We start from the raw sequence: 234,253 nt of genomic DNA, 5'->3' as shown, positions 1-234,253 counted from the left end.
TTGCAGACTTGATCAAATTTTTGAGAGAAATGTAAATCTGTTGACCAAGGTAGGTGAGCTTTGTAGAGTTCACCAATCACCATGTAGCGAGAAATGGACATGAGTGGGTCTTGTGTTATAGAGAATCATGTACCCATCTCACTGGTAAATTTTCAGCCCAATGTAATGTGAGTAAAATCATGGTTCGAAGGTATGAAGAATTTACAAGAATCTCACAAGCCTTTAATATGTAAAATAGAGGTTAGTGAAATGTTCGTAATTGTTAAATTGTGTTGTTCTATAAGGGTTATATGTGTAATTTCTTTTTTATTTTCAGTCCTCAAGTGTAAAGTACACTTTAAGTCATAGTGTCTTTAGTTGTGGAGCTAATCCCTAGTTGTAATTTCTTATTCTCATATATATATATACACACACACAACAACAACAACCATAACCTTATCCTGACTAAATGGGGTTTGCTACATGGATCCGAAAAGGTCCTGATAGTAATAGAAATAAGAGCAGTCTAAGGAAGTAAAAAGGGGTTAAAAAAAAGTAAATAAATAAAATAAAACAAACTTACTAAAGGAAAAAGTCTAAGCATTAGTCGAAGCAGCATCCCAGGAACATCCCCCTACGAGGGGTCGGCTACACGGGTCTTTGATGGAGGAAGAAACATCAGCTCAGGAGGAATCTATCTTGACATGGATAACCTCGTAGGCGAGGAAAGAATCAAAGCCATCGCTGATTGGGTATATGGAATGAACTTCGCCAGTGCAGGAATAATGCATCACCTTTCAAACGAAGCATTCCTTGAATACCGTGTCGCTTCCTTTAGAGGAATCGTAGCAAACTGGTGGGAAGCCTGGAAAATGAACCCAGGGTACCCCGATTGGTATAACCAAATGAAAATGTCCAAAAATGCTAAAGATTATGCAGCTATAATCTTTGCTACATTCTGTGGGGACATATCCAATATTGGTCCAGCCGAAGCAATTGAAGCTGAAACCAAAATACACCAACTTCGACTTTGCAAAATGCATGAGTTCGATAAATTCTACTTGGAGTTCAAAAAATATTACTTCAAGATAGGAAAGGTTGGAAACACTGAATATCTTGAGATGTTCATACAAAAGTTGCCACCTCCCTGGAATACTCTGATAAAAGAAAATATCACCAATGAACCTCTGGCGTATTACACCCTAGGAGAAATCCATAGATGACTCAAAAACTATGTTGGCAAAATATGTGCAAAACCAAGCCAGCAAACGAGCCAAGAAGCAGTTCAGAGGAACTGATAACTTCTGCAGTGGTCTCTCTGTGCAAGCAATGGGGATGTGACTTATCCACAAGGAAGACTCACAAAAGAAATTCCTCAAAGAAAAGATTTTGCAAATCCACGACCTGGAAAAGAGGCAAGGGATTGAAGAAATCAAAGAAACCAAAATATTTCAGGAAAAGAACAACTCCTCCAAAGAAATATGATAGCAAGAAAACCAAAAAGGTCAAAACTTGCAAATGTTGGTCAGGCAATGAAATTGGTCGCTACGCCAATGAATGCCCCAACAAGAATTAAAAGAGAACAAGAAAGAAATCCAAGAGGTAATTGTTTTCGGAAACAATATCTATGATCTTGTCCAAGAAGAATATGATAGTGATGAAGAGACTATCTACTCAGAAGTCTCAGATTCAGAAAGCGAAACTGATTACTCGGACAGCTCTGATGAATCAGAAAGCGAAGAAGTTATTTATGAAAAGAACAAAGTTCTTAGAATAACTAACCTTTCAAACCAATGCAAAGAATGCAGATACGTTGTCTCAGGAAAAGCAGAATTCACTTGTGATGCCTGTGAATGCCTAGACTATAACTACTGCTTCTATTGCAAAAATTATGGACATACATACCACAAGGAATGTATGATATTTAAACTTCGAAAACTTAGTGAGAATGCAAATGCAGGACTACAAGTAGAAGAAGACTGGGAAGAAGACCTTAGAATTCTCAAGACTAAGGAAAACCTAAAGCCCAAAGCCAATCAAACTATGATCACGGTTCCAATAACAGAACCTAGAATAGATTTTATAAAACCTCAAGATGACCCATGCATAGCATGTCATAGAGATAAGAGAAAAGGAAAAATGGTTAGGATGTAACCATAAAGATCCTGAAGACATTTCTGACACCTCAGAATCCGTAAAAGAAGAAGAAGTAGAGGAACAAGAAAATGAGTTGAACTAAACAACTCACAATTCAAGGAATGAAACCAGCCCAAATAGCTTCTATATCTCTGCCTGGTTTAAATTCAAAGGATATGATAAATTTGGGCTACATGCTTATATAGATAGTGGAGCAAGATTCTGCCATGCAACTCCACTTGTCATTCCATCACATTTATGGAAACAGACGGACATATCATGCAAGATGTTATTGCAGATGGATCAATAATGCGACATGACACCTATGCTAAAAATGTCATAATATATCTAGGAGGTGAAAAGTTCGTCATGGATACCTTATGACAAATAAATAAGGATGACATAGATCTCACAAAAACGACTTCCTACTGAAATATGGCCCTTATATCCAGTACCGTGCTATGGTGATGTTTGGAGAAAACCCCAAAGTACCAGTTAGACTAGTACACCAAGCCAATGGAATTGCCTTTCGGCCCTTCCTTAAGCCCAAATCCTAACATCAGATGTGCGACCTGCAAAATCGTGGTGATGATGAAAGGATAAAACGAAGACCTATGCTCCAGATCGAGCAAATTTATGAATTCAAGAGCAATATATCTGACGAAGATGTATTCTGCTATTACCTTGAAAGGCATTTTCAAAGTCAGAAAACAGCCAAATTAGCAGTTCCTACCCTTGATCAAATCAAGGAAATGCTAACTGAAAATATAGGAATAAATCCTATAAAATTCTGGGAGAAAGATAAAGCCAGATGTGTTTTGACACTCCTAGACCCTGAGTCCAGAATTAGCACTCCTCCAATTAGGAGACATACTCAGGAAGACATTGCTGAAATCAGAAAACAGGGCACTGAACAATTAAACCTCGGACTGATTAGGCCCTCCAAAAGTCCTCACTCCAGTTCGGCATTCTGTGTAAGTAATAGAGCTCAGATCGAAAGAGGAAAAGCTAGGATTGTCTTAAGGGTGCTGTTGGGAAATGTCTTATTCATCGCTGTAATGGTCACACCAAAGTTGTTGGTTATGCTAATGTTGGATTGGGTTGGTGCCTTTTTTCTTAATGGTGATCGGAGATCTATTACAAGTTATTGTATCTTTGTTGGGGGTAATCTTGTTACATGGAGGAGTAAAAAACAAATTATAGTAGGCCATTCCAGTGGTGGAACTAAGTATAGAGCTATGGAACTAAGTTGATGTGGCTTAAATCCTTTGTTCGGGAGCTTGGTTTTTTGATCCGCAAACCCATGGACATGTTTTGTGATGACTAGGTGGTTTTATATATTGATAGTAATCTTGTCTTTCATGAGGGGATCAAACATAGTTAAGTGGACTGTAATTTTATTCGGGATGAAGAAATGAAGAAGTTGATTTCTACTCCGTTTGTCAATTCTAGTGATCAACTTGGAGACTTGTTTACCAAGGCCTTATTTTGAAATGTATTTCTCCAAGGGTGTTCCAAGCTGAGCTACAAGAGGGAGTGTTAAATTGTGTCGGTTTTATAGGGGTATATGTGTAATGTTCTTTCTTATTTTCTGTCCTCAAGTGTAAAGAATACTCAAGTCATAGTCTTTAGTTGTGGACCTGATCTTTGATTGTAATTACTTATTCTTATATTAATATATATACATTCCCCCACCCACGGTTTGGGTATTCTACTCACTCAAACCGTGGGGCAATGTTTTCTCATCTTCTCTTCGACTTTCTCTATTCTCTTATCTCCTTTCTTATGTTCAGGTACTGATTCAAGTCCTATTACTGTCACGGTAATTTTTATTACTTTGGAGACACTTTAAATTCATATAGTGTTCTCATTTTCTATTGAAATTTGACCAATGAGATGTGTGAATAGCCTTTATTGCATGGATCCATCAGAAAGTGTGGCAAGTCATGACTTGCAAAGTTTACTAACCTCAACCTTTCTGAACTTGTGACCATAAGCTGAATCATCTCCTATACTTCACGGAACATGGTGAACATAAGATCCTGTTTGTAAGCTTTAGTTGTGTTGTGACTAACAACTTATAGTGTACCCTGAGCTTCAGCCTACTATGATCGCTATGCTAAGCTTTATTGCAGTGGGAATGTAACCAGTCAACTTGATATATCTTTTCTTCTTGTGGTCTGGTGCATCATATGTCCCAAGAATGCCATGGATAATGCACAAGGATTAATAGCTTTTGAGGAAGCTGCCTTAATCTTGCTGGTTGAATGCTTCAGAAAACTCAACCACCATAGAGACAAATTCTGTATCAACCATGACTTGGAACATGTTTTGCCTGGTTATGTGTTGGCCGCAAGGCCCTAGAACTAAAACCCAGTTCAATTCTATTGGTCAGCTTTGGCTCTGAAATTTGCCCAAATTGAGTTGTTTTGTGTGTGAGAATAGGTAGGCTGTAAGGAGAGTTGAGCTCATGATCTCTTAATTGTGAGGTGTTGGTCCTTGTTAAGGATGTCACGTAGTTAGTGTGATTCACACGTGTATGGTGTGATTAGTGTTGAGGTCACTGTTGTGTCCAGCTGGATTGTATATTGTTGAGATATTGTTAGACTGTTATGTAACCGTATCATTACATTATAAATACAATCGAAAAGCCCAAGACAGGTCAAGGGAGTGATTTCATTTTCACATCTCAAACAGTCCTTGTCAACTGAGCTACCCTCTAGTGGTTACTTCTCGTGGTTTTGTAACTAATAATTCTTATACTGTTCAACTAGAAAATTTTGAGGAAATTCTAACCTATTATTAGTTATAATTAGGATATACATAGACACAACATACTTATATCAGTCCGTAGTCATCTCAGATGATGAAACATGAGTATCTCAAGTAAAAGGTTTTAATAAAAGGAGAAAGCTTTCCCACACCCGTAGACCGTAGTGTAGGGTTCAGTCACAATCCTAGGGTCTAAAACCATTCCCCTATTTAACGAAGTCAGTAATACCTTCCCATTGTTGCACGATGCCCTCTTCCGTCCATCCGAAATCTGCAGTCAAGGTATTCCCATTCACCTTGGTTTAAGGAAAACGTGATCGGAAAACAACAGCTGCCTAACACAGTTGGTGAGCTATGGTGCGCTTCATCCCCATGCTCACCAGGAGGTTTCGAGTTTGAGCCTTCTGGCTGTGTTACCTTCCCCCCCCATCCCCCTAGTAATAATAATACTATTATATAAGCTCCCTTTCCAAAATATATATATATATGGTCGGTAAGATGGAAATTTTCCTTCACGTAGGCAATATTCATTATATTGTATAGTATACAGGCCCATCATGTGTTGAATTTTTCCTCTACAGTTCACTTTGAGACTCAAGATGGCATTGGGGGCATTCTCCCAAAGCCTGAGCATTTATGTATTCAACTACCGGTGGTAGATAAAGTTAATCCAATTTTCTCCTCCATTAGCATCAACTAAAAACCTGCGAGGCATGGATTTAGGAATCCATATTGGATATCGTATTGGTCTCTGTTGATATTGATTTGGATTGGTGGTACAGCCAATAGTGTAATGACGTGTGTCTACCAATGCCAATAAGGATTGAAATGTAATATTAAATGGTAAAAAGCATATAAATCGGCTGGGATGGTCCAATACCCATCCAATGGTTGAGAGGGTTTGGATGCACATCCCAACACCTGCCAACATCTGGGAATGCATATAGAGGGCAGCAAGGTCATTTTATATGAGGAGAGAGATAGACATATATGTATGCTAACATAACTTTCCTTGGTGGTTTAGAGAAAAAAATTTCATATATATACATATGTACATATATATTGTATAAATTTAATACAATATTTAAGTGAAATGATAGGGTTTACCTTCACCTAAGCAAAGAAATGTGTTGTCTTTTTTTTGGGTAAAGAGTGTGTTATCTTAAAAATGCAAAAAACGTAAGATTATAAAGTTCACTAATGTAGTGATAATAAGATTTTCCATATATAGGCCAAACGGACCAAGGGTGGCCCAGCCCAGCCCAACCCTGGGCCTTGAAATCTCAACCATAGCCTAGTCCAGAACTTGTCGGGCTCAAGGCAAGCTCGTTGGGCCAGAATTACACCTCTAACATTCGTTATTCCAAGAGACAGCTATCCTCTTGGATAACTTTTTCCTTTCTTATTTTTTTGGGGGAAGTTTTCATACATGTTTGTGTAAGCATGTTTGGTTGTGTCCCCTCTCACAATGAGTTGGAAAAGTCATAAACCCCCCATTCATTAATTAATGTTTTGAAACTCTCACCCTCTTACATACCTGGCTTACACAGTCGGCTATGAAAACTTTCTTCTTTTTATTTTTTTAAATTGAAATAATTTTTTAAAAAGAAGGAAAAAGCATCCAGGGTTAGGGTGTTCAGTCAATTAAAGCTGAATTTAAATGACCGAATCACCCTTTGATTCATTTTCCTTAACTTCCAATTCCATGTGACATGTACAGCAACCTCTGGCGTCTTCCAAAAGGAATCACATCTGCCAGAGAGTATGATTCTAATAATATTTGATTGGACGTTCAGGTGAGTCAGGTTAAAGGGTGATTAATTGTTTAACATTTTTTAATAATTTTGATTTCAATTAAATATTGGAGGGCTTTTTCGGGACTTAGGCCAAATCATCTTTTTATTGGTCAACATGGCCCAAACAATTTACAGATTTGAATGTATTTTGACTTTTTTTACTCAGAAAAGACACACTGTCAGTATTTGTCAGTATGTACTTCCCTCACTTTGAAAGTCGGAATAAAATCCCGAAAGAGATGGGATTTCATATATTTTAATGATGGAAAATAAAAGTTATTTTATTTAGCATCGAAGTGTTCTTGATGATCAGCATATTTGCTGTTTTCCCATGCAATCTTTTCTTTCCCTCTTTATCTATATATCTGTCAACGCAGTTCTCTTTTGGAAATAATAAACTAAGAGAGACAACCCTTATTTTTTTATTTTTTTGGGGAAAAAAAACAACCCTTATTATTTATTTTCAAGATTTGACCTCTTTTTAATATTTAATTAAGAGAAAGAGATTGCTCCCTGGTCATGTAGAGCCTCTATGCAATGAAAGTGCACGCACAAACATCGTCTTAGGTGGGATTCCTGTCTTTTCATGGGGATAGTGTGGTACTTTTGCATGCTATTATGTTTAAGCACAGGAGCCATGTAGACCACCAAACTAGACGTTTTTTCCCCCTTTAATTAATTGGGGGATCAGTGCCAGTGTGTGTGGCCCTCACCAATGCAGGGACCACTGAAAGTGTGCAGTAGATGTAAATGGATAATCGAAAATCTGCATTCGTATCTGTTTAGGGACATTTGTATTCATTTAGAGATATCTAGAGAAAAATCTGAATACTTCGATAAAAATTCGTCCAAAAAAAAATCTGAATACTTAATAATAAAAAATTAAGTAATTAATGATCTTGAGGGTTTTTGAAGATTCAATAGGTTCTATAATATGAGGAAAAGAGAATCATGATCTAAGAGATATGGATTGAGAGTGAATTGTATCCGTTAGGGGTAGGAAGGTCTGGGTTACACAAGACAAAGATGTAAACGGATGGTCAAAAATCTGAATTCGATCTGCATCCGAATCCATTTAGAGGTATCTATATTCGGACAGGGAATATCCAGATCGGATCACATCCGATCCATATCCGAGTAGAATCTAATCCATTTACATAGCATGGGGCAGTCATTTTGCCCATCTTGTGTATGGGTCATGGTTCTAGGGATCAGAGGAATCGTCCAAATCATATTGGATTAGTATTAGTGGAGAGTGATACCGATTCTGGGGCAATCCTGTATCGATGGATCAGTACAGATCAAAGAGAAAAAGGTTAAAAAACCAGTTTTGTTAACTGTCCAGACCGATATGAGATGATCTGGATCGATATTGACCAAGACCGATCTCGTATCTGATTAGCATGTTTTTGTGTGTACTAAACGGTTTTGTGAGTGATAGTTATGAAATGTTATAATTTTCTTTTTGGGAAGGGTGGGGTGGGGTGGGGTGGGGGGGGGGGAAAATGATGTACACACTGCTCGTAGTACACACGTCCTCTTACACATTCTATCTCTTCTCTGTAACCATGTGAATTCACCTATATATGAATTGTGAGGCACTAGTCCCTCTTGTGTGCCCATAAGATTAACGTCGAAGGTGTCAATACACGCAAGCAGTGTGCAGATCCCTCCCCATTTCCTTTCATTTTGATATAAAAGGGCAAAAAAATGTGAATGCTTGATTGTGTAACCCTTGAGCATAGACACATGAATACGTGAAATTACCATCCTATCTTGTGAAATAAAAAATCTCATTCATGTATATGACACTATGCACATTCTTTGACCATCACGCTAGTGCAGGGACTACGTGACCAGACAATGATCTCTTGACCTCAAACAAAACCCTTGGAATTTAGCTATGGCTTAATCCTTTTCTAAATTATGATCAAGTGGAGTATTTTCCTATGCTCCTATTAATTTAAGAAGGGCTGGCTAACATGCTTGTGGACCCCCACATGTTGTCATTGGGTAGGGAGACATAGGGTTGGGGCAGAGTCAACTATCCATAGAGCTTCGAGAATTGGATGCATTGAATGATGAGCATCCATACTTCAAGTAAGACCCCACAAGCTTACATTTCCGGAACAAACAGAGATAGTTAGAAGCCACAAACTTTAGAAATGATCATAGGCTGAACGTTGAGGAACATAGAGGAATTAAGCCTTACGTGAGAAGCAATTAGGGTTCTAAATCAACTATTTGAAAATTCATTTTTTTTTTTTTTAAATTTTCCTGTTGCAGGCCCAATGCGCCCCCCCCCCCCCCCATCTCTCCTCCCCCCAAAGACCCATTGGTATTGGAGTCTAAGGCAACTAGGAAGATGGGGTTAAGGACCACAGTTGGGTCTGAGTCTGTCCATTCAAACTTTTATATTACTGTGCTCTCCTAGCACCTTCTTGGCAGTTAATAAAGAACAATGCAAATTTTATTATTATTAATCATAAGTTTTATTGATTGGAACAACCCTAGGATTCTTAATTTGGTAATAGCTTCAAGGAGGGGGAATCTTTTTGGGACCTGTGTGTGTGTGTTCAAAGGGAGAAGGACATGTATGATGTACCAAAACTCTACTATACATTCAAAAATTAGTCAACCCTATGAAAGATTCATAATGGTGGGCAGCACAGCCAAGCCTAGCCCAGTGCCCAATATTGGGAAGCCACCAAGATTCCTACTTCAGTAGCTCGATCTAGCTATTGCTTGGATTTAAAAATTGCCCAATTTGCTGACTTTACTAGTGTTATAGTCTCTCTCTCTTCCCCCTCCTTCCTTTTCTAGTGTGCCGGGTAGTGTTTGGTGAGCTCTTCCTATAATGTGTTCTGAAAATGAGAAAGAATCAATTGATGATGTTAGCTAGTTGAAAGATCAATTATCACAATAGTTATCTCAGGGATGTCTTTGTTGAGGGTTGATGTCTTGCATTTTGTCGACTGAGTTGTGGGTTGCTTCCAAAGGGCTATTAAAAATAATATCGGTCTTGAGGAATTGAACTTCCTTGGTATTTTTTCTTGTTCTTGGGCCACGCCGAGTGTCCATGTGGATGTTTTCTAGTGAACAACTGTTAGCTCAGTTGGTTGGAGACATTGTCGGTTGAGTGCATACCCCCTAGGAGGTCAATGGATCAATTCTTTTGGATTGCTTGTTGTGTCACCTAAGGGAGTCAAACAGTGCGGTTCTGGTTCGGGGCACATTCTGCAAGGTAGAAATCAAAACCGCACCAGATAAGAATCACCCCAAATCAGAATTATTTTATATGCGGTGCGGTTTCTATTCGGTTTTCGTTAGTCGATTTACATGCGGTTTGTAATACCGGTTTCACCTTTGTACCCTAAAATTTATTTTCCATATTCTTGTTATGTGGGAGAAATTATATTATTTTATACACATCTATCTTTAGGCAAAGTTCACTTAGACATGTTAGTTGCAATGATAATTTTAAGTGATTACTCAAGACCGCAAGGGAAACTAACCTGAGGACATCATTAATCCATACCCCACTCAATTCATTAATAAAGTCCACTAAGACATGCTTGTACTAAAACCTTCTGTCCCTTCATGAATTTCGCACTCAAACTAAAATTCAAAAAAATCTCAATAAGGAGTCCTAATATTTCAGAGTGCTTAACCCCATTCTTAAACAAATAAGAAAATTCCTAATCTTGGTTTTCTACCTAGTTTCTTTTGGTTAATTTACGGTTTTTCGATTTTGAATCAAACCAAACCAAGAATAGAACCTATGAAATCAGTATCGCATCATTTTTATATGGTGCGATTCTGTTTGATCATAAACAGTTTGGCACCCTTACCCTCTCCCCTCCCCTCCCCCCCACTACCTAGTGTAGATTGTTGGCTTGTCTTAGCCTTCTCTCCTAGCGTGTAGCCCCCCCCCCCCCCCCCCCCCAAAAAAAAAAAAAAAAAAAAAGATTTTGTTTCTATAGCCTTTGACTGTGATGCTTTGACTGTGATGCATATAGATAATGGAAAGAGTGATCTTTGCCTCTTTTATCGAACCATGAAGTGGAACAGCACTACTAATCAAGATATACATTAGTTGTGTTTGTCATGGCAAACTTCAACTCACAAAATAAACAAAAAAATAAAAGAAGGGTAGCAACAAGGTTTATCGGGAATTATAATTTTACCCAAATACCCTCCTCCTGTAAGAGAACTCTTTAATGTCCGGAAATCATGGCCAAAGACAGCAAAAACAGGAATCAAAGCCATGAAAGCTTGAGAGAGAAAGAGAGAGAAAACTCTCTTAGGTTCTAGTTCCTGCAAGTTAAGGGAACGGAAGTGGAGTGAAATTGGGGTGGAGGCACCTGAAATCTCTTTAACTTTTGTTTACCGTTGATACCTTAATCTTCTGTATTTATGGTTAATGTGAAATGTTATATTGACTATAACTATTTATGGATGAAGGAAATCACCATTTATAATTTTCCTTGACAGCAAATGTCCCATTGGAAATTGGGAGAATGTTCTCTATGTTGCAGCGTAGGTTGCACCTAAGCACATGAGCCTGCCACTCACGGGGACAGGGTGATCATTGTACCCACACCCCATGTGTCTCGACGCAGCTACGGCAGCACCCCTTGGAAATTTTACTCTTTTTTGTTTTTCACTATACTTTACCAAGCTTAAGTTATTATTTGCTTCACTCAATATCATTCACTCCACTTCTTCAAAGCCAAGCAATGAGGCCTGAATAGTATAGGCATTAGAATAGAATGAGAGTGGGAAAAATCCAAAGGTTTAAAAAAAAAAAACCATAATAAAAATTTTTTGGACTGGAAATCAATGATACGACAGCTAGGAGATTAAGGTGAGAGCCTTAACAACTGATTAAAGAGAGATGTATAGAAAGGGAAGGTTCGTTGGGTTCCCGCGGGAGATGCGAAATCAGAAATGAGAAACATCGTTTGACGAAAATCTGGATTTCAGAACTTTTCTCACTTTTTTCCAAACAAATACAATTTACTAAGCACATACATGCATTTTTTCCCCCCCTTTATCTACATTAATGTAACTAGCCATGCACGTGCAAATGGATATTGATTAGGATAGACCCAAAAAAGAAATCAGATGTTGAGAGAGAGAGAGAGAGAGAGATTGGGGGGCGGGGGGTGGGGAATATGTTTATTGACCTTTCTTAACATTTTATGATATAAATTTTTTTGATCTTTAGAGGGCCTTGTTCTGGAAAGGTTTTTTAAATGGTCCCCTAATTTGAGTCACATATATAGATGACATGGATGATTTAATCAGATGCATCCAAAATAGGGTCCCTTGGTGTATGCTTTTCACTGATAATATTGTTTTGATTGATGAAACAGTGGAAGAGATTAATGCAAAGATGAAGTTATGGAGATTAAGCTTGGAATCACGATGTTATAATTTAAGCAGAAAAAAGACAATATATGATGTGTAACTTCAGTCAAACCAGGAGAGGTGATGAAATGGTGAAACTTGAGGAACGAGAGTTACTATAAAGATAATGCTTTAGATACCTGGGATCAACCATTAACAAAGAGGGTGATATAGAGGATGATGTCTCCCACAAAATTAAAGTAAGATGGTTGAAGTGGAGAGTTGCTTCGGGAGTGTTATGTGACAAACGCATGCCTATTAATTCTACAAGACAGTAATAAGACCGGTCATGACTTATGGGGCAGAATGTTGGGCAGTTAAGAAGAGTAATATAGAAAAGATGAGTGTAGCAGAGATGAGGATGTTGAGAATAATGTATGGCAAGACCAGGAGAGATAGAGTAAGGAATGATTGTATTAGAACCGAACTGAGAGTTGCACTAATCCAAGAGAAGCTCCGTGAGATCCGCTTGAGGTGGTATGGTCATGTACAACGGAGGAGACTTATGAATGTACCGGTAAGGAAGAGTAACTAGATTCAGTTTGACCGAGCTAAAAGAGGTAGGGACAGACCTAAATTGACTATTAGAGAAGTGGTAAGAAAAGATATGCATGTGGTTGGGCTTAATCCTAGTATGACTGCAGATATACTTGTTTGGAGGACAAAGACCCATGTAACTGACCCCTTGTAAGGGAATGTTCCTGGGATTCTGCTTTGCCTACTGCTTGGGCTTCTTCTTTTACTCTTTGTCTTTTTTACTTCCTTTTACTCTTCTTACGTCGTTTTACTTCTCTTATTTCTATTACTGTCATAGTCTCTTTCGGATCCATGTAGCCGACCCCATTTAGTTGGGATAAGGTTATGATTGTTGTTGTTATTGTATATAGATGACATGTTTCAATCATTTGATAGAGAGAACATTATATGGGTTAGCCATATCATCAAATATCTTTTCATGTATGTCCATGCACCCCATGTATATCCTTGCATGCTTTTAGTACTCCAATCGCCTTATCGCCATATGCAAGCTTGATGTTCGTGTCAATTCTTGCTTGGATACACTCCTAGGAATAAGCATGTTGTTCTCTCTTGGCCGGGATCTTTCTATGCAACCCTTGTGGGGATTGCAATTTATTTGTTATTTTCTTCTTTTTTCCTTCATTTTCTGGCTCCTTTTTAAGGAGTTTCATGTATTTTTTTTGGTTCATTGGATATACTTTCTTATCCATCTTAAAATAAATAGAAAAAATTGACTCATAAGATAAATCAGTCTTTACATGATCTAATCCAAACAAATTACATACAAATTCAGAAGAAAGAAAATATTGATATAGGGAAAATATTCTCTGTGCCAAGGGCGCAGGCTGTGCCTAGACATATGGGGGTGGGCAAATGATCATCCTGCCTCCTGAATGGCGGAAATATCGTCCCCATGTGTTTGGGCGCAGCCTGCATTGTGGCACAGAAAACATCTACCCTTTGATATAGGGTAATTCAAATAATAGATCTGTAAAGAATCCTTCGTTTTTCTTTGGAGGGTAATATTAAGAACCCTTTATTAAGCTAGTCATTAGCCACAAATAATGCTGAAGCTGGTTCAAATCCACTCATATCCAGCTTTGTGACTTGTGAGTACACATTTAAAACAAAAGAAAATCAATAACGCAACCCATATAAACAATTAAAATAAAGTTCATAAAATATAGAGAGAGAAAGAACACTTCCTAAGCGTGTGTGATGCGCTGCTCCAATGCCCAGACATAGGAGTAGATTAAATGACCATTGTGCCCCCATGAAAAGACAATATTTTAGGAGTGCGATTGTCATTTTGCCCGCCCCTATGCTTGGGAACAGGGACAATGTACCGCACATAACGCCAGTGTCCAGATTCTTGCGCATTCAGTCTCACATCTCACCTGTGGACTCCCCAGTCCACACCCTCTCTCCTTATTGTGCAAAACTGCACCCTATCACTTAGTACACAATTTCACATAGAAAGTTATCACTCACTCATCCATGGATCTTTATCGTCTCCATTTAATTACAACTACCCTACGAGAGGTATTTTTTTCTAAAAAAAAACCAGAAGAAAAGAAAGCTGACCCAATTTTTCTTCACTCAGATGGAGGCAATCACTTCACCAATCTCTGATTCTCTGTCATTAGTGTTATTGCGGGTAAATTGGACTATTTAAAGGTAGTTTCGGATTTGTTTCGGACTCGATTCTCCAGGTGAAAATCCTGGAAGTGAATCACTTCACCAGTCTCTGTCATTGGTGTTACTGTAGTGTGGGTAGTTTGGCTATAATTGTTGGCTTTCTGTTCCAATTCCCAGCTACTGTTCACGTCCATCATTCTTGTCCTGAGCAGTTGTCGTCTTCTTCGGCATCTTCATTCATGGAGATCGACTTACTAACTGTATTTCGTATTGATTATGTAAGGTCAAACGATCTTCTAGATCGATGATGGCAAACCCGATTAACTTTTATCAGATTTCAGAGCAATTCGTGTTTTTATACTCTTTAAACTCATGGAGATGGACGAGTTGTTCAAGCTTAATGTAGAATGATTTGTCATATACAAGAAGAAGTTCTCTGGATGCTTGTGTTTGTAATACATTCTGAACTAAGTTGGAATAACTTCTCCATGGAGTTTGGCGTCGAAAGTTAAAAATATCAAGTCAGCCACCTTCTCCCATTAAGTTCATGGATGCTTGTGTTTGTCCGAGAATCGAGTAGATACAGTGGTTGTGCTGATAGTGGAGTAGAGTAGTAATTTATAATCCTCGCCAAAGATTGCTGTGGAGCTGAGAGTTTCAGTTCATTTCGAAATGGCATCGGTGTTGACCGGGGACGATCTAGGGAGTAGTCGCAGAAGTTGGACTTCTACGAGCTTTCGGGAGGTGTGGACGGCTCCACCTGATGTCTTCACACGGAGCAGGAGGGATGGCGAGAATGAAGAGGAGGAACTGAAATGGGCTGCCATTGAGAGGCTTCCGACGTTCGATCGGTTGAGGCGAGGGATGCTTAAGCAAGTTCTTGACAATGGCAAGGTTGTTCATGATGAGGTTGATCTTACCAATCTTCGGATTCAGGATAAGAAGCTGCTCCTGGAGAGCATTCTCAAGTTCGTCGAAGAAGACAACGAGAAATTCCTTCGCAGGCTCAGGGACCGAACTGAGCGGTCAGTCTCTCTCTCTCTGTAGACTGTATCGCTCATAAAGCTGTCTTTCTATTGTACCTTTTGAAATCTCCCTTTTTGAGTTTAGCGAGTATCTTCATCTACTTAGTTCCGGTTCCATTAAAAGTTCCTCCTTGTCCTTTTCCTGAGGTTTTTGTTTCAGCTCATTGTCTTATCATCTGAAACAGGGTTGGAATTGAGGTTCCTAAGATTGAAGTTCGTTTCGAGCACTTGTCAGTAGAGGGAGATGCGTATGTTGGAAGCAGGGCTCTTCCCACTCTACCCAATGCTACCTTGAACACAATCGAGGTGCTTATTCTTATCCTTGGTTTTCTTCATAAATCAGATTTGGCCTTCTGTTATATTGCCGTTAGATTCATCCTCCTTTGAGTACATCTGTTCATTCTGGCCTTTTCCAATTTCCCCTCAGTTTTGGTTTTGGAATTTTGTTCATTCTGGCTTTTTGTAACTCATTACAACGAATGGAGGTTTTCTATGAAGAGCATATAATTAAATTTTGTCAGCTCTTGAAGGAAATTCTTGGACAGGGTAGCTAGTTAGAATAGGCTTGCAGTGAAACTAATTACGATTTTTTTTTTGGGGGGGGGGGGTTATTCTGATGAGCGGAATGGGAAACACAAGCTCATAATAAATATTAAATGTTTTTTTCCTGTTTGAAAGCTATTGCTTCTTTTTTCCCTTTTTATTTATTTTGTTAATTTCTCTTAGTGTTAATGAACTGACCTGGAAAAACTTTCAATTCTGTTAATGCCAGTGAAATGATTAGTATACTTCATCTCCCGGTTTTTGTATTATTTTCTTTTGGGATCCAAATGCTTCATTGTTGAGCTGATCTATAATTTTTTTCTTACTTCAATTTGTTGAAGGGAGTTCTTGGAATGGTCCGGCTTTCACCATCCAAGAAGAGGATTATCAAGATGCTTCATGATGTCAGTGGAATAGTGAGACCATCAAGGTGTGTTACTGTTTGTTTATGTTGTAGAGCTGTTTCCTGTTTACATACAAATGAGTTGTATAAGCAAAGAATCTCATTGTTCCAATAGCTTTATCATCACTCTCCTAATGGAACCCTCAAAACCTTCCACTTGAACATATTCGAATTTTCAGGGCCACAATATGAATCAATGGTGTTTCATTAACCCCTTTCTGTGAGAACAATATTTAAGTCCCTATGTTAGTGAAACTAGTTATTAAACACTCATTAGATTAAAGAATATTAATCAATTAGGGCTATATTTTTCATAATGAATATGGCTATAAAGGGAAATAACTATTGTCACCACTTCATTAGAATGTAAAGTTACTCATTAAAGAAAATATTTCATGCAGTTTAAGGGCATGAAATAGCCGGCCCTACTGTTGTCTATACATTCCATATAAACTATTTGGATGAGATAATTTCTGTAATGAAAAATTTTATGTTATTTATTTTACTCCTGGCTATTTTATGTCCAAATAAACAGAGCCTTCAGAGAGATGAGATTTATCCAGCCTAGTCAAGTAATTCCTAAGTAAATGAAGTGATCCTCTTCATCTCTTGAATTATTATTGGCTTTCTATTTAAATAAAGTTCATTTCATTTTTTTTCTTATCACATGTGAGAGATAGCTTTGGTGATCATTTGAGATCCTTTATGTCCCACATCTAAAGAAATAGTGGCTCAAAACTGTGAGCCTGCAGGTGGTAGAATTTGAATTGCCTTACGTAAGAAGAAAGCCTATGAGCTAGAGATTATTTGATCCCCATTGTGGAGGTGTTCTTTGCATGCATCATTTTACGAAAAAATATATTTAATTATATGTCTGTTGAGACCAGTAACCAATTAGGTTGAGGAAAAATTATTAATTAACAAGTTATACAGGTTACGATGTAGAATCCAAACTCAATTTGGGGACCAAAACTTTTCATTAAATTTATCTAGTTACTAATCTTTGCAAGTACTAGTTTATCTAATTTTACAGTATAGATGATGTTTAAAGTGTTGCATTACCTTTATTTTCTGTACTTAATCATAATATGATCTTCAGGATGACACTGCTTCTGGGACCTCCAGGCTCAGGGAAAACAACATTGTTGCAAGCCCTTGCAGGAAAGCTTGACAAGGATATAAGGGTCTCTCTCTGTGTGTGTGTGTTTGTTTACATAGCCACTTGGTTATGCATGTATGTATGACTTTATTTCCTTCTATTTGTTAATAATATTAATAATAAATCAACAGGTAACTGGGAAAATCACGTACTGTGGTCATGAGTTGTCTGAATTTGTACCTCAAAGAACCTCTGCTTATATTAGCCAGCATGATCTTCACTATGGTGAGATGACAGTGAGAGAGACTTTGGATTTCTCAGGACGTTGCTTGGGGGTTGGGACCAGATATGAAATGTTGGCAGAGTTGTCCAGACGAGAGAAAGCAGCAGGTATTAAACCAGATCCTGAGATTGATGCATTCATGAAGGCTACAGCAATGGCAGGCCAGGAAACTAGTCTGGTTACAGATTATGTCCTCAAGGTTTGCTGCCTCCATTCCTGTATACCTGTGTGTTTTCTTGTTAAAAAGATACTTTGACCAGACTGATTTGAAGATTCTTCAATAGATTCTTGGATTGGATATCTGTGCCGATATTCTCGTGGGTGATGAGATGAGAAGGGGAATTTCTGGTGGACAAAAGAAGCGCGTGACTACTGGTATGTGCGTATTTATAGAAGTGACACCTTTTCTCCCACACATGAAAAATACATTTTAGACTTGAAAGTTCCAAGCCATCTTATATTAGTTCCAACAGTTGGAATTTGGAAATGCTTTTCCATTTAAGGTCCCTGGTGGTTGAATAATTATCACCTCCAATTCGCTGTCCGCTCCAATTTCCTCCAATACCTCACATAAGAACGGAAATGACCACCCTACCCCACCTTGGGCAGTGTGTTCGGGCAGGAGGTAGGGTGGTCATTTCCGCTCCTATGTGAGGAATTGGAGGGGGTAACGATTCCTGGTGGTTCTGCGTCTTATATATAGTTAAGCTAAATATTGGTTTTCAATAGAAGATAATGCTATTTCTGATGTTGTCACTCTGCTGATTTAGTGAAGTTTTATATTGTCGACGCATCAAGTTGTTATCTTGTTGCTTCTATGGGCACGAATGAGGCGCTCTGGTTGCATTATTTCTTTTCCCTTGTTGGATTGAACCTGTAGCTTTGTTGCTTCCTTATTGTTCACATGGATTTAGGTATATGTGCTAGGGGGCATCAAAGCTTTACTGATTAGAATATCGATTGTTTAGCATGAAGCCGTTGGATTTAATACCTCAGCAAATGCCCGATTAAATACTGATTCTCTCCCCCCCCCCCCCAAAAAAAAAAAAAAAAACCTCATGCATTTTGAAATATTCTAAGCATGTGATAATGCTGTTATGGTATACATCTTTGGTATTTCTGATCATACATTGCTTTCAATTTTTGTTCCCTGTTTGAGGTCAGAGGTCAGTTCCTTTCTGTTCATGTTTTGCGCTTTTAGTTTCTTGCTTAATTTTCTTTGTCAACTAGCATTGCACCCGTGTGATGCACGGAAGATTTTGGGGGAGAGGATATATATTTATACATTGTTCATATGTTTCTGCTGATGGTCCTGCCCATTTGATATATAGAAAACCAAAGTGAAAAACCATTGTGGAGGATATAACCATCTATCTCTCTCAAAAAGTAAGGCATTCTAACAAAATGCTAGATCATTCACTTCATTTAAATAAAGAAAATCAGAACTGTAAACAATTCCATTTGAGTTGTAACATGTTGCCTTGTCCTTAGCCCATTTACATTCAGGATCCAATAAATGCACCAGACCATGTAGCTTTTTGCAAACAGCTACATGACAACATGATGACCTTTCAAAATGCTGCAACTGTAAATATCCAACTCAAAAACTCGAACTATTAGGTGGAGGAATTCACAGGTATATGAGGGGATGGAAGGATTTAGGGATGTTAAACACTAAAGTATAAGGACTAAAACAGTGTTAAGTGAGTACTGCAGGGATGTTTTAGCCCTTACACTTTATTGTTTTAGGTTTATATGAAGATATACATAAACCAAGCGGTATATTTGTAATCTCATCAGGTCTTAAGTTATTATAAAAAAATGGCTATCGGTGGGAGAGCTTATACTCTCTTTTTCTCCCAGCCGATAGTCTCCTTCTCCAACTCTTCTTCTTGCTGGTTTCTTTTATTTCTTTTTGGTCACAAGGGGTAACTGATGTTGGACTATTCTCTCAACTGCAACAGCCCAACCCAACATAACAGATGACAGGAAAGATATTTTATTTTTTTTTGATGTCATTTCATAATGCTGCAACAGCCCAATTACTCCAGATAATAGGAAACAAATCAGATTCATCTGTTCATCCTGTATAATGATGAAACCAAACAAAAACAAAAGGTAAATGGAGAGCAGATTTGCAAACCCCCCCCCCCAAAAAAAATAAATAATAATAATAATAAATAAATAAATAAAAGAGGAGAGTAGATAGTTGAGAAGAAGAGACAGAGACACTGGATTGGCTTGTCTAGAATGACAGTGGCCATTGTTTATTTATAGAGAGAATGACAAATACAAATAAGGTATGTTAGGTATGGCCGACTCACAGGCCTTATCCTAAGATACAGATATAACGAACCTAGACAGTGTCTAGTGAATGCCTATCCTTAACACTCCCCCTCAAATTGGTGCATAGATATCTCTCATGCCCAACTTGGATACAATAGGATGGAATGATGTAGAAGTCAATCCCTTTGTGAATACATTAGCTAACTGGTTCTCTGAAGTGACAAATGGGATGCAGATTGAGCCTTGTTCATGTTTCTCCTTGATGAAGTGTTTGTCAATCTCAATATGCTTGATCCTGTCATGCTGGACTGGGTTATAGGTATGCTGATTGCTGCTTTATTATCACGGTAGAGCATCATAGGTTCTTTATATGTTGCTCCCAAATCCTCAAGTAACACCTTAAGCCAAATAAGGTCACACACACCTTGTGCCATGGCTCCGTACTCTGCTTTTGCATTGAATCTGGATACCACTGATTGTCTTTTGCTTCATCTAGTAACCAGATCGAAGAATGTACAGTATCCCGAAGTAGAGGATCATCGATGGAACCGGCCTAATCAGCATCAGTAAAGCATCCCAACTTCGGATTTCTATGTTGGAAAATAAAATACCCTTTTCCTGGTGCTGATTTCAAGTATCTCAGCTGAGTTGATGATTCACTTCAATTGGATAGTCTGCAAGTTCAAACCAAACATCCCTATCTCACTGAGAAGATTTAGGACATACTTCCTTTTAGACATGAAAATACCCTTGTTTGAATGGGCTACTTCAATCCCTAGAAAATATCTGAGTTTTCCTAAATCTTTGGTCTCAAACTCTATAGATAACTGAGTTTTCAGCGAGGAGGTTTCTGCATCATCACTCCCTGTTATCACTATATCATCAATATAGAAAATAAGGGCAGTAACTTTTCCATACTTGTGTTTGACAAATAAGGTATGATCAGGATGGCTCTGTTTATACCCAAACTGTTGCATAGCCTTTTGGAACCTACCAAACCAAGCTTGGGGGGATTGCTTGAGATCATAAAGGGACTTCTATAATCTACACACCTTGCTAACTGTAGATGATGATTCAAAGCCTGGAGGGATTTCCATGTATACCTCTTCTTTGAGATCACTTTGAGTAAAAGATTCTTCACATCAAGTTGTTGGAGATTCCATCCAAGATTTGCAACACATGATAGCAATGTTCGAACAGAGTTCATTTTTGCAACTAGGCTAAATGTGTCTTGATAGTCAATCCCATAAGTCTGGGTGAAGCCCTTGGCAACCAATCTTGCCTTATATCTCTCAATTGTTCCATTTCCTTCTATTTTATAGTGAACACTCATTTACAACCTACTGACCTCTTCCCTTCAGGCCGAGGGACAAGCTCCCAAGTTTCATTCTTCTTCAAGGCTTGCATTTCCTCCACTATGGGATCTTTCCACTTTTGATATGTAACAGATTCTTTCCAGCCCTATGGGATAAATATAGAGGACAAAGAGGAAACAAAGGCATGATAGGAAGGAGAGAATGATTCATAGGAGATAAAATTAGAGATAGGGCGTTTGGTGCATGTTCCAACTCCTTTTCTAATAGCAATGAGAACATCATTACATGAGAAGAAATATCATTACCTGAAGTCTGAGAAGAAGAAGCTTAATCCGGGAGCATATATGGACCTGGTAGATTTGAGATGGACTTTTCTTTTCTCCGGGAATGAGCAGATCCCCTTTCTCAGTGGCATGATTAGTGTCTATCTTCTCCCCCTGAAGTCGAACAAGATCAATAACCAAGGGACAAGGGAGTTCTTCTTCAACACTCCCCCTGAAGAGAAGACTGGTAGTAGGACTCATTTTCACGAAGTGTAACATCTATGGTAACCAATAAACGACGGGAAGGGGGATGATAACATGTGTATCCTTTTTGAGAAGCAGAATACCCAAGGAAAATACAATGAAGAGCCTTTGGATCTAATTTGGATCGAGAAGGAGAGGAATTGTGAGCAAAACACACACAGTTGAATACCCTTGGAGGAAGGTGAGAAGTAAGGGAAGGATCCGGAAGTAGATTAATTGGTGTTTTGAAGTCCAAGACATTGGAAGGAACCCGGTTTATAAGAAAAGCAACAGCAAGGACCGCATCACCCCAATAGGTTTTTGCAAACAGCTACAACAACATGATGACCTTTCAAAATGCTGCAACTGTAAATATCCAAGCCAAAAACTCGAACTATTAGGTGGAGGAATTCACAGGTATATGAGGGGATGGAAGTTTTTAGGGGTGTTAAACAGTAAACTGTAAGGACTAAAACAGTGTTAAAGAATTAAGTGTTAAGTCAGTACCGCAAGGGTATTTTAGTCCTTACACTTTATGTTTTAGGTTTATATGAAGATATACATAAACCAAGGGTATATTTGCAATCTCATCAGGCCTTAAGTTATTATAAATAAGTGGCTATCAGTGGGAGAGCTTATACTCTCTTTTTCTCCCAGCCGATAATCTCCTCCATCTCTTCTTCTCGGTTCGGTTTCCTTCTCATCTTCTTGTTCTTGTTCTTGTTCTTGCTGGCTTCTTTTATTTTGTTTTGTCACTAGGGGTAACTGATGTTAGACTATTCTCTCAACAGCAACAACCCAACCCAACCATTCCAGATAATAGGAAAGAAAAAATTTTGATGACATTTCATAATGCCGCAACAGTCCAATTGCACCAGATAACAGGAACAAATCAGATTCAGCTGTTCATCCTGTTTAATATTGAAACCAAACAAAAACGAAAGGTAAATGGAGAGCAGATTTGTAAACACCCCCCCTAAAAAAAAAGAAAAAGAAAAAGGAGAGCAGATGACATCGTTTCCTCAACATAGAGTGGGATACCAAAGCAAGAAGTGAAGAAAAAAAAACTATTTTTATCATTGTTGTAATATAGGTTCAGGGGTAATATTGTCCTTGTCCTATATTGTCCTTGTACTTATATTTATCATTCCATATTTGTAATATTCTGAAGTTATAAATAAAGGCTTGGCCTCTGTCTCATAGACAAGCCAGATTCACGGATTTCTACATGGTATCAGAGCCAAAAATAATCTGGGAATATGGGATCTAAAGTTCTCTGTTTTTTTCTTTCTCTTCCTGTCGTGATCTACCGCTAGCAGCACCACCGCCCTCCACCACTTCCGTCAGCAGCAGCACCACCCTCCGCCAGCCTCCTACACTTCCGCCAGCCTCCGCCAACCCTCACACCCTTCTGCCACTCTCCCGCGACCTCTCTCTTCTTTCTTCCTTCTCGCGTGAGGTTTTCCCAGCCTAGCCGATCTATTTTTGCACTCCTTGGTGGTGAGTTGACTCCCACCAAGGGCATTTTTTCCTGCAGAATTTTAAGATTGATGCAGTAATTTTTCTGCAGCTTTTTATCAGGTTTATACAGTAATTTTTCTGCAGATTTTTTTGGTTATTGACAACTTATCTTCGACCAGCAACAATGCCTGACACTTCTGAGATCACATCAGCCTCTTCTGTCCTCGACGGCACGTCACAGCGTGATTTTGTTCCGTTTCCAGCCAGCCCTATAAAATTAAATGGGGCCAATTACCTGTTATGGTCTCGTTCTTGTTTGTTTGCTATCGGTTCCCGTGGTCTCTCTGGCTACATCACCGGGTCCTCTGTCAGGCCTACTGAAACTAGAGCTGCGCAAGATAGGTGGGTGAATTTTAATTTTCTGGTTATGTCGTATCTGGTCAACTCCATGGACCAAGAGATTGCCGGACGCTACCTTTTACTTGATTCGGCTGCCAAGATCTGGAAGACAGCCCATGACACCTACTCTCAAGTGGGCAATGCTGCCCAGTGTTATGAACTTCGTCAGAAACTCCACTCCACCAAGCAGTTAGAGCTGACCCTCTCTCAGTATTACAATAAAATGTGCACAATGTGGCAGCAACTTTATTTTTTGGGGACCTTCACTGCCACTTGTGACGTTGACACCACTACTTTTCAGAAGTGGGAAGATGGCTTATGGGTGTTTGATTTTTTGGCTGGTCTCAACATTGAATTTGATCAAATCCAGGCCAATATTCTGAATCGTGATCCCCTACCAACTCTTGAGCAGGCCTATGCGATTCTTGCAGCCGAAGATACTCGCCGGACAGCCATGATTACTCCTGTCCCTTAGGAACGATCGGCCCTACTTTCTGGTTCTCAGCCTACTTCTCGTGGTAATTCTTCCTGCAGTTCTGGTGTTACTAGTGATCACCCTCCTATTAAATGTGAACACTGTGGGAAGGAATGGCATACCAAGGATCGTTGCTGGAAGCTTCATGGTCGCCCTGCAGATACTCGTGGGCGGGGGAGGGGTGGCTCCAATCGATCCAATAATGCCCGGGCAAACCAGGCATCTACTGATCTGTCTCTTTCCCCAAGTGGTTGAAGAACTTCAGCATCTCCGAACTATGATGACTCCACAGGACACCTCTTCTTCCGGGCCTCCTTCTTTGGCTGCTTTTACAGTTTCCTTGCCATCAGATTCCACTACGCCTCACTCTTCAGGTATTTCATTTGGTGGGAATTGCACCTCGGTCATACCTGACTCTTGGGTTATTGACTCTGGTGCAACCGATCATATGACAGGTTCTTCCTCCATTTTCTTCAATTATTCTCCTTTATCTAGTTATAATAAAGTTCGGGTTGCTGATGGGTCTCTCTCGCCAATTTCTGGCAAGGGGTCTGTTCAGTGCACTCCTTCTCTTTGTCTTTCCTCTGTGTTGCATGTTCCTAAATTCTCTACTAATTTATTATCCATTAGTAGTTTAACTAGGGACTTAAACTGCAAAGTAATTTTTTTCCCCAATCATTGTTTATTCCAGGACTTGGTAACGGGTCGTACGATTACATGTGGTAAGGTGGTTGGTGGTTTATGTGTTTGACAGTTTGCCGACAGCTTTGACTTCTCAACCGTCCTCTTCTGCTTCTACATCTGCATTACTAGAATTAAATAAGTGGTACCGCCGTTTGGGGCACCCACCATTGCAAATTTTATCTACTTTATTTCCTAGCTTATTTAAGCAATGTAATCCAAACAATTTTTCATGCGATGCTTGCACTTTAGCAAAGCAAACTCGGAATGTTTACCGTATTTCTGACAAAAGAAGTATGACACCATTTGGATTAATTCATTCTGATGTGTGGGGACCAGCCCGATGTGTTTCTACTTCTGGTTTTAGATGGTTTGTTACTTTTATTGATTGTTTTAGTCGCACCACATGGGTGTATTTGATGCATAGCAAGAGCGATGTTTTTACTTGTTTCCATCTGTTTCATAAGCTGGTTCAAACACAATTTGATGCCAAGGTGAAGATTTTACGATCTGACAACGGCAAGGAATACATGGATGGCGCTTTTCGCACTTACTTGGACACTCATGGTATTATCCATCAGACGTCTTGTGTTGATACTCCGGCTCAGAATTGTGTAGCTGAGCGTAAGAACAGACACTTGTTGGAGGTTGCTCGCTCACTTATGTTTGCCATGCATGTTCCCACACGTTTCTGGGGTGATGCTATTCTTACAGCTACATACCTGATCAACCGTCTTCCTTCCAGAGTCATCGATGGTCGCTGCCCATTGGAGGTATTATTGGGCTCGTCTAATTTTGTTGTTGACCCCAAAATTTTTTGTTGTGTGGTGTTTGCCCGAAACCATCATATTCATGGGAAATTTGACCCCAAAGGTCTTCGGTGTGTCTTTCTAGGTTATTTTGCTACCCAGAAAGGGTACAAGTGTTACCACCCCCCTACGGAAAAAAAAAAAATTGTAACAATGGATGTTGTCTTTAAGGAGTCTGAAGCTTATTTTGCACCACCAGTACCTCTTCAGGGGGAGATTCCAGATGATGAAGATGTACCTTTGTTTGCTCCTCTAGATGTAAATATGCCTACTATAGAGGATGTGTTAGTTGAATTGGAAGATGGAATTACCAGTCAAGAACAAGAGCAAGGACAACAGTATGAGCAGCCTATAGTCCAGGGGGAGTCTAGAGAATCAAAGGAATTGAAGACATACTCACGTGGGACTCACTTCCCTCCTCATGGAACTGAGCACAAAGAAACCACCACCACTGCTCCCACACAATCAGCGCCTGCTCCAAGTCTCGCTCCTCACTCTGGTAAGCCTATTCCTATACCTAATCCCAGTCTTGATCTTCCCATTGCTGTCCGGAAACCAAAGCGGAGCTGTACTCAGCATCCAATTTCCAATTTTGTTTTTTATAATTCTTTAACTCCTGCATTCCATGCCTTTGTTTCTTCGTTATCCTCTGTTTCCATTCCTAAAAACTGGCAGGAAGCAATAGCTGAGCAGAAATGGAAGGAAGCAATGAGTGAAGAGATGCTTGCCCTGGAGAAAAACAAAACTTGGGATTTGACAGTTCTTCCACCAGGAAAGAAACCCGTTGGCTGTAAATGGGTCTTTGTTGTAAAGCACAATTCAGACGGGTCAGTAGAGCGATACAAGGTGAGGTTGGTTGCAAAGGGGTTAACACAAACCCATGGAATTGATTACCAGGAAACCTTTGCTCCTGTGGCAAAAATGAGCACAGTTAGAGTCATCATCTCTTGTGCAGTAAATCAAGGCTGGACTCTCCAACAGCTTGATGTCAAGAATGTTTTTCTACATGGAGAGCTAGAAGACGATGTCTATATGGAAATCCCTCTTGGCTTTGCTACTCCAAATACCCAGGGAAAAGTGTGCAAATTGAAAAAGGCCTTATATGGTCTAAAGCAATCACCCAGGGCCTGGTTTGGTCGATTTCACAAAGCCATGATTGCCAATGGCTATAAGCAAAGCAATGCTGACCACACGTTGCTTGTGAAGAAAGTGGGACAACATATCACAATTCTACTAGTCTATGTGGATGACATAGTGATCACAGGGAGTGATACACAAGAAATTCAGAATTTGAAGAATTATTTGGGGACAGAATTTGAGGTCAAAGACTTGGGGCGTTTAAGATATTTCTTGGGAATAGAGGTTGCTTATTCAGCTAAAGGTATATCTCTTTCCCAGAGAAAGTATACTCTTGATCTTCTGAGTGATACAGGGATGCTCGGGTGTAAACCTGTTGATACCCCTCTAGAACCTAACACACACTTAAAGAGCAAGGAAGGTGACCCGGTGGATAAAGGTACTTATCAGAGGTTAGTAGGACGGTTGATATATCTCTCTCATACCCGACCTGACATCACATTTGCAGTAAGTGTTGTAAGTCAATACATGCATGACTCTTACTCATCTCACATGGAGGCAGCCTACAGAATTCTGAAGTACCTAAAGTCTTCTCCTGGAAAAGGAATCTTATATTTTCCCCACAGTAATCTTCAAATAGAGGCCTATACTGATGCAGATTGGGCTGGCAGTCCCGATGATAGAAGGTCAACATCCGGATATTGTACATTTGTTGGAGGAAACTTAACTACTTGGAGGAGCAAGAAACAAGCCGTGGTTGCTCGGTCTAGTGCTGAGGCAGAATTTAGGGCCATGGCATAAGGGGTCTGCGAACTTTTGTGGCTTAAGGGGCTTCTTCAAGATACAAGTATGGCTATTGATCTTCCTATGCGGCTCTACTGTGACAGCAAGTCAGCAATCAGTATTGCCCATAACCCGGTCCAACATGATCATACCAAGCATGTTGAAATTGACCGACATTTTATCAAGGAGAAGCTGGAGCAAGGAGTCCTTTGTGTTCCATTTGTTTAGTCTTGTAACCAACTGGCTGATATTCTCACTAAGGGAATAAGTAGTAAATTGTTTTGTTCTGTTGTTAGCAAGTTGGGCATGTTTGATATGTATGCACCAACTTGAGGGGGAGTGTTGTAATATAGGTTCAGGGGTAATATTGTCCTTGTACCTATAGTGTCTAGGTTCATTATGCACATGTTAAATGTGTTAGGTGTGTTAGGTAAGGATTGAGTAAATCATTCCATATTTATCATTCCATATTTGTAATATTCTGAAGTTATAAATAAAGGCTTGGCCTCTGTCTCATAGACAAGCCAGATTCACGGATTTCGACAATCATCAACAAAGAAATTATCTTCACTAAAAAGTACAAATACATACAACAAATTAAAAGAGAGGGGTGATGTGTAGCAGAATGATCATCTTGCTGGCCTTATCACTATGGCCGGATGCAGAGATATTTGGTTCTGTTACCCGTTGGGATTCAGAACTGATCATATAGAAGAGTCAGATCTACTCATTGCCCTACTATGGAGCAATAGTCAAACTTTGTTGATGAAAATAGAAGAGTGGAGTTGTGGAGTTGGGTTATAATCACTTTGATTATAATAAAAGTTAGTGCTTCCATTTTATGATTTATAATTTATATGATGTGCTAGAAATGACAACCATTTGTTGTAATGATAATTTTTCTCCTCAATCAGTGGTTCATCGTGCTATGGCTCTTTTTGAAGACAGCATTAAGGCTAGAGAGTCTCAATGAGACTCCGCCTACAGTTGTTGTCATTATGAAGCTTTGTGTATTAGATGTACTTCCCTACTTTCCTTCATACTGGTTTTCCAAGGAAAAAGACAAACTAATCAAAGTTTCAAAAAATATTTTTTTTCAGAAATAAAAATCTCAAAAAAAGTGTACTGTGCCTCTGTGCAATGGTAAGGTTGCTCCATTCGCGGGTTCGAGTTGGGAAACAGCCTCTCCGTGAAGTGGGGGTAAGGCTGCGTACGTTATGACCCTCCCCAGACCCCGCAGTGGTGGGAGCCTCGTGCACTGGGTACGCCCTTCTAAAAATCTCAAAAAAACATGGTGCGAGCAATCCACCGTCCTTTTAATATATAGGTGGTAGTGTAACACCTGTCTCATCAGTTGCAAATATATCTGTACAATCTAACAGTAATTGATGACTCTGAGGTGCAGGAGAGATGTTGGTTGGACCAGCAAAAGCTCTCTTCATGGATGAAATATCTACTGGGCTTGATAGTTCTACAACTTTTCAGATTGTCAAGTTCATGCGACAGATGGTTCACATTATGGATGTAACCATGATCATCTCTCTTTTACAGCCAGCTCCTGAAACCTATGAGCTTTTTGATGATGTTATACTACTTTCGGATGGTCAGATTGTCTACCAAGGACCACGGGAAAATATTCTTGAGTTCTTCGAATTCATGGGTTTCAGATGCCCAGAAAGGAAAGGAATTGCAGATTTTCTCCAAGAGGTTACTTCCAAGAAAGACCAAGAACAGTACTGGCTCAAGAAGGACCAACCATACGAATATATTTCAGTTGCAGAGTTTGCAGAATCCTTTAACTCCTTCCAAATTGGTCAACAGCTTTGTCATGATCTAAGCATTCCTTATGATAGAAGTAAAGCCCATCCTGCTGCATTGGTGAAAGAAAAGTATGGCATCCCTAACTGGGAGCTTTTCAAGGCATGCTTCTCAAGTGAGTGGCTGCTTATGAAGCGGAACTCTTTCGTCTACATTTTCAAAACCACCCAGATCACAATCATGTCAATCATTGCTATGACTGTGTTCTTTAGAACAGAAATGAAGCATGGTCAAATAGAAGATGGAACAAAATATTATGGAGCATTGTTCTTCAGTCTGATTAATGTAATGTTCAATGGAATGGCAGAGCTTGCAATGACTGTTTTCAGGCTTCCAGTTTTCTTCAAACAGAGAGATCACCTATTTTACCCTGCATGGGCTTTTGGTTTACCAATTTGGGTCCTTAGGATCCCCCTCTCACTAATGGAATCAGGGATATGGATCATTCTTACGTATTACACTATTGGGTTTGCTCCTGCAGCTAGCAGGTAGATGCACTTCCCATTTTCCCCCTCCCCCTCCCCCTGGAAAATAATTTTAATGTCCATGAATTTTTGTTTTTTATAGTTACTAAACTACAATGCCACTTAAATCTATGTTCTTTCTGTGGACACTTCTCCAATGCTTTCAGGTTTTTCAGACAGTTCTTGGCATTTTTCTGTGTACATCAGATGGCTCTATCTCTCTTCCGGTTCATTGCAGCAGTGGGAAGAACACAGGTTGTTGCCAACACACTTGGTAACTTAACCTTGCTATTGGCTTTTGTGCTTGGAGGATTTGTTGTTGCCAAAGGTGAGCAGACCCCCCCTCCCCCTCAAAAAAGGGCTTGATTATGATTTAAGTAAGCAGCTGCTTCAATCTCATACCAGGTTTTCTGTTTGACACTTCAATATTTGATTCAAAATGCCCAAATTATTATTACAACATAGTTGGGGCAATCAGATTAAGCTGCGATTTTCCTTATCCTGCCATCAGATGACATTGTACCATGGATGATATGGGGCTACTGGTCTTCGCCAATGATGTATGGACAGAGTGCTCTTGTCATGAATGAATTTCTTGATGAAAGATGGAGCACTGTATGATATTCTAATCTTCCTTTTATGTTTCTAGTTTAAATGTTGTCACAGTTATCGTTTGATTTTCTAGATACAGATGTATATACCCAATGCACATAGGCATTGTTTCCTCTCCTTCCAGGAACCATGATTCAAGTTTCTCTCTGATACAGCCCAATCTCGATTCCAGAATTCCTGAACCTACAGTTGGAAAGGCCCTTCTTGAATCCAGAGGATTTTTTGTACAAGACTATTGGTTTTGGATCTGTATTGGAGCACTTGTCGGTTATTCTCTTATCTTCAATGTTTTATTTATTGGGGCGCTGACATATTTAAATCGTAAGTTATCATTTCTCATTTTTCTGTCTGGTTAAATTAGTGTGATTAAGAGTCCATCATGATTTTTCTCCCAAAATCTAATTGCAGCTTTCAGTGATACTAAAACTGTAATCCTGGATGATGATCCTGAGATGAAGTGTGAGAAGTCATCTTCAGATGAGGAACATGCATCAAGATCCACAATGGCTAGCTCATCATATAATGCTAACACATTTGAAGGTTTGAAGTTTTACCTGCTTATGCTTCTTCTGCAGCCCATTTTGGTTGTTTCCCTGATTTTGTTATTTGATGCAATGGGGTGAGAATGTTTGGGTAATAAGCAAGTTATCTGAAGTCATTGCAATTCTTATCTGAATTGAATTTTCTTGTCCATTCTTTTCTCAGTGCCCATCTTATAATGCTGATTTGTAGTATTTATTTTAAGTAAATTACACTTGAGGTACCCTAAGTTTGCATAAAGGACGTGTTAGGTACCTTAAAGTTTGAAAACGGATGTTTGGGGTTCCTTATTAACAGCTTTTATTCTAGATCAAAGTTATTTCCATTTTTACCCTTGTAAGTTAGTGTTTGGGTAGCCTGTAGGTCAAACACCCACCCATCACCACCACCACCACATACACCAGCCACCGTGATCATCCCTCTCCTACAACCCATCTGCAACTGCCACCACACTTCCGTTTCCGTTACCTGTGACCTCCCACAACTGCAACTGCACCACTGACCCACCATCACCTGCAATTCTGGTTTGTTTTATATTCCAATTCAACAGCTTGCCGTCTTGGTTTCGCCACTGCCTGCAACTGCTCACCGCCCTATCTTATCAACCTAGAGTGGTCTTGCAGCAGGTGGTTCCAGGTGGGGTTCCAGACATAGTTGTCAAGGCGCCGCCTTGGTGTCCAGGCGGTTTTGTTGGGGCCTAGGCAACTGCCGCCTTATTGCAAGGCGCCTTGCACTGGTTTTTATTGGTATCGAACCCGGCATCGGCCCTTATTTATGCCAAATATCATTTAAGTAAATGTTTTGATAACAACACTTAAGATATTATTCATAAATAAGCAAATACCCCCTTATTTGAATCCAATAAAGATAGAAAGTCAACCCCTCAGTTCAAAAACAAAAACTGGATTTTCAGCGGTAGGTGAAATTTTCAACTTTCAAATGCTGGGGTTTTTCTCAAATCTTAAAATTATATAAATCTTAATATGGTAAAACATTGCTAAAAACCAACAGTGCGGTAAAATATTCATTTGTTTTGATAACAAAAAAAATAATTTCATTTAGAGCGATTTTGACAGCATTCGCCATACCAAATATGGTTTGACCGGAACACAATTTCTTCAATATAAATCAGATTTAAGCAATTTTGAATTTGTTGGAAAGCTGGTTTGTGCTCTACCTAATAAGAAAAGTCTCATGTAAAAATAAAATCATTTGACTAGTCAAACTTCTTAGAGAAAAAGAACATTATTTCTCTAAATCGATAGGAATTAATACTTACAGATAAGATCATATTTTCTAAAAACAGTATAAACCAAATGTGTGTTTTGATTGTTTCAAACTTCCAATAACTCGCTTCTTCATTTCTGCTGTCTTCAAACTTGATGTGGCTTTATATTGATTTTTGATGACTTGATGTGACTTAATGTTGATTTATGATGACTTGATGTGGCTTAATGTTGATTTTTTATGACTTGAGGTGGCTTAATGTTGATTTTGTATGACTTGAGGAGGCTTAATGTTGATTTTTGATGATATAAGGTATATTGTAGCATACGAAAATATTGTAGCATACTAAATAATGTTAGAAATGGGGGGAAATAAAAAATAACATTTGGGGGTGCTTTGGTCGCCTAGGCAATGCTTAGGCGGGCGCCTTGCCACCTAAGCACTTAGGCACCCCTCCACCGCCTTGGGTCGCCTTGCCGCCTTGACAACTATGGTTCCAGCCGGGGTGCGAGCGGCCAAGGCCAGAAGAGAAAGAAGAAGGGGAGTGTACTGCTAGGTGGGCCAGTATGAGAGAATTGGGGAAAGCAGCTTGTGGACGGGTGACGATTGGGTTTGAGTTGCAGCAGGTGTGGGTTCGGAGCAGCGGTGGCAGCTCGCGGGGCTGGGGGCTGGAGAGGTGTGCATGGGGTGAAGCGATGGAGGGCTGGAGTGGTCGTGCATGGGTCTTGCAGCGGCAAGGGCGATGCGCAGGGGCTTGAGCAGGGAAGATGTTGGGTTTCCGATCACAAGGATATGAGAGTTGCAACAAAACAAAAAAAAGGGGGGGGGGATAAGAATAGCAGTGCCAGTCATCGCCATCGCCAACTCTCAAAGAAAAAGAATCGAAAGATGGCGCAGGTGGAGGTGGTGGCGAAGGTGGAAGCGAACGGATAAGAACAGCAGCACCAGTCATTGCCATCGCCAACTCCCAAAGAAAAAAAATCGAAAGGTGGTGCATGTGGAAGCAAAAGTGATTTCGTTGTGCTTCTATGAGTTCGGAAGAGCAAATTTATTAAAAAAACAGAAAGAACAGAGGTTTCCATCCCATGTAGTTTTGAAGAGAGGATTTTTAGAACTCTTAGTGGTGATTTCTCTGGGCTGCTGTGAATTCTTAGAAATTAGAGCTAACAAATCCTTGTAAGGGGAACAAAAGAAAGCCTAAAACAAAATTACTTTTCCGGCCCAGCCGATCTACATTTTCCCTCTCGGTATCACAAGATTGGAGAAGACAAAAGCAGGGGAAGACGAGAGTCTTTTTTGGTTGCTTTCTTTTTTTTGTAAGGAAGAAAAGGGATAGCAACCTTTTTGGTTGCCATCTATCCCCACCCCACCAGTCCATTCAATGCAATGCAAAGCCACTTTAGTGGAAGCTCCTATTCCACCAGGTTGTCCGAAGGCGGCCCAGTGATGTTCATCGTGAGGGATTACACGAGCTTGCCAATGTTAATTGGCTCATTGGCATTGGATGTCACCATGAGGATCATCGAACCCATCTTCACATCCCATTTTCAACCACCACTTGGTGCCAAGTTTCAGTGCGGGCAAGGATGGGATGGTGAGATTAATCATCATCAAGTTCAAGGGAGCTTGAGTTCAGGGTTGCAGGGGAGGATAGAACGGGGCTGGGTTGCAAGGGTGAGGCGGTGGTGGTGGTTGGGAACATGGTTGAAAGTGGAATTGCAGGTGAATTTGGTGGCCAGGGGTGGGAGTGGGGTTAAGGGGCAATTTTGGAAATTTATTCATTTTGAAGTAGTTCTAACCCAACAAGGCACCCCAAACGTCAATTTTCAAACTTAGGGTATCCTAAATAACCTTTTTGCAAACTTAGGGCACCTCTGGTGTAATTTTCCCAAATGATAATAATAATGTCTTTCTGTCCATTTAAAGAATGACTAAAGGTTTAACGTTTAGATAGATATCCTGCAGAAGCATGGCCAGTGGAAAAGTTTTGAACTTTTCGTGATTTTTTTTAGACCAACTTTACATCAGTTAATAATGACAAATTGTCACCTGCATTTACAGTTTAGAAAACATAATTTTCGGCAGCAAGTAGAGTTATCATTGATGAGTTTTTATGTGGATTAGTCTAAGTTGGGTAAATTACCTCTGAGGTATCCAACATTTAAAAAAAGTATGTTTGGGTATGTCATACCCTTATTAACGGGTTTTGCTTAAAACTTTTTTATTTTTCATTTTTACCCTTATGGGTTAGGTGTGTTTGAGTACTTGCATCTATCATGCTCCGACCCTTTCTCTCTCTCCCCCTCCCCTGCCCCGGCATTGGCCTTCTCCGCCCTGACCCCTCACCTCCATCCACCCACTTCTGCGTCTGCCCTCCCCCACACCCCCTCCGCTTTGACTCTCTCCCCCTCTCTTTCTTCCCTCCCCGCACTCTGCTTACTCCCGCACCCCTCCCCCACCTCTCCTGCAGCCCCCTTCCCCGTATTCCCTCTCCCCAAAAGGCTGTGGGTGGATGGAGGTAAGGGGTCGGGGCGGAGAGGCCAAGGCCTGGGCTGGGGAGGGAAGGATTTGCAAAGTGAGGAAGGGGCGTGAAGGAAAGGATCAGAGCAAGATAGATGCAAGTACCCAAACACACCTGGCCCATAAGCGGAAAATTGGAAAATAGAAAAGTTTTAAACAAAACCAGTTAATAAAGAACCCCAAATTGGAAAATAAAAAAGTTTAAGCAAAACCAGTTAATAAAGAACCCCAAACGAAATATTTGAAACATGAAGCACCTAATCGTACTTTTCTTAAACGTTGGGTACCTCAGATGTAATTTACTGATCTAATTTTTGTTTCTAGTTTGCACAAGGTAACAGGTTCATGTCCATCATGGGTCAACTAAGTATTAGATCATGGTTTAACCATATCTTATTGCCTTTGGTTACAGTCATTTCACATTCTATCATGCGATACATGGAGATAATTTCCTTATTGTAGTGTCATTATTAATCTCTATCCCCTTAATAATAGTCTTTAAGCCATTATTACGGCAGTTTTAGTGCTTAATACTATTATTTTGGTTTCAAAATAAATACAAAGCATTGCATTTAATAAAAAAAAGGGCGTACCCAGTGCACGAGGCTCCCGCCACTGCAGGGTCTAGGGAGGGTCATAATGTATGCAGCCTTACCCCTGCTTTCTCAGAGAGGCTGTTTTCAGACTCGAACCCATGACCACTTAGTCACAATGGAACAACCTTACTGTTGCACCAAGGCCCACCCTCAAAGCATTGCATTTAATATTGATATTAAAAAGTAGAAAAAATGAAAATCTTATCATGGTCAAGGATTTGTTAAATATTTCCTTATTTGAACTTACTATGACTTTTTCTTTGTATTTAAAATCTGCACACACTTACAGTAACATGATGGATCCAATGCTACTGTATAGGTTTTAATATTACACTTTTATCATGGAGGCCTGTGCTATTATATTCTCTTTGCGTTTCTGATATTTCATCAATTGTAACAGGTATTGATATGGCAGTGAGGAACACATCAGGGAGTGTTGAAGACCATGCTCCGAAAAGAGGAATGGTGTTGCCTTTCCAGCCCCTTTCACTTGCATTCAATCACTTGAATTATTACATAGACATGCCTGCTGTGAGTCTCTTGTCTCAAGCATTTAAGTGAACACTTTTTTTCAAACATCTTCGTACTTCTCTAATTAAAACCATGTCATGCAGCATAACTGGTAAAAGAAGACCTACTGATGAGTCTATAAATACAATTTAAGCTGTTTCTGAAAAGAGAAATGTCACTTCATTGTCAAATAGGATTGTCCTTCTTAATTAATAGTACTGCTAGCCTTCATTAAATGAATTCAACTAAATGGGGATTGTAATGGAGGAATGGTGTCAGTGTTGTCTGTATGCTAGGACAAGAACTTTTCATTCTATCTCGAATTTTTAATTTCTCATACACATCCCATTGGAAAAACTCCAAATTGGAAGAAATAAGATTTGCTCTTCTTTGCATCTCTCATCTATTTCTCTTTCAATTGTGAGAGGAACCAAGTTTTTTCAAACTCGAAAATTGATTAGAGAATCATAAGAAATGGAATTCAAACAAAGCAGGACCAAAATCATAATAAATGTTTCTAAGAAATTAGGAAAATTCTGAAGTGATATCCAAAGAATCTAATATAATATTCTGACATGTTGCATATCCCATTAAACAATAATGTAGCTTATTCGATTACTGACATAAGGTGATGCAGGTAAAACACAAAATTGGGCTTATTTTAGTGGAAATCAGCCTTGGGTTGGGTTATATATGTATTGAGTCTTAAGTCTAACGGATTTTCTTTGTAATAGGCCACCTTAATGGGCCTAAATTATGGGTAGGAGGTAGGAATATGGGATTTACTTTATTAGGTTAGTTTGAATTTTTTTATTTCATTAAGTAATTATTATTCACTTGGTTGTCAAGGATGGGATAGACTCTTGCCTTTTCTACTTTGGATAGAGTTTTAATTATGTGGGACACCTATTCTAACTAGTTAAGATAGAGTTTTAGTTATAAGGGACATCTATTCCCATTATGGATAGAGTTTCTTATTTATTTCTTTCCTATTTCAAGTACACTTTCCTTTTCTATTGTAAGTACACTTTTAGTTTCTATTTACAGGATGTATGGCCATACATCCCTCCAATGGTTTTTTGATATTGAATAAAGCTTGGCTTTGCTCCTGTGAGATTTAGAATAGTGTTGTGGGATGCAATGCAATCCTTAATGAGATGCTAAGGTAGGATTGGTGGGATTCTAATCAAGTTCCAGGTGATATGCTCGGTTCATATCCATCTATCTTTCTTTCATTCTTATTCATCTTATCCACCATCAAATCACGTTAATAAGTTTCTATTCTGTTCTTATGCATACCCTACTTGCTCTAATTTCAGTTTTTTTATAGTTACATCTGAGATTGCAAATCTGATTTCATATTTGGTAGTCGGATTACTTTCTAAATAGAATCATCCTTCAATCCTTATTTGTTTGCACTTATCATGGATGCCTTAACCAGAGACATACAAGAGGAGGTTCCTTGGTGTATGCTTTTTGCGGATTATATTGTTTTGGTGGATGAGACAAAAGCAGGGAGTAGCGCCAAGTTGGAGCTATGGAGATCAACCTTTGAATCGAAGGGTTAAAGATAATTAGAACTGAGACGGATATATAGTTTGTAACTTTAGCCGCACTAGGACGGATAATGAGATGGTGAATGTTGAGGAATGGGAGATTCCACAAATTGATTTTTTAGATATCTAGGCTCAATTCTAAATAAAGAAGGTGACATAGAAGATAATGTTGCCCAAAGGATTAAAATAAGGTGGATGAAGTGGAGAGGTACGTCTGGAATGTTGTGTGATCAACATATTCCTTTAAAGCTTCAAGGAAAATTTTATAGGACAGTCATTCGACTGGCTATGACGTATGGTGCGGAATGTTGGGTAGTAAAGAAGTGTCATGTAAATAAACTGTGTAGCGGAGATGAGGATGTTGAGATGGATGTATGGGAAAACTAGGAAGGATAAAGTTAGGAATGACCATATTAGAACTAGGTTGGGAGTAGCTCCGATTCATGTTAAGCTTAGAGAGAGTCGTTTGAGGTGGCATGACCATGTCCAACAGAAGCTTTGGGATGTCCCAGTACGGAGGAGTGATTTGATTCAGATTCAGGGAACTAAAAGGGGACAGGCCTAAATTAACCATAGGAGAAGTGGTGAGGAAAAACACGCTTAGCTTAGGCCTCGTTTTTTGTATGACTTTGAATAGAGCTTGGAGAGCAAGGATCCATGTGGCTGACCCCATTTAGTTGGGATAAGGCTATGTTGTTGTTGTTGTTGTTGTGTCAATTTCTAAACACACCTACAGTTTCAAAATTTGATATTGTTGCTGTTTTCTTAGAATCCTATTTCAAGTTGGATTCTTAGTTTTTACCTTATACTAAGGTCACATTTGATTTTCAGTTTCAGATTATCATCCTAATACCATTTCTGAATTTTGTTACTTTTTTTAATCACTTTTGATCATTGATTCGAGTTCTTAAAGTCCTGCAATCGGTTATCAAATCTGGAAACCTCTTTCAAATGTTCTATTCTTAATAAGATACCTCTGTAACTCTAGATCTGACCATCAGATTTTAATCATATTTTGAGGAGTTGTTCTTCTCCATATAATTGACCTTCGACCAGCTTTTTGGGTAAAATCAAAACCTTGGATTATCTGTTATTATAAATCTCTTGAATTCTGGTTTCTTAACTAGTCACTGCTAGTCTAGTTTTCAACTGAGTTTCTAAACCTAATCCCTTAGGCTTCTAGAAACCCATTATAAGGTAGCATGGTAACATGCACACCTGATCCTAGATAGAAACTAGGACAGTTATATGTGAGTAGGGGCCAAATATCAAATGCACAAAACAAGTTTCAAATTCCGTGTGATCTTTGTTTATGGAGCTTGTAGGAAGAAAACCTTGTTCTTTCTTTTATCCCCCTGTTATCCCTATCCCAACCCCAACCCCAACAGAAAGAGTGGGAGACGAAGAAAACAAGGATCTACTTGCACAAGAAAAAAAAAGGATCTTCACATATAGGCTTCATTTACTTCAAGTGGAGAAAGGGGGAAAAAATCCATTGTTAAACAATTGTCACACAAAAGGAAAACGATGGACATGCATCATATCCTACATTCCAAATCCAAGTTCTTGGTTTGTATCTTATGGTTCCTATCTGGATACTGTTGATCCTTAGTGAGATTCAGGCTTATGATTCATTTAAACCTCTCGTAGGATTTGATCCAAATCATCTGCTGTATGATTTCTATAAAATATTGATGCATACATATCTTATAGAAACTCTCTGCAGTTTAAAATTGCTTTGGTTTTCTTAAACATTCAAATGTTTAGATACTATTTATATGTGTAAGATTTTGTTCAGTAAATTTTGGCTACTTCTGGGATTGTTGTAGTATAAAGTACAACTTAAAAAGTTTGGTGGAAATTTGAAAATTTTCTTTTATCAGGAAATGAAAAAGCAAGGAATTGAAGAAAGCCGTCTCCAATTGTTGAGAGATGTTAGTGGTTCTTTCAGACCAGGTATTCTGACGGCGTTAGTTGGTGTCAGTGGTGCTGGAAAGACCACCTTGATGGATGTGCTAGCAGGAAGAAAGACCGGTGGATACATTGAAGGAAGTATCAGCATTTCAGGTTTCCCAAAGAACCAAGCAACATTTGCTCGAGTTAGTGGTTACTGTGAACAGAGTGATATCCATTCACCTCGTGTTACTGTTTATGAGTCTCTCCTGTTCTCAGCCTGGCTGCGTCTTGCTCCAGAAGTAAAGAAGGAGACACGGAAGGCAAGTCACTAAGTTTCCATAATCATCTTTTTTCTGCTCCACTTCAAACAGACTCAGTTTTCTAATTATGGATTTATGAGTGGGCTGTGACTTGGTTCTTTTTATCTGGTTATGAGGGCTACTTGACCACAAAATTTAGTATTCCTGTGTTTTCTGTAAAGCTACATTTTAGCAGTTTTGTTTGTTCATGGTTTGGCAGCTTGGTTCTTGGTTAAGAAATAAGCCTACCCTGTGTCACACCTCTAAAGTGAGTGATTGTGTTAAATCAGATGGGTGGATTGAATGAACCAAAATCTCTATAGTTGTTTGTTAGAACCATAATTTTTTAGTCATCAGAAGGTTGAAAACGATCTTCTCTAAACTTCCTTATTCTAACCTCTGTGTTTGTTGTAATTCTGAATTTTGACTTTCCTACAATATATACACCTGATACTAAAAAACCTTGCATACCCTTACAGAGGAGCATAATTGATTAATTTTTCTTAGAGCACCTATGAGTAGCAAACAGTTATGGAACTTTTTTGCCTTATGAGTCATGGAAATCACATAAACAATCAGAAGTATGAATTAGTTACTTATGTGTAGGAACATGACCTTAGACCTGATGCACAATGTTTTTAATTGTTATCTTCTCTCTCTTTGTACTGCAGATGTTTGTTGATGAAGTTATGGAGTTAGTTGAGCTTAATCCACTGAGGAATGCCTTAGTTGGCCTTCCAGGAGTGGATGGTCTTTCAACAGAACAGAGAAAGAGGCTCACCATAGCTGTAGAGTTGGTTGCTAACCCATCCATCATCTTCATGGATGAGCCAACATCAGGTCTTGATGCTAGGGCTGCTGCAATAGTTATGCGTACAGTGAGAAATACGGTGGATACAGGACGAACTGTTGTCTGCACAATTCACCAACCAAGCATAGACATTTTTGAAGCTTTTGATGATGTATGTCTTGCTTCTTTAGGTTCTTCGTTCTTCTGAAGCTGGTTTTCAAGCAGTATGGACACATCTTCTCAACTTGATGTCATTTTGCTTGCAGTTACTGTTGATGAAGAAAGGAGGACAAGTCATTTATGCTGGACCTCTTGGTCACCGTTCTCACAAGCTTATAGCATACTTTGGTGTGAGTGTTCATCTCCCACTTATAAGCTTGGTTTTCATTAGATTTATTGAATTTCAGGAGGGGGGTAACATGGCAACTGCTAACTTAAAATAAATTTGGTTTTGGAGGAATATTTTCTTAAATTTGTTGAACTCTATGGAGGTTAACATCCCCAACTGAGAATTTAGGAATTAACTTGGATTGGAGAATATGATAACCTGCTAGGATGTTTATCTGTTTATTTACTCTTTTACATTGGAAAATGTCAATTAATTCTGTTAGCTCTACATGGTCAGTGGTCACACATAGGTACAAAGTATGTACATAGTTTTTCAGGTATAATATTTTCTTTTTGAAGCAAAATTGTTAAACTTCGGTTTCTTTCCGACAAGTTTCTCCCTATTCTTTAATCATTCGATGCCAAACAACTGCAAGACATACTCAGACTATGTATTAATGGATGGCTATCATAATGCACCCCACTTCCATTTATTAAAATTTGCAATTGAAAATCAACCTAGAGGTTCCTTTGCTCTTCATTTTTTTTTTTTTTTTGCGTGAATAAAAAATGCATTACCATTTTTTTTTATTAAAAATTCGTTACCAAAGAAGAGGAAAAAGGAAAATACGCAACTAGAATAAAGCCCAGCATTTACATAGGGGCAGAAGGGGAGACATGGATTTGTAAGATAGAAAGGGGGAGACCCCAAGAATTTACAATAAGCCAATTTCTGGGGGAATCAATGCACCGACCAAGAGACCCCTAAATCTTGGTTTTGACTTCAAAGAAAATTGAGTCCCAAATCTGACGAAGAATCTGGCTTAAGAGGTCCACCTTCTAAGGTTGAGCTCAAGCCAGATGTGGGAGATAACAGCACCGAAAGCTAATTTACCCACCGAGTCACAACAGGATTTCCCAACAAAAGACATGTCGACCCAGATCCATTCTCTATCAAAGGGTAGAATTCTCCTCCTATGCCAGCACTTGGTTAGCAAATCATACCAAACTACAGAGGACAATGGCAGTCGAAGAGTGGGTGATGTACATCTTCAGAGGCATTCCCGCAAAGGCAGCATTGGGGGGAGACAGGAATCTTCTGGCAGATGAGGAAGGATTGAGTGGGGAGGCAGCGGGTGAAAACCCTCCAGACTATGAAGCAGTGACGAGGGATGTGGCTCTTGAACAGTTGAACCAAACCAAATGACGCGAGCTTAATGCAACCACGAGGCCTAAGAGGTCCCAAGCCAACTTGGCACCAAAGATATCGGACAAGGAGGCAGACCAAGAGACAATATCACCCTGCCAATAGGTCTCTTAGGGATACTCGACAGAGCACTCCAGACCAAGGTTCCTTTGCTTGATAGAGAAGACTCCAGTGAAACTTGAAGGCATGGAAGTTTACTTTATCTTCCTTCTTTAATCTCTTTTCACTCTGCATCTTCCTTGTTCATGGTCTATGTGCTGGCCATGTTGGTGGTTTCTACGGTGCTTGGGTGGAGTTGGTAGTTTTCTGTGTGGTGGACCTCCACTAGTTTGCCCTCTGTTTTTTTGGTGTGGGGTGAGTGGTGATTTTAGATTGTATTCCATGTTTCTTTTCAGGCATGCTGTCTGTTGTTTGAGATTTTAAGAATGTGGTTGCGCCTCTCGTATTTTTTGGCTGTCCGTTTGGTTTGTTGTCGGTGGTGGGGCTGCCTTTTGCCCCACCTTTTATATTTCCTTTCTTTCCCAATAAATCTTTTTCTGTCTCATACTCCCAGGAAAAAAATTGAAAATCTTAACAACTATAGATAGGAAACACAAAAGCATGTATGGGTTGCTTGGTACAAGGGCTAGAGGTGGTGGTCTTGAATGCATGTGGTTGACAATAATCTTCTAGTGCTTTGTTCTCTTCTGTTTCTGCTTCCAAGTCTTTTATAAACTGATAGTCTACATGCTAATGACTATTCCTCTCAAGATCATGCACTGGTTTTAGATATGTTCTTTTATGTTCCTAGGGGTCCCAATCTGGGGTATGGGCACTAGATTGGGCCAGCCTAGTATGGGATAGGTTAAAGGACCTGACTTACACGTTCCATCAGCTCTAGAGCTTTTGGCGTATCAGTCAGGTACCAAACTTTCTTGAAATTACAAATGTGAACCTCTAACAAGAAGTCCCAAGTGATAATATGTGTACCTCCTTGCAGTCTATCCCTGGCGTTCCTAAAATAAAAGATGGTTATAACCCTGCTACATGGATGCTCGAGGTCACTACTGCTTCAGTTGAGACACAACTTGGTCTTGATTTTGCAGAATTTTATGCCAATTCTACCCTTTATAAGTAAGTGGATTATCGTTGCAACGTTAATTTCTTCCAGCTGGTAAACCTATTCTATTTTTTGTCTGACTTGCCAATATACTGGTGTTCAACTTTTTCTTTTTTCCTCCCTTCTTTCAGGAGGAATCAGGAACTAATCAAAGAACAAACCACTCCAGCACCAAGTGCCCAGGATCTTTACTTCCCTACCAAATACTCTCAAACCTTCACCACTCAATGCAAGGCTTGTTTTTGGAAACAGTATTGGTCATATTGGAGAAATCCACCGTATAATGCTGTCCGATTCTTCATGACAGCAGCAATTGGTATTGTATTTGGTGTCATCTTTTGGGACAAAGGAGAGAAAATGTAAGTTTTGACACTTGATACTTTATTAACCTGTGTTTTTCATTAATCTTGGAAATACAATGATATAATCAGTTCTGGACGATTATTTCACTCTTAACAATATGAGATATGTTATGAACTTATGATCCATTGAGTCCCATCTTTGGACTAGAGTCATTTTTCTTCTTTTTTTTTGAGATTTCATGTATCTTTTTTGGGTAATCCCATGCTGTAATTAACAGGAGAAAACAACAAGACCTACTCAATCTTCTGGGAGCTATGTATGCTGCTGTTTTTTTCCTTGGTGCCACTAATGCTACTGCCGTGCAATCTGTTGTCGCAATTGAAAGAACAGTTTTCTACCGTGAAAGAGCAGCAGGGATGTATTCAGAATTGCCTTATGCATTTTCACAGGTGAGAAAAACTGAATTAATTTTCCATTCCTTGTGTTCTGGGTAGGTAGGACCTTAGGAGAGAAAAGACGGAAACCTTCACCTGTGTGAGTTGGGAACAGTAGAAAACTGATACCAGGAAATTTATCCTTATTGTTGCTACTAGTTGATCAGAAGAATCTGGTCCACATGTGTTGATATGAATGTGAGAAAGAGACCTACTTGGCATAATTAGAAAAAACTATATGATAGACCTGATGTCACCATTCTCAATAAATTCTCTCCAATCTGCAATACTGTATAGTGGCCCACACACTCATTTATGTGGATCAATCAATTGGTGAGTGAATTTTTTTACCGGAAATGGTACAATGGCTGGACCAACTGGGACTTGTAAAAACTCAATGTATGAACCTTTTCTCCCTAACTTATAACTTTTCTATTTAAGTTGTATTCTAGATCAAAAGTTTGATGTCCTCCAGTTGGGTGAGCAAGCACCCTAATTGTTGTACTTTGTGCATGAATAATTGCTGGACATTCAGGATTGATGTGAGGACCATATTTATTCTTTCATGGGATGATGTTGAATAATGTAAACCAGAATACTGTGGGGGTATTCTGGTCCTTTGGGTGCTTTAGTATTATGTTTTATAATTGTTTGTGTACTGCCTAGCTGTATTGGCTAGGCAGGGGTATTTTGGTCATGTAATTTCATATTCCAGAATTATAAATAAAGGTGCCTGGGTGATCACAATTGATCATTCAAGTTTTCTCAGTTCTGTTTTTTAGTATTCTAGTTTTGAACATGGTATCAGAGCTAGGGTTCTAAGACCTGCTCGATTGTTCAAAAACAACCCTTTTCTCTTGATTCCTCTCCTCTCCCCCTTCTCCTCTCCCTTCTCCCTTCTCTCTTCTCTTCCTTTGATCCATTCAACCCTTTTTAGGGCAGCACCCATGAGGTGATCCATCTATGGTTCGAGTGCTGCTCTCCATCTCACCTCAATTTTAAAACCTAATTCAGATCGATAGCTGCTGCCATTATCTCTCTCTGCGATTCAGGATTGCTTCAGTTTTTTTGGAGATCGATCTCATAACAGTTGGGAGATCAATTGGTTTCTTTGGAGCATCAATGCAGGCCTACGACAGCATCTATCCTCTCTGATTTCACATTGATTGAAGACCCCACAGCTGCAGCCTCTTTCCTCTTCTTATCGATCTCAACTGTCAGGGTTTTGCAAAACCCTGACACTTTATCGATTTGGTTCTTCTAGGCTGCTGTTTGGGAAGATTTTTTGAGGGATTATTCCCTGGTTATATTGCTGCACTCGACACTGTTTCAGCCTTAAATTCCTGCTGTTTTTTGAAGATCAGAATTCTGTCCAATTTCAGATCGACTACTGCAGAATTTTTGAAATTCAGTTTTTTTCAAAAAACTCGAATTTTACCTTGCTGCATTATGGGTGACTCAGAGATTACATCAGCTGCTACTGGAGGAGATCAGACCAGGACTGATTTCTTGCCCTATGCTGCTGCCATAAAACTAGATGGTACCAATTATCTGATTTGGGCCAGATCCTTATCCCTCACTGTGGCTGGCAGGGGACTCACTGGCCACCTTACTGGTATCACCAAACAGCCCACTGAAGAAGGGGCTGCCCGCACTAAATGGGCAGCTAATGATGCGATGGTGATGTCTTTTGTTCTGAATTCTATGACCACTGACATTTCTAGTCAGTACCTTCTCCTTGACACTGCGACTCAGATATGGACTGCTGTCAAGGGTACTTATGGTCGTTCAGGGGGTGGTGCTCAGGTTTATGAGATCCGAAAGACTCTTCAACACACTACCCAGAAAGAGATGACAGTCACCAAGTACTATGCTGCCCTCAAGTGCTTATGGCAGCAACTGGATCACTATGCTCGATTCCTGCCTACTACTGCTGCAGATATTACAGCCTACCACACTTATGTGGATCAGTTTCGAGTCTATGACTTCCTGGCTGGACTTAATGATGATTATGACCCTATTCGGGTGCAGGTTCTTGGTCGGGTTCCTTTTCCCACTTTGGAGGAAACTTTTTCATATGTTCACATTGAAGAGACAAGGAGGGCTGCTATGATGATTACTCCTAAGGTTGACAGATCAGCTTTACAGACTACTGGTTCCATCACTACTGACACTTCTGCTGATAATGTTGCTGCTACTGCTGCTAGTAAAGAGCCTGTGAAGTGTGATCATTGCCACAAACCATATCACACTAAGGCTCAGTGTTGGAAACTTCATGGGAAGCCTGCTGATTTTGAGAGCAAACGTGGTCGTGCTAAATCTAAAAACAAGGCCAATCACACTGAAAGTGTAGCTTCAGCTCCCACTACTGACATTGGTTTCTCCCAGGAAGAACTTCAAGCTCTCCGGCGTCTGTTGAACACATCTGCTGCCCCCACTACATCTGCCGCCAATTCGGGTTCCTTCTTTGCCCATACAGGTATTTCCTTTGCTGGTCATTGTGCATCCGTGGTCTCCACTCCTTGGATCATAGACTCTGGAGCTACTGATCACATGACAGGTTCCTCCAGTCTTTTTAATACCTACTTCCCTGCCTCTGGTAAAGACAAAGTAAAAATTGCTGATGGGTCCCTCTCCTCCATATCTGGGAAGGGCTCCATTGGTTGTTCTCCTTCATTGACTTTATCTTCTGTGTTACATATTCCCAAGTTTACTACTAACCTTCTCTCCATTAGTAGTATCACTAAATCTTTAAACTGCAAAGTGACATTCTTTCCTACTCATTGTGTTTTTCAGGAACTGGACTCGGGGAAGACGATTGGATCGGGTAAAGTGCATGGCGGATTGTACCTGCTTGATGGAGATCCTGCATCTACACCGGCTTTACCTTCTAGACTTTGTTCACCAGCATCTTTTTCCTCTGAATTACACTTATGGCACTCTAGACTAGGACATCCACCTTTAGGAACCTTATCTACTTTATTTCCCGCATTCGGCAAACCTTATTATAAAGAAGATTTTTTTTGTGAGCCTTGTGTCTTGGCCAAACAGACACGTTCCAACTATCCTATTTCTAATAAAAGGTCATCTTCTTTATTTCATGTTGTTCATTCTGATGTGTGGGGTCCTAGTAGAAAAGTTGCTCTTTCGGGTCATCGGTGGTATGTCACCTTTATTGATTGCTATTCTAGGTTTACTTGGGTTTATCTGATGCACAACAAAAGTGAGGTTTTCTCATGTTTTCAGCACTTTCACCAGCTGGTTCAAACTCAATTTCATACCACTATTCAAATTTTACGGAGTGATAATGGGCGAGAGTATATGGAAGGTCAGTTCCAAAAATACCTGGCTGCCCATGGGATCCTCCACCAGACCAGCTGTGTTGATACTCCAGCCCAAAATGGTGTGGCTGAGAGGAAGAACCGCCACCTCTTAGAGGTCGCTCGTGCCCTTTTGTTTGCCGGAATGTCCCCTCGTTCATTGGGGGATCTTGTTTCTCACTGCCTATTTAATTAATAGGCTGCCATCGAGTCCTTCACTCTAGACCCCTGTTGAGCTACTACTTGGCTCTTCCTCCTTTATTGTTCCCCCTAAGGTGTTTGTTGCGTGTGCTATGCCCGGATACCAGAGTCCCGGCAAGCTTGAACCCCGTAGTCTTCGATGCATTTTCTTGGGGTACTCTGCTACTCGGAAGGGGTATAAATGCTATCACCCTCCATCCCCTGGACTTTTGTCGCATGGATGTTGTGTTTCATGAGCGTCTCTCCTACTATGTGTCCCCACCTCTTCAGGGGGAGAGTGTTAGCGAAGATGTGTTGACTGTTGAGCATCCTCCTCCACTCCAGTCTGTCTATAATGAGTCTGCTCAGCCTACTTGGTCCTCCCCCGAGTCGGGGGAGAAGTTCTTGTTCGGGGGAGCGCACTCACCTGGGCCACTCCACGACCGAGGTTCCTGCTCAAGGAGCAGACCCTCAAGCCCAAACTCCTGTCCGGAGAACCATTAGTGAATTTCAGAGGAGGATTGATGTTAGCACTATGAAGACCTATAGAAGGAGACATAATCAGGTTCAATCCACTGGTTGCTCCTGTACCCATCCAATTGCCGAACCTGGATCGAGACATGCCTCTCCCTGGTAATGTTCCTTCTCCTGACTCTTTGCCCTTGCCCTTCAAGGTGTCGGGACTTGTACTCGACATCCTATATCTCATGTTGTCTCTTATGACTCCCTTTCCCCATCATTTCGTGCTTTTGTTACTTCTCTTTCTTCTGTTCGTGTTCCTAATAATTGGCAGGAAGCTTTATCAGATGGAAAGTGGAAGGCAGCCATGATGGAAGAAATGGAAGCCTTGAAAAAAAATAACACATGGGAGCTTGTTGTTCTTCCACCTGGGAAGAAAACCGTTGGATGTAAATGGGTGTTTGTGGTGAAACAGAAGGTGGATGGCACCGTGGATAGATATAAGGCACGGCTCGTTGCCAAGGGTTTTACTCGGACATACGGCATAGACTACCAGGAGACCTTTGCACTGTTGCAAAGTTGAATACGATTCGTATGTTGTTATCTTGTGCGATCAACCTTGGTTGGGAGTTGCAACATGACTAGATGTTAAAAATGCCTTCCTGAATGGAGCACTGGAGGAGGAGGTATACATGGACATTCCACCAGGGTTCTCTTGTGACAGTAATAGAGGAAAAGTGTGCAGGCTGAAGCGTGCACTGTATGGGCTGAAACAGTCACCCCGGGCTTGGTTTGGTCGATTCCACAATGCCATGATTTCTGTGGGCTATAAGCAGAGTAATGCTGATCACACACTCTTCATCAAGAAGGTTGGTGAAAAACTCACTGTTCTTATAGTCTACGTTGATGATATAGTGGTTACTGGCAATGATGGTGATGAGATCAGACAGTTGAAGACCTTCCTTGGCCAGGAATTTGAGATTAAAGATCTAGGCAAATTAAGATACTTTCTTGGGATTGAAGTGGCCAGATCTGCGAAAGGCATATTTCTCTCCCAAAGAAAGTATGTCCTAGACTTGTTGGCTGAAACCGGTTTGCTAGGCTGCCACCCTTCGGACACTCCTATGGATCCCTCTGCTCGGCTCAAGGAAAATGGGGGTGAGCCTGTTGATAAAGGCCGGTACCAAAGACTTGTAGGGAAGCTGATTTACCTTTCACACACTCGTCCAGACATTGCTGTTGCTGTGAGTGCAGTGAGTCAATTTATGCATGATCCCTACACTTCTCATATGGAGGCTGTTCTTCGTATTCTACATTATTTGAAGTCAGCTCCTGGAAAGGGCATTCTTTTGTCCTCACATGGTCACCTACGGGTAGAGGCATACACCGATGCTGATTGGGCTGGTTCAGCAGATCGAAAGTCCATTTCTGGATATTGTTCTTTTGTAGGTGGAAATCTTGTTACCTGGCGTAGCAAGAAGCAGAATGTAGTTGCTCGTTCTAGTGCCGAAGCTGAATTCAGAGCTATGGCACAAGGTATTTGTGAGTTACTTTGGCTTAAAGGGCTGCTACAAGACTTGGGTCTACCTATTCGCCTTCCTATGATGCTGTACTGCGATAACAAGGCTGCAATCAGTATAGCACACAACCCGGTGCAGCATGACCGTACCAAACATGTTGAGGTGGATAGGCATTTCATCAAGGAGAAATTAGAAGATGGGCAGATATGTATTCCCTTTGTGACTTCTTCGGATCAGCTTGCTGATATCTTCACCAAGGGTCTGCCTGGAAAATTATTTCACCCTAATCTAGTCAAGTTGGGCATGATCGACATATTTGCTCCAACTTGAGGGGGAGTGTTGAATAATGTAAACCAGAATACCGTGGGGGTATTTGTGTACTGCCTAGCTGTATTGGCTAGGCAGGGGTATTTTGGTCATGTAATTTTATATTCCAGAATTATAAATAAAGGTGCCTGGGTGATCACAATTGATCATTCAAGTTTTCTCAGTTCTGTTTTTTAGTATTCTAGTTTTGAACATTTGGGATGGACCCCAAGTACATTTATATGTTCTTGAACTATAATACCATAAGTTTTAAAAATCTGGAAGAAAGTCTTGGTCCCTTGGAAATGTTAGTGGATGTGAAAACTCTGTAGTTGATACAGGTGAAAACATCTATGGCTGGGGAAATAGTGACAATTATTGTTGACTATTAGGGAATAATCACACATAAACTAACAATGGGAACTTGGATGACGTCATATACTCGTTGGTCCTTGCCACAATGACACCTCCCACCAACAATACCTTCATAATATATCTACATGTACTGGTGCCACACGTACCACTTGTATGGCAACCCAGGAGGGGCTGCACATGAGGGGGGAGTATTATGGAATAATCCAGCATCAACTAACTCTTGGACCTTGGATGACTTCATATACCAGTTGGACCTCTCCACTTAGCAGTCAGGATTTTGGGTTGCATAATTCATTATTGACTTGAAATTAACATTCTCTTTTGAAGTGAACCAGGAAGTTCTTTCTCTAATTTTTTTTTTTTTTTTTTAGGATCTCTAATTATTATTTGGTTAATGAGTCTAAAAGTGATAAACACTAGGCCCCACTAATGTCGTTATGTGTATGATTCTAATATAGTAGCAACCATCACTTATCGTCAAAGTCTTCTAAAACAGGAAAAAGATTATCAATGAATTGGTCATTGGTGGACAAAAATTCCAGTCTCTCTGGTTGCATACTTCTCTTGTTTTTCTTCTAAGGTTTTCTTAAATTGATTCTTTTAAAAGTTCTCTGTCATATTGAGGTTTTTTTTTTTTCAATGGCTGTATTAGTTTTCAGTTAAAAAAAATCGTGCATGCCAAATATTATCTGTAAGATTTTGCTACTCGGAAAATTTTCCAATATTTGTTCATACGAGGTAAAATTTTACAACAAAATTCTCAGTGTTTATTTGCCACCCATTTACATGTAAAATTTTCCTCATGCAAAACATTGGATATTTAGTTTACATGTGGAAACAGAAATTTTCAGAAGGAAATGTTTTATGCTCGATTTGGGCATTAATTTTCACTTAAAATGTATATGATAAGTGAGACCGCCGAAAATTATTTTGAAACAATAATCTTATGTGTTTCACCTAGAAACAGAACCTAATAAAGAAGAACCAAAGAACTGGAAATACTAAAGGGTTTTGTCAGACCTGTTCAGTGAAGCAGAACTAAACTTATACACAATCTTATCTACAGGTGGCCATTGAGGCGGTTTACATTTCAATTCAGACCTTGCTCTATGCTCTTCTCCTTTATTCCATGATTGGGTTCCAATGGCAAGCTACCAAGTTCTTGTACTTCTACTACTTCATATTCATGAGCTTTATCTACTTCACAATGTATGGGATGATGGTGGTAGCACTGACTCCAGGTCACCAAGTTGCTGCAATTGTTATGTCATTTTTCATAAGCCTCTGGAATTTGTTCTCTGGTTTTCTCATTCCTAGACCGGTAAGTATATTCAAAAGCTCATATATAATGATATCAAATGGTGGTAAATATGATGCACATGCAGGTGCAGGACCCATCATTCTACTGGGTCTTTTCAAAGGGAGCTCACTGAAGCTCAACTAGATTTATAGTTCTGACAGAGAAGTCAACTGGACTCATAAAAAAGTCCAATAGTAACCTTCATTTAAGTAAACCAGTTCTGGTGTTGAAAAGCTTAGTACGATCCATTTAAGTGTGTCAGCACCCAACCAATGTATTATATACATTTTTATACTGTACCATAATCTGATACTTAACCTTTGCAGCAAATTCCAATATGGTGGAGGTGGTATTATTGGGCTTCCCCAGTGGCTTGGACACTCTATGGCATTGTGGCTTCTCAGGTGGGTGACAGAGATTCACTAGTGACCATACCTGGTGCAGGTGAACAGACAATAAGGATGTTCCTAAAGGATTACCTGGGCTTTGAGCATAACTTCATTGGATATGTTGCCCTAGCTCATGTTGGCTTCGTCCTCCTATTCTTCTTTGTCTTTGCCTATGGCATCAAGTTCTTGAACTTCCAAAGAAGATAACGAGGTTCAGTACAAGGGGACGATTCATTAAAAAAAATGTATATTTGGAATCGATGGGGTGTGATTTTCATTAGAAAAATGTATAATTGGAATTGGTGGGGTGTGTTATGTAGAGAGAAAATTATTCTTTGGTTGATTGGTAAATATAAGGCTTTACCCAAAAAAAAAAAAAAAAGATTAGTAAATAAAAGAAATACTCACCTGCAAGCAATACCACCAGAGTGGTGCTTGTGGAGTCTCAAGGCATAAGATTCCATACAAAAATCAGTACATAATTGCATAATCCCTAGGCATGCAGATCAACTAAGGTATTAGTTGATTTGGGGGAGTTATAAATTCTTTTTTTTTTTCCTTGTATTTTTTTCCTTTCTAATTATTCTTTTCCATCTTCCATAAAAGCTGCTAGTGTGTGTGTGTAAAATTATACTAATGAACTACAGTCTATACCACATGAGTTGTTCTATTTAATGTGTTTGTATTTTGGTACAGTACTGTGATAATATATATGCTGCAGAAAAATGCACACATGCAACTCTAGGTTGCACCTAGCTAGCTGACCCCTTAGTTCAAGCTTTAGTGTGGGAATTTTGGTTAGTGGCCTATAACATGAGGCGTCGAAAGAGGGGGGAGGGGGGGGGCGCTCACATGTATATGAGACAACAAAAGGCTTTAGGGATAACCGATATGGTACTATTTTCCCAAAACTATTCCTCACATAGAACAGGATGAAACGAGAGATAGGATCAGTACCTGTTCTGATATCATATAAATTTCTTATCCATAAGTTGGAACTGTTAGGTAAATAAACGCACAAGCATAAGAGGCAAAAAAGGCTTTAAGAAGGTCATGCTTGGCGCGTTGATCAAGTGCTCACTTGTTGAACCCTTGGTCACGGGTTTAAGTCCTGGAAACAGTCTCCCTGCAAATAGGTGTAAGGCTGCGTACATTTGACCCTCCCTAGACCCTCTGCTAAACGCCGGAGCCTTGTGCACTGGGTACGGCCTGTTTTTTTTTAGCCTAGTGAAGTCCATACTGTAGATGTTATTCTACCTTTGATGTTGTTGCTTTCACACACACTTCCTGTTTCCTCTTGATTGCTTATGACACCGAACTTTGTTGTAGTACTCCAAATTCTGAGGCCCTATCTGGCATGTTTTAAAACCTGTGATCAGAATCGGCTTGAACCAGTCTGAAAAAGCCATAGTAACGCTGATTCTTTAAAACCCTGCTGTCTGGACTCTGGATTGCCTAGTTGACCTGCTGAGGTGACCCAGTCACCAAATCGGTGGATCTACTCCCAACCAGGCATTCTTTTTTCTTTTTTTTTCCAACTAGAAGATTCTATTGATCCACATTGGGAAGGGGAGCTTCAAACTATGCTGACAGGTTTAACTGTCTGTAACCTGGCAAATTGGTCGTTAATACGGTTAAGAGGCATTGACCGAGGGGAAAAATAAATAATAAAAAAAAAAAGAAAAAAGAAAAATCAGCTGGTGATCAGAAGATTCAGAACTCTCCCCCAATAAGTAGTGCTGTGCGCAAAGTACAAACAATTGATCAGCTGAGCTGAGACGAGCTTTCGCAGACACAGAAACGTATACAAATGGGAGACCCAAGCAGATTGCCAGAACCAACGAAGCCCGCAGAAGACAGGGTCGTCTGCTGCATAGGAGACATCCATGGTTACCGCTCCAAGCTCCAGAGGCTCTGGTCTAATCTCGAAAAACTTATCGACCCACCTGCCTTTCATACTGCTCTTATAATCTTCTTGGGCGATTACTGCGACCGAGGCCCCGATACTCGAAAAGTCCTCGACTTCTTGATCTCTCTCCCTTCCAGATATCCTAACCAGACCCATGTCTTCCTTTGCGGAAACCATGACCTCGCCTTCGGAGGTTTTGTTGGGGTCCTTCCTCCACCGCCCGATGGGTCGACTTTCGCCAAGACATGGGAGGAGTTCGAGCAAAATGAGGCCAGGGAAGGCTGGTATAAGGGAGATGGGTATGAGAATATGCATCTTCAGGGGAGGCGTTGGGCTGGCTCCATTAAGGAGAAGTTTAATGCTGCCAAAGGGATGGACTACAAGGGTTCGATCTACGACGCCGGCCCTACGTTCGAATCATATGGTGTTCCCCACGGTTCTGCAGGTATACTAATTCAAATGTTAGTCAGGCTTTCTTTCTGCCATTTTTTGTGTGAAAGCATCGATTGATTCGTATCTACAGATTTGGTTAAAGCAGTCCCCGATGAACACAAGAAATTCCTCGCTGATTTGGTCTGGATCCATGAGGAGGTTAAACGCCAACACCTTCCCATTTTATTTTATTTTGGAGCTTTTGATGACGGGACTGCCAGTAATTGGTGAGGTTTTCGGGAATGAAAGGAAGAGCTAATACATGTATGTTACTGATTGGTATTTTACAGGACGACGTCTGCATAGATACTCCTGAAGGAAGAAAACACTGTAAATTGATAGCAGTCCATGCGGGTTTGGAAAAAAAGAAAGGGGTTGAAGAACAACTCAAACTTTTGAAATGCAAGGACACACGGGTGCCTAAAGTGGAGGCTCTTAGTGGGAGGAAATGTGTTTGGGAAATCCCGGAGGTGGTAGCTCATCTTTTGTCCTTACTTTTATATCATTTTTTGAACAGTTTCAGTATGGCAGTGCTGTCTTTAGCCTAATTCCTATATTTTCTATTAATCTCTCTCTGCAATATGGGAAAACTGTACTGAAGGAATGGGTTTAATTTCAAGTTTTAAATGTGTATTGCCTAAATCTCTTGCAGGAGCTAACAAGAAGTCCAACTATAGTAGTGAGCGGGCACCATGGGAAACTTAACATTGATGGTCTTAGGCTGATCATTGATGAAGGTGGAGGTTTTGAAAAGAAACCAGTGGCTGCTATTGTTCTCCCTTCTGGAATGATCGTCCGTGATACTGATGACACTGAGTGACAACTCACAGCTCTGATTTTGGCCTCGTACATTAGACTAGTTTACTAATTATTGTCAATATGTTAACAAACAATAAGTATTAGCATGGAGCATGTTCTTTGTCAGCTGATGAAGAACATATGCCAGTTCTGATGTGTTTATTGGGAAATCTTTACCGATATCTAAGATTACAATAAGGCTTTGCTTCATTTGGTGCCCTATGCAGACATTAAGCATACTGCCTCTTAAGACGATTTCAGAGCCTTGTTTTCACTGCTTTGAATGCACTGTTCTGGATTCAAATGCCTTGTATTTTCTATTGAGATATCCATGAAATTATTAGATGTTAGATTAATAAATCTTTGAATGACCAAAATAATAAAGAGAAAAACAGTGCAACTATGTCAACAGTGTCATACTGAAAGCAACAAAGAATTGGATCGAATTCAATAGCAGATCTAATTCTGGGTACCTTTTCTACTTTTCCCTAGTGAAATCCACCCTTAATTTTTTTATCACTTCCAGTTCTTCGTGTTACCCTAGTCCATAGGAATCGAAGAACCTCTTGAAATAAATTTTCATCTTTGGAAGGTAATACTCATTTTTTAATTTTAAAAATATATATAAGCATGAAGGTTAGAAGAATCTTATTGAATGAATAAGAAAATACCAAGGCATTGGTTTACTAGGGAAGTGTAGACTCTTTCTCTTTGGATTTTATCATAAGCGGGAGACAATTTACAGAAGAGAAAAAATGCATTTGTTCGCAGAGAGACCTGTAAGATGCATTGGTTTTTCTTGTTGCTTGCAAGTATCATTTTTGGTTTATTTTTTTAAGATTTTTTTTCTTCTTTTAATTGGTAATTCATATAAAAAAAATGTGCATATCACACTTGACCTGAGATCATCAATCCATCTCTAATATTACTCTTGGAGAAAACATATCCTTATTTCCTTAACACTCCCAAGGACCACATCAAGTTAAAGGTTACCATACAGCATAATAGGTTTAAAATTTATATTTTTATACTGGGTACTGAATGTTGTCTCTCCATGCATGTTCAGATCGCTGCATCAGATTGTACCTTTTTTAGCACAGGAGGAGATACACATGTTTCTCTGATAACTGGCCGTGCAGTAGAATTCTGAGATAATACTGCCCTGCTTTATTTCGCTATCTCTTATTTTATTTTCTGTACCATATAGCATTGCTGTTAGTAAAGTCCCCAATCACAAAGACACGTCTGGCCAGATTCGGCAAAGCTCGTCTTCCATTCCATTACCCTAACCAGGCCTCTTGTTGAATGAGATGCTCATCACCAAGGCTATGGAGCAGATCTCTAATATAAGGTAAACTTTGATGCAAGTAGTGAATCCAGACATATGATTTCTAGTGTAATCATATTGATTTGATGTTCTTAGAGAGTACTTTTTGCATTGTGCACTCTCTTAGTATGTTGGGCTTTTCTTAAAAGGGTGAGAAAACTTCTATCATTAATTCTCTGCGACTCTGATGAATAAGATTGAATTTATGAAGGTTGGTCATTACCTGGATCATACATGGTTCCGCATATATAGTTCATGTGATCTATCATTAACTAATACTTGGGGTAAATTTCAATAAATGATTGCTTAGTTTGTTTGCATTTATCCCAACTGATTTTATTATCATTCAACCTTGAGGAGTGAGTGTATACTGGTTTTCACCAAGTGGTGTCCCCTTCAAATTCCATAACCTTATCCTGAAGTCCTTTTTGGGATTGGAGTCGCTCGTTGTTCCTAGTAGATTAGACTATGTTGCCACTCTAAAAGGGTTTTCCTTGTAAAGCCTCTATTCCTACTGATATCAGAATATGGTCTATTTGTCATTCAACTCTTAGTATTTGCAGATATAGGAGGTAGCTTGATGCCACTCTGTTCCAAGCTCTAATATGTTGCCTGATTTTATCTAGTTTCCCTTGATAGCTTCTTATCTTAGGCCAGTGTGTGCAACATAATCTTAAGCCTGATCTTGAATTTGTCCTCATCAAACTCTTTTTCATTAGATATCAAAGCGAGAACTTAATGTGGGTGATGTCTACTTTGCCTTGGTTTCTAACTTGTTATTTGTCTTGTATGTCAACCCCATCAAAACCTTATATTCAAATCATCATATAACACATTTTCCTGTCGCCATCAAAATGCGAACTTCGTCATGGCAGATTTTTATCACAAATTGACTTGGGGTCTAATTACAATTCTCTTTTTTCCCTTCACACCAATGTTGAAGAAAGTGTTGCACAGATCTTGATCTCCAAAGCTGTTTTCACAGTTAGAAAACTAACTGGTCATAGAAATGGTACAACACTTGTGCTTGTGTGTGTATTTCTGTTATTGTAGATGTTTACTCATGAGGAAGTACTGGTGTGATGAGAAAGGTTAGTGAGGCCCCAGTAGGTACAGGCAGGTATACTTTACCAAATCCTGGAAAGGTGTAGGATTGGCTAACCCCACACATTTAGAAGAAACACTAGTGGCTGAGTTAAGGAACTGGGTTAGCAACCTCATAAATAAACCACCATGGAGGAGGGGAGTGAAAAAATTGTATTCATTGAATGTTGTATGCCCTCCTCGAAAATAATATTTTCCTTTTTCATACAATTGTATGGAGTGCCTTCTAGGGGCTGTTGCTTGGTTGGATTATAAGAGGCTGAGGACCGACTCCAGTCCACCCCCAATGGCCCTGTCAAAATTTGTGGAAAGGAAGAAGAAAAATCACCATTCCAATGACAATTTCAAATTTAAAAGAAGAAATCGTAAACAGACAATAAACTTCATTTACTAGGCCAGTTCTGGTGTTGAAACTCTTAGTATGATCCACTTGTGTGTGTCAGCACCCAACCAATGTATCATATGCACATTTTTATTATATACCAGAATCTGATACTTAACCTATGCAGCAACTTCCAATATGGTGGAGGTGGTATTATTGGGCTTCCCCAGTGGCTTGGACACTCTATGGCATTGTGGCTTCTCAGGTGGGTGACAAAAGAATCACTAGTGACCATACCTGGACCAGGTGAATAGACAGGAAGGATGATCCTAAAGAATTACATGGGCTTTGAGCATAACTTCATTGGATATGTTGCTCTAGCTCATGTTGGCTTCGTCCTCCTATTCTTCTTAGTATTTGCCTATGGCATCAATTTCGTGAGCTTCCAAAGAAGATAACCAGTTCTGTACAAGGGGAGGATTCACTATAAAAAAAAATGTATACTTGAATTACTTGGGTGTTATTATGCAGAGGAGAGAAAATTATTCTTTTGGTGATTAGTAAAAACACAGCAATACCACTAGAGTGGTGCTCGTGGAGTCTCAAGGCATCGGATTCCACACAAAAATCAGTAGCATAATTGAATAAACCCCAGCCATACAGATCAGCTAAGGTATAAGTTGATCTGGGAGATCATAAATTCCATTTTTTTTCCCCTCTAATTTTGCATTTCTAACTATTCTTTTCTGTCTTCCATAACTGCTGCCATAATATGGTGCAGAAAAATTCACACATGTAACTCCAGGTTGCAGTTAGCTGACCAATGTTCAAAATTAGTGTGGCAACTTTGGTTAGTGGCCTATAATAACATGAGGCGACAAAAGGCTTCAGAGGTAATTGATATGGAACTATTTTTCCAAAACTCTTCCTCATTTAGATTTCGATGAAATGAGAAGTAGGATCAAGACCTGCTCTGATACCCTGTAAATATTCAATCCAAGAGTTCGATCTGTTGGATGGATAGATTCACTGGTATAAGAGGCAACAAACGGCTTTGGGGTAATGTGGGACTATTCTCCCGACAGCCTAGAGAAGTCCATACTCTATTCTGCTATTCTACATTTGATGTTGTTGTTTCCACACACGTCCTGTTTATCCTTGATTGCATTTAACACCAAATTTTGTTGTACTATTCCGAAGGAAGAAAGTTCTTTGTGAGGGAGTGTACTGACTATGCCCGGACACAAAGGAGGCGAAATGATCACCTAACCCCATGATGTCAATGCATGCACTTTCATTGGCCCTTGCGTATGCGTGGGAGTACGCTTCCCCAGAGAACACCAACCCTATTCTGAATTATGAGATCCTGTTGGGCAGGTTTTAAAACACTTAATCGATGAGGGAATCGGTCAGAAAAAGCCATACTATCAGCATCTTCGAGAAATATTTCAACGATTCTAGAGTTTTTATCCAGAAATCATCGATATCGCTAATTTTGACCTGAATCGGGAGATTCTGATCCGATTCGCTGATTCTTGAAACTCTTTATGCAGTCGACCTGGTGAAGTAACCCAATCACCAAATCTGTGGATCTAGTGATCTACTACCATGTCCCAACCAAGTCCTCTTTTTTTGGGTAAATTACACATCACCCCCTGGTTTTCAAATGAAACTTAAATCACCCCTTGGTTTTTGAAAATACTCATCTGTCCCCCTCTACAGTAACAGTGTTAACTTAAATCAAACCAAAAAGTAAAATGACATATTTAACCTTAACCTATTCTTTTATATAACCGGTTCTACACCCTCCACTCGGGCCACTCCACCTCTCTCTCCTCCAACATCGGCACTAGCACTGGCACCGGCCTATGCATCCCCTCTCCCCTTGACCTCCAGTTTCGCTTGATAATTTACCCTTTATTTTATCCCCTTGACCTACACCTCTCTTCTCCATTTCAACTCATTTCGTTAGTGTCAAATCCTTTGGCGTCTGTTCTCTTTGCATCTATTTTCACATATAAACAGATCATATAGGCACGGACTGCATCTGATCAGTCATCTAAGTAGCACCCTAACCAACAATCAAAATGCCCCCCAAAAGCAGGTCAAGTGGAGGCCCTACGTAGGGCCTTATGTTCCAAAAGTTTCACAGCAAACAGATCATAGGGCTGGGTTTAATTGAAGGTTTACTATGCTGGGGAAAAAAAATAGAAAACAAAGTATACGATGAAGCCTTCAATCTGGAATTAAACTAGGATCAGATGCTTCCTATTGTTAGAGATTGATTGAGAGATAAAAGGACCACCAAAACTATCTTGAATTCAGCAATCAAAACTCCCACATAAATTAAGATATCAATCAGAACTCAGACTCTGGGTTTCGTTTGATATGGATGGTAGACTACTAGGCTAGGATTTAGGATACAAATCTTCCCCAGTGAAATCCATCTAAACCTTTTTCTATTCCAGCCTCCATTCAGACCTCAAGCAATCCATTCACCTTTATTTTCTTTAACCCCCCAAACACCTTGAACCATTACCCAGCCGATAATCCCATCCACCTCCCACCTCTCTTCCCATATTTAAAACCCAGCCGAGAATCCCATTCACCAAATCCACCTTTTCCCCTTAATCTATACCCTTCCCTACTCCCATTCTCCATTTCCACTTACCGAAAACCCCAAATAGAGTTCACCGAACCACCTTCATCTCTTTTATTCCCATAACCCAAAACCCATTAGATTTGGTTTTAGGGTTGCAGGTCATGTGAGGAAGAGGGTTGATGGATTTTGGGGTTTTTAGATCCAAGGGTAAAAAAGTAACTCTACACATGGTCAAGGGTAGCTTAGGAATCTAAAAATTTTAAATTGGTTGACATCATCACTTAATAGCATAAAATTAACGATAGGGACTAATTTGTCATATTGGAATTTAATACAGGGGGTGATTTAAGTATTTTAAAAAACTAGGAGGTGATATGTAATTTATCATTTTGTTTTTTTTTTAATGGAAGATTCTATTGATCCACATTGGGCAAACGAGCTTCAATTTTTTACCAGAAAAAGAAAGCAAAGCTTCATAGCTGACAGACTGAACTGTGTGTGACCTAGCAAATTGGTCGGTAATACGGTTAAGAGAATTGAGGAGAAAAAAATTGAATGATCCATTGATCATAGGGGTATCAATAGGTGTGGTTTTGGTTATATGGTTCAATTTTGGTTCGGTTTACATTTTGTAAGAAAAATCAAAACCGCATTAGATAAAAATCAGTTAAAATCAGAATTGTTTTACATGCAATGCGATTTTATCGGTTTTTGTTATCCAATTAACAATTGATTTACATGCAGTTTGTAGTACTGATTTACATCTGATTTAACTTTGTACCCTTTAATTCTATTTATTCTATTTTCCATGTCCTTGTTATGTGGAAGAAATTATATTGTTTCATGCACGGTAGTGAAACTACAGATTTCCCATTGCTTCGCAATGAGACTCTCAATTTGTAGGTAGAATAGATTTGGGAGGAGTAGCAACTCTCAGTTTGCAGGTCGCCAGAACACTTAAACATAGACCGGTGGTCAGTTGTTGGTCATCGGAGAGACTGGTGGTTGCCTGAAATGGAGTTGCAGGTAATTAATTAGAAGGGGTTGTTGCTCTTAGTTCCTTCATATATAAGTGGTTTGAATTCTCCACAGTCCAGAGAATGGGGTTATAGCGAAAGGGCAATTTGATCATATAAACATTTTATCTAATGTTTTTAGTCTGAGGGGGTACTAGGGGATACGTCTGTACTTGTTAGAAACACAGGGAGGAAGTATACTATAGCTATACGCCAGGGGGGTCCATGTACTTAAACCCTACAATATATATGGGTAAAAGATTTGCAGGCCAGCTTAATTTCAAAATTGCATGTGGATAAGAATCACCCTTCATAGGAAAATTTTCTCCTCCAATTCCCTGCCTGGCCTAGTTATCCAGTTCTTCTAATAAGGGTGGTGGACCCCACCTGAACAGAGTGTTTAGACGGGGGTAGGGTGGTCATTCCAACACCCCCCTTCCCGGTTAGGGGGGAACTGGAAACTGGGCCGGGCAGGGAATTGAAGGAGATAAAGATCTCCCTTCATAAGACTCAAACTATTATACTTCCACCCCTTGTGAAATGTCTCATTACCCGCCATATTTTTTAGTGTTTTCCCATGATACCCCATCCAAGCGATGAAACTGCACACTGGGTATTGCAAGGAACCCAGGGTAAAACCAACCTTTGATATGCCGAAGGATTTCTGAAATACTATGTAACACAAAGCCAAATCTTATATCCGACTTGCTCAAATACAGTTTCCAATGGAAACCTGCCACTACTTCAATTACTACAAATCTAACTCTGGGCATTCCAACCTACAGAAGAATTGGAACAAAGGAAGCAAAAGTGAAAAACTACTCCAAATTTAAAATTGAGTTCTACACTTCTACCCGAGTCTTAAGACTTTAGCTTTAGCGACACCCTTCCCCAAGAACAATCAAATTCAGGGTAACCAATTCAATAAAGCAAAATCAGGCAAACCAACCACCGACCACTTCCATCACAAATATAAAATTATTGAAAATCAATAAACAATAAACGCAGTTTCCTTTTCAAACTTGCTAAACTCTGCTAGCCATGACAAATTGCTTCAGCTACGGGGCTACGCCGGAAAAGAATCGAATATTTGGAATGGAGAAGAAGGCTCAGACCATGATCAGCATCAAGGATCAGAATTGGAAAATCTGGCCCAGACACAATGAATGATCGGAACTCTCCTCAATAAGAACTGCTAAGTGCAAAGTACAAACAATTGAATGAAGTGTGATCAGCTGAGCTGAGACGAGCTTTCTCAGACACAGCAACACGTATACAAATGGGAGACCCAAGCGGATTGCCAGAACCGACGAAACTCGCAGAAGACAGGGTCGTCTGCTGCATAGGGGACATCCATGGTTATCTCTCCAAGCTTCAGAGGCTCTGGTCCAATCTCGAAAAACTTATCGACCCACCTGCTTTTCATACCGCTCTTATAGTCTTCTTGGGCGATTACTGCGACGGAGGCCCCAATACTCGAAAAGTCCTCGACTTCTTGATCTCTCTTCCTTCCAGATATCCTAACCAGACCCATGTCTTCCTTTGCGGAAACCATGACCTCGGCTTCGCAGGTTTTGTTGGTGTCCTCCCTCCACCGCCCGATGGGTCGGCTTTCGCCGAGACATGGAAGGAGTTCGAGCAAAATGAGGTCAGGGAGGGCTGGTATAAAGGAGATGGGTATGAGAATATGCATCTTCAGGGGAGGCGTTGGGCTGGCTCCATGAAGGAAAAGTTTAATGCTGCCAAAGGGAGGGAATTCATGGGTTCGATCTACGACGCTGGATCTACGCTCGAATCATATGGTGTTCCACATGGTTCTGCAGGTATAGTAATTCAAAGCTTAGTCAGGATTTCTTTCTGACATTTGTGCGTGAAAGCATTGATTGATTGATTCGTATCTACAGATTTGGTTAAAGCAGTCCCCAATGAACACAAGAAATTCCTCGCTGATTTGGTCTGGATCCATGTGGAGGTTAAGCGCAAACACCAACCCCCTTTTTTTCAATTTTTTTTTTATGTGAGAAACACACAAATACGGTATACATATATAAAGAAGAGGCCGGAGATTTATGTGGTTCAGTTCGGCAAAACCGCCTACGTCCAACGGAGTGAGATCTAATTTTTATTCTGAATCAAGATAAGAGACAACCCTTGTGATTTAATACCCAAACCCATGCCCTCATGTACACCCTTTTCTCATCTTCCATTCACAACATCTTCACCTTGATTCCTCGCTTAGTCCTTGTACACACATTGCACTAACGTTGTACCTCTTGGACTCTCACTTGGATCCTCACATCTTGGATCCTTGTTTGGATCAACACTAACATTCTTTGGTAGACACTTCTATCCTTTTATTGGACTCCCCTACCTTGTTGAACAATATTCATTTTCTTTCTCTTTAGAGAAAACCCACTAACTCTCTCTCCTCTTAATGTCTTCAACCACCAACCTACTTCTATTCCCTTAGAAGACCCCACTCTTCCACTTACTTGGAAGACTCTACATTCTTGAAGATTTTACCTCTTTGGAAAACTCTCACACTTGAAAGGCTCCACTTTTTCACTCTCTTGGAAAATCCAACCTTGTTGAAGATTCCATCCTTCCACTTACTTGGAAGACTCAACCTTGTGAAGACTCCACTTACTCTCTTTCTTCTCCATTAGCCCATTTAGACCATTGAACCAAACCTTCAACCGGTCTAGATAAAAGCCATCAAACCCAACAAGGACTGGTAGTAATTTGGTGAGGTTCTGGGATGGAAAGGTAGAGCTAATACATGTATGTAATCGATTAGTATTTTACAGGACGATGTCTGGATAGATACTCCTGAAGGAAGAAAACATTGTAAAATGATAGCAGTCCATGCAGGTTTGGAGAAAAACAAAGGGGTTGAAGAACAACTCAAACTTTTGAAATCCAAGGACACGCGGGTACCTAAAGTGGAGGCTCTTAGTGGGAGGAAAAGTGTTTTGGAAATCCCGGAGGTTGTAGCTCATCTTTTATCACTATTATATCATTTTCTGAACAGTTTCAGGATGGCAGCACTGTGTTTAGCCTAATTTGAAGCCTTTGCATATGTTTGAACTTTAAACCAAAATTTCTACTATATTTTCCATTAATCTCTCTCTATGCAATTTTGGACACCTGACTTAAAGGCATGGGTCTATTATCAATTACTGAATGTGTATTGGTTACATATCTTGTAGGAGCTAACAAGAAATCCAACTATAGTAGTAAGCGGGCACCATGGGAAACTTAACATTGATGGTCTTAGGCTGATCATTGATGAAGGTAGCGGTTGTGAAAAGAATCCAATGGCTGCTATTGTTCTCCCTTCTGGGATGATCATCCGTGATACTGATGACACTGTATGACAACTCACAGATCTGATTTTCATGGAGCATGTTCTTTGTTAACTGATGAAGAGCATATGCCAGTTCTGATGTGTTTATTGGGAAATCTTTAACAGTATCTAATATTACAAAAAGCCTTTGCTTCATTTGGTGCCCTACGCAAACATTAAGCATACTGCCTCTTAAGACATTTCTAGAGCCTTATTTTCACTACTCTGAATGCATTCTTCTGGATTCAAATGCCTTGTATTTTCTGCTGAGATATCCGTGAAACTATCAATCTTGAATTAATAAATCTTTGAATGACCAAAAGAATAAAGAAAAAAACAGTGCAACTATGTCAACAGAGTCGTAACTCGCTGAAAGCAACAAAGAATTGGATCATATTCAGTAGTAGATCTAATATTACTCTCTTTTTTTTTTTGGATAGGTAGATCTAATATTACTTTGTTCCTATTCTGGGTACCTTTTCCACTCTTCCCTTTGAAAAATACTAAGGCATTGGTTTACTAGGGAATTGTAGACCCTTTCTCTTTGGATTTTATCATAAAAGGGATACAATTTACAGAAAAGAAAAAATGCATTGGTTCACAAGAGAACTGTAAGATGCATTGGCTTTTCTTGTTGCTTGCAAGAATCATTTTCTGATTTGTTTTAAAGATTTTAAAAAAAAAATTGGTAATCCATATAAAATAATGTGCATATCATACTTATATTGAAGATCATCAATCCATCTCCAATATTCCTCTTGGAGAAAGCATATCCTTACTTCCTTACACTCCCAAGGACCACATCAAGTTAAAGGGTATCATACAGCATAACAGATTTAAAATTTATATTGGGTACTGTATGTTGTCTCTCCATGCATGTTCAGATTGCTGCATCAAATTGTACCTTTTTTAGCACATGAGGAGATACACACCTGTTGTTTCTCTGATAACTGGTCGTGCAGTAGAATTCTGAGATAAAACTACCGTGCTTTATTTCGCAATCTCATATTCTGTTTTCTGTACCATATAGCATTGCTGTTAGTGAAGTCCCCAATCACAAAGGCACTCTGTCTGGCCAAATCTGGCAAGCCCGTCTTCCATTCCATTACCCTAACCAGGCCTCTTGTTGAATGAGATGCTCAAGGCTACGGAGCAGATCTCTAATAAAAGTTAAACTTTGATGCAAGTAGTGAATCCATCCAGCCATATGATTTCTAATGTAATCATATTGATTGATGTTCTTACACAGTACTTTTTGCATTGTTCACTCTCTTAGTATGTTGGGCTTTTCTTGAAAGGGTGAGAAAACTTCTATCATTAATACTCTGTGACTCTGATGAATAAGATTGAATTTACAATGGTTGATCATTATCTGGATCATACATGTTTCAGCATATATAGTTCATGTGATCTGTCTCTTTTGATTTCAACATACAACTATTAACTAGTATTTGGGGTAAAATTCAATAAACTATTGCTTACTTTTTCTGCATGTATTCTAACTGATTTCAGGATCATTAAACTTTGAGTAGTGAGTGTATACTGGTTTTCACTAGGTGGTATTGGGTATCTAACCCCTTCAAATTCCTTAACCTTATTCCGAAGTCCTTTTTAGAATAGTCTTTGGTGCCACTCTAAAAGGGTTTTTTCCTTGTAAAGCCTCTATTCCTACTGATATCAGAATATGGTCTGTTTTGTCATTCAACTCTTATTATTTGCAGATATAGGAGGTAGCTTGATGCCACTCTGTTCCAATTCCTAATATGTTGCCTGATCTTTTATCTAGTTTGCATTGATATTTTCTTATATTAGTCCAGTTTGTGCAACATAATCTTAAGCCTGATCTTGAATTTGTCCTCATAGAACTCTTTTTCATAAGTGTGGGTGATGTCTACTTTGCCTTGGTTTCTAACTTGTTATTTGTTTTGCATGTCAACTCCATCAAAACCTTATATTCAAGTCATCATATAACACATTTTCCTGTAGCCATCAAAATGTGAACTTCGTCGTGGCAGATTTTTATCACAAATTAACTTGGGTCTAATTACAATTCTCTTTTTTTTGTTCCCTTCACGCCAATATTGAAGAGAGTGTTGCACAGACCTTGATCGCCAGAGCTGTTTTCACAGTTAGAAAACTAACTGGTCATAGAAATGGGACAACACTTCTGCTTCTCTGTGTGTTCTGTTGTTGCAGATGTTTACTCATGAGGAAGTACTGGTGTGATGAGAAAGGTTAGTGAGGCCCCTGTAGGTACAGGCAGGTATACTTTTCCAAATCCTGGAAATTAAGGTATGTAGGATTGATTAGAATAATTATCACCTCCAATTCTCGGGCACCTCCAATTTCTCCAATTCTTTTACCAAAAAAAAAAAAAATTTCTCCAATTTCTCTCTCTAATAGGGGGAGTGGACCCCACCTTAGGCAGTGTTTTTGGGCAGGAGATAGGGTGACTAACCCCACATATAGAAGAAATACTAGTGGCTGAGTTAAGGAATTGGGCTAGCAACCTCATAAATAAACTACTATGGAGGAGGAGACTGAAGAAATTGTATTCAATGAATGTTGTAGTAAACTTTAAAAATATTAGAATTTAATTATCTCATAAATAAACCACCATGGCACGTCACGTTTAGATACATGTTGGTGTGTTCATGTGCTAGAGAAGATTCTAATGGTCAAATTTTAACCTGAAAAAAAAAAATGTTAGAATTTAATTACACAAAAATTCCATTTGAAGACGACGATCTCCTCGCACTCAAATCTTTTCCGTTGATCTTGTTTGCTCTCTTCTCTATGACAACTAGAATTAACAAGTAATGGGTATTGCTACCAATTAGATTGAGCATAAGGACCAATTCTGTCATACAAAACAATTGATGCCTTTCTCATAATAAGGCCCAAATGCTAATAAACCCACATATTACCTTACACGTAAAGGTGATTAACTGGAAAGCCCATTACCCATTAAAGAAATCATTTCTAATAATGGACTATCCAGTCAAGGTAGCAACCTTTACTGTTACGTCGAGGTCTGCTTGAAAATTTGGCACGTCAAGTAACATGTAACGAGGCAAGAAGTTCACAAGAAAAGGAAGATTTCTCCATTATCTTGGGAAATTTCTATTAAATATTAATCCTTGGGATGAAACCCGATCGTAAACTATACAGTGAACCCAGAAGACCCCGATCGGACCTTTAAAATATTTCAAAAGATATTTGTGAAAATAAATATTTACAAATAATTTTAATTTTCAAAACCTTGCAAACAATTTTACCAAAATGCCATTGATTTTGTACTTTTGTCCAGTCAACAACAAATATTCTCTCTCTTTGATACTCTCCTAATTATAGCAATGAATTTCATGTGGGGTGTCTCTTTCAAATATGGTCAAAAAATGTGAATCCAGTACATTGATATATAGTCAATGAAACATCAATCGTTAATGTGCTAAAATTCACAATACCTAAGCACGCATCAATAAGGACCCCTTAGATCAAGGGACTGGTCGTAAACTACTAACGAGAATTTCATTCCAAAGAAACTAACAAAATGCACCATGCGAAATTTTTGTATTATCCAATTCAACGTACACATGGTATGTACACTCACACTCATGCCAAGGAATCTTCATTTCTAAGTACACATAGAGCAACGACCATATATATGAATGGGGGTGTCCAGTCTCATTCCTAAATCATGAACAGTTTTAGGTTAAAACCTAAGAACTACCAAATCTCATAATTAAATCATGTTTATTATTTAATTTAATTCAAAATTTAAATTTTAATAATTGGGTTTGATAGATTCACTTCCAACAACATGGTAGTAATTTGTCGGACTAAGTCTGTTGTCACCTAGGATAAGAAAGAATCTCTTCACTCATGGGTTTAATATTCGGATGAGACCTTAGTTAGTAAGTTCGGACGGCAATTGACGGACGGATACGTCGGCGTTAAGCGGATTAGGCGGTAATAATACTTTTCAAAAACCGCTTCATAAAATGCATACGGAATAATGAAGCGTTTAATACGGATATAATACGCATAGCGGCAATAATACTTTAAAAAACGGACATATATTCATTATATAACATGCATTCACCACCTAATAAACAAAATAATATCATGATTTTATTAACTAAAATAAACACAATAATATAATATGCTATATAACATCTCTAAGATTATCATTTAACATACAAAATATCAATAATCTACAAGAAATGAATGTAGATTGTCGAAAATGACATGAGCAAGTTGAAAGACAGAGAAACAAGAGGAGAGTACAAGACTTAAGTGCCGCTTTGTTGAACGGAGATGGCGAGATGATTGGAGATGGAGGCGCTACTTTTGCTCGCTACGTTGGATGTTCAACGCAAATCGAAAGGGACGAAAGGGAAAGTGAAATCGTTTCCCTAAATTCTAATCTTTGGATAATTTTTTTATAAAAAACGATAATACGTGTATTATTGAGTATAATACGTGCTTGCTTAAAAACGCTTTTTATAAAAATACGGAAAAATAAGGGACGGAGTATTATACGTTTAAAAATGGAGAGCTATATCGCGTATGATCGCGACTTTACTAACTAAGGATGAGACTACAGGGGAAAAATAGGTCGAAAATTTGTATGTAGGATCACAGTGGTAGGGTTTCTCTTCAGGTATGCTGATGGAAAATTTTCACCTTATTTGTTAAAATTTTATTTTATTTTGTTTAAAAAAAAAAAGGCAATCAATCCCCGGATTCACATCCTCTACTTCCATCACTTGTACTTCCATCCTACTTCCAGGCCCTATGAGAGCGCCATCTGGACTGACTTGTAACCAACGGTTGACATCAATCAAATTCAAATTTTTTGAATTTCACCCATGTCATGATTGAACCATCTTAAACCCCCACTCAAACCGGTTCAAAGGGCCTCCCTCAAACCGAACCCAACCCACCCTTAAACCAAGCATTAGGGTTTGGATCGTTTCAAACAAAAATCCCCAAATATCTCCTTCGTTTTTCTCTTCTTCTTCCCAAAAACGCAGAGCAGAGCAAGAGAAGCCCTAAAACGAGTTGAAATCGCCGAGACCGTGAGAGGGAAGTGGGGCGGAAGGAACTGGACGACCTAAAACTCTGAATTGCCCTAAAACTCTAAATTGCCTCACCATCTGTCAGCATCCATCATTCTTCTCTTCTTCTTCCCAAAAATGCTATCATACTAAACTCATCTCCTATTCAAAAATCCCCATTTCATTTCGATTGAAAAGCCCTAAAACGAGTTGCATCATTTCGTTCTTCTCTTTTTTTTATATTTTATTTTATTTCACAGGGTCAGGATACCGGAAGTGAATAGATGCTGAACTATTTGCAATTTGATCAAATTTAATTCTTTTGTAATAATAAAAAATCCAGGCTACAGTGTATAGAGGCTATGAATCTCTGGAAATCTGATTAGAACGATGAAATACTTTCTTGACTTGTTGCTCCACCCTAATATACTTTAGGTTTTGGCCCCAGAAAAGTCGAATAATCACCATTGTTGAGGTCACATCATGTTATAAAGAGTAAGGACTGGGGACCAACTCAGCTCCATAGAGAGATCCAGACATTTATTCATCATATGACCCTCCAATGACATGAGCAGTGAAAGCAGAGAAGTATTCAGAAGTTGTAACTGGAGAAGAGATAAAAAGAAAGAAAGAAAAAAAAGTAGAACTTGTTAATGGATTCTCTGTTTTACAACATTTTCTCTGTTTAACTAGTGACATCTTTCAACCCCGCAGTCCATCAAAGTTCTTCACTTCTGAATTTCAAAGTCCAAAAGAGAACCTTACACAGGAGTAGGAAAATGCAAAGAGGAAAGGAAATTGGATTTCTCCTTTTTTTTGCTCTTAATCCAGTCTCTTCTCTCCATCAATATCTCATACTATTCCTACAAGCTTCTGTGGTGAAATCCCAATTGAATCGCCTTTCTCTCTCCATAATTTAGTTGAATCTTCTCCTCTACACCGTCTGCTTCTCTGCAAATCCGAAAAGCTTTAGTTTAGAACCTCCATTAGTCTTTTCCTGAAAGCTTATGTGGTTATGGGCTTCTTCTCCACTCTGCGTTTTTGGGAAGAGGAAGAGAAGAACGAGCCAAATCTATTTGGAGATTTTTGTTTGAATTGTTTAGACCCTAGTTTGGTTTAAGGGTAGGTTGGGTTGTGTTCGGTTTGAGTAAGGATGATCCGGTTTGAGTGGGGGTTTAAGGTGATTCAATCATGATATGGGTGAAATTCAAAAAAAATTGAATTTGACTGATGTCAACCATTGGATATGAGTTAGGCAGTTGGCACTCTCATAGGGCTTGGAAGTATGATGAAATTACAAGTAATGGAAGTAGAGGATGTAGATTCATCTCCAGCTGTCTGCTTCCTGAAAGATAAGGGGAACAACATGCAACCACCAGCAACAGCCACAGCCACGAAGATCCGGGTCCACATAGTATAGTATAACCCGAAGCTTTTGTCAGGTTACGCTTTGGCTCCACACAATCATGTGGAATCGTCTCACTTTCAGAGTATACTGGACCCACATGAGATGGGGCCCATTGTTACGCAATTTCATAATCAACCCAACGACCCACAAAACCATATATAGATGATGTGTAGCTCGCAGCGTTGTCTTAGCCCTTGCCTTCTAAAGCAAATTTGTAAATCATTTGTCTCTATTTGTAGATCGTTTTTGCATAACTTCATGTACCGATAAGAATTAAATAATTAAAAAAAGATATAATTAAATAATTGTACGGTAGAGACGTGAATGTGGATAGGACACATCAAGCATTCATGAGTAGCTGCAAAATGGTATATATATATATATATTCTTAGGGTGAGGCTTACTCACGCTGGGAGTGTGGGAGGATCTGACTTCCAATAATCAAGCTACACGTGTGATGAACATAATCGAGCATGACCTATGAGATCCAAATCAGCGAATTATTATCTTCTTCAATTCCTAAAGTGTGACAGTGCGGTAGGGCTAGGTGGAGATGTTGACATCTGACAGCTACCGCATCCAATGGTCTGATCTCATTGATATGGTTCATTGGATGCAACAATAACTAGATGTTGACATCTCCACCTAGCACTGTCACACTTCAAGGAATTGGAGAGGATAATTTTCCCAAACCAGTAGCCTAGGTTGAACCTCCAACCTTAAGCGCTTCACGTTGAAACTATGTACGAGGAACTTTACACATGGCTTGCAAAAGGGATAATCGCTAACAACACTGGCTCAACCATTGACAAATTCTATTAACCATTCTCGTTTAGATCTCTCGCCTACTTTAAGGAATACATGATCCAGAGGACATTTCCAGGGACGTTATATAAATAAGAAAAACTCACTCAACATCGAGTAATTCAACTCTCATTCTATTGGTCTATTAGATTCATCTTTGAGCTTTGGTAGAATTGATTTAGGCATCAAAGAGTCTCCCCCTCCCCGGAGTTAGTTCCGGGCCACTCACCTGTTTTGTCTTCTGGTTTTCTTGTGCACAGGTTCGAACTAAATCATAGGAGGATCTCGACAGTAACAATATTTTTCTCAAGAACATTACTGTGGTGTACAAATTCTTCTCCACATTGGCAGCGTGGGAAATTCTCCCCCTAATTTTTTAAACAATTATTAACAATAATTGTAATATAAAATATTCTGACTAAGGGAGAAACCTATTCGACCAAATTGAAAACTAAATGGGAGTAAACTGTTCTTGTACTGTTGTCAATTATTAGTCTATTATGTTGATGCTTCTAGTGGCCATTTAAAATTTTTAATGTCAGTAGATGGGCCAAGGGTCTAATTTCAAAGTGTATGTATCGTATGATAACTTATCATATATATTATTTTTGTTTCTTGTGTCAAAAAAAAAATTTATTTTTGTTTCTTTCTTGTCAAACTCTCTTTAGAATATTGTATAAAAGAAATGAAAGGGAAAAGAAATAGAAAGCATCTTTTCTTCGGATCGAACTATTAAATTCTTAAACATGTTTTCAGACTATATAATGCTATATTAACCTAGTTCTATGGATTTTTTATATGGAAAAAGATGCGAAACTGATGCAAAGCATGGGCTACTCAAAGATAAAAACCGTAGGATCTATGCATGATTATTTTAACTGTTTCATACCATTTATTAATCAAACTCTGTTCTACACTCAAATCCCCTTTGTTTTTTTCAAAGAAAAATAATGTTAAATTTGATGTTCATCTTATTCCACTGCTTGAGATTATAGTCTAATTTGAGCACTTATCTCCCTCCAGCTAAAATTTGATGTTCTCTCATGATGCGTGGCATGGCAGTTATAGACACAGGGGTGGCATTCCCCAATACTCTTTTGTTTTTGCAAGGAAAAATAATGTTAAATTTGATGTTCATCATATTCCCGCTGCTTGATGAGATTATGATCTGATTCAAGCACCAACCTCCCTCCATGTAAAATTTGATATTCTCTTGTGATGCGTGTCATTGGGTTCATTTGTCGCATATTTTTGTATTGTGTTAAAACTTAATAAATGAAATGAATAGAGGGTTTATTTATCACATAGGCTCATCGAAGACATATCTACCACCTGCGATAGTATTGCTTACCCCAAAAGCTTGATCTTTTGAGGATAACAACAATGTTTCGGGGAATCACATTGTATTTCCCCAGGGATTGAACACTTGATGTTTGTGCTTTAAATGTCATATTACAACCGTTTATCCGAAAAACTGTAGCTGCTAAGAAAAATAAAATAGAAAATTAAAATTCCTAATTCGTGCAAAACACTTTAGAGGTCCGGTATACCTTTGAACATGTGAATTTGACCCCCAAATGTGTGTTCAATGAATAAATTTATCGGACAACCTATATATAGAGTATTGGTTGACGTTTTCGAAAACGTATTATAACTCTCATAATTTCACCCGAATCAAAAGTTACAACTCTTGTAAGTTGTGTTGATATACTTTTGATTTGTCGATCGAATCAATCCAGAAATTCTTCATAAATATTTCTCGACATTTGATTTTTGGTATATAACATCTTTCGTACAGCACCACCCAAAAATGATTCCCCTCCCAATAGAGAGAGAGAGAGAGAGAGAAGTATTTATGAAACCAATAGGGAAGGAAATTATTCCACGTTCAGGTGTCTACGTTGTAGCAAAAATTTTTTGAGAATGAATTATCTGCATGTATGTGTAGACAGGTGAAGATATATCTCTGAGCCAGTCACATATTTATTTTATTTTTATAAATACCCTCATTTCCTTATAAATGAAAAAAATATGAAAGGTGGTTGCCTATAGGCATGTAGAGGAACCGAACTCAATTTGTTTCCCACACTTTTACCAAAAAAGTTTTCCCCTCACGCTACTGCAACTTTATCACCGCAACGGCTACGCTTGTTTAAGCACAATTTCGATATTGACGTGAAAGTGAAGGGTAAACTGGGAAGAGCACTGAAAGGTTCTCCCAATAACGTTGACCCCAGCCAATCGTTTCTGAACTCTCGCGAACACGTGGTGGTACTTAAACTGCTTAACGGTAGTTGCGGATGAAAAGCCGATCAAGAAGGAAGAGCTGCGAAAAAATGGAGCTTTCTGCCATTTGATGGGTCCCGTTCACAGTTTCACTACCAGGAAGTTTATAAACCATGCAACTCAGCGCTGCACACGTAGGCCGCTCCAGCAGCAGTACAAGCAACAGACAAACTTCCCACTCTAACACTCGTATTAGGCTCATAAGATCAGTTTTCCGTCTCTGTCTTCTTGCTTGGCATCTGAGCCATTAACCCTTCTCGCTCTCTCCAAACCCTAGACATGGTTTACAGTCTCTCAGGAATCCGTCTTCCTACTGTCCCTACAGCTTGTAGTTCGAATCGATCGAGCAACCATGGCGAACGAAAGAGTGTGAACTTATCTCTCTTCGTGAGGAAAGATTCCTTTCCTTGTGAGTTCTATCTTGTATCTCTATGTGTTTTATCTGTTTCTTGTTTTTTTTTGTTGGCTGTATGTTTTTCTCTTTCTGTTTAATCAGAAATAAAGTGTGGGATTTCTTTCCCTGCCTCCCTCCCTCTCTCCTCGTTTGGTTAGATGTGAAGTGAAGTGAAGTGAAGTGATTTGTTGTAAAATTAGAGCAAATACAAAATAGAAAGTTTTGTAATAAGTAGTATTAATAATTGTTCAATTAACTGAACAGCATTCTAGTATACGGAAATTAAGCTTTAACTGTCATTGATTTACACAATTTATATTGATAAATTCTGACCAATGGGACCTTAGTAATTGTTTCATTTCCCCCCCCTTTTTGTTCTTGTTTCATTGAGTTGGATGTGTAATTAACTGTTTCATCGTAATCTGAAGTTTTTGCTTGGTCGTTTGAAACTATCTTTTCCCATGTCTGAGCTGTGGTTTCTGATTTCTATTCTGATACGAATTTTATTGGTGGTGGCGGGTGTGTGTGTGTGTGGAAAGGGCCCAGATCATGTATGTGGTAGTCAGAAAGCATTGTTTGGAAGAGAAAATGAGGTTTGATTTTAGTCCTTGGAACTGAATTTAGATCCCTCCATCAGATCGAGATTAATTTGTTCTTCCTTCCCTCCCCCCCCCAGTGCATCATAAAATAAGGGATATGGGGGCATAGAAAGGGTGTGGAAATAATTTGTCATAGCAGTTTCTTTTTGATTGAAGGTATCCAATTGTATAACATGAACTAAAAAAAAAGTTGGCGTATAGGCCACCCAAACTTTATTTGTGTGCATAGACTGCTGTTTTTATTTTGTAATTATGCTATTTTTTCAATTAAGCTTACTGGAATTGCCTTTGTAGGGAAGATTTTTGCTGGAAAGTCTTCTCATGATTCTGATTCTTCTTCAATGGCTACTGCTACTGAGAAAATCCTCATCCCTGGAGGCAAGGCTGAACTCTCATCATCCTCTACGGATTCGGTGGAAGCTCCTGAGGCTGTTCCAGAAGATTCCCAGGTTTATAGATGAATCATACTGATTGCTGTAATTTATTTTCTTTTTCCCTGGTGCTTGTTGTTTAATACTTTATTGCAGTTTCAACTACAGAATAGGCCGATAGTGTGAGTGGTTTTTCTTTAACATCTTTTATGAAAGTCCTGTCAGTCTTTGGAATTCTGTTTGAAAATGACTGGTATCATACTTGGAAAGATTTATGGCCAAGACTTTAAGATTTGGGGATTTCTGAGAATTAGGATCGATGACGAAGGGCTTGAAGGAACAAAAAATTAGACCAGCTTCCTAGCATGGTTTTTCATCTAAAAATTGGTGTGTTCATCTAGTCACAAAATGATCATGTGGGTTGAACATGAAATTTGAGCCCATTTTGTAGCGTCTACTTCATTGGAACTCCTGTAGGTTTGTGTTTCACATGTGAGATGGATTCATTTGTTCTTGTTCCCTTCTTTGAATTCTAATTGGTCACATATCGCCCTGCCCCAAAAAAAAAAAAAAAAAAAAAAAAAATTTTGGGTTTTGACCATTTTTTGTTGCCTCCTCTTTGCTACTTGAAGGACAGGGCCCTTGTTTCAGTTTGATCTAAACCAGTAAATCAGATCTACTTCTGAATGGAATCTCGAATCTAATGCAATCTTTTTTTTTTTTTTTTTGAATTCTTATGCCTTTATTTGATCAGATGCAAGTTGATAATTTTTTTCTACTGTGCTTTAGTGTCATATTTTATGGTTTATTGGCATTTTAATCAATAATAGGGTCAATTATATATTGCTGATATGTATTTATTGGTGCTTGAACTTGCTACCATTGTTCACTTATATTATTCTATTTGATTTTGCGGTCTCTAATTTCTTAAAAAGCTACTTTTATCCGTTTCTGTAAAACATTGAAGCTTAGTGGGGGAGGGGGATGACATTTGAAAAAAAAATATAGAAGAAAAAGTGGAGAATGCCATTGAGTTTTTGTCTTATTAATAGTTATTGAGCTTCAGGTGGAAAGAAATTGTGTTTCCTTGTGAATTAGATTATGAATAAGAAGAGTGAACAAAATATTTTCATACTGTTTTCATCGCATTCATATGTTTTTATCATCCTTGTTGTAGGTATGCCAAGAAGTAGCTGGTACACCCATGGAAGAAGATAGTAGGATTCATAGTGAACAGTATAATGTTTCTTCAGAACTTGTCAGTCGTGGTAGTAAGGTTGATGATGAACAACATGTGGTTCCTGTACGAGTTATGGACAACAACAATAAGGTTGAGGGTGCTCCTTTAGAATTCCAGGAAAGTGATGGAAAGTCTGAGCCCAAACTAAGATCTATTCCTCCTCCTGGCACTGGGCAAAGAATATATAAAATAGATCCAATGTTGGAAGGTCACAGAAATCATCTTGATTATCGGTGAGTTATTCTCTCTCGGGCTTCCCTTCTGGTTTTTCAGTGCTTTTATTGAAAGAATGAAATGGCTGAGTTAATTATTGACACTACATAAAGATGCTCCTGCACCCAAAAAGTTAAGAAATGCATGAGTTACTGAAATGATAACAAACGTTGAAATAACTAATAATTAACCACATTGGTTTATTCCTTAAATGTGTTTGCTTGGATGAAGTCCCATCCCTGACTAATGTTGTTCATTGTTTTCTTTTTTTTTTTTCCCTGGTGAAACTTTTGTACAATTTGTTTTAATTTTGTGATCTGAATTTGCATGTTATTGGTCAAATCTTACTTTTTTTTTGGGGAGGGGGGGGGGGGGAGCAACAGCATTTGTCTGTTAAGAGATGTATAGATCAAGTTGGAAAAAAACTCAGCTAAGAAAGATAACAAGGGCAGGAAAGGGAACCCTTATGTTTTCTCCCTCAAAAGAAAAGGGGGCGGGGGGGGGGGGAAGGGAAACATATACTCCTGTTTCCAGCAAACTCACTCATCTCCCATTCCAGCCCTTGCTAGCACCACCTAAAAGGCTAAAACCCAATGAGGGATTAATTGAAACATTTAAATTTTTTTTTGGCATTGGAATAACAGGAATTATGTTGAAGAAAGAAACTGAAAATGCCGTCTTGAGTTTATTTGGAGTCTTTACACTTCTAAGAGTACGATTATGTAAGTATTCTCTTTCTGGCTAGAGCATAAAACCCTAATGTTATCATGGAACTAAATCTTGGTTGAAAATGGCAGTTTCGACTGAGATAGATGAGATGGTCATCGACTTTAAAAAGTTCCATGTTTCGACCCAACTCGACCAGTTTCGACCAAATTTCAACCATATTTCGGTAGTTTCGACCTGAATACTGATATAACTGTCACTTATCCCCATTGAAACTTGAGGAAACCTGGCTGGAAACCAGGACAGGCACTTATTTATGCCTGTTTTTATATTTGTTATTTCATTTACTTAAGATATTATTCATAAATAAGCAAATACCCCCTATTTGAATCCAGTAAAAATAGTTGAAAAAAATCAAATTCCAAAAGGATAAAAAGTCAACCCCCTAGTTCAAGAACAAAGACTGGATTTTCGGCGGGAGGTGAAATTTTCATCTTTCTAATGCTGGGGTTTTTCTTAAAACTAAAAATTTCATAAATTTTAATATGGTAAAACACTGCTAAAAACCAAATTAATAGCAGTTTCTAATAGAATATTCCACCAGCATCCAACACATAATCTTCACACCAGCAGTCCATATCAGCACCCAAATAACTATTTACATGAACAGTAACTCGGGTATTGTTCATGTGAATAGTAACTTTTTTTTTTTTTTTGGGGAAGTCTGTTTTGTCTTGTTCTTCATGCTTCTTTCTGGGCTGGGGCTGCCTTAGGTGATGCTCCATCGAACCAACAAAAACTTGCCACATCATCTGACCACGCTGCCTCTCATAATAGTCGAATCCCACAACCTTGCTGGGCTGGTTTTGGAGCTTGTTCTTGCGGGTACATGTGGACTTGTTCTACATCATTTACCATATGCAATTTTTAGATTTGAGAAAAACCCTAGCATTAGAAAGTTGAAAATTGCACTGACCGCCGAAAATCCAGTTTTTGTTCTTGAACTGGGGGGTTGACTTTTTATCCTTTTAGAATTTGATTTTTGAACTATTTTTATTGGATTCAGATAGGGGGTATTTGCTTATTTATAAATAATATCTTAAGTAAATGGTTTTACAAGTGATATTTGGCATAAATAAGTGTCTGTCCTGGTTTTCAGCCAATGTCCAAGAACAATATACACTATCAATCTTGGGTCAAAAACCACAAGTACCATTTTGAATGTTTTTTTTGGTGAAAATAGTTCATGCATTGTGTTTAGAATGTAAAAAATAGGCTGTAAACTAAGAATCAGATAAAAAAAGCACTTCTGGGCCTCGAAACCACCAACTCGAGTTGGCTGGGAAAAAATCACAGGTTTTGACTATATCTCGGTTTCTGGCCAGTTGAAACCTGGTCGAAACCCGAGTTTAAGAACCTTGAATGTTATTCACAATGGTTTCTTGCATGGAAGGACTTGAAACTGGCCTGATAATATCAAATAGGTTAAGGGTTTCGTCGTCAAAGACATGGACCAATGTCGAAATTTCTGTGATATAGCATGGTTTTGACATGAAGCGAAATGGAATCCTATGCGAAACATAGGAAAGTTTAATTCAATGAAATTTTGACTCATTTTGGTGAAATTTCGAGCTCACCTCTTTTTGCCTGAGAGCTCTAGAACTACTAGAAAACCTCAAATTTTTGGCAAAATTTTTTACTTTTTTGCTGAATATGTGCTTGGTGGACAACTATGGAGCATCCACTTCAACATTTGGGTGGATGTAAAGCATCATTTGGCCAAATTTTCCCAAATAAAAAATTTCACTTATAAGGATGCTGTGATGGACTTTGAGGGATTCCTCAGGTAGAGAATGACATGGTTGTCATATGTCATAGACTCTGAATCCAAACTACCACTTTTTTTTTTCTCCTTCAAATTTGATGATTCAAACATCATTAAGTAGGTAATCCGTGAAGTTTGAGGGCAAAATTCCAGGTTTTGGCCCCCGAAATGGACCAAATTTTTGTGGGATTTTGACCATTTTCCTGAAACATTTCGGTTTCGGTAGGGGTCGAAATCCCAATGAAATTCAAAATTTAAAACCTTTATCAAAGGGAGAAAGGGAAGCTCTACACTTGCTGGTTTTGAATGGTAGCAATATTGTTATTCAACAAGTGGTCTAGTCAAAGCATAATAACAAACTATGATTGACGGTGGTCTGTATATTAAAAGTAAATTAAACTCCCTTGGTAATCCAGGTGATGCAGTTAGTCCTTTTTTTTTGGTGAATAAAAAAATTCATTACCAAAACCCCAAAGGGGAAAAGAAAAGTGGGGGGGGGGGGGGGAAGGGGGAACTATACAAAGTCTCAAGCCCCAGGAGGGGCCAGAAGACTGCAAAAAGGAAACAACTAGACCCCAAGAAACAACAATATGCTTGTTCCTTGGGGAGTCAATAATAGAACCGTGAGGGAGCATATGAAGTCTGGACCTGACGTCGAAGAAAATGGCTTTCCAAATCTTGTCAATAGAACGGGAATTGGATGTCCATCTTCGAAGATTTCGCTCCATCCAAATGTGCGAAATAGCGGCCCCAAACACCAACTTGTCAGCATTGTCACAGATAGAATTGCCTGATGGAGAGTAAGGCTTTCTTCCAAATAGTGGAGGTAAAGGGGCAAGTGAAGAAGAGGTGATTGACGTCCTCTATGCCATTCCAACAAAGGATACAGGAAGTGGAGACTTGGATGTGGCGGTGAAGGAGAAATGATTGGGTGGGGAGGAAAGGTTGAAGCTATGGCGGGGAATGTGGCATTTGAACCAAACGAGTTTATGCCAGGGGATAATAGGGCCATGGTGCTTGACAAAGTCCCAAGCAGAGCTGAAACTGAAGAGACCATTAGTAATGCAGATCCAGGGTTCAAAAGACCCAAATCGTATTGCTTGTGAGCCCACTAAAACATGCAATAGCCAAATAGTAAGGAATTATGGCAATTCTGTAAATATGTGGAAGTTTATATTTCCAATAGCAGAATTGTAAAATAAACAGAAGAGTGTAATTTAATGGCAGTATCGTACTTAAGGGGGTTTCTCAAAAAGGGTAAACTTGGAACAAAACAAAATAAAAGGATGAGATAATAAAGAATGAAGAGGCAATTTTGGAAATTAGAGGATTAAGACTTTAAAGCAAAACGAACGAAGGTTCTATTCAACCTTTGACTAAAACAGAACCAGCGATAGGGAAGGATCTCTTGCGACTGATCCAATCTCTCACCAAGGACTCCAATTCATGTAAGGATTTAGGATTAGAACCCCAACACCTGAATCTCTTGAAGGGAACCAATATTAGATCAAATAATTAATCTCAATATTAATAGAAAATCTTTGAAACTGAGCCAGGCAGTGAAAGCCGTTTCAGCCTTGGTTACAGATACAGTCCTTACAGTAGAAGGACTTGTCGGGAGTAAAGAAACTAGGATTTGGGTTGCCTTAGGGTTGCTGCATTCAATTGAAATATGAGAGGAAAAGAGAGAGGGAATAAAGATCGATGTCCTGCAAAGAGTGCTACTGGTATCATTAGGGCAGAAAAGTAACTCGAAAAGAAAAGAAATAAGAAGGAAGAAGGAAATATCAGGGATGGGAGAGAGAAATAGGGAAAAGAGGTCGCACAACCTGATTTGCACCAATCTGGTAACAAAACCCAAACTTTTCATTCATTCAAATCTGAAAAAATAAATTGAGAAACTCCTAATCCAAATAATCCTAATCCTTAATTAAAACTCAAACGGGACTCTAACTTGGACTCTAAACTGAATTGAACTTGGACTCAAACTCTTTTAATGCTTAGCCGACTAACACTAAAAGTAAAACTAAAATTACAAGATAAACCCAATGAATAAATCTAAAATAAATAAATAATTAAATATCCTATTAAACCTAAAAAACCCAATTGGGCCTGGTTCATCTTTACATGGATACCCAAATGGGTTTGGGTCGGTCCAAGGCAGTGCACCTGCATCAATTAGGGGAGGGGATCCAAATGACCTTGTCCGAGTGGGAGTGATGGGGGGGAGCGAGGCCCAGACCTGGGTGTCAAGGTGGGAAGGGGAGGGGGGGGGGAACCAAGAGCCGTGGGATATGATGGTGGAGAGCAAGGCAAGTTTAAGAATGCCAATAGAGTAGACCGAGCGGGCACATAATGCTGTGTATAGGACTCCTAAGGGGTGGGATTGAGCCAGAGGGAGGTGGAGGTCCCATCAGCGATCACAGAGGAGGTAGCTTTGAGGGCTAAGGGCGGAGAAGGAGGGTTTTGCACCGGACTCAAGATGGGTCAGCAGGAGGAGGAGCTGTTCGAATGGAGTCTTTTTTGAGAGGGTAGGAGTAGACGTAATTAACCCAGATGGAGTCATGCTTTAGTAAAGATTTTCCAAATTAACTTGAGGATTCCCACAATGTTATAATCTTGGATCCTACAAAGACCAAGACTTCCTTCAGATTTGGGTAGATTGATGGTTGCCCAACGGATCGGGTGGAGGAATTTGGAAGATTCTCTTCCTTTCTAGAGAAAGGCGCAAAAAAGAGATTACATGGATTTAGTGCTGGGTTTAGGGAGCCCATAGATGCCATACCAGTAGATGTATGGGGATTGAAGAACAGATCTAAACAACTCAATCCTGCCAGCATGGCAAAAGAGTTTGCCTTTTCAGAGCTGAAGCCTTTTACGGATAAGGTCCAACATAGGGGCGCAATGATGATTAGTCAGCCTGGCAGGAATAAGAGGAAGACCAAGGTATTTGACAGGAAGGGAACCCAGGGAGAATCTCGTCAGGCGAAGGAGAGTGTCCTTATCAGCTTCAGAGACGCCCGAGAGGAAGATATGGGATTTCAAAAAGTTGATATGAAGACCCGAGAGTCTTTTAAAAAGCTATAAGGAGGACATAATGGAGGAAATAGAAGAAGGGGAGGCCTTGAAAAAGATCATGAGATCATCAACAAAGGCAAGATGGGTAGGCTTAAGGGCCTTACACTTAGGAATGGGGGAGATGAGGAGTTGATCAGTTTTTGACTGTATACTCCTAGAGAGGACCTCAAGGGCAAGAGGGAAGAGGAAAGGGGATAGAGGGCATCCTTGGCGGATTCCAATTTTGGAAGGGAAAAACCTAGTAGGGGAGCCAGTAATGATGACCGAAAAGAAAGGGGAGGAGATGCAAGAGTGGATCCAACGAACAAAGACCGGGGGGGGGACATTTGAATCATGACATCACAAATGGAAGTCCCATCGCAGGGAGTCGAATGCTTTGTGGATGTCGATTTTCATGAGGGCAGCGGGGGAGTGAGATTTACGATCAAAGCCCCTGACAATTTCTGAACAAAGGAGGATATTATCAGCTATGCTTCTGCCGGAAATGAAGGTCGATTGGTTAGGGCTAACTAAGGACCGGACCACTAGTTGAAGCCTAAGCAAAAAGATACGTATCGGTATTATCGTATCGGTACCGACTAATACTGATACGATAAGATACGGACCAATACTTTGAACCATGATCATGTTTCCACGTTTCTCTCGCAGGTTACTGAAAAATCTTTTATTGATTTGACGTTGCTAGATATTTACTCTTTTATTGTCTTTTTTATGGCTTTGCTGCTTTCTGCGGGGCAGGCAATATCTTTAACTTCAAGGTACTATTTTCTTGCAGCTATGGGCATTACAAGAAAATGCGTGAGTTGATCGACAAGAATGAAGGTGGATTGGAAGCATTTTCTCGTGGGTATGAAAAGTTTGGATTCCATCGAAGGTATTACTTTTCCTCCTTCCCACCCAGTGAAATGGCTGGGCATTTATTCCCCTTGGGTTGATTCCTACAGATAATATAATTCTTATTTTTTAATTGTTTTTCTCTATACATAGAAGAATCTTTTTAACATATTTTTCTGTGATGTACATCATTGTCAGGTATATGTAAATTGTGTTTCCAGTAGCAATGTTGCCACTAATGTACTGTTGCCATAGCTAATTATGGTTTAATTTCTGATGGATTAAATAATATTGCTTGTAGAAGACAATTCTCTAGCTGCAATTTAATATCATTGCCTTTGGCTCAGGAATCTGCAACTACAACCAATCTAAATGTTTACAGTTATCTTCTCTCTCCCCCCTTTTTTTCCCCCTTGTCATTGAACTTTTTGTGTAGTCTTCTTCATGCTTCAGATTTGTATTTTCAATGAGTGGAGCAACTTGTGTATGCTTGTGTGGTTGTGTAAAACAAACACCATCTTAGCCTCGGGTTCTATTAGTGATCTGTCACCTTCTTTAAGACAGTTGTATTCAGCACACCAATGCACTTGTGGGGGCTTACTCTCTACCAATTCTCCTTGAGAGAATGGGTTGGGGTTGAATTTCTTTTAAACCGTTCATGGTTCCAATACTGATGCAATAGGGAGGAATTTTTAGGAGAATCGCGATAATATTTGTTTATGTGTGAGTCTGTTGATTGTCTGTAGGGATTTAACATTATTACATGTGTGGGAGAGGACCAGTGGTAGACGGGAGAAGGCATGAAACTGTTTGCAGTTTCTTTTGACCAAAACGAACATGTGAAGTCAATGCTAAAGGTATCTCAGTTGGTATAACAACAACTCACCACTGCAGTTAGTCAGTTTCTTTATCTCAAGTGAAACAGGCCGGGGGGGGGGGGGGGGGGGGGGGGGGGGGGGGGGGGGGGGGGGGGGGGGGGGGGGGGGGGGGGGGGGGGGGGGGGGGGGGGGGGGGGGGGGGGGGGGGGGGGGGGGGGGGGGGGGGGGGGGGGGGGGGGGGGGGGGGGGGGGGGGGGGGGGGGGGGGGGGGGGGGGGGGGGGGGGGGGGGGGGGGGGGGGGGGGGGGGGGGGGGGGGGGGGGGGGGGGGGGGGGGGGGGGGGGGGGGGGGGGGGGGGGGGGGGGGGGGGGGGGGGGGGGGGGGGGGGGGGGGGGGGGGGGGGGGGGGGGGGGGGGGGGGGGGGGGGGGCCCGGGAAGGGGGGGTGGGGGGGGGGAGAGGGGGGGAGGAGGAAGAGGCGGACGGGGGAGGGGGGGGGAGGAGGGAGAGGGCGTGCTATTTCCAGGAAGCTATGTGCTATGCATGTTTGAATCATAAGTGACTAAATTCTTTTCCAAGTGCCACCTAGATCAAAACTAATCTACTTTTAAATTTGAGAATAGGTGGTTAGAATCTGAAGAGTTTTTGTGAGTGTTGTGTGACGGTGGAATTCTTTCTGGGCCCTAGAAAGTCCAATGCTTAAGCCTAAAATTTCAGCTTTTGAAAGGGAATATTAGGAAGAGGAACAGAGAAGCTTTTGGCTGTGTTGGCAAGAAGATTAGATTTGAAGGCAAAATTTAAGGAATCGTTTCTATTGAGGAGGATATGGATCATAATTGGTGTGGTTCAGAATTCAGAGGTCTAGAATAGAATCTAGGAACGCAGGCTGGATCCACACTCTAAACCAGGATTAGACTTGTCAGAATGAAGAATCTTAAAAGTTTGCAGAAATCTCAACTTTAGTGCAATTTAAGAAAATTAGTTTTTCCAGGTAATTACGAAATACTACACAGGCTGTACTTAAGATAAGAGTAAATAATTCTGGAATTTCAGGAACAAGGAAAAATAGATGGGATGTGGCTCTTTAAAATTCAGTCAAATAGGGATGTGGCTTTACGAACAGAATCACCCAAGCCTACTTAGCAGTCTGAAACCAGAAAATATTAAATTAATGTAACCTGAGATGACAAGATGGGCTGTTGGCAGAGAACTCAGAAAAACATGGCAAGCAACTTAGATGGAGAATTAGGTGATGATAATTGATAAGCCAGTGATCAATGATTGGAATGAAGAGATTTCAATGACAAATACTTTGTCATTAAGTATATATTCAATAAGATTATTACCAGATAAGCAGTTATGCAAAACTTTGTTTCAGAAATTTAACCGGAAAACAGGCATGCACCTCTGACAGGGAAAAGGGAGAATAGCAGGAAGAATAAAGAAGAGGATGAAAATAAACAAAGCGTAGAAGGGTGGATTCTTACCTGATGAGAAAAGAGAGACTCAGATCTGAATTGAACAGATAGAAGGAGGAGGTTTCATTGGCAATAACACTCAAACACTATGTTGATCAAACTTGGGGAAAAAATACAAAATTCTTTCATCAATTTTTTTTTCTAATTCTGAAGGAGGGTTAACATGTTTGTTATTTTTTTATTGAAACCAAAGTATTAGACTATTAAAGAAGAGGAGAGAGAAGATACAAAAAAAGGTCACTGCCATGGCATAGGAAAGCAGACCAACAACAGCGACACGCATGTCAACAAGCTAAACTCAGCCCAGACAACCAGAAAAACGAGAAAAGGAGAAAGAGAAGAATAAAAGAGGAAGAAAGAAGAGAAGAAAACAGAAAAATTATACCATGAAATTAAATCTTCCTGCATCTAAACATGATTTTTCTCACCTCTCCATGCATGCTTATGTAATTTTGGATCACCATGTCTCTAATCAGATGGGTCATTATCAACAATCATGAATTTCTGCTGGCTAAATATAATTTTCCCAAGGAGGAGGGGGCTGCGGCACATATGTTTCTCAAATGTGAAATTGCTCCAGTTATGTGGAATTACTACTTGGGACCTTTCAGTGATAATTGGAAAGTACCTGTGGAATAGATAATTTTCTCTGCTTGGCCAATTTGTTGCTTTATGCCCAAGAGATTTGTGCTTTCGAAATTTATCATTTTTTCCAGCACTTGGGGTCCATGGAAAGAATGTAACACGAGACGGTTGATGATAAAGGCCAGAGCTATGTGCAGAATTGGTTTGGCATTGGAGCTCTTTTGATTTAGTGTTTTTGGTTTGGGAGAGTTTGTGGGGTCTAGTAGATTGGACCTGGTGTTGGATTAGGATGTATAATTGAAGCCTCTCTTTTTGGTTTTATATGTGTTCTCACATCTTTTTGTATTTGTCTGTGGAGGATACACTGCTTATACCTTTTCATCTACCTATTGTTGAGTGGGTGCCTCATATGGGCTCCAGATTATTCTTTTGTTGCTCCACCAAAAGTAATGGCAAATAGGAATTTCTTTTGATGGAATCATGTAGTATAGTTGTGGCTTGTGGGCATATTCACACCATCTAGCCCTATCGCACCAGTCATCCTCTCAAATTCAGATCCTTTCTCTCTCTCTCTCTCCACATCAACCTTAAACCTACTCAACACCTTTTCTCGGGTTGTCATAATGCCTTCCTCTGTGCATGTTCATAGTGTTTTTGAAAAATTTTTAATGCTATATGTTTTTGAATTGACTTGGGTTCTTACTTCTATTATAAAAAAAAGAGTGTCCCAGTGCACACTGCTGTAGGGTCTGGGAGGGGCAAATGTATGCAGCCTTACCCCCTGCTTCGCAGGAGAGGCTGTTTCCAATTTTGAACCCACAACCAATAAGTTGCAATAGCGCAACTTAACCGTTGTGCCAATGTTCTCCCACTTCTTATTTCTATTATGTGTCCCATATTTAAGTTCGATGATGTTCCCCCAAAGGGCCTCTTGCTTCGGATCCACTTCTGTTTAAAAGCTTCATTTGTGTTCCTGTCATCTCATAAGCGATGCCCCCTGCACTCTTGATTAGGGTTGTTTACCTCCCTAGAGGGTGTCTCTCTTTTCTATGACACCAACTATCCCCTCATTAGTCTTTCGAAGTATGAGTGGATCTCAAAGGTGCTCCAAATCGGTAAGCCAAATATAGAAGCACATCTCTGAAAAATGTCCTTGTCTTCCCCAGCTGTAAAATAGAGTTTCACCAAGTGTCTAGACGTCCTTAAAAACCTTGAGAGTGCATCCAATATCAGAGGTTTATTCAATGGAAGGGTCTCAAAAGACGAATGTGTAGTCAGCATATTGAAAATGGTTAATATTTGGGCAAATCTTCTTTCACCTTATAACCCTCCATAGAACCTGCCTTGAAAGTCTTGTAGACAGCTTGCTCAAGGCATCAACTAGAATAATGAACATTGGGGGTGGGGGTTTAGGTGCGAGGGGGTCGCTGTGCATTGAACTCTTGTACTTTTGAAGTATAGATCCGGGGATTCATTCTCCAAAATCAGCAAAACAAGTTTTAGAGATGCTCTCACTTGTCCATTTTCTGCACTTCGGATCACAGACCATAAACTTCATAATCTCTCCTAAGGACTCCTAAGGAGTACCTTCCACATGGTCAATTTTTTTTAGATCTGTTTGGTGCCCCATATCCTTTCACCCTTATCTCAAGGTGGAATCAACACATAAACAGGTGGTATGGACTCCGTCGAGAATATGACAGCCCTTAATAAAGACACCTTGATCGACACATATTACATTATCACAGCTTTCAGCCACTATGCTGCTTCTTTCCAGCTGCCTTATATGTGATTGAGACAAGACGAACATGTCATTGAGCTACTCCACCCCCTCTCTTTTTGGTAGCATTGGGATGAAAGTTGAGGTAGAAGCCCCATTTCAATTAGTATGTAGCCCATTGAATATGGCCTTCAGTTCTTCTTTGATGGTGTCCTGACATATCTTCTAAAAGGTTATTGTGAAGCCAAATGGGGCTTGGAGTGTATCATCCTTTGTGCTTCAATATTAATGCACCTCATCCTCCTCAAAGACCTCCTCAAGCCATGATCCATCTACTGGATTGATTCTACCTAACTTAAGAATCTTGTGTCATTGCAGCCTCTACCAAGCTCAGTATACAACTTTTGATTGAGCAACAAACTTGATGTATCCAACTCTATCTTTGCTACCTCTTTATGGTCTTCATGGTCTTCATGGTGCAACAGCTTGATAAACTCTACAGTATTTTCTTATTATCTTTGATTATTACTATGATGACAATTATTGTTAGATCAAGTTGCATTCCATTTGTGAGCTCCGTTTTTTTTTAAATTGATTTTGTGAGCTCATTTGTTTCCTTGTGTCTGATTTCTTGTTAATCAAACTTTTATTTCAGTGGCACTGGCTGTGTCAATTGAGAAAATTAATTTTCATATTCCTTCTTGTTTGGTTTTTCAGCTCCACAGGTATAACTTATAGAGAGTGGGCACCTGGTGCTAAGGTTTGTCTTTCTTGATTATCTGACTGTAATGCATTATTTTCTTCTAAAATTATTTTGTGTGGAACTTATCGCTTGTTCATTTTCTCTAACTATTCCTTGGTAAGTCGCTAAGTAATATTACCAGCCTACCAACATGGAATTGTGAGCGCCAGTTTAATTTGTATTTTTTTTCCAAACACCTGCTGGTGCAAGTTGTCTTATGCATGTAAAAAAATTGATGCCCATTGTGCTATTTGGTTTCAAAAGGGATCACATAGAGCTGACTGCTGAGCTAGATGGTTGAAGATTAAAGTGAAGCTGTGATGGGCCTAATGGCCTGTTTGAAGTTGTTGTAATCAGTTACAATTTAATTAGCCTTATGGTTGGATTGAAACTAGGAAAAGTGAGATCTATCCAAAAAAAAAAAAAAAAAAAAAGAAAAGAAAAGAAAAAGAAAAGGGAAGGTGAGAGGATCCTATATGGCTAATTGGCTGTATGTGATGACTGTACATTTGATTAGACTTCTTAAAGCTGGTCCAGAGTCCACCAAGCAAATGTTCATTGTAATCAAATTTCAAGCTTTGACTGTTTTGACCTAAACATTGTGTTGAGAATATGACTAATGGCTTGTGACTTTATGATCACAGCCCCTCTTTATTTATAATGATAGTAGGAACATTCTAGAATAGGTACAAGGACTGAAATACCCCTATGACAAAAATACCCTTGAACCCATATTACAACACTCCCCCTCTAATGTAGTCCTAGATAGACAAAGGATCTACTAGGAGCCAAGTAACCAGGATCTTTCAAACTGCTGGCCGATTGGACAGGTTTGAGGATTTAGATCAAATTTAGGGTTTGGTCAAGGGTAATGGGGGTAATTCTTATTTGGTAATGCTAGGTAGGTTTAGGAGAGTGTAATGAACTAGGATTAGTGAGAATTTAAAAATCAGAAAATTAGGGTTTCGGGTTTTGGGATAGATGGGATTGGAGAGTTTTAGGGTTTAGAGTAAGAGTTTTGGGCAGGGGTTAGGATTGAGCTTCCCTAATGGTGAGGGGAAGATTTGAACCAAATTTGGACAGAATCTGACGGTGGGAATGAGCTATGGGTATTTTAGGGTTTTAGGGCTTTGATAGGAGTTGAGGGGGATTAGGGTTTTGATGGGAGAATGGGGCAGAGCTAGGATCGAGTGTAGGGATTACTATGGGGGTGTTGTGGTTGAAATTTGAATGAATTCTAATGGTGGAATATGGCTGGACAGATTGAAGATGAGCTAGGGTTTAGTGGATCGATTAAGATTAATGGGGATCGATGGGCTTAGGTTAGAGGATTAGGAGAAGAAGGATGATTGCTGAAACAGTAAGCTACTTGCTTGAATAGCAGATCTTCAATGGCTGCAGCTTGAAGACAAATAACAGATCCTCCCGGTCTACAAGACGCAAGGAGTCAACTGGCGATCCACTAGTCCCTTCACCTTGATATGACTCACAAGGCCACATTCAACAGAGCAGGGCAGCAGCAGCAGTGGCAGCAAGCAAGAGTTTTTTTTTATTAATCAAATTCGTGTTCAATGTTTGCCCCCCTTACAACCTCATATAAAAGACTCAAAATTAGACTCCTACATTAAAAAGGAAAGGCCTAACCCAAACCTTAACCTATTAGGTAACTTAAACTGACTAAGAAACTGAAATAGACTCAAAATAGAGTCCTAATCCAGCCCAACTAAACAATTAAAAGAAAAACTACAAAAATCACTTGAATTGAACGACTAGTTCAAACCAGTTTTGGACCGGTTCAATTTAAAACTTAAAAAACATTAACATAAAACTAAGTATAGGACTAAACTATCTAATCCTGTATGCAACCTAATTACTCATAATTCAGTTGTCATTTAAAAAAAAATTCTAGGATTCTGTTAATTTTCTTTTTCTGACATTATGTCTAGAAGTTATAGGGATACTTCATAAGTAACATCGATACGTGCTATTATACCTAATGACAGTTACTTTTTAACATCTTCACATTGTTTCTTAGTGTATCCATTTGTCTATCATGTTACTGTAAGGAAATTGTTTTGAACATACTATTTAATGTTGGCACTACATATCTCAAATATGCTTTACTGCCGTCTGACATTTCTGTACTGTATTCAGGGGGCGGCATTGATAGGAGATTTCAACAATTGGAATCCCAATGCAGATGTTATGACCCGGGTATGTAAAACATACTTAGTTTTATTTATCTTTATAGGTGAAGAATTTCATGATTCCTTGGAGGTTAAATTTTCCATGGTTCTAAGAATTATTGAACTTACTTTGTTGCTTTTTAATATTGTACTTCTAATTTTTTTAGCTAGCTGTGTGGTATCTTTTATTTTTTTTTCATAATAAACAAACCTGTTTGGTCTCTCCTTTTCTGCCCCCTCGTGCTTCTGAGTTCTGAATGCAGATATGATATTGTCTTGTCATTTGATTGTATCATTTATATTTTCCTGCTATTAGCCTATTACAATGAATTGATTCTCTCATATAGACATGCTAGGCTTGAAATTGGTAAGACAGAATGGTGTACATAACACTGTAAAGAAGATGGGTAGAATTGTGGAAGTTACATTCTTTTTTGTTTTTAAATGTAGTCTATTGCAACACCCCCCTACACACCAATATCATATATATATATATATGGTATATGGTTTGGTGTTGATGTGGAAATTGACTAATTCTGAATACTTGCTTTTCCGAATGTTCACTTTTCAAATTTTGTTCTTTAATAATCAATGTTCTATCCAAGCATAACACGGTTATGTCTTATTGTTTTACTATAGCGACAAATATAGCACAATCACTACTTACCAATGTGGACAATGGCCTCTACCTAAGTACGGCACTTAGGAGTTAGCTTGGAGCAACTGTTGTTGCTACTAAACTTTGCAGCATTTTGGATATTTTTGAATTTTTATTCTTATCTACATAGAAAGCAGAAACACTGTTTTTGTGTACATGTTTCTGCTTCTGAAACAAGACTGCATTTTTCTGGTGCATCTGATGGGCGGCTTTTGAAACCAAAAAAACAGAATGTGACATTTTTTGGAGAGCATCAAAGTTGTTTTTGCTTTTCCTTTTCCCCTGTTAGATTGCATTTCAAGGCCATGCATAGGACCCTTACCAGTGTGGAGGACAGTGATGCAGATCAAAGAAGGAACAGAAGGAAATAGCTATTAATAGGACACCCCAGCAGCTCCTATTGATATGACACTGCTGCTTTAGTGTTCTATCTGATTGTGATCAAGGTTTAAAATCTCGTTTCATTTCGGTGTTTCGGTTTGACTGAAATATCCGAAATACTCGAAATTTCGAGTCTTCGACCGAAATTTGGTATTTTTCCTGCAAGGTTTCGGTTGGTCATAGGCCAAATTAAGGCCTGAAATTTCATGGAAACCCTATTTTAAGCTACATAAACACATGTAAATGTTCAAATTGCAAAAAATAGTCACCCAAACTGGTGTTTTGGATTTGCACCATTGATTGGTAGTATACGGTCGAATCCTAATGTATAACTTAGTTAATTACATATACACACTGTTTAAGACTTTAAGTACTAGAGGACATAATAATTAATAAGCAATTTAAACAAGTACATTCTCTGCCTAGCATAAAGTAAATGCCTCATAAGTCATAATGTTAAGTACATAATTTGGATGACATCAATATATTCTCCCAATACAAGTCAACTAGTCAAGTGACTCAAGTGTCTACTAAGTACTAATAATAATTATTGCGTCATCCAAGATCGATCCCACTTATACTCCGATGGAGCCGACGTGCATTGTCCTCTGACTATAGGACATATGAATGCCACATCATAGTCTGGGAGATGAAACAAATATAGTCCTCCACAGTTGCCATGTAAATTGCATTATCGACATGCTGAAGGTAACCTATCCTAGGATATGTTAGGAATCTTCAATAATGTGTTTCCCAAATGATTTCGGCATTGATGCGGCAAAAATTCGAAGAAGAAATCACAAAACAGCAAAAACAAGTGAGAGCAAAAACCAGAGTCTGGAGAGCTCTCGGTTGAAATTTTGATCGAGAGTAACAAGACTTTGAACTTTTATACTTGACTTTTGTAACGTCTGGCCGAAATTTCGGCGAGATGTTACAAACAGTCGAAATTTCAACCGAAATTTTGTATTTTTTCAATTCGAGGTTACATTTCATTTTGAGTCAACTGAAATACTCGAAATATTCGAAATTTCGACCGAAACGAAACGAGATTTTGAACTATGATTGTGATACTTTAGTATTCTATCATGTTTGGATACTTTAGTGCTTCTTTAGTGTTCTATCCAGGTGGGGCATTTCAAATCTGTTGGGATACTTAGTAAGTTAGTAGTTGTCTTCTATTTCACTTGTGTTATTTATATTTTATCTTAGTTGTATTAGGTGGATGTTATATTTTCACCTTATCTCATTGTCTAGTGGCAGTCTTTTAGTAGGTTATGGGACTTCTTATGGCTGGTCATTGGGATGTCTTATCCTATTGAACTGCTGTTTTTTTTATTAGTTATTTTTGGATAAGCTTATCTATAATTAGTCCCTATACTACCTACTTGGGTTTGCTCACATTATAAATAGATGTGAAGTTCATAGGCCTCCCCGATTGATTTGAGCAATACATCAGTTCAGTATTTTCTGAAATAGCTGTGAATTTAGTGGTTGCTTGGTGGTTCCCAAGTGAGTCTTTGGTGGCTTCCTGGCCTGGACTTTGGTGGATTCCTGGTCTGTTTACCTTCTTTATTTCTCTGTTCTATTCATTCCAAACAACAGGTCAGAATGCTCTAACCTTTTAGTACCTGTGGCATCTCTGCATTTCTTGCAAGTTTTGTTTATATTCTGTTTCAATCTCTCTCTAATTGCTTATCTGCTTTAGCTCAAAATTAATGTCAGTTTGTGTCATATTACTCTGTGAAATTCTGTTCTCAGATCTGGAATTCTCTGATCGATTGATACTGTTCTGGAGCTGCCACTCACATTCCTATTAGCTCTAGAACGCTACTAAATCTTCCAATTCTGTTATCATATTTGGCTCAAATTCTGTAGGCCGAATCTGCTATTAGCATTCAGAGGAGAGGACTGTCTTGTAGGTTGGATGGATGGCCAGGGATTCCAATCGGATCAGCCGATCTGGCCCAATATCTGCCAATCTGTTAATAGTATGGGCTAGATTGGCGAGATCAATGACCGGTGATCCCAATACGGATCGGCCAATATGTCTGGTATGCATCACCCCTTTCTTTGTCAACTCATCAGCGATTTCAGTTTCATCCATTGAAAGACAAGGTTCATCTGAGAAATTAAGTGTTGAATGGGTCTTCTAAGCTGTGCATGGTTCCAGAATTCCTCTAACGTGCATAGTTGTCAAGGCGTCAAGGCAATTTTTTTTTGATGGGCGCCTTGGTCACCTAGGCAGCACCTTGTTGGTGTTGCCTTAGTTTTTGACCCCCCTCAACTGCCTTGGTTCACCTAAACCCCATGACAACTATGCTAATGAATTTTTCCTCGTCCAAGCAATAACATTTTCTGAAGCTTCTTCCACCCCATATTTCTTAGCAGCAATCAATTCAGTTCTTGTACAATTGCCTTCTCCAACTGGACCAAAAAGGATGCTGAAAACCTAAAGTTGAGTATAATACTCCTATCGGGCTTTGTTGGATTTGTTTTCTACTAATGTTGTTCAGGGAGCCCATAGAGGAGGGCACTGTATGAAGGGTGCCAGCAGCGCAGCTAATAAGGGCCTTGGCTGGTTGTGGCCTGGTCTTGGAATCAAATCTCAATTTCACTTCTTTCCTTGCCTCCCCATTAGACCCCTCAAAAAAAGGGCATTGTATTGTATCTTTATTCTGTAGTAACCCCCCCCCCCCACATAGAGGAGGGCACTGTATGTATTGTTCCTAGAGATTTAATCTGGCACATGTTAGGGATGAGAAGTGTTTCAAGTAAATATGTTGACATAATTAAAGATATGTATGGGGGTGTGGTGACTAGTGTAAGAATCGTGGGGGGTCAAGGGAGTGAATTCCCAATTACAATTGGGTTACATCAAGGATCATCTTTAAGCCCTTATTTGTTTGTGCTTATCATGGATGAGTTAACTAGAGGGATCCAAGATGAGGTTCCTTGGTCCATGTTTTTTGCCGATGATATTGTTTTGGTGGATGAAACAAAAGTATGAATTAACGCCAAGCTGGAGTTATGGAGATCAACCTAGGAATCAAAAGGTTTTAAGAGAAGTAGAACAAAGATGGAGTATATGGTGTGTAACTTTTGTAACTCCAGGATAGATAATGAGGGGTTGAAATTTGATGAGAGGGAGATTATGCAAAGTGATTATTTTAGGTACCTGGAATCAATCATCAGTAAGGATGGTGATATAGAAGATGTTTTACAGAGAATTAAAGTAGGATGGATGAAGTGGAGAGGTGCTTCTGAAGTGTTGTGTGCTCGACGGATTCCTTTAAAGCTTAAAGAAAAATTTTATAGGACAGTCATATGACTGGCTATGATGTATGGTGCGGAATGTTGGGCAGTCAAGAAGCATCATATGGATAAGCTAAGTGTAGTGGAGACTGGAGATGAGGATGTTGAGATGGATGTGTGGCAAAGCTAGAAAGGATGAAATAAGGAATGATCATAATCATATTAGGACTTATTTGGGAGTTGCACCGATTCAAGATAAGCTTCGAGAAAGTCGTCTGGGGTGGCACAGCCATGTGCAACGGAGGTCTTTGGATGCTACAGTTCGGAGGAGTAACTTGATTCAGATTGATTGTGCTAAAAGAGCTAGGGGCAGACTTAAAATGACCCTGGGAGAAGTGGTGAGGAAAGACATGCATAGCTTAGGTTTTTCTTCAAGTATGACCTTGAATAGAGCTGATTGGAGGGCAAAGATCCATGAAGCTGATCGCATTTAGTTAGAATATTGCTGAGTTGTTGCTGTTATGATCTTTTCTAGTTACCATTTTTAATAATCTTTTGTCTTTGCAAGGATCCTTGTAGCCCACCCCATTTAGTTGGGATAAGGCTGAGTTGTTGTTGTTTTATTGTATCTTTTCTAATATTTTCCCTTAATAAAGTTTCGGTTGTTCAATAGAAAAGAATGAAGTATTAAGCCATGATTAATCCTGATTTTTTTTTCTCAGCACCAAAATTTATGTTTTATTAAAAGCTAAAGTAAAAAGAGGTGTACATCATCTCCAAAAACTGTACGTTGATTGAGAAAAGAAGACACCTTGAGTTAGCCAGTGTAGTTAGTATTATGCATTAAAAAAGCGTAACATTTTAGGAGTGTGTTGATAGACATTGTGTGGCCCTTACTTAATAGATCGAGCTTTTGGAATAAGAGGTTGTAACATGGTATCAGAGTCAAGAGCTTGGGTGTTCGATCCTTGGTAAGTGCGAGGGGATTGTGAAATGTGTTGTTGTGCCCCCTTGGTGCCATGTGATGGTGTCACTTGCAGAGCTGTGTGTGGGCCTACACGTGTGGTGGGTGTAGTTGTGTTGATATACGTTATCGTGACATTTACCTAATAGCTCGAGCTTTTGGGATAAGCGATTGTAATATTGGCGAAGTGTAGAGATTATTTGGATAATTGGACAAGGGTATTTTTCTTTAACTATGATGTACTTTTTATAGTGCAATGAACCATTTTATTTAGGGAATGATGAGGGTTTATCTGGTCTCTCATATAACGTTGCAGATATTGCATGATACCTTTGATGTCCTTAGTTTGATAATTATCAGGTCTTCAGCAGATCTTAATGTTTTTGTCTCATATATCTGGTACGCATGGGACTTTCTGTTCCTAGGGAGTGCTTGGGCTTTGGCTATTGGTTCAGCCATGTATAAGTCATTACAATCATAGTTACTACTTTTGACAACATGATAGCTGATGTAACCTGTGTTCAGAATGAATTTGGTGTCTGGGAGATCTTTCTGCCAAACAATGCTGATGGTTCACCTCCAATTTGTCATGGCTCTCAAGTAAAGGTAATTTGCCCTGATGTATAATAGAAGTTGCTTCTGATTCTTACTTTCTGAATTTCAAATTCATAATATCTTTTCCCCATAGATCAGAAGATTCCTTTTCTTTCACTTATTGTTTTATAAATTGTTTAGTGTTGTTACTTAGTAAACTTGATGATGCACTGGGATCTGACTTCTAGTAATCATTTTGTATGTTTTTCTTTATTTTGGAACACAGTGTAAATAAATTAATAAAGCAGAGAGGCAAGCACTGAAAATTTGGCAATCCCAAGAAGCATCAGTACTTTAGCCTTGTGTACCACAATTACTGTCACCAATCATTTCATTAGTATGTTCTGTGCTGTTGGAAGTGGTTGCTGGACATTAGCGAATGCTTCAGTTTTGTAGCTTAGGACATAATTATTAACCATCACTTTTGTGATGTCTGGATCATTTGTGCCACCTGTAAATACGTAATCAATCTTATGTATTGTATTGGGAAAATTGCCTTATCTACTAGATAAGAAAGTTAATTACAAAACAAGTACGTTTGACTTTGTTTTACACTTACTTTCGTGTAAAACTTCTTGTTTTGTAATTCTTTTTCTTATCTAGTAGATCTAGAAATTGTCCCTATTTTATTTTAGGTAACCCGTCCTATAATTACTCTGCTGGGATCATGTAGTTGAAGACATAACTCTTTAATTCCTCTCATCCTTTTTGCACATATAAAAAGAGCAACCCAGTGCACGAGGTGCCCACTACTGCTGGGTCTGGGAGGGGCAAATGTACGCAGCCTTACCCCCTGCTACGCAGGAGAGGCTGTTTCCAAGTTTTGAATCTGCAACCAATCGGCTGCAATAGCACAACTTATCCTTTGTGCACATATCTGCCGGTCAATGGGTAAATTCTGTAAATTGTATTATGTTATGCTTGTCCCCCTGGTGTATTTATCCTGCTTCTATGAAACTGGCTCTGGAATCTTGTTTAGGATACGTTCGTGTTTCGGAACATGTTTGCATTTAAATATTTTAGCCCAACTATTCTTTGTATCCTATTATTAATCCCGACAGATGTGATTTCAACAGTACAGGCTGCCTGCACTAAAGCTTTTGTGATCTTGTAATTATAGATTCGCATGGATACTCCATCTGGTATCAAAGATTCAATTCCTGCTTGGATCAAGTTCTCTGTACAAGCACCAGGTGAAATTCCGTACGATGGCATATACTATGATCCTCCTGAAGAGGTATGTTTTTGCCAATTTCACTATTCCCACTACTATTGCAAAAGAAAAAAAAAGGTTCCTGAAATGATTGATTAACTTATTCTACAAAGGATCCCTCTTTTATTTGCTGGTACTTTTTTTTTTTTTTCTTCCTTAAATTGCATCTTTATTTGTTTATTAAGACTGATGTTCATGTTTTGACAGGAAAAGTATGTTTTTAAACATCCTCAACCGAAGAGACCTAAATCACTTCGGATATATGAATCACATGTTGGAATGAGTAGCACGGTGTGCATTCCTCCTTTTCCCTATTGAACATTTTCTTTTTTTGCTTTATTTTTTTGGTTTAATTATTATGTAGATCTAACCCTCAAGCCCTAGAAATGGAACTCAAGGGTAGGGATCTGCTCGTGGATCTCTAACAAAGAGGATTAAAAATCAAAACTAAAGAGGGGAGTATAACAAGAAGTCCAGAGCTGGAAAATCAGATAAAGGGAACTAATGTAAGACTAAATTAAGGTTAATTTAGCCCCAAGTATACCCACAAATCCAAAATAGAAACAAAGACAGAATTAGAAGGTTTAGGAAATTAAGCCAAACCAGCCATGTGAATGCAACCCAACTTGGATCGAGTGTAGTAGTAAGTGAGGGGAGCCTATGATCCAAATTTCATCCAATTCTGATGGTTGGATGCTGAGATATGGAAATAACTCCAAAATAGAAGGTTATGGAATATCTCACAAACCAGCACTGTATTTGGCTCCCAATGAAGGTCGAATGTAAACCTTGATGGTGAGAAGCTTTGCTGCAAGTTTGGTTCAGTTCTGATGGACAGAATTGGAGATGGAAGTTGAGAAAGAAAATAGAAGGTTAGTGGTGTAGGGCAATCCAGCCAGCAGAATAAGCCAGAATTGGGATCGAGTGGAGGGGTAGGTGGTGTGGTTCTGTGCTCCAAAACCCAGCAGATTCTGGTGGACTGGTGGGATATGGAGTTGTGGAACTCAGGAATGACAGCAACAATTCCACTTGCAGTAGCAGCCGCAGCCTCAATCGAATGGGAGAAAGAGCAGCAGCAACTTTGGCTGTGTTTGGTGCAAGGTTCTAAAACTCGGGTTTCGACCAGCCAGAAACTGAGATATGGTTGAAATTGGTTGAAACCTGTGATTTTTTCCCAGCCAACTCGAGCTGGTGGTTTCAAGGCTAAGAAATGTTTTTTTTTATCATATTTTTTGTATAGAGCCTATTTTTTACATTCTAAACACAATGCATGAACTATTTTCACAAAAAAAAAAAAAAAAACCCAAATGGTACTTGATGTTTTTGACCCAAGTTTACTAGTGTACGCACAGTGTATTGAGAATCATAGTTGTCAAGACAGACACTTATTTATGCGAACTATCATTTAAGTAAGTGTATATGTTAGCTTTATTTTGATAGCTTTCCAACAAATCCAAGATTGCTTAAATCTGGTTTATATTGAAGGAGTTATGTTCCGGTCAAAGTTAATTTGGTGTGTGCGCGAATGCTTTCAAAATGATTTTAAATGAAAATAATTTTTTAGACATCAAAACAAATGAATTTTTAACCGCACTTTTGGTTTTTAGCAATGTTTTACCATATTAAGATTTATGAAATTTATAGATTTGAGAAAAACCCCAGCATTAGAAAGTTGAAAATTTCACCTATCGCCAAAAATCCAGTTTTTGTTCTTGAATTGGGGGAGGGGGGGTTGACTTTTTATCCTTTTGGAATTTTATTTTGTAACTATTTTTATTGGATTCAAATTTTGCTTATTTATGAATAATATCTTAAATGATATTAGGCATAATTGTCTGTCTTGGTTTTTGGCGTAAATAACTGTCTGTCCTAGTTTCGAGCCTGGTTTCCTCAAGTTTAGATGGGCATGAGTGTCGAAACCTGCGAAATATGGGTTGTTTCAGTCGAAAACTGTCAAAACTGGTCGAAACCAGTGACTTTTTAAAATCCACCCACATCTTGTTTCGGTTTCTTGCGAAACTGAGATATCTCGGTGGTATCGTCAGGCTTTGACCGAGTTCTCTTTCCATGGTTTGGAGATTGGTAGCAGCCTTCAGTTGATCTTCACAGCAATGGAATTGTGCAGCAGAGAACAACAACATAAATGGTCGATTGCATAGAAGAGAGGATAAGAGAAGAAGGGGGATAATAGGATTTGGCTCTCATGGCCAGGCTCCTAACAGTCCTTCATGCCACAGCCATTGGACAAGAGAATCTTTTGCTTCAAAGCAATTTTTTCATTCAACTAATCTTCATTTCGATTTTCATGACAGAGAAGGGCTTAGGGTTGAGACTTGAGGGTTAGCAGAGGTACTCCCACCCCGAATCTTAGCAAAAAAAGGGAAGGAGATGAGGGAGATCGACCTCAAACTTGAGGGCTGCCAGTACCACCCAGAACAGAGTAAGGTTTGGTTCAGCAACGTCGATGGCAACAGAAATATATAAAAGAGTAACAATAGAGTAAATAAGGGAAGAAAAGAATAAGGAGAAAGTGATGAACAAGTAGGAAGAACACCAGTCAACAGCAGCACTCTACATGACGTGATATGGTTGATCCTTATAGACCACTTGATACATCTCTGAGAAAATATATAACTAGATCAATGACTCAAAGCACTTACCAAGAGCTCTTGTAAGGCATTGTAATCAATTTTGTTTTGGCAAAATCAATTTGATTCTTGTTTCTACTGGCAAAAACAACTCTAGTAGTGTTGATTTCATCATCATTTGGTAATTAAACAATCTGCAATCAAGGATCAAAACCATTTTTGCGCAAGAATAGTTTTCTATCATAACTTTGAATTTTTTGCTCAAATATTGATTTTTGGTATCATTTTTTTACAATGGAGCACTAGGTTAGTGAAAAACAAACTTAATGATTCCATCAAACTAGTTTTTTTTTTTTTTTAATGCAATGGGGTGTGTATCTAAATGGCTAAACCCTAAATCTTCCCCAAACTGAAAATGACTTTTTTTTTTTTTTTGTGGTATTTGTACAAGTAAGAAACTTCATCCTTCATACATAATCTATTAAATGCACTTGTCTCATCGTACTTTGTTCTCTTTATACATGATATATTGTACATATTACTTATCTATAGTGTTTTATGCTTCAAAACTGTATTTCATATGTATCCTAAATACTTATATGTGTATCTTTACTGTATTTTGCATCTCTCCGATACGATATGATGTCTTAAAATCACCTTTCTGATACGATACCCGATACCAATACTTTAAACCTTGCTAATATGACTCTATTAGACTGAATACAGTCAAACACTAAACCAATACCGACATAACAAAGGAAATAGACTCCCCTCACGGTACAATATTTAACAAATTGAAAGCCTGTTTTGTCATTAAAGATAGCCCATTTTGCATTCTCAGGAGATTCTTGCTAGTTCTTAACCATTATATATGATCTTTACCCTTAATATGATGTTTCAATATCATCATTTTTTATATGCAGGAGCCTGTGATCAACACATATGCCAATTTTAGAGATGATGTACTCCCACGCATTAAAAGGCTTGGATACAATGCAGTTCAGATTATGGCTATTCAAGAGCATTCATATTATGCTAGTTTTGGGTATGCTTTCTTTAATATGCTTTATGCATGTATGCACATTTGAATTCTAAAGCACTATAGAAAGAATAGAGAGGATTGACTGAGTACATCTAATGTTTACTCTGTCTCTCTGTTCGCCACCTTTTCTGGCCTCATTTTAGATTTCATGTACCTTTGTGTTGGTGGTACTAATTCAATTCTTGTCATTTTTTTGTCCGAATGGTGGCTGTTGACCTACTTTTATTTTCATCTATTGCCACTTATGACGCATAATTTTCCTATATATGAAGATTCTAATATTTTATATCTGTAGGTACCATGTCACCAACTTTTTTGCCCCTAGTAGCCGTTTCGGAACTCCAGATGATCTCAAGTCTTTGATAGATAAAGCTCATGAGCTTGGTCTGCTTGTTCTTATGGATATTGTTCACAGGTGAGTCAGATTCCCTAGGGACAAAGTGTAGTCAAGACATCGACAACTAGCTTATTTATACATTTTTTCTACCAAAAAAAACTTCATGTTTAGTGATGCAATAGGAATGAGTACAAGTAAACAACCTGGTACAATAAATGACCAATCTGCCCACCAGAACAAAAAGATAGAAAAATGAAGAGAAGCCCTCACTAAACAGTATACTATGAACTCTACAAACACTGGACTATGTTATTGCAAGATATTCTTTTCCTGGGCACCATCTAGGTATCAATACTCCTTGCTTAGTTAGCTAGAGCATCGGCCAATAGTTTGCTGACCTTGGTTTCCGTGTTTTAATTTTCTGATGATGTTGGGAGATGTCCAAGATCAATCCTTGGAAGAGTTGACCCATGCTATGTTGTGGCAGAATCACCCTCACAAATGACTGGTGAAACCCCTTCTAATGGGAAAATTGAAATCCAATTGAAGAGAGTATTTCATGTCTCCTCCAATTGGAGCTTAATACAGTCTCAATAGTATCGAATCTCAATGTAATGACCCCTTGGGCTCTACAAGGCTCTGATTCCCAAAGAACACTAGTCAAAATTGACTTCGTCACTCCGTCTGGAGTTGGAAACCCCAAAACAGATTCCTTCTAACCCTCGACCTTCCCCAAAAAAAAAATGATACTCCGTTCCAGTCTTAGTCTTCATTTTTCAGCAGAGGATATTGAGATTTTTGAAAGAAAAAAAAGGCGCTGTAAGCGTTGTTATTTATTAGTTTTTTAAAGTGGAACATTTTCTCATTATGATGAGTTGTAGTCGATTAGGAGCATAGTACTTAATCTCGTCTCAGAAGGCCATTTCGGCCAGACCAAAATTTTTGAGATACCGAAATTTTTGGTGAAATTTCACTGAAACATTTTTTTTCTATGAGTTTTACTTGGCCATTTTGGGGTGCAAAATGCCGAAATGAGTGAAATAACGAAACGAAATGTTACCGAAATTTCGACTAAATGGTGACTGAAATTTGCATTTTTTTCATTATGACCTACCATCTCGTCTCGGACCCACCAAAATATCCAAAATTTCGACAAGATTTTGAACTATGATTAGGAGGACTGCATGTCACTACACTTGACAGTGCCTCCTCATGTTTCATTATTCATATTTATTGTCCTGGGACATAGATATTCTAGATACCCCTCTAAAGTGTAAAAGACTGGAACATTCTTACATAAATTATCCACTGTGGCTCAAGGAGCCACTCTAGTTGGAACGCATCAACAATTTTATGTGTTTTTTACTTGAAGAAGTAACTTAGTCTTGCAGAATATGTGCGCTCTTTGCTATATAGGTTTACCTTCTATTTTCCATTTTCTTAATGCTCACATAGGAGGAGAGTATATGGAAAAGCCTTTAAGAGACTACTGTATGAGGTTCCATAAATGGAGTAAAATGGCATTTCTCTGCTCCTTTGAGATTAAATAATCCAGCAATGAGACAAGAAAATGGAGTCACTCCTAGTTCAGAACTCTGTGGAGTCCTTGTCCTTCTAAGTTCAAAACAGATTCGCACCCATAACTCATAGAACAAAGGAGAAGCTACTGACCTGAAGTAGCAGCAGATCACATCCCATTCCAGAGACCTTGCTTTGGGAACAACTGAAGGAGGAACTGCCAGTGCCTGGTGGAAGAGGAGTTGCAGGTCTCAAAACCGGCGCTCTAGGCAGAAGGGGATAGGTGACCAATTGACCATAGAAAGGGGATGGAACACCAAAAAATGCTATGTCGAAAACCAAAACCCTGTTTGGTTTCTACTTATCTCACTCAGGGTCCAAATATAGTTTCTCTCTCTCTCTCTCTCTCTCTCTCTCTTAGCAATTTAACTCATATATATGCACACACATGTATAAAGGATACGTGAGCTGGGCTGAGTCAGAGACCTAAATCTTAACCCTATTTTGGCACATGGGCTGAAAGTCACAGCCTAGCCCAATAAAATTTCTGGCTGGGTCAATCTAGGTTCAGGTTGGTCCAGTCCAAGTTACAGGCTTGCAGCACTACCAATCTGAATTGAAGTGGCAGTGAAAAAGGACACTGGGGCTTGTGACTCAGAAAGTGGCACTCAATCTAAAGAAAGTGATATTCACAAACTGGATTAGCTGATCCCATGTAATTGGAATAATGCTTAGTCGAATTGACTTGCACACATATTTACAGCCCATATCTAAGTCAGACGAAGTCAACATTATGATCTGTTTGACCATATGGTAAATATAAACCTGCATGTACATACCCAACCTGTAAGCATTTCAAAACTACTATAAATTATTTCTGGACTAGGAGCTTATGTTTTATGTAAGGTACTGATTTTTTTTTCGGGTGAATAAAAAATATCACTACCAGAACAGAAAGAAAAACAGGGCTCCTGAGAGACAGAAAATACATAGGGCGCGGCCCAAAAGAAAAACAAACTATAATAGCACACCACAATAGAAAGAGTGCGGGAGGTTCCATGAGGCGATGATGAGCCTATTTTTGGGAGAGTACACATCTTGAATATGATACGGGCAGTTTGCTTTTTACATAAAAAAAGATGGAGTCCCAAATCTGCTGATAAGATCTGGAGTTGGGAGTCCACCTTTTAAGGTTTTGCTCCAACCAAATGTGATGGATGGCAGCGCCAAACACAAGTTTACCGAATCTGTCACTTACTGAAGAACCTCCGAACTTCATATCCATCCAGATCCCCTCACGATGAAAAGGCAGGATTCTTTGTCTACGGGGCCAACAAAGAGCAAGGAGACCAGTCCAGATCCTAAAAGAAAAAGGTAAGCTGAAGAAGTGATGGTCAACATCTTCAGTGGCATTTCAACAAAGGCTGCAAGAAGGCAGGACAGGGATGTGTCTCTGGATGAGAAAGGATTGCATTGGAAGGCAGTAGGAGAGAGCAGGCCAAGAAGTAAAGCTGTGGCGAGGAATGTGAGACTTGAACTAAATCAGATTGCACCAAGGAACAATAGAACCGTGAGGTCTGAGTTGATTCCAAGCCAACTTCAATCTGAAAAGACCTGAAGGAGAGGAAGTACAAGAAACCAAATCACCCTTACGAGCCGGCCTTCTAGAGAATACCAGCAAGAGGAAACCATATAGAGCCCAGATGGATGAAGGAGGAGATAGGAGGAGCCCAAATATTGTCCTGGATAATATCAAAGACCATAGCACGTCTGTTCGAACCCAAACTGTAGATGGCTATGTCACCAACCAAATAAAGGAGAATGCCAAGAGTCTGCCATAAGTCCTACCAAAATCTAGTGGAAGAGCTATTAATCAATGAGGTGATATATCCATCAACAAGAGGCCTATGATTCAGAATCTTTCTCCAGGCCCAAGAAGCATCTGAGGAGATAGGAACTGTCCAGATAGAGTCATTACGAAGATGCCTAGAATAAACCTAGTCGACCCAAATACTTTTGTTCTTAGCAGCTAATTTCTAAATCAACTTCAGGATACCAGTCGAATTGACATCTTTAATGCGACTTAGATCCAGTCTTCCCTCCTTTTTTGGGAGACAAGCAGAGGCACAAGAGATGGGGCAGAGGAATCTGGAGCAATCAGATCTTTTCAAGAGGAAAGAGCACATAAGAGCTTCAAATTTCACAATAACTGCTTTAGGAAGACCGAAGATACCTGACCAATAAAAATAGGTGGACTGAAGGACCGATCTGATCAATTCAAGCCGGCCTATATAGATAGTAACTTGCCCTTCCAAAGTTGAAGTCTCTTTCGCATGAGGTCAGCATAGGGATACAATGTGAGCAGTCAATCTGGAGGGGATCAATGGGAGCCCAAGGTATTTGATAGGGAGAAGGCCAATAGAGAAACCAGTCAGGTCCTTGAGGCAGACCTTGACCTCATCAGAAACCCCAGAAAGTAACAGGAGGGATTTGGAGAAGTTTATGCAAAGCCCAGACACATGCTCAAACTATCTCAAACAGGATAAACAAGATTCAAGAGAGGGAGGGTTAGCCTTGGAAAAGAGCATGAGATCATTGGCAAAAGTAAGGTGGGAAAGCTTTAAGGCCTTGCACTTGGGGAGTGGGATAATGAGTTGCTGATCTGTTGAAGACTAGATACTTCTATAAAGGGTTTCAAGGGCTAAAGTGAATATGTAGGGGAAAAGGGGGAAGCCTAGGCGAATACCCAATGAGGAGGCAAAATAACCAGCATGGCTTCCATTGACAAGCACAGAGAATGGGAGGAAATGCAGCAGAAGACCCAATTGATGAAGATAGGGGGAAGGACATCTTATTCATGATATTGAGACAATGAAGTCCCATCTCAAAGAGTCAAAAGCTTTACGGATATCAATCTTCATAAGGGCAGATGGGGAGTGGTTCTTTCTATGAAAGTGATGTAGGCATAGATGCAGCAGTGGAGGACGTGGAAGCCAGCTCAACCACCCAAAGATACTTAGAAGATCTGAGAGAATAAGAGCCCCAACTTGGCAAATTGGATTCTGACTACAATCAAGGATCCTTGCTTGGCTGATTTACAGTTGATTGCCTTCTAATCCTATCCTTAATTAGTTTTTACCTAATATGCTATGTTTTTATTTAGTATGTTCTTATTTTAGTAAAACTCAATCTTAGGCTTAGGGATTGAGATTGGGCTTTGGGAATCCTATAAAAGGATCTACTGTAATAAGGAAATTCAGATTTGAATAATATTGAATTTTGACCTCCATTGGAGCGTTTCAAAGGAGCTTGCGAGTTCCAGCCTTGTGATTGAGTGTCCTTCCTCTTTTACCCTGCTCGATCCTATCCCTAGCTCAGGGCTGCTCCATTCTGGTATCAGAGCCAAAGTAAGGTCAGGGTGCAGCAAGTATGGCTCTCAAGCGTAGGGGAGATCACACTAGTCACATAGAGGACGTTACATTGAGAGGCGAGAATGCTCAACTACGTCAACAGATGGCTGCAATGAATCTTGAGATGGAGCGTTTGCGAACCTCATCTCATCATTCCAGTAGATCGGATAACACCACAAGCAGTCAATCACCCTCATCGGAAGATGAAAGGTGTGCTTTTGCTATGAGACCACTATGACGACATGCTCAGGAGGAGCGAGAGGTCGAATGGTTTCGAAAGTTGAAAGGCGATCACACAACTCTAGCTGAAAAGATCAACCTTGGAGTGGAGAATCGACAACTTTGCCAACAAGCTACCGACGATCCATTCGTCACCCAGGTTGATTGGAGAGAACCTCCCAAGTTTGACGAGTACCAGGATGAGTACGTCGGCGAACATGGCTGTTTTGAAAGCCTTGAACCTGATTCTATTTTAGAAGCACAACAAGGTGAGCCAGCATCATTAAATGTAAGTGATTGTTTTCCTTGCAAAGAAGCAGTCCCAACAACCACCGATCTTCCCATCAAGGAGATCACCTCTCAAGTCTTTGATTTGGTTCCATCATGCATATCAGTTTCTGTTTTTGGGGATTTTTTCGTAAAGGAAATGATGAACACGATACCATAGCAAGATCAATATTTGGAGCCGTTGCAACTGTGCAACTTTCTTTACCTATTGGTTGACAATGTTGCGGAGAAGACGAATGGAGACACGTTCCAATGGATCAACATTATCAATATGTATAATGATCCGTATTTGGCCATTATTTCTTTCCCGTCTGTACTTCAATTTGTTCACGGTATACACATCGTCAACAAGCCATATTTTAATGCCTCATTTCTTCAAGTCGTGAACATCTCAATTGCTATCGCCATCAAATCTGAAGTTGAGTTCAAATTCTATTATATTCAATTGGAGATATCACTATCACCAATGATTTGGTCTGGTTTCCATTTGATCCTGGTAGAAGGCGAACATCTGAAGATGATGACTTAAATTCGAGGTCGAATTATTCTAAACCAGGAGGGAATGATGCAGGCATAGAGGCAGCAGTGGAGGACGTGGAAGTCCAGCTCAACCATCCAAAGATCCTTAGAAGATCTGAGAGAATAAGAGCCCAACTTGGCTAATTGGATTCTGACTGCAATCAAGGATCCTTGCTTGGCTGATTTATAGTTGATTGCCTTCTAATCCTATCCTTAATTAGTTTTTACCTAATATGCTATGTTTTTATTTAGTATGTTCTTATTTTAGTAAAACTCAATCTTAGGCTTAGGGATTGAGATTGGGCTTTGGGAATCCTATAAAAGAATCTACTGTAATAAGGAAAGGTAGATTTGAATAATATTGAATTTTGACCTCCATTGGAGCATTTCAAAGGAGCTTGCGAGTTCTAGCCTTATGATTGAGTGTCCTTCTTCCTCCTTTACCCTGCTTGATCCTATACCTAGCTCAGGGCTGCTCCAAAAAGCCTCTCACAATTTCATGATAGAGAAAGATGTCATTAGAAATAGAACGACCAAGGATGAAAGCTGATTGGTTATTATTGACAAGGGAATCCACCACCAGTTTATGCCTATTTGCTAGGACTTTAGCTATGAATTTATAAAGCAAATTGCAGAGGCCAATAGGATGGAAGTCAGAAATAGAAGAAGCACCCTCTTTTTGGGAATGAGGCAAAGGAAAGTGTGGTTGATCGCCGATCTGACTCAGGATAAAAGAAGAAGCTTTGAAGGTCCTTGTTAAGGTCCTTGATAAGGTCATCTTTAATGATATCCCAACATGCAGAAAAGAACCCCATGCTGAACCCATCCGGACCCGGAGCTCTATTAGCCTTGTGAGAGTGGATAGCAGAGAGGATTTCAGATTTAGAGGGAATGGCTTGAAGGGAAGCTTGGAGGGAGGGGGATGAATTTGTTGAGAAGGCCTTTAGAATAGGATCAGGGGAGACAGTGGCAAGGAGGCCTGAAAAGCTGCATAAAAAAATCCACCACTTTATAGAGAGTGGAACCATTTGAAGAAACAAGAGAAACAATAGAGTTGATATTGGTTATGGCTTTCAAGGATCTATGGAAATATGTAGAGTTGGAATCCCCAAGCTCTAACCATTTAATACGGGATTTCTGTCTCAAGAAACTTTCCTCTTGAGCAATTAAGGACATGAAATCCAAAGAGACGGACTAGTCTTCCTCAACAAAAGAGACATTGTGGGCATCAGATTGGAGTCTGACCTGGATATCAGACAATTTGATCTTACCAGAAACAAGGGAGGAAATGTTACCCATGAATTCCATTCCATTGAGGGCACTTTTTAACATTCCAGAGCTTATGAGCAAAGGAGAGAGGGGGGGGGGGGGAGAGGAATGATGGTGGAGAGGTTTTGCCAGGCCACAGAGACAATGGATGGGAAATCAAGATGGGAGGACCACATGTCAAGATATTTAAAGGGCTTTGGACCAAAGGAGCTATAAGGCTGAATAAGGACAATGAATGGGCTATGGTCAGAAATACCAGGGGGTTCAAAGTTGCATGGGAAGAAGGGAAGGAGTTTAGCCAGGCTTCATTCACCAAGAGGGCCTGCAATTTGAGATGGAGAAATTGAGAAGAGGCCAAAAGCTGAGTATGGATGATGGTGGGGGGTCTCAAAGGCACTAGAGGCAGACATTGAGGGTGGTGATGGTAGTTTGAAGTGAGGGACCAAGAAGGGGCAACGACGGAGATAGTGTGTCGGGCATTCGGCTATTTTATTCTTGTTTCATTGAGGCAACAAAAACCAGCAAGAGACTTGATGCGGGATTGGAATTCAGATTGTTTAGAAAAGGAATTGAGGCCTCTTGTATTTCAGATAATTCAACGATTCATTTTAAACTGATGGGAAATGGTGCAACAACAAATCCTTTGAGCTGGGCAAAGAAGGGGTAGGGGTAACAGTGCGACACCGACGATATTCCCATAGGGGGAGAGGAGGTCGTCGAGCGAGGGGGAAGGGTACAATTGTAAAAACGACTAGGGCAAGAGCTTAGAGGGGGTCGGTGGTTTGGTGGGGGAGAAGATTAAAGAGAGCAGTTTGATATAATTTTGTTAAACTGAAGGGAAGGGTCAATGTTCAGATGGGTAAAATCCGCCAGAGAAGGAATTTGGGTCCGATTTGACTCAGGCGTGTGGGCTAGAGATGAGAGAGAAGCAAGTGGTCAGGTTGAGGGTTGGGCCGAGACATAGGCCCAAGGGGAGGAGAGATGTTAGAAGGCCTAAGACACTGGAGATGAGAAGAAGGTTCCCCTAAAGTGAATCCCACAGTTGGTGATATAATGGATAAAGGTAAAGGAGGGGAAGGGATGGGGCAAAGTTCGCAACTCTTACGTGATTCGAAATGGTAGCCGACAGAGATGAGGGTATGGTGATGGCACTGGGGGTTTGAACTGGCTGCAATGACAGAGCAGATGCAGTATTGACAGTGGAGTCTATAGCATAGTTGTCAAGGCGTCTTGGTCGACTTGGGCGACTTAGTCGACTTAAGCGCCTTGGTCGACTTGGGCGACTTGGTCGACTTAAGCGCCTTGGTCGACTTGGGCGCCTAAGCCGCCTTGTTGGTGTCACCATGTTTTTGGACCCTCTCCAACGCCTTAGGTCTCCTAGACGCCGTGACAACTATGATCTGTAGAGGTCAACGAAGAAGGGGGAGATGGGATGGAGGCAATGCAACAAGGACCTCAGAGGTAGAGTTGTTGTCCATGGAACCCAAGACGGAAAAGCAATTCTACCTGGCGGTCCGAAGGGAGGGCGGGACCAACTGTAAGGAAGGGATGTCAGGTTGATGGCCACAGGTGGAGGTGGATGCACGTTGACGCTCAGAGTTGTGAAGTCAGTGACATTGAGGACCACACAAGGGAGAAACGGTACCGGTAGGGGAGTCGATGGTGGGAGTGGAGGAGGGGGCTAGAGGGAGGTGATAGTTTTTTGGAGGCTAAAGCAAGGGTTACCAGTGCGGTCGGGTGACTGAAGGAGAAGCCGAGGTAGTTTGCTGTCTCTAATAAAGAAGATGTGTTGGTGTGAGCCATCTCCAGTGCTGGCCGGTTCACTGCCAAGTCTGCCTAGAATGAGGTGAGGGGCAGAACGGCAGAGGTAACCTATGCTAAGTGGATTTGGAACCGATCATTGCAAAGGAAGATAGGCTTTTTTACTTGGCAGCTCCTGAATGGGAGGATCCCGACTGATGTGTCTTTAATGTCTGTGGGAATTCCCTTGGCCTCCAGATGTGACTGTTGTGGAAGCCCAAGGATTGAGACCACCGATCATTGCCTGCTGTCGGGTGGCACTACAACAAAGGTTTGGGGGTTTTTCTCTCACGTCTTCGATATTGTTGTTCCTCCGTATCAGGATGTCAGGAGTTGTATCCTCCTTTGGCATGGTTCAGCGGGTGGTAGCAGCCTTAGTGCCTACATTACGGGGCTCTTACCCTCTTTGATTGTATGGGAGCTTTGGAAGGAAAGGAATAACAGGAGACATGGAGAACGTAGGCGCATTGCGGGTTCTATTATTGATTGCATCAGGGCTTGGGTTAAAGGCCTCCCCTACCTGCCTAAGATTAAATGCTCGTCTTCCTCCAGAGATGTTTTGATATTGCAGTGCTTTGGTTTGTCAGACCCTTACCCCTGGCTGAGGTGGCCGTTCCCGGTTTATTGGTGTTGTCCACTTTCGTGTCAGTAAAGCGTAATGTGGATGGAGCATGTAGGGGTAACCCAGGTGTTGGCGGAGGTGGAGGGGTTATTAGGGATACTGAGGGCGTTGTTGTAGCAGCCTTCTCAAATTTCTATGGTGCTTGCACGAGAACTCGATTGTGGATAGCTAAGAGCCCTGAGGGATGGATTGAAGCTGTGCCAGGATTTGGGCTTTAGAGGGGTTGTGGTTGACTTGGATTCGGCCTCCACTGTTAGAATGGTTAAATTCCAAAAGGTGCAACCTTTGGAAAGGTTGGTACTGGTTTCAAGAAATTTTAACCCTGTTTGAATCTATTCAGCCTCTGATCTCCTTTGCTTTTAGGGAAAGTAACAGGGTGGCTGACTGGTTGGCGAATCTTGCTTGTGACTTTGGCTCTTCAATCGTATTCCAGGTTGGAGGCCAGCTGTCAGGGGAGCTCCAGCGAATCATTCGGGAAGACAGAGCAGGTTTGCTGGTCCTGCGAAAATAGTGTAAAGTGTAAGTTGAAACTCAAAGGTAGATCGAATCTGGTAAGAGAAGAGTATACAGCAAGAAGAAGAAGAAGGAGAGAAGAGATGAGAAGAAGAGAAGAGAATGGGAGAATCGATTGTGTGTGTGAGAGTGATTCTCAACACACATATTAGCTTCATTCATTAAGTCTTCCAAATACACAAGCCTCCCTAGGAGGTAAGGAGAAATAAGACAATAAAGTAAAATACAACTTAGTCATGTCTTATAACTAGACAATGACGTAACTACCCCTATACAAGATATTCTAACAACTCTAACACTCCCCTCAGTTGGAGAATAAATGTCATACATTCCCACTGCACAATAGAGTACTAAATAGACTAGAAGAGACCCTTGGTGAAGATATCCGCTACTTGATCACCTGTTTTCAAAGGAGTACAAATGCACCGTAATCCAACTTCTCTTTGATGAAGTGACGATCGACCTCAATATGCTTGGTTCGATCATGTTGAACCGGATTATGGGCGTGCTTATGGCGACTTTGTTGTCACAATAAAGTCTCATTGCCCTTCGTTTCAAAGCTCAAATCATGAAGAAGTCGTTTTAGCCATATAAGCTCACATACTCCGTGGGCCATGGCCCTAACTTCGGCCACGACGCCTAGATCGAGCAACAATCGGTTGTTTCTTGCTCCTCCAGGTAACTAGATTACCACCTGCAAGGTACAATACCTGTAAGTAGATCTCCTGTCGAGACTCGAACCAGCCCAATCAAGATTCTGTAGCCTTCAATCGTAAATGGTCATGCCTCGGCAAATAAAAGGCCCTTTCCTGGACAGGATTTCAAGTATTTGATGATGCGATATATCGCATCCAGATGTCCACCCCGGGAGCATGCATGAACCGACTCACCACTCCAACCGCATAAGAGATGTCCGTCGAGTTAGGGAGAGATAGATTAGTTTCCCAACTAACCTCTGGTACTTGCATCTATAAGAGAAGAACCACATTCATCACCAAGTTTATGATTCGGATCAATGGGGAAGTAGCTGGTTTGCACCCCATCATCCCTGTCTTCGAAGATCCAAGACAAATTTCCTTTGCAAATGTTGATCCCTTTCCTCGATCTAGATACCTCAATACCCAAGAAGTATTTTAAGATTCCAAGGTCTTTGATCTCAAACTGTTTAGCCGTATAAGACTTCAATCTATCTATCTCAAGAACATCATTCCCGGTACCACAATGTCATCAACATAGACAATGAGAGCTGTGAATCGTACCATTACCTCTCTTGATAAACAAGGTGTGGTCACTTGACTGGGAATACCCATTCTTCTTGAATGGCTTGTCTAAATCTCTCAAACCAGGCCTTAGGAGACCGCTTTAGGCCATAAAGAGCTTTCTTCAACAAACACACTTTCCCTTCAAATTGAGGGACACTTAAAACCAGGTGGAGGCTCGCATGTACACAACTTCTAAATCTCCAGTGAAGAAATGCATTCTTCACATCTAATTGGTACATAGGCCAATCTTTATTGGCTGCTACTCGAAAGAAGAACCCCGATGGAGTTATGCTTGCTACAGGCAAAAGTCTCCTGGTAGTTAATGCCATACACCGACTATACCCTTTAGCAACCAGCCGAGCTTGACCTTTCCACCGTACCATCGGATCTATACTGATTGTATAAACCCATCTACATCCAACCGGAGTTCTCCTCGGGAAGATCAACAAGTGTCCAAGTATTGTTCTTCTCTAGAGCCACCATTTCCTCGCATTGCTTGCATCCATTTTGGATTGGATAAGGCCTCTGTGACATTTTTGGGAATAGAAGAAGACTCAAGAGCAAGCTGGAAAAAGCAACACCTGTAGGAGAAATGGAGTTATAGGAAACAAATCAAGGCATGGGATTAGTACAGGTTCTCTTCCCCTTTCTAATAGCAATGGGAAGATCTAATTTAAGGAGAGGAATTACCCTGATCAAGAGGATGAGACCGAGGATGTGGATCCAAAGAGGGGTTTTGGCGGGTCGCTTGTACCATGGTTGCTTCCCTTTTCCTTCAACAAGCATTCACCTCTTGTGAATACACCATCTTCTTTAAATCTTATCCCCTCAGATTCCTTTTATCGCTAGCATCACCATCACCAATACCAACAACATCAAAGATCATCCACAACATCCACTTCTTTATACTTTCCAATATCAAATAGAAATGGGAAGTAGAGGTAGGTAAAGGAGATAGGAAGGGAATGACATCCGCATTCCTGCTTCATCATAATACTCTCCCAATGTAATGGCGGCGGGGAAGAAGAAAAAAAGGAATAGACTCAAAGAAGGTGACATCTTTGGAGAGAAATCGCCTTCGGGAAGAAGGATGGTAGCACTTATACCCTTTAGTGGAATCGAGTAGCCTAAGAAGATGCACTTGAGAGCTTTGGGATCAAGCTTTCATGCGGGCTGATTTGTTGACATGTACATAACAAACACAACCAAAGACGCGTGGAGACAAGGAAAAACTGAGGATTGAGGAGAAAGAAGAGCCAGGGGGATTTGGAGCCAAGGAGTGGACTTGGCATCCTAAGTTAATAAGAATGGCGGTAAGAAGGGCATCGCACCGCAAGGTCTTAGCACGTGCATACCAAAGAGAAGGCCCTCAGTGATTTCCAAAAATGGCGGTTTTTGCGTTCATGCTTCACCACCCCATTTTGTCGGTCAAGCGCAAACACGATTGATGGATGATGCCCTTATCATAAAAGAATTGTTGAGCCCCCATACATGTACTCACCCCCTTATCGATCTAACAATTTTGATGTGAGTACCAAACTCGAGTGCGATAAAGTGATAAAACTCCTTAAAAGCATCACAAACATCACTCTTTTGTTTTAACAAAATAGTCCAAGTAGACCGAGAATAGTCATCCACAAATGAAACAAAATAACGAAAACCGGATAAGGAAGTAGTAGGAGAAGGCCCACAAACATCGGTATGAACAAGGGAAAAAGGTGCAGAGATCTATTACCACGATAAGGATAAGATGTGCGACAATGTTTAGCAAAAATACAAGATTCACACTCAAAAACATAAGATGCAGTGAAAGGAAGTAAACAAGGGGGGTAAGTGTTTCCTCATAACAACAAAAGAGGGATGACCAAACGTTGATGCCAAAGCATAAGACTCAAAGCACTCCGGTCGTGCCGACCACAAACATAAGTGCAGCAATGAGATCGAAAGCAGGATCGTGGCTCAAGAAGATAGAGTCCTCCTTTCGCCCCACCGCTAATAACCCTCTTTGTCTCCAAATCTCGAAAGACACAATAAGAAGGAAAGAAAGTGACACAACAATGTAAGGATTTGGTTAGGTGACTCACCTGATAATAGGTTAGTAGCAAAGTCGGGAACATGAAGGACGAACTCGAGGGAAATAGAAGGAGTAACCCGCACATTACCCTTACCAGTGAGACAGAGGAAAGGGAACCATCAAGAACCCTTACCTTGTCGGCCGTAACAAATGGAATAGGAATCATAGAACCTGGGACATACCGCCCACAGTGATCGGAAGCTCCCGAGTCAATGATCCAAGTGGATGCGGTGAGGGGTAGCGAGATGAGACCGCAGAAATGGGCGGGGCGAGTAGTCAACCTCCGTAGCTAGAACCGATGAAACTGCGACCCTCCAAGGTGAGACATCAACCGACGTAGGGCTGCAATATCATCCTCGTGAGAGGGAATCGGAGCAGTGCAGTCCAGGTGGCTCGGACTCGGATGTCACGATGACGAGCCTTAGCTCCCCCTCGCTTGCCTCCACGGGCATGAGATGAACTACCACGCATACCGGGGCTGCCCCCATGAAGATCCCAAAGAGGTCCTTGGTATGTCCAAGCTTGCCACAATGGTCACATTTGTATCTCTCACGGCCTTTCCCCCACTTTTCCAGTTTTTTGGGAACTCGGAAACAAGAGCGCACTTCTCTATTGATGGTACAATATCCATAGTGGTCCTCCTGGTTTCCTCACTTTGCAAATAATCGCACACATCATCCGTAGATGGAAATGGAGACCTCCCTAAGATTTCTTGGCGAAGGGGCTCATATTCGAGTTAAGACCACCAAGCAAAATAAGGATCCTTTCCTTTTCTTGTCTCTCGTAGACTTTTGCTCGATCCTCGCATTGGACAACCGGAGATTGGTATAATGATCATACTCCTCCCACAAGCTAATAACGAGTTGTAGTACTCGGATATACTCCTATCACCCTGTTTTCATATGAATGATTTTTCGGAGAATTGATACACTTTCGTGGAATCTCCAACTCTATCAAAAATTCTGGATACACCATCCCAAATATCTTTAGCAGTCTCCTTACTCATAAATCTCCAACCTATCTCGTGTTTCATGGAAAAGATCAGCCAAGTCATGACAAAGGGGAGTTTTCGGCCTCCCACTTGAGATAACCTCGCATCGCAGTAGCAGGAGCCGTGATAGACCAGCAATGTACCCCAACTTCCCCTACTACGTAGAGACAACTTCACTGGAACCGGGACCAATCCAAATAGTTGGTATTGTCCAACTTCACAACCGAGATCCGGGTGTTGGGGTTATCAAAGGAAGCCATGGTTGGGAAACCACCACTGGGGCTGCCTGTAATTGATCCACTCGACCTCGGAATCTTGTCCGCACACGTGGACATAATAGGCAAATACTTCAACAATCAATATAAATTGTTGCAAGTGGGGAGTATACTCAACCCAAAACAAGGAGACAGACTAATACAAAATATGGTCCCAAATCAACCAAACCACAAGGATGAGGCCAAGCCTAAAAAACAGCAAGCATATGAAGAGCAAAAACTTGTATAACTCAAACCAAATTCTGCTAGTAGCCAAGAACCTTTAGTCCATAATACCCAATAAGTGTATCAAGATGTAATACTATCACATTCAGCCATCCAATACAGCACTTCGTAGAAGACAAAAACAGAGCAAAATACCTGTAGCAAGAGAAAAAAACAAGAGCAGTCCTCCGACCCTCCACCTTCAAGGGCAGTGCTCTTAGGGCTTCAAAAAGCACTCCCATACGACACAAATGGGACAAGTTCCAAGGTCATCCAAGCGCCAAAGGCGAATCAAACCGAGACACTCCTAGGTCAAGGAAAACAGAGCCTCGGTTTCAAGTCTTCAAAAACATCTAGCAAAGAAGGCAGCATTTCTTTTTCAACAACCAAGAGCTTTGGGGTCTGAAACAACACCCCTAGGCGATGCAACTCCAATAGGTCTCATGCCAAGATGTGGAGAAGAGAAGGAGAACCAAGAAGAAGCTTCACAAGTGCGGTAACTTGCCGCCTTCCTCCATTGCTTCAAGTCACCTTCAAAGAGCTCAAACTCTCTCCAACTTAGGGAATACCACTCCCAAGACTGTAAGGAGTATAGGTTTCACATATACAGCCTCCAATGGAACCCCTTTACATTTATAGGGTTCCAAAGAGAGGAGAAGATGAGGACTGAGGTTCACCGACTCTCAAACCAGTAGATGTTGGCTTTGATACCAAGTTGAAACTCAAAGGTAGATCGAACTGTAAGAGAAGAGTATACAAGAAGAAGAAGAAGAAGGAGAGAAGAGATGAGAAGAAGAGAAGAGAATGGAGAATCGATTGTGTGTGTTGAGAGTGATTCTCAACACACATATTAGCTTCATTCATTAAGTCTTCCAAATTACACAAGCCTCCCTAGGGAGGTAAGGAGAAATAAGACAATAAAGTAAAATACAACTTAGTCATGTCTTATAACTAGACAATGACAACTACCCCTATACAAGATATTCTAACAACTCTAACAGTGTAAAGGTTTTATGCCTTTTTTTTGGGCTTGGGTACAGCGGAGAGTAGAGAGTTGAGCTAGCTTAGGTCGGGGTAAGGTGCTCTGCCCCCGCCTTGTATTCTTTATTCGTTTTGAATCTTAATGAAGTTCTAGGGGCTGGCCCGGGTCCCAGAGTAGGTTCGGGTTAATAAAATAAAATAAAATAAGAAAAAAACTGAGTTCTGGAGACATGTAGGACAGGGTACTCAGTGGTAGCGGCAGGTCTAGGGGAGCATTTTCATGTGACATGGTCAATCAATTAGCAGCTGGTATAGTGGGGTGGGATCTAATTGAAGCTTAGTGCCTGCTTGAAAGTAAATCCCTCATCATCAATAACAGAGATGAGGAAGGCAATGGGGAATCAACATTAATCTCAACACAATTTCTTGCGAAAGCAAATCTGTCTTTCTTCTTAGTCTTCCCATCTAAGTAGAGAGGCTTCCCCAGGTCTGAGCCTACAATACCAAGGCCATCCTCGCACCAAAAGTGGAGTGGGAGACCAGGCAAAGATACTCAGAGAGGAATGGAGCTGAGATCGAGCCTGTTAAGTTGAAGATACCGATCCCATTGCCTTAAAAGGATCGGCTTCCATCCAACATTCCAGGGACCACCTTCTAGTGCTCGAAGTTTATCACCTTCGTCTGAGAATTTGAAGATGAAAAAATCATTATCCAAAAGGTATGTCTCTACAGAACCGTGCAACTTCCATAGTTTTGAGATGGAGGTTTTGACAATGGTAAATGGGGATCTGATGCCGATGAAGTGCCCCACAAGGCAGTTTTCCCGCTTCTTAGCCTCATTAATCAGAATAGCAGAGTCATAGCGGGCGACTTTGGAGGTGCCAATGATGGTAGGAGGCACAAAGTGTAGCGGGACACCCTCCCCCGATAGAGACTTGGTCTGCCAAAAAGAGAGGACCACGCCAGGCCACCATGGGAGGGAGAGGGGCGGACAGGAGGGGTAGTGATTGGGGGAGAGGTGGTGGGGGGAGGAGGGGAAGGATCCCCAGGGGGTGGCAGCACCGCCCTAGGGCAGTCAAGCATGGGAGAGGGTCCATACACATTTGTCAAAAACATTCCTAGGCGAGAGTATTCCTTTTGTTGCTTGATGTATTCCTTTTTCTGGATTTCCAATCCTGCTTGCTTCAAAAAAAAAAAAAAAAAAAAAAAAGAAGAAGAATGTGAGCCTGCTACATTGCTAATCCATCTAGTTGCATTCATGATTTGGTGAGTATGTTGGTCATTTTACCAGATATTATTAATGTGAACACTTTAAGCTTGGAGGTTACCAACAATATTACTTGAAGTTATCGGTGGTTACAACAAATACATTTTTTAAAAGTGGTTTTGAGATGAAAAGCTTATGAGATGAAAAGCTTACTCCAACAATGCCTAAATCATTCTCCTTTTCTGGATATTGTTTATAAATCTGCATGTGAATTTCTAATATTTCCATTTGCAGTACAATGTTTTTCCGCATTTTTGGGTACAGAATATGCAGTGCAATGTCAAAATTTTTTTTTCTAGTTTGTGACTGTAAAATATGCTTCTATTCAGCCATGCTTCAAACAATGTGTTGGACGGCTTAAACAAGTTCGATGGGACCGACAGTCACTACTTCCACTCTGGAGCACGAGGTTATCATTGGATGTGGGATTCTCGCCTTTTCAACTATGGACACTGGGAAGTATGTACTATTGTGCGCCTCTCATATGTTGAAGATATTGTATATTGCAATGAATGTTTCCTTTTCTAGTTTGACTTGTATAGTTGTAATAGATTAATTTATATTTTGCATGTCTTATTTAGGTACTACGGTTTCTTCTTTCAAATGCAAGATGGTGGTTAGAAGAATACAAGTTTGATGGTTTTAGATTCGATGGTGTGACCTCAATGATGTACACTCACCATGGATTGCAGGTAATGGTAAATCAACTTCTTTTGCTAGGTACATGGCTCTTGGTCATGTGCAGGATTGGTAGCTAGTGTTTAAATTATTGAACCCTGGCTATCTCAATGCTTTTCTCATGTTCCACTAACCAATCGAAGTGTGTCTTTCTTACCTGATTCTTTGATCTTGGATATGTAGCTTCGACGAAGGATTGAAAAAGTAGGGATTCACGGGCAATTCGAATATTAATTCTTTAAATTATAGATTAGTATGTCGTATCACCAATTTATGGATGTCGCTGAATATGAAATGCAAGTGCCGTTGCCTGAATTCCTTTTTTTCACCCCTTTCTCTCACCCAGGATCTGGGGCATGATTTCTATTCGTTTCTGTTGATGATGCTGGGTACAAAATGTCACTCTTCTGAAATTCCTCTCCAATATTATCCCTGCCTGCTAAATTAAGTCCTGGTACAACAAATAACCCAATAAACTAGTAGCCACCATAGAACCTATCCATGACCCAAAATTAGACCTTCCTAAGCCCAATTAGGCAGTCTTGACTGCATCATCTAGTGACATATTGTAGTATCATTCCTATTTCGTATAATAGGCTACACTTTTATCAGCTTGTGTGATCTTTTTATTAGAAATGCATTGGGGAGATCAAATATCCGAATCAAGGTCTCAAGTTTTGGTAGACATGAAAAGATCTCAGCTAACAGGCTTCATATAAATATCAAAGCAACTTAAAAGTGCTTAAGCTTATGTAAATTCATGCACAAATATATGGATGAGCAGATGCAGGCCCAGTGAGACAATCAATGCAGTAGCCACATTATCTGTCATGTGGCAGTAGTGACGGGTAGGCCCACTATCCCCTACGTATGTGTGCCAAGTTTGAGCCAATCCGACTCTTCCACATGTTAAATTAAAGTACGAAATTGGTGGAAATACATAGAACTTTGAGCAATTTTGAACTGCTGACTTAGGTCTCCAAATTTGACACATGACGACTGACGAGTAGTTGGTGCTCTTTTCCCATTCAGTGGTTTGGCATGCTACATGGCAAAGTCAGGATGCTGGAACCACACTGCATCAATTCAATGCCTGAACGGCATGTATATATTTGCCCAAAAAAGAAAAAACGTCAAGTAATCCATAATAGACTCAAGAGTCTATTATCATTTTGGGGGTGTTTTCATTTATTTTAAATAAAAAACAAGTTTCAAAAGTGATACCAAACCCATGAAAAAAATGAAAAATTGTCAAAAAATGAAAATGAAAAATGATACCAAAGAGGCCCTAAGATACTCTTTAATTTCTAAGTACTCTTTAACAAATTCCCCTGAGGTGTAAAATTATGAAAATACCCCTGGGCATAGATAATTAATTATTTATCAACACTTTCAGGCTTTCAAAATTTTGGGGTATTACAATATATATATATATATAATTGTTATTGTTAAAACACACACGAAACACGAATCATAAGGGTAGTGGAGCGGAGGAGACGAGGAGTCTTACAACACACCGAGACATTCTTGAGGCTGCCGGTTGGAAAAGGACACGTGGGCACAATTGGATAAATGACCCCCCAGTTGTACTCTATTTTCTCTTCCTTCCTCATCCCTTGGTTTATAATTTTCTCCATTATATTAAAGCCAAATAATTTAGGTAAAACAACCAACTGACCAAGGAAGGAAGTAGTAGGGATTAGAGAAGGATTCCGACTTTGGTTCCCTCTTCCCGTGATAAAATCTTCTTCTCCCTTTCTTTCTTTCTTTTGTTTTTGTTTTCTTTTTCTTTTCTTTTAAGATAAAGGTTTGTTCATGCATCACACTGTATACAAACATTCTACATAAAACCAATCAAAATATTAGAAAAGGCATTTAGTCTCATATAATAATGAAAACTACCAAGGCATTCAATATAATAAGACGGTGGAACACCTAGGTCCCAAAAAAAAAAAAAACCTTGTCAGCTAGGCGACACTTTGACAACTATGGGGTTTTCTTTCTTGTCTTCTGAGGGTTCATCCTTTCTTTTTGTACCATGCTTCTTCGAAGTTTAACTTTATGCATGCTGGTTTGCTTATCATTGAATCCGCCAGTAGTTCTTGATGTGGTTTATACCCAACAGCCTTGGATATTCTGGGAGGATTACTTTCAAACAATTCCATGTCTTTAAATCTGCATGTTCCTGCCAAAACCTTGTCCTTGAAACTTAATTTACTAACGTAAACTGAAGATCTGCAGGATGGATTTCTTTTATGCTGAAACTTTTGATTTTGTTGTTTGGCAACAGCCAATACTCTAATTACTTTTTAGTCGTTAGAAGAGAATTTATTTCAATTCCCACTATATTTTTCAAGGCCCCAAAAACAGATGGTATACAAGAAAAGAGCTGGAAGTTGCACACCCCCCCCCCCCCCCGGTGCAACGACAAAAAAAAAAAATAAATAAAAGACCTCTAGCCACTTCTAATGTCAGATATGGACATGTCAAAAAACTTTCTACAGTTGGAAGCCCAAACTTGGCCTTTAAAGAAACCCAATATGTGTTAGAGTTGTTACTATATCTTGTGGGGGTAGTTCTGTCATTGTCATATTATAAGACATGACCAAGTTGTATTTTTCTTGTTCTTATTTTATTTCCCTTTACCTCCCTAGGGAGGCCTGTGTAATTTAGAAGAGATTATTAATGAAGTAATATGTGTGTTGAGAATCACTCAACACACACAATCGATTCTCTCATTCCCTTCTCTTCTTCTTCTCTTCTTCTTCTCTTCTCTTCTCTTCTATCCTTCTTCTTCTTCTTGCTGTAAATCTCATCTCTCTTACTAGATTCGATCCATCTTTAAGTTCCAACTATATTCTGGTTCAGCATGATTTTGGAATTTTCTCTCCTTCCCTTTGGGCCACAAGCTCCAAATCACAGCAGTGATTATGAGAGGCTGGAGTTCCTTTTTCCTCCCAACCTCTGGCTTCTCCATCCATAACAACTAAAGAAAAGAGAAAGGCATGACCCAGGTCATACCAATCCCTTAAAATAGACCACCCCTAACTTCATAGGAGGTGGTGGATTAAGAGATGTGAGACTGGTTCAGAAGCACCCAAACAATAAAGGCAGGCGCTTGGAAGACAAAAGCCTCTGGATTTCAAATGATTGATACTGAGGATGTTAGCATCAGTCCATACTATGGAGTGGTTTTAATGGTGACTCCCTTTACCTAAACCAAATTAGGTGGAAAATCTGGCATACCTAAACCCTTCAAGGCGTCAAAATATTACTTAACAGAGAACTTACCCAATATTCTAATTTTCCACTTGCTGAAGATTCAGTGTAAGAGCTACATCCGCAATAATATAATCTGGAAACTTCTGATATTGAAGGTTGGTTCTGAATTTCTCACCTCTCCCCCCCACCCTGTTTTGTTTTCCTTTGTTAATGTTAGTCAGATATATTGCATCTCAGTCTGGTGCAGTATTTTTTTTTTCCTAAGTTGCTGTTTTTTCATGTTTACCCTATATATTTTATCCTTGTTGGCAGGTAGCATTTACTGGAAATTATAATGAGTATTTTGGGTTTGCAACTGATGTAGACGCTGTAGTTTATTTGATGCTGGTAAATGATCTTATTCATGGGCTCTTTCCTGAGGCTGTGACTGTCGGTGAAGATGTAAGTGAAGTTCTTTTCCTTCATGCTGAAATTCTTCCCTATATCATTTAACTTTAGTAATTCATAGTTGTGGACCACATGAAATTTCTTCTTGGGACAGGTATATGTTGTTACCATAAAGTTGTTATGTGTTCTATCAGTATGAAGATGTGCCCACAAATAATTCTTTATTACTCTTTGTTCTCATTGACGTCTTTTATTTTGAGTCATTTGGAAGCTATCACTTATTACCTTAGTGAATGAGTGTGCTATGCCTATCATTGAGAATTTGTTTCCAGTTTAGAAGGCTGTTCCATTCATCAACTATTCTTGGGCTCCTCCCCTCCCCCTTGAATTCATTTTCTACTCTATGTATTTTCTTAAGGTAGCTCATTTTATGTTTATAGGTTAGTGGAATGCCAACATTCTGTATTCCTGTCCAAGATGGTGGTGTGGGATTTGATTATCGTCTGCACATGGCCATTGCTGATAAATGGATTGAAGTTCTCCAGTAAGTTGCTGCTACTCTCAACTGCATTTTGTTTAACACAGTGTATTATACATTAAGCCAATGGGTATCAAATTTCCTTGGAAAGGAAAACTTAAGAAACAAGTCACAATTTACAATTCCCATTAACAACTTTGAAGAAAGGGAAGTTGCTTTGACTTTTGAGTCTTATAATTTACACTTACCATATGGATGTTCTCAAATTGATCATAATTGAGTAAAATGAAATCTTGATACTATATCTCAGTTTGAAAAATCTGAACAAAATGTATTTGTTTACTTTATATGCAACAAGGTCTCATGACATGTAGGATAGATGGCAGAGAAAGAAGCTGTCACAATTTACAAGTCCCATCTAACAACTTTAAAGAAAGGAAAGTTGCTTTTGACTTTTGAGTCTTATAATTTACACTTGCCATATGGATGTTCTCAAATTGATCATAATTGAGTAAAATGAAATCTTGATACTATATCTCAGTTTGAAAAATCTGAACAAAATGTATGTGGTTACTTTACATGCAACAAGGTCTCATGACATGTAGGATAGATGGCAGAGAAGGAAGCTGGTCCATGGTGTTTCCCCCACCTCATCAGAAAAGCGCATCTGTTTTCTAGTTGAGGCCTGGATCAGCAAATTGAGTGTGCAGATGTCTGCTGGAGAAGGGTTTCTGAAGCTACTGCAGTTCTATTGTTGCCTCATTTACATTTTGTATCTGTCACAGGGCATACGTTTGACCCCTGGCATTTTTATTCTTCTTTTCTTTATTTGCACAATTTCCAAGTTTCCATCTTTAGGGAAAAAAAGGAAATGGCAGGAGCTGATATTGAGGAGTAATGAAATCCTAAATAAATAAATAACCCAAGGGTATTCCAGAAGAGTGACTCTCAAGTCTCATCATAGAGACATAGATCCTGTTTCAATGCTAGATTTTGCAAGAGAATCCATAACGTAGATGGTTGATCAAAGCCACCGACTGAAAGAAGAGTCCATGCTGGAGGATGAGCCTTTAGTCTCTAAAAAATGTGAATGGCCTTCCAAGACTAAGAGGTTGGAGGCCCCTCTGTCAAAAACCAACAACTATTTGGTTTTATCTTCCAGAATCAATCTGATGATTTTAAGGTTAAAGATTCAGAGCCTTGAAGAAATTCAAACAGCTATGCTTAAAAAAATTACCGTCTGAATTGTTTTCCTTCTGCTAGTCTCGAAACTCCCACCTATATCAGAGGACCAATGCTACCTATGAAACACCCTTATTAGTTCGACTTGGTGGCCCTCACTAAGCAAAGGAGGGACCAAGGGACTAATAGAGGAGGAATTAAAGAGGAGTAATAATCTATAATCTGACCAGGGGTGTAATAATCTATAATCTAACCAGGGGTGTGGAGTAGACTATGAGTCTCAGCCACTTGAAATTGATGGAAGAAAAAGGAACATTTTAGTGCTTTCTTTTTATTTCTTTTCATTCTTTTGAAGGGTAGGCTAAAGTTGAACCTATAACATTATTGTGCATGATTGATTTCTTTCTTCTACCACCCATTTCTTGTTTTAGTCAAGAATTTTACCTTTTTGTCTGACTTGAAGCTTCCAAATGACCGAGCAAAGAATATGTTCAATTAGTTATGAGTACCTTTCTTGGCTATTTAATGACAGAGTTTCTGCTAGGAATTTGTCTGTTGGAAATTGCCACTAATTGCTCTTTTCCTGTTAGTACAACTTTCTCTTACCAGTCATGAAATTTATGGTTGATACTAATTGGTGATAAGTTTTCGCAAGGAAATCTGTCTGTTGGCCATTGCCACTAATTGCTTGTTTCCTGTCAATGCAGTTTTCTTTTGTCAATTAACAATAGATGGTTTCTCAAGCATATATCTTGCAAGGCTTGTATTTTAATTTTGTAGGTTGGTCATTGGGTTAAGCCAGATACAGTGTAGGAGGCTTTAGAAATTGGATGGTTATGCAAATTCCACCAAATATGGATTTGTAACATCAGTGGAAATTCTGTTTCTGCCTGTCTAATGCATTCGTTCTTGGTCATCTTGGTACTAATGCAGGAAAAGGGACGAGGATTGGAGTATGGGTGACATTGTTCACACACTTACCAACAAAAGATGGTCGGAAAAATGTGTTGCTTATGCTGAAAGTCATGATCAAGCTTTAGTCGGTGACAAAACTACTGCATTCTGGTTAATGGACAAGGTTGTTATTGTTATTGTTGTTCCTTTATGGAGATATTCTATTCATTCATTTTAACATTTTTTTAGCTAACGGAGAAAATTTATGGGTAGAAGAAGGTGAATTAAGCATATAGTAACTCCAGTAAACAAGAATATTAACTGTCTGAGAGAAAGGACAAGATTGGTAGCCTGGCTATACAACAAAGTAGTGTGCAAGAATGTACAAGAAGAAATACAAAAGTGTCAATCTCAAGTGGATCTTTAATAGCCCCACACATTATATGGTTAAGCTCGTGTAGCGATTTAAAGTGCAAACCCAATCAAGCAAAGAATTATGTATATCCTGGTGGGGGGGTAGGTAGAATGAACCCTAAGTTCAGAATTACACACTCCCGTAACAAGATCACGAGTAAAACCCAAAACAGAATTTTGGTCAACAGTAAGTTCAAAGTCAACCTTACCGATGAAGTTCAGATTCTGACCAATGTTCATAAACTGTTAGAATAATCAAACCCCAAAATACTGTGATGTTCTAACGGGCAGATTGGAGCATAGTTGTCATGGCGTCGATATGGCGCCGCCATGGCGTCGATATCACTGGAGAAGTGGCATATCGACCACCGATATGGATGATGTAAGAATATCGATCGATATGGCCTCCATGTCGTTGCCATGGCGCCGCCATGGACGCCATACCACGACATATGGCCATATCGGGCGACATGGTTGTTTCAAATTATAAAATTTCATTTTTTAACAATAATTTTTTTTAACCATTTTTTATTTTAATGCTTTTTCCTTAACGTAAAAAAAATAAAAAAAAAATCAAATAGAAAACACTAATACACAATCACATATTCACATCAGCAATTTTTTATTTTATTTTATTTAGATGGGTTGTTTATTAGCTTTATTCACTCAATATAAATTACGTTCTTGTAATTGTTCTTTTGTTTTTTTACTTTTGTAGTCACTTTTATATGAATCATATCTCAACTCTCATGATTTTTCAACTTTATTATCAGAAAGACTATTGCTATCAATTATTTGATAATCCATGATTTCATATACACTAATGGATATTACACTTTCATGAATTAAACCATAGTAGATTAGTAGTACACTTTCATGTTAATTTTTGATGTTATAGGGTATATATTATAGCATACTAAATGACATTAAAAATAGAGAAAATAAAAAATAAAACATGGTCGATATGATTGCCATGGCGGGCGACATGTCGATATATCGACATGACACCCCTCCACTGACTTGGATCTCCGTGACGACGTGACAACTATGGATTGGAGTCAACAATTAGATAAACAAATCTGAAACTTAAAAAACCAAAATTAGGAGGACTTTTTAATGTAAGACTAGATCAGGGTTAACCTAGCCCAAAATAAACCCACAATAACTCACAGCAGTCAATAAAAAATAACCCAACAGCAGGGTACAAGCAAGGGCCGAAACTAAGATGTAAGGCCTAGGTTGTAATCCAAAAATCCAGCCATAGGGCTTGATAGCAAGGTCGAGTGCAGGTCCTACGGTATTCAGCAAACCCTCTAAACTGGGACTGAATAGGATGACCAGATCACAAGTTATTAACAGGCCACAAAATTAGAAAGTTGAAATCAGTGGATAAAAACCAAACCAGCCAATGAAAAGGGACCAAACTCAGGTCGAGTGGTGCTTGTATAGGGGAGAAGCACTGCTGAAAGTTTCAATCAATTCTGATGAGAGGTTGAGAGATATAGAAGTTGCACCAAAATAGAAGGTTAAGGCCTACAGGCCAAACCAGCCAGCAGAATGGCTGGAATTAGGATCGAGTATGAGGTCCAGGGCCAGTGAGAAACTCCAAATCTTTGCTTATGCCGACCAGTAGATGTGAAGATATTGAACCCAGAAGTTGCAGCAATCAAGTTGAATTGCAGGGAGCAGCAGCAACAGCCAAGAACTTACTTGGAGAACAGCTTCTAGACTTCAGTAGTGATCAGTTGCAGCAGTTGTAGACTTGTAGTCACAAAAGACAGCAGAATATGGTTCGGTTGGATGTAGAAGATAGTGAGAAGAAAGGGAGAGGAAAATAGAAGGTAAGGGATAAGGAGATTCGATTCTCACCACCCAGGCTCTCTCAGCCCTTCATGGATTTCGGCTCTCACCAGCCAGGCCCTCTGCCCTTCATCCTCACAATGGGATAAGAAACTTGCTCAAAGCAATACTCAATCATTCACTAAATCATTGGTGGGGGGGGGGGGGGGGCTCTAAGGGCATTACATATTTATGGGCAGTTATGCTTGCCTTACAAGTAAGAGAAAGTTAGAAACTTGCAAGAAAAGGAAACAAACTAAAAATAGAAACTTCTAAATAAAAGCTAATCCTACTTTCTAAATCTGAAATTAGAAACTAAACTGAGCTAAGGTTGCTTAATAGACAACCACAAAATATCTAAGAGAATAATTCTGAAAATAGAAACTAAACTAAACTCCTTGTAGAAACCGCTTCCTCTAAAAGGCCGACCTTGTAGGAAAGGGAGGAAATAATATGTATATTATATAGGAGCTTTTAACACGGCGGACTATCCAAAGGGGGACACGGGTGGATAAATAATTTTTTAACACCTGTCCACTCCCAGGGGGACTCGATACCGTGACCCCTGCCTACTCTGATACCATATAGAAACCGCTTCCTCTAAAAGGCCGACCTTGTAGGAAAGGGAAGAAACAATATGTATATCATATAGGAGCTTTTAACACGGCGGACTATCCAAAGGGGGACACGGGTGGATAAATAATTTTTTAACACTCCTAAATCCCCATGCATAGACAAAATTGACCTTTCTAAAAAGTCTCCACACGATCTGATCTTGGGCCCCACAGGATCTTCTAGTAGCATTCATACCAAGGCAATATAGGGGCTGTGATACTGTTCACGTGAACAGTAACATGAACGGTGTTTTGGCCTCTTTTTCTTCGTGTTTTGTCCTACATAAATTTTATTGCAGGAAACCAAAGGCTCTGATTACCCTCAAATTCTGGACGAACGAAGGTCCACTAGAGAGGAATGAATCCCCAAACGATTAGAGAAATCTGATGGTTAGTTTAGGCTAATGCAAAATTGTTGAGAAGTGTACCACGGCAGGGGAGTGTCCCTATTGTGGTTGAGTCCATTATGGTTTCCTTTATTGTTTTATGTCTTTAATTGTTAGGAGTTACGAGTCGGTTTCCTAGTCTAAGTTAGTTACCTATTTTAGATTAGGTTTAGTTTCCTTTTCCTTTTATGATTGTAATGGTTTTATTATAAATAAGATACTTGAGGGAGGAAGCAACACAAGACATACGGCTCCTCCCCTTGCAGTTACTCTTCTCCTCTTCTTTCTTCTCTCTTTTCTCCTCTATAAGGTTATTGGTTACAGGTCCTAGGTTTTCTACATGGTATCGTAGCTGTTGTAACCAATACCGATTATCACTTGTAATTTCCGTTTTGAGAGTCGGTTTTAAATTCTGGCTTAAGAAGGAAACCCTAGTTCATAAAGGAAGAAGAGGAACTAGGGTTTCACATACTTGGTTTCGATGAAAGTTGAAATAGTGTCTAAGATCATACCAAGTTGGGTGTGCATGGATTGCGGAATCTTCCCGCTATTGTTGTCGTTTTCTTACGCTGCTATGATCGATTTTCCGTTGAGTAATCGATTTACCGGAAGATTTGTTAAGGAATATCGATTTGTCGCTGAAATTCCGTGCTTTATCTCTGCTGGTATTACTGTAACTAAAGAAGAAGCATGCTGAATCTTTAATCCTTGTCGCATTGGTTCTTAGATCTCGGGTTGAAGGGTGCCTCGCCATAGACAGCTCAAGTCTTTGAAGATTTCCTTCAAACTTTCCTTTAGTTGTGAGAATCGAAGCCGCAACTAAACCGCGCAACTTCTACCGCCCGCTGCAGCTCCACCCTTCAATCTCGTAATCTAGTGGTCGATTGAGCTCGGTTGGGTGCAATCCAAAGGTATTTCCATCACCTACTTACCGTTAAAACCCTAGGATAAACGCAGAAAGCATCCCCAAAGGAGTTCTTTCCTTCCGTAAACCTCGTTGGGTTTTCCGTCTGGTTTGTGCTAGAGGTAGGAGACGACCTCTTCAACTTCCCCTTTCCAAGAATTTTCTTTTTATACTTTTATTACCCCACTTTCAATTTTACCCTTCCATAATGTCAATAACCCCTTCTATCCTTAATTTGTTTTCTTCCAAGTTAGTCCTAAATCTATAAATTAATTCCCATTATGTCCCACTACTTCTTCAATTACCCATAGCCCCCTTGCAAATTCTGGTTTATTACCGATTGCCACTCCTCCCTTAAATTTGGCCTTGCTTATGCATATATATGGATTTCACTTAAATTACGCTTCTACCATTACCTCTTGTTTTCCTATTGTATACTTGGATGGGTCCATCCGAACGAAATTGGGTATTTTGACCTGGGTTCCACATCAATTGGAGATTGCATGATGTTATTACAGAATTGCCATTGGGTATACATATATGCCATATTATTGCTTTTGTGGGCCCGGATCACATCAATTTGTTTTTTGGCAAATTGGTACTTAAATGATATTGAGGTTGGAGTTTGTTTGAGGGGAGATTGGAAATTATTGAGATATCGGTCATATACCAAACCGCCATCGCCCTTTTAATTCGACATTTCTTTAAAATTCTTGAAGTACGATTGCCCGGTGGGCGCCGAACACATGTGGGATTTGTACTTCTTTAAGGTTGGACCTTGCATGGTGGTTGTTGGCTCCAGATGAGGGAGGTTAGAAACTGATATATATTGGGATTATATCAACGGCTATTATTTGCGGTGCTCTTGTTTATGAAATTTTTAATGATGCTTGTGCTTTGAGATGTTGATTATTGCCCGTTATTTGTTCACGGTATCTTGCTACACGTGAGGGGAGATTAGAATTGGATATTATTATTTGCATATCTCGCTTGCACAAGTCATCAATTGGAGAGTCTAGAGAGTCTTACCTTTCTCAATTGGAGAGTCTTATCTTTTCAAGAATATTTCGGTGAAGATTTCTCAAGATTTATTTCAGTGAAGATTTTTACTTTACTTTTGAAGGGAAACTCCGAAGTTGCTGCCCTCCATCTTTTAAGCATGCTATGGTGTTTTTTGAAGATTGACAGGAAAATTCCACTTTGTGCGATTGAATTGATTCTTACTTTGAAGATCGAGTTCTTTACTTATATTGAAGATCGCGTCTTCTCTTATTAGCAATCAAGTTCCGCAATTATTGGAGAACATCTGTCATTGTTACCTATCTGCTGTTTTGGGATCGCGAGTTGATGTTATCTATCATCCAAAGGTTGGGCTGATATTTCTATTGATTTTATTAGAGTTTCCTCGTGTCTCACAAGTTTACAACTACTATTCAACACTGGTGTTGAGTTTGATTTTCTATACTTTTAGTCCAAGCTGGAGCCTTTCTTTTAATATTTGTATACTCCAGCTTGAGGGGAGTGTTGAGAAGTGTACCACGATAGGAGGAGTGTCCCTATTGTGGTTGAGTCCATTATGGTTTCCTTTATTGTTTTATGTCTTTAATTGTTAGGAGTTACGAGTCAGTTTCCTAGTCTAAGTTAGTTACCTATTTTAGATTAGGTTTAGTTTCCTTTTCCTTTTATGATTGTAATGGTTTTATTATAAATAAGATACTTGAGGGAGGAAGCAACACAAGACATACGGCTCCTCCCCTTGCAGTTACCCTTCTCCTCTTCTTTCTTCTCTCTTTTCTCCTCTATAAGGTTATTGGTTACAGGTCCTAGGTTTTCTACAAAAATAGGTTTCAGAAATAGCTAGTCAATCACCAGAAAATTATGAACTTCAATAACTCTTAATCCAGTGGTTAGATCAGTACCAAACTTGGACTGTTTGTTCCCTAAGGAGCAAGGTTAAAAGTATCATTATTGGGATTCTTGAATTATGACCCTCCCCAGACCCGCAGTGGCGGGAGCCCTCGTGCTCTGGGTACACTCTTATACCATGTAACCACCGTTAATGGCCAGAATTGTTAATGAAGTGAATAGTGAGTTTTGGAGAGCCTCTGTGGCTGTGCATGTGAGAACTTCTCCCCCCCCCCCCTCTTCTTCTTCTGTGCAATTTCTCTCTCTCATCATTCTTTATTTCTTTCTTTTCCCCTTCCTCTTCCTAACTCTTTGATCGACTACTGGGTTTCTGAAACTCCCTTATGTGCTCTGTTTTCTGGCGAGATTCAGCTCTTCATATTGGGGATCGGTCCCTCCTGTGTTCACCCATTTCAATCTCAGACTTGGGGGGTTCAATCGATACCCATATGCGACTCTTTATACTGAACCTCAGTTCAAGGGCTTGCTGGACTTGGAAGTAGAGTTCAGATTTGATCTCTGCTCTACCATCTGGTTTGGTTTCAGCAGCTCTTCCTCTTCTTTGTGGTTGATGTTTGGGTTACGGTGGATGTGCAATCAATAGATCCCTTCAAAACCGACTCCATCTTGAAACAGCAGGAACAGCTGATGCACATAGGAAGAGTTCTTTCCTTTGTGAGTTGTTTCTCTGCCTCCTGCTTCGGCTGAGCGTTGAAGACAACCCCTCCCTCGCCCCCCCCCCTTTCACAATATATCATCTTTAACTACTTTTCCCTTTATTAATTAAATCCCTTCAATTCCCTATTTCCTTATTACCCCCCACCTTTACCTTTTCTTTTTCTTTTAAGTTTTATTTCTTTCTTCTTCCAAGAATACGCCTCCCCCATCATACGTGCTTTTGCCACTTGCTGGTTTTGTTTTCTTTGTTAGGTGACTTCCATTAATTACAAATTTGCCATCCACTTTATTGTTTGAGCTGTGTAGTATTTGGGATGGGCCCATAGCGGACCCAATAGGGTATTTTGTGACCTGAGTTCCGCATCACGTGGTATCGTGGGGAAGAAGAAGAAGAGGAATAAGAGAAGGAAAAGAGGAAATGACCTTTTATTTCCCACCAATAGGCCTAGATCAGAATCTTTCCAATCATAGAGTTTCTCACTCGTCACTCTCTCACATTATGCATACTTTCTCAGCAGCAAAATGCTCAAGCCAAAATCTCATTAATCAAATTGGTGTACAAGCCTGGACCTTCTTTACAAAGTTATATTGAAAGACTCGAATACTAAAAAGGAAAGACCTAACCCATTTGTAAACTAATAAGGTAACATAACTAACTAGGAAACTAAAATAATAGAGGAAACTGACTCAAAACAGGACTGGACTTATAGAATCCTAATCCAGCCTAATTTATTCACTTAATAATAATTATAATTAAGAAATAAAGATACTCGATTAATCCCGAATGCTTAGCCTCTACCCATAGTACAGTTAGAAATCAAGAATGAGTTGATTCAAACAAGAGACAAGGGTGTAAGAGTTGAGAAAAGAAGAGAAGAGAAGAATCTATTTCATGGAAATTACACATCCCTCCTTAGGGAGGTAAAAAGTAAAAAAAGGAGAAATTACAATATAAGGCAACTAGACAACAATCTAGTTCCTAAAGTACCCTTATTACACAAACTCTAACACTCCCCCTCAAGCTGAAGAATAAATGTTAATAGAATCCTAGCTTGCATAAAAGAGAACGTAACTGATTAGGGATATTAGGGATGAGCCCCTTGGTTAAGATGTCAACCAGTTGATTGCTTGTCTTAACAAAAGGAGTACAAATGTAGCCAGAGTCAATATTCTCTTTGATAAAGTGTCTGTCCACCTCAATATGCTTTGTTTTGTCATGTTGCACAAGATTGTGGGCTATACTTATGGCAGCTTTGTTATCACAATAAAGTCTAATAGGTGCTTCAGTGTCAAACTCCAACTCTTGGACTAGCCTCTTCAACCATAGGAGTTCACAAACTCCATGAGCCATAGCCCTAAACTCAGCCTCTGCACTAAATCTGGTCACCACAGGTTGCTTCTTGCTCGTCCAAGTGACCAGATTACCACCTACAAATGTACAATAACCTGATATAGATTGTCTGTCTGAAATTGAACCAGTCCAATCCACATCAGTGTAGCCTTCAATTCTCAAATGGTTGTGTTTGGCATATAGGAGGCCTTTTCCTGGGAAGGACTTCAAGTACTTGAGGACCCGGTGAACAGCATCCAAGTGCCTACTTTTTGGGAGCATGCATAAACTGACTCACTACCCCAACTGCATAGGTGATATCTAGGCGAGTCAAAGAGAGAGAAATCAACTTTCCTACAACTCTCTAGTATTTCCCTGCATCAACTAGTGATGGTCCGTAATCTTCCCCTAATTTATGATTCTGATCAATAGGAGAGTTTGTTGGCTTGCAACCCAACATCCTTGTCTCTTTCAACAAATCAAGAACAAACTTCCTTTGACATATGTTGATTCGCCTTTTGGACCTTGATACTTCAATTCCAAAGAAATACTTCAAGGGACCCAAATCTTCAATCTCAAATTGTTGAGCCAAGTAGGTCTTCAGCCTAACTATCTCAGCTCTGTCATTTCCAGTCACTACAATGTCATCAACATAGTTAATAAGGGCTGTAGTAGTACCATTACCTCACCAGGTAAATAAGGTGTGATCGGCTTAACTCTGGGAATACCCTTTCTTCAGAATAGCTTGCCTGAACCTCTCAAACCAAGCTTTTGGAGACTGTTTTAGACCATATAAAGCCTTCTTGAGGAGACACACCTTCTCTTCAGCTGAAGGGAACTTGAAGCCAGGAGGGGGCTGCATGTACACTTCCTCCTGTAAGTCGCCATGGAGGAAAGCATTTTTCACATCCAACTGATACAGTGACCAATATCTATTTGTTACCAATGATAAGAGGACCTTTATAGAATTATACTTAGCCACAGGAGCAAATGTCTCTTGATAGTCAATCTCGTACACATGACTATACCCTTTGGCTACCAACCCTGCCTTGTACCTCTCAATCGCACCATTTGACCGATACTTGATTGTGTAGACCCACCTGCATCCAACTGGAACTCTCCCCTGGGAAGATCTATCAGTTTCCAAGTATCATTGTTTTCAAGAGCCATCATCTCCTCGGGCATAGCTTGCTCTTCCACTTTGGGTCAGACATAGCTTCAGTGACATTCTTGGGAATGGAAACAGAGGAGAAGGCAACAATAAAAGCAAGAGCTATAGGAGAGAGAGCATCATAGGAAACAAACTTGCCAATAGGATTTGTGCAAACTCTCTTCCCTTTTCCAACAGCAATAAGGTCTACATCAGAAGGAAGAGAAGGGATGTCACCTGACTGAGGAGGATGGAGCTCAGGATGTGGATCCAAAGAAGACTCTTGGCAGGTATTCTTTCCCTTTCCCTTTCCCTTCAAGTGTTTACCTCTTTTGTACACAACTAACTTTTTTTCATTGCTAGCATTAACACCTAAATGAGTATATCAATGTCCAAGCCAACACTTGATTAATCATCAATATCAACAACCCCTTCTTTGTGTTTCCCAATATCAAACAGAAATGGAGAAGTAGGCAAAGGTGGGAGGAAAGGGATATCAACAGCCTCTTCATTCCCACTATGCTCCCCTTGAAGAGGATGTTAATGAGAAGGAGTAAAGAAAGGTATAGATTCAAAGAAAGTGACATCTTTGGAGAGAAGTCATCTTTGGGAAGAGGGATGGTAGCACTCATACCCCTTGGTAGAGGAGGAATATCCAAGGAAAATGCATTTGAGTGCCTTGGAGTCAAGCTTTGTCCTAGCAGATTTATTAACATGGACATAGCAAACAAACCCAAATACCTTGGGAGGAAGAGAGAAAGTAAAAGTTTGGGGAGACAATGTTTCCAAAGGGGATTTGGAGCCAAGAAGTTTAGTGGGCATGCGGTTGATTAAAAAGGTAGCAGTGAGAAGAGCTTCGGACCAAAAGGTTTTAGAAACATGCATGATAAATAAAATTCCAAGTGGTACAGATTTTTACCCGGATGCCCAAATTCATTTCCTCTCAACCACCCCATTTTGTTGGGGGGTGTCAACACAAGCAACTTGATGGATAATGCCATTATTAGTGAAAAAGTTTTGGAGGCCACCATAAACGTACTCCCCTCCTTTATCGAAACGAACAATTTTGATTCTAGTTTCAAACTGAGTAAGATCCCCATGGACGAGGCGTTAATGTTGGTTGGCATACCCCTGGCTTCAAAATGTAACTGTTGTGGGAGTCCACAGTGGGAGACGACTGACCAATGTCTGCTGTATGGTGGTACGGCTTCTAAGATGTGGGGATATTTCAATCGTATTTTTGACATCTCTTCTTTTCCCTCATAGGATGTCAGAAGTCTAATCTCTCTTTGGCAGAATTTGGCAAGCTGTAGCAGCCTTAGTGCTTATATCACAAGAATCCTACCTTCTTTGATTGTTTGGGAGCTTTGGAAGGAGAGAAACAATAGAAGGCATGGGGAAAGTAGGCGTACGTCTAGTTTAATTGTTGAGAGCATTAAAGCCTAGGTGAAAGAAATCCAGTTACCCTCCAAGGTTGGCCGATTAGGGTCCTTCAGGGACGGACTAACTGCAGTGTTTTGGCCTCATGCCTCCAACGCCCAAGCTGAAACGCCCTTTGCCAGTTTATTGGTGCCCATCTTTTGCCTCAGTAAAGCTTAATGTGGATGGTGCTTGTAGGGATACTCCGGGCTATGGAGGAGGTGGAGGGGTCATTAGGGACCCGAATGGTGTGGTATTGGCAGCCTTCTCTAATTTTTATGGTGTTTGCACCAATTCAATTGCCGAGCTTCGAGCCTTGAGGGATGGTTTGCTCCTGCGCCAGGATCTAGGTCTCCTTGATTTGGTGGTTAACTTGGATTCCGCATCCACTGTCAAAATGGTTAGTCAAAAGAGGTGTACTTATGGAAAGGTTGGTACTGGTTCCGGGAGATTTTGGCCTTGGTTTCTTTTACCCAGGCTTACGTCTCCTTTGCTTTTCGTGAAAGTAACAGGGCGGCTGATTGGTTAGCCAATCTTGCTTGTGACTCTAGGTCTTCTACCACTTTCCAGCAAGGCTGCTTGCCTACGGACGGTTTTCAGGTTATTCTACGGGAGGACAAGGCTGGTCTGCCTGTTCTCAGGAAATAGCTTTTGTATTTTTTCCATCTGTTCGGGTGTGGTAATAATTTTTTTTTTTTGAGAGGCCATGAGTGGTTTAGCTCCTTGGGTTGGGGTAAGATGGTATGTCCCCCCATGTATGCTCCTATTCTTTTGTGGATTTTAATAAAATTCTAGCGGTTGGCCCGGGTCCCAGGTAATATTCGGGTTAAAAAAAAAAAGAGTAAGAACCATTTAATAAAATTTTTGAAAGGCATCATAGACATCACTTTTTTGCTTCATCAAAAAGTCCAAGTGGACCGAGAATAATCATCAATAAATGAGATGAAATAACGGTAACTAGATAAAGATGTAGTGGGAGAAGATCCCCAAACATCAGTATGCACAATATGGAAGGGAACGATGGATCTATGACCATTGTAAGGATAAGAAGAATGACAATATTTAGCAAATAGGCAAGGTTCACATTGAAATACATGGGAAGAAGGAATTGAAGAGGTGGCAATTTTTGTCTCATAACACTGAAAGAAGGGTGGCGCAAACGTTGATGCCATAACATCACAGAGTCAAGGTACTAGAGTCACTATGCCCACATGCATAGGACTGAGCAGTAGGTAGAGGGGATGTTCTTGGATCAAGAAGGTAGAGTCCCTTTTCCTCACGTCCACTGCCAATAATCCTCTTTGTCACCAAATCCTGAAAAACACAATGTGATGGAAAAAAAAGTGACACAATAATTCAAGGATTTGGTTTGGTGGCTCACAGATAAGAGATTAGTGTTAAACTTAGGAACATGAAGAACAGAGTCAAGGGAGAGGTGAAGAGACACGGACACTACCCTTACCAGAAACAAAAGAAAGGGAACCATCAGCAACCCAAACATTTTCCTTACCAGAACAGATAGAGTAGGAGTCATAACATTGAGATATGCCAGTCATATGGTCAGTAGATCCAAAGTCAATGACCCACGTGGAGATTGTGGAAGGAGCAAATGTAGAGGCTTATAAAGTGGAACTTAAAGAATCTAGCACTGCAAATGTAGAAGTAGAGCAATCAAGATAAGACAAAACCTTACGAAACGCGACAATATCATCCTGAGTGAGAGGTCTGATGTTGGTCTGTAGTACAGATGGAAATCCCATAGGGGCAACTCAGTCATCAAAGTGTGGGCTCTGGCTCCCCCTCTCCTGCTAGCTTGCATGCCAGGGAGACTGCCATAAAGTATTCAACATCGCTCTCGAGTATGTCCAGATTTCCCACAGTGGTCACAGCTGAATCGATCCCTGACATTTCCTTGGGGTGGAACCAGGCCTCTTCCTCCAATAGCTGACATAATGTAGGAATACACGAAAACGTGGGAATGATACCCAAATCCAATGAAGAGTACACACTCTACCCAAACAGAGACAGTTCATCTCAGGTAAGATGTCTCCAAATAACTGTTGTCGATTCACTGACCTAGACAGGCTGAAGAAACACACTCACAAGATGGAGGGTAATACCCAAAGTCAAATGGGGAGAATATTCTCAACCCAAAGAAGGTTTTCAAACACTGGTGAACATAGTCCAGCAACCAATGAAGGCAAACATCTCAAAGAAATTCAACACCACAACATTCTTGAAAGTATAGCCTCATCACACAACCACTAGAGGAGTTCAAACAACATTCCTCACTAACACCAAGCAGTCCCACTTCGAAAAAACAATATCCAAATCAGATGGGGACATAGTTGTCATGGCGTCGCCATGGCGACGCCATGGCGTCTGGGCGCTGGAGAGGGCTGCATGGCGACCTACGCCATGGCGACCCTCTTATTTCTTCTTCCGACTCTCTTTCCCTCTTCGATTTCTTCTTCCTGTCTTCGATTTCTTCTTCCCTCTTCGATTTCTTCTTTCCCTCTTCAATTTCTTTCGATTTCTTCTTCGATTTTCTTCTTCGTCTTCTTTCCCTCTTGATTTCTTCTTCCGTCTTCTTTCCCTCTTCGATTTCTTTCGATTTCTTCTTTCCCTCTTCGATTTCTTCTTCGATTTCTGAATTTTCTTCTTAAAACTTGAGAAACAATAGAGAAAAATAAAACATGGCTTGAGTATACATCTATTAACACATTAAAAATAGAGAAAATAAAAATAAAACATGGTCGACATGCTCGCATGGCAACGCCATGGCGGCGACATGTCGATATCGACGTGACACCCTCCACCGACTTGGATCGCCGTGACGCCGTGACAACTATGGATGGGGAGATCACACTCAACCCAAATACCAGTCCAACTTCAAAAAAAAATTCCAGCAAGTAAAAAAGCTCGAGATGTGAGGAACTTCACTCAAATATACCCTCCGAAGGGTAACAACATCTCATAACAACTCAAACAATGAGATGAGGCATTCCACAACCATTTCAAATACACAACAATCAACTGGGGAGTACACTCTACCCCAAAAAAAAATTCAGCAAGCAAACAAACGACAGTTCCTGAAGAGAAATCAGGTCAAATGCATTTCTCACAACATAATCTTATTCCATAGCAACCAATAAGTCTCACATAATATAACTCATTAACCAATAACAACCATTCAACACACCACAGGTATTTTATGCAAAACAAAGAAGAGGTGAACCTGGCGGTAACTGGGAAACTTGGGGAGAATGAGTTGTGCTCACAAACCATAACATTCCAACAACCGAAGCCTTATGGTCCTGAAACCTATCTGCTGGGTGATTCTAGCAAGCTCATCCCACAGTCCAAATGGTGGCTTAAACAAGGAAATACTCAAATAAGAAGAGGAGGCTGGCGGTAATGCATTTCTGGGCTTCTTGCTCTTCAGTCGGCCTTCACAGCCCTAAATCTTCCTCCATTAGGTCTTGAAGTTGATGAAAGAACTCTAGTAAGTCTTCTAGGATTATTATCTTACATGGTACAGCCTCTATTGGAACCCTCTACTTTTCTAGGTTCCCAAAGAGAGGTAAAAAGAAACAGTGCAACTTGGTCGACTCTCAAACCTGCTCTGATACCAAGTTAGAAATCAAGAATGAATTGATTCAAACAAGAGACAAAGGAGTAGGAGCTGAGAAGAGAAGAGAAGAGAAGAGATGAGAGACCATAGGAAGAGAGAAATCGATTCCTCTCCCTCATTAAACACTTCATGGAAATTACACATCCCTCCCTAGGTAGGTAAAAGGTAAAAAAAAAAAAAGGAAAAATTACAATATAAGGTAACTAGACAACAATCTAGTTCCTATTAGTACCCTTATTTCACAAACTCTAACAATTATAGGCCCATTAAAGTGGCCCCTTATAAAGAAAACACATTGGATCAAAGGCACAACACATACATAACCCAACCCAAAGCTTATTTTCAATAAAATAAGCCCATTTAGGTGATTTATCTGCATCATATCCCTTTTCTTTTTTCACTAGAAACCTTGTACTTGAGAATTTAAAATGTCTCCAGCCCCTTACCACGAACCACACCCTACGTGAACTGAACTGATAAATTTCAAATTTGGAAAAGAGTTTAAATAAGCTGAATGGAGAAAAAGATCCATGTAGCGAACCCCATGTAGTTGGGATAAGGCTGAGTTGAGTAAGAAAAGAGTTTGAAATACTGCTTGCTGCAATTTTTTTTAACTCAGAATTTTATTAATAAAGAAAAGAGGGGAAAAAAAATTCCCTTCTATAGTTTACAAGGCCCTGTAAAAAATCTATGCTTCAACCCTTTATGTACTTGTAAAAGGTATAGTTGTAGCCAGTGAAAGTGTTTGGGGAGCTTAATTTCAGGAGCTTCTTGGGCTGCTTTTCCATCAGGAACTTACTTTTCTGACTGCTACATCTTTATTGTACACACATTGTTAAGGTTTTGACTCAACATTACAGGGAGCTGGAGTCCAGTAAAGCTTGTTCTAGATGAAGTGAACACTCATTATTAATGAACCTGTAACATATGTAAAAGGTCTTAGACTAATACTCAGAGGCAGAGTGTAGATGTCAGGGATATTTATTTTTTTATCCGGTCCATATTTTAGTAAAACACCTATCTCAGTTACACTTCCCTGGAAACCTTTCCAACAGTGCAGACCAGGATTGCACTCGAGATTCTCCATATTAGAAAAAGTTTCTCAAATGTCCACAAAGCCAAAAATGATGGCAAACATGAGTGACACACTATAAACATCGCAATGCAAAAGAATCTTAACTTGAAAACCATTGGGCTTCAAAGGAAAGACTAAATAGGCTCAGTGACTTTATGATCCAATTTATCACACAACTTGCCATTGAGGTTGAGCTCTTCTAATGGAGGAACCCTAAAGTGACTAAGCTTGGAGATGACTTCCAAATACATAAATATATAAAGCATGATTTCCGTGCAAATATGAAACTACTAAAGAGGATGGTCAACTTACATAGCAGGAAAAAAAGGATGGGTCAACATATTTGTCCCTCTATATAGAAGAGACACATGTTAGTTAGCGAATTGTCTACCCTACCACCCAGGTGATGGATGCTAGAAAATATATGCAAAGTAGCTTTCTGACAAAAAGAAATGCTTATTTACTTGGGCTGATATAGGTAGATGACATTATTGAAATCCTAAGAATGCTGATGTTCATCTAGAATCATAACCTATTATTTTCCTGCAATTAACAATTGGTGAAAATTTTGACAAAGCTTTTTGGAGATTCATCTTTTATCATCGAAAGATTTTAAGAATCTGCTACATTTTATTGATAAATTGACTTGTTACCAGTTTGGGACGTAGTAGTGAGAAAATTTTGCTTATTTTACATTACAATGCTGTTAGTGGACAAATGCAGATAACATGTGTATTTGTATAAGCCTTGTATGATTATATCTCTTCTCTTTTATATCATTCATTCTCAATTTCTTTCCTTCTTCAGGACATGTATGATTTCATGGCTTTGGATGGACCGTCAACTCCTGTGATAGATCGCGGAATAGCACTGCACAAAATGATCAGGCTAATCACTATGGGTTTAGGTGGAGAAGGATATTTGAATTTCATGGGAAATGAATTTGGGCATCCAGGTAAAAATATGTAGATTGGTTAAATACATGTTTTTATTTCTTAGCTTGCAAAGCTTTAGAATCATTGGATCAAAATTCTTCTTTGTTTGAATTATTTGAGTAATCTTTTCTTATCAATTTTTTTTTCACAGAATGGATAGATTTTCCAAGGGGCGAACAACATCTGCCTGATGGGAAAGTAATCCCTGGAAATAATGACAGCTATGATAAATGTCGTCGTAGATTTGACCTTGTAAGTCTCAAAGTCATGGCTTAGTCATGGCTTGTATTATGAAGCCTAATGTGTATTCTCAAGTATATGTTGAAATAGTAAGGAGTGAATTTTGTTTATGTGCTTTTGTTTATATAGTAGCCCTTGGAACTCAGATACGTCAGGATCTAAGGATTTTTTTTTTTTTTAGTGTCATCAGTTGCCCAAAGAGATTATATGTTTCAAGGTGCCCATACCTAGATGATGAGGGAAACGTACCTATAATATGGAACATGTGATTGGGATATGGGAAATATACATGTAATGTGGCACTCACCTTAAGTCCCTTGGCCTCCCTCTCCTTGGCTTATCCTGGTTCAATGACAACTTTGCTTTTGGTAAACATCGTAGGGAGTAGGTTGAAATAATGTTTATTCTCAACAAAGTTGAAAAGTTGTTCAAAGTGTGAGTTTTTTTATTCTATCTTATTTATTGTTATCACTATTGGTTGTATACACTGCAGGGGGATGCAGGCTATCTAAGATATCGTGGAATGCAAGAGTTTGATCAAGCAATGCAACATCTGGAGGAGAAATATGGTGTATGTACTATGTATTATTTTCTCGTTCTGTTGAAGTATAGTGAAAATATAATGGTCCAAAGTTGCTGAGGTATCAAATAAAAAATATCAGCTGTTTATCTTGTAAAAAAAAAAGTTTTTTTTGGAGATGTGGTTTGGAAAAGCTGGTTATCTATTAGTTTTTAGAAGTGAGGACAGATTTTGAATCCATGTCTTGAGGTATGAACACTTGCTTATGGCGAGTGGTTTATTACCAAACTATGTCAATCAAATAGACACCCATGTGGATGACATTCCCAGTTATGGTCACTTATTTTCTTGGTAAAATGAGTTTCAGGTTGTTATATGGCAAAGAGAGGATGGATCATTGCCAAGTGACCTCTATTTCAACTGGATGATGTATACAATATACCTGGATCGGTCACATATAATCGTCTTCCGCTACATCCTGGATTGGCCACATATAATCATCTTCCACCTTGTAGTGGACATTTTCCCTTGCTGCAGCAGCCATCAAAATGTTAAATTTTCAGCTGAAAATGCCTAGAAAAGAGAGATTTATTTGACCACATAGAAAAGTGCTATTGGACTGAAAATTAGCACTAGAAAAGGTTGGCATGATCAAAACTGGAGCCCCTTTGCTGTCACATGGGAGGTTCCTTGGTCATCAAGATACCTTACTAATTCAGACACCTGGCAAACCTCCTCATTAGGCTACAGATATCAGAGGTGATAAAAATTAAATTTACACGCTAATAAAAATGTGTAGTTTGGAAATATATGTTTCAAAATTTTCTGCAATTACCAAATGTAAACCTTTAATACTGCCTTTGGAAATTGTGCTCCAGTATCTTCTAAATTTTTAAAATTTTGATGCACTCTTTAAGTGTGAACCTTTGTTTCAGTTTATGACTTCAGGGCACCAGTATATATCACGAAAAGATGAAGGAGATAGGACTATTGTCTTTGAGCGAGGGAATTTAGTTTTTGTCTTCAATTTTCATTGGAATAATAGTTATTCAGATTTTCGGATTGGTTGCCTAAAGCCAGGAAAGTATAAGGTATTGCTTCCCCATGTACTTTCTTTGTGTTCTATAAGATTCCAACAGATGCCTGTTCTTCTGCAATGATTTCTTTTTATCTTTTTGTTATTATCAGACAATTATATATTAATACTCAATTTTTGTTTGTTCACTACTATTTGTCTCAAGTGATTTTGATCTTTGAAATAATATGAAAGGAAGAATTAAATGATTGTATGGTAGCAAAGTAGTAAAAAGGGCAGAGTCAGATTTTTGTTTGGGGGCAGAGAGAGGGAGAGAGTTAATGCATTGAATAAGGCTAAAAGTGTAGCTCATTGCATTTTCCACCCTTGTTATGCTTCCAGGTTTTTGCAACTTATTCAATTTCCTTCATAAGCTTCTACAAGAATTTAGATCAAGAATTAAATTCAACATACTGAAGCAGTGAAAGAAATCCATAGAATACAATAAAGAAACCAAATCTTAGACACAGTAGGCAGTCCTAATTTTTCAAGAGAAGATGGGGGGAAAAAAGAATTGGAATAAAATGCACAATGTGCAATGAAAATACTTTTATCTGGTATCAAAGAAAGAAATCCATAGAAAACAATGCAGACACCAAATCTTAGACACAGTAGGCAGTCCTAATTTTTCAAGAGAAGATGGGGGGGGGGGGGGAGAATTGGAATAAAATGCAGAATGTGCAATGAAAATACTTCTATCTGGTATCATAAAAAAAATTGTTGAATGGAGCAGTGAGCAAGAGATAGGGAAGGAGAAAGAGGGAGCTTTAATTCTCCTACACACCAAATTGCTTACCATGATGCATCAACATTACTATTTTCATCATAATCGTCATCATTATACGTTAATTTGAGGTTTCTTATTTTTCAAAGATAAAAAAATTTCTCCACAAAGTAAACATTATTTCCTCTGATTAAACTCTAGTTCATAATCACAGCCCTCACTCTTATTTTTCCCCTTCCAGCTGGTCCTGGATTCAGATGACAAGCTATTTGGTGGCTTTGATAGAATCGATCACAGAGCAGAATATTTTACCACTGTAAGGATACAAATACTGGACCCTCTTTAATAATATCTGGAAAAGAAGAATACCCTTATATTCTGCTATTGGTACTGATGCAGGAAATGTGGTACGATGGTCGGCCCCATTCATTTTTGGTGTATGCCCCATGTAGAACAGCAGTTGTCTATGCTTTGGTAGAGGATTAAGTTAAAGGTGGTGGAGATTTGATGCAAGGGTTACTTGTTATGTAATGTGAGACACCCACTTGGTGTAACATTTCAGAAACTTGTGACCGTAAAATAGGCATGCAAATTGGAGCATTGCTGTCTCTTGGCCTTACAGATTTTGTTCCGTGGTTCGTTGATTGAGCAACTTGGAGAGGCAATAAAGGAGTAACCATGATAAACAGAGTACAACCCAGAAACTTGGTGCTTAACCAAGAAATAGTAGGGATTCTTGAATTTTGTAAATCTGTCATCTTTATTGCAGCATAAATTTAAGCCTTTCAGGAAGATGCTCTGTGTCTCCAGTGAATCTATAGCATGGTGCAAAATAAATGGATGTATGGACTCATTATAGAAGAGTGATAACATGTGGAACAAGATTTTACTTGCTGCAACTCGATGTATACATCACAAATTGAATATCATTAATGGCCTTTTGCCATCTAATATTTGCTCGTGCTTGGATGGCCGGGATTGCGAATATGGTACAACCTTTGGGAAATTCTTTTCCAAGGAGATGAGTGTATGCTATGAGATACACTATGTTGCCTATCTCAGTGTTGCTATGTTTGTTTTCTACTCTGAAATACCCATCATGCAGAAGGCAAAAGTTGCCCATAAAGGACAGGTAAGAGCATTTTAGAAGAGTCTTGAATGCAAGCAGGCGATTCTTGTTCCTGATTTTTTCCAAGGTTGCCTCTAAAGATGCATTAGCCTGCTTGAGCATTTGTGGACCTTATGCTGCTGCGACATACCGTGACAAACTCAGGAAATCCCAAGTACTTGTTTACCAATACTGGTTTCAGTATGTTAGGAAAATCCTCTAGGGAGTTGGGATTGCTTGAATGTACGGTTGTTGAATTCAAATGCTTGATAGGATGCTCTGGTTCAGAATGCAAGAGGCAGATTAAAACTGACTTAATTGGACAATTCTAAACAAATGCAGTTGGATTAGATATGGGATTTGCCCCTTGGGACTCCCAATTCCCATGGTGTTAAATAATTTGTAACCGTACTCTTTTGCTCTTTTAGTTATTATAATATTTTTTTTTAAGGAGGGTCAAAAATAAAAAACTGTTATTTCACATAGATTTTCATCCTCTCAAGTGTGCACCATGGTGCACTGCCTAAGGCACTACACTTAAGAATTCAACCGTAAAAATATAGGCATTGGCATCTTTTTATCCTTTGAAGTGTTGGGTGGACGGTTGGATTCTCGTGTGGTGCATTGGACAATGCACCGCACTTGAGAGGATTTTCTATTTTACATATGTACTTGAAATGGGATCCGGCTCCTTTCCAAGGAGTATCGCCCAGGTGAGGCATCCAATGGTTGGGATGATTGGGTGCACGCATTTGGATGCGTGCAGGCACACATTCCAACGTGGACCTAGTCAGCCCAGCCATTGTGTGCTCACTGGACACTCCTTGGGTGATGGGGGTCACTAGAGAGGAGCCCACCTTGAAAAATAAAACATTTTTGATAATGACAATGATAAATCACTTTCAGATAACTAATGAAAACCCTTTTATACCTCTAATTTAAAGGATTTTTCAAAAGATAATGTTGAATGACACTTCTATAGGTATAGGTATATTTAGAACTTAACACATTCTTTTAATTGCCCCTTGCTATAGTCTCCAGTGTTTTAGTTAAGGGTATAAAAGGGTTTTCAAAAATAATTTGAAAATGATATCATTATGTCATTATCAAAAGGTATCATCCATTTTTCAAGTATACATGAGAAATAACAATATTTTTCTCATTAAAAAAAAAATGTATAGTATACTAAAAGGGAAAAAAAAAATAATAAGAGACTAAATTATTTAATTAAGGGCATAAAAGGGTTGTCAAACATAATTTGAAAATAACATCATTATATCATTATCAAAAGGTATCGTACATTTTTCAACTTAAACGCAGAGTTAAACACAACAGATCAATGTTAGTTGTTGATTCTTGTGACTGCAATCTTAACCGTTGGTACTAATTGTACCTGATTATCCTAAGGTTACTGGTACCACCTCCTATCTCCGGTTATAAAATCGACTTAAATGAGGAAATGAAAATTACATTCTTCTCCGATTATGAACATGACTCTGTGCTGTCTCCGACGATAAACCTGTTGGAGACGGAGGAGATGGAGAAGAAGTGCCATATGTGTTCTGCAGATCGTCTGCGGATACAGTAAATAGCGTTTCCTGGTATCAGCCAAGAAAAGAAAAGCTCCCGTAGCAACGCCAACGACAAGAAGAGGAACCATTGAAATCGTCGGAGATCTGAGAAGAAGAAGAAAGGTTTTTCAAACCCTAATGTGGAATGATGGTTCTTGCAACTTCTTTTTGAATACTGCATCATTGAAACTAGCCTCTTGTACCAAGATTCCCAAGTGTATTCAATAAAATTTTAAAAAAAATACAAGTTTTGAAAAACTTTTCTTCTTCTTTCCAATTCCAATTCTTGTTGCTCAGTCCATAGAATTCGTTCTATGTGATCTTCCAATTCCATCATCAAGACAATAGATTATTCTAATGGATAAAATAGAAAACGAATAGAGTTATTCGCTTGGGATACTAGGGTTTATTGTAGAGTTTGTGGTTTTAACCTAATGTAAGGCTAGGTTGCAAACAATCCTAACCCCAAAGATTATCCTCATCAAAACTGATTGGAATATGGTGAAGATTCTCCAGAACGATGTCAGATCTCAAATGGGGTATTTCTTACAAATGAAGGAAGAACATTCGCCAGAAAAAAGGGTTTTCCCCACCACCAGCCGAGAAGAAGACCCTTCGATGTTCGATGAGGTTTTTTGTTGTTTTGTTTTTGTCCGTCTGCTCCTTTAACCGGTTAAGGGAAAAGTGTTAGCAGGTTATGGGTTCACATGTTGGACAGTAGTCACAGTACACATGATTTTGGATTAAAATCAATGGTTCATATTAATCCGTTACGTCTAACACTGCGTTTAAAGAAAATATGGGTCGCGGCGCAATCTTTTTCCCTTTCAAGTATACATGAGAAATGATAATATTTTCCTCATTAAAGAAAAATTATATATTGTACAAAAAGAGAAAAAAAATAAATAAATTAATAAGGTACCAAATTATTTGATAAATTGAGATGTCAAATGGTCAATAAGAAAATTCCTTTCAAAGGTATTATTTAAAAAGATGTAACGTTTTAAATTAACTAATAGAGATGTCATTTAGACAAGACAAACCCATTAAATATGGAGGGTGTGTGACGTTAACCATCAATGGTACTGATTTATGTACATCTTTGTCCATGGTTCTAAGAATCGGTATATAAGGATGACTTGTATCGATTTTGCACTTTATTGATCCCGATATCGTGCCAATATAATATTGGTGATACGGTACAAACAAGGGGTAAATCAATCAAAAAACCTATTTTAAAGGAAGATCAGGACAAATTTGCTCATACCATCGATCCTTGTCGATACCAATCTGATACCATGTCTGTTTCCAAGTTAACCGATACCCGTTGCGAAACTGTGCACTAAAACCATGCTTGTATCACTTTTCAGAGCTCAGACATTTGAGTATATTAAATTTTGAGGGTCTCACGCTTTTGCTCCCATGCCAACTCATCTCCCAGGTAATCAGTAATCTCAGTTGAACGTTATATTTTGTAATTGAGGGGAAATAGTAAATTTGCAGTGGAAGAAAGCATGGAGGGATTAGAGCTGGTGGCAGAATTTGCAAGACAGTGAATTCATTTAGGCTCCGTGTTATTGCAGGGGGAATTAAAGGAAAGAAAAGTGAAATTTTTATATTTAAACGTGAAGCTCTTGTAATCATTATCCTATATGATAATATTATTAACTTTAAATCACTACATATTTGATTATTAAATTTCACTTTATTTAACATCGAATTCCCTTTAATTTAAAATATAAAATAAAAATTACATGTAAATGGTAAGAAATTTTAGTAGGTTATAAAATAAGGTAATGATTACAAAAATTTCTATGAGTTTAAAAATTTTCTTTTCCTTTTCCTTTAATTTTCCTTACAATCACACGGTTCCTTAACTGGAAGAAACTACATCATAAAATTTTAACTTTTTTGAATGTTATTTAAATCTTATAAAAATTCAGGATTTCTCTCATCTCTACTAGAAAATTATTCCAACACACCATCTATAGATGTTCCTCAGGCATGAAGAACATCTTTTGAAAATTTTGACACAATGGAGGTTGGCCACTTTAATAAAATGTGGTTTCCCCCCTTAATTTTGTTGGGGTAAAATCAATCCCAATTATTTCTTTAATAATTAAAATATAGAAGAGCTTAATCGGCAATTTCCAGTGAATCCAATAATCCACTAAATGATTAGTATTCTTCTCCAAAATTAGTATAAAATAGTTCAGGAAAACGATACCTTTCCAACAGAGAATCTGAAAACAATTTTTACAATGTCATACGATGGAGTGCTTAACAGACATATTTCAATTCAACATGGAAGTAAATATATAACTAGGAGTAAGTACTCAATTATTTATGTGGAGACACTTTCAGGTGCTAACACTACTGGCCTCCGACACAGAACCACGAGGCAGCTCATGCAGGACACTGGTGGGGGAAGTATTGGAGGTGGAAGATCTCAGCGCCTCAGCCAGAGGACCCCCCATGGAAGCCACAGGGTAGCCCCTCCATCCCATTGACCAATTGTTGTTGCTATTCACTATTTGCTGTCGTCGTTGTAGGCTCTCCCCTGCAACTCCTATTTCAGAACCCACTTCGTCTCCATTCCCTGTCGACAGTTTCAAGGAGAAATCAGAGGAGGGAGCAATCTCATTCCCAGAAATTGCGATAGATAGACTGGTGGTCGAAATGGTTGCTGATGGGCCGGCACAGGGCTGCTGCTCTTGATGTTGGTGGTGATGATTATGGAGTCTGGGCCAGTCATCGAAGAAGTGACGGAGGACTCCTCGCCCAACTTGTCTCCCTTCTCCCCCTGAAGCACCAAAGCTCTCAAGACCAAGCTCCCCATTTCCTGCTTTACACTCGGAGGATCTACAAGCAAAGCAACCAACCAAATATAACAACATCACAACTCAGAAGGAAGTGAAAAGTCAATTTGATTGCCATTTCCATCCATCAAACAGTCAAAGCTCTATTGGGTAGTAGTAATTTACAGAGGTGAAAGAACCTTAAAAACTAAAGTGGAAGTAGAATTTGTTTGGCTAGGGTAGATCCTTTCTTCATCTCCACCCACGACTCACCCAAGTAAAGTAAAACCCAACCCCACCAATCCCAGATTCCCAATACCTCAACCATCAAATCAAATCTGTCTGATTCTTTTGTGGGTCAACTCAATTAGGTTGGCTGTTTGGCCAAAACAGACCTCCCAGCTGTATCCCATCCAACCATTAAACTGATTACCTCTGCAAGACTGCAACCAAGAAGAAGAAGAAACACCAGCAGTGCAACCACTTCTACAGGTCCTCAAACGGTACAGGTTTCAGGTTCCCCAATTGTGGACACTCTTTAAAGTTATCCATTTAATCTTACCTCTGGTTGAGATGAAAAAGATCAATGGAGGGTGAGGGCACAGAAAGGTCAAAATGGTTTCCACTAGCCACCGTTGTTAAGGACGAATCTGCCATCGGCGTGAGACTCAGGCCGCCACCACCGGGAGCGTTGTGTGTGGGGATTTCCACAGGCTTTCTTGAACGGTTTCGGCCTCGGTGCATGTGGCGCTCGCAGTACTTGTGGCCAGTCGCTACGTCCCTCGAGCACCTCCACTTCTTCCCATCTGTTCTTCTGCATCTCCCGGGCTCTGGGTCTACCATACTTCTTCCCCAATACCCCAACTGCAACACTGAATAGGAAAAACACGCACATGCTCGCATCATCAAATCATCAAACGAATCAACAAAACCAATAAAACCCAGGTAAGTCTTATGCCACCCCACCAATAATCTCCACCATAGACAAGTCAAACAAGAAAAAATGTCGGAAGAAACCCAACAGATCAGTATAACTCCATCAAAACAGAAAAAAAAAAAAAAAAAAAAAAAAAAAACAGAGGACCACAACACAGAAAGATATATAATCACAAGTAAGAGAGAGGAATCAATCGTGAAAAAGAACCCACTTTAAATTCAAGTTTGTACATTCATAAGAAAGATACCAAGCGATGAACAAGACAACCATTAGCCCCACACCAGATATATATCATCTCAAATCTCAAATCAATTCAGAGACGCAACGACTCAAAATAGTATTACGTACAGAAAATGCAGGAACCTCGCAGACAAGAAAAAGGAAAAGCGGTTGGGAGAAATTCATTTTTGCTTGGACTGATTCAAAGCTTTGGTACATAAACCGACATTCGAAGCCAACCACTAGCAGTAATGTCTTCTTATAAAGGACCGTGCAGACGAAGAAACCGTATGAATACGGAGAGAGTAGAAAAAAAATTACCACCATTGCCACCAGATATTTCAGCCCAAAAAAAAATAAAGCCATCAGATATCAAGGAAGTTAGAAGATGAAGGGAAAAAAATAAACAGCTAAAGATCCAAACCCACTAGGTGTTCGATAATGCTGACACTGATGATACTGGTGATGGGGAGAACGAGATATACAACTGAGAAGACTTTTATTGATGAGATCAAGAAGTTCAGGAGGAACAGCAACTCCAGCAAGCATATACTTGAAGATCAAAGCTTGAAGTTCAAGCTCTCGCCACTGATCCAAGCTGAAGAAACTTCCCATTCCTGCAATCCACGGACAAAGCGAGGAAAGAAAACGAACCCATCAGAAGAAAGAAACTTGCAACATATATCCCATTAAAATTTTTCCATATTTGAGTGGGATTACACTTTCTGGCACTGGGGAGAAGGAGAAGTAGAAGTTAAGCATGAAAGATAAAAGAAATAAATATCTTACTGGGAAATCTGGTGCTTGTAGATGAAGAATCTGAAAACACTGACAGGTTGCTGATCCTGCTGTTATTAGGGTCAGCTATAAACAATGGAAGAGCAAACTCTGATGGCTCCTGATGGGGTTCAAAGAGTTTCGGTGTCTTTGCAGAGGGTGAATGATCTGACTCATTCTGGGGTTCCCATTGCTTCAGATCATGGAAGTCCATGGATAGAGAGAGAGAGACAGAGAGAGACAGAGAGAGAGAGAGAGAGAAAGAGACAGAGAAAGAGTGTGTGTGTGTGTGTGTGTGTGTGTGTGTGTGTGATAGCTGGGCAAGCAAGAAGACTGCTAAGTTTGTTTTAAGGCAGTGGAGATCACAAGCCTTTGGTCCCAGATGAAAAAAGGACACACAATAATAGTGAGAAGAGAGGAAGATTTAAATATTAATTTAATCTTCTTTTTCTCTTACTACTTTTGCTTTGGAAAATGAGAATGAAAATCAGAGAAAAATATAAACAATTACTGTAGTAGATAAACAACAGATTGTTATGAGTTAAGTAATCTGAGCATTGACAAGCAAACCCACATGTCGAGGAAACTAAACTTGCTTTGCTTATTACAAACTAACTTACTAACAGGTTTGTGGAAATTGGAAAGAGAGGGTTTAGGGGAGGACGGAGGAGGTGGGAACAATATTGATGTGTCAGGAAATAAAAATTACAAAACAAAAAACTCCAGCCAAGGTGTACGGTAAGTTAGGGCCAAGAAGAGTAGTGACAGCTAATTGGCTGTGCTCACGTGGGTCCCCGTCCCTACTAGTTGTTCTTTGTTTCCTTCGTTTATTTATATTTTTTTTAATGTTTGTATTAAAGAAAAGCAATGCACGCCGGCACGCGAGAGGTATACGGGACTGTAGCACGTGTTCTCACGTGACATTTTTTTTGTTTTTTTTTTATTATCAAAACTCAAGAGGCTTGATGCCTTTCTTCTTTCCTTTGAGTTTGAAACACCAACACACCCCTTCCCTTTTTGTTTCCTCCCTGCACGAAGGGGAACGTGGTGGGGTCATGTGGTGGTGGTAGGAAGCGGAGTCCCGTAGGACCAATCAGGGCCTTGAAACTCGTTGAGAGTGTTTTGTTTTAGGAAAAATAAAATAGATGATTGCTTCAGCGGTTATAATGTTTTGTCTAGTTCCTTAGGATCCAGCTCCTCTCCAGGGAGCCTAGTCTCCAGGGGGCATCCAAGGGTTAGGTTGGGTTGGATTGTATCGTATACAACTCGATGCATGTCAATTAGTTATCGGGATATGTGTGGCACAGCCTAGCCATTGGATGCCCTTGGGCACTTCCTGAGCGTTGGGCTTCCTAGAGAGGAGTTTGTTGCAGTTCTTTACCATCCTTGGTGGCATGCGGATCCTCTCCAATGAATTGAGAACCCAGCAAACCATCTGACGGTTGGAGTGGTTGTTTGCGCATTGAAATGTGCACAAGCACCCATCCCGATGCACGCCCAACCCTTGGATGCTCATTGGGCACTCATTGGACATGTGCCTCATTGGAGAGATTCAGATTCGCCTAATGGTGTAATGGAATTTTATGTGTTAATATTTTATTGATTGTTGAATCCCCATTTTTGCATCGCATCTCAGCCATTTATCTCGTTCATTATTTCAATTTCAATACCACCCCCGCTACTACACCCTCTCTCTCTCTCTCTCTCTCTCTCTCTTCCTACTCTAGGATCTCCATCAATGCAACCTTTGCTGCACCCCACCTCTATAGTTGGAGAGAAGCTGAATCGCACCGGTGGTCAAGGGATCTTTATCTCCTCCAGTTCCATGCTCGACCCAATTCCCTCAGTGCCTATAATACAAGGGGGCACAATGACCACTGAGGGAACTAGAGGAGATAATTTTCCGTGGTCCAAGTGAAAAATGCACAGAATATAGGGACATGCCTGAACTTCTATCGAATCAAACCCACCTTTTCACACCGTATCAATCCAACTCCCTTACCCCTTATTCTGCCAGAGAAAAATAGAATCAAATCCAGAGTCGGCAAGCTCTACTAACAAGGAGGCTCCTTGTAAATTCCTTGTCCATCGATCTACAAAATTCTAGTATGTAAAATTCCATTATACACTGCTAACATGTAAATCCCCCCAATTCGCATTTTGTCATCAGCATCTCTCTCCAGTTTTTTCCAATTTCTCCCATCTGACATTCATTAGTCAGTCCCCGCGTGGGGCTCCTCTGTAGCGCGACACAATGTATAGCACACATTCGACGGTCTATAGTGCACAAATACGTAATCCAGCACATAGATCACATGTACTGCAGACCATCTGATGATGCACTACACACTGTGTCGTACTACAGAGGACCCAAATCCGTGAGTCTTTAATGTAAAACTCTGTAGTCGATGAAGATGCATCATATCCCGTACATGGCTGTCTTTTACATTTCTCAAAAGAAGGGTCCACGTTTCATAATTGGGAATCAAACTTATCTGGTTGAAGGATTAATTATAGGTGATTTTACTCCCAAAAAAAATTAGGGGAAAGTGAGTTGTTGTGGGGTCTACCAAAGATTTGTCTCTAGTTTAGTAAATGCGATTTCTCGGTGACATATAGATCGAGTAGCTGAGCACGATATGTCAGTCGAAAAGATGTGGAAGACTGAATATTAAATTATATGAATCAAGCTCTTCTAGCGAAGAAAGGGTGAGAGTTTCTCACTTCAAAATTCCTCCTTAGGAGGGAGAATTATGAAGCAAAAGTCCTTCCCCCGATGTAGTGTTTTTCAAGCCACCAATTCATTGAGGGACTCCTACGGGTGGAAATCTTTTGTGGGAGCTCTACCATTGTTGAGAAAAGGGTTTATTCCATTAAGTCGGTTCAATGAGCTGATTAATTTTTGGTTGGATTATTGGATCGCTAAACCTCCCTTCTTTTTTTTTTTTGGCTCCTTTTCCTTTACACCCCCTTGCTCCCCAATTAGTTGCGGCATTCATCAATGCAACTTGTCACATATGGAATGTTGAGTCGGTTTTTCTCTTTTTATTCCTATTTTGATATTTCCTCACAAAACACAAAATCCCTTGCGGTAATCCCGGTTTTTTTTTCTCAATCTCTGTTCCCATTTGAGTTCACTAGCGGCCAACGAGTCTGCATCTATGGCTCAAATCTGAGGAGGAAGATATTATGTCTTGCATAGTGCATACCAAAAGTTCAATGTTGCATGGGAATAGGGGATATTATATTGTGTTTATTTTGGTTGAAATTTCTTTTTCATAAAATCATTGTCTACATGCTATTGTTTTGTTTATTACGTGTTGCATGTCTGTTACATAGTAAATATATACCTGTATTTTTCTATACTAGATTTTTTAAGTATTATTATCGTCTGACCCGTTTAATTGTCATACATATCCATACCCGTTTTATTGTCGTTCCCGAACTTATTAAAGCCACTACGGGCCTTCCACAATTGAACCTCATGTTTAAAGTTGGAACCCGTGCATACAAATTAAGGCCGAGGCCGCTTGGACCCAATCTAAAAGATGGATTAGCTTTTTTGGGCCCAGAATTGATTGGGTTGGGGCTGAAAAAGAAAAACCCATATTTGGTTGGAATAGGATTGGTGTCTAAGGTGTATAAAAACTAGGGGTGTCAAACGGTGTTGTTCTGGTTATTCGGTTCGGTTACAGTGCGATTTACATTTTAATAAGGTGAAATCAAAATCGAACCGGATAGGAATCAGTCAAAATTAGAATCGTTTTACATACGGTCCAATTTTACCGATTTTTATTCTTTTCGTTATCCGATTCACAATCGGTTTACATGTGATTTGTGTAGTGTCGCTTTGGAAAACAATAATGAAGACAACCTTGGTTTTTGAGGCCTTTATGTTCTCATGTTCCCCCATTCTCTCCCAGTCTCTCTCACTCATCATATTTCCAATGCCTATGTGATAAAAATAAAAAACTTCCCCTCTTCATCCATCATTTTCATTTCCTATTCTTTGTTTTTCCATTTTTTTTCCTTCTCCACTCTCACATGATGAACAAACTATTTCTTCTATTTTGTTAATCAATTTTAACATCATCCATAATTTTCAATTCATACTTGAATAAATAAAATATACAGGTAACCCATGACATTTTACTTATTTTATGTTTCATGTTGATGCAATAATTATATGTTATTAATTAATCCAATTGAAGCATGGGTTAGTATTAAAATAAGAGGTATCGGTTTCTCCGATTTCTTATTCGGTTTAGAACCGCAGTTTTACGGTGAAAATCAAAACCAAACAGGAAAAAGAACCTATAAAATTAAATCCGAATTAATTTTCTGCAATACGATTCAATTCGATCGTAAACGGTCGATTCCGATTTCGATATTGGGTTTCGATTCCATTTTGACATCCTTAATAAAAACCTACTCTTGGACGCAAAAACGATTTTGATGCAATCTTCCATGTTCGTTCCTCGTTCCTCACTTGAGCCATTACATATTTTAAAGAAAACCTATAGCTCTATAATTTATTACAATTGTTATAATTATGGGGGAGGGTTCCCTACATTGCCCTGAGTGCATTTTCAGCGTATGAGGAACCAACCAACCCCACCCCCACCCCCATGGAATCTGACAATAGGGGGAAAATGTATAACATATCACCCCCTAACATGAACATTGATATGTGTCCCCGTTTTGTATCCACATTTCAATATTTATCTCTATGAGGAACCAGACAAATAATGACGTTCCTTGATAAACTCAGTCCCTTTATACATATATTATACATATATATATTAACTTACAGAGTAGTTTTGCCGCTCTTCCCAAAAAAAAAAAAAAACATATATATATATATATATATATATATATATATATATATATATATATATATACACATATGATTGACTTTGTTTTATTTGTCATATATACATATAATTTATTGATTAAACCTGACAACCAAGCCAGCTAGAGCTCAGCAGGGAAAACCTTAGGCCAAATATGGGCTTTTAGAATTTTGCTTGGATTGGGCTCTAGCTAAGAAAGCATAAACCCCAAGGTTGGGTTCAGTTTAGACTGGGCCTGCCCATCTAGACCATGGCTACGGCTTAGGCCACCCCTCCACCCTATCCATCCCTAGTTATACACATAAACCTTTGTATATTAAGTGTTAATTCAAATTTAGCTAAAATTTTGGAGAGATGTCTATTTTCAGTGTAGGTAAATACAAATTAAAAAAATACATATATCTTTGTAACAATATTTGATCCTATGAAAATCCAAAGAAGAGTACAATTAACACAAAGTAGGCCATGAAAGTTGAGATATGGTGCCTTCATTTATTGGATAAACATGGGGTGGGTGTCATAAGCTTGTATTACTTGGAGGTCTATATGATCACTGGTAAAGTAATAAATTTTCAATATGAAATATACAGTAAATGGGTTCTAGAGAAAATATTTAAACATAGAAGATATGAAGAGAATTATGCAAATGTAACGATGTGGGGGTTAAAAGAAAATAGAAACAAACTTTCATATTTTACTGTGAGGATTTGTTTATGACAATCATAGAGACTACTACTACTAAGAAGAAAAAAAAAAAAAAAAGGCAGCCAGTTCAGTTCGATACCTCAAAACCTTCCAGCGCAGTAGCATTGTAGCAATCTAACAGTTTATATCAATGTACTTGCACTTGGGTGATGATATTCTTTGATTTTAGCATCAAACTAATGATAGACCAAACGGGTTAACCAACAATCCACCATCGCTTTGCCCCCACTAACACCACCACCTGTGTAGGACTGCCGTAAAAGTTTGATACCATACTCCACCTGAATGTGCAGCAAAAAGACCTTTTGAACGGTTTGATTGTAGACTGTCCACATTGTTGGAGCAAAAGCATCATAAGCAGACTGAGAGATTACACAAAAACAGAAGCATTTTGACATAGCGAAGCTACATTTAAGTCTCAAAAATGGGCTGACACGATCATTTGTTAGCATGACTCGTCTTCCTCCCTAAAAAAGCAAATTTGGACATTCATTTTACTTTCATTCGTGAATGAACAAAATTGACCAGTCATTCCGACTTCAGAGGAGCATCTGCAATGGCCTTTATGTCCTTCTTGCTCTTAACCAGAGCTCTTTTTTTAGTTTCAAAATCAACTTTGTTCAGGTCTTCTGCAATCCCTAAGTACCCAAAAAGAACTTGCTCCGTCTCATCTCCCAGTACAATTTCTGCATTGCCATTGCTCCTATTAGCATTTATCTGCTGGAACTCCTCCCTGCCACGCTTGTTCTCAGTATAGTAGTTGTGAAGCCTCTCTGCATCTTGAAATCCAGAAAAAGTAGGACAAAACTTCACTACCATAACACTTTGATTTGCAGGTCTACCATGGCATACCTTGGCCTTCCCCACGCCAAAACCCATCTCTGCAAGTTAAAGATAGAAGGTTTATAAGAAAGAAATAATTAGACTCCATGTAAGATATTCCCAAGTCTACAGGTGCATAAACTACCAAGTCCTCCCATGATTTTTTAAGATTTAAGTTAAATTCATTCCAAGCAGGGGAACTCAAACCATCCACCCCTCGAAAATACATAATTCCTGCAATCAACTGAAATCGGTGGCCATAAATATCCATGATATCACAAACCTTTGAGTTTAGCTTGCATATCTTCAATTGTTATGACCTTTCTTCTGTCAGGATCCTTGTTACCAATGGAACTGTTATGGATAATGACAAGTGGAGGCCATAGAATGAGGTCCTCCTTCAGAGCTAAAGCCTCAGCATGTGGCAAGTCTGCATGTACCCATGTACCATCACGAGGCACAATACTATTCCACCCCATCAAGACACAGATTGCTCTGTGAAGACCCCAGTGGTCTGCTTTTGATTGCTTCTGCGACATAAAGGCATGTGTCGCCAAACTGCGAGTGTCGCCAAACTCTTTGGATTGGCTGAAACAACAATGAAGCAACCAATTGCTAAGGAGAATATAATTGACACCATTTGATGCAAGCTGCACAAGAATGGACCATACTAAAACAAGGAAAGAAGCAAGCCAATTGCTCAAGGGAGAATAAATAAATGTAATACTTTCAAAAATAAAATAATTATCAACAGAAGAAAAATTAATGATCCTTACATCAGAGTTTATCACCTACCCAACATCCTGGTCCAGAAACTTTATCCCCTAGATAATCTCTTATCGGGGTTTAAGGAATTAATCATTAACTAAATCTATTTACTGCTGAGATTTTATTTTATCATTTCCTAGATAGCATACAACTAATAAACCAAAGAATAACATCATCCTCCAAACCAAAGTCAACATGAGAAAAGTAATGAAAGAACGGATGCAAATGAAATAGATAAAATTTGCTAACTGAAGCTCAGGGCCGTTCAGCAAATTCCCCAGCCGTGGCATATGCATCAATCTTCAGCCCCTAGGATAGAAACTGACTTATCAAGCATGAGTAATTGAAAAAGAATGTCCATAGAATGCACTCTCCCCGAGCCTCGGATCCATTAAGAAGTGCTATACACTAACAGAAGATCAAAGAAACATTGTCAACTTGTGAATCAGATGGTAGACAGGGTTCCTAATTATACACTCCAAGAACCCTAGTAGAATAGATGATTTCACAGTCCCAAACAACACCCCCCCCCCCCCACAAACCAAAAAAAATCTTCATATATCAACCTAAAAAACTTCCTATACTTAACTCGCAATTTTTGCATTGAACCAGAGTCAAGAACCATCTCCAAAACCCTCTCCAAAGGTAGACGAATTATACCAATAGAAACCTTAAGAGATAGACACAACTAATGTTATGGTTAATGGATACTCACTTGGTTGCAGCACAAAGAATAAGATTAAGTTACTTCTGAATCAAACTATAGGGGCAACAAATGCTCCACATTCAGAAACATTTCATGAAGTAGAAGACAGACCTGCCACACACGATGCATAGCAGACTACCAGCATTTCCTTGCTCCTTGTATCTTCTTTGATGAGCTGGGTTCTCATTCAACTGTTTAGAAAACTTAAGGAAGGCGTCATATGCCTTCTGGTTGAACTTCTCAGAACCTTCTGGTGGTTCAGGCTTTGCTGGAGACCCTTGATCTTCTGATGGACCAGCATTCTGATCATTGACATAACCATGGTGGAGATCATATTGGTTTCTCTTCTGAAATTTGCTTGGTCTGTATACAGTGTGCTTCCTATCTAGTGGGTATGGATTATGAAACTTTGGGGGACCAAGTCTCAACCGCTTCTTTACGCTCACATTTCCAGAACCAGCAATACGAGGTTCGCTGGGACACCCTCGAGCATGTAAAGATGGATCTTGAGATGTCATCCAATCATCAGATTCAGATACTCTATGACGGGTCATTCTGTCAAATACCCTTCCAGTCTTCTTTCTATGTTGAGGGCGTCTAGAGCGCAACCGTGTGGACCATGATAAACTGGTGGAATGTTCACCAGTCCACTGTTCATCATCATCAATAGACTCCTGGATATGGCTAATTGTATTGCCATTACTTGATGATATATACCTGTGAGTGTATCCATTCATCTCCTCATCAATACTGTGGTTTCTATTTGTCACCCTTACAGATGGGTCATAAAAACGTAATTCCTCTGCCTTCAATCTTCTCTCCGGGCTTACGTCAAGCCTGTATAAATCTGAATCATGCTCTGACATTGTTGAAATTTGCAATCTTTCCCTGTAAGATACTGGACCAGCATCCCTTCCAAAACCATAATCTATACTTGACTGTGAGATATCATTATCATGATCCCTCAATATTCTTGATCTGAATTCCAGATGAGTACTTCTATAACCCAATAACTCTCCATCTTGCTTTGTTGCTCGTGATGTTTTATTCACATCATAGTAATTTGATGCTGGTTCACCTTGTAAAGAAGTATGGTCCCATAAGACACTCTCTGTCAGGGTTCTATGAGAACCTACAGCAGCTTCAACTCTGTCTACAACAGGCTCCATTAAGCTCGGCCTTAGTGAATTACTATGATCATGGCCCATTCCATCATTGGGATGCAGCTTTCTGTATAAGTTATCAGACATGTATTCTGGATCAATCCTCTCTCTTCTACCAAGTTCAGGATAATTATATTCCCGGGCCTCAAGCCCAGATGGACTAATCAGGCCCAGCTGGTAGGATACCAGGTCTTTTTGTCTCAGCCCTGTGTGCTTTCCAGAGCCAAAAGTTGGAGCCTGTCGCAGCTCAAAATCCTTTCCAGAACCAAAAGGTGCCTGGCCATAATCATCATGATTGACAGGGTCTGTAACCTTTCCACCACTCCTTGCGAATCCATCTGTAGATAAATTCCGACCACCACCATAGAAACCAATGAAATCATCCTTTGAAGGGCCTGGACCGGAAGAGGTGCTACCAAAAGCCTTAGAATGAGACAAAGGCATGGTAGAGTAAGCAGCATCCCTTGAATAGAACACTGGTTTCTCTTGTTCATATGTTTCTCTTGAAGCTATTTTATCTGGATTACGGTTGTCACCATACCGAAGATCCTCAACCTTGCCATGTCCAATATCCCGGCCAACTTTACCAGAATTTATGGCTGCGGCAAAATCATGAGGCAACGTAAAGAACTTTCGATATGAACCATCTTCCATGTACAAAGACTTCGGTACCAACATCCCATTCTGTTCAAGCGCTGAAGAACCATTGGAATTAAAATTCTTCTGTTTGCCCATTCTAGAACTACTAGGGCCGCTGCTATCATCGACATACTTCAGACTAGGTTTCGTGTCAGCATTCGAATAAACAGGATCAGCCAATAAATATTTCAGGCGGAAGCCATCAGATTGAGAGTCTTCATCGAACTGTGATCGGTTACGGGACTGGCCGTAAAGGGGTGACCGAGATCGAACAACCCTACAGTCTCTCCCTCCATCCAAATGCCTAGTGTAATCTCTTCTCTCAGCTGAAGAGCTCCTAGGATCACGGCCCAAAACCCTTCGAGACCTCTCGACTTCAAGAGGGCTCAAACTTCGAAGAGTGCGTGGACGCTGATTCTCTCGCGTGTTTCGGCGATGTGGTGGACATGGATTAGGACGCCATTCGGATCGATGATCCCTTATCTTGGCGGGAGGGGATCGGGTTCTCACGTCTCCGAGCCTTCGTGCTCGCATCTTCTAGTTAGCAGCCAAAAATATTTGTCAAAATTGGAACTTCTTACGCAGTGAACGGTTTGATAGATAGGGGAGGGGGAGGGGGAGGGGGAGTGGGGAGGGAAGAGAGAGAACCCTAGCAAAAAACTGAAAAACAAAACCCTAATCTATAAGAGAACAGTCACGCATTCACTCTATTGCTGCACCTAATGTTCATAAAAACTACATATAAATCCAAACCCTAGACAAGAAAGCTTTAAGAATTGCATCTGAAGATCACAACATAGGATTGAAATTTGTAATCCTGGATCATCCATCATCAGAAACAGGCAGAGAAACCCGAAAGATCACAGACCTTTTTCCAACAAAGTGTTAGAAGAAGCTATTTTCGATCTCCAACACCATCCAATAACCACCTCCTCGTCGTTCCACAAGAGACCTTTTGGTTAGAAACTGCTTTGCATCTCGGCGAGATACTGAAAATCGAAAAGGTTTGTTTCGTAATCATTCCATTACTCATTCCACAACTCCAGCGCTGTCGCGCACGATATCCTTTTCGTCTCTTGGTTCACCCTTTTTCATCTTTTTGAAGGACTTGTTAGGGTTTTAAAATTGGTTTATAGAGCGTAAAAATGGATTAGTTGATTATGTCTAATTCCTTTGCTTAATTTGTTTTACATCCAACTGAGATCTGAACCGTTCATTATGTATTTTCACCCACTGAACCAATTATCGGGATTAACATCCGATTATCAACCATAAGGGGGCTCATGCCTCATTTTTTTATTTTTTTTTTTGGGTAGAAATGCCTCATCCATATCGGTTCCATAAAATAGATTTGGTGGGAATTGATTTGACTTTGGTTTCCTAACCGTAACAAATATTAAAGTGTAAAACCCAATATAACAAACCCCACACATCTTTAATTCAGGTTATAAATAGAATCTTGGGAAGTAGTTCTCCCTCCGGGAGTGTGGCCTACGTCAGCACTCCCATATGTCTATCTCTCTTCTTCTTAAAACAAGGGATAAATATGTCTTTTCATATGAAGAAGAGAGAGATAGACTCATGGGAGTGCTGGCATAAGCCACACTCCCAGACAGAGAACTTTCTCCCTACAATCTTTTATGGGAAAATGATGTACACACCATTGGTAGTACAAATCCTTTCTCCTCCTTGAACACTTTCAATATGCTCTCTTCCTTCAGAATTTAGCTCATCTCCAAGGAGTCCAGTACGCTCAGGGTGTTGCCAGTCATTGGTCTATACTGCACACATCCCTAGGCATGTGTCGAGATGTGTGTAGCACAGCTCAGCCGTTGGATGTCCCTTAGCAACACCCTAGGCGTTGGGCTCCCTGGAGACGATCCTGATCCCCTCCTTTACCATGTGAGTCTCTCGTATACGAATCATGAGACACTCTTTTTCGTGTGCACATTGACTTGGCATAAGAGATGATACATGAGGGCAACTTAGAGATCCCTCCACTATTTATTTTAAGAAGTTTGTGTGTCCATATATCAAATTTCAACCAAATGTGTCTTACCAAAAAAAAAATTTCAGCCAAATGTGGTCCAAGACTTGGTTTGGCAGTTTGGGCAACCCCCTAGACACACAGAAAATAATCCTCTCGAATTCCCTAAATAGTGCAGTGCGACAGTTCGGGATGGAGATGTCAACATGTGGTAGCTCGGACATCCAACAGTGTCGAGCTCAACAAAAAACATAAAAAAATGAAAATCAATGAGCTCGGACCATTGGATTTCAAGTTGCCACATTTCGAAATCTCCACCCCAAACTACCGCATTACACAGTTTTAGGCAATTAGAGAGGATTAAAATCCTAGGCGCACAGCCTACGCTGCCTTATTGGGTGACCACCTTGTGGCCTCACATAAAAAAATCAACCAAATTCAAATTGGCTAATTAATAAAACAAAGGGGTCTATGGACATCGAGGATATGCCTAATATGATATATTGAGTATTTGAGTTTGGCAAGTTTGACATCGCCTATATGAATGTTACCCTATATATCCAATGGGGAAGGGTTCCGGGGAAAATTCCCATGCCACCCCAATGGCGGCGTGGGGAATGATATATTCTAGGGCCCATATGGTAGGAGAGAAAAACAAAGAATAATAAATAAAAAAAATCTCATGTGAGGGGATGATAGTTCACTGGTGTCATGAAAAACTTTTTCTCATATCCATTAGTAGGGAGTGTTCGTTTACCAAAAAAAAAAAAAGTAGGGAGTGTTTTATCTTTTTGCCATGCAGCAGACTAAAAAACGGAGGCTTTCTTTTTTAGTGGAGCCATGAAATAAATTTTTTTTTATTATATTGAAACCTTTTGTAACCATTTTTACATAATTGATCATTCATCATCTTTCAATATCAACCTTTGCGTACTTCTCCCCCACTAGGGGTGTAAGATGTTGGCCCGCATTGGTAGGTCTGATCGAGCCCGATCGGTTAAATTTTGACATCAGATCATGTAGGGAAAAATGGAGTAAGAACTTTATATGAGATAACTTAATTGTTGTGTTGATGCTATAGGAGAGTATACCGAACTATAGTTGACATTCCAAGATGTTGATGTAGACTAAGACATGCCACTTGACATTCTCCTAAAGTCAGTATTTACTCCCTTTGGTGCAACCGATTTGAATGCAAAACCAGCTCCAATATGAAAATCCATGCGTTTCTGGCAGAAAATGTGTACTCATTTGATGCGTCCCTTCAAGTACGTTGGAGTTATGCACAAATTACACTAGATGCAAATGAAAAGTTCAATCGGCAAAACACTATTCTGGTTTTAATTGGGCAACATAATAGTGTATATATATATATATATATAGAGAGAGAGAGAGAGAGAGAGAGGAAATTGAATAAAAAAGCAAATCGTTTTGAGGAGGAACCTTTATGTATAGAGATGGATGCATCTCTTCAAGCTACCCCATGGAATGGGTGTGTCAATTGATTCAAACGGATTGGATTAAAAGATTCCAATCCAAATGCGAGGATGTTAGTGTCCCTTGAAGGTACTCTATGGTGCGAGTGTGAATTTTAATTCAAATGGATTGGATTAAAAGATCTCAATACGAGCGTTTGGATTGCATCCTTACAAATCGATGTCTCTATAAAGAGACATTTCCATTACGTAAAGGCACCTAGACATATACGAATATATGTGTCTTTGTACGTATGGACTTGTTTTTACAAGTGATAACTCCTTACCACTTGGGCCCGAGTCTAAGCCCACTGAAGTGCAAAAAATTAATGTGACCAAGCCCAAAAACAGCCCAAGAGTGAACCAAAAATATAGTTTATGGGCTGGGCCACTACACCACACCTCACCTCACCTTGTCTCACATTACCTTGCCTTGACTCGACGCGCGCTTGTGTGCATATGTGTGAAAAAACACCAAAACCCATCCCGTCACATGGAAGAAGGGATACTTCCCTTCAAGACCTCTTGTCCCTTATAATTATCATCCACTTCCACTATGGGACTGTTCATTCCACACAAAGTACATTGCCCAAAAGCAAAACACATTAGTTCAAAAGCGCAAACTTCTTGGGAGGAAAACCAAAATTCCAAAAGAAAACATATTTTGAAACTCATTAATTAAGAATGTTTCATGCAACATTCCCCCACAAGTTTCAAAATGATGACAAAACACATGATACCTTGAGCACATTAGAATGATAGGACATGTCATTACAAATGTATTTCAGACTTGAATCGACACTAGGTCTGATAAAAGCAAGTTACAAAATACAGGTGAAATCAAACTTTTTGAACCGTTCCTCATTGGTGTAATTGATTAACCTACCAACTATATCCTACCACTCAACCCCTCCACTATACCATTTATGTTAATGGACTTCCTGGTCTTGTCCCCATCTTAGATCATAAATGTGTAGAGAATTCACCCATACAATTCTCATTGTAAGCGGCCTCGCCCCCTACATCCACCTAGTTCAACCTGCAGTATACACCAAAGTTAAGTTAACAAATTCCCCACAATTCATGTGCTTTGTTACTTAAGTGTTTTAAATTCATCCTTCAATAATAGCGGTGAGCACTATCTTACCATTTATAACTGAAATAAACACTCAATGATAGTACTAATCAAGTCATCCAATGACTTCGTTTTTATCCTTTGAACCAAATTTCAGATATTTTCTATCGTAGGTTGGGAGTCAATCACCTTGACTCGTGAATCATGGACTTTAAGCCTATTCATTTTGATGTATCATTAATAACCTTTGGAAACTACAGATTTGTTAGCATATCTACTTACATTTTCCTATGATTTAAAAAAAAAAAAAAATTTAATTTTTCCTACGATTTAATGAAATCAATTGCATTGTACAATTTTCCACATATTGCCTATTACATAGGGAGGCGCTAGCGTAGCATAGGCAACCTAGCAACATTCTTTTTCCCTTATAATATAGGATTAAGTTTTCTTTCACCCAAGGTGAAAAGAGAATTTATTCACGAATGGTGATGTGATGCCATGATTGACCTCCGGGTTCATCATTAACTCATGTTCATGGTCCGAAATATCCTTCTCTAGCCCAATCAAAGAGTCTGACGGGATGGATGAATACATTTTCTCCTCACCATGGGTGGACAGAAATTGGGTCCTACTATACATTAGCAAGATTCCTTTGGTCATCAAAGGGATTACCTTCAACCTCACCCTTTCTGCTTGCATGGATGAAACATGGCTACCTATACAGTCAATGTGAAGATTTACCTCTGTTTCAATAGGTAAAAGGCTAATGTAAAATAAACAAAGGGGGGGAGGGGGTGTTCAACTACAGAGTATTAATTCAAGAGTTACAATTGCTGAAAAGTAATCTCTCATCCCTTCTTCATAGTAATAAATAAAAATTTTACAACCTGAAGATACTCTTCAACTTGATAATAGATGTTTATACTCAGTAAGCAGATTTGAAACATCACCCATACGCAACTGAAAGAGCATCAACCATGAAACTAAAATGAGAATCAGAAAGGAAACCGATATAAGATAGAAACATAGATGCATCCCAAACAGTTGGATAAAGAAGGGTTAGGCGAGTACGCATCAGGTTAAAACATAAACTCAGATCCTTAACTTACAAACTTTGTGATATTATAATTGCTCAACGGTCCTTCAAGTTAGGGTATTATTTCTATAAAGAAGTGTCACAGGGGCGCCACAATTTCCATGAAAGTGGATGTCCTTACAAGCCTAAGTTTCTTTCTTCAACTAATAAGGAAAAAAAGTAACACCCCCTCCTGACACATCGAGAAAAACCTTGTTTTGACAGCCCATATATCTGCCATGTTACACCTCCGTTTGCGCTCAAATTTTGTGGGCATTTTGTCCATATCATCATCTCTCAGTCTGGCAAGTTTTAGCCCAATCCAATTTCCCCAATTGGAAATATTAAACTTCAAGAATTGATTGAAGATTCAAGTTTTAAGGCAACTTTGGCTCAACCTTGGTAAATACAGGGGTGAAAGCTCTAACATCGTGAGCCATACTGTGGAGATGTAATCTGAAAATGGGCATGTAACTGATCCAAGGAGGGTGCTTTCCATTCAAGGTTGGTTTGACCAGAGGACCCCGCCACATCCAGCCCACATGACTCAAAAGACACGGACTGTCAAGATGAGCTTATTTTTATAGGGCCGTGAAGTGGCCCTTTTTCATCACTACAAATTAATAGAGTAGCAAACTGATAGATCCTATATACATTTATTCTATCCATACCTGAGAAGCTGTTTTAATATGATAGAAGCGATAACTCTGCTGCCCAGAATGACCATACTCTGCAGACAGTGAATCATATCTGCCATTTCCCCCATCACAATTGCAACCACAGACACGAGCAGTAGGGTTCAACATGCAAAAAGCCAAAAAGTTTCTTTAGGAGTTGTCTAAAATGCATATTTTGACACAAATCACACAAAAGGATCTGAAAGGAACCAGTATCCTAATTTATGTTTTTGAAGAATTTAAGAACAGAAAACAGGATAATTTGTTCCAAACATTATTTCATGAAGAACATTGTACAGAGACTGCTAAATTCATACTTGATGGTCATGGTGGACGAAGAAAAAATGTAAAGAATGTAACTTTGTAACTAGACTAATTTTAGGCCAATAAGGAAAATTTCAATTAGTGGAAGTTAAGCCCCTAGCATATCGCATGGCTAGCACTTGCAAAGGTCAACCAGACATAATAAGAGGTCTTGATGATTTTAACCATGGACTTTGAAAACCATAAGCTGGAAATCAGAGCATGGACTAGCCAAGTGAACTGGCTTGAAGGAATAAAAACTTAAGGTAACCCAACTCAGAAACTCTATGGTCCTTAAAAGCATCAGCGAGTATTCTTTTGGTTGCTCTCTAAAAAATAAAAGGTATTTTTCCATGGTGATTATGCAAGTTATGGGTGTTGTTTCTCTACCCTGTTTGCTTCTTTCTGGTTTCCCTTGAATCATTCTTTTCCCTATCCATGTAAAACCTTTTCTAATATCTATTATTTGGACAATTATTACTAATATAGACTAGCGGTGGGAAAGGACCCAGGATACAACAATATGCCTGTTCCTTGGGGTGTCCCGGCAAGAAAATGTGACAAAAGCTAACTTGCTTTTGATGTCAAATGAGATAAGAGTCCCAAATAAGCTGGAAAGATCTTGATCTAGAAGACCATTTCCTAATGTTGCGTTCCATCCGAATCTGATTCATGGTGGTGGCGAAGGCAAGTTTCCCCACAATATCAAAAATAGTTGAGCCAGCAAAAGTCATGTCCATCCAGATCCATTCTCTGAAAAGGCAAATTCCGTCTGCTCCTTGGCCAGCATTTTGCTAACACCTCTTTCCAAATGGAAGAGAAGAGGGGGCAAGCAAAGAAGGGGTGGTAAATGTTTTCCGTTGCATTCCAACAAAGGCAGCAGGACGGGGAGATGACAATCTAGCGGTGAATGAGAAATGACTATGTTGGAAGGCAGTTGGAGAAAGCCCACCAAGCTGTGAAGCTGTTCAGAGGAATATGGTGCTTAAACCATACTAAATTGTGCCAAGGAGATATAGTGACATGAGAACGGATGTGATTCCAAGTCGCTTTGGAGCTGAAGAGGCCTGAAGAGGAGGAAGTCCAGAGTATCTTTGTTAAACCCGCACCCATAGGCCATATCTAACCCGAACCTTGGTTGTAGGCCCTGAACCGCCCCAACAGTTGTACCTTGTCTTGGGGCGTCTTTGGCTTTACGAAAGAAAGCCCGCCGGAGAAAAAAGTCTATCTCTTCCCGTCCCGGGTCATACTCCGGTGCGTCCACAGCAGAAGAAATCGCAATGCATCTTGCTCAGTAGGCGTAGCTTGGAGTGGGAGTGTTTCGGGGCCCACGGAGCGGTAAGGAAAGTGGCCGCCAGAGAGGAATCCAAACCGGCCTATTGAGCGCAGGCTAATATGCGCCGGAGAAAGCGGAGGTATGCTCTATTCGACCCGATGGTCGTCGTTGTCGGTGCCTTGTGGTGTGTTGACGAAGTGTACGATAGAGAAGAAGATACCCCGGGGGTGAGGGCTTACATTCCAGTGGAGAGACAAGTACCCCCTCCATGTAGCTGCTCTGTGCACTCCCTGATGTACAACCAATAGTAAGTGTCATTTTCCTCCGGCCGTCCTTTGCAACCCAATCCAGTAAGGTTGTAGGACCGTTGCTTTAATTAATAATATTTATTTCTGCAAAATCCGCACATACACCTTGTTATATTTCGGTCACCATTATACCAAAACTATCGGATTTCCACTTTCATTCCACATCAATCAGCCGAGTCATGTTGTGGACCCCACATGGGCCTATTGGCCACTTTAACTCATTTAAACCCTTAAAAAGCCAACCAAACGGAACCTAAAGAACTAAGCTTATAAATAAGGTTTAATTTTCCTTATAGGGACAACCAAACAAGCCTTAAGGGCTTAAGTATATAATTAGAGCTTTTGTTGAGAATTCATTTCTCACACCTATACTTGGAAATCAGAATTTTGCCTTAAAGAAGTGAAAGAGAAGAAGAGAAGGAAAGATAGGAGGAAACCTTATTGGATCGTTGTTGCTTAGCTAACTCTCTCAAGTCCAACCTAGGTAAGGACTCTAAGACTTAGTTTTTCTTATTGAATTCTTTGATTAATGATACAATTCAACCTTTTGGGTACTCTAGATCATGCATGCATGGTCTTATGAGCCAAGCATGAGATGGATCTAACCTATTTGGTTAGATACAAACTCCTAATTCTAGACTTCTTCTTTTCCTTATTAATCCCTTTGAATTCATGTAGTAATCTAATCCAATTCATCCTTGATCATGCATGCATGGTTTTGTCTTCCATGTTTGATCTGGATCAAACCCAAAGAGTATGATTCAAACTCATGAAACATCTAGAATCCACATAGAATCTGCCTAAGTTTAAGTTTAAACTCATCACTTTGTTTATTTCTTTAGAAGTTATAAATCTTGTTAAACCCATACAATTTAGGTTAATTTAGGGCCATATTATCATGCATGACCTTTCCCCTGGGTTAGAACCTATTTAATGGAGCTTCGTGCAAAAAATTCACTAATATTTTGGGCATTTTCGAGCCTGTTACCAGGACCGGATGGCTAGGCTTGGCCAGGTGTGGACGACTGGTCCAGTGGATGCTTGGCCATCTGGTTGGCCTGGAATGCTCTGTTTTTGGCCCTGTTTTGCTGTACTTGGTTCTAGACTCTTTGCAAACCTACCTGAACTCTGTACAACAAGTATAGGTGGAAACCCCTTTGGGGATTGACCCTACTAACCACATACATGACCTAAAAACCACATACATAATCAAATTTAATTGCAAGCCCTAACTAGCCTATGTGTAACCAACTTAGGAAAGTAACAATTCCAGGTGTGACTCAACGAAGAATTCAGAGCCTAACCTGAACTTACATAGCTCTCTCAACAAGGTGAGTGGGATGAACATTGTCTTGTTTTAAGGAATGTTTTTGCATTAGATTAGATCCTTTGATTGTTATTCATGCATAAAAACTATATAAAAATTCTTGCAATTAAAACCTGTTATGGATGGATGTGTATAGCTTAGTAATTCACTTGATGATTTAATATCCTAAGGAATGCATGTTGTAATTTAGTATGTATGCATGTATCTTAATCCTCTTATCTATTTATTTGAAAGTCTTGTTTATGTGAGATTATGCTTAATTCTTTTCTTTGATTTGTTATTGAAATATTCGAGATGTACTGCTAAATTTTTGTTATGTGGAGCTTTTATGAATGGCATTGAAATAGATAGATGTTGTAGTTGGCTTGGAAGTGAAAGGCATAGTGCGTCATAGTATGGGATGCGGGAGCGCCATGCACTTCATACTACACCATGTGGAATGCATTCGGCTAGGTATAACTATATCCCTATGCTACGAACCTTGCCAACAGGGGTTTAGGTGTTGGTGACCATAGATTTCTACTGTCTGAGGAGTGAGAAGGGCTGCTGAGTTCCAAGAGCACCAGGGTAGGGTTGGCTATGGCTATCGGGGTCTGCCAGATGGATGATTTACAATCCATTACCTAAGCGATTTCCAGTAACAATTGAGGTTGCAGCACGGTGAGGTGTAAAAGAAGTCGGGTATGTTTCCCAAGTTGTTACAATAGCATAAGACCTAGTGACTTAGACTTGATGTTTAGGTGGATAAAAAGTTAGAACTGAACCTCATGCATCTAGATCTCATTGTAATGTGTACGCTTGCGTGGTTTATTTTAATTCGTTGGGCTCAGTGGAGCTCACCCCGTGGATTTCCCCTCTTTTCTACATGATTGTGCAGGTGGAGATTACCCTGAGGGGGAGGATCCTATCAGACCAGGAGTTGATGGTGACTATGGTTATACGGATTTGGACCCCGAGAGCCATGATCCGTCTTGTAATTGTGCATACTGTGTTGCTGTTTGATGGGGTCTGATGGACCGGACGTCAAACACTTTTGATGTTTCTTTTTTTTGTTTTACCTTTTTGAGTAGATAGAAATTCTACTGTATAGGTCTTTTGAATTTTCCTTAGGTATTTCTTTTTGTGTAAATATCCTTCCGTATCTAAGATGTAAAGTCAACTTACGGACCTTGTGTATATAAAGTAACTTATCACCTAGACTCTGGATGGACTTGTAATTATATAAGTATCTAAGCTTTTCTTTATTGCTGCTTTTAATCTTGGTATTGTGATGGATGCTTGATATGGAGTACTATGTTTGTGATCCTGTAGTTGGGGTATCGGTCGACAACCGGTTACTCCGATCCACCCGGGGCAAGGTGTGACAATCTTCCCTACCAGAAGGTCGTCTAGTAATGGAGGGCAAGGCATTCCACACTTCAGTAATCAACGGGAGGACTGAGGAGGAAGCCAGAGGGGCCCAATCATCTAGAACAATGATACAAGCAACCATGGAATTCTTAGGAAGATTGGAGCTATAGATGACCCGAGGGGGAACTGAATGCAGGAGGATTCCCATAGGGTACTAATGGTCAAGCCAAAGGGAGGTGGAGGTGCATCATCAATTTGGGAAGAGATGGCTCCAAGGGCTAAGGGCCGAAGTTTCAGAATCTTGAGCCAAACACAAAAAGAATCAAAAGAGGTGAGGGCAATCCAAATGGAGTCGGAGCGGAGAAGTCCTGAGTAAACCCAATCAACCCAAATACTGTAGTTCTTAGAGACAATCTTTCAGATCAAATTGATAATACCCACTGAGTTAACTTCTTTGATTCTTCTCAGACCGAGACCACCCTCTTCTACAGGTAGACAGACAGAAGCTTAGCTGATGGGGTGAAGGAATTTGGTAGTATTATAGCCTTTCCACAAGAAGGCAGCCACGAGGGATTCCAAGTCTTTGATGGAGAGATGAGCTGCTGGTTAGTGCAATGCTAGAGACTCCTTGAAAGGACTTCAAGAGCTAGAGTGAGTAAATAAGGAGATAGGAGACATCCCTGATGAATTCCCACCGATAAAGAAAAATATCCTGCCAGGCTGCCATTTACCAAAACTGATAATTGAGGACTAGAGATACATAGGTGGATCTAATTGATGAAGGACTGAGGAAAAGCCATCTTGGACATAACCTTGGAGATCAAATCCCATTGTAAGGAGTCGAAGGCGTGGGATTTTCTATCAAGTCCTCTGACTATCTCATTGCACAAAAGGATATTGTCTGAGATGCTTCTACCAGCAATAAAGGCCGAGGCCGACTAATTATGACTGACAAGAGAGTCAACCACCAATTTTAACCTGTTGGCAAGAATCTTAGCAATAAACTGGTACAGGAGGTTGCACAGAGATATGGGCCTGCAATCTGACAGAGCTGAAGCACCCTCCTTGGGGATGAGGCAAATGAAGGTGTCATTGATTCCCTTGAGCTAGCTTGGATTGAAAAAGGAACTCTTGATGGCCTGGATGAGGTCATCTTTGAAAATGTCCCAAGAGGAGGGGAAGAAACCCATGCTAAACAAATCCGGACCAGGAGATCTGTTGGCCTTATGAGAGCGGACAGCAACAATGTTTTCATCTTCAGAGGGGATAGCCTGTAAGGCACTGGTGAGATGACTAGGAAAAAACTTGATGACCAGGTTGTCAGGGATGGAGCCATGGGGGTCAAAGGATGTTTGAACAGCTCCTTGAAATAATTCACAGCCTCATTTTTTATGTCCACACTGTGAAGAGAAGTGCCATCCAGAGCCACCAACATGGGGATGGATTTAGAGTTAGTCCTGGACTTCAAAGACCTGTGGAAGTAAGCTGAATTCAAATCACCAAGTTCCAACCACTTAATTCTGGACTTGTCTGAGGAAGCTTTCCTCTTGGGAAAGCAAAGAGGAGGGCTCCAAGCATAGAACTTTTTCTTCGTCTGTGAAAGGAATTTGCCTTTCACTGCTTTAAGATATTTTAGTTATTTAAAACATTCTTTCAACCACTGATACATTAGAACTTACTTTATCCTCCACATATAAACCCAAAGGATCTACTTTCCTCTTCCTTCTTCAGGGGACATTCTGAACAGTAACTTGTCCGATAATTCCTTAACTGAACTCTTTCTTTTTCTGTTAGAATCTTCTCCCCTGTTATTCTATTTTTTTCTTCAAAAGAGGCACACCGAGTGCACGAGGCTCCCACCACTGCTGGTTCTGGGGAGGGTCATAATGTATGCAGCCTTACCCCCGCTTTGCAGAGAGGTTATTTCCCGACTCGAACCCATGACCACTGGGTCATAATGGAGCAACCTTACTGTTGCCCCAAGGTCCACCCTCTAATTGTTTCTTCCCCTATCAATCATAAAAATATTTTAGTATGGAAATCGAGCTCCAAATCTTGCTTAGAGGTTGAGAAAATCTATATTATCTTCCTAAAACACTTGATATCTAACAAATGAATGTTGATGAGTCTCCTTAAAGGCTTTCACCACTGACTCCAGAAAATCCACTTCCACAATGACCACAACCATTTTAGCCCTTGTAACATGTCATGACCTTTATCCTTGTGGTCTCCCTTGTTGGTTGGGTGAATGAATGTATTTGAACTAGGCTTTCTCAGAGAGAGAGAGAGAGACAAGAAGAAGAAGAAGAAGACACAAAGATGGAATCTGAACATTGATGATGAAATTTTTGTCTCGTGTAGATTTCATAAGCATGAACACACACAAGTTTGTCAAAAGGACAGAGTAATTTTTCATGTATGCTTTTTCTAAGTGAAAATTTGTTTAAGTGTTCTAGTGTTTGGCTATAGATATTAAACAGTGTTTTCATAATTGTCAGGGCAATGCCTTGGCGTCCAGGTGCCCTGCTGGAAGGGCGCCTAGCAAAGTTGACTAATCCAACCCTAATTGATCAGTATAACCCATCAATTATATTTGTTACCTTTTAGCAGGATATTTTCATCATATTTTATCAAAATTCATCTCATTTGGTTTTATGAGATGAAATATTTATTGTGTCGTGTTCAGGTTGGGGTTTCTTTATCGCGTCATGTTCATATCAACCCATTTATTAAACAGGTTGTGTTTGGGCAAGTCATTTGTGTTACAAAAATGCCTTGACATGACATGGAACCAACAGAACACAGACCATAACTTTTAGTAATTACAACTTTTATTATTTTCAGCAATTTTCATTGTTCTACTTATATTAAGTTTGAAAATTACCATCTTTAGTCAGTTCAGCTTTTTGACTCGTGTCAAAAGTCTTAGTTCACTTGAAAATTAAAATTTTGAATCGGAATTGAGTTTCAATCTTAACAGTCTAAAGTTGGAGATGGATCTGTTGAATAAAAAGTTGAAACTTGTAGGGCTATTTTTGTGATATAGGAGAACCTAAGGTGTTGAAGATCTTGTTGCTTGTTTAATTTCTTCTGCTATTATATTTTCAGAGAATCTAGTCCAAATTGGCTGAGTTAATCTGGACACAACACTAATATTTAAGCTAATATTGACTACCACTTTTTTTTTTGTGGGGGGTGGGGTAGATAAGAGAATATATTACCAAGAGCAAGGAATCTACAAGCAACCCCAAAAGAGGGAGAAAAGGAAACAAAAACAACTGAAAATCCCTGCCCACAGCTAGGGGGAGGGAGCATCAAACAGAGTAAAAGGAAGGCCCCTGGAAACAACAAGAAGCCCGTTCCTTGGAGAGTCAATACAACGAGAAGGGGCTCCAGACAGCTTCCTTTAACATCAAGGCAATCGAATCCCAAACCTGCTGGAGGGTTCTGGATTTGGCAGTCTATTTTCTGAGGTTGTGCTCTATCCAGATGTGATAAATGGCGGCGTCCAAGGCTAGCTTTCCAACGATATCACAGACGGATTTACCGCTAAAGGACATGCCCACCCAATTCCATTCTCTATTGAAGGGACGAATCCTCCTCCTTTGAGGCCAACATTTTGCTAGCAACCCTTTCCAAAGAGTGAGGGAGAAAGGGCAACCAAAAAAGAGGTGATCTACATCTTCAGAAGAATTCCAACATAGGCAGGAGGAGGGGGTAACTTGAATATGCCTTTGAATGAGAAAAGCCTGAGAAGGAAGGGTCAAGGCCCGCTAGAAAATGAATCTGTGTGGATGTGCTTTTTGAAGCAAACAATATTGCACAAAGGAATTGAAGGAGTCCGAGACCGAATAAGATTCCATGCAGACTTGGAGCAGAACTGGCCCTAAAGTCGAAGCAGTCCAAACAACAAGGTCTCCATTCCCTCGGGATCTTCTTGGGATAGCCGGAAGGGCATCCCATACAGCAAGCAAGGAAGGAGAGGGAGAAGAGACCCAACCGGAGCGGAGGATGTCAGAAACCATGGATAGCCTATCAAAGCCAGAGGAATATCTGGATCTGTCACCAACAAAGTGGGTGAGAATCCCAAGGGAGTGCTAGTGATCCAACCATAGACGGGTATCAACATATACAAGATTTAATGACCCCAGAGGCCAAGTATTTGAGCTTCAAGATCTTGCTCCAAACCCAGGAAGCGTATGAAGGAATAGGGTCAGTCTAGATGGAATTATCCTGGAGAGCCCAAGAATAAACCCAGTTGACCCAAATGCTTTTCTTCTTGGCAGTGAGCTTCCAGATAAGCTTAAGGATCCCGGAAGAGTTTACAACTTTAATTCTTCTCACTCCCAATCCCCCTTCCTCTTTTGGGAGACAAACAGAAGCCCAGCTGATGGGGAGAAGAAAGCTAGAACAGTTAGAACCTTTCCAGAGGAAAGCACACATGAGAGACTCTAGTTTTTTAATGGTGCATTTAGAAAGCTCCAAGATGCCCGAACAATAGATGTAGAAGGACTGAAGCATAGATCTAATAAGCTCAAGGCACCCTGCATAAGAGAGGAGTTGACTCTTCCAAAATTGGAGCCGCTTGCGCATAAGGTCCAGAATTGGAGTGCAGTGGTGGGCAGACAGTTAGAGGGAATCAAGGGAAGCCCGAGGTACTTAACCGGAATGCTGCCCAAGGAGAACCCAAACAAGGCCAACAGATTGTGCTTTTGGCCTCCAAGACGCCAACCAAGAATAAGAATGACTTCTAATGATTTCATACAGCCCGGACATACTTTCAAAGTGGCATAGACAAGATAAGACAGTCCAATCGATGCAGGGTTGGCTTTGGAGAAGATCATGAGGTCATCTGCAAAGGCCAAATGGGAGAAAACCAAGAGTCTTGCATTTGGAAGAGGAAGATAAGATGCTTATCCATCTTTGCTTGAATGCTTCGGGAGAATACCTTGAAAGCAAGAGTAAAGATGTAAGGAGATAGAGGGCACCCCTGGGGAATGCCAACTTACGAACCAAAGCACCCATCAAGACTCCCCATTAATAAGCACTGAGAAGTGGGCTGAGGAGAGACAGTGGCTGATCCAGTTGACGAACACTGTGGGGAAGGACATCTTGAGCACATCTCAATGAAATCAAATCTCAGACAGTCAAAAGCTTTATCGATTCATAAAGGCAGCAGGTGGATGGCTTTTCCTCTCAAAGCCTATGACAATTTCATTGCAAAGGATGTTATCAGAGATGCTTCTACTCGGGATAAAAGCCGATGGGGGTCATTGACTAACACTATTCCTTTCAATTACAACAAACACAATAACAGAATGCTTAAAGCACCCACAGTAGTTTTAAAGATTTTGTCATAATAACCAAAAAAAAAAAGGAGAGGGGGTGGGGTAAGAAAAAAGCTCAACCAGGAAATTTTTCTCCCTATTCCCATTGGGTTGATTTTTAAGTTGGTTTTACTCGTAGGAATAACCCATAACAGCAGGTATATCACTGTTTAAGGAATCACAAGGTATTCATGGCATAAACATGGTGAAGCTTACAAATGGTGACGGCTTATCAAACGGTGGTAGTCTCGAAGCAAGGGGCCTAGCTCCCTTAGTGGTATAGCTCTTGGTGAAGACTTCTTCCAATGATCGCGAAGTGCCTGTACCGCCTCCACAAACACAGATCATAGTCAGAGAAAAATATCTGAGATGTCATAAGAATGTACCAAATGTAACAATATCAGAAACTAGTAACATAGTAATCACGCAAGAGAAGGAGAGAAGAAGATGGAGAGACTACCAAAGAGAATAGCAGAATCGATATCTCTGGCAGTCCTCCCTACCGCATATATATATATATATATATATATGTATTTATTTATTAATCAACTAAATACAATTAGACAAGGACTAAAAGTCCTTGTGTAGAAGAAGTCTCAAGATAGAAATCTAAACTAACTATAGAAGTCTAGCCTAACTAGAAAAGAATAAAGTAAACCAAAACAAAGAGATAATAACCAATCAAGATAGGGACACTCCCCCTATTGTGGTACACATAAACAATGTACCCCCATAGTACATATGGTACCAACTTTAACACCAAACTTGACACTATTTTTTCTGACCCATTAATTAATGGATACTCTTCTTTAGTCGAAATTAGAGATGATTCATGTGACCCTCAATATGAATCCAGATACTATAAAAATATTTCTAAGTTACCTGATGTGTCATCTCTTCTTTAGCAGACACCCTTTCTCCAGTCAACCTTGATGATAGTTCAAGAAATTCTTTGTCCTCTGATTCATCTATGATCTCAAGCTCAGGAGTGGAAGGTGAAACCGAAAATTCTAATCTTTTTTGCAATTCTTCAATTGGAGATTCTTCTTTTTGGTTTTCCTGCAACAGATAGATGTTCAGAATGCACTGGTATCTTATCTTCCATTACGACATCCTGTAGACTTCCTAAATCTCCCAGGAGTGGAAATAACCATATCTTCAAAATAGGTAACCAGATCAGGTTCCTCTTTGAGATCTCTAAGGCATCAGTAAATGGCAGTTACAACAGAAGCACATAGCAAGGACACTTCATTTTTCAAAATTCAGACAATGCTATAGTAGTTTTGAACAGTAGGTGATAGCCATTTGTGTGTGTCACGGGCAAGCTGGTGGGGGGAGCAAATTTTTGAAGTTATATATAACATATACAATAATTTATGTGGCATTGGTGGGGGGTAGAGCCTGCAGCCATAAATATCCCCCCCCCCCCCAAAAAAAAGGGTCATTTCCCCCAAAACAATTTATACATGTAAATGTCATATACAATAATATATGAAGGAATAGTCTTTCTCTACATCACCAACCTAGAAATGCATTTCTAGACAGAAGATCAATAATAGGAATTTATTTTGGCATAGTGAAGCCTAATCTGAAGAATATGACCCTTGGATAAATACCAACTGGACCAGCAGTCGAGCCGAAACCACCCTTTTTTTTCCTAGGTTTGGTTTATAGGTATACAACTGTCTTGGCTGAAAACTAGTATCAAAAGGGGCGGCTTTTAGTAACACATTCAGTTCTTGAGAACTGGCCAATTCGGTTTCCAGTTTCCCTAGTTTAAAAAATGAATACAGAATCATGTGTAAGAAGATTTGTACCCACAACCATTGCACCACGGAGTTACTTATTGCTTAACCCTTTTTCCCTCTTTCATTTTCCCCAGACTTTTAATTGTGTTCTTAAAACATGGTCTGACCAGCCAAAACTGGCACTGGGTCCCTTTTCAGTTCAATGCCTAGTTTGATTTAAAAAACAAAAGAGCCGGAATATACTAAAAGCAATTTTAGGGTAACAAAACTAGTATACCATATTAGTACCCACACCCAAAAAAAAAGTAGTTGGCATGGACAGGAATTTTTCCTGATAGCTCTAGTAACAGTAGGAATTTTGCCCCCCCCCCAACAAAAAAATCCTGGCTTTGCCTGATGTTAGTGTCCTCGTAACTTATCATCCTAGGCATATGCATAAGACACAAGCTAAAGTTATTATAAACTCCTAAAATGTTCTTTTCCTTTTCCTTCTTTATATTTTAATTTTCCTCCAACCATTTATCAGTATGTCTTTGGTTCTATTAGGTTGAGACGTTACATTCCCCTAATGCTAAACTAAATAAGAAGTTTTATGTTGAATGGAAAAAACCCCTTTGGCCTATTGACATGCACTTTATGACAGGGTTGAAGATTCGTAATGCATCCAGATGATTACCTTAGATCCAGATTTGAATGAAGTGCTTGAAGCTGATACATCCTTGCCTTCAGGAAGACTTCCGGGAGAAGATGCTGGCAATCGCTTCGCAATTGGATCATCTGTAACTCATGAAGAGAATCATAAGCAAGCAATTAAGGGAAGGTCAAATTTGAAAAGCCAGGAAGTCATTCCCAAAGTAAGCCCAAAAGGCTAGAAAATGTTGAGAATTTTAAGATCCTGTTGTCTGGTATCTATGCTAGTCCTTCATATATACCTAGGCTAGAGTTTGGAAGTCAACAACCCTGAATAATAAGGTGCTAATAGACATTGGTGCATGAAGGGTAAGAAAACCTTTAATTCCTGGAGCTAATGGACCCAACAACCCTTTTCACAATTAATCACAGCAATTGCAGAGTCTCACAGGTTCAGTCATTAACTGACTAGAAATCAAAGAAAGCCCAAATGGGCTTGGAATGAATTCTAGTAAGATGATAAACTGCAATATGAGGTCAGCAAACTAAGTCTTGATCCAATTAGATTTTGTGGGTTAAACAGTTCAGAGATTTTGGAAGAAGGCAGCACCATGATAGATTGATTCAAAGGATCGATACAAGGCAACAAGGTCTGCTAACCCACAAAACTACATATCAGAAGTCAAACACAAAATAGGGTATTTTCCAGATTGATTCACAGAATTTCAATTTTCATATATTCACACATTATAATCAATCAATTAATCATAAAGACTCAAAACCCACAAATCTAAAATTGTCGAACCTATATTTGATGATCCAGATCAAAGAAAGATAAATCAATTGTTGAGTGCGGAAATATTTACATTTGTGTAGCTGAGTCAACCAACTAATTTGGGCTTTATAACAGTCTATTACAACTTAAACCTATCAACTAAAATCTGAAAGCCTAATAAACTTTAAATATACAATCTGCCATACTTAGACCTCCTATTCTTAACTATTATGCTAGCCCAAGGACTGGTGTAATTGGAAATACTCTCATGTGAGGAGCAAGTAGAACCAAGATGTATCCCAATAGCAATACAACTCCCCAAGGCATGTGGGTTTGCATCACATTTTCTATCAGTATCAAGAGTGGGTTATTTTCTTGTCTTTTGTTTTTTTTTTTTGTCTCTCAAGCCTCACTGAATATCCTTCTCTCCATACATCCAAGATTACAATTACAAAAAAATGTTTGTATATGATTCATTTCTGGTCGGCCTTTATCTCTGAGAATCCATTTGTCTTTATTATGGAAGGCCTCGGAACTTCATTCATTGACTTGGCCTGACTTTTGGCCTTCACATAGTAATGAGATGACTGTTGCAATGAGTAGGAATTCATGAATAATTTGCATATTGATCATGAATTAATTTATTTTTGAGGGGGAAAAAAAATGAAAACAGCTTCTGTTTTCCATTCAATTGACAAAGATTCAGAGTTTTGTCAAGAGTGAATTATTTGCACATTTATTCAGTAGCTGAATAACACGTTATGAGAGATGTAAATTTGCATTTCGAGGGGGGGGGGAACAAAGGAATTAAATTTCACTGTGTTTTCGGTCTCAACTGAGCCCTAAACCCTCTCTGCCTAGCAGGTTCATACCCATAGTCCTCCTTCATTGCCTGTCACTTCAGTGCTAGCCACAAATTTTAACAGCTGATGCATAGAAAATGTTTTATTGATTGATTTGAGTTTGTATTCAGATTATTAAAAAGGCTTTCACAATTTATCAAAGGATTTTAGTCTACAGTTGAGTTCGCCTGAAACTGGATTAAAGACAAAGGGATGCCAGTGTTTGTAGAAGGTTCATTCAACTGTGGGTCCCCTCTCACCTTGGCTAGAAGTTTTACTCTCATATTGTTTGGCATCCACAATCCACCATGCCTTGAGAATCTCCAGTTGTAATCGGTCTAATTTCTTGTGAGAGTTATTGATTCACCCCCTTGAAGAACTAGGTAGCTTTACATCATTCAAATTTTAATTTTAATACTTTCATACAAAAATCTGTAAGGAAATACTTTCCCGACTTTTCTTGGATTTTTAACATTGATTGAACTGTTGAGGTCTTTAGATGTTGATATAGGGTGTTAGGTTGTATTGATTTGGGTCAATTGGTTTTTCATGACAAGAAAAACAAAACATTGTTATAGTGGCCTAGTGGGGAACTTCAAAACCAATATCTACGAACCATCCAGAGATTAACTTGCTCAAATGGGTGGGGGCAGTCCAACCTATCAAACTAAACACTTTGATCTTATTTTTTAATGGGATTGACTGGATTTGTCCACTGAGGGGGCATGGAGTTATGGACCAACAAACGATCTGATGTCGGATCTGGTACCTGAGATGGTAACCAAACCAAACAGGTTACGCATATTTGTCAAGTAATTTTTATTTCCAACTAAGCATTACAGAATAAATATGTATAAATAACAACAGGAATGGTCGAAGCTATATTTTTTGTTGAAACTCCAGGGCAAGTAACTTCATCTCATTGACAAACAGAGTATATGAATTGCTTCCTTCAGTTTTATTCCTAAAGCTCTCTAGTCTCTTAATCCAAATCTGTCCTTCAACAGACCATCTCACCACATGGGTCGATATGTTTCTCCTGTCCGCTATTTTCCAATTCGTTATATTTATATATATATATATATATTTGGACTACCTTGGCTTCCTCCTTCAGTCTACCCTTGGAACCAGAATAAGATCCCAACATTTTGAGTTTGTCAGAACTTTAAACCATGTTAAGAATTTCACTCTATTTTGGGTCGCTTGGGTTTCCCAAAAAAAAAGATGGTTGACTCATGAATGGTTGGTATGCTGTGTTGTCAAAGAATGTTAAGATCTTCTGGGTAATGCTTCCTTTCATTATTAGGTGCAATCAACGGAAGGAGATGAATAAAAATATTTTTGAGGGCTGCGTTTTAGTGCCTGGATCCGTTCATTGCTTAGGGAATTGCTGTTTTCTTGGTCCTGTCTTCCAATGCTTGCTCTACTAGGAGAAGTCTGGAAGGAGTAAAAACATAAATATTTTCAAAGATGAGTTGCCAGGTGCCTAGTGTGGTGTATTGTGTCAGGTAATTGTTTCTTTCTCGGTACTCAGTTCTTAAGTAGTTTGCAAGAATTTGAGGAAAAGAGGGCATTCATTTTATGGATATTTGGTCTAACGCAGAGAAACCAAAAAATCAAACCCACAATAAAAACATGTAGTTTGCAAGTCTTTTTTTTTTTTCTTTTTTTTTCTTTTTTTTTTTTGGGGGGGGGGGGGGGGGGAGATAGAGTTTGAGGACATTCGTTTTATGGATATTTGGTTTAACAGAGACTAACCAAAGAATCGAACCCACAATAAAAACGAGTACCTTCTGGAACTAACCACCACAGATCACCAAATGTGTATTTCCCATCAAAGCCGCCAAATAAGAGATAGCGTGAACCAATGCAAGTCATTGAATGGTAAGCTCGGGCCGGAGGGGGTTCATTGCTAGTAGGTAAGCGCTTCCACTGCACAGATACTGAGTAAAAACCAACTAAGACCATAGGGGAAAAAATTAAAGTGACAAAGTGAGAAAAATAAACTTCATGACAGGAATAAAAAATAGAAAGTAGAGGGCATGACTATGTGTTCGACTATTACATTTTAATATACTATTTTTAAAAGATGGCTGGACAGGACACCACATTTTCATCCAAATCTAATAATTAGTAAATGAATTCATGTTCTAGTTGTGTAAGAGGAGTCAGCAACATGCCATATTAGTTTCCAGATAAAGTTTGGGAAAGACTATGTTTCAATTATCTTTTCGTTGTTGCACATCCACCAAACATTCTCAGGAAACTGGAGCACCAACTTGAAAAAAGAGACGACTTTCTTCATAATATATATATATATATAAATAATGATTTACATATACATATACATATGGATAGAAAAGAGTGATGTACAAATTCCAAAAAGGAGAAAATAGCTAGAAGATCCAATGACAATAAAATACAAAAGATCCAATCAACCCCCACTTTACATCACAAAAGCAAATTACTCCTAAAACACAATCTACCATGAATAATGCCTAATTAGCTAGATCATCTGCCATCTAATTGTAATTGATAGTGCTCAGATTCCATTGGAACTTGTTGTTCAACCAAGAAGCCATAAGCTGAATGTTTATCATGAGAAGCTCCATGGCCACTTGAAGTGTTTTTTCTTTTACCCAAGATAAAATGTGCCTATTTATGGTGCTTGCATTAATCGACGCTTCTAAATTTTAGTGTTGACAAAACCCCATCTGTTCCTCAGAAGGGTTATTCATCCTATACCAACGAGGATTTCGCCTCATGTTGACTCTTAAAAAATGATCTCTATAAATTGGAATAGGAAAGGGTTGTTTGACACAGGCCATTGGGCCCATATTTAGAATCGTTACAAGAAACAAAAGGCTCTCATGAATAACAAAATTATAGAAAATAATAATCAACAACAACAGAGGGAGATTCCCCCAGCCACCAAGTGCTGTAGATCGAAGCATGAAAAAGAGAAGAGGCAGGAATTACTGTTCACGTGAACAGTATCACGGCCCATATTGCCTTGATGAGAATCTTTCTAGAAGACCCAAGTTGAAGACTAAAGCACTGTTTATATGAACAGTGTCAAAGCCAATATTTCCCTTGTTTGGGATTGATTTTTAGAAGATCTTGTGGGCCCATCAAGTGGAGGAATTTTTTATCCTAATGCTGCCATAGTTCAGTTTCTATTTTTAGTTTATATTAGGTAGTTTCTAATTTGGTTATCTTTGCAAGTTTAGAAGGCTGAGTTATAAAGCCTTTAGTAGTTTCTAATTCCATTCAGTTTCTATTTCCATTAGTTACTATTTTCATTAGTTTCTATTTTTTAAACAGTTGCTAAGTTTTACTTTCTATTTTTGTAGCCTAGCCTCTGTCTATATAAAGGCAGCTATTGTAATTGATTGACACAGAATGAATGACTGAAGTTTTGAGGTATTTTTGCACTCGATTATGGGAGAATATCCTTGTTCCAACAGCTGGGAAAGCTGTGGGTGAGAGACCCAGGCTGAGAAAGCCATTCCCCTACCCCCTTTCTTCTATCTTCTTCTCCTATCTTCTCCCTGTTCTGCTTAATCTCCTTTAGTACTGCTGCTTCTGTTTCTCTGTTGATCAATACCAGTGCCGTGAAGACCAATCGAAGGCTGCGATCATCCCCAAAATTCAAAGCTGCTGTTGCTGCTACTTCCATTCAATTGGAGACTGTTGCTGTTCCTGGGAGTTGTCTTGCTGCTGCAACATCTGAGTTGGATATCCTCACAACCCTTCATCAAAGCTGCTTGGTTTTGGAGCATAAAACCACACCATCTACCACTCCACTCAATCCCAGTTCTGGCCTATTCTGCTGGCTGGACTGTTCCATAGCCATAACCTTCTATTTTCAATCCCCTTTCATAACTCCACTTTTGTTCATCGAAATCACATCCCTCGGTCGGTCGGTTGGCCCACCTAACAAATGATGAGATTCTCGATCGATTTGATCGAATTTTGAAAAGTCTCACTATTCAGAAAAGTGAAGATCGAAACTTCATGTTCTCGCCTCCCCCGTACGGGCTAAACTTGCAGCAGAACTCCATCTCAACAAGCCCTACATTCGATCCCAAGTTTGGTGTTCTAAATTCCATTGGTATGGGAGATCTGTCCTAACCTTCTATTTTGGGATTTCCTTCATAACTCCCTTGTTAACCATCAGAAGTGGCTGAGATTTGGAACACAAGACCTAACCAGCCCCTGCTCCACTCGACCTAAGCTTGGTGACCTTCTGTTGGCTGGTTTGGTTCTTATTTACTAAGTTACTATAAACAAGAAAGAATTTAGAGCTCAATGCTTGGATGTATTAATGAACACCCAAGCCCCTTTATTTATAATAGAAGAGGGGAGAGAAAAATTACATAATTGTCCCCACATAGCCGACTCTATTTAATTAGAGTCGGTCGGTTATAGTGGAAACTAACCAAGACGACTAAAATAAACCCCCACGGCACTTAATACAATATTTTAACACTCCCCCTCAAGTTGGAGCATAAATATCAAACATGCCCAAAATAGGATGAAAGGCTTTCCCACTTAACCCTTTAGTGAACACATCAGCCAATTGATCAGCAGACTTCACAAAAGGGACACAGATCAGTCCTTCTTCCAGCTTCTCTTTGATGAAGTGCCTACCAACCTCCACATGTTTGGTACGATCATGCTGAACCGGATTGTGAGAAATGCTTAAAGCAGCCTTGTTGTCACAATACAACATCATAGGGAGACGGACAGGAACACCAAGATCTTGTAATAAGTCTCTAAGCCTCAACAGCTCACAAATGCCCTGTGCCATGGCACGAAACTTTGCTTCAGCACTGGATCTTGCCACCATGTTCTGTTTCTTGCTACGCCAAGTGACAAGATTCCACCTACAAAGGACCAATAACCAGATATGGACTTTCTATCAGAAGATCCAACCTAATCAGCATCAGTATACGCTTCAACTCGTAGATGGCCATGAGGAGATAAAAGAATTCATTTTCCCGGGGCTGACTTCAAATAAAGAAGAATACAAAGAACAACATCTATATGAGAGGAATAAGGATCATGCATGAACTGACTTACCAAACTCACGACAATGGCTATGTTTGGCCATGTATGAGAGAGGTAAATAAGTTTTCCTACCAGCCGCTAGTAGCGACCTTTGTCAACTGGTTCACCCTCTTTTTCCTTGAGTCTTGTTGTAGCCTCCATAGGTGTATCAGCAGGGTGACACCCCAACAACCCGGTCTCAGATAATAGATTTGGGATATACTTCCTTTGAGAAAGAAAGATGCCCTTTGAAGATCATGCAACCTCTATCCCTAAAAAGTACTTCGGATTTCCCAGATCCTTTATTTCAAATTCATGGCCAAGGAAAGTCTTCAACTTGTTGATCTCATCACCATCATTTCCAATTACTACAATATCATCCACATAGACTATGAGAATGGTTATTTTACCATCATTCCTTTTGAAAAACAAAGTATGGTCAGCATTACTCTGCTTATATCCCACAGAAACCATAGCCTTATGAAATCTTCCAAACCAAGCACGAGGTGATTGCTTTAGCCCATATAAAGCACACTTCAACTTACATACCTTGTCGCTGGTTTTGTCACATAAGAACCCAGGTAGAATGTCCATATATACCTCCTCTTCAAGCTCTCCATGGAGAAAGGCATTTTTCAAATCCAACTATTGTAAATCCCATCCCAGATTTACAGCACAAGATAGTAGCACTCTTACAGTGTTTAGTTTAGCAATAGAAGCAAAGGTCTCCTGGTAGCCAATCCCATATGACTGAGTGAACCCCTTTGCCACCAACCGTGCCTTATATCGATCCACAGTGCCATCAACTTTCTGTTTCACCACAAACACCCATTTACATTCAACAGATCTTTTCCCTGGAGGAAGAACCACAAGATCCCATGTATCATTTTTTTGTAAGGCTCTCATTTCTTCCATCATTGGTGCCTTCCACTTTATCTATAAGAGCTTCCTGTCAATTCTGAGGAATACGAACAGAAAAAAGAGAAGAAACAAAAGCACGACAAGATGGAGAAAGGAAATTATAGGAGACAACATGAGATATAGGATGTTGAGTACAAGTCCTAGTACTTTTGTGAAGAGCAATAGGTAACTCAAGAGAAGGAGTTTTACCTGAAGTGGGAGAATGATCTAAATCCAGAGTCGGTAACTGAATGGGTACCGGTGCTGCAGTGGATGGAAGTTGCTTGTATTTGGAACATCCTCTCTAATATGTTTGGAGATTTAAGTCATTAATTCTCCTCTGAAATTCTCCAATGGTTTTCTAGATTGGAGTGAGCTCCCCCTGAACAGGAATTGTGTCATTACCAGTATCCAAGGTCGCCCCCTGTATGGGATCCTCTTTGATAGATGGCATATGAGGGACAGTAGTGGGTTCAAGTTGGTTATACACGGGAGCCTCAAGAGGGAGAGGGGCCCCAAGATTCAACACCTCTTCACTGGAATTCTCCCCCAGAAGAGGTGGAGTGGGATAATAGGACAGGGTTTCATGGAAAAGAACATCTACACTCACCATGGTACGACAGTGGGTGGATGGTAACATTTATAACCCTTCTGGGAGGGAGAATAACCCAAAAAAATGCACCGAAGGCCACGAGGCTCAAGTTTACTAAGGGACCGAGTATCCCTAGCATAACAAACACAATCAAAAACCTTATGGGGAACTATAAAGGCTGAGGAGCCATTTAGAAGGGCAATTGGGGTACATGAGTCAAGAACTCAGGTAGACATCCTGTTACTAAGGTATGCAGCACTAAGAATAGCATCCCCCCAATATTGGGGAGGAACATTACGAGCAAACATAAGTGCCCTAGCCACCTCTTTTATTCTTTCAGCTACTCGATTCTGGGCAGGTGTATCAACACAACTGGTCTGGTAGAGGATACCATGGGCAGCAAGGTAGTTTTGGAACTGACATTGTTACTGCTCAAAATTTTGAGAGTGGCATTGAATTAGGTCTGAACCAACTTATGAAAATGCTAAAAAAAAGAGAAAACATCACTTTTATTATGCATCAAATACACCCAGGTACTCCTAAAGTGACAATCAATAAAGGAAACAAACCAACGATGGCCAGAAAGAGAAGGTTTCCGACTAGGACCCCCCACATCAGTATGAACCAGATTAAAAAGGGAAAGACTTCTTTTATTAGAAATAGAATAAGTTAAACGAGTATGTTTGACCAGAACACAAGCATCTCAAAAAAAATCATCCTTATTACATTGTTTAACTAATGCTGGAAATAAATGAGATAAATTTCCTAAAGGGGAGTGACCTAATCGATTATGTAATTGTTGAAATTCAGAAGAGACCAATGAAGTTTGATGAATGAGAGATGGCGGTGTTGGTGAAGGACAGAAGGAGGACAACCATCATCAAGCAAATACAATCCACCATGCACTTTACCCCATCCAATCGTCGCCCCAGTTGCCACATCCTGAAAAACACAGTAGGAAAGGAAAAAAATCACTTTACGATTCAAGTCACGAGTAAGACTACTAATGGACAAAAGGTTAGTAGTAAAATTAGGTTTATGTAAAATAGAGGATAAAGTGATAGAAGGAGAGTAACTGATAGAGCCTTTCCCAGAGATAGAGGAGAGAGAGAGAGAACCATCAGCCACCCGAATTTTGTCTTTCCCAGAAGTGGGTGAATAGGGATAAAAGAGGCTAGAGGATCCTGTCATATGATCAGTGGCACCAGAGTCTATGATCCAAGGTGTGGAGACTACTGATGCAAAATGACTAGCAAACGAAATACCTGAATGGGCAAAATGGGAATCTGAAGAGGCAGATTGATTGGCAAGAGTTGATGTAGTAGATGCAGCAGAAGCCTGTAACATACGATGGAATGCCTGAAGTTCATCTTGGGGGAGACCAGTGTCAATAGTAAAAGCTGTGGGAATAGTCTCAATATGATTGGCTTTGTTTTTCGATTTCCCACGAGTAGCACGCTTGGCCTCAAAATCAGTTGGTTTACCATGAAACGTCCAACAAGTGGCTTTGGTGTGATAGGGTTTGTTACAGTGTTCACACCTCACAGTCCCTTTAGAAGAATCACTAGGAGCAGCAAATATGGGAGCAGCAATGGCAACAGTCTGTAAAGCAGATCGGTCAGTGATGGGAGTATGTAACATGGCTGCCCTACGATTTTCTTTAGAAAGAACTAAGGCATAGGACTGCTCCAAGGTAGGGAATGGAACTCTGCCCAAACCTAAACTCGAATCTGGTCATATTCAACATTTAAACCAGCCAGGAAGTCATAAACCCGAATCTTGTCAACATGCTTGCAATAGGCAGCAATATCGGTTGCATTAGCGGGCTGATAATCAGTGTAGTGGTACAGATGTTGCCATAGACCATGATTCAAGAACTCATCTGGAGTACAGGTTTTGACCTAGCCAAAAAGCGAGTTGGGCTGAGATCAAGATCTCAACTAGTTGGGGTTTTTTTTTTTTTTTTTTTTTTTTTTTTTTTTTTTGAACTCGACGGCTGGTTTCGGTGGGTTTTAGACCTAGTTTGGACATAAAAGTTGGTTTCGGTGGGTTTTAAACTAGAAAACAGCTAATAAGATGGAATCTAATGAATTAAAATATAATCAACTTAGCGAAGCAGATTAATCAAGCTATCATAACAAATAAACTAAGATTCAGCTAATAATATGGGATATAACCACTTTAGACAACATGACATGAAATAAACATGTACAAATATGTATAAGGGTTGACATAACTAAGATTCAGATAATAATATGGGATATAACCACTTTAGACAACATGACATAAAATAAACATGTACAAATATGTATAAGGGTTGACATAAAATAAACCTTCGTTTGCAAATGTCCAACCTTAAATATTCAACCTTTAATTTCTTACAAACTCACCTCTGTCTAAAACAATGCAATCATTGTGATAGATGTCATATCGACTCAACCAACCTCCAGTTCCATGCCCCCCAAATAACAAGAGCTGCAAGAGCACATTGGAATAATCTTATTCATTATGAACCAAATTACAATGAAAATAGTAGTAAGAAAAAATTTGAATAATAGCAAAAGTAAACTTCAAGTAGACAATTATAGATTGTTTGTTGGCAGAGCTAATACAAAAATACACAAGAAGGATCCTTCCAAGTCTGAAAGGCATTCCATAAAATCTACTTGAAATTCAAATTAAGTATCTAGTCAATAAGCCCCTCAATAATACAGGAACAAATCATGACAATTACCAGTAAAACCTTCTCCATCTTGTTTTTATCTTTCTTTTTTCAATTGAAATAAATTTTAAAAATCTTAACCTTCCCATGCCCAAAAATGACACATGGCAGGCAGGAAACAGGGAACCTAACAACTTTACAGACTGCTTTTTATTTTATTTTTTTCATTAAAGCTTTTGGTCTAGTCCTTGTTTAAACCAGACTGGTCCTCTTTTCAGCTTCTGCTTCCCATCCTCCATCCCCTTTTCTTCATCCTCCAATAGTGGAGCTCCATAATATGGGCTTACGAGTTATGACCATTGTCAAAAGATCACTACCAAGTACCAAGGCACCAACTACTCTCTCAAGTCTCAACCAAGTTACCAAGTAAAACTGGACTGTAATATCTTTCTTCATTCCTTCTCCTTTTCTTGTCCTTCCTTTTTTGGGTTTTCCCCCTCCCTCTTAAATCTTCTTTAAAGTTCCAACCTTGGTTTTCAAATGTCTCTACTATGATGCATCATGCAATCAGCTGTGGATTGTTGGGATCATCGGTTTCAGTTGAATAGGACGGAAGAATTCAATCAATACTTCACAGACAGAGATAACAGAGATAAGGCATTAGTGTATAAAGAATAAAAGATTATTTCATAAGTGGTACAAAATATTTTAGTTGCTTAAATTCCTAATGTTTTTGTCTGACTCAACATTTGAAGATTTTTAGGAAATAAATTCTTAATAATCAGAGAATAGTACTCCAAAAAATAAGAAGCTACAACTAGTGTTTTGCAGAACCATTGCAAATCAATTTGAGTGCTTTTTTTACAAACGGAGGTGAGCCTACTCTAACGTTAAGTGTCCTTCAAAAATATGTTTTAAGGAGCAACCTATCCCATAAGATAAAACAAATATGTAAATACAAAGAAATGAAGGGTGATCAGATTCTATTTTGTACTGTATTTGAAATGAATCTTGTCTATTCCGATCCTTCAACTCCAGGGTGCTTCGCTCCTCTTTTGTTTGTTGAATTAGAAAGAACGGGACCAGCAATCAAACTACAGCGCTACCGCGGTTCCTTCTGTTTTGCTCAATCTCCATCACAACTTAGATGCTCTTCCCTTGACTTCCAAAGTGATATCCAATAAACCTGCTGATGCTTAAACTCGGAAAGCTTCAAGCATCTATCTCATTTTCAACTTGCATGTAACAACATCTTAACCTAAGACTAGTATTTTTGGTTGCCTAGCTTCAAGCCTAAGCTTTGAGGGGCTTCTCACTTCATTAATGAGGAAAAAGACTACAAGAACTTAATCAATAAATGCCACTAATGTAGACCAACCTAATAGGACTGGAGGAAGCCATTTCAAGAAAAGGACTCAGCTCAAAAAACAAAATGAATTGAATTAACAAAGAGATTATACACAGTCATTACATAATGTCCGCCAGATGTCATTGTATGGCCACAACGGGGAGAAGGCGACTGGCCAGGAAGCTTCAGCTGGGTCCACCCTGGTGTCTCATTCTCTTCCTTCCACAACAGAGGAAAAGACCCAATTTAGTAATCAAAAGAAATCTTACATTCAGAATGAAGCAACATTTTTGACAAATATATATATCATAAGAACATATAGATGGTCAACATATAGCCTACCTGATAAATATAATAAATGGAACAAGATACATAACATCTAAGAAATTTGCCTTAGCAGAATAAAGATACACAATGAAACACATGAGCAGAAGAAAGGAAACAAAGACAACAAGAAGAAAGAGATCCATAAGAATAAACCTCACCACTATCTGGAGTAGAAAATAAGTCGAAGACAGGAACTAGAGACAACTAATGTAAAAGCTAATTAATAAATCTACCTAGACAGGTCAAACATTTGTTGGGGGGCGGGGGGGGGGGAGGGGACCTGTACCTAGTGGTTGCTGGGAGGGAGCATAGCCAAACACACCCATATCTACATACACATAAATGACAAACAAATATGGGATCTAGAAAAAAATAAATTATTGTATTGGCAATTTGGCACCAATGCATCTTTAATAATACATGGAAATAGTTGCATACGGACTTAGAAATGAGATGTACACACCAGTAGAGGGGGGGGGACAAATTTCAGAGAATTTGTAAGCAAAATGATAATTTACAAATCACAAGAAAATTTAAACCAGTAGTTTGAGGGCGAAGGGAAGATATCTGAGTTTTGTGATACAAAATGAAAGGAGACACTAACAGTCACCTTCTTCAATAAGACCCTTTAAAGCCCACAAATCGCCCATGATAGGTCCACCACCACCTATAAAAGTTGACAGGACAACTGTGCTTCAGCCAAACACTTTAAAGTTTAAACAGATGCAAGCAGAACTTAGCTTCATACTACCAAAGGTAAAAGCCTGTAATCAAGATTTTACTGAAGAAAGCCAGATTTCTGAGTGCAATAATACCAATAAAAAAAAGTTGAACTGACATAATATCTTTTCATAAGTAATACTGTAAAAATAATAAAATTAAGAACACACCAAATTCTGATACCAAAGACAGAAAACAACATCTATATCTTTAGTATTGACATCATCAGCAAGAAGAACAAACAAAAAGAACTAAAGAGATTCACAAAATGGAGTCAAACTATACCCAGAGAATGAAAAACAAAAAGAATTCTAAGAAATTTTTAACTTCCCTATTTCCTCCCTAACCATTCAGAGATATCGTTCAGCGAGATAAAATAACAAAAGTACAAAACCAGAGGCATAAGGAGTACACTTGCACACTATATCTAAATTATCAACAGCATCTTTTTAAGTGGTCAAAAAGTTCTCAGATCTCCATAATCCGGTGGATCACGATAGAGCAAAGGAATGACAATATTGAATTTTTTGTTTGCTACTAAAAAGGGACAAAGCATTATGTAGCTGCTCTAACATGAAGGGTCGGAAAAAATTAATAGATCAGGTTGGGTCAAACATAACTTTCACATAGAATTACATCTGTGTTTTCCCTAATTTACTTTTAAGCTCAAATTATAGCTTCACAAACATCATAATTACCATCATTATCAATCAAGTTGTATCCCAACTATATGGTTTCAGCTTGTTTTAACTACTAGAAAAATACAAAAACAGACTGGAAAACTATGTTAAAGTGACATAGAATCAAAGATAGTACTGCTAAACTACAAAAATATCAAGGGAAAAAGAATGCTGCCTGGTCATGTGCAGCCTGTGTCCAGACACAGCCCCCTGAAATGACCGCCCACCCGTTTACAAAATGAAAAATCCCCCCTGGTCAATGCCCATGCACGTCCCCTCATTGGCCCTCGCACTGGTGCCAGGGGCCACGTCACATTGGTATCAGAGCAGGTTTAATAAGTACATTGATTCTAGTTTGAGAGCAAAGAAACAATGTGGTGTGTGCAGCAATTACTGCTGTTTGTGACTTTGTGTTCAAGATTTCTCCCCTTGTTATATGAAACAAGGAATCAAGGGACTAGTGTGCTACTGTGATCTTATCTGCGATGTGGACTGATCCAAGTATAGCCGTCTTCTTATCATATGTGTTGATTGATTATGGTGATTCAAGCAAGATAAGTATTCTCTGATCATCTCCTCATGCAATGCTATCTTCTCATCTTCTTCTTTTTTTTCTGCAAGTCTGAATCGATTTTTGAATGGTCCTAATATAAGGGATTTAAAAAAAAAATTGGCATCTTTCCTTTGGTGGATTTCCTCCATCTTTTGTACAATTGCCCTATTATTAAGAGGGGTCCATTAACCTTAAATTCAGCATCATCCGATCTGGTTTGGTGCAGATATTTTAGAATCCTTCTCCAAGTAAGATTTTTCAAGAAATAGACTTCCCTTTGTTAGAATCACTTCAGATTTTGCAGGATTGTTCATCGAGCTTCATTTCAGCATATGATACAGACCAACATTACTCCCTAAGATTGTTCTGGTTGTTTTTCTGTTTCTTCTTCCTGTGGTATGGTTCTGATCTGCTATGCAGCCCATGGTTTATTCCGGTTTCATATCTGGTGCTCTCTTACTTGTATGCTGTTCTGATATATACATCTTGATGCAGGGTAGAGGTGTCAATTAGTCCGGTTCTGGGCTATCGGTCCGGTTCCTTAACGGTTCCAGCCTTAAGGGGCCAGGACCGGAACCGGACCAAAAAGCTAATCGGTTCCAAACTTGAGATCCAGGACCAATAACTAATGGGTGGGCCGGTTCCGGTTCCTAAACGGTTCCAAGTAGTCCACAATTTTATTTTTTTTTAAAATCCCAACATATGCTACATATATTTAATAATATATTAATTAATAAAACGCTAATTTCAATCACATGAGATATGCTTCATTTTTTTTCTCCAATCACAAAGTAATCTATATTACCACTTGTTCTGTATTACTTAAATAAGTAAGAACACCACTACCCTCATGAGTTAGGATTATTTTAAGGTATGTTCTTAGGTTAGCATTCTCAAATGCACCTTTAAATTTACAACCAAATCTTTAGTAAAATAGTATATGAGACAAGTGGTACAGTCAAAATTGAAAGACCAAAAAAATAAATAAAGGGTTTGACATTAGCTCTCTTGACCTTGAGACTTAAGAATTATATAATATATAAGGTTAGGATGTGAATTTGTTCCGGTTCTACCGGTTCCACCGATTCCTAATTGGTAGATCCGGAACCGGATCAATAAGCTATCGGGTGGGGCGGTTCCGGTCCAGTTCCCGGTTCTGGCCCAAAATTGACACCCTAAATGTAGGGCATCCACCAGCCAATAGGCCAGCATGCCTATTTTCCCAAAAAAAAATACTTGCGCAAGCCCAAGTCCAGCCCATAAATCTCGGCCTAGGCTGGTTAGGGCATTTCCGGTCCTGCGGTTCTGTTGATGTGCATCTAGTGGTCTTGCTAGGAAGCTACTACAATAACTCTTCAGTTCTCCTAGTTTCTAGTGCTTGACTTTTTGTATTCCAAGACATGTTTATGAGTCTTTTCATATTTCCTAGGCTTATTAAAGAGTCCTTTAGAATTTCGTAGTGTGTTTTAGAATTCCAAGAGTTGGTTAATTTTCTTGGTTTATATTTTCTATGTATTGGACGTGGGGTTCAATGTTTTGGGTTTAGTTTTCTCTGTCTTGGGGGCAGATTTCTATGTCTAGGATTTGTATTCATGTATGGGGAATTCCTAAGGGGTTTTGGAATCCTAAGAGTCACTTTAACGTTATTGTGTTGTACTCAAGATTTCCATCTCTATATAATGCAAATCCTGGCTGCTCTCAGAGGCAACCATGAATTGAAAAAAAAAATGTTCTCTTTGAGAACTTTTGCTTGTGAGACTCAAGTCTGACCAAGGTGGGACTCCTTCGATCGTGACCTCGGTGGGACTCCGACGGTTGGGCAACGATTTCAACTATCATCAGCTTCATCATCCATTCCCTGCAGCCACCCTCCATCAAACCCCATCATACCTACCCATAACCCACTCAAACCAGATCCAGATCAGAAACCTTTTCCAGATTCGATCTTGGCTTGCTTACCCTCTCGGGTTTGCATCACATCTGGGTTGATATATTATTTTGGTTATGAACTTATGATAGCTGGTGCTGTTCTTGGTTTTATACCAACCCACCATGAAGGTTGTCTTTAACCTTTAGACCAACAAAACAGGGTAGGAGCAGTGGCAGCAAAAGGCCCGGGGGGGGGGGGGGGAAAGCAAACACAGCTGGAAGGGTAGCTTGCGAGAGCATTGCGGAAAGGCAGCGGCAGGGACAGCAGCAGTAGCAACACCACAACGGCGGCAGCATCAACAACAAGATTGTAAGGTGAGGGAAACACCAGGATGATAGCAGAGGTGCACCGTAAACTGCATACTGCCAACGAAGCATTGAAACTACGACACCGGCAAACAGTAGCAGACCAGATTGTACAAATCACAATCCCTCAGGCAAACGACAACAAATTCCACAACCTGGCAGACATCACTGTAGCAGCAGGTCTGAACTCTGAGTTATATCCCACAGCAGAAGCAAACTTTTAAGCTCAAGTTAGGTTTTGGGTAGCCTAGGGGAGTATGAACAACCCAGCAATTATAAGGTCAAACGGTAATGAATCAATGGGATTCCAGGTTCAGCCAGTCATGCCAGAACAAGGGGGGGGGGGGGAGGGTCAGGGTACTGGAACAGGGGAAAAAAAAAGTGTGTCCCAGTGCACGAGGCTCCCGCTATTGCAGGATCTGGGAGAGGCAAATGTACACAGCCTTACCCCCTGCTTCGCAGGAGAAACTGTTCCAAGTTTTGAACCCGCAACCAAAAGATTGCAATAGCACAACAGGGTGGAACAGAACAACTCCAAAATAAACAGAAAAAGGAAGGGTTTGAACAGGGAAACTGACCAAATATGTGAGTTATATTAATCCACACACTAACAAAATAGAAGAGTAATAAAACTCAGCATTAAACTCAAAACAACCAATAGCAGGAGATAAACCATTTTTTTCTTCATTGATGTAGATAAGTCACTTAGGGCTTATTTTAGTGGAAATAAGCTTTGGGTTGGGTCACATATGTATTGGGACTTTGATCCCATAGGTTTATTTTGTAATTGGCCAATTTAATGAGCCTAAAATAGGGGTAGAAAGTAGGAAAACGGGATTTGCTTCATTAGTGTAATTAGAATCCTGTTTTGAATCTGTTTTTTTTTATTATTTCACTTTCTTAGTCAATTTAGGTTACCTTATTAGTTAATGATAGGGGTAGGCCTTTCCTCATTAGTGTCTAAGTCTATTTTTGAGTCTTCTATATAAGTTTGTAAGGGAGGCCAGCATTGTACACGAATTTGATTAATGAAATATTGGTTTTAGCCTTTCTGAAAATCCTGAGATAGGTTGGGAGAGATAGCCATTCCTTTCCCCCATCCCCTTCCATTGGTTCTTGATTCAAAACCCTAATTTTTGTTAAATTGAGTTCAAGAGTGCTACAAGCTTCTGGGAGTTTCCTACATCTACAATATCATTCAATTGCAGCTCCAATGGCTTCAACAGGTTATTACTTTTGTGGGATTCTTTCTTTTGATCTTTTGAGATCTCATCATTCTTCTCCAACCAATTTTCAGATCTCATTGTTCTCTTTGGGATCCCATTACCTTCTTTCTTGTTCTTTGGAAATTTTTTATCATTTGGGTTCCCATTGTTCTCTTTGGTTATCTTTCTCTTCCTCATGGCTCTGATACCATGTCACAAAATCAGATAATATAACCAGAATCTAAGAAGAAGAAGTAAGCCGAGAGAGAGAAATCGATTAGGGAGAAGAAGGCTTATGGTTAGGAATAGAATGCCCTTACCGTCAGCCACAATATTTATTTATATTGACAAATAAGTTAGTTACACAATAGGATAAGGACTCCACTAACACAAGACTTCCCTATTAAGCAAAGACTATAGACCATAACTATCCCCCAGAAGACTACACATAAAGACAATAGTTCACAAACTATAGACATTAACTTCCAAATGTGGGAAACACAACTATACTGAAAAGGGTGGGAGACACAGGGAGTTGGAACACCAGGCCACAATATTTTGAAACATGGACTAGGACAAAAGATCTCCCTAACAGCAAAAACTCACATTCAGAGTGCCAGAAAATAAGCCCCAATGAACCCAAAATGTATATAAATAAAATAAATAAATAAGACCACCATTCCCAGTTGCAAAACCCTGTCTAATCCACCTCTCCGTCATCAAAAGATGAGCAATCTTACATGATGGACCATAAAAACAAGCAACTGCTACATATATATCAAGACAGATCATTCAACACCAGAACTGAATTTAGGCACTTGCAAAACAGTCTCTTCTAACTCAAAAGTTGATCTCAGACCTAAAATTGATAGAATTTCTCAAATAAGAATCACCATAACATAAAGAAATCGGGATCCCTTAGAAAAGAAAGAAACAACCAATTTTCACAGAACACTATAAGGATGAAAGACGCTATCACCTCTGCCACCAAAGGCAAGCAACCTCTTCTCAACCATAGTTGCTGTATGGCCACACCTTGGCGGTGGCAACGAACCAGATACGGATAATTCTGTCCATTCAAGTGATACTGTTTGAAAACATGTAAAAACATATTGGTTAAATAGAATTCCAAAATTTTGGCTATAGTTCCATTTAGTAATACATAGCAGAAGATGAAAACCCAGAACAAAGAAAGGAAGTTACTAGTGTCCAAGACATAAACATCTGAAAGCCATTTTTTACCATCCCAGCCACCATACCTGCATTCATCTAACACCTGGTTAAGATTTCAGAATAAAGAAATACCTAACATCAGAAAATGGATCAGGGAACTATTGAATCACCACCTACATAACAATTTTTCTGTTTCCAATGGGTGAAGCTGCCGCAAAGTCTCGCGGAGAAGGTAAATCCCCAAAACTGGTCAGTTCTGACCATTGCCAGATATCTGAAACAAAAACATTCGTCACATGTCCCAAGCACAGGAGGAAAGGTGAACTAGAACTATTGACACCTTAATCATCTTGTTTCTTCTTCATCAGCACAAATCACGAAATCTCATATAAAATGTCAAGTATTCTTGATGCAAATCCTAGCCTCCGCGAATTGAGGAAGCCACCCTAAACCTAGGGTTTTAGTGGGAGCCTTAGTTTAGTAGTTTATTTCCATACTTAGTTTTTATTTTGTGTTTTTAATTGAACCGGGTTAAATTGGTTGCATCCAATTGGTTCAATTGGTCTAATTTAAGTGAAGTGATCCTATTGGCTAAGAGGTCCTTATATCCTATTGGCTACTAGGGAATCTTCCTTTATTTTAAGTGAAGTGATCCTATTGGCTAAGGGGTTCTTATATCCTATTGGCTACTAGGGAATCTTCTTTATTTTAAGTAGTTTAAGTTGTGTTTAAGTCATTAGGGGTAGGAGAGTCTTTTCTTGTAAGACTCTAAGTTGTTTTTAAATTGGTCCTCTCTCCACGATTTAAGTGGGAGAATTCAAATTGTAATAGGCGTAGGAATTAGACCTTTGGCCTCGTTATTTAATAGAATCGTGGGAGAGGCTCCCCCCACCTATTATGTTTTAAAATTTCCGTTTCTCTATGCTGCTGCTATGACTGCTGGCTGTTGCTCTTTGTGAGTGTATATCCTTGTGGATCTCAAGGTGGTGAAGGGTAGGTGGACTCCTGCGACTCCTTGCATTGTGAAGATCGGGAGGTTCTCTCAAGTCATCAAGCTGTTGCCATTGTCCTGCAATACAGTGAGTTTGAACCTGTTTTCTTATTTTAAACCTTCTTCTATCATCCTTCATCTTCCCTTAGACCTAATCCACAGTCCCCTCCGTCCATCAAACCCTCATCTCTATTAAACCTGCAACTCCTACTTCAACTAGGACTCCCTTATAACTACAGATCTGGCCATCAATTTCGAACCATACTTCCAGCTTATATTCCCCACACCAATCCCTACACTCGACCTTAAACCCAGCCCTTAGTCTCCTCTACAACCCATCCATTCCTCCACTCCATCTCAATTCTGTCCAGAATTGCAGAATTTTAAAACCTTCCCAAATTTAATTATTTTTATCCCATAATAACCCCCTAGACCTGCATATTAAAGCCATATAAGACCCATCCCCAAATTCCCATCCTAAACCCTAGAATTAACCTAAATCCTAGTGCTGTCCATTCGAACCAGCAACCCTTTTTGCGATTGATCCTATTGTCTAGCTCCTAGTAGGTCTCCTACCTATCTAGGACTACATTAATTGGTATCAAAGCTATGGAAGAACAAGGAAATCCTGTTGCTGATCCACCACTACCACCCTCACCTGATCCAATGGCTGCAATCCTGGACATGCTCCATAAGATCAGTGATCGGTTACAACTTGTAGAGCAAAGGCCAGCTGCGCCTCTTGTAAACAACCCTCTATATGTAGAGGAGGATAGATTCCGTGCATTCTGAAGTACATGGGACTCTGGGAAGGGATGAATATAATAGAAATCATCCCAGACGTCACAGGGACCACAGAGTTCATGCCAGACATGACAGAGAGTACAGGGACCGACGTAGGTATGACAGAGATGACAACAGAGAAGACAGAGACAGAACTACTAAAGCACCTCGAAGACCTAACTTTGAGGAATATTTGAGGTCCTACTTCACTGAAGATGAAGCTACTAACAGGAGGTATAATACACAGAAGGTCAAACTAGAGCTTGAAGAGTATGATGGGCATGGTGATCCACAGAAATTCTATGATTGGCTTGCTGCCCTAGATGACTATTTTGACTGGTATGACTTGCCTGAAGACCGAAAGATGAGATTGGCATGTACCAAATTAATTGGCTCTGCTCGAGAATGGTGGCGTAAGACAGAGAGGGACATGGAACGTGAAGGCAAAGCACCTACCAACTGGGAGGATATGAAGTATGATCTGAAAGAGAAGTACTTACCAAGACACTATACAGCTCAGATGCAAGATCAATTCAACTCCCTTCGTCAAGGGAACATGACTGTATCTGAGAACATGCAAAAGTTCGACTCTCTCTCATCTCGTACTGACACCATAGAAAGTGGTACTCAGATGCTATCTCGATTTCGGTTAGGATTGAGATCTGATATTGTTAGGGCTATTGGAGTTGTTGATGTCCTGGACATCAAGGACTGTTTTGAGAAGGCATTGAAAGCTGAAGAATTATTGGCTGGGAATAGAAGATTTGATTCCTCTAATGAGGGTACTGTCAAAACTTTTTCAGCATTCAAGTCTACTACCACTGGCCACAATCGAGCTGGAAATTCTACTACTGGTTCTACTCGATCAGGCTACTCTGTTGGTAGTTCTTCCCGCCCTACAGCCCCTCCACGTGCTGATCATAAAGGTAAAGCTCCCATGGACAGCAATGCACCTCACAAATGTTTCCACTGCAATGAGCTTGGGCACTATGCCAACGAATGCCCACAAAAGCATTGACCGGTTAATGTGGCTCCCAAGGTAGAGGAAACCCCTGAAGGGCACGATGAGCAAGGTGTATATGCACTACCCCCTGATAGTGATGAAGACTTAGACCGTTTCCTTGAAGATCTGGATGGTGGTGCTCAAGGTGTCCATACGATTGCTCCAATTCTCATGGATGATATGGTTGAGTGTGACAAAGTAATTGGGAGTATTTCACAAGGAGATAATGACAAGCAAGTTTCTGTTCTTGAAGAAGTGGGGCTGAATGAGAAGTTTGCCAATATTGAAGACCCTATGGAGATTGCATACATTGACTTGGTGATGCCCCCTTGGTTCTTCGAAGAGAAGCCCCCACGACTTGAAGACCATATTCCCACTGTTCTAACCTCCACAGAATTCTGCCAGGGAAGTGTTGAAGCTGCTGCCCACACTTTACTTCCTCCTCCTCATCACAAGGTTCGTGGTCGAGTTTCTTCACACAAGCATGGTACTTGGACTCCTATTCATGAAGACAACAAGCTCAGCCCCCAAGTTGCCAGAGTGTTGCATGGATTTCACCCATTCATCGGAGATGAATGTTTCTATGTCGGGGAGAGTTGAAGCAGATCCTAGCCTCCGCAAATTGAGGAAGCCACCCTAAACCTAGGGTTTTAGTGGGAGCCTTAGTTTAGTAGTTTATTTCCATACTTAGTTTTTATTTTGTGTTTTTAATTGAACCGGGTTAAATTGGTTGCATCCAATTGGTTCAATTGGTCTAATTTAAGTGAAGTGATCCTATTGGCTAAGAGGTCCTTATATCCTATTGGATACTAGGGAATCTTCCTTTATTTTAAGTGAAGTGATCCTATTGGCTAAGGGGTGCTTATATCCTATTGGCTACTAGGGAATCTTCTTTATTTTAAGTAGTTTAAGTCGTGTTTAAGTCATTAGGGTTAGGAGAGTCTTTTCTTTCAAGACTCTAAGTTGTTTTTAAATTGGTCCTCTCTCCACGATTTAAGTGGGAGAATTCAAATTGTAATAGGCGTAGGAATTAGGCCTTTGGCTTCTTTATTTAATAGAATCGTGGGAGAGGCTCCCCCCACCAATTATGTTTTAAAATTTTCGTTTCTCTATGCTGCTGCTATGACTGCCGGCTGTTGCTCTTTGAGAGTGTTCCTTGTCGGTAATATCAAGGATCCCCTTGTGAGTAATATCAAGGGCTAGGGCTGGAGGAATCCGGCGACTCCTTACATCTCGCAGATTGGGAGGTCCATCTTCTCCTTCAATCAAGCTCTTCAAGGTTGCAGCCATTGAAGTTCTGCAATTCCAGTAAGTTTACAAATTTCTGCAACTGTATTCTTCCTTTCTTCTTCCTCCATCTAACCTAATCGATTTCCCCAAACCCTAGTTTCTCTAATTACATTCCAGCATTCATCCCTCATCCATATTCATCACAAATTAGACCATAGCCTCCCCATATCAGTTCCTCCACTCGACCCAACCAGCAGCCACAACTGTCCATTAAAAACCCTAATTCCGTCCCTCACCATTAAGACCTAAAACCCTAAAACCTATCTAGACCTAACCAGCCAGCCAAACCTCACCAAACTCCAACCGAATCACCTTCCCCACATCTGTGACACTGTGCCAGAAGCCCTTGACCTGTTTCCCCTAGAAACCCTAAATCCCTTCATTCCTTTCATTCCCAAAACCTGAAACCCTAACCCTAGAATTCCAGAATTTTAATTTCTTATTCAATCCTAATTAAACCTTTACCATTAGCTTCCTAAAAACCTGCATGTCATTACTACATAAAGCCCTAACTCAAACCCCTAGTTTTAACCCTAATTCTGCCCTAACTTAGCCTATGCTGTCCCAATCGGCCAGCCCTAGTGTGTGACCCCATTCCCTGGCTCCTAGTGGGACTATTCCTACCTAGGACTACATTAATTCTATAATAAATAAGGGAGAGGATTGGACACGCCGCTGGCTTTCCTGGAGCCAGTGGCTGTGCCCAATGGAGACGGTGGGATGTGGAGGGCAGGGGGGTCATTTCCATAGGGGATTAGGAGAGAAACAGACTCAATGAAAGAACACATGGAAATGGTGGGCAGCTCAGAAATTGCATATGCAAGAAATCAGGACCATACTTTGGTACACCAATTCACCAACAAAATGAGTAAATGGGCAACGTAAAATACTTGCAAGATGAACTTAGTGTCCAATGTACTGACATTTTTCACATAGTATTCAACATATTTTATTTTTGAATGATAAGGTGTTTAAGATTATCCACTCAGCATGATTTCATGGTTAAGCCCCATGTGCTATGCAACTAATGTTGAATGGTACAGTGACACAGGAACAACCAAGGTTCCAGATGCCTTGCACATAAAACCTCTGAGATACTTGTATGGGCAATGTATTCACTATAAAATATTATATGCAAAAAAAAAACAAATTCTTACCAGTATCAAGGACCCAAAAGTCGCCTAACCTGAACATCCAATTTCATTGGTCAACAGCATGAATAAGTGACTCACTAAGCAACATCAATACTAAGAGATACAACCACATAATAAACAGATACAAACAAACCTTTTGTTACCAGAACGCCCACCAAAGACAAACATATGGCAGTCAATGGCCACAGCAACATGAAATGCTCGTGGGCTTGGGCCCACTTGCCCATCAGACCCATTGCCAGTGCACTCCGGCTGAAACCATACTTTATTCTCTGGAACATCCAACAAAAACAAGCTGAATTAGAGCTCATATAAGTGGATACTTCCTAACCCTGCATGTTAAAAAATATGCTCATTTCAGCAGCTTATTTTTTATGCTAACAGTCCCTTTAATGTCCACAAAAAGCAAAGCATGCCCAAAGAAAGGTGCCTAAATTACTTTCTTTCTTCTCTCCCCCTCCCCTGCCTCCAAAAAAAAAAATCCCTTCATTTTCCTCTGAAAAAGAAGGTTACATCATCTTGTACATCTGTTCCTCAGTGATTAAACATTAAGAAAATATATAAAAACCAGTAAGGAATTAATTTGGACTTCTACATGCAACAAAGTTATCAAAATGGGAGAGAGAGAGAGATACATCAGGTGTGAGAGCCTGCTAGCACCAGAGGCTCAATGCACAAGGTAAGGCACGCACACCACCTTGTGCCTGATTGAAGTGAATTGCAACACAAGGCACAAGGGACATGCCTCTCAACTGAACATGCCTCAACATCACTGCATTATAGAGGGGTACTACCAAAAAGGATCTTCCAGTTCAATGGGACGTCAGTATAATTTACAAACTCCTTTATTCTTCACTGTCAGATTATAAAACATGAAAAATAAATAAATCCACACAACCATGGTGAAGGGCATCGATGTTCCTTTACAGACAAAGGCTCCATGCACTTAAACTTGTGAGCTTGACAAATTGACAGCCCAAGGGAAGGGTAACCAGCTAACCTCTAACAAAATTTACTGCCAACTAAGACTATTGCAAGATCCATGAAGACATGGGACCTTGCTCCCTGAGCAGACAAATTAGCAATTAGAAGACGGTGGACTAGTCCAGCATTGCCCAAGTACAGAATACACACACTGGTAATGAACACTCCACAGCAAATCAAGTGATGGAAAGTGGGGATTTGATCCATATCTGCTGTTAAAAAAAAAATTGGAGTTAGAAGGCGCACTTTGACCCAATTGAATAAAGTGGGATAGCCCACGAAATACCACTTGGGGGTCCAAACCAAAACCTTAAGGTATTAGGTGGAGATGACCCAAAGGTATATTAAGACACATCCAAAGTCCAAGATTACCAATGTGGGACTATACCTCTATAACTCACAACATCTCAACACTCCCCCTAATGTGTAGCTTTGGCATACACGTGAATATACATCTTATGGAGGACAACAAACGGACCTTGTTCTGATACCATGTGACAAGACCATAAATAATCAGCAAGTAAGCACTCAATGTAAGAAGAAAAGAGAAGACAGATAAGAAGAAAGAAGATGGAGAGAAGGCTGATCATTGGAAGTGTTCCTCTTGCAAATATTTACAAGATTAAATCTTGACTTATGTATATTCACACATATGTCCCTTTTTTTTTTTCTTTTTTCTTTTTTTTTTAACCCGAACTTACCTAGGACCCGGGCCAGCCCCAAAAATTTATTGAATCATCAACAAATAAAGAATACAGGGCAGGACATTCCACCTTACCCCAAACCCACGAAACCAAACATTAGACTCTAAGGACCGGCCGGCCCTCCCTATCCTCCCTGATGATTGCTTGGAAGGCTCCTGAGGGCAAATTCTCCTGCAGGAAAGTGACCGAAGACCTTGTCTCACAGGCCTGCTTGGCCAACCAATCAGCAGCCCTGTTGCTTTCTCTAAACACAAAATCCACAGTCGCTTGAGTTACCTGAATCAGCGCTAAAATCTCATTAAACCAATACCATCCTCTCCAAAGGCTGCACTTCTGCAGGATCACCATTCTCACTGTGTTGGCTGAATCTGAATTCACCACTACCTCCTTGAACCCCAGCTCCTGACACAATCTAAGACAATCTCTCAACGCTCAAAACTCAGCTTGAGAGTTTGTGCACCATCCGTAGTGGTTAGAGAACTCTGCCAGGACAGTTCCACCCGTGTTTCTGATCACTCCTCCTCCCCCCCCCCCTCTCCAGGGTTGCCCCGACACGCCCCATCCACATTCAGCTTAACTGAATGAAAAGGGGGACACCAGTAAACCGGGAGAGGGCGAGGAAATTTAGTTGGAACAGCCTCAAGCCCAAAACATTGCAAGATTAACCTGTCTCTAGCAGACTCCCCCTTCCTCACCTTCACCGGCATCGGGAGCTCTTTTACCCAGGCTTTAATGAGTTCCATAATCGTGACCGCCGTGCACCTGTGTTCATCATGCCTCCTGTTATTTCTTTCCCTCCACAGCTCCCAAACAATCAAAGAAGGGAGCAAACCTGTAATAAATGCACTGAGGCAGCATCTGCTTGCCAATGCATGCCACTGGGATATCCGACTTCTAACATCTTGAGCAAGCAGCACCTCAATGTCAAGCAGCCGAGAGAAGAAGGCCCAAACCTTTATGGCAGTTCCACCTGAAATCAAACAGTGATCTGATGTCTCCATCCTAGGCTCACCACAGTAGAGATACTTGGAAGCCATCGGAATCCCTATCGACATTAAGGCATCATCGGTTGGGATTTTCCCATTCAACAGTTGCCAAGTGAAGAAAGCCACCTTCACCGGAAGGGATTGGTTCCAGATCCATCTCGCATATGGGATTGCAGGTGATACACTCCTTATTTCATTCCAGGCTGATTTAACCGAAAAGACACCATCACTAGTGGGAGTCCACACCAAAACATCCTCCCTAGCTGAAAGGCAAAAATCTCCTGAAGAAATGTCATTCCTGATGGTCACCTCATCAATCTGGTTCAGTAAATCCTGCTTCCATGAGCCATCCTCCTCCAAAGCATCTTTAAGGCGCAGTTCCACATCAACCTGCAGGCCATTATCCACTGCATCAATCAACGGACCAGCCCCAGACCAGTTGTCCAGCCAGAAAAGGACTTCCCCCGACCCAAGAAGCTAACGAGATCTGTCCATCAACAGCCCTTTGTAGGCCAAGGCATTTCTCCAAGATCTTGAACTAACCCCCTTCGGATCAACCAGAGAGATATGGAGGCCTTTAAAGAACTTGGCCCTAAAAAATTCACTCCAAATAGAGTGGTCTGTCAAGAACCTCCAAAGACTTTTGAGCTTCAGCACCATCCCCACATCCTCCACCATCCTCACTCCAAGGCCTCCCTCAACCGCAGGCCTACACACCTTCTGCCAGTTGACCCAGTGCTTCTGCCTTCCCCACTCCGTGCTACCCCAAAGGAAGTCTGCAAAGATGCCATAAATTTTTTGCAACACAGCCTTGGGGGGTTCCATCGTGGCCAAAACATGGATAGGAATAGAGGACAGGACATGCTTCAAGAGGGTGAGCCGACCCCCGGCTGATAGCAGCTTCCCCTTCCACCCTACCACCCTGCTGCCGATCCTGTCAACCAACTTATCAAAGAAATTAATCTTCAGCCTTCCACAGTAGAGAGGAGCCCCAAGATAGGTGATAGGCAACGTCTTCTGCGGAAATCCCGAGATCGAAGCCACCATTCTGGTTTGAGTCTGCGTAGCTTTGGCTCCCACCACGAAACAACTCTTCTGTTTATTGACCAGCTAACCCGAGAACCCTTCATATCTGCCAAGAAATCCCATAATCTGCTTTAACGAGTTTTTCAACCCCCTGGTAAAGATTATTGTGTCATCTGCAAAGAGACAATGGGAAATCCCAGGACATCCTCTAGGGAGTCTAAAATAAGAAGCATGCCCCTCGATGAACAACACCTTCAGACCTCTACTTAACACCTCGTCTGCCAGTATAAACAGAGCCGGCGAAAGCGGGTCCCCTTATCGCACACCTTTGGAAGACTTGAAAAAGCCTGATTGTCTGCCTCCAAGAACAACAGAGAACCAGCAGTTCTCAACCGTCTTCTTGATTAGGGCAATCCAGCTGCCACCAAACCCAAATTTTGCAAGGACCTTCCATAAAAAAGTCCACTCCAGCCGGTCATACGCCTTGGCCATGTCGAGCTTGAGAATTACATTACCACCCCTAGTTCTCCTATTCAACTCCTGGGACACTTCCTGCACAATGGAAATGTTATAATGGATACACCTTCCCTGGACGAATGCCCCCTGCTCCTTCGCCACCAACGGGGACAGAATCCTTGCCAGCCTGGTGGAAATGAGCTTAGCAATAATCTTATATGAAAAGTTGCACAGGCTGATGGGTCTCATGTCTGCCATCACCTCCGGATCATCTTTCTTCGGAATCAACACCAAGTTGGCAGAGGTAAAGCTTCTAGGCAAGTCCCCCCCTTCAAAGAACTCCTTGACCGCAGCCCACACATCATTACCCACCACCTCCCAACAAGAAGTAAAGAAATGCCCCGTGAAGCCGTCTGGGCCTGGCGCACTGTCACAGGATAAAGCAAAGACCGCCCCTTTCACCTCCTCCACTGAGGGAGCCTCCACCAGCAAGGCATTATCAGCATCAAACAATAGCGAAGGGATTAAAGAAAGCAAGTCCTCGTCCACCACACTGCCCTGAGAGGTAAAGATCTCTGAAAAGTGGCGCACTACCTCCTCCTGCACCCCCTCCACACTAGAAATCCACTCTCCATCAGCACCTCTAATCCTCTGCACACCTGTCATCCTCCTCCTGACATTGACCGTGGCATGAAAGAACTTCGTGTTCCGATCCCCCTCCTGCAGCCAAGTGACCCTGGATTTCTGCCTCCAAAAAATCTCCTCCAGCAATAAAACCTCCAGCAAAGCTGCCTTAGCTGCCCCCAGCGTATCTCTAGAGGTGTCATCAGCCCTCAAATCAAACTCCGTTTCCGCCCTATAAACAGCATCCTCTGCATCCCTAACTCGTTAATGTATGTTTCCAAACACCTCCTTATTCCAACTACGAAGGGCTATGCGAAGCCTCTTGAGCTTCAAATACAAAACCCCCAGAGGCGAGGCCACCACCGGCCCATCCCACTAACCCTTGACAAAGTCATGGAAACCAGGGTGATTGAGCCACATCTGCTGAAATTTAAAACCCACGTAACAAAACACCCTTACGGTATAAAAATGTTACCATACTTAACCCAGCATTTGTCAACAATAAATGATTGCTCCTGCCACAGTACATACACTGATGCAAGCCTTGGTCAATTTGCTGTCCAACATAACCACCGAGACCCTGAACCATGACCATGGCTACCATTGCCAGTAACAAAGGCAGTGCTTTCCTTAGAAGTAGAGGATGATTCAGATTTAGTAAGGGAACGAGACAATGCGTCGAATACGGTAGAATGCTTCATCCATAGAAGGAACTCTTTCATGCGCCTTCAACGGATATAGATCAGTAGTAAGAGGCAGATAGACATTAAGTTCTTCCCACATGCCTTTGAGCACATTGCAGTATTCACTCAAAAATTTATCTCCCTATTTAAAAGAAGAAATCTTTTCATAGTGAGAGGTGAGGATTAGAGAATGATTTGGCTTGTCTAATGTGACAGAGGCCTTTCTTATTAATAATGTAGATATGCAGTTCAAAGGGTGTCAAATACGGAAAGTAGTACAAGGCTAGGTGGTACATGTATATGAGGTGGCATACATATCTGATGGAATATTTTTGGGGAATTGAACTTGTGTCAATGAGACACAGGCCCACTCTATTTATAATAAATTGAATGAAGTACAAATTACAATAATACCCTTAGGGAAACACATACTAAACCCTATTGGACCATTATACCCTTGTACCCCATATTACAACACTATCCTTAACACTTCCCCTCAAGTTGGTACATAGATATCTCTCATGCCCAACTTACATACAACAGGAAGAAACACCTTACAAGTTAAACCCTTTGTAAATACATCAGCTAGCTGATTTTCAGATGTCACAAATGGAATAAAAATGGAGCCTTGTTCAAACTTCTCTTTAATGAAGTGCTTGTCTATCTCAATATGCTTAGTTCTGTCATGTTGAATTGGGTTATTACTGCTGCCTTGTTATCACAGTAGAGCTTCATAGATTCTTCAGATGTCACTCCCAGATCACTTAGTAATATTCTAAGCCATATTAGTTTGCACACACTTTGAGCCATTGCTTGGTCACTCCACTTCTGCACTTGATCTAGATACCACTGGTTGTTTCTTGCTTTTCCAAGAAACTAGATTTCTCCCTAGGAAAGTATAATATCCGGAAGTAGATTGACTATCATCAATATATCCTGCCCAATTAACATCAATGAAAGCTTCCAGTTTTAGATTGCCATGATTAGAGAATAAGAGTCCCTTTCCAGGAGCAGATTTCAAGTATCTCAGAATCCAGTTTACTATATCTAGATGTGCAGTCTGTGGATCATGTAGAAACCGACTAACTACCCCAACAGCATAGGCAATATCTGGTCTGGTATGAGATAGGTATATCAATCTTCCAACAAGCCTCTAATACCTCTCCTTGTCAACCTTTACCGCTCAGTTGATGGTTGACTTCGATAGGGGAATCTGCAAGTTTACAGCTAAGCATACCAGTTTCACTGAGAACGCCTAGGACATACTTACGCTAGGAAATAAAGATACCATTATTGGATCTTGCTATCTCTATTCCCAAGAAATATCTGAGAGGTCCAAATCCTTGATTTCAAACTCCTTAGCCAGTTGAGCTTTCAACATGGGAATGTGAGTCATCATTGCCTGTTACTAATATATCATCAACATATACAATGAGAGCAATAACCTTATTGTTATTCTGCTTTATGAATAAAGAAAATCAACATGACTTTGTCTGTATCAGAATTTCTGCATGGCCTTCAGAAACCAGCCGAAACAAGCTCATGGAGAAATATAGGGTGACTGTCTAAGGCCATATAAGGATTTCCTCAACTTGCAAACCCTACTAATTGTAGCAGGTGAGGTGAAGCGTGGAGGTATATCCATGTATACTTCCTCTTCAAGGTTTCCATGGAGGAAAGCATTTTTGACATCCAGTTGTTGGAGACTCCACCCAAGGTTTGCAGCATATGATAGGCGTACTCGAACCGAATTCATTTTTGCTACCAAAGCAAATGTATCTTCCTAATTGATGCCATAGGTCTAGCTAAAGCCTTTTGCAACCAACCTGGCTTTATATCCTCAACACTATAATCTGCCTTTTGCCTCACAGTAAACACCCACTTGCATTCCATTGGTCTTTTTCCTGTAGGAAGAGGAACAAGGTCCCAAGTGCCATTTTTCCCTAGAGCCTACATTTTTTCTATCATAGCTTCCGTCCACATAGGATCAGTGATAGCTTCCTTCCAGCTTTGCGGAATAGAAACAAAGGGCAGCGAAGAAACAAAGGCACAATAGGATGGGGGTAAAGTTAGAAATAGGATGCTGAGTACAAGCTCGTACTCCTTTCCTAACAGCAACAGCAAGATCAGTATCCAAAGGAGGAATTTCATTACTTGACTGGGATGAAGGAGGTGGATTGGGAAGTACCGATTGACATGGTAGGTTAGTAGTAGGCTGCTTTGTCCGAGTCTTCCACCACGAATAAGTGAGCAAGTCCAGTTTGGTTAATTCCGGTATTGGTGCATCAACATCTCCCCTTCAATAAGAACTATTTCTGACTTCTCCCCCTCAATATGGACAATGTCTGTGACAAAGGGGCTAGAAGGAATCTCTGCTACAACACTGAGATGACTGGAAGTAGGACTCGGATTCGTGGAAAGTGACATCCATAGTGACAAATAGTCTATGGGAAAGAGGGTGATAACACTTGTAAGTTGTAACCCTTCCAAGAGGCAGAATATCCAACGAAGATACAACGAAAAGCTCTTGGATCAAGCTTCAAACGAGAGGGGGTGGAGTTGTGAGCAAAACAAACACAACCAAATACCCGAGGAGGAAGGTGGGAAGCCAAGGATGGGTCTGAAAGAAAGCTAACAGGGGCTTGAAGGTCAAGGACACTAGTATTAATTAGATAGGTTGCGGTAAGGACAGCATCCCCCCCAGAAAAATTTAGGAAAATTCATGGTAAATAAGAGAGAACGGATAACCTCAAGGAGATGACAGTTTTTCCACTCGGGAATTCCATTCTGTTCTGGAGTGTGAACACAAGTAGTTTGAAATACGATACCATGCACATCGAGATATTGACGGAAGTTGTTGTCAATATATTCGGCACTGTTATCACTACACAGAATCTGGATCTGGGCCTGAAATTGGGTCTGGATCATTGTATGAAAGAAGCTGAAAAAAATAAAGGCCTCAAATTTATTACTAGGAAAGTATACCTAGGTGAGGTGAGTGCAGTTATCAATAAAGGAAATAAACCATTTGTAAAACGCCCCGAGCTACCATACAATAGGGTCCCCAAACATCAGAGTCGATTATAGAAAAAGGAACATCACTTTTATTTAAACTTGGGGAGTACGAAGAACAAGTATGTTTGGCCAACTCACAGGTGTCACAAACAAACTTGCCCGGGCTACATTGTTTTATTAAAGAGGAAAACAATAAACCCAAAATCCAAAAAGAGGAATGACCAACTCTATGATGTCAGTGTGCAGTTGCTCAAGAGCACTATCTGTCTGAAGAGTACGAGCAAAAATCTTCGGAGGCATAGCAATGAGATGCGGATCCAAACAGTACAGCCCATCACATACCCTACCATAGCCAATCGTTGCCCCTGTCACCAGATCCCGAAACAAACAATGAGTAGAATAGAACAATGACACAACAATTTAGTTCAACAGTTAGACTATGATTAGAAAGCAGATTAGCACAAGGTTGGGCACATGTAAAATAGAGGAAAGGAATACAGTAGGAGAACAATGAACGGACCCTTTCCCAGAAATAGAGGATAAGGATCTGTCTGCAACACGGACTTTGTCCTTACCTAAACACGGGAGGTAGGAATGAAACAACTAAGAAGAACTAGTCATGTTATCTGAAGATCCTAAGTCAAGAAGCCAGGAGGGACTAAAACTGGAAGAGATGAGAGGCAGGTACAATGGAAGGAGCCAATGTAGAAGAAGTCGTGCCAAGCTGAGACATCATGCACTGAAGAGCAAGCAAATTGGAGAAAAGGGATCCATGTAGCCGACCCCATTTAGTAGTTGTCACGGCGGTTAGGCGACCCAAGGTTTGGAGAGGGTAAAAAATCAAGGCGACACCAAGTAGGCGACCAAGGCGTCCAAGTCAACCAAAGCGCCTGGACGCCTAGGCGGCGACGCCTTGACAACTATGGTTGGGATAAGGCTAAGCTGAATATGATCTATGATACCAAACCTTAAATACTTGGAACAATCTAGATCAGCATCAAGCCTATCCAAGTCAATTGTACAAACATGCTTGGATTCATTAACATCATACCACAAGCTTAATCATTTATATCTAAATCATTATATCAACTTGGACAAGAGTGCTCTGTTCGTGAAAGTGATGTATTTAAACCCCATCCCACTAGCTAACGGTAAGGAACAACAGAAAAACGAAAAGGAAGGTTTTATCTAAGCTAAGTCACTAGCGCGTCAGTTTGATCGTAGAGAGCCCCTATAAAGTAAGACTTCCCTTCAAAGAAGTTTTCTCGCAAGACTAGATCAGAAAAGTAGAAATCCCATGGGAAAACCCATGGCAACTACCAACCGAATGTATATGCGACCTAATGTAGGACAGCCTAAATTTCAAAGATCTAGGGCTGAACTATAAGGATTCGGTGGTGGGAAACGGGTTAGGGTCAGACTAAGGGAATTATGAATTAGATGAAATAAGGTAATGTTATGGGGCTGCTAATATACGAATGAACAGTAACCTTAGGAAAGGAGTAGAAGAAGAACAATGACAAGAATTAAACGGTAAAATAAAAAAGAGGAAGAGAAAGATTACCTAGGATGCCACACACAAGCGCTCCAAATAAATTTTCATTAATATTCAACATGTTTTGACAAGTACAGCCAAAGAATAAACCCATAACAACTAAATACTCCTATTTTTACAACTTCTCATTCAACTTCTTTTTGCATACGGTTATTTCCCTACATCTTTCTCTTATTCAGTTTTACTTAATCCTAGTTGAAATCAGTTAAATATGTCTAACCAATCTCGGGTTATTACATAAATCTTTCAAGTAATTATGGTCGTTGATTTTAGACCAACTGCAACTTGATCAGCTTTTAGAGATCTTGGTAGAAATATTTTTGGAGATGATCCGAGGATTCTAAACCATGTACGACCTAATACATAAGTTTTTTTTTTTGTTTTTTTTTTTTTTTTTTTTTGGGGGGGGGGGGAGGGCGCAAAAGCTTATGCCATGGCTTTGATACATATGAAAAAAATTTGTTTTCAAACTTCCAATCCCAAACCAAAAATATAAAATTAAAAAAAAAATAAAAATGAAGGTTCCACATCAAAGATGCTATTCCAATCATTTGAAAACAGTCCATTACAAAACACTCCCAAATTTAGACATATGGTACATTGCCCATATAATTACTCAAGGTCTTCTCTTTCAGAGAGAAAGATCCAACCATTGGCATTCCTCATCATCCCGTCCATCCATTTTACGCAACACAGTTGGAAAGGTGCTAAAAGACCCACAAAAGGGGGGAGCCAGGAGAGGAGATAGTTTCGAAATCATGATTCTAATTATAGAAACATAATCAAGAAAACAGAGAAGTACAACTAGAATGAATAATAGAAATGTAAATATTTTAAAAAAGATTTGTAAGTCTCGATCCGAACGAAGATATCAGCAAAGAATTTCAATTTAATTCTCATAACAGTTGTGCAAGTAATGAATAAAATCTGAAGCAATAACTGAACCAAAGAACAGAGAGAGAAGAGAGGTACCCGGATCGTAAACACCAATATCACCGAGAAATCTCTTATCAACGAGGCCACCGAACACAACCACCTTTGATTTCCCAACATTGACTGCAGTGTGGCCGCTGAAGATCACACAAGGAAGTTGCGCAGAAAGATTTAAACGGTGAAAGAGATGAAAAAAGTACGTAAAAATAGAATAGAATCAAAGCAAAGAGAAATTTTTGCCTTCGAGGCTGTGGAAGAGTTCCACCGAAATCAGTGGAGTCAGCTCGAACCCAATAATGCATCTCTCCGTCGTCTATCGGTCACGAGCCTTCCGGACAACACTGCACCTTCTTTTGGTCGGATTGAAGTCATCAAATGAGAAGTTTGCTAGTTTACGCTTTCTCACGTGTACAAGTGCCCCTTCATCTTCCAAGGTCCTTCCCCATCGACGAGGGAACTACGTCGCGGTATGATGTGGCAAAAACAGGGGGGCCCGCCTGTGAAATGACCCAAACAACCCTGCTGGATTGGATCCTCCAGTTCTCGCCACAGCTGGAGGAGTGGATGGTGGATTGGTGGAAAAAATCCTCTCAAATTCCCTATAAAAGTACCGCAGTGTGGGGCTGAGAGCTCGACATCTGGCAAGAACGACATCCAATAATGGAGAGCTCGAGAGAAAAGAAAAAATAAACTGACTCAATCGATCTCACACTGTTGGATGTCGCACCTATCAGGTGTCGTCCTCTCAACCCCGAACTGCACCACATTCGGCGATCAAGAAATTAGAGAGGATTTTAATGGAGCCTCTTTATACACCTAATTTAATATCATATAGGTTGCCACATGGCAAAAATGTGCCATTTAATTGGGCTTTCTATCGGTCCCCTTACTACCAATTCTTTAAAGATATAAAGGAGACACTTTCCCTTTGACCACGGTGAATGGAGAATCACTCGCCAATGAATTTGAGTGTATTGTAGGACAAAGTAATAATAACCCTAGATGAGTGAAGGAACTTTACTCTATTCGTGGATAAAAACTTTCTCTAGAAATAAATACATCACAGAAGGCAACTTTGTTTGTGGGCCATGATTTTTGTGAGCTCAATAGGAGTGGAGGGAAGAGGACTAAAATAAGGAATTAACAGTTGCACTTGTAAGCGAATACCATAGACATTTGGACAAGCTAACACAATTTGATGAATTGAATGGGCTGTAAAGAGATATTCCATTGGCCTAGGGAGCTTTATGCCACTTTTTTGTTATCAAAATGTTATGTAATAAATTTAAAGGAAATTATTTTCCCTCAACACCATAGTGCAGTTTCCTTCCTTCTCACATAGATTTTTTTTTTTTAATATTTTATTTCTGTTGTTCTAAATATGTGGGCTCCATGCCGATGATACTTTTTTTAGGTCAATCGTTGATGTGGTATGCAGATTCCTCCCCACATTGGGTTTGTGGGAAACCCTCTCCTTAAATTGAAACCGTCAATTTCAAGAGAAAAATGGAGGGACTTAATTTTTCTTCTACAGAGTCTTGCAGTCAAGGCAAAACAAGAAAAAAAAAATATATCTAGATGTGTTAACCTTGAATTATGATTTTATTAACTATTATTATTATTTTTAGTCGAATTACATCAATAAATAAATATGAACAAAAAAATACATGAAGATTCCAAGATTGCCTTCAATAAATAAATATAAACAAACAATACATGAAGGTATTACTAGATTGCCAAAAATTATTTCACTACAAGGATTCAAAATCTATTGACAATTAAACCTCAAGATCTCTTGTTTATATGTTTAGTTCTAGCTCTGATAGAGCTTGTCACATACCACAATTAAACACTGAAAAATTAAAAATTATGAAGAGGGTTTATGAGCATGTATGAGAAGATATATGATTGAAGGGAAAAAGCTGGGCACCAGCATGCGTCATTCTCCCTCTCCTCCTTTGGGTTAGAGGCATGCCCAATCCTCTCCCATGATTGAATTTGAATATAATATTTTGATGCATGATCAATTCAAATTGTTTCTTATGTATATTGAATGGTAAAAATTATCACATCACTTTTCCACGTAGCATAGATAAGATTTTGCTCCATCTTGTTGCACATAAGCATACCACGTGTAGACCGTAAAACATTTTTACCCAATAAAAAAAAAAGTGTAGAACATAAAATATTAAAATGGAATTTGTTGTGATCTAGTAATCGGTTGGTCCAAAATTTTCTCTTCTCAAGTTCCCTATTCGGTCAGGTGCGCAGGTTCCTCTCATAGGGGGGCAAAAATGACGACCTCACCCTACCCGGGCAGTGTGTTCGGGCAGGGGGTGAGGTCGTCATTTTTGCCTCCTATGAGAGGAACCTGTGCACCTGATCGGGCAGGGAACCTGAGAGGAGAACGATGCCGGTTGGTCCATGAGTTGAGGAATTGGATCACCGATTTTCAAGGGTTTAGTCTGATTGCAGTCGATTCTTCATAGATTCCAATCGATTTCGATGAAATCAGAGACCAATTCCATTGTCGATTCCACTTACTTGAACCATCTTCAATCCTCCTAAGAATTTGATCAGGTGGTTACATAACAATTAATCATATCTGAGAATAGGAAGGGGAATAAACTATTATAATATAGATAGGGAAGAGAATTTAATGGATTGATTAAGGAATTGGGTCAGTGACTGTTTCACAAACCATGCTTTTGCTAGTGTAAATGCATTCAAAAAATTAAAAGTTGGAGAAAATTTTACCCTATACTTATCATATATTTACTCAAACTTTCATACTCATGTTCTTTTCTGATTCCTCCAAAGAAACAAACTTCCACTTCTCTTTCTCCCCTGTTAATTTCAAATCCCTAAATTACCCCAGCTCCCCTCCTCTCCCACCATTCCCTCCGGTGGGTACCTTACTCGCACAGCTTCTCTCTGGCATCTCCCCCTACCCATCACCCCACCACCATCTCTCACCCCGCCTTTCCCTCTACCATGAACCACCCCTCTCTGCAACCTTGCCCCACCCTCTTTTCTAGGGTTAAGGCTTATTTTGGCCAAATCCTGATAGATTCTAGTTGATTTCTTAAATCGTAGGTCAATTCCATTGCTGATTCCACTTATTACTTGAATCATTGTGGGCGTGGTGCAGTATATTAGAAGGGAGGAAAGTACTCAAAGCAGGTTTTTTTTTTATGGAATATCAGGAAGGTGCCCTACACTGCCAAAGATAAAGAAATTTCTATGGTGAGCATGTGTGAATGGTTTAACCATGAGGGAAGGTTTAGCTCATTGAAGAGTGCTAGTTGACCCTATATGTCCGTAATGTCAGGAAGTTGAGGAGAATTCAGCTCATATTATTTTAAATTGTTCTTTTGCACAGGCACCCTAGTTCAGCAACTCTTTATCTCATCAAGTGCACTCGGAAAGGAATACAAAAATAAAGGTTTGGATTCAAGGTTGTGATCATTTCAACTCTCAGGGGAAAAATCTTAGCTGGGAATATTCTTATCTCTGTGGTTTTATTGCATGATATTTTGTAGAGGGCTCGGTATGATTTATGTTCTCTAATAGAAAATGGACCCACTTTGAAGTTATTGTGGTGGCTCAAAAAATATAGGTCGAATTCTTGCATGCTCAAACTCATGGGATTAAAAATGTCTCTTCCAATGTTCCTCAACCTACTTATGTCGTATGTGATGTTTAGACAACTCCCGTGTTACATTTTTTTTTTTAAATTGAACACTAATGCTGCATGAAAAAAGGATTGTGTAGTGCCAGAGAGAGGCTATGGGAATGGGAATCGTTATCCCCTCCAATTCGTTGCCCCCTTCAATTCCTCCCATGCGGCAGAAATGACCACCCTACCCCTGCCCAAAAACACTGCCCAAGGTGGGGTCCACTCCCCCTATTAGAGAAATTGGAGATGCCGGCAAAATTAGAGGTGAGAATTATTCTGGGAGTGGAGTGCCACCGAAGGGGGTGTAGGAGGGGAAGGAAGCAAGGATAATTTAGAAATCGCAGAGCTGAAATTTTAACTTTTTTTTACGATTCGTATACCGAAAACCCACATGATTAGGGAGAAGAGAGCATTATTAGAAAATATCAAACATGAGAGAAAGTATAAAAAGAGTATGTACATTAATTTTTCCATATACAACTTAGCTTAAAAAGAAAATTCCTAGGATCATCCCTAACTGAAGCTAAAGGTCAAAAAGGGATTATAGATAAAGTAAATAAGTAAGACAATTGTTTTCTTAATTAAGATAGGGAAAAAGAACTTTGTCGGGAGTGCAGCCTATACCAGCACTCCCATGAATCTATCTCTCCTCCCCATATGAAACACCTCTGCCCCTTGTTTTGAGAAAGAGAGAGATATACACATGGGAGTGGTGGCATAGGCCCAAGCCATGCTCCCGAATAGAAAACTACTTCCCATTAAGATAACAACAATCCATCCTCTATATAATTGCTCCTACAAAGCTGCACCAACCTCTTTGCCACTGCATCCATTTCCATCTCTCCCATATTTGTCATCTTCTCCCTCATTTCCTCAACTCTCCTCTTCACTTCTTCCCCATTCCTCCCATCCACCACCTCTCTAATCCCCTTCGCCACCTCCTCTCCCTGAAACTTTCCATCTCCACCACTTGATCTTTTCACCTCCACCCCTACACCAAGCTCCGATCCACCAACAACCTAGCATTCATCGGTTGATCAAGGTGCATGGGCATGGCTACAATTGGAACCCCAAATTTCATAACCTCCATTACAGAGCTCCATCCACAGTGGCTCACAAACCCCCCAACACTAGAATGTTGTAATATCTTTGCCTGTGGGGCCCAACCCTCAACCACCAACCCCTTCTCTCCATCAACCACTCTGTCTAGGAACCATTGAGGCAGAGCTTTACTAAGACTCTTTTGAATACCTGGAGGGAATCTCACCACCCATATGAAATCCATCCCACCAAGGTCAAGCCCTTGAGCCATCTCTTCCATTTCCTCCTTTGAGAAGAAGTATTCACTCCCAAATGAAACAAAAATGACTGAAGACCGATCCTTCTCTTTCAGCCACTCGATTGTTATGTGAAAGTGGTCATCGTCGTGATCGAGCGGTTCTTGAACGAGAGGGCCCATAGGTATAAACTCCTTCCCTAGTAAGGAAGATGTGTAATCTATGTATTTAGCTTCAATCTCTCGGAATGTCTTGATCAAGATGAAACTCCAAGACCGGTTCATAGACTGTTGAACCCAGTCCATGTCCCTGATGCCATTAGAAGAGGAGTGTATAATCTCTGAAATCTTTACTTCTTCGTGCTCATGGAGATAGATGGCTTGAAAGGGGAATTCCACGCCTGGCTTCATGGAGTTATGGTATAAGAAGGAGAAAGTTGTTGCTCCAGCACAAAAGAAATGGACGACTGGGATGTTGCGGGAGGAAGATAGTGTGGGGGCCCAAGATTGGATGAAATCATAGATTAGCAAGTCAAGGTTTAGGGTTTTGAGGAGATGAGAAAAGATTGGTTGGGCCATGTCTAAGGCGGTTTTGAGAGTGGGCATGAGGTGAGGTGGGAGGTTTTTGGTGGTGTGGTAATGAGGTGGTAGGTCTGGAAGGGAAGGAAGAGGGAGCTCTACCAATTGGATGGTTGAGTTTGATGAGATCTGATCTTTAATGGAAATCAGGTTAATGCATGTGGAGCAGAAGTATATATGGAAGCTTCTCTTGGCGAGTTGCTTGGCTAGCTCTAAGAAGGGTGATATGTGACCATGAGCCAACCTTGGAAACATTACAACCCTAAGAGTTCTCTGCTCTTTGCTATCCATCTCAGTTCCTCTCTCTCTCTCTCTTGCTTGGTCTCTGCAAACATGAAGCACAAACATATATAGGTTAATTGTATGAACTTTCACTTATATTCCTGCAGGTAAGTGAGAATAGATCTTGCGTGTCAGCTTAAGGAGGAAGATGACTAAGAGGATGGGGAGGTACAAGAGAAGAGGCTAGGTGGAAACATTAGAGAAGAGGTGAGCTTGCAGGCGTACAAGAATGGTTCTCGAACGAGAACCTGATCCCAGTGAGGTCTTGAGACTACGACATTGACAAAGATGTCAAAGGGAAACTACTCTTTTCCGAATATTTAAAGGTGAATAGGTGTACAAATTTTTATCCTCTCCTGTTACTGTACGGTGCAGTATTGCATCATACGGTGCTGCAGAGGCCATGTGGCACAACGGGCCCCACATGGTGCACATGGCCTTTGCAACCGCCACACGATGCATTACTGCACCGTGTAGTAACGGGAGAGGATAACGATTCATAGGTGTACTGCCCACCGTTGAATGGATTTAAGGTGATCCTAGGCGAATTTTTCTCCTCTCAGGTTCCTTGTCCGGTCAGGTGCCCAGGTTCCTCTCATAGGAGGGCGTAAATGACGAGCTCACCCCACCCGGACAGTGTGTTTGGGCAGGGGGTGAGGTCGTCATTTTCGCCCCTCCTATGAGAGGAACTTGCGCACCTGACCGGGTAGGGAACTTGAGAGGAGAACGACAACGCACATGAGAAGATAAAGATCCTACTTTTTTCTAGGCGTTTCGTGGTTTTTACATATTAAGTTGGGTGAAAACTGAATTTTTATCCTCTGTTGTCCGCTGCCCGGACAGCAGAGTGCTGTCCCCTCACATGGGTGAGAAATGATGATTTAACCACCCCTCGGGCAGTGTGTTCGGGAAGGGTGGTGGGTTGCACCGGCGCTTAGACACATGGGCGGGTAAAATGACTATCATGTCCCTGAAAAATTCGGCCTTTATAAGGGGGCACAACAGTCATTTCGTCAGGCCATAGGTTTGGGCGCAGGAGCAACACACTACACATGCCCAAGTAATCCATTAATTAATGTCTACAATTATCTAATCAATACAGTGTAGTGCCATAAATGGTTGTGCTGAGCTAAGAACTGATTTCTGAATCCACAACCTTCCCCCCCCCCCCTCTCCCACTGAAAATCAGCCATAGTTTTAACAACAAAATGAAACTCAGCCTTATCTCGACCTAATGGGATTGGCTATATGGATCCAAACAACGAAAGCGGAAATTGAGGTCTAAACCACAAAGGGAAAAGAAGAGATAGAGAAAAAAGGGATGAGCAATGAGAGGGGGAAAAAAAAAAGGAAAATAACAAATGAAAAATGGAAACTAAAGAGAAAATAAAAAAATAGAAAAAAAGAAATAAAGTTGAGAGACAAATTGCACATAATTTCCAGATAAAAAAAAATACCACCATCAATGATTGAAAAACCAAGACAAATTTGAGTATGGATCCTTTGCCCACGTGGGATGCCACACACACGAGGGAGGGCCAATGAAATAAAATCTCCATCCATCTGTCTCGATCTCTAACTCTTGTGTCAGATAGGGTGAAGATTTCACTTCATTGATCCTCATCATGGAATTTTTATCTGCTGCTGTAATTGGAGCGCTGCTGTACGCATAATGCGGTGCAGCAGCGGCCATGTGTGCATAGCGGGCCCCACTGTGCACACATGGTCATTGTTGTGCCGTACGATGCGCACAACAACACTCCAATTACAACAGCGGATAAAGGTCCCTCATCATGTGGGGGTGGCACCCCACATGGGTAGAGAATCCAGACTAGGCAAATTTGGTCTTTGATGTAAGCGATTCATTACTTAATAAGCTTATCTATTTTTTGGTAAAAACTTTTTAGGCTTTTCTACCCCCTTAGCTTATGAAGGTGATAGAGAAATAGCAACATGCATAATTGGAAAATTAAGGCAAATTTAGTCCTTGGTAGAAGCAAATCGTAGTTCGACTTTTCGATTTATATCTAATGAAGTTTTTATTTGATTAATACTTTTTTTAAATATAGTAAGAGACTGGTTTTCACACAATATGAAACACAATCAACACTGCAGCCTCTATCCAATGACTGAAGTATTGACTGTGTTCATATACGAACCTTATAGAGGTGTTTGTTGTAAATATTCTCATTCAACCTCAAGGGGCAGCACAATTGGCAAGGGACGAGGCCTAAGGAAGGTCCTAAGTTCGACTCTGCCTCTTCCCTTGGGGCCACCTGCCTGAGAGGAAACTCCCTGGTGAACATGGGGGTCCCAATATCTCCCGATTCATGTGTTACGGGGTCGTGCATGAGCCTTGGGGGAGTTTATCGACCAAGGCCGGATACCTTCAGTTTCCCCCCTCCTCCGCCCCCCCCCCCCCCCAAAAACAAAAATTCTCATTTTCATTCTCCATAAATTCTACATGGAAAGACAATATTAAGACTGAGAATAAGGATATTTACACGAAGTTAACAAAAGGAACGATGCCTTATCCTTTTCTTTTCCACTTTCCCCTCTTCCCCTCTTCCATCCATCTTGTTGAATGCCTTTCAGCCCACAAAGATATGGGGGAATTACCTTATAAGTGAGTTCAAGTGACTGAAATTTAAAAAATGCCACTATAATCTATTACAGTGACGTGCCATTCTTGAGGTTTTATGAAACTTCGAACTCATAATCAAGCAACTTTATACATTATTTTTGAGTCCACACACATTACAAATCCTTCCTTACATTAATTTTGAACTTCAGTCCAACCTTTCAGTTTACAACATTTTGTTGGACCTGGGCCTTGAGGGCAAAAGCCCAATATGATTTAAACTTGTCTCTCTAATTTCATTGATGGTTAATCAGAAGTCAACAACCTATAGAAAGAAAGTGAGACAGTTTTTCTTTACCGTGGGTGAAGAGAAAACCCACCGCCGTGGAGGAGTCTCCCAGTATGCCATTGAAGTACCAGACCATGGATGAAGAGATTCTCTTTTCACCATGGGAGAAAGACAACACGGTCCAAAATATAATGTTATGCAGGTTTTGAACTCATGCCTTTAACATATATAGGGGTTGAGACCCAACGTCCACGGTGAGATGAGATCTGTCTCACTGTCAACAGAGAATAGGATTACAACCGCTCGTCCTCACACCTCTCTCTAATCAATTTAAGAGAAAGAATGCTCGCTACAAATTTATAGCGAAACCCTATACTAGAAATTTATCGAAATACCCATAATCCTTCGGACCCTATGACCCTTCGCCCACTAAAGCAAGTGACGGAATACAAGACATCATACTCTCAACAGAGATTGAGTGTGAACCATTGTAGAGAGTAGCATTAAACAGGTTTGGTGGGCTGAAGCCCAACCTGAGTTCTCGAAGGGCAAAAGTCCAAGCACGATCCAACCCAACTTTGGATTTTTAACTTATCTTTGCATCAGCCTAATCTGCACCTTGGCTTGCCATGAGTTGGGTTGGCATCTATGTCATCTAGGTTTTCTTTTTCTTTGGAAACTTCAACCACTCGTTATCCCTGTAGTGTTACCTTTCAGCAGGAGTTTCTCGCTTAATAAATTTCCGGTTTCTGATTTAAAAAAAATAAAAAAAAAAGATTCCGCTCTAGGGGTAGTCACTCCACCTACCAACCCAAAGAATAAATAACTAAATAGCCTTTCTTGTTGGATGGATAAGTGATTAAAATATATGGAACTTGATGAGACAATTAATTTTATTAGTAGAGGAAAACATCTGGTTGGTAAGACCAAATTTTTTTTTTTCTAGCAATTTGTCTGAGTTATGGCCATGCGTTACATAAACAAGAAGACAAAAAATAAGTAGGTTATAATATAGATAGATTCTTTGCTTTAATGCAATGGAAGTTCCAAAAGGACAAGCAAACAAGACGAGATTAGTGCAAATTTAGGTCATAAATTATAGGTAACCACCGGTGAGCAAACTTTTACCCACTTTCTTTATGAGGAAGGTTGGCCTACAAAAAGGGTTTTCACCTAGGAACTCTACTGGGGCTCTTCTGTACTTTTAATTTTTATTTTTATGGGATCTATACATGGCTTTTGAAAAGTGTAAAAATTGAAAAAAAGAAATATAGAATTCATATCATTGTTGAAAAATCAGGTTTTCTGATTCGGCTCATCGTTTAGAAAAACCTGGTGATTTAGCCTTGTCAAACCCAGTTAAAATGAGTCACATTTTTTAATTTTATAATACAACAAATATATATAAATTAGTAAAAAATCATAAAAACACAGAAAAAATGTGGGGGGGGAAATAAGTAATCACATTTCAATGTATTTTAAGTTTATACCATTGAACAAGAGAAGGGAGTCGAAGAGTTAAGGTTTTCTTATTGTTTTAGATTATAGATTTACTATTCAGTTAACTCCGTTTCTAAGTGAACTAGTTTTATAATTTTTCTTAAAATGATTAAACTCGTCAATTTTGTTATGACTCGGGTAAAAAATATTAAGTCGTATTTGACTCGGATCATTTATGACCCAATCTTGTCATTTTTTTTTATCCTGGCCTAGTCTACACTATTCTTGATCAAATTTTCAAAATTTTGACTCGACTCGGGCGACACGCCCCACTTAAAACCCGATTTTCCAACTATGCCCATATGTAGTACGTACAATAATACAAAATACAGAGAACAACCGACAAGGAAAAATTAGGCATTGATCAGATAGGGTTTTTACAGTGGAGCTCTCCTAAAGACTTGAACCCATGACATGGTGTCTTGCTTTGATATCAAATGTTAGGTATTTGATCAATATGCCAAAAATTTCAAAACTAATGGAACACATTGAAGCAAGTCCTGTAACGTATTCCATATTAAGTTGGCTTAGTCTAACATTCACATATTAGATCGAGCCCCATTAAGCGCATAACATAAAATTTGATATATGATTAATCCAAATAAATTTTTTAAATATCCAACAATCAGATTTATCGCACCACTCACCCACGTAATAAAATAATAAAATCCTAATCCCAAGGGGTTAGCTCGGTTGGCAAAAGTCCAACTCCTCAATTAAGAGGTCATGAGTTCAAACCACCTTGGGGCCTATCCTAGTAATATAATATATAAGCTCCTGAGAAAAAATAATAATAATAATAAAATCCTAAGTACATTTATTTATGGCCGCCTTTATTTATTTATTTTTAAGTTTGGAATTGTTTTTTCTCTTATATATACACACGAAGGATTAGACTACAGAATGTGTTGTTATCCTCCATGACAAGTACTTCTTGGGTCAGGTGAAGAGAACCGATCTGAGGTAGGGATGGAGAATCTTGGGAGATATCTTCATGTCCCTCTTTCATTAGATGTATCCATTGACCACGACCTGTTAAATAGAATAATAGAGTTCAATCACCACTTAAATTTCAGCACCTTCCCTTGTTGTTAGTGTTAGAACTAAAGACATATGGATACACACCCAGACAAGTGAGTTAAAAGGAAATGCAAAAACAAAGATACTCGTAGATCATTCACAATCACATACATGTCTTCTTCTTCTTCTTCTATGTCTACTTCTCTTTAGTTTCTGTGCTTAATTTCTTTTTTCCTTGTCTTTTTTTTTTTTTTTTTTTTTTAACGTTTTGTGGTGAAATCGAGGTGGGCAAACCTAATGGGCTAATGGGTAAGACCCCATGAGAGGAAAGAAAGAGTAGAAGACATGAAAACTGTAAATTAGTAGAGAGAAGTCAGATAAGGACACACCTGAGGTTTTGTCACGTTAGGATTGATGGATGCCTATGATCTGTTTGTTTATATGCATGCATGGGGTTGTGCACCTATATAGAACTTTATTAAATGGAGTATGGAATGGAATGAGAGAATCCAATGTAGAAAATTTACCACGTCATCAGAGATCAGACGGTGGTCAGAGTTTGTCGTTTGACCAACTAAAGAGCAAGTGTAGTGGTTGAGGGCGAGGCTGAGGCTGAGGCAGAAGCGCAGAGCACCGGCCGGCCCCATGGAATGGCATCCATGCGGCGTAGTCCATCACCAACACGTGAGAAAGCAACCAACCATGACTCCACGTGTGCATCCCATGCCGGTGCATTTATGAAAATTTTGTCCTCACATTTGTCCTCTTGTAAATGTCAATTCCTAATTCATCACTAGTCTTTCATCCATTGTTAATCGGATCTTTGAATCGGTTTGGTAAAGGAGATCAACCATACAAGTCTTTCAAGTCTTAGAACATTCCTAAAGATTATTCTATTTTCTCGAGAGAATTAGCTTGGGAAGCATTAGAGTGATGAGAGATGGAAAATTTAATTTGATGTCAAATCTAACTCATGATTTAGGTGTATTTAGAATTGGATATCTTCTTTTAATTGGTTCGATTTTTGTTTATGTCATTATTTGGTTTTGGCTTAGTTCGGATTAAATCGATGGCCCCAATTAACCCGATCAATAAGATCGAGTAGAACCGAAACTTGAAATTGACCCAAACCGTAATCCCGACTAAAACCAGCCTAACCATGTTGAACCCGATTACACAAACTGGAACCGACCTGAAGCCAAAAACGATTTGAAACTGAAAATTTCTTATTTTTTATTTCCCTGAAACTCACACCAAAATCGAAAAAACCGAATCGAATTGCCCAATTGACACCGCTAATATTCATGTCTATCAAAAGGTATCATCCAAATGTGATGTGAGAAAAGAGGACAATTGAGTCATTGACTCATTGCAGCATGAGAGAGAAGAAAAAGAAGAAGAAGATGACAGGTAAAGGTAAATCTGGTTTTTAATTTGCAAGGGATGGCACAGAGTGTCACGAGAATATGACCTGATTTTCATGAACTGACAGCATATACTGACCTCCATTAATCTATTCTCATCATGTTTAATTGAATAAACTTAAGAAAAATATGATTATGACAACGCAATTTGTGGAAGAATTAAAAAACTAAGTAATGTTTACCTAAAATTAGACAACCAATTAAATAAGTAGTCCATGCATGCTTAATTTCCTAATTATCATGTCAGAAGACTCAGAACTGCTAGCACGTTAAGAAAGATTATTATAATTAATAAACGATTAATTCGTGGCTGTTTCTGGAACAAACGGGGACCATTAGAAACATAATCACATTTAACTGCATTTCTGGTTTCTGCTCTGTTTGTGTTTCCTGGGAAAGATCCTTAAGGAGGAACTAGGAAGATGGTTAGAAGGTACCTAGCTAGCAAGAGAATATATGCACCGACCCAATAAGAGACAAAGATAAATTTGAATTTGCAAATAAAAACTGATTTTGGTCCCCTTGGAATCCCCATTAAATCCTACTGGTACTGATCTGTACTGGTTCATGTTTTTAATCCCCATTAACCAATGGATAGTATTAAGACCGGAATTGAGATTTGAGATTTTGAGCGTTAATGACGAAATTCACAGTTATTTCTGTTGTTGTTTTTTGTTTTTTTTTTTTTTTTTTCTGGGTTTGGAGATTTGTTGGGGGGACAAGGAGTGGCCCAGTACTAGCTTCAATGAAAATACTATAATGGCTTATTATCTTTTAGAGTTGGGTTGACACGTCCATTGCAACAGATATGGAGAAACAAGATGTGAGAGAGGCTGAGGTTGACGATGAAAGAGATGGGAATCTTCCAAAAGAAACTTTGTTTGTAGCCTAACTTGGATTAATGCTCCTTCACCCTTCAGCCTCTGTTTAATGGTCTCTTTTGCAATTCTTCTTGTTTTAAGGGACGGTGAGTCAGGTGACTGCCCTTAAAAAAACAAGTCAGGTGACTGCGATTGGGGTTATTCAAGTAAAACTGAAAAATGAAGCTATATATATAGTTTAGTTGGGATAATTTTAGAACTCTGTTAGCTAGGTACTTCACGGATGGATTTGAATCATCTGCTACCGGCCGCCCGTGCGATCGGCATGCAGCCTCGACACGGGTAAGGGTGAAATGACCACCATACCCATTGCCCAAGCATCCTATCCGGATGGGATCCATGCCTTGCATGTGTGAGGCTACACACCGGCCACACAAGTAGGCGACAGCAGAAGATCCCGATCTTTTAATCAATACGTTAAATCAAGCCCTTTAACCTATCTCATACTAGACTGACTCAATATAGCGCCCTTCATACACTAGAGTGGCCCCATTAAACAAATAACAAACTCTCATATATAGAGCATAGCATTTGCATAGTCTTTCCCTTTAATACTGGAGTTCATGGGTGAAGGTACCTTTAGAGTGTTAATTGTGTGTTTGTTTGTTTGTTTATTTGTTTGTTTTTTCTTTTGAAGGGTAAGAAAAAATATATTAGAAACAAATAAAAATATTAATGTGTCAGTAATCTGTATACCTAGATGAATACAAAAAAACATATGTAATGGAAATCCTTACCTTTGATATTACCATTAATAGGGAAAACCAATCATCATAGGAAAGACCTTAACAAAATCTGAAACGAGATCGGCTCAACCAATCACCAATCATGTATCTAGAACCATGGAATAATTTTAAATTTGAATGAAGTAACCATTGAAAATGAAGGAAATAAACTCCATTTCAAAGTTTGTTTTTTATCTCCGTTAAATTTTTAAATACAAATACCACCTTTCTATAATGATCTTTGAAAATCCCTCCTGAACCTATCTGGATTCCTAAGAGAGCACTCATCAATATTCAATTTCAATCATCCAATCTCTAGTTACGTCATAAAACTTCATAAATTTTTTGGGGAGGGCACCACTGCACTTGAATACCTAGTCTTCTATAATTTATGAAGTCACATGACCTTTAATTTTGGCACTCACTTCAATTAGCCCTCCATACATGTAATTGTCTACAAGTACATGTAATTAGCATTATTACTGTAGAAAGTTTAAAGGGTAAATTATACATAACCCCTTGGTTTTCAAACGAAACTTAGATCACCTATTGGTTTTTTAAAAAACTCAAATCACCCTCTAGTTTAGATCCCAATATGATAAATTAGTCCTTATCGTTAGTTTTATGCTATTAAGTGATGATGTAAGCCAGTTAAATAAATTTAAATCTCTAAATGACCCTTGATCAATGTTGAAGATGAAGGAAGGATAATATTGTAAATTTAATTCTAATGTTTCAGTACAAAGGTAAAATAATCCTTTCATACCAATAACTAACAACAGATTAACATTGTGATTTGAGTTTTTTAAAAAACCAAGGGGTGATCTAAGCTTCGCATGAAAACCAAGGGGTAACGTGTACAAATTTATAAAAATGACATGACCATTTCATTGTCAAAAAAGGGTTAGGGTTGGAAATCTGCCAATTGCCAAGAAGTCAAGAAACTCTTTAACACTTACCTAGATCGAATCTTCTTGATGTGTCAAGTCGAAAGATATATGTGTAAAAATTATCAATCCATGTCCTTTTGGTTCCACCTAACAACTATAGATCTCTGTAATTATCAACAATTAATCATAGGCAAATATAAGGAATAATTAGGTAACCTTCCTAAATGTCCATTTAATGCGACATATTGTCTCATCAATTAAGTACAAGTAATTTTCTCTATATTTAATTAACATGGTCATGTCATGTAGAAGACAAATTTTCATATATATATATATATATATATATATAGATGAAGAAGACAAACCCTTGACTTCAGTGTAATTAGATTCATTTCCCAAGTGTTAAGAGTCATAATTTTAAACAAAAAAGATTTAATTACAAAGAGTGCAATTAAAACACAAAACTTCTTCCCCTAAATCTTGCGGAAGCAACCAAAATTAACTATTAATCCATCTTAAACAAGATTCCTTATGCATAATTAAACATCATATTCTTTCTACCGTAATAAACGGTATAAACTGATGAATAGGCTAACTTTTATGGACCCTAATTATATATAAGAAGATTGAAGAAGACCAAAACAACAAACTAAACGCACGGTTGTAGTTCCCAATCCATAAAGAAAAGAAAATAAAATAAAAAAAGAAGGGCACGTCTTGGTTTCGAAAATGAAGGTGTCGAATGGATTTAATCCCAAGTCATCTATGGACTTCAATAATTGTACAGGAAAATTTTCAAAGATACTAAAAAATTTTATGGGCAGAGGTTTCTCACAATGCCAAAGTGAGAAACAGTACCAAGAGCCTATATTTTATATGAGAGAGAGTGTCAGTGTGAATCTTATGGTTTATTGTGTAAAATGATGTAAGTAAGAATTAAGGGTGTCAAAATCTAGCCCGAACCGTTAAGATTGACTAAAACTGATCGAAAAAACCCAGATCGAACCGAATCGATCCTTATTGGATTGATTTTGAATTAGAGTATGACGGGACCGACTGAAAATCAAACCGCACCGGACCGATCGATAGCAAACCGAAACCCGAATCGAATGAAACCGATAAAAAAAATCATTGAGCATACGGATATGAATAGGTGAATTGATAAAGAAAAATCATTGAGTTAGTGAACAAATTTCTGATTGTACGGAGATTTGTTACAAATCAATGAGTATGAGGTTATGAAAAAAAAAATTTCATTTTAACAATGCTTCTTCCATTAATCTCCTTATTTACTATACAAAATTAGTTGGTTGTCAAATAAATGATTAGAGAGGAAAGTTCTTTATGTGATTTCAATATTAATTATCTTCTTAGTGACTATTATTTGATTTCAATTTTAATTATCTTTCTTTTACAATTAATGATAAATAATTATATGATTTGTAACAATAATTATCCATTGATTTGAATATATCTTCCATTCTTCTCCATATAATTTATTCTTTTTTATTTGAATTACAACATGAACATATTAAATCAATTTTCTTATTTATGATTATATACTTGTTTTGACTTGGGGAAGGTGAATTAAGGTGTTTTTATCAAATCTTTTCTCACTATAAAGTATGAATTTAAGATTTCATTGTGTCTCAAACCCGAAAATCGATTTAAATCGGTAATAACCCGATATTGAAAAATCGAAATCGATCAAAAACCGAAGTTTCTTAATGATTTGGTTTTGGTCTCACCATTCCAAGATCGAAACCGATTCCACTCCGATGTCATGAGAATCTTTTCTCCTATCTATTTATCAATTTTTTTAATGTCTCTATATGTGAAAATCTAAATGAAGGAAGATATAGAAAAAAGGTTCAATTACTACTAGTGACCACGAATGAAAAAAATATATATATATATATTGAGAGAGAGAGAGAGAGAGAGTCACACACTAACCTACTTTGTTAGTGGGCCATTTTGTATTCATCTTTTTTTTTTTTTTTTTTAAGAATTTTGTTTTCATCTCACTCCCCAATAACATGCACTATTTCTTCCTTTATTTATTTATTTAAATTTGTCTCGTTTCTTCACATATATATAATACAATAATAGAAGCGTAATGAGCCTTCTTACCAATTAAAAAACTGAAAGAATTATCACAATGGGCCTATTTGATGGAACATAATGAAGTGGTAGTAACTAAATCAATCATCTTAAAGGTTCTAAGAAGATAGTTTTTTTGTTTTTTTTTTTTTCTACTATGAAAAACTACAATAATTTAGTAAATAGATTGTTGAGAACTTCTTTATTTCCTACTTTATTATTTGGTATGATGCCTTGTGTGTATTTTTAACAAATTTAGTAAACAACATCATTATACTGCAATGGTCCTAAATCAATATTTTGTTTAATGCTTTATCTACAATTATTCTCTCATAAAAGGTTTTTTTCTTTAATCCTAATATTATGTTATGATAATTGTTTTTTTTAGGGGGACTGTAGTTTTCTCTTTTTTTCTTGAAGATCTATTGATTTTAATAATTGATTGTAAGAATTGCTTTTTGGTGTATTGATCAAATATCTGACATTTGTTTTGAGTCACGAAAAAGACTACTGGAAGTAATTAGTTACCTATTGTCAGGCAAAAACCCTAAAACCTAATGGATCTAGGATCTATGAATGAAGTTATTTTTGAAACTCATAAAAAAAAAGAACTTGAACACTTAATATAGGAGAAAATTTGCCTTCTCGCACGAATCTACCATCGTGATTACTATCTTTTCCACGGAAATTCAAAATACCTTTTAATGGATGTTTAAGTGCAACGATGGTCATCCCCAAATATATATATAATAAACAAGAGATTGTTGTGAAGGGGAATTTTGGGACAAGTACATGCAGGATTCTTTGCAGGTGGGGCGGGTCTGGTGGTTGGGGGTGGGGAGGGGGAGAAGGTTTTCTATTGATGATTAGAAAAGGAGATTAGTATGCCTTATCATAAACAAGAGATAATGGGTTTTTAGATTACTAAAGATTATGATTTACGATAGAAAGTAATTAAAGAAGAACAAAACCTACAACGCATCTAAAGTGTTTATAATCATACCATTATCAATTTTAAAATTGATGAACAAAAGTACCTAAAGAAGTGGAACTCTTAGTACAAATCTCTCTCTCTCTCTCTCTCTCTCTCTCTCTCTCTCTCTGGTGGTCCAGATAGAGATAGAGAAGGAAAAGAGCGTCTCACACGTCATACCTTTTTTGCCCTACCCCTGAAGTATACGAAAACCAGGAAGATTAGTGGGTGGGGGCTCTCTCAAGTCTCAAACCAAAAATGATATTTTTTTTGTTGGGAAAGGTAGGTCCAGCCCAAAAAATGAAGCTAAAGTGACAACTGACAAGACATAGTATGTACTAGTGGATCGAGTTGTTACCTTTATCAATGGAGTTAAGAGTTTATGTCTTTCTTCTTCTTTAAAATTTTTTGATTTTATCGATAGGAATGTTGGTTTGGATGTTGGAACTTTTAATAACTATTGCAAGTAAATGAAGATCGATGATGATCAGAGAGTTTGCTTTGGAATTTGAATTTAAAATCTGTCTCAAAACTCAAAAGTATGGAAACCCCAAATGAACTTTTGATGATCTCCATCAACTAATGTCTTTGTTGTAAAGATTTGGGTTACAAGTACTGATTCAGATTCACAGATTCAACAA

At 39.6% G+C, this 234,253-nt stretch overlaps 8 protein-coding genes and 3 long non-coding RNA genes across 16 annotated transcripts; 6 read left to right on the top strand and 5 right to left on the bottom strand.

Moving 5' to 3' along the window:
• Positions 1–14,712: 14,712 nt before the first annotated feature.
• Positions 14,713–51,796, top strand: LOC122642393 (pleiotropic drug resistance protein 2-like). The gene is made up of 21 exons (XM_043835846.1): positions 14,713–14,865; positions 14,901–15,277; positions 15,463–15,583; positions 16,162–16,250; positions 17,323–17,407; positions 17,514–17,804; positions 17,890–17,980; positions 28,804–29,704; positions 29,848–30,008; positions 30,192–30,295; positions 30,448–30,613; positions 30,701–30,832; positions 35,576–35,706; positions 39,125–39,457; positions 40,108–40,398; positions 40,493–40,576; positions 42,740–42,873; positions 42,991–43,218; positions 43,440–43,611; positions 50,823–51,077; positions 51,383–51,796. The coding sequence occupies exons 2-21, from the start codon at positions 14,925–14,927 to the stop codon at positions 51,650–51,652; spliced, it is 4,392 nt and encodes a 1,463-aa protein (XP_043691781.1). The 5' UTR covers positions 14,713–14,865; positions 14,901–14,924; the 3' UTR covers positions 51,653–51,796.
• Positions 40,848–42,095, top strand: LOC122642473. Its single transcript, XR_006330046.1, has 3 exons — positions 40,848–41,078; positions 41,904–42,025; positions 42,056–42,095. It is a non-coding gene; the product is annotated as an uncharacterized LOC122642473 (long non-coding RNA).
• Positions 51,797–53,203: 1,407 nt separating the features above from the next.
• Positions 53,204–54,902, top strand: LOC122642452 (tyrosine-protein phosphatase RLPH2-like). Its single transcript, XM_043835935.1, has 4 exons — positions 53,204–53,799; positions 53,878–53,945; positions 54,077–54,256; positions 54,439–54,902. The coding sequence occupies exons 1-4, from the start codon at positions 53,256–53,258 to the stop codon at positions 54,604–54,606; spliced, it is 960 nt and encodes a 319-aa protein (XP_043691870.1). The 5' UTR covers positions 53,204–53,255; the 3' UTR covers positions 54,607–54,902.
• Positions 54,903–56,572: 1,670 nt separating this feature from the next.
• On the top strand, positions 56,573–66,211 carry LOC122642478. 2 transcript variants are annotated; one of them, XR_006330050.1, is made up of 3 exons: positions 60,609–60,620; positions 65,344–65,347; positions 66,181–66,211. It is a non-coding gene; the product is annotated as an uncharacterized LOC122642478 (long non-coding RNA). The 2 variants fall into 2 exon arrangements; XR_006330048.1 differs by lacking the exons at positions 60,609–60,620; positions 65,344–65,347 and adding an exon at positions 56,573–56,651.
• LOC122642460 (tyrosine-protein phosphatase RLPH2-like) lies at positions 62,172–64,365 on the top strand. The gene is made up of 4 exons (XM_043835948.1): positions 62,172–62,778; positions 62,860–62,927; positions 63,763–63,942; positions 64,165–64,365. Exons 1-4 carry the CDS (start codon positions 62,235–62,237, stop codon positions 64,330–64,332), a joined length of 960 nt encoding a protein of 319 aa, XP_043691883.1. The 5' UTR covers positions 62,172–62,234; the 3' UTR covers positions 64,333–64,365.
• Positions 66,212–73,924: 7,713 nt separating the features above from the next.
• Positions 73,925–145,424, top strand: LOC122642412 (1,4-alpha-glucan-branching enzyme 2-2, chloroplastic/amyloplastic-like). Of its 3 annotated transcripts, XM_043835889.1 has the most exons (23): positions 73,927–74,271; positions 75,150–75,304; positions 76,404–76,469; positions 76,503–76,699; positions 83,024–83,122; positions 88,398–88,440; positions 90,577–90,636; positions 96,392–96,472; positions 97,581–97,697; positions 97,881–97,964; positions 101,185–101,306; positions 101,599–101,718; positions 119,182–119,311; positions 119,434–119,544; positions 123,065–123,193; positions 123,580–123,683; positions 125,733–125,877; positions 141,849–141,996; positions 142,128–142,228; positions 142,710–142,787; positions 143,672–143,827; positions 144,777–144,851; positions 144,935–145,424. In XM_043835889.1, the coding sequence occupies exons 1-23, from the start codon at positions 74,142–74,144 to the stop codon at positions 145,019–145,021; spliced, it is 2,538 nt and encodes an 845-aa protein (XP_043691824.1). In that variant the 5' UTR covers positions 73,927–74,141; the 3' UTR covers positions 145,022–145,424. The 3 variants fall into 3 exon arrangements, with proteins under 3 accessions (XP_043691815.1, XP_043691806.1, XP_043691824.1); XM_043835880.1 differs by having other exon boundaries at positions 73,925–74,271; positions 76,404–76,699; positions 90,577–90,632; positions 96,388–96,472; XM_043835871.1 differs by having other exon boundaries at positions 73,926–74,271; positions 76,404–76,699.
• Positions 125,689–135,106, bottom strand: LOC122642489. Its single transcript, XR_006330053.1, has 3 exons — positions 135,092–135,106; positions 131,155–131,156; positions 125,689–125,914 (listed from the first exon to the last, which is right to left on the bottom strand). It is a non-coding gene; the product is annotated as an uncharacterized LOC122642489 (long non-coding RNA).
• A 4,144-nt stretch (positions 145,425–149,568) lies between the features above and the next one.
• LOC122642439 (growth-regulating factor 3-like) lies at positions 149,569–152,159 on the bottom strand. Of its 2 annotated transcripts, none has more exons than XM_043835915.1 (4): positions 151,958–152,159; positions 151,597–151,785; positions 150,575–150,884; positions 149,569–150,076 (listed from the first exon to the last, which is right to left on the bottom strand). In XM_043835915.1, the coding sequence occupies exons 1-4, from the start codon at positions 152,157–152,159 to the stop codon at positions 149,575–149,577; spliced, it is 1,203 nt and encodes a 400-aa protein (XP_043691850.1). In that variant the 3' UTR covers positions 149,569–149,574. The 2 variants fall into 2 exon arrangements, with proteins under 2 accessions (XP_043691850.1, XP_043691859.1); XM_043835924.1 differs by having other exon boundaries at positions 151,654–151,785.
• A 5,801-nt stretch (positions 152,160–157,960) lies between these two features.
• On the bottom strand, positions 157,961–162,189 carry LOC122642404. Its single transcript, XM_043835858.1, has 3 exons — positions 159,911–162,189; positions 158,609–158,913; positions 157,961–158,384 (listed from the first exon to the last, which is right to left on the bottom strand). The coding sequence occupies exons 1-3, from the start codon at positions 162,133–162,135 to the stop codon at positions 158,032–158,034; spliced, it is 2,883 nt and encodes a 960-aa protein (XP_043691793.1). The 5' UTR covers positions 162,136–162,189; the 3' UTR covers positions 157,961–158,031.
• Positions 162,190–166,940: 4,751 nt separating this feature from the next.
• On the bottom strand, positions 166,941–215,870 carry LOC122645514 (protein GLUTELIN PRECURSOR ACCUMULATION 3). 2 transcript variants are annotated; one of them, XM_043838827.1, is made up of 16 exons: positions 215,654–215,870; positions 215,453–215,550; positions 204,581–204,719; positions 204,451–204,479; positions 199,404–199,500; positions 199,257–199,312; positions 199,033–199,140; positions 193,271–193,327; positions 192,457–192,548; positions 190,714–190,798; positions 183,570–183,722; positions 180,209–180,309; positions 178,667–178,843; positions 178,001–178,113; positions 167,888–167,966; positions 166,941–167,101 (listed from the first exon to the last, which is right to left on the bottom strand). In XM_043838827.1, exons 1-16 carry the CDS (start codon positions 215,713–215,715, stop codon positions 167,042–167,044), a joined length of 1,506 nt encoding a protein of 501 aa, XP_043694762.1. In that variant the 5' UTR covers positions 215,716–215,870; the 3' UTR covers positions 166,941–167,041. The 2 variants fall into 2 exon arrangements, with proteins under 2 accessions (XP_043694762.1, XP_043694769.1); XM_043838834.1 differs by having other exon boundaries at positions 178,001–178,104.
• Positions 215,871–219,850: 3,980 nt separating this feature from the next.
• LOC122671364 (UDP-glucosyltransferase 29-like) lies at positions 219,851–220,779 on the bottom strand. The gene is made up of 2 exons (XM_043868569.1): positions 220,246–220,779; positions 219,851–220,111 (listed from the first exon to the last, which is right to left on the bottom strand). Exons 1-2 carry the CDS (start codon positions 220,777–220,779, stop codon positions 219,851–219,853), a joined length of 795 nt encoding a protein of 264 aa, XP_043724504.1.
• Positions 220,780–234,253: the final 13,474 nt, after the last annotated feature.

The sequence above is a fragment of the Telopea speciosissima genome, chromosome 1, assembly GCF_018873765.1.
Source record: "Telopea speciosissima isolate NSW1024214 ecotype Mountain lineage chromosome 1, Tspe_v1, whole genome shotgun sequence".
Lineage (NCBI taxonomy): Eukaryota > Viridiplantae > Streptophyta > Magnoliopsida > Proteales > Proteaceae > Telopea > Telopea speciosissima.
Note: the sequence above shows the minus strand (reverse complement) of the source record. Positions and strands in the feature narration are given on the sequence as shown.

Bases quoted from the DNA above. Each gene is read 5' to 3' on its own strand.
- LOC122645514 (XM_043838827.1), bottom strand. From the start codon at position 215,715: ATGCATTATTGGGTTCGAGCTGACTCCACTGATTTCGGTGGAACTCTT. The intron at 192,549-193,270 runs GTGACTGTTAGT...TGTGGAAGGAAG, and splicing joins AAAGGGTCTTATTGAAGAAG to AGAATGAGACACCAGGGTGG. The intron at 183,723-190,713 runs GTGAGTTTGTAA...GTTTTTACTCAG, and splicing joins TTGCATTGTTTTAGACAGAG to TATCTGTGCAGTGGAAGCGC.
- LOC122642393 (XM_043835846.1), top strand. From the start codon at position 14,925: ATGGCATCGGTGTTGACCGGGGACGATCTAGGGAGTAGTCGCAGAAGT. The intron at 15,278-15,462 runs GTCAGTCTCTCT...CATCTGAAACAG, and splicing joins CTCAGGGACCGAACTGAGCG to GGTTGGAATTGAGGTTCCTA. The intron at 42,874-42,990 runs GTAAGTGGATTA...CCCTTCTTTCAG, and splicing joins GCCAATTCTACCCTTTATAA to GAGGAATCAGGAACTAATCA.
- LOC122642439 (XM_043835915.1), bottom strand. From the start codon at position 152,159: ATGGACTTCCATGATCTGAAGCAATGGGAACCCCAGAATGAGTCAGAT. The intron at 151,786-151,957 runs GTAAGATATTTA...CGTGGATTGCAG, and splicing joins TACAAGCACCAGATTTCCCA to GAATGGGAAGTTTCTTCAGC. The intron at 150,077-150,574 runs GTAAGATTAAAT...CTTTGCTTGTAG, and splicing joins CTTTTTCATCTCAACCAGAG to ATCCTCCGAGTGTAAAGCAG.
- LOC122642404 (XM_043835858.1), bottom strand. From the start codon at position 162,135: ATGCGAGCACGAAGGCTCGGAGACGTGAGAACCCGATCCCCTCCCGCC. The intron at 158,914-159,910 runs GTCTGTCTTCTA...TTGTTGTTTCAG, and splicing joins CTATGCATCGTGTGTGGCAG to CCAATCCAAAGAGTTTGGCG. The intron at 158,385-158,608 runs GTTTGTGATATC...TTTAACTTGCAG, and splicing joins TATGCAAGCTAAACTCAAAG to AGATGGGTTTTGGCGTGGGG.
- LOC122671364 (XM_043868569.1), bottom strand. From the start codon at position 220,779: ATGAAGCCAGGCGTGGAATTCCCCTTTCAAGCCATCTATCTCCATGAG. The intron at 220,112-220,245 runs GCAAAGATATTA...GATGAATGCTAG, and splicing joins TTGAGGGTTGGGCCCCACAG to GTTGTTGGTGGATCGGAGCT.
- LOC122642452 (XM_043835935.1), top strand. From the start codon at position 53,256: ATGGGAGACCCAAGCAGATTGCCAGAACCAACGAAGCCCGCAGAAGAC. The intron at 53,946-54,076 runs GTTAAACGCCAA...GGTATTTTACAG, and splicing joins TGGTCTGGATCCATGAGGAG to GACGACGTCTGCATAGATAC. The intron at 54,257-54,438 runs GTGGTAGCTCAT...AATCTCTTGCAG, and splicing joins GTGTTTGGGAAATCCCGGAG to GAGCTAACAAGAAGTCCAAC.
- LOC122642412 (XM_043835880.1), top strand. From the start codon at position 74,142: ATGGTTTACAGTCTCTCAGGAATCCGTCTTCCTACTGTCCCTACAGCT. The intron at 75,305-76,403 runs GTTTATAGATGA...TCCTTGTTGTAG, and splicing joins CTGTTCCAGAAGATTCCCAG to GTATGCCAAGAAGTAGCTGG. The intron at 143,828-144,776 runs GTATTGCTTCCC...TTCCCCTTCCAG, and splicing joins TAAAGCCAGGAAAGTATAAG to CTGGTCCTGGATTCAGATGA.
- LOC122642460 (XM_043835948.1), top strand. From the start codon at position 62,235: ATGGGAGACCCAAGCGGATTGCCAGAACCGACGAAACTCGCAGAAGAC. The intron at 62,779-62,859 runs GTATAGTAATTC...TCGTATCTACAG, and splicing joins TGTTCCACATGGTTCTGCAG to ATTTGGTTAAAGCAGTCCCC. The intron at 62,928-63,762 runs GTTAAGCGCAAA...AGTATTTTACAG, and splicing joins TGGTCTGGATCCATGTGGAG to GACGATGTCTGGATAGATAC.